Source organism: Perca flavescens, chromosome 7 (assembly GCF_004354835.1).
Source record: "Perca flavescens isolate YP-PL-M2 chromosome 7, PFLA_1.0, whole genome shotgun sequence".
Lineage (NCBI taxonomy): Eukaryota > Metazoa > Chordata > Actinopteri > Perciformes > Percidae > Perca > Perca flavescens.
In genome coordinates, this window is record NC_041337.1 from 33150713 (window position 1) to 33439070 (window position 288358).

The window sequence follows — 288358 nt, forward strand, 5'->3', positions numbered from 1 at the left end:
AGGAATTACCGTATAGTAGAGGAGTAGCTCACAGGCAGTTTCGACTTACATTAGCTGTTTAAGTTTAATTACTAATGTTAACTAGCATGTTAGTGATCAATATATAACCTGTTCTTATGTTATCTCCTTACATACACCTACACTCTCCATCTCTGTAAGATTTGGAATGATTGAGATTTCTCTCGGCACAGCTACCAGAAGACTTCACACTTTCAGACATGTTGCTCACGTCACATCTACGTTGTCTCTGTCAGTTGGAGGCTGCGCAGTAAAGCTGGCCATCACTGGAAAAGTGCTTCTAATAGCCTTCACTGGTCTCCGTCCAGAGACACGGGATCTGGTGGCCCATTCTTATATACTGTCTATGTGAGTAACTGCCTTGCTTGACACATTCTCCGAATGACACGAAATTATTGCTGCAGCTCGCGGGCCGAAGTGGCCGCTCCGTGACTAGTATGAACGGATCGATTGGATGACATAGGCGCTGAAATAAAAATAGCTGCGCTACGCAGGTATGCGCACCGCTTACATGCCCGTGTGTTTTCACTGTAAGTTACCACAGTAATAGGGCTCTATATACCCAAGTCTTTTTCTCAGTTGTTTTCTCTTTGTCAGTAAGTGTATAGAGTGCTCATATAGTCCAAATATGTACCATTACCTTTTAAATGCTTTATGCAGATAATTACTTACCTTGTACCAACTCCAGTGTAGTAGATGCTGACTCTTGATATTCAAGATTGAACGCATAAAAGGAGCCAAAGAAGACGACAAAAGCACTGGCGTTAAGTTGGTTAGCTTCAAAGAGGACCTTCCCTCAATGCTGACCATCCAATGGGTGGAAGACGTCAAACTTCTTCCTAAAAACAAACAAACATCTTATCTCATCTACAGTGTGTCACAGAATACCAAACATACATGGCTAATAAAACATCCTCCTCTTCTTCAAACTATTTCTCGTACCTAGCATGATCCGCCTTGGTGTGGTGGGCAATGTGACCTCCTGCTCAATTGAAATCTCGGTCGAGGTTGGCTGCAACTAAAAAAAAGAAAAGCATCTCACATATTGGAAGTAATTGGTTGTTGTTCTACATATGAAATTATGAAAATTAATATTTTTAAGTGCATGCATGGTGTTATAAAACACAATTACAACAAGATAAAAAAAAATGCATGCCATGCATTAGTATGCAAGGAACCAGTATAATTTAGGTAACACAGAATGTTATGTGATGCATTAAAAGGTTAATCACGTAATAGATAGCTAGATAGCTAACAACAACACTATTTTGTGAAGAAAAACTTAAAGCATAAACCATGGTAGCTAATACGCTCAACTCCTAACATCATATTCTTTGAGTTAAACAATATTTGGCTTAGGTCTCATAAACTAAAAAGGATGAATTCAATGATATCACATTACAGAATGCAACAATACTACTGTAACGTTGGGCACTTTTTTTGCTGGACATCTTGATGGTTTTAAGTGGCCAAACTCTGAAGCCAAGGGGAAAAAAATGCTATCCACAAATGCTTCACATTAACATTACTTAAAGACGTCTTCCCTGTCACCCGACATAACTTTTAGAGTGGGTGTTTTTTAAAAAGATGTAATGTTAACATTAGGTGCTATTAAAACTAGATGGGCAACTATAGAGGTAACGATTTAATGTTAACTTTACCTCCACTAATGTTAGGTTAATAATGCGGTACATTTTGCTTAATCATGCTAAAACACTGACAAACCAACCCACAGACTCAACATAAGCATAGGTAATGTTAGCCAAAATGCGGCAACAGCAAGCTAAAAAGCTAGCAGTTACTGACCTTAAACTTCTAGGGTTACATTTTAATTCCGACAAAGATAATGGTGGTCTGACAAGTGAAAAAGATGTCCCTAACAGCGCGTAAAACAAGTTGTGTTAGCTTTTAGGCTACCGAACGTCGTCATTATAGCTAATGCTCACCATGGGGAAAATGAACTATAGTTAACAGTTTGCTCTTGCCTAGCTAGCTATGACAAAGGTCGGTAAACTAAACCTACGTCTCTGCTTGGGAAGGCTTGTGAGCAGAAATTTTAATGTCACAGAATTAGCAAAATTGGTCTTACCTTAACGCTGCTCCAGCTCTCTTCGAGGAGTGTGTGTGACCGGGACTCTGGTGCGTATACGCACAGACCAAACCGGGCGGTAGTCCTTTGAGGTTACTCCTTTCAACGCCTTTCAAGTAACTACGCTACTCTTCTGAAGTTGTCAGAGTCTGAGGTCAGAGGTCAGAGTTCAAATCTGGCGGTCAAGCATTTATATCCGTAATGGCTTTCTTGTTTCTCTCAATAAATGATTGACACTGCTGAAAAAAATGTCTAAATTTTTAATTACCTTCACTGCTAAAAGCAAAACAAATTAAGTGTATTTCATTTTATAGTGATATTTTATTTTTCCATTTCATTGCTATGCTTCTATAACATTAGCTAACAATTTTATTTAAAATTCAGTTAGTCTTATTCAACTACAGTAGCACTACTGCTGTTGTTACAGCAGACTACCGCAAATTCAAAATATACAGTAAATCACTGTAAACTAAATGTTATTACCCATAATGCAATGCATATTACAGTAATGAACCGGAAAAGAAAATGATGGTATTTTACTGGGCATTTTGTGGTAAGTAACTGTAGAAATTACAGCTAAGTCTAACAGTGTACCAAAAGTTAAAGTGAAAGTAGAAGTCCTTTAGGAGCGGCTCTAGTCTCTTTATATTAAATGTAAAAGATACACCTGGAACTAAAACCAACAGAATGAATCCGCTTCAACTGCAGAAATCTTGAATTAATAAATATTACGTCGAAATGTAGTCCGTATGGTAGGCCTAGGTTCGATAAAAATAAGGGTGGTGACATCCTCATGCGTGAGCGCGCACATCTAAAGCAAAACCCGCCTTAATGTAATGAAGGAAAAGTATTGTTTAATATAAATCTATATGGCTGGATCCTAGGTCAGTGGGATTAATTGTTGTCAAATAGTTACAGGAATAGTCAGTGTCAGGGGAGGGAATACATTTGAAATAGCCGGAGGGGGGGACCACGTGCCAGATAACTACATTAATTAAGGGGTTCCAGAGACATGGCAACCCCAGAATAAATTAGTTATTTTAATAGAAATATTAAGCCTTTTGGAGCGTTTTGAGATCAGAATCCAATGAGAAAAAATGTTGTTTTGATAACCATTGTAGCTGTGCTTTAGCCCACAGGGCAAACTGTGACACAAGTATAGATTCTGTAGATGGATTTTATGAATCATAAATTAGGAAATGACTCTGTTACAAGCAGCGAGGTACAAGGACATACACACATACTCACTCACACACATACAGAAACAACAAGAACTATACTATAAATAATAAATCAGATAAAATAAAATAAGATAGCAAAGATAAAAAATGCCAGAACTGAAAAGAAATACTTAAGATTAATGAAAGGAATGTACATGTATATACAAGTATATATACGAAAATAAAATATGTATAATATTAAATATTAAATAACCAGTGTGTAAGTACCACTGCTGGTCAAGCGCTCCCCCTAGTGTTACATCGGGGCAATCTCCTATATAGCCTATTTAAAAAATAAAAACTTAAAACATATTACAGAAATAATATGTGGTGGAAGTTTTCCTTGAAGCAGCAGCGTTAGTGATATTCATGATAAAATCAAAACGAATAACGACCGTTTGAGAATTAAACCAAAGTTTGGTCTTTGAGTATTTATTTACATTTGCAAATGGAGAAAACCGTTTCAAAGGTACACGCAGCACAACTGAAAATGTCTTTTCCAACCTAAAATCTAAACATCCAAACATCATATAGTGAAGACCTCTGTTAAGCCACCCCTCTACATGTATCTTTTAGCATGGCCATGATTAAAGAGAGGACATCATTAACAGTCACACCATTGTCTCACCTTCCCCTCTGTTCTCTGTTCTTAACATTAGCCTAAACAAGACTTTTATCTCAGGAGACAGAAACCTACGTAGTTCTCACTGTTGTAAACAGTCTTTCTCCACTTCTATCTAAGCAAAAAGTCAACAAAGTGAGGAGCTTCAAGCTAGTAAAACTAAATAACTCTCTAGGCTATAGTTCACGGTTGCCAACTATTTCACTTGGAGTCTTTTGAATCTACACATGAAGAAGCTAAATCTTGTGGCGTTATAAAACAATCTTTAAACAAATGGTTAATATCATTAAACAAATGGTTAAAATAAAATTTGCCACCACAGTTCACCCTTTTGATTACAAAATAATCACAAAAATAAATTTTACTTTTAAAGATTCAACCCTATGGATATTCATGTCTATTTCTTACCTGTTAAATGGAAAGGTACCAAAAAAAACTCTTTTAAATAGTAGCAAGCATCCACGTCAAAGAATAAAACAAAATGAATCAATCTCCCACAGTATCAGAGACGGTGTCCAAACATTATTATCATATTCAGAAAGACGGAATACGTCAGAAGGCTCAATCATATTTACCATAAGAATGAAGAACTCTTTTTCTTGATTAGGGTAACGACATAGCAAACAAAACAAATCTGAAGACCAAACATAATCTGCTAATAACCCTGGACATTAATGTCACTGGTTAATGTCACATCAGACTACTGCCTTATAATTTGTGTAAAGAATGTGTTATGTATTTAAACATTAAAATAACCTGGTGTGAAGTGTGAACATTTACTAATTTCATATCTACCCATACGGCAAAGTCAAATTTTCCATAAAGCTAATAATTAAATTATGCAATGCCATCAAATGCTTCCCCCCTTTGGTTATTTTAATATAAACCAATTGAAACACGCTCAGTGCAATTATCAAAGCTCTCACAGAGTGAAAGTTGAGAAGAATCAGAATAAGACTGACCCCTCCTTGTCTCTAACATCATTAAGTGCTGTCAGAGCACAAATAAAATTCAGTTATTCTATGTGTGTGGTTTCACTGGAAATAGCTTATTTCTGTGAGCGAAGAAATACTGAACAAACATAACAAAAATCATTATAACCTACATCACGCATACATTTCTTAACTAAACCCAAGTCATACTTTAGTAGAAAATGCATCTATTAGATAATCTTTCAAAAGTCCTAGTCCAATGTGGTGTTTATATGTGTCGTCAATGTGGAAAGTGAAATTACTTCAATGTAATAAAAGATCCACAAGGAACTTTTCCTAAGTTCTAAAGCACACAACAAAATGGCCTAGATCTGTGTACTTAACTTTGTTCAATATTAACAATATTGCTGTTAAGGAATAATTTACTTTCTTTATCAATAATCTATCAGTTAGATTTGTGTGGTCATGAGGAACCACATAAGGTACAAAACCCCAATTAGCCCCAATTTAGTAGCATTCGTATACCAACCATCCTAATGCCTGTTATTGGAACATAAGAGTGGACGTGAGTTAATCATTACAGTAATATTATCACCACGGAATCCCCAGGCTTGACACCTGGATTCTCATGGCCAAAAGAGCAGAAGAAAATTCTCATGCAATAACCTAACCTATCCTATCATTTCCCTTATACTGCCGTGAAAGAAATGGGTGTTTTTTATTATGGGCCTCTCCCTACCTATGTCTAAATAAAGAAAAAAAAAATCTTTAGAGCAAAATTCTTTGGAGCAAATCGGAACCAATAAAACAAAAACAATTACTATTGCATCCCCTTACACTACTGTGTCAATCAGGGGGTAGATGATCCTTTTGTTTACAGTTGAACTATCAATTTTGTCAATTTTGTTCTCAGCTAAGCAGATTTTTTCTTTAAATGTACAGTTGTTAACTATTCTAGCACTTTGGTTATTCAAGGTCTTTTAAACTGGAGGTACAGTGATGTCACAACAAGTGTTTCAAACGTCTTTAGAAAAATCAACCTAATTTTTTTTTTATTTAACACTTTTTATTTCCCTTGCTACTTTTCCCTTATTCTTTATTAAACCCCTTATTTATCATTGCTATACTATATCCCTCCTATTTGAGTCATGACAAAGCTCATGACTCAAAAGCAATATAAATAATCTGTTTAATATTCTAATCCTTAACATTGTTCTAGGTTTTACAGCAAATCCTGTTTATCAGTAACCAAAGTTCAATGAATAATTTTTTCGGGGAATTTTCACCTCAGTAAAGTTTTCAACTAATGTAGTTAAAACAATTTGTGATATAGCAACTCAAAAACTCATTAGAGTACGACATGAAACGTACTGCTTTTAGGATTAAATCTCATTTAAACCTGCATTTATTCAATATCACCATTAAACTAAGACGAATTACCCAAAATACATTGTTTATGTCATTTTTTATCTCCAGTTTACAAACCAAAGTAACACTAATTACTATCTGCTAGTTCCAAGAATCATTACAAATTAAAGTTTTTAGCCTTCTATTTATCCAAATCGTTACCTGTTATGGGAAGCATCATATCATATAACATTCAACAAAAATGTATATCAAAATCATTTATTTAAACCAAAATTTCACTTGTACTACTGTACTACTCATGTTTGGTTTTAGCTTGTCCCTTATCTCTGTGTGTGTGTGTGTGTGTGTGTGTGTGTGTGTGTGTGTGTGTGTGTGTGTGTGTGTGTGTGTGTGTGTGTCTCCTCCTCTGGTTGTCCTCTCTCAAAGAAAGAAGGATCTCTCCAGGGTACATATAAACACACTGTTATTCTTTCTGTAATTTATGGCATCATTAATTAACAACTCAATGTATTCCTGAAAGGTGTGTCAAGGTGTACAGCTTACCATCACCCAGAACTATAAAACGATATTTACTGTCTTTTCTACTGGAACTCTGAGGAAAGAAAAATGTTATACGAAACAACAGAGAATCAAAACCTTTAACATTCCCTGTAGAATGTTATGTTTATGCATAGACCCACTGCATTTACTGCTTGAAGGTCCTGAATGAAACAAATCTTTAACATTTGTAATAAAAATGATTCTTCTTATTTATGTTACTTGAGAGAATAAGTGTACGTGTTGGAGAGTCTAAACACGGAACTATAAACCCCATCCGTCAATAAAGAGTTAAAAACACGGTCGGATTTCTGTCGATTACTTCCTGTTTTAGCGTGTACTGATGTTTCTGGGGCCTGTAGTCCGAACGCAGCTTGATGACTACAGGTTGACAATTTGTCTATCAATCCACATCACATTTGTGTGTTTTGCCCAGAGATAACGCTGTACCTGAGACAAAAGATGGTGAAACATCAGTAGATAAAATGTCGTTTTTACCGTGTGAATATGCATCTATTGTAGTCACAGGTTCACTGAATATGTAAAACACTGTGAATACAAGGCCTACGCTGTCGTATAGGTTTTCTATAGTCCCCTGTCGATGGAGACAAATAAAAACATTATCAGTAATGTCAGTCCAGTCAGTCAATTTTACAAATAGTCACAAGGTGTCCTATGTCTGTCTCCTCTTCTGTTGGAGACAAAGAAACATGAATGTGAGCTTTTGAGTTAGAATTTCTGAAAAACTTCTGTAGTTTATCAGTCAAGGTGACAGCCACTGGACATGTGTATATGGCCATGGACAAAAGAAAACTCATGCTCGTCCTTTTGATTTGTTAAAAAAACTTTTCAGGGTCAAAAGGTGACAAAAGGAATGCATGTAATATTTGTGATTCCTTAAACTTAACTACAGGTGTCCCAATTTGTTACCGTAATCGGAAGATTAACAGACTGACATGGTACGTGTTACGTTAAAATTTGTAAACAAATACGTACTTTTAGGCTGCAACAAAAATATGTCAGCCAAAGAGTGATTTTTTTCAAACCGCACAACTTTAAAGTCAGTGGGCAAAAGAATAAACATTCCTAAGACCCGTGGGTGAAAGAATGTCTTCAATTTCAAATGCAATCTGCATAACAAATTTACAGGACACTCAGATGGAAGGGAGAAAGAAACAATGAACATTTTCCTTTCTTATCTAGTTCAGGATCCTAAGGATCTGAATATACTCAAATCATAAGAATGGTGAACTACTCTGAGATAACCATTCTTCTAACCATTTCTCTAAGGGAAAAAAAACCCTAGTTTACCAGAGAGCTTCTGGTTTGAAGAACAAAACTTCACTAAACCCAAATTGTTGCTCCCGAATCAACTAAAAATCCAATTTTCTTCCCTTGTATAATTAACACCATGGTAGGCAATTTGTATACACACCAGACAAACACATTGAATACTTGGACATATTTTCCAAAAGTTATTTCTGTTTGTCGTGCTGTTTTTGCGTCTAATTTGATCTGTCTATCGTGTGGGGAGTGTTTGTAGCGTGCAAAAAGCCTGTCTTCATTGCAAGCATGTGTATGTACGTGTATGTCTGTATGAACTGTTTTTAGGGATCTGGCAGTCCCAGCATCGGGGGAGACTGCAGAGACAGTTTCATATTCACGAACGCTTCAATAACTTTGGCAGCAAAAGTCTTACAGTGACATCAGGAACGTGTACAGACATTCTAGGTGACCGGCTCAAGTAAAAATCTAATTGTTAACACTAAACTGAACAAGCTGCTATTCTGTTCATTTTACATGAAAACAGCACTGCACCAAAAAACTTTTCATGAGGGATAAAAAGCAGATGCAGCCTTGAGTGATGTATTGGTTGTCAGGTTTCATGCAGTCAGAGGCAGGGCTGATTACAGACGCCGCCTCAATGAGCTCATTTTAGCCACACTGTAATTAACGTGGTTACGTCAGTTGAACATTAGGAGAAATTCTCAATCCGTCAGGTGTTGAGGTTAAACCAATGTTAAAAGTGCACCTTAAATCACTACCTAAACCAAATAAGTGGAACCTTTATACACCAAGAATTGTTTTTTTTTCCCCATGTACAGGAGAGAGGAACAGAGAATTGTTCTCTCACTGTTTGACCTGCAACTCCAATTGACCAAATAGAATGACCAAATAATCTTCAGTGTCAAATCTTTAGCTCTGATAATCAAGTTATGTGAGTGGAACCCTTTTAACTTTACCCTCAGTAGTAGGCATTTTCTTCTAGGTTTCAGAAGATAACATACTATAATGGTTTAACTGAATAGATTATTTTTCAGAACTTTCTAACCTATCAATTGTCCCTAATAGCAAAAACAAAAACAGTGTATCAGTGCAAAGCATTTCTTCATTGCATGAAGCGAGTGTGTGTGTGTCAGCACTACCTTCTTCATCAGCTGTTGGACTCAGTCAAACAGAGGGACAAGTGTTGTTCTTTGTCTGAGGTGTTCTTTGCTTTTTCTTCGGGCATTTACATACCCAATGTCCAAAGTCCTTGCAGTACAAACACTGGTCTCGGTTGTAGGGCTCACCATTTTGCCCACGGTACCCGCCTCTGCCTCTCTCTGGCTCGACCAAGTCCTTTGTGGGAGCAGCCTTTTTTTTTTTTCCTTCGGGTCCGCGCTCCATATGTTGCCCACCAGCCTGTTGTAACATGCAGACAAACGCTTCAAACATGGTTTTCTCACGTACTCGTTGGTCTTTCCACCCGATGCAGGTGTGACTGATGCTGTTGGTCCTGTCCGATTGTTGAGTCCGTGTCCTCTTCGTCCCTCCGTTTCTCCAGCTTGTCTTCCTGATTTTTAGAGAAAGCTTCAGAAATAGGCTTTGGTTAGAACTGATGAGGTTATTGGTGCATGGTGCATGTGTGTTTTTGCAATCTTTCCCTGTCTCACTATTTTATCTATATCTTACAACATTCTTTGTTTTTCCTTTAATCAGTAGCTTTAAATCCTCTGTCTTAATTATTGATTTTCCCATTCATTTTCTTTCTACTTCTTCTAAAATCTTGCTTTAACATTCTCAGTGTCTTTGTACACAAAGATCCGTTTCTCGGAAAGCCAAAGCTTTATGACCAGTTATGACAGACATCGCAAACAATCCGGTCCATATTTATGAGTCATTTCACCCACTATGGGTCCAGTTGTATCACTGGAACGGGAAATTTCATTTCCCATAATTGATTCTTGGACTTTATAGTATACTATGTCTTGGTCGATGTGATCGTCACCACACCGCGAGGTTATTTGTTCGGGAAACTTGCGTGAAAACACGTGTACAGCCCTGCGGACAAAATCAACTTAATAGTCAAATAACTCGACCTATTTAGTATGTTTTGCCTTGTTGCAGTCTGTCTCTAAATAATCAAGAGGCTCTCTTAGAGTATCATTACAACCCAGACCGTCCTGCAGGTTGTCCTTAAAGGGTCCAGAACTCGTTTAGAGTTTAGACTATTTGTTTTTTGTTCGGGAAACTTGTATGAAAAACCCGGTGCGACCCTGCAGTCAAAAATCTCTTTAAATAGTTAACTATTTTTTTGTTTTACTCTGCAGTCCGCCTCTTTAATCAAGAAACGTGCTATCAGTTTCGTAGATTAATTCTTTAGGCCTTGCCTACTGTTCTGCCAGTTCTCTTACTGGTCTTGTCCGTCAATCAATTGTCTTATCACCATATGAGAATTCAATCATAAATATGTCCGACGTTGTCCGTGTCTGCCAAAAGATGTCATTCATAACCTCAGTTATATCTTTGTCCTATCTAATGACCCAAAAAAAATACCCAGTTACTCACTTCCCAAAAGTCAGAATTAGTTTCATTTATTCTCTTTAGTTAAGAGAATGATTTCGCCAATTATTCATTACTTAATTCGTTTAGCAACGGTTGGTTGTTTAGAATGTTTTGAACAAACCTTGAATTCACAATCCAATTGTAATTAATCAATATCTTACCGTGCTGCTTGAAATCTCTTCCTGTTCGTTTTTAACGGAGTGGAAAACAGTCAAGAGAGCTCCGCGGTCCTAACCCTCTTCTCTCTGAAAAACCTTTTTAAGGTTAGAGGTATGAAGCAGGTGATTTTTGATCCCTGGATAGCCAGTCATCAGCGACCCAACGGAGCTCTTTTCTCTGTTAACTCAACCGCCCTGCTAGACAACGCCAAATTGTGATGGAAGTTTTCCTATAAAGCAGCAGCGTTTAGAAATATCAATGATCAAATGAAAATGAATAACGACTGTTTGAGAATTAAACCAAAGTTTGGTCTTTGAGTATTTATTTACATTTGCAAATGGAGAAAACACAGTTTCAAAGGTACACGCAGCACAACTGAAAATGTCTTTCCCAACTAGAAACCTAAAAATCAAAACATCTTATAGTGAAGAAACTCCATTAAGCCACCCCTCTTCAAATATCTTTAGCATGCTGCCACTTTTCTAAAAAATACCATAGACAGTCAGATGATTTTACAAGCTTCCATTCTGCTCCTGTGTCTCCTACATTAGACTAAACACCTGCTTATCTCAGGAGACAGAAAGAGATACGGTTCACACAATGTTATAGCCTTCTTCACTTTATTTGAGAGAAATAAACAAATGAGGAGCTGAAATTTCTTTAGCGAAAATAACTTATGCTATTGCTCACAGTCTACAAGGCCAGCTCTCTCACTGGTGCCTTTAAGTCTACGGGAAGGAACAGGATTATGTGGAGGTTTAAAACAATCTTTAAACAAATGGTCAATATCATTAAACAAATGGTCAAAATAAAATTTGCCACCACAAAACTATTCCTAATGTGTCTAAAAATAGAGATATTATATTTAATAGAGTTGCACATTCTTTTAATATGTTTTTTAAAACTTAGACGCTATTGTTTCTCTATAGAAGATTAACATGATATTTTTACAGAAATATAACTAAGTCTGCGCTGATGAGTTCTGGCAAAGACATTTGTTACATGTGTGCGCCAGCTCAGGTCATTATCAACATAAACTACTAGATATTTAAATGAGGACACCTGCTTGATGTCATAACCATGGATGGCCACAGGAATCTGATCTCCAGCTGATCTGGGGTCTACCAACATTTCTACAGTTTTGCTTGTGTTAATATGAAGTTGGTGTGAATCACACCAGTTGACAAACTTGTCCACAGCAACTTGGTGGACGCTTATATTGCTTTCTTTAGTTAGCAAACTGAGAAGGACAGTGTCATCTGAAAATGTTACTATATGTTGGTTTGGCTCAGAGCTGATGCAGTCATTGGTGTACAATATAAACAAAAGAGGTGAACTGACACATCCTTGTGGGGCGCCAGTGCTGGATAAGACAGGACGGTGTTAAAGGTTCTTATATAATAGACGCAGCCCAGCTGGCACGTGGAAATGTGACGTCATGGGATCTCCGTGACTATTTATACCTGCGCTGGTGCTCGCAACACTAGTTGCAGTCTTCTCCTGAACAGAGGTGGTGCTAATGAGGAAAGGCTACCGACGCTGCTCTTTCTACGGACTAGAAGAAGAAGAAAAAGGTAAACAACGGCAGAACTGGCAGCAAAATTACGAATCCCACTATGGCCACGCCAAGACCTGCCCTACGAAGCAGCTTGATTGGTTGGGGTTAGGCATTTCAGGTAATAGACACCGGCCGATAATCATTGTTCTCCTGGGGACATGCCTTTTTGGGTACTGGAATAATAATTGATTTTTTTCAGAGTATTGGTACTGTGTATGTGTCTATGGAGAGTTGGAATAGTTTATTCTTCTGCAAAAGTTTTTAAAAGAAAAGCAGACAGGTTATCAGGGCCTGTTACTTTGTTTATTTGTATGTTTTTAAAGGGGTGATAGAATGCAAAACCAATTTTACCTTGTCATAGTTGAATAATGACAGTTTATTGGGTAACTAGGACATTCATAGAACCTCAAAATCCCATTGACACCTCTTTCCTCGGCAAATCTCACAATTTGAAACTGCCTCTGAAAACGGGCAAATCTCAACGAGCCGCCTAGTTGGTGTCAACTCGGCAGCTCCTCCTCATTTGGCTCTAGTCTATTTCTTTGTCACGCCCCAACATTTACATAGGCTACACCACTGATCTGAGATCAGCTAGTCTTCTGAATCTAGGTCGTGCAGATCTCAGAAATTGTGTACATTGTTCATCTGCTATTTTACCATTAAATTAACTTCTGAGACTTTTTTATGTGAGAAATCAACTATGTAGAGGTCAAATATGGGCCGTTTTACGAAAATTGATGTCTGTTTGCAAATTTTGTCCGACTGTGTGTCGAAGTTCAGTTGCCCGTGCTGCCTGTGTTGCTGCCTCGCCGCCTGGCCTGCCTTCCTTCACACACCTCGGCCTGCTGTGAGCTCAATTGAGCTCCGTCACGACTGGCAGCTCACGGCACTTCATACCCGCGCAAAGTCACAGTTTTTTGGGTTAATGGACTACCAAACGCCACTGCCTGGACAGAGCTCCAGGGCCTGCAGCTCCCCTCTTCCTGCTAAATGCCCATTGTGTGTGAGTGAGAGTGCGGTCAGCGAACTTGTTACGCCAGCAATCTCTTACCACAGGTTCCAGTTCATCTTATAATGTGTGTAATTATAATGTGTTGAGTTATTTAATCAAACGATCAGTAAAATAAACGCCTCTTGTCCGCGAGTCTCATTGATAGAGCCTGCGGCTGGATGGAGCTCTATCAATGAGAGCTAGCTAGTCTCCTGTTAGAATTCCTCTGAAATTCACAAAAATTATAAAATTGAAATCGGACACCGTTGTTAGCTTTGTAAGACCTTGGGGTAGGGGTTATATAAGTGGCGTGACAAATTCCAACTGTAAATATACTCTACGCTGAAAATGAAGCTAACTATCTGCAATCTGGACAGATAGGATTGAAGGGACAGTAGCAACAAACCCCCTAGTGTTCACAAAAATTCATTAAATTGAAATCTGACACCATTGTTAGTTTTATAAGACCTTGGGGTAGAGGTTATATAAGTGGCGTGACGAAATTCAAACTGTAAATATACTATAGTTATGCCGGCAGCCGGCCGCGGAGCCCCGGTAGTGCAGTAATCCACAAGGGTGACTTTGCCCTGGGTATGGAGCCCAGCAGGCTGCCGCTTTCTCGTCAGACTGTGTGGAGCTCCTAAAGTCCGACACGTCTTACCAAATTTGCAATTAGCCATCAATTAAAAAAGTCTAAGAAGTGAATTTGGTAACGAAACGTTGCAGTGTCTGGAATATGAGATTCTGTCGCGTCTTTAATGTGTATGTATGGGGATTCGCTCAACCAATCAGTGCGCAGCTCATCTAAATATTCATGAGCATACCATATTTGGAAGAAAAGCTCTTGTTACAAATAGGGCCAAAACACAGGGATGCATAAGGGCCAATAGAATATCAACCAGGCCATTTTCAGCCCAACCAATGTTACATACCCCATTAGGAGACCTTAAGGAACAGTGTGAAATACCCTATATAATCATTCTTTAAACCCTTTAAACACCTTAGTAATAGTGTGCCATGTTCTGAGTGTTGGCGTTATATAGTTTGTCCACCAGAGGGCGTTCTACAACGTGCCTGTTGACAACATTTTTTTTGTTAAAAGGACGTTAAGTTTCATATCTTAAGTTTGTATTTTTATACATTTTATTTATAAGAACTTTAATATATTTTGATGTTCCTCTGTTCTGTTGTGACAATGAAACAATCATCATATTATTTTAGTGAGGACTCATAAATAACTACAATGCGTTTCTGGATTTAAAAAACAAATAAATATCGGCCAATATCTGAATATCGGATTTTTAAATCACCAAATATTTGTATCGAATTTCGGCCTTAATAAATCCTCTAGTCTGCATCCTTGAAAAAGATATCCCAGTCTGTGCAGAGGAAGAATCCCTTCAGCTCCTCCTTTTTGTCCCTGGACCATACCTTCACAGACTGGATTTCCAGTGTAACCGAGCGTTATGTGGGGAGCAGCTGGATAATATTATGGTCAGAGTTATTCAGGGGAGGTCTGGCTCTGGCTGTGTAGGCGTCCTTGATATATCATTTATCGAGGATGTTGTTGTTTCTAGTGTTACACTTAACATATGGATGAAAGCCAGGCAAAGTTTTATTCAGGCTGCAGTGGTTGAAATAGCTTGAAAAGTATCAGCATGGGAGCATCATGTTTGTTCTGTAGATGGCAATGGACACAGCCTGTGATTGCTTTAGCTGCTCTGCTGGCCTTGCCACTTGGCGGAATATAAACAACACACACAATTATGTTGGTAAATTCTCTTGGCAAATAATGTGGCCGCATCAGCTCCAGGTCGGGGTTGCATATTTTGTGTCTCACTGCAAAGTTATGGCACCAACTGTCCTTGATATAAATACCCCCCCCCCCTCCCCTCTGTCTAACCGTAGGTGGGAGAAACCTTCAATTTGAATAAAGTTGTCTGGCACTTCTTCACTAAACCAGGTTTCCGTAAAAGCCATTAGACCAGACTCAGGGTATTCGTAGCAGGCTCCAACCTGTTGACGCAGTTCATCCAGTGTGTTTTTTAAGGATCGTGGGTTGCAGAGATGTATGGGTGGTAGCGGTAGCTCGGTGGCTCCTCGGATGTGCTGTCTGAGGCCGCCTCTCCTACCCCGTTTCCTGGCCTTCCTGTCTCGACAGACAGTAGCACTCCGCTGTCCCGCAGTCCCAGCAGCTCGGACCGGCTGTACATTAGAAGGCCGCTGCTGCTGATGGACCCGTCAGCAGAGCCCTGAATGACTTGGCCAAACAGGATTAGCCACGGCAGTGCTAGTGGTTCCATTCTCTTCCAATTTACTTCACACACGCAGCATACAGTTCACAACGCAAGTTATATCCAGCAAATTTGCACACTGAGTCCACTGATACCAGATAAACAAAAAGTAAGGAAATTTGTGTTTGGTAGATCTGTGGTAACAATGCTTTTTGGCAATAAATCGTATACAACATCTCCAGCTGCATTAGAGCAGGTCTCTGCTGTGTGTAGTGTAATCTCTACATGGTTGTCTTCTTTTTGTTTCCAGATGGTGTTCCTGTTTTGGATTTGACGTCTCTCTTCCTCCCAAATCTGAGGGAGATGTCTTCAATCCATAGAAAATGTGATCCTGCCGTATACAATGATGTTAAGAAGACATTTGACAGTTGCACCATTGCTGGTAAAATAATCTTATCACAGCAAGCTTTTATTATAATTCATTCATCATGTTGCTCCTCTCCAACATTTCTTTCTCTCTTTCTTTCTTTATAACCCCTTTGTTGCGGCTCTAAGCTGCCCAAGTGCTGCCTACGAGTGACTAAACACTGAGAGATGTATTATTAAACACACTATGACGCGCCCAAGATTGTACAATGATTTATTCCTCTTCTTCCACACTAAAATACAACTAGTACTGCAGTTACCAAATGTAAAGTTACTTTGTGAGTAGAAATAATTGCATTAGTGCAGCAGTCAACAGAAAGTGTTCGATCCCAGGCTCACCCGCTCTCTGTCAAAGCCCCAAAAACCAACAGGTGAACAGGTGAAGTAAACTTTGAGCGGAAGTGAATGTTATCACTTCCGCTCAAACCAACGATAAAACGCCCACCACCAACAATATAAGTGCACAATATAATAATCAATAAACAATATAATTGAGACCATAAAAAAACATACAATATGTGGCTCCTACATATGTATATATATATATATATATATATATATATATATATATATATATACATATACATATATATATATATAATCTCTCTCTACACACACACACACACACACACACAAGTAAACAAAAATAAACTGAACCGGCCATGCGCGGTCACAGGCTTGTATCATGTGAACACGTCGACAGCGTTGTTGTCATAGAATTCCTCATGGGGCCGGCAGAAACTACACACTATAGTTTTAAGTCTGATTCAACTTTTGGAGAAAAGCAACCCGACATCACCCTGTGGTGGACAATCATGTGACCAGAGATCAGACTCGTCTGTCCTTATTGCGGCATGAGAGTCCCGTTAACATTACTGTCTCTATTGCAGCTACAAAAAAGTTGAAAACACTCTGAAGCAGTGGCAGCTGCTGGTCATCATAAAAAATGTCCATTTATTTATATTTAAATTCTGCCCTTCGTTCCTTTTCAAGTTCATTGCTCTTTTCATGCCTTTTATCTGCCCTGTCAAAGTCAGACAGATCTCGAAACCCCACCTTTGACCAAACAACCCATCCGTGAGAAGGTTTCATCAAGAGGCATGGCCAGCAGTACATTTTCTTTGTCACGGCACTTCCAGTCAGCCAGCTAACTTTGTCATACCAGGAGAGCTGTTACTGTTACTTTGCCTTATCTTTTGCACTAAATCAGTCATAGGTGTTGATCTACCCTGCTGTTTAATTCTAAGTTTCTCCTCGTAAGGAAGACATTTTCAAATGGCTTTGCCAAAACCAGGTCAACAATATTAGCTTTGTCTGCCATTGTGTGAGGTTTGCTAGCTGTCTAGTTCACTCCTACAACACTAGCCTAGCCTACTGTATGAATGAATGAGCGATCTAACAAAACAATATTAAAGGTGCCCTGCCACACGTATTTCATTACTTTGTGGTGATGTCTGAAGTTCTACTCTAGTCTCTAGTTTGTTATAGAAAGCCTACAGGAAGACTCAGCTAAGCTGTTTGAATCTGATTGGCTAACAGCTAGCCAATGAGAGCCTGGCTGTCAGCATCCTTTACCCAGTGCAACTGGACGAACTCATGAATAGTAATGAGCTCAGGCAGTATGATGTCAGACTGACCAGCTTTTGTAATTGGCCTGATTTCTCTGCCTATTTCTGGCTAGAGCTGACAGAGGAGGTAGCAGTTCATTTTCACATTCACCACATAACACAAACACATATGGCCTTAAACATATTTCAAAAAATACAAAGAAAAATGGTTTTGTGTGGCAGGGCACCTTTTAAACACGAAAGAGAAAATGTGGGAATTAGGTTAAACTGAAACAAGGAATGTGGTGTATAATTTTATGAAATGTATGTTGAAAATTGGCTAGCAATCGATTGTCTTTTGACTACACTCCGCAATGGGATTGAGCTCGAATAGCTTCGGCAACTTTTTATTGTACAAAATCACTATCAATCAAAAGGAGATCTTTTGACAGACCCTCCAATCATCATGCAGAAGCCCGGAGTCCAGAACAGCCCACTCCTCCATTGACCCCCAGAGACGCTGAGCGTCCGTGGGCGGGACATAATCACAGCATTTATCCAATCACCATCAAGTTTTGAAGCACTGAGAAAAACTGATCAAAGCAGACCCATTGAAGTCCATGGACACCAGGCTTCAACAGGGAAATGCACTGAGACGCTACGGGAATGTATGAGAAGGAAATTGAGTCAGTAGACCTGCTATATGTAGCTGATTCTGAACTAACTGGTCTTGGAGATGAACGTGTTCTAACAGATTTTTAATCCAAATAATTTGACCAATAATTTATTGACATTTTAGGGAAGCCGAGCTTCCTTGCAGTCTTAAAATCGCCGCCACTGCTCTGAGCGTAATAATAATAATATTAATACATTTTATTTGTAGAGCACTTTTCATTGACAAATCAATCCCAAAGTGCTGAAGGATAAAAACAGGGTCAAAAGCAAAGCAAAGAAATAAAGATAAACAATAACACAAATAGAGATTAATGAGAAAGCTTGCTAAAAAAGAAAGGTTTTTAGGCCCTTGTTGAAAGAGTCAGTAGTTTGTGGAGCTCTCAGGTGGTCTGGGAGGGTTCTCCACAGGCAAGGAGCAGCTGAGCAGAAAGCCTGATCCCCCATGGTGCCGAGTTTGGTCCTGTGGGGGTGAAGAAGGACTTTGTTTCCGGAGCGGAGGTTACGTGAGGAGGTTTGTGGTGTGAGTAGCTCTTTAAGTAGGGAGGGGCATTACCATGGATACACTGATGGGGGAGTAGGGAGATTTGAACTCAATCCTGTATGAGACAGGAAGCCAGTGGAGTGAGTGAAGGATGGGTGTGATATGGTCGTACTTTCTCATCTTCATTAGGATCCTAGCTAGAGCTGTTTTGGATGTGTTGTAATTTTTGAAGGTTCTTGCTAGGAGTCCCGCTGAGGAGAGCATTACATTGCAGCCGTAAAAAACGAAACCCAAGCACTTAACAGCCCATGGGTTTGTGTAACAATAGGCGACTGTGTCCTGCAACAACAAAGGAAAGTCCCTTCACCTCTTGCTTCATCTCTTTTCTTTTTCTCCGCTGCTTTCCGTGCTGCCTTCATGTGCAGTCTGAAATTTAGACAGATTTCTATCAGTTATTAATATAATTTCAACAGCTTCTATCAGTGAATTTGAGTTGCAGTATGTGTTGTATGTTCTAACCAGGCTTCTCTTCACAGATACTTGTGCTGAGTGTCTTCAGAGGACATACCCTCACATGTCATCCAACAGAGTATCTGAACGGGGATCAATGCTGTCCTACGTGTTCTGCTGGTAAGATCTGATTGAATGTTCACTAGCGCCACAGAGGGCAGCCAAACACCTGCCCCCACACTGCCATGACACAGAGCTGCATTTATTTTGGCAAAATATCCCTTTTATTAGAAAAATATTGCATGAAGTTGTTGTTTTCTTTTCAACAGGAAGTCGCGTTAGAAAACATTGCACAGAGTTCAGAACAACTTCCTGTTTGGATTGCGATGAGGGAACATTTATGGATCGTCCTAGAGGACTTACAGAATGTTTTCCCTGTTCACGCTGTGATTCATTTATATTTTCTAATTATTAGTTCAAATGTATGACTAAGCCTAGATTTAGTAGGCTTATCACTGCTGGTCCCACTGTTAATGCTGTGTAAGAACTGAGAAAACTAAAGACTGGTTTAACAGTGTCATTGTGAAGATGCAGAGAGTCATTTCGAAGAGTTTACTGTACTGCAGAATGAGACTGCACCCAGAAACAAAGACCTCATGTGTTATGAAATACTGTGAGACCAGTGAAGACTATTTTGTGTCATAAAATCCTCTTTTCACATAAGTAGATAGCAGTCGACATGATTAAAAGTCTTTTTGCAGTTAAGATATTAGCTGTTGGTATCAGCTTAGACTTTTATTCTCTGTTTTTTATAAATGAGACTATTTTAGCATGTAGCTCTATAGTAGAAGAGACAAAATACATATATGTAACATCTTTATGTGTTGACAGGTTCTGGTTTAAAGATGAAGACGCCATGTACAGCCACCTCAGATACAGTTTGTGAACCACTGGAGGGATTCTACTGTCTGTACACTATAGAGGACAGCTGTGTGGAAGCACAGAAACACAGCAGCTGTCAACCAGGACAATATATCAGCCAAAAAGGTCAGTTTATTGTGTTGACTTTGAGATTATAGGTATAACTTAAATTTTAAATGAGAACACCAAAGTTCAGAGGAAATAACCTTAATGAACTTAAGAAGAGTCTGACAGTAGAAGAGACTGGAATGAGTCATTTTTCCTGAAATATGAAAAGCTTGTGAAAGATTATATTTTTGGACTTGAAACAATAAATGTTGTATATTATAATAATAATAATAATAATAATAATAATAATAATAACAATAATAATGTATTTTGCTTCAAAAATGTCAACAAATAGTTTTTTAAATCCACTGAAAGGAGATCAGACAGATCTGATGAAATGTAAAGATGTCATAGAACACGTTGTTCTCTTCACAATATGTAAACTGAACGGGATCATTTGTACAGGAACAGCATTAAGGGACACTGAGTGCTCTGACTGCAGAGATGGAACATTTTCTGATGGGACATTATTGACATCGTGTCAGCCACACACACAGTAAGTGAAGCTTCAGATCAGACATGGACACACCTGAACTCTTCCAACAGCAGCATGGTTCCCTACACATGGTCCTGTCAAAATGTCCCTCTATCATTCCAGATGTCAATCATTGGATCTTCAGCTGATAAAACCAGGAACTGCTTCAACAGATGCTGAATGTGGAGAACAAAGTTCAGGAAATGTGAGCCGCGGCGTTGTGGGGGGGCTTGTGCTAGGGGTCGGACTCGCAATAGCTCTGGTTTTGGTGTGGCGTCTCAAAAAGAAGAAAGACACAGGTATGATTGGCATTTAGACAATTAAAGCGATTTATGTTTTTAATACATAATATAATTGGCAGAACATTATGTTGTTGATTGAGGTGCTTTTCATTGGTAATGTTTTGATGCAGGAGGAGAAGGAAATACAGACAATCCCCAACAGGTATGTTCTTTACTGTTATTACTCAGTCCATGTTACTGTATGTATAGTGAATTCTTCATTTCATGTCTTTACTCAATTTCTCTCCTCAGGAAGTGGCTATGATAAGTAAACACAGAGTCAATTCATAGGACACTGCAGAGGAAAGTTCCAGGTTCACTGAAATCCAGTTGGTTGCTGACACATTGTCAGTTATACATAAATGAATCAGTCCAAGGTGAATTTTGGGCATAGTGCTCCAAAGTGAACATCTGCTGGTCTGCAAGCCATTGTGGGGGGGCTTGTGACCTATTTAGTCGGACTCGCAATAGCTCTGTTTTTGGTGTGGCGTCTCAAAAAGAAGAAAGACACAGGTATGATTCGGCATTTAGACAAGTTAAACATTTATGTTTTTAATACATAATATAATTGGCAGATCATTATGTTGTTGATTGAGGTGCTTTTCATTGGTAATGTTTTATTACAGAAAGAAAAACGAATGCAGACAATCCCCAACAGGTATGTTCTTTACTGTTATTACTCAGTCCATGTTACTGTATGTACAGTAGAAAGTAGGAATGATTTTAGTAGTAATTAAATTATATCACTATTTTATCAGAAGAATAAAAATCCACAGGAAGAAGAATCAGAACAGCTGCAGGTAAGACAGTAGTGAATTCTTCATTTAAATGTTCATCTCTTTACAAATGTATAATATGTTTCTGTTTAAACTCAATTTATTTCTCTCCTCAGGAAGTGTCTGGGATAAATAAACACAGAGACAGTTCATCGGACACTGCAGAGGAAAAGTTCCAGGTTCAATGAAATCCAGTCAGATGCTGACACATTGTAAGTTGTACAGAAATGAATCAGTCCAAGGGGAATTTTGGACACTGTTCTCCAAAATGAACATCTGCTGGTCTGCAGCCTGCATCACTATCTTCCAGAGATGTTACTGGACAGAGACTAGTCAGTCTGGAATAACAGCTTGGAGCAAGTCCCGGACTAAGTCTGTAACGGCTCCAGGCTCTTCACTCAGAACTTCTGCTCCATCTCTCTCACCTGGACATTTTGCTGCTTGTACAGTGAGCTCTCCTTGTGTGGAACTCCTTAAAGGCCAACATGTTCCCATCCCTGTCATTCCAAGCCACAGATCACCCAGACATCATGTGTCTGAAGGCAGGTATCATCAGAGAGCTAACACCTGGCCCCCCTGCCCCCCCGGCCTCTTGCCTCTACTGAAGCCCCTCCTGACCAAGCTTCTGTCAGGACGGCTCTGCTCAACGCTCGCTCCCTTACCAACAAGACATTTCTTCTCAAAGATGGATTTTTTTAGGGAAAATTTGGATTTTCTGATCTTTGCAGAGGAATACTGAGTATTCATCCATTAATGAACTTTGTCCTGCAGACTGTAGCTTCATCAGGACACCGAGGCTGTCAGGCCGTGATGGTGATCTGGTAGTGATTTTTAGAAATAGCTTTAACTATCGGTTGGTTAGCACCGAGACTGTCCTCTCATTTGAACTCAATATGACTCGGAAAAAAGGAAAATCCTGCATTCTGCTCTTGCTACTAACGTTTTGGTCCCTCTGGACCTTCGTCAAGTTTTCTTTAATAAATGGCGATGCTGTAGCAAGAGCAGAGCGCAGCGGGATTTTACTTTTTTCCAAGTTTGTGATATTTTCCAGTGCACTTGCACAGGCAATTGTTGGATGTGCGAATTATTTTTTCAAATAAACTCAATGTGACTAAAATTGGTAAGTCAAAGCCTTTTTATTTTAATTTACTGACCTCACGGCCCATCTGACCCTATCCCGTCTGATTTTACTGAGTTTTTATCTTGAGTTATAAAATTGGACATAGTTTTAATTATTAGTGATTTTCATGTTGATGAATGCATTTGAATTTCTTTATATTACTGAGCTTTTTAACTTTATACAACATGTTTCTGGACCCACACATTGAATTCATTTTATATAACAAGGGGACAATGCAAACTAAGAAAACACGTGATTATACACTACATGGGTTAAAATGCCAGAATTGGCCAACAGGCTATTTGTTTTCTGTAATCCCCTGGCCTCAACGTTAGAAAGGCTTTTTAAATAAGAAAAAGGACAACACATGAGGACTTGGCACAACTAGTTTTAGTCCTGACATGTACATGTATTGACAATCCATTGTTTTATCTGATTTGTAAAAGATCAATACGTGTTTAGTTATCTAATATGGTGTGGGACTATTTTCCTCTCTCTTGACCCTCTAATGTACTAAGTCACACAGTTCTCTCCTCAGGGTTTAACCACCGATAAAAATAAACACAGCGACATTTCTAGAACACCAGGTGAATCCTGGTACGTTGTCTTTGCAGTCTACAGAAATGAATCTTCCAGTGCAGGACATTTAGCCTGGACTGCCCCAAAGTAAACACTGCTGGTCTCAGAGAGATGGTACTGGACGGAGACAAAAGTCCTCCTGGAATAACAGCTTGGAGCCACGGACTTAGTATGGGACGGCTCAAGGCTCTTCATTTATTGGATAGCTGTGAAGGAATGTCTCTGTCCAAGTTGTTATGTGGTGCCTTGCAGCATCTTCATGTAATTATACATGCAGGTTTTATTGATCTTCTCTGGTGGTCACAGACAGTTGGACCTGAACACTGTTAAGATACTGGACTCCAAGTATGAACTTGTTCATGTGTGTCTCTTTTCTCACCTTGGCTGCTGACATCAGAGACCACAGAGGCTCCTCACTTCTCTTCTGATCAGCTGCTCAACTCTCAACTCACAAAGTAGCCAGACACAGAAACTGTTGCTGCTTGTATGAAAATGTTGCACTAATGTTAAAAAGTTAAACTAAAAGCATTACTGAACTATGAAATATAATGAAGTCTATTGAAATGTAACTTGTGAATAAATGGGAATTAATTTATACAAGATGTATGGTATGGGGTTCCATTTGTGCCAAAATTAAGTCGACATGCTACCTGTCTATGCTTTGTGTCGTCTTCCATGTCTATGTGTCTATTATCTGTCTATGTCTATGTCTGTCTGTCTATGCTATGTGTCGTCTTCCATGTCTATGTGTCTATTAACTGTCTATGTCTATGTCTGTCTGTCTATGCTATGTGTCGTCTTCCATTTCTATGTGTCTATTAACTGTCTATGTCTATGTCTGTCTGTCTATGCTATGTGTCGTCTTCCATGTCTATGTGTCTATTACCTGTCTATGTCTTTGTGATTGCCCACATGACTCAACTTTTTGTCTGTGTCAACTCAACTTACTCCTGTCGTCTGTCCTTGTCGTTTGACCGTGTCGTCTTGCTGTGTCAATGCTGCATGTGTCATGACAATGTGTTGTTTCACTCTGTCGTTGCTATGCGTCGTTGCTATGTGTCGTTGCTATGCGTCGTGTCACTCTGTCGTTGCTTTATGTTGTTTCACTCTGTCGTTAGCAAGAGCTAACGTTAGCTAGCAAGAGTTCCGGCAGTTGATGTCACGCGATCCCAGCATGCACCAGTCAATATCAAAACACTCACTGCCATCGGAGCTGAGCCAGAGTCAGCTAGCTACGTTACTAGCTAGCTAGTTGCACCTATTGTAGATAGCTAGCTAGATAAATGGATCATTTATTGATCCCAAGGGAAATAATTTGCTGCCTATTTCAATAAACGCCTTGATTCAGCATGGTGGATAGCTGCTGTGCGCCGGGATGCCAGAACCATCGGAAAAAAGATAATGGATAGCATGAGATTCCTAGCTAAAGATCCCGAGAGAAGAAGTAAATGGATTGCTTCCATAAAACGTGCTAGAAGCAGACGGAACCAAACCGAGCCATGGGAGCCCACAAACAATGGATTTCGGTTATGCTGTGACCACTTCATATCAGGTAACTTAACAGAAATATCTTATTTATGTAGCTAGCTAACGTTAGCTAGCAAAAAGGCTAAAACGGTTTCTAACCGTTGGGGCTAGTAGGGATACAGCTAGTTAGCTACGTTACGTTCCTTTCCTTTCTAGCCACAACCGTTCGTTATTACGAAAAGGCAAGTTCTACCTATGCAGTATGGCATGGATTTTTGTGTGGATTACAAAGGCTAACGTTGGCTAACCTCAAAGAAGCACTGTATTCATATTTAAATCATAAAATCTCAGACTATACTGACTGATATTGCACATTTCCTTCCCTCGCTTTTGTATATTTTTTGTTAAATGGTAAGTTCTATTGTATTGTTATACTGTACACTTAAGAGTATTTTTTTTTTTTTATATATTTCTTACTGTCCTCTGTTTTTATTCTTTATAAGTTAAGTGAGTGTTGTAGCCTAGCCTACTTTAGAGCAAAAGATTAACCAGAGTCAAATTCCTTGTTTGTTTACTCAAACCTGGCCAATAAAGCTGATTTTGATTCTGATGTTGTTTCTATGTATTTATGTTTTAGAGAAAAAGAGTGACAACCCTCTGTCACCTGACTACGTTCCTTCAATCTTCAATCATGTTCCATCCCCGGAGAAGAGAAAAAGAAGAATGAGTTAGATGTAGTCAACAGAAGAACAAACTTCAAAGAATAGAGAAAGCAGCAAAGCCATCAGCTGCAGCAGTAATGGATCTAACGGATTGTCCTCAAGACAACAGCAAGCATCCTACTGCAGACCAGGTGAAGGAATCTAACATCAACAAAGAACTTGAAAATGAAAATAGTCTGCCTTTTCCCCATGAAAATGACAATCCAGCAACTTCACCATTAGAGAGTAAAGTTTTTTTTTTTTTTTAAGAAACACATCCCTTCTCTTGAGTTGGAATGTCAAGCTCTGATATGAATATGTTGTTAAAAGATAAAATGAATACAACTGCACTGAATGAGAATGGAATACATCCAAAAACTCTGCTGGCCGTCTCCTCACCCACACCCATTCACGTGATCACATCACTCCCGTCCTTCAGAGCCTCCACTGGCTCCCTGTTTCCCAACGCATCCAGTTTAAAGTCCTCTTCACCCACAAAGCCCTCCATAACCAGGCTCCTTCCTCACAGACCTGCTCCACCACCACACTAACCTCCTCTCCCCACCACTCAGGACCACGCACCGTACCTGGTGGGACAGAGCTTTCACCATTGCAGCCCCCTCCCTCTGGAACTACCTACCCATACCCGTCCGTGTCTGTACTGACCTGGACACATTCAAAACAATTATCAAAACACACCTCTTCAGATTAGCTTTCCACATACAAAAGTCTTACATTTCTCACCTGATAGTTACTGGTTTTATTGTTTTTAATTGCTTTTAAGATGCTTGTTTTATTGCTTATCTTTTTTTAATGCTATACGTGCTGGTTTTACTGTATGCTATATAAATAACATTATTAGATGAGTCTACAAAATAATGATAAGTCAATATCCTCACTGGTTTACAAACATATTCACCACTAATGACAGTGTTCATTTTGTAGCTCTCTATCTCAAATGTAAGTCCACATTAACATTATTTCAGCAGTACATGCTGGCTTTAATTAAGATGAGAATTAATTTGTAAAAACAGATGTCACCCACCCTTTGCTAACGAAGAAGAAATTGCCACTAACTAATAAAGTGACATGTGTATTGACCACAATCTAACACTCCACCCCTACTTCACCTTTTAAGCTCTACTAGGTTTTTGATCTGACAAGTCATTAAAACAGTCCACAAAACCTCAATGTAAAAAACCCCCATTCAGTACCATGCCTTAGTGCTCTTTTTGGAAAACTACATCAGTATGTTAAGTAAATAAAACTGCTGCTCTCACAAACTGCTACATGTGCTTACTTCTGTTTTTGGTTTCTTTCGTCTTTACAGATGAGGTGTATTTCGATAAAGCCTATATATTTGGCATGCATTTTGTCATAATGTATTTGTCGATAATGTGACATTTAAACACATCTAGGTTTTACTTGTTGGAACTTGTTGCATTGATGTTGCACCATTTAAGGCAGAAATCTGATAATAGGTAGCATGATAACCAGTGCTATCCATCTTTACTTCACTTACAGGAGATTTGACACAAATCCAAATCTCCCCGTTTGAAATATTTATTTTTCAGCATACCTGCTTTAGTGTAACATGGGAAGTATTGATAGTTTATTTACCAGAACGAGTTCTTAAAATACAACCACAGCAGCACAAATATTTTGCTGTTGTACTTTGATCAAGTGTTACAACTCGTGAGAAAAGATAAGCACCTTGTTTCTAATTAACTGAGTTTCAGAAAAATAAATGTTGCAAACCCAATTACTCATATTTGTAAACATTGTTAAATTTCAGATTTAAAAAAAAAAAAAGGTGCAAAACGTAACTATAGAGATGGCAAATCAATGTTTTTGATCACGTTGCTTGTATAAATCATCCAACTAAAGAAAAGTACTCATATTTCTCACCTGATAGTTACTGGTTTTATTGTTTTTAATTGCTTTTAATAGGCTTGTTTTATATGTTGGATTTTATTACTTACTGGTTTTACGGTATGCTATATAAATAAAATGTATTATTAGATTAATCTACAAAACAATGATAAAAAGGTTAATATCCTCACTGGTTTACAAACATATTCACTACTAATGACAGTGTTCATTTAGTAGCTCCACATCTAAAATGCAAGTCCACCCTAACATTTTAGCAGTACATGCTGGCTTTGATTAAGATGAGAATTAATTTCTTTGGCTTATTATTTTGGCGTTGATTTGACCACCGTTTCAAAGCTTTTCAAACACTGTATTGACGTAATGTATTGCAGTTTGGTGCCGATGTGCAACTTGCTGTGTATGCGTATAGCGTAATACTGTGGACTGTTGGTGCAGTGTTGGTGAATGTAAGATGCCTAAACCACAGAGGATTCATTGTTCTAGGGCGATTAATGACAACAAATAAGTATTACAGTAGTTATATTTAATAGCATAGAAAAGTACTCTTGTTTACTGGCACTTCTGTAAACCAATCACAATCATTGTGGTGCGGCACTAAACGCCATACAGAGCAAAGGCGCCTCTGCAAAACATCCTCAGGAAGGAACTTGTTTTGGTGAAACGTACATTCCAAAGTATTTTTAGCTGGGCAACAGAAAACTCAGATTGGACAGTCTAGCTAGCTGTCTTGATTTACCCTGCAGAGATCTGAGAAAAGGTTAACCATAGTCCTCATAAATCGAGCAGAGTTTAAAATTACAACAAAAAAAACGGAAGGCATCCGAAAAGGGGAGAAAAAGAAAAAGAAAAAAATGAAATCCGGCAGCACAAACTCGGAAGTGGTACGTTGTGTATATGTATATATATTGACTAGATTACTCCAAAAGTCGGGGACTGCAGTATCCCAGACTCCATGAAATGGATAAAGTTGTCATAAGAGGTGTGCAGAGGCAGCCTTAAGACAACTTGACAAGTGTTGGCCTCTGGGAACACTCTCCTACTGTCATTGTCGCCATGCAAGAATTCCAGCTGTGGTGGGTAGGGAAACCCAAGCAGTGGAATGGTGTCTACCCCTGAGACAAATGTTAATATTTGTTGCAGGGTCACAGGTCTAGTTCCCTCTAAAGGAGAAGCAAAACAGAAAAATAAAGTTATCAATATGCCATCGCTTTAAAACCGCGCAAATGTTAAGCAATAAACTTAAATGGTAAAATGTGTAATATTGACTTTAAAACTATACCATTAGCATTTATTTGACCAATTTTGAGGATAGCATAATACAAAACAAAACATACCATCCACCTCCAGGAGCCAGTCTTTCCAGAACATGAAAGCCTGGTTCTCATGTCTCATGTCATGAAAAGGTTCTGAAGGTCTTCCATATCAACACCTTTGGGGCTTCCAACAAAAAGAGGTTTCATTACCTCCGGATGCTTTGCTATTGCCTCAGCAATTCCAAACTGCTGAAGTTCCGCTTCCAACCTGTAAAAGCACAAGTATTATACTCAGAAAATGCAGTGTTTCTATTCAAAAGTTAACAGCCAAACAACATTCCCACCACCTGCACACATTCCACCTTATCTTGGACACATGATTGATGGGCAGAGTGATCTTGGGCCATATGTCCTCATTTGCTAGATTTTTCACATATGTCATCCCTACAATAGAGTTTTGACTATTCAGATTTTAGACTTATGTTTATTTATATTTTTGAATTTGCCATACACAAATTTCTCAAATCAATTGCTTATAAAATATTCAGTTTGTTTTTAATTAACCAGATGAATGTCTGCAATCATTCCACCCTGGTATACAAAGGTGTGCTACCATTTACCCTTTGCAACTTCTCCTGAATTTCCATGTCATCCACCTCCTCAATCTTAATTGGTGGAGTTGGACAATGGGCAAGCATGCATTAGAGACGCTCTGAAAAAAAGGACGGCCTGATGCCTCCGTGGACAATGGCAAAAGCGAGCATTTCTCCAATATATTTGTACTCTCCAGAATCCAAAGCTGAAACAGAAATTTGTGTTACAACAGTAAAAAGTTAAACAAATTCAAGGACTTAAATTCACAGGTGCCAAACCTAGGCAAATGTGTATTTAAGCTGTCACTTTAAAAAAAGAAAGAAAAGAAAAACAAATTTTAAATCACACGCTGGCCATTATGACTATATGAAGATATTTGGTTTATATTATTCCCATAGTATTGACCAACGGCATGTTCTTAACTCACATTCCCTTGTGCTACAAAATAAAAAGCCCTACAGTATGTTCTCAATTAATTACACTGAATGTTTATTATAAATGCAATTTATACTAATGAAAGCAAAGTCTTATTAGTGGCATTTCACAAAAGGTAAGCTATGCTGACAGAGAGGACAAGCAGCAGCGAAGCAGACAGACCTACAAACACCCCAGCTCTCAGAGCTGCAACAGTTCAAAGGACAGGCTTATTCTTCTAAGTGTTTGCCAACATAAAATAAAGGATCCCTACAGAGAGGATTTTCTTTAGAGTAAAATCAGCTTTTTTTAAAACAAGAAACCTCATAGATCGGTATGGCTCAACCCACCAGAACCCAAATTAATAAACAGTAATTTTAGCATGTAAAGATCCATCTTATTTTCAATCGGTAGAGTATCTGTTAATTTCAACCAAAACAAGTGATTGATGGGAAAGGCGAACAGCTTTTTTTCATAGTTTCATTTTGTTTGTCAACTTTGTGTATTTTATGATGCAAAAATGTGTTTACTTACATGGAGTCTGGTGTGTTTTTTTTTTCAGAAAATGTTTAAGGAAAAATGGATCTTACTCTAACAGAAAGCTCAACCTCCAGAGGATTCCTTTCCATAATGTTGTCAGACACTTGGGACATTAATCTGATCACATCAGTGGCAAAAACCATAAATTGAAAAAAACATAATTGTTATATATTAAAAAACATAATTGCTTTATCAGTGTTGCATACCACGGGATATCAAAGACACGTTTTTTTCTTGTCCTCTGGTCCAGTGAAGTACATGCTGTCTTTGATTGCCATGACCAGCAGGCGGAGGAATTCTCTGCTCGGGCCGCTGTCATCTACAGCCCCCTCTGTGGTGCCATCAACGTCAACAAACACAACATTGAGGCGATGATCTGGAGAAAACCTTGGCCTCCTGAATGCTCTGAAGGCACTCTCCAGTACAGACTCCCTCATGACATTCACACTGTTGGACCGTGGAGGCACTACACCGTCAAGCCGGCTGGTGATGTTTTTTAAGACAGATATCAAATCAGGCCTGCAAAACATAAAATGTAAATTTTTTCAACAATGAAATACTTTTATATAAGTGTATTATTATCATTATTATTATTACTACTACTACAATAACAAACGTGTGAAATAACATATTGTGATCCAAAATATAAATAAAAAAAAATAGACCAACTCCCAAAAAACAGGCGGAGAAAAAAAAAAAAAAAAAAGACAAAAAACAATGTGCATAAACTCCAAGGCGCTGTCAATATACATGCACTTTCATTTCTTTACTAAAAAGGTAAGCCTTTCAATAGGATACTTTCACAATATTGTCCTATTACAGTCACTACTGATGTGGGTTCATGCCTCAGCCACACTGGATTCTGTAGTAATGCATTGGTACAATTACTTTATAGGGACAGACCGTGATCATAGACAAACTGAAAACGGCTCTCAATGCAAGTATCAACATTCATAGTGCATGCCAATTTGAAGAATTTGGCATCATGCCAGCAACATCTGAGATTGGTCAAATCATGTCTTTATAACAAAGACCTCTATACAGAGAATGTTAAAACCATAAGCCCCTATGGTTCCAGCCCATTATCATTTCAATTAGTATGATTTAAAAAAGGTATAAATAATTGAAGAGGGCAGAAGTGTAAGGACATCACAAATTGGACATGAGGTAATATAAGTGTGGCCGCATATTCCACAAAAAGGTAGTTTATTTTTCATATCAATATTTATATTTTCTAGTATTCAAGTCTGCATTTATTAAAAGAAACAATGCTACAGCCTAAGTAAAGTTTCATGTACTGTACTTAGTCTTAATCCTGTTAATTATCATCTCAAGTACTCATTGGTTCACAGTTAAGTATTCCAACAAACACTACATCAGTTCAACAAGGAAATTCTCCACAGCGCTGCAGAGTCCACACAGCATTCCCATATGGTGGAAAAACATGCTCTGGTATATTGGCAATTCTTTAAAACAATCACAATCAGCATGGGCGGCCTCTGCAAAATAATTTCAGAAAGGAATTTGTCTGGGTGGGAGATGTGCATGTTGAAAAGTAGTTTTAGTTGTGCAACAGAAAACTCAGATTGGACAGATAGTCTAGCTAGCTGTCTGAATTTACCCTGCAGAGATCTGAGGAGCAGTTAACAATAGTCCTCAGAAATCCACCGGACGTTAGAACGCCAACAACAAAGACAGAGGAAGGGGACGGACATCCAGCCGAAAAGACCGTAATCAGGCGTAATTTCCATCAGCACCTGACCAACCCTATAAGTGGTATGTCGTGGATATAGACTAGGGGATTACTCACAAGTGGAACTACAAGTTGCCATTATAAAACAAAATATTAAAGAATAACTCACTTATGTACTTGTGTGTCCAGCATCAGGGCACACAAGACCCGGTTGGTGGAATAGAAATAGGGCAGTGCTTTCTCACCCTATTTAAAAGGAACACTGACTCAGGGCAAAATCAATCAACCTGTGTGCAATTGACTCCAGTTAGCAAAGCTACGCTCATCACTTCTTCCAAAGCTTCCGAGGCATACGTGAAAGACTTTCACTGTTAAGACCACATTTGGCCATTACTATTTCGTATATTATTCCATACTAACGAAGAGTAGTGGTGGTCGAAATGTCACAACAGTTTTGGTGCAATGAATAAGTGAAAACTGGAGGCCTGCAGTGGGTGAGCCCTTACTTTTGAGACCCAAAAAAAAAACTGAGATGTTGCTGCTATCGCTTTACTGAATTCTGTCAGATTACACATGGAATAACCCTGAAATTTGTGGTGTTAATTTGTACTTACTCGATGGTGAGAGCCTCATCCAATGTATCATTACTGGGTAGCAAAGTCATGGATCTGCCAAGGAAAGTGGCATTATTAGCTTGCAATCAGAGAGCCTTTTTCTCTATTCTTTGAAGTTTGCTCTTCTGTTGAATACATCTAACCTCATTCTTCTTTTTCTCTTCTCCTGGGATGGAACATGATTGAAGATTGAAGGAACGTAGTCAGGTGACAGAGGGTTGTCACTCTTTTTCTCTAAAACATAAATACATAGAAACAACATCAGAATCAAAATCAGCTTTATTGGCCAGGTTTGAGTAAACAAACAAGGAATTTGACTCTGGTTAATCTTTGCTCTAAAGTAGGCTAGGCTACAACACTCACTTAACTTATAAAGAATAAAAACAGAGGACAGTAAGAAATATATATATAAAAAAAAAAAAAATACTCTTAAGTGTACAGTATAACAATACAATAGAACTTACCATTTAACAAAAAATATACAAAAGCGAGGGAAGGAAATGTGCAATATCAGTCAGTATAGTCTGAGATTTTATGATTTAAATATGAATACAGTGCTTCTTTGAGGTTAGCCAACGTTAGCCTTTGTAATCCACACAAAATCCATGCCATACTGCATAGGTAGAACTTGCCTTTTCGTAATAACGAACGGTTGTGGCTAGAAAGGAAAGGAACGTAACGTAGCTAGCTAGCTGTATCCCTACTAGCCCCAACGGTTAGAAACCGTTTTAGCCTTTTTGCTAGCTAACGTTAGCTAGCTACATAAATAAGATATTTCTGTTAAGTTACCTGATATGAAGTGGTCACAGCATAACCGAAATCCATTGTTTGTGGGCTCCCATGGCTCGGTTTGGTTCCGTCTGCTTCTAGCACGTTTTATGGAAGCAATCCATTTACTTCTTCTCTCGGGATCTTTAGCTAGGAATCTCATGCTATCCATTATCTTTTTCCGATGGTTCTGGCATCCCGGCGCACAGCAGCTATCCACCATGCTGAATCAAGGCGTTTATTGAAATAGGCAGCAAATTATTTCCCCTTGGGATCAATAAATGATCCATTTATCTAGCTAGCTATCTACAATAGGTGCAACTAGCTAGCTAGTAACGTAGCTAGCTGACTCTGGCTCAGCTCCGATGGCAGTGAGTGTTTTGATATTGACTGGTGCATGCTGGGATCGCGTGACATCAACTGCCGGAACTCTTGCTAGCTAACGTTAGCTCTTGCTAACGACAGAGTGAAACAACATAAAGCAACGACAGAGTGACACGACGCATAGCAACGACACATAGCAACGACGCATAGCAACGACAGAGTGAAACAACACATTGTCATGACACATGCAGCATTGACACAGCAAGACGACACGGTCAAACGACAAGGACAGAGGACAGGAGTAAGTTGAGTTGACACAGACAAAAGTTGAGTCATGTGGGCAATCACAAAGACATAGACAGGTAATAGACACATAGACATGGAAGACGACACATAGCATAGACAGACAGACATAGACATAGACAGTTAATAGACACATAGAAATGGAAGACGACACATAGCATAGACAGACAGACATAGACATAGACAGTTAATAGACACATAGACATGGAAGACGACACATAGCATAGACAGACAGACATAGACATAGACAGATAATAGACACATAGACATGGAAGACGACACAAAGCATAGACAGGTAGCATGTCGACTTAATTTTGGCACAAATGGAACCCCATAGGGAGTGGCTCCTCAAAACCAGAAACAATAGTTACCTTTCCTGTGGGGACAATGAGTCTCCTTCATATGCTAAATGTCAGACATGACCTGATTCATTCTTTAGAAGCTAGGTTTTGGGTGAGGCAGTCAAATGCTGATAAGTGTAGTTACTTGATTAACTTTAGCTGCAGGCCCCATTAAACATTGTTTTCAAAACATAAGCCGGGTTTTAACTTTTTAACTTCAACAGTTGCATGTATAATTGTTATTTTTACTTTTAGCTACGTGTACTTCAACATATACCATGTTGTGAATCAGTTGTAAGTGGACGTCCAAGTAACGTCCTTTACACGTGCATTTATAGTCCATCATGCCCCTCTATGAAATCAATTGTGATAAAGCTGCGCTAAACCCTTGCATGGTTAATACTGCAATAATTAATTTAATTCGCCAAGTTTTTAAAAGGTTGTGAAGACGTCCACTGACGTCCTTTACACGTCTATAGTCAAGGCTGTGGATAGACGTCCACTGACGTCTTTTACACGTCTAGTCAAGCAAAACAGAAAAAGAAACACGATTTGTATACAAAGTACATTTACCTTATGTTGTTTAAATAAATTATAATTACACAGTGACCAGTGTGGTTAAGTGATTGCAAAGCCACTGCATTTTAGTCATTATTTCAACCTGTTGTAGGCTACCTGATGTATTCTTTGTTGTTTTTTTAAGTGAATGTATGCATACATGTAAAACATAAATATATCCGGTCACCATTTATGTCGGAGTTGGATGTAATCATTGACATATATAACATGTAATTGCCATTGACAGGGAAACTGCTGCCAAGATGTAGTAACAAAAGATCTTGTAATATTACAAAATCCCACGATAGAATAGATTGGGCCGGAGCGCAGCTCCCCCTCCTCAGGGCCACAACACACCCTGCCGGAGCTCATCTCCGTCTCCTTCAGCATCAAACATTTTGCCGAATGTTTTGAGTGTAACCCCAAATGTAGGCCTATTTGGAAAGTTGACTGACAAATATGAAACCAGACGTCGCTTAGTGTCCACTCTCGCTGTAAAAAGCTGCGCAGCTTCAGGTTTATGGATGCGCTCTGCTGTGGACATGCTGCGGCAGATGTGTCGCGTTTGAGCTCCGTGTATTTCTGCCAGAAGTTTCGGGTTCCACCTCCGATGTTTAGCAGCGTACAGCCACTTCCCTAAACGTCTCAAACGGGGCTCTGTGTTTCAAACGGGGCTCTGTGTCTGTCAGGAGGTCTGAGGTCTACCGTATCAGCAGAGCAATCACGTAATGCACAGCAGACTACGGTGCAGGTAGCATATAGATTATTTTCTAAAATATAGTGACTTTTTTCTCGTAATAGCCTATATTATAACTTTATTTTTTTCACAAAATATCAGGACTCCTTCAAATCTCAGAGAGCACAGATGGGATGAGTTATATTTTGAATGTGCACAAAGTTTTGGAAATGAGCAGAAATCTTGCTCAATCATACATATTACAATCAAGAGGTTTATTAATACATTAAATGAATAATGTATCACTGAGGTGAATAATTGTCATATGCACATTTACGGAGGTTACTTCCCCAACAAAAGATGCAAAAAAGGGAAGAATAAATGATGCCTCAGCTACATGTGTGCTGACTCAGATATAATTAGAAAAGTCAATCTAAAGGAGAATAAATAGATGAAAGCAATACAGAATTCCTGACAGCCTTACTGCAATATTTTCCATTATGTTGTTATATTTGGATTGTAGCCTAATGTTTCCCTTTATATAAAGATAAAGGTAGAAATAGGTGCATACAAATTCACCAAAATGCAGAAAATGAAGTGTTAAATGCTAAAAAAATTCTGGGGGAGGACCCCCAGACCCCCACATCATATGTCACCAAACAAATCTGGAAGCAAAACCTTGGCCTTTGACTTGCCAGGCCAGTTATTATTAGACCAAATGTTGGTGCCATCTAACAAACTGGAAGCTAAAATGAACATACACTGGCTATTAACAAGCTTGGCCAGCCAATCACTGTTAAAAAGGGTATAATAGTGGTTTCTGATTTTCTTAAATCAACATAATTTTCTTGTTTAAAAAGATGTTTACATATTTGCCAACCAATATTTTCAAACATGTTCAATTTCATACATTTTCCAAGGGTGAAATCCATTGCCTGCCTGTTAACATTAGCCTATAAAAGGTTAAAAAAAAAAAAATAATAATAAAGTGAATTGTAAAGTATTTCTCTTTGTTTGAATAACTAATCAACCCTACCTTACACATTAATACTGGAAAAAGAGCCCATTTGGAGTAAAAACACATTAAGTCATTTTACGGCACGATTTTGAATGATGACCACTCTCCGTAAATAAGGGCTCCCCCTCCCTACAAAAGCCAATTTAACCACTGCTCGCGAGATGTTAACGCGTTCTCCCCATAGACTCCGGAACCAGTAATTTGAACGTTGAACAACCAAGGGGGTAAGCTTCACTTCAGAACTCGAACCTCCGATGGCGCCATTTTGTTGCTATAAAGCGATCACCTCTTGTTAGCATTACACTGATCGCCATTTCTTTTTTACGTCACTTGACTGTGAATAACTTTACATCTGAAGCGTTTAAAGACTGTATTTGTCCATAGTTCATTTCTAAAGAAACACGACAATGTATAAAAGGCTCAATTACCTTGTACCTCACGTTATGGCTCCGTAGCAGACGGTTTTCTAAAAATAAGCTAACGATTGTGTCATAACCAAGTGACTTACTGTCGCACAGTAGAGGAATTACCGTACAGTACAGGAGAAACTCGCAGGCAGTTTAGACTTACATTAGCTGTTTAGGTTTAATTACTAATGTTAACTAGCATTTTAGTTAGCAATAATTAGCCTGTGCTTATGTTATGTCCTTACATATACCTACATGTCCGTATCTGTAAGATTGGGAATGATTGAGATTTCTCTTGGCACAGCTACCAGAAGACTTACAACTTTCAGACACGTTGCTCACATCATATTTACGTTGTCTCTGTCAGTTGGAGGCTGCTCAGTAAAGCAAGAGATCACCGGAAAAGTGCTTCTAATAGCCTTCACTGGTCTCCGTCCAGAGCAACGGGGTCTATTGGTCCATTATGTCAATGTAAACAACCTGAACAACCACGAGGAGAGGAGGAATTGAGTTGTATTGATAATATTATTAAAAATCTACTGTTGGGTATTATTAGATTAACGTGCTTGAGTTTTACTTGTTTGACATGAATGAACCGAAAGAAATGATGCTCACATTGTCAACTGAAATGTACTGAGTTTGGCTAAAATTAGCTAGCTAGCAAACGTTAGTAGGCTAAAAGTTAATTTGAACTTATACAACGGTATACCATAGTATAAAGTATGTTTAATGTTACAGTCAAAGTTGTGAAAGTGTATGTTTTAACATTGCATGCAATTGCTACGCTGCACTGTACTGTTAATGGTGATTTTTTTTTACCTTATTTGGTTATTTTTTCTAAGGTGTCTACCAAAAGTTAAAGTAGAAGTCCTTTAGGAGCGGCTCTAGTCTCTTTATATTAAATAGAAAGATACACCTGGAACTAAAACCAGCAGAATGAATCCGCTTCAACTGCAGAAATCTTGAATTAATAAACATTAACTAAATTAATTAATGGGTTCCAAGGACATGGTATCCCCATCCCCAGACATAAATTGGTTATTTTAATACACATATTAAGATAGCAAATATAAAAATGCCAGAACAACTGAAAAAAATTATAATAATATATTTAGTATATGTATAATATTAAATATGAAGTAACCAGTGTGCAAGTACCACTGCTGGTCAAGCTCCCACTAGTGTTACATGGGGGGGCAATCACTTATATAGCCTATTTAAAAAAAAATAATAATATAAAATAAAAATATTAAAACATATTCTTTTAGATGCGTTGTATAACTTTATATAGGCCTATGCCTAATGCTAGATAGCTTGTGAATTTCCCATTGGGGAACAATAAAGGCTTATTCATTCAGGCTTCATTCATCACTCAGGTTTTTGTATTTTATTAAAAATATATTTGCAAATATAGGAAGAACATAAATTTCACAAAAGACAGCAGCCCAGTGTGTAAAAGTTTCTTCAATGAGGGAACAGAAACAGTGAGCTTAAATACATCTTCAGAGTGACAGCAAAACACGAACTTGGCTTATCATGACTCTACATTTCTTACAGGCAATCTGATACACATGAAGACAATCTAAAAACATCTCGAGAGACATCTCTGAGCCATTTTGTTCTTTCCCCTCTGCACTACTTTCACCCTGAGGTCACATGACCCGTACATCTCAACTGGCATGGGAGGGCTGAATAGGCAGAGAAAGATAGTTTACTGTGGCTCCCTAGTTTAGCAGAATCAGAATCAACATGTGGGAATGAGATAGAATCCCTTTCAGTGTTGTGGGAAAAACTAAAACAGAAATAAAACATAAAAAGTAAAAGAATCATGCTTAAATGTAAATTTGCCATTACAACACAACAAGCACAGGGTTAAAACAATTAAAAGACAAATGTACAGTTAAATTCAGTCATAAAAAAAAAAATAATAATATTTTATCTATTCATAAATATTGTAAAAGTAAAAAGTTAAAATTATGCTTACGTTTTGAAAACAATGTACTTTAAGGTAAAAATGTAACTTAAAAAATGTAAACTGTTGTGTAACTGAGTGAAGGAATGTTTCAATACTGATTAAGCCTAATCAGCATTTGTCTGGCTCACACCTTCTCAAGCTTCTAAAGAATTGATTAGGTCATGTCTGTTATTTAGCATAAATGTAAAAGCGCTAGAAGACTTTTTGTTTAAACAACTTTGAGAGCCATCGCCAGTTGAGCCAGACGTGATTAAGACAAAGAACGAGTATTGCTGTAGTTTGGAAACAATTGACACCGTCTCGATAAGATCCTGTGACCGGGTGTAGCCTCAAGACACTGATTGGGAACATACACCTTTTCTTTTGAGGGACATCTGACCAGTAGGGGAAGATTTCATTTGAGGAACCACCCAGATGTAGGGGAATAAATGTGTGATCCGGGGAATGTCTCAGCACTACAGCCTGTGACCCCGCAAGGGGAAGCTGCTGTAGTCTGCTGGTTTACAGTGTTTTTGTTTGTCATGTCACAGGACTGTTCTTCTGTGACCCCGCAAGGAGAGCATGAGATCAGTCCGCTGTCAGCTGCAGTGTAACATTTGTGTTTGTCGTTTTCACCGTGTTGTTTTATTAAACCTTTTAGTTAACTTTCAATTCCCCTAGCCTCTCCTCCTTCCTCCAGAAATCAGAACGAACACGTATTATAGATATTCTTAACAAATGGTGAACCCGCGACGTGGATTTTTGGAGAACAAAAGGAAAAAGGCAAATTGAAGGACGGATCATGGTGACTTGCTGAATTTTCACATGGGCCCAGACAACTGAGAGGTGAGCAGAAAACCTATTTTTATCAAAACACTGCAGAGCTTATATAGGAAACGTTTTAGATGTGAAGATTCAGCAGCATCAACTGGTAAGTCTATTAAAATCTGTAAAAGTAATTGATAAAAGTAATGCCCAGTTGAGAACTGCGTTGAAAACGATAAGTCAAGGCAATGTATGTGATTGTGTGTGATTTATGTGGTGATGGGAAGCTTAAATGGCCTGTGAAATCCATGGTATTATTAGGCTAATGCACACACAATAACCGAAGGTGAAGCCTTTGAAAGTGTTGGTACCGTGTGCATAGTCTATAGAGGTCCGTACAGTCAGCCGGGGTGGAGCCCCTGAAAAAAATATTAAAATGCCTGTGAAGTCGGCCGGAGTATTAGACTTTGAAAAGAATAAGTAAAAGTCCGTAAACAGCCGGCCAAGTTAGACTCTGAACATTTTTAAATAAAAGACCGCGAGGGCGGAGACAGAGTAAGTCTCTGTAAGGCATGGAGGAAAGATTAAGACTTTGTCAAAGCCAACTTAAACAGCTGTGGGGACGTAGGCCCTGGAGAAGCTACTTTCGCGGCGGCGGGAGAAAGGCGTCAGTGGAAGACCCCCCAGTTTTTTCTCGTGACCATAGTATGGAAAAAATCAATTAAATAGGTATAGTCGAATTGTGTAAAAACACTTAGGGAATTGTACAGAGGCCTACTGTAAATATTTTTGAAATAGAATTGTGGTGTTGGGATTTGAGTCCTTGGCAGCGACTCTGCGCTGTGTGTTTTGTGAAAAATTGTAAATAAGATTATTTTGTTTGAATCGAGAGCGCGCAGCTCAGCAGCGTTGGTTGTGATTGTAAAATAACTCATTGTAAATAAGATTGTTTTGTTTAAATTGAGAGCGTGCAGCTCAGCGGTGGGGGTTGTGGACGTGTTGAGGTTACAGACGCAGTGTGGTTGTGGATGTTCGTTTGTGTTGAGTTTTGCATTGGAAATTCCATTTCCTGATAACGAACAGCGACTCCATCTGGTTGGTAAATCATTACAACAGAGCGTCTACTAAAACCAGGGGTCAGACTATGGAAAATACGGTAAACTAGAGAACTATCTTCTGAGGAGATTGCAGTGTGAATGCAGTACAGTATATTCTTGATTGGATGACTGGTTTGAATTTTGTGAAAAAGCGTGCAAGCTCAAGCAGTGAGAATGGCTGGCTGAAAAAGTGGAAATGGATTAATCGGTATATGTCTTTGAAGAGTTGGGCGCCGACCCTGAAAGTATGAAAGATGTGGAAATGTTTGAATGGAGTTTCTCAGTGAATGCATGAAAGAGCAGCTAGCAGTTGAAAATGGGAGAAAAATGTCTGCTCAGAGTTTTTGTGAATTAATGTTTGTTGCTCAATGGTTCAGGTAGTTGAGATAAGTGCATTTCATTTTTATCATCTATTTTCTTTTCTTTTCGGTTTTTGCCTTGAGTAGGATTGTGTCTGAATGATTGATAAGCCCTTTGCAAGTCAAAACAGCAGCTGTTAGAATTTTTTTCATACATATTCTTTGTCACACTCATGAAACAAAGACAAAAGGTGCCTTTGTTTGAACACTCTCACCGATGCAACTCCCCCATTCTACCTGGGAAGAGAGTACAATGGGGGGTGGAGATAAATGTAGCAGTATGGAAAAATTATTTGAGGTACTTTTAAGCAATTTAACATTAGCTAAAATTGGACCAAAATGAATTTAAGATTCTTAGGGGGTTTGTTCAATGGATAATTTGGTAGATATATTTGGCATTTCTGTGTATCTTGACTCAAAATTGGTTTGTTTTTCACTAAAAATGATAAATAACAGGCACATGAAGATAAATTCATTATATTTTTAAGCATTCTGATCTTACTGTATCTTCTTCCACTATTTTTTGTTTTGTTGGTTCTTATTCTTTGATGTTGCTGATGATGTCTCTGAAAAATCATTGGGTTGAGAGAGTCAAGGTAGTAAGAAATTCCATTGATATTTCTTTATGGTTTGTTGATTTTTTTATTTTTATTTTTATTTTTTTTTTTTTTTTTTATTCCCTAGTTTGTAAATATTTTGTTAAAAAATAAAAAATGGGGGGAGATCTGAAGATTTGTAGAAACTCCTGTGCTGGCCACACAGAAGTGCTATGCAAATCTTCTTCTCAGGGTATTAAATGTGGCACAAAAGAATGACACGGGACTTATATAGAAATTGATTTGCTCAAAAAATAGCAATTTGCTGATCAAATTTGTCAAAAATGTTTGAAGTAATAGTAAAAGATGAATCACGCAGCCCACATTCCCCCATTGAGAAAGAAAATTATGGAGTTTTTATTTTTTGTGTTTTTGTAATTGATGATCTGTACTGTATGTTTACAATGGACTCATGACTTTTTGGGATCATTTATTGTGTTATGGACTGAAGCTTTTTGCCCATTGTCTTAAGGACTTTGGAAAACACAGATGACAAAGGAAATTTCTCCTCCATGAGAAATTAATGGACAAATCAAGGACAAACTATCACATTTTTTCTTCTTCCTTGTTTTCACACCTAGACATTGCCCAGCAATGAAAACAATAATATGACTTTTTGCAAGGCAGTGTGTCGGCTTGTCACAGCCATTTTATTCACAGATGAAAGCAGCCTCCAGATTCCTGCTGATGAAGTCATTCAGCCTGATGACTTCATCTGTTCAAGGGGTCCAGGCCCAGGTGGACAGATTCATACTAGGTGCTGCTGGACACCAACACTGCAGTGGCGTGAAGGACGCATCACAAGGATCCAGGTTCACATTCCAACAACAGTCCAGCAGAATGTCAAGGGGAGTCCGGGTTCAGACGCCGACGGAGAGAACCAGCGGTGCTGACTTCTGCTGACTTCCTGCGGTGGTTTCCTGACAGAGCAAGGAGACTGGATCCCACCCCTTGACCCTGGGCCTGTGTTGCGCCCCTGTAAAAGAGGGAAAATAGAATGAACTACACGGACACGATGTTGCTTCACTCAAGTCCAATGTTGTAATGCATTTTTTTAGTAACATCACAGTAGCAGAGTTACAAGATGTAACAAACCATGTATTTTCTCTGTTCACAACAAAATAATGTCCCTTTAAGTAACTCAGTTTTGAGTAAGTAACAGTGAAACTATTTTCAATAACAAAACAAAATATATCTTAGCTGCACCTAACAAAATACTTCTGCTATGCATTTATTATTAACCCAGAATAATTGATAATCTTACTTCAGTGGCACTAACAATATCATTTACAATCTTACTTCAGTTGCACTAAAACAAAATATTCGCTTCTGCACATTTAACACCGTATAATCAACACTATTATTATTAAACTGCAGCAATAGCATCCTGATACAAACAATATAGAAACTAGTGGACACAGGCAACCTTCAGTTGCACTAATGTTAGTAGCACGCTTCACCTAACTTCATGTGACGCAGTTCGCATGCATGCCACAGTAGAGCAGCACGTTTACATTCAATCTTCTAAATTCACATGTTTGAGTTATCACAGTAACTAATATTTTACTCCCTTACAGAATTAAAACACATATTCATTGATCACACATCCCACAACCTTCATTCTTACCTGTAAAAGAGGGAAAATAGAATGAACTACACGGACACGATGTTGCTTCACTCAAGTCCAATGTTGTAATGGACGAGCGGAAGCCACACATTCCCCTACAGTTCGGACAAGGCATTAGTAATCGAACACAGATTAACAACTCAGCTAGTGCTTAAAACCAGAAACAAATAGAAACTTAAGGAAACAAAGAAATACTGCAAACTGTCCTTTCAAATGCATTTTTTCCCCATAATCTCATAGGTATCTTAGACAGCATTTTAAACACAAATCACCTTTTCATCCTATTTATCTTTTAAGCCTCTTTTACCTGAAAAGGTCACAGCAATGGATTACTGATCTACAGATCATATGACTATCTTTTTCACCAAACAGTGCAATGAATTACAGCATTTTAACTTAGCAGTTTTAGCTTATACTTTTATGCACATTTTTAAGTATCTTTTAACCTATGGATGTATTTCCATTCAATGTGTTCAAAATATCACTGTTACACCTGCTGACACACCAAAAAAGCTAAGGATGGCTTTTTCCTACAGGATGTAACGCTTGAATGCCAGCACAGTAAGATGGACACCAACGCCAACAAGGGGAGTGAGGAGAATTGTGTCAGCAGTAAATCCACAAGGAGACCCTGGGCTCCCTCTGATCTGTCACCTTCCATCCAGCTAGGAAAGGCATTGCTGATGCGAGAATTTTCATCAATCTGAGATTTTGTCCCCAGAGACTTTCTTTCCACATTGGACAAAATTGAATATGAAACTTTCAAAAATCTGGACTTCAGATTCCCCATACTGCAGCTTTTGCAACAATGGACATTAATGTCAGCTGCTCTCTGTGCTTTCACATAGCTTACACCATTTCCCCAGATTTGCCATTGAATAGATTTCAACCCATCTGATTGCATTACAGATTTGAGACCAGTTGTTACTTGTACAGTATTTGAAGTGCAGTGTGGAAAGTGAATTTGGTTTTGTTTTCTTTGATTTCTAAGATTTTTTCCCTTCCATTGTTTTTACCTGGTCAACAACTTTTAATAGCTTCTGATTTAATTAAGTGTATCTGTTTTTGTTTCAAATGGAATGCGAGTCACTAATCACTGTGAGTAAAACCAACTAAACATATTTTGTTAAGAGAAAATAACCTTCTTGATACAAGATATGGAGTCAGATAAGATGAGGTCAGAGATGGAAAATAATTTCTTCTATAAATCAAACACAGTTTGCTAATGTCTACATTTTTGTTGTAATTGTTTTCATTAACATTCATAGTGTTTTCACACCAAAGGTGTGAAAAATGAGGGATTGTTGAAGTAAAAAGTTAAAACTATGCTTACGTTTTGAAAACAATGTACTTTAAGGTAAAAAATGTAAACTGTTGTGTAACTGAGTGAAGGAATGTTTCAATACTGATTAAGCCTAATCAGCATTTGTCTGGCTCACACCTTCTCAAGCTTCTAAAGAATTGATTAGGTCATTGCTGTTATTTAGCATAAATGTAAAAAGCGCTAGAAGACTTTTTGTTTAAACAACTTTGAGAGCCATCGCCAGTTGAGCCAGACGTGATTAAGACAAAGAACGAGTATTGCTGTAGTTTGGAAACAATTGACACCGTCTCGATAAGATCCTGTGACCGGGTGTAGCCTCAAGACACTGATTGGGAACATACACCTTTTCTTTTGAGGGACATCTGACCAGTAGGGGAAGATTTCATTTGAGGAACCACCCAGATGTAGGGGAATAAATGTGTGATCCGGGGAATGTCTCAGCACTACAGCCTGTGACCCCGCAAGGGGAAGCTGCTGTAGTCTGCTGGTTTACAGTGTTTTTGTTTGTCATGTCACAGGACTGTTCTTCTGTGACCCCGCAAGGAGAGCATGAGATCAGTCCGCTGTCAGCTGCAGTGTAACATTTGTGTTTTGACTGTCGTTTTCACCGTGTTGTTTTATTAAACCTTTTAGTTAACTTTCAATTCCCCCAGCCTCTCCTCCTTCCTCCAGAAATCAGAACGAACACGTATTCTAGATATTCTTAACAATATCCATACATCTTTTTTTGAAGATAAAGAAAAATTCTTTATCTTTCGGTGCCAAATTTCGGATCCAAAAGCGTCTGAGCGCGTAAGCGCAAGCTTATCTTTCCTCTCTGCATATTTACACAGAGGGGAGCTCTGACCGACCCCCCACCCGCCACACACACACACACACAGAGAGGTGCGGACCGAGTAAACTGTCTGCAGTTTTGTTGAAGTCACAGAGAGTCACGGTTGGTTTTGTTAAGAAATCTGTCTAAAAGACGTGTTCGAAAAAGTGTGTCTGTCAGTTGGTTACAGAGCTCTGCGTGAGCACGGGCTTTTATGACTGTCAATATAGCCGGCATCTACCGTTAGCTACTCTGCTGTGCTGTGGAGTAATGTCTGGCTATGTGAGACTAGCATCTACCGTTAGCTACTCTGCTGTGCTGTGGAGTAATGTCTGGCTATGTGAGACTAGCATCTACCGTTAGCTACTCCGCTGTGCTGTGGAGTAATGTCTGGCTATGTGAGACTAGCATCTACCGTTAGCTACTCCGCTGTGCTGTGGAGTAATGTCTGGCTATGTGAGACTAGCATCTACCGTTAGCTACTCCGCTGTGCTGTGGAGTAATGTCTGGCTATGTGAGACTAGCATCTACCGTTAGCTACTCCGCTGTGCTGTGGAGTAATGTCTGGCTATGTGAGACTAGCATCTACCGTTAGCTACTCCGCTGTGCTGTGGAGTAATGTCTGGCTATGTGAGACTAGCATCATCTACTCTGCTGTGCTGTGGAGTAATGTCTGGCTATGTGAGACTAGCATCTCTGCTCCGCTGTGCTGTGGAGTAATGTCTGGCTATGTGAGAAAAGCGTCTAGCAACATTGTTGTGAATGGAGGAGAAATGTTTCCTTTGTCATCTGTGTTTTCCAAAGTCCTTAAGACAATGGGCAAAAAAAACAAAAAACTTCAGTCCGAAAACAAAATAAATGATCCTCAAAAGTCATGAGTCCATTGAATACATATCAATTACAAAAACATATTCAAATAAAAACACCACAATTTTCTTTCTCAAGGGGGGAGAATGGGCTGCGTGATTCATCTTTTACTATTACTTCAAACATTTTTGACAAACTTGGTCAACAAATTGCTATTTTTTTTTTGAGCAAATCAATTTCTATATAATTCACCAATCAATCTTTGTGCCACATTTAATACCCTGAGCAGAAGATTTGTGTAGTATTCTGTGTGGCCAGCACAGAAACTTCTACAAATCCTCAACTCTCCCCTTCTTTTTTTTTTTTTTTTTTTTTTTAACAAAATATTTACAACCTAGGGAATAAAAACCAAAAATAAAATAAAAAAAATAACAGATGAGATGATTCAAAATAAAATGCACTTATCTTCAAAAATAAATGCACTTATCTCAACTACCTGAAACATTGAGCAAAAAAAATTAATTCACAGACTCTGAGGAGACATTTTGCTCCCATTTTCAACTGCTTGCTGCTCATTCTTGCATTCACTGAGAAACTCCATTCAAACTTTAAAACGTTCCACATCCTTCATACGTTCAGGGTCGGCGCCCAACTCTTTCAAAGGCATTCATACCGATTAATCCATTTCCACTTTTTTTCCACAAAATTCAAACCAATCATCCAATCAAAAATATACTGTACTGCATTCACACTGCAATCTCCTCAGAAGATAGATCTACCTAATGGAGACGCTGTTCGTTCTGCCACCCAGAGGATGGAATCCTCAATGCTATCAATTCAACACAAACAAATTTCCACAACCAGACTGCGTCTGTAACCTCAACACGTCCACAAACCATTCTTATTTACAATGAAGTTATCACCACACAATTTCAACACATCTTATTTACAGTTTATCAAAACACACAAGTTGCTGCCGTGGACTCAAATCCCAACACCATTCTATTTCAAAAATATTTACAGCAGCCTATATACAACCCTATATTTAATTGTTTACTATCTTTAACCTCACAGAGAATTATTTCTCTATCGCCGTCTCAATCGGAGTTTCTAACACTATGGCCACACCTCTTGTGACCGCACAGAGACTAGGTACTCTGTCGCCGGCTCATATTCGGTCTTTTTAACACAAAAATTTTACAGGATTCTAAACCTGGCCGCTTAAAAAAGTGGACTTCTAGTGCACTATAGGCTAACCATGGACCCTCTTTGCGGGCTTTTAAGCTTTACAGAACCACATACAAACACACACTATCACATACAATAGGCCTACTTTTGTATTTATCGTTCTCAACATAGTCCTCAATTGGGCATTACTTTTATCAATTACTTTTACAGATTTTAATAGACTGACCAGTTGATGCTGCTGAATTTTCACAATGTAAAACGTTTCCTATATACGCTATGTAGTGTTTTGATAAAAACAGGTTTTCTGCTCACCTCTCAGTTGTCTGGGCCCATGTGAAAATTCAGCAAGTCACCATGATTCAGTCTTTCAATTTGCCTTTTTCCTTTCATCCTCCAAAAATCACCGTCAGGGTTCACCAATTGTTAAGAAATCTGTCTAAAAGACACACACACACACACAGAGAGGTGCGGACCGAGTAAACTGTCTGCAGTTTTGTTGAAGTCACAGAGAGTCACGGTTGGTTTTGTTAAGAAATCTGTCTAAAAGACGTGTTCGTTCTGATTTCTGGAGGAGGAAGGAGGGGCATGGGTCGAATTGAAAGTTAAGCAAAAGGTTAAATAAAACAACATGAAAACACAGTCAAAACACAATTAAACATAAAACATGAAAACACTGCAGCTGACAGCGGACTGAATCCATGCATTTCCTTGTGGAGTCACATCGAAACAGTCATGTGACATGACAAACAATACGCTGTAAACAGCGGACTCCAATTGTTTCTCTTGCGGGGTCACAGATTGAAGTCCCGAAATCACCTCAGTTTCCGAATTATATTCCTGTGGTATAATGTGGCTGCATCAGCTCCAGGTCGGGGTTGCATATTTTGTGTCTCACTGCAAAGTTATGGCACCAACTGTCCTTGATATAAATACCCTCCCCCCTCTAACCGTAGGTGGGAGAAACCTTCAATTTGAATAAAGTTGTCTGGCACTTCTTCACTAAACCAGGTTTCCGTAAAAGCCATTAGACCAGACTCAGGGTATTCGTAGCAAGCTCCAACCTGTTGACGCAGTTCATCCAGTGTGTTTTTTAAGGATCGTGGGTTGCAGAGATGTATGGGTGGTAGCAGTAGCTTGGTGGCTCCTCGGATGTGCTGTCTGAGACCGCCTCTCCTAACCCGTTTCTTGGCCTTCCTGTCTCGACAGAGGCCCGGTCCGTGATGTTGTCGTAGCTCCCCAGGCACATCGTGGAGCAGATCAGGCGACGGTAGCACTCCGCTGTCCCGCAGTCCCAGCAGCTCGGACCGGCTGTACATTAGAAGGCCACTGCTGCTGATGGACCTGTCAGCAGAGCCCTGAACGACTTGGCCAGACAGGATTAGCCACGGCAGTGCTAGTGGTTCCATTCTCTTCCAATTTACTTCACACACGCAGCATACAGTTCACAACGCAAGTTATATCCAGCAAATTTGCACACTGAGTCCACTGATACCAGATAAACAAAAAGTAAGGAAATTTGTGTTTGGTAGATCTGTGGTAACAATGCTTTTTGGCAATAAATCGTATACAACATCTCCAGCTGCATTAGAGCAGGTCTCTGCTGTGTGTAGTGTAATCTCTACATGGTTGTCTTCTTTTTGTTTCCAGATGGTGTTCCTGTTTTGGATTTGACGTCTCTCTTCCTCCCAAATCTGAGGGAGATGTCTTCAATCCATAGAAAATGTGATCCTGCCGTATACAATGATGTTAAGAAGACATTTGACAGTTGCACCATTGCTGGTAAAATAATGTTATCACAGCAAGCTTTTATTATAATTCATTCATCATGTTGCTCCTCTCCAACATTTCTTTCTCTCTTTCTTTCTTTATAACCCCTTTGTTGCGGCTCTAAGCTGCCCAAGTGCTGCTACGAGTGACTAAACACTGAGAGATGTATTATTAAACACACTATGACGCGCCCAAGATTGTACAATGATTTATTCCTCTTCTTCCACACTAAAATACAACTAGTACTGCAGTTACCAAATGTAAAGTTACTTTGTGAGTAGAAATAATTGCATTAGTGCAGCAGTCAACAGAAAGTGTTCGATCCCAGGCTCACCCGCTCTCTGTCAAAGCCCCAAAAACCAACAGGTGAACAGGTGAAGTAAACTTTGAGCGGAAGTGAATGTTATCACTTCCGCTCAAACCGCGATGAAAACGCCCACCACCAACAATATAAGTGCACAATATAATAATCAATAAACAATATAATTGAGACCATAAAAAACATACAATATGTGGCTCCTACATATGTGTATATATATATATATATATATATATATATATATATATATATATATATATATATATATATATATATATATATATATATATATATATATATATATATATATCTCTCTACACACACACACACACACACACAAGTAAACAAAAATAAACTGAACCGCCATGCTTGGCGGTCACAGGCTTGTATCATGTGAACACGTCGACAGCGTTGTTGTCATAGAATTCCTCATGGGGCCGGCAGAAACTACACACTATAGTTTTAAGTCTGATTCAACTTTTGGAGAAAAGCAACCCGACATCACCCTGTGGTGGACAATCATGTGACCAGAGATCAGACTCGTCTGTCCTTATTATGCATGAGAGTCCCGTTAACATTACTGTCTCTATTGCAGCTACAAAAAGTTGAAAACACTCTGAAGCAGTGGCAGCTGCTGGTCATCATAAAAATGTCCATTTATTTATATTTAAATTCTGCCCTTCGTTCCTTTTCAAGTTCATTGCTCTTTTCATGCCTTTTATCTGCCCTGTCAAAGTCAGACAGATCTCGAAACCCCACCTTTGACCAAACAACCCATCCGTGAGAAGGTTTCATCAAGAGGCATGGCCAGCAGTACATTTTCTTTGTCACGGCACTTCCAGTCAGCCAGCTAACTTTGTCATACCAGGAGAGCTGTTACTGTTACTTTGCCTTATCTTTTGCACTAAATCAGTCATAGGTGTTGATCTACCCTGCTGTTTAATTCTAAGTTTCTCCTCGTAAGGAAGACATTTTCAAATGGCTTTGCCAAAACCAGGTCAACAATATTAGCTTTGTCTGCCATTGTGTGAGGTTTGCTAGCTGTCTAGTTCACTCCTACAACACTAGCCTAGCCTACTGTATGAATGAATGAACGATCTAACAAAACAATATTAAAGGTGCCCTGCCACACGTATTTCATTACTTTGTGGTGATGTCTGAAGTTCTACTCTAGTCTCTAGTTTGTTATAGAAAGCCTACAGGAAGACTCAGCTAAGCTGTTTGAATCTGATTGGCTAACAGCTAGCCAATGAGAGCCTGGCTGTCAGCATCCTTTACCCAGTGCAACTGGACGAGCTCATGAATAGTAATGAGCTCAGGCAGTATGATGTCAGACTGACCAGCTTTTGTAATTGGCCTGATTTCTCTGCCTATTTCTGGCTAGAGCTGACAGAGGAGGTAGCAGTTCATTTTCACATTCACCACATAACACAAACACATATGGCCTTAAACATATTTCAAAAAATACAAAGAAAAATGGTTTTGTGTGGCAGGGCACCTTTTAAACACGAAAGAGAAAATGTGGGAATTAGGTTAAACTGAAACAAGGAATGTGGTGTATAATTGTATGAAATGTATGTTGAAAATTGGCTAGCAATCGATTGTCTTTTGACTACACTCCGCAATGGGATTGAGCTCGAATAGCTTCGGCAACTTTTTATAGTACAAAATCACTATCAATCAAAAGGAGATCTTTTGACAGACCCTCCAATCATCATGCAGAAGCCCGGAGTCCAGAACAGCCCACTCCTCCATTGACCCCCAGAGACGCTGAGCGTCCGTGGGCGGGACATAATCACAGCATTTATCCAATCACCATCAAGTTTTGAAGCACTGAGAAAAACTGATCAAAGCAGCCCCATTGAAGTCCATGGACACCAGGCTTCAACAGGGAAATGCACTGAGACGCTACGGGAATGTATGAGAAGGAAATCGAGTCAGTAGACCTGCTATATGTAGCTGATTCTGAACTAACTGGTCTTGGAGATGAACGTGTTCTAACAGATTTTTAATCCAAATAATTTGACCAATAATTTATTGACATTTTAGGGGAAGCCGAGCTTCCCTTGCAGTCTTAAAGAAATCGCCACTGCTCTGAACGTAATAATAATAATATTAATACATTTTATTTGTAGAGCACTTTTCATTGACAAATCAATCCCAAAGTGCTGAAGGATAAAAACAGGGTCAAAAGCAAAGCAAAGAAATAAAGATAAACAATAACACAAATAGAGATTAATGAGAAAGCTTGCTAAAAAAGAAAGGTTTTTAGGCCCTTGTTGAAAGAGTCGGTGGTTTGTGGAGCTCTCAGGTGGTCTGGGAGGGTTCTCCACAGGCAAGGAGCAGCTGAGCAGAAAGCCTGATCCCCCATGGTGCCGAGTTTGGTCCTGTGGGGGTGAAGAAGGACTTTGTTTCCGGAGCGGAGGTTACGTGAGGAGGTTTGTGGTGTGAGTAGCTCTTTAAGTAGGGAGGGGCATTACCATGGATACACTGATGGGGGAGTAGGGAGATTTGAACTCAATCCTGTATGAGACAGGAAGCCAGTGGAGTGAGTGAAGGATGGGTGTGATATGGTCGTACTTTCTCATCTTCATTAGGATCCTAGCTAGAGCTGTTTTGGATGTGTTGTAATTTTTGAAGGTTCTTGCTAGGAGTCCCGCTGAGGAGAGCATTACATTGCAGCCGTAAAAAAGGAAACACAAGCACTTAACAGCCCATGGGTTTGTGTAACAATAGGCGACTGTGTCCTGCAACAACAAAGGAAAGTCCCTTCAGGTCTTGCTTCATCTCTTTTCTTTTTCTCCGCTGCTTTCCGTGCTGCCTTCATGTGCAGTCTGAAATTTAGACAGATTTCTATCAGTTATTAATATAATTTCAACAGCTTCTATCAGTGAATTTGAGTTGCAGTATGTGTTGTATGTTCTAACCAGGCTTCTCTTCACAGATACTTGTGCTGAGTGTCTTCAGAGGACATACCCTCACATGTCATCCAACAGAGTATCTGAACGAGGATCAGTGCTGTCCTACGTGTTCTGCTGGTAAGATCTGATTGAATGTTCACTAGCGCCACAGAGGGCAGCCAAACACCTGCCCCCACACTGCCATGACACAGAGCTGCATTTATTTTGGCAAAATATCCCTTTTATTAGAAAAATATTGCATGAAGTTGTTGTTTTCTTTTCAACAGGAAGTCGCGTTAGAAAACATTGCACAGAGTTCAGAACAACTTCCTGTTTGGATTGCGATGAGGGAACATTTATGGATCGTCCTAGAGGACTTACAGAATGTTTTCCCTGTTCACGCTGTGATTCAGGTAGACTTCTGTTTATATTTTCTAATTATTAGTTCAAATGTATGACTAAGCCTAGATTTAGTAGGATTATCACTGCTGGTCCCACTGTTAATGCTGTGTAAGAACTGAGAAAACTAAAGACTGGTTTAACAGTGTCATTGTGAAGATGCAGAAAGTCATTTAGAAGAGTTTACTGCAGAATTACAGACTGCACCCAGAAACAAAGACCTCATGTGTTATGAAATACTGTGAGACCAGTGAAGACTATTTTGTGTCATAAAATCCTCTTTTCACATAAGTAGATAGCAGTCGACATGATTAAAAGTCTTTTTGCAGTTAAGATATTAGCTGTTGGTATCAGCTTAGACTTTTATTCTCTGTTTTTTATAAATGACACTATTTTAGCATGTAGCTCTATAGTAGAAGAGACAAAATACATATATGTAACATCTTTATGTGTTGACAGGTTCTGGTTTAAAGATGAAGACGCCATGTACAACTACCTCAGATACAGTTTGTGAACCACTGGAGGGATTCTACTGTCTGTACACTATAGAGGACAGCTGTGTGGAAGCACAGAAACACAGCAGCTGTCAACCAGGACAATATATCAGCCAAAAAGGTTAGTTTATTGTGTTGACTTTGAGATTATAGGTATAACTTAAATTTTAAATGAGAACACCAAAGTTCAGAGGAAATAACCTTAATGAACTTAAGAAGAGTCTGACAGTAGAAGAGACTGGAATGAGTCATTTTTCCTGAAATATGAAAAGCTTGTGAAAGATTATATTTTTGGACTTGAAACAAATAAATGTTGTATATTATAATAATAATAATAATAATAATAATAATAATAATAATAATGTATTTTGCTTCAAAAATGTCAACAAATAGTTTTTTAAATCCACTGAAAGGAGATCAGACAGATCTGATGAAATGTAAAGATGTCATAGAACACGTTGTTCTCTTCACAATATGTAAACTGAACTGGATCATTTGTACAGGAACAGTATTAAGGGACACTGAGTGCTCTGACTGCAGAGATGGAACATTTTCCAATGGGACATTATTGACATCGTGTCAGCCACACACACAGTAAGTGAAGCTTCAGATCAGACATGGACACACCTGAACTCTTCCAACAGCAGCATGGTTCCCTACACATGGTCCTGTCAAAATGTCCCTCTATCATTCCAGATGTCAATCATTGGATCTTCAGCTGATAAAACCAGGAACTGCTTCAACAGATGCTGAATGTGGAGAACAAAGTTCAGGAAATGTGAGCCGCGGCGTTGTGGGGGGGCTTGTGCTAGGGGTCGGACTCGCAATAGCTCTGGTTTTGGTGTGGCGTCTCAAAAAGAAGAAAGACACAGGTATGATTGGCATTTAGACAATTAAACGATTTATGTTTTTAATACATAATATAATTGGCAGAACATTATGTTGTTGATTGAGGTGCTTTTCATTGGTAATGTTTTGATGCAGGAGGAGAAGGAAATGCAGACAATCCCCAACAGGTATGTTCTTTACTGTTATTACTCAGTCCATGTTACTGTATGTATAGTGAATTCTTCATTTCATGTCTTTACTCAATTTCTCTCCTCAGGAAGTGGCTATGATAAGTAAACACAGAGTCAATTCATAGGACACTGCAGAGGAAAGTTCCAGGTTCACTGAAATCCAGTTGGTTGCTGACACATTGTCAGTTATACATAAATGAATCAGTCCAAGGTGAATTTTGGGCATAGTGCTCCAAAGTGAACATCTGCTGGTCTGCAAGCCATTGTGGGGGGGCTTGTGACCTATTTAGTCGGACTCGCAATAGCTCTGTTTTTGGTGTGGCGTCTCAAAAAGAAGAGACACAGGTATGATTCGGCATTTAGACAAGTTAAACATTTATGTTTTTAATACATAATATAATTGGCAGATCATTATGTTGTTGATTGAGGTGCTTTTCATTGGTAATGTTTTATTACAGAAAAAAAAAGCGAATGCAGACAATCCCCAACAGGTATGTTCTTTACTGTTATTACTCAGTCCATGTTACTGTATGTACAGTAGAAAGTAGGAATGATTTTAGTAGTAATTAAATTATATCACTATTTTATCAGAAGAATAAAAATCCACAGGAAGAAGAATCAGAACAGCTGCAGGTAAGACAGTAGTGAATTCTTCATTTAAATGTTCATCTCTTTACAAATGTATAATATGTTTCTGTTTAAACTCAATTTATTTCTCTCCTCAGGAAGTGTCTGGGATAAATAAACACAGAGACAGTTCATCGGACACTGCAGAGGAAAAGTTCCAGGTTCAATGAAATCCAGTCAGATGCTGACACATTGTAAGTTGTACATAAATGAATCAGTCCAAGGGGAATTTTGGACACTGTTCTCCAAAATGAACATCTGCTGGTCTGCAGCCTGCATCACTATCTTCCAGAGATGTTACTGGACAGAGACTAGTCAGTCTGGAATAACAGCTTGGAGCAAGTCCCGGACTAAGTCTGTAACGGCTCCAGGCTCTTCACTCAGAACTTCTGCTCCATCTCTCTCACCTGGACATTTTGCTGCTTGTACAGTGAGCTCTCCTTGTGTGGAACTCCTTAAAGGCCAACATGTTCCCATCCCTGTCATTCCAAGCCACAGATCACCCAGACATCATGTGTCTGAAGGCAGGTATCATCAGAGAGCTAACACCTGGCCCCCCCTGCCCCCCGGCCTCTTGCCTCTACTGAAGCCCCTCCTGACCAAGCTTCTGTCAGGACGGCTCTGCTCAACGCTCGCTCCCTTACCAACAAGACATTTCTTCTCAAAGATGGATTTTTTTAGGGAAAATTTGGATTTTCTGATCTTTGCAGAGGAATACTGAGTATTCATCCATTAATGAACTTTGTCCTGCAGACTGTAGCTTCATCAGGACACCGAGGCTGTCAGGCCGTGATGGTGATCTGGTAGTGATTTTTAGAAATAGCTTTAACTATCGGTTGGTTAGCACCGAGACTGTCCTCTCATTTGAACTCAATATGACTCGGAAAAAAGGAAAATCCTGCATTCTGCTCTTGCTACTAACGTTTTGGTCCCTCTGGACCTTTGTCAAGAGTTTTCTTTAATAAATGGCGATGCTGTAGCAAGAGCAGAGCGCGGGATTTTACTTTTTTCCAAGTTTGTGATATTTTCCAGTGCACTTGCACAGACGAATTGTTGGATGTGCGAATTATTTTTTCAAATAAACTCAATGTGACTAAAATTGGTAAGTCAAAGCCTTTTTATTTTAATTTACTGACCTCACGGCCCATCTGACCCTATCCCGTCTGATTTTACTGAGTTTTTATCTTGAGTTATAAAATTGGACATAGTTTTAATTATTAGTGATTTTCATGTTGATGAATGCATTTGAATTTCTTTATATTACTGAGCTTTTTAACTTTATACAACATGTTTCTGGACCCACACATTGAATTCATTTTATATAACAAGGGGACAATGCAAACTAAGAAAACACGTGATTATACACTACATGGGTTAAAAATGCCAGAATTGGCCAACAGGCTATTTGTTTTCTGTAATCCCCTGGCCTCAATGTTAGAAAGGCTTTTTAAATAAGAAAAAGGACAACACATGAGGACTTGGCACAACTAGTTTTAGTCCTGACATGTACATGTATTGACAATCCATTGTTTTATCTGATTTGTAAAAGATCAATACGTGTTTAGTTATCTAATATGGTGTGGGACTATTTTCCTCTCTCTTGACCCTCTAATGTACTAAGTCACACAGTTCTCTCCTCAGGGTTTAACCACCGATAAATAAACACAGCGACATTTCTAGAACACCAGGTGAATCCTGGTACGTTGTCTTTGCAGTCTACAGAAATGAATCTTCCAGTGCAGGACATTTAGCCTGGACTGCCCCAAAGTAAACACTGCTGGTCTCAGAGAGATGGTACTGGACGGAGACAAAAGTCCTCCTGGAATAACAGCTTGGAGCACGGACTTAGTATGGGACGGCTCAAGGCTCTTCATTTATTGGATAGCTGTGAAGGAATGTCTCTGTCCAAGTTGTTATGTGGTGCCTTGCAGCATCTTCATGTAATTATACATGCAGGTTTTATTGATCTTCTCTGGTGGTCACAGACAGTTGGACCTGAACACTGTTAAGATACTGGACTCCAAGTATGAACTTGTTCATGTGTGTCTCTTTTCTCACCTTGGCTGCTGACATCAGAGACCACAGAGGCTCCTCACTTCTCTTCTGATCAGCTGCTCAACTCTCAACTCACAAAGTAGCCAGACACAGAAACTGTTGCTGCTTGTATGAAAATGTTGCACTAATGTTAAAAAGTTAAACTAAAAGCATTACTGAACTATGAAATATAATGAAGTCTATTGAAATGTAACTTGTGAATAAATGGGAATTAATTTATACAAGATGTATGGCGTCATTCCAGCGAGGCACAATGACTGATGGGTAATCTTGCTTGTCAACGTCTGGGGGAAGTGATAAACTGTTCAGTTCTTACTACACAGTTCAGTTTAAAAGCATATTTAAAATGGCTACATACCCTGTGTAGTCCACTTTGCAGGAAACTACTAGGAGATCAGAACCATCTCTTAGAGAACAAAAAAGCTGCCAACTTGGATTTGAGCCATCTTGTTTCAGTCACATCGTCAGCTCCCATGTAGTCTCACATACACCACAGATGCATTCTGGGATAGGAGAAAAAAAACACTCTGGTTTGTTTGCATTTCTTTAAACCAATCACAATCGGCTTGGGCGGAGCTAAGCTCCGGACGCAGCGACGGTGGCTCTGCAAAATAATCTCAGGAAGGAACGCCACATAAAATATTAAATGACGTTAACTGTTCACACAATACAGTAACATGAGCTATTTAAATTAGCTGATACATATTAAACCTCATTAGCTCTTACCAGTGTGTCTCCCTGTGTACTTCGTCCACAGTACAATCATTCCCAGAAAGAACCAAGCAGGCCTGCCTTGTTGCATGATCCAAATCTTCAAGTGTGTAGCTTGCTAGCTTGAAGTTTGTTGTAGTTTCCTGTAGAGAAGTGATTTTAATAACAGCAACACACCCAGAGCTGAAGGGGCCTGAAATATCAGGCTTTATCCTGGACATGAACACAAAAAATTTAATAACCTTTTGAAATAACTTGTATACGGTCATTGACACCACCACACAATTCTAATGGGTCATAAGTGATGATTGAGAGGGATTACTTTTGTATTAGTCCATATATATTGTTTTTAGTAAAATATTTTATATTATCTTCTTCCTGATCTTATTGGGTGGTGTCCAACAAGAGGTGATTTAATTAAAATGAAATCAAATCATTCATAATACCTAATTAATTCATTTGATAATAGCCATTTTAATGCTTTGACAGCAACATTATTGGTGCTTTCTGGGTTCCAAACACCACTCAACAGACTTAAACTGGACTTTATTTGTCATCAGCGCAAACAGCTGGACCAGAGGATGAATACAATGTAAGTGATCAAACCACTGGATAGTGTGCATTGTGTATGTATAAACCAGCTGGGTCCAGGTGCAGGACTACAGCAGTACATGGTAGAGAGAGGTAGAGCACATGCTGGATGTTGCCAGTTGCTAAGATATTAATGAGGCAATATCTTGACTAGGAAAAAGAAATGCCTTGATGGTTGAAACATGCCCTCATTTAACCCCTGGGTGCTTGTATTATTAAGCATGTTGACTTTTTTTGCCTTCAGCTTCTTGTGAACGCAATATCTCAGGAACCCCTGGAGGGATTGTCTTAACATGTTTTTTTTTTACAAATGTCCACTGGGACTGAATAAATTGGAAGCTGGAGAGGTACCGGTTCACCTCCTTGGCACTACCAAGGTGCCCTTGAGCAAGGCACTGAACCCCCAACTGCCCTGACTCTGACATCTCTCCATTAGTGTGTATAGCATGTATAGGTCCTCAGCATGTGTGTAATCCAGGCCAATGTTTCATGTGTGTGCAACTGTACAAATATGTGTATTTCCACACGCAGAATAAATAAAGGCATAAAATGAAATTATGGAATAACTCAAGAATTATGACACCAGTTCAGGTCAATGTCTAATGATGTTGGATGAAATCAAACCATTTTAAAACTGTGCACTCCTGACCTCTAGTGACTAAAGTCAGTGTAACATGCTATCATGCAACACACCTAATACATGTTTTAACTCACTCAGTTAATATCCACTCGGTGGAACATGGGAAAATAATCACAGTAAGATCAAAAATGACCAGTGAGAGAGGGACCTGCTGCCAGTAGTACCCATATACAGTACACACACACACACACGCACACACACACACACACACACACACACACACACACACACACACACACACACACACACACACACACACACACACACACACAGGAGTAGCACAAAAGTTCTATCAGCTGAAGGACTGCTGTTGGAGCTGACCCTGACTTTGAAAGTAGAAAGATTTTGGTAAATGGAGCTTCAAAGGAATTGACATACTAGGTTTTAAATTGCTATACATGACACACCTAACCAATCAAATGTTTGAGCAAATTCTCCTATTCAGTGCATGGTTCATATTGTTATTAATCTGCCTGTTGTTCCAAAAACAAAGCCATAGGCCTCAGTAACATGTGAATTAGGGCAGCAACTAACGGTTTTCATTGTTGTTAAATCTGTTGATTATTTTCTTTTAATTCATTGATTAGTTTGGTCTATAAAATGTCATAAAATGGTGAAAAGTGTTTCCCAAAGCCCAAAATGATGTCCTGAAATGTCTTGTTTTGTCCACAACTCAAAGATATTCAGTTTACTATCACAGAGGAGAGAAGAAACTAGAAACCATTCATTTAAGAAGCTGGAATCAGAGAATTTAAAATACTCAAACTGGTTAATCGTTTATAGTTAGAGATTAATTTAGTAGTTGACAACTAATCATGAATTGAAGATAACTTCAGCTAATAACCTGTCATATGGTGGTAATACAATGTACATACTAAACTGAATGCACAAACACAAAATGCAAAAAAAACTGATTTATTCACAAGATTACGCATTTCAAAATTTTTTCAAACAAAACATTCCTGTCAATGAATATATCTTTACATTTCAAAGACACACATTGCTTTGTCTCTTTCAAACAACAGAACTAAAAGGGATAATCACTAATATCATACTCTCTCCAAGGCCTCCAACATGATGATGCTGTTTCCCCTGATGACCTATGAGGAATCAGACCACAGTTATTAACACACTGCATTTACTGTTAGAGACTTCCCAGAGGACTCATTCTAAAATTGAGATTTACTTACTGAGGGTTTATTTCAACCATAGGCGGCGCTAGGCTATTTTTAAAAATCATCTGAGCACCCCTGAAAATAAAGTCCTTATTGTGATAATGTGAGATCGTTTAGTGCTCAAAGTAGTGGCGGTTTTTGGCACGGGCGAACCGGGCAGCCACTTAACTTAAAAAAATATATAAATAATCCTCTGTGCCGCGAAGCGTTTTTCTGTTTTCCATCATTTCACTGTGTGGGGAATTGGCAGATCAGCGCCCCCAGCAGCTGCAGGCGCCCTGCTTGCTGAGAGAGGTCAGCACCCCCTACTTTCACAATGAAATGGACTAGTCCGTCCCACAGTGCGCCGCCAAAGATAAACAAACGGTGAAAGGAGAAATGGGAAGTACACGGAGACGGAGAAAGACGAGTCTAAACGGTCTAAACCTTTCTGTTATGTCAATGGTCTAAACGCTAAAATGAAAAAAAGTTACCCAAGCGGCTCAAATAAAAGAAAAAAGCGAAAAGACATGTTTCCGGGAGTAGCAGGACCTTCATCAGCTCTACTTTGGTAGCCTACACAATGCATTCTCTGTTGATTAGTTGATTACATTTGCCTTCTGGTTGAAAGCACAAAGGAGCGAGGAGAATAGAGAGGGAGAAGGGCAGAGAGAGCAAGAGGAACAGGGTGAGAAAATGGCTAGGTAGCCTATAAGACATGTATATGGTAGGACTACTGTGTTTTATTTTCTCTTTTATTTGAAGATTATTTTCTAGTTGATTACAAAATGTTTTGTATGTGATTGTCAGTGATATGACGGAGGGAAGGAGATAGAGGGAGAGAGGAGGATGGGGAGAGAGAGAGAAGGATGGAGAGAGAGTGGACAAAGAGAGCGACCTGGAAGAACCAGGTGAGAAAGTGGACATATACGGGCAAAAACACTTAAAACATTCCATTCACATAATATTTACATATGCATTTCATGGAGGACTAGGCTCTTAAGAAAAAGAGATGTTGTGTTTTCCCCATCTGGTTCAGAGGCATTATTAGATTAGATGAAAAAGTTGAAAATCAACAGCAGAAAAAAACATGAATAATCTTGTCTAAAAATATGTTAAGGCTTATTTTACCATTCAAGGTATGTGCAGGGGTGTAGCTCCAAATTCTGGGCCCTGTGAAAGGCATTTTCTATGGGCCCCTCCCTGCAGCCAAAGCTATGAATTCTAGCATCCTCACATGAGGGCCCAAAGCTTAACTGCTATCAACTTTTCATTAGGGGCTGAGCACCCCCAAAGGTCAGATCCTAGAATCGCCCCTGATTTCAACCAAAGCAGAGTGGTGATTATTGGAACAATTGTAATGGCAAAATTACACAAAACGCGATTATGTGATTGCATAATTCAGTGCATAATCAGCCAAAGTCTGCATATTGATGCGGGGGGGGTGGGGGCGCATTTTTTCAAATACGCCGCACTTTTCGCCGCATAAATATCTTAGCAGAAAGTTGAAAATGTTGCGTTTACTTCACACAAGAGCAGCCATTTTTCTCTGTTGCCATGGGAACGTTATGAAGTGACGTAATTACGCAACGTGAGCATCATCAAAAAGCAGGGTGTTGGGGGAATCAGTTTTTTTCTCTTTTTCATCAAATTTTTGCAAGTTCCCGCAATTTTTGCAAGTTCCCGCATATTCCATCGCATTTTTTAAGAAAATGTGCCGCATAATCAAGGATTTTTGCCCGCAACAATCACAAAATAATTTTTCTGGAAGGACTGACTAATGTTATGGTATATTATATAAAATAATTTAGTCTGTAAAATATAGAGGGAAGGTGGTTGCTACAATAATTAAATGACGATGCCTTGACAAGCTATGAAGATATACTCTTTTGAGATTTTGGTTACGGAATGCTATATTTAATAAATATTTTGAGAATATGGAAGGCAAATTCTCTTTAATAACCTCAGATCAAACAAGATATTTGTTGTTCTTTTCGTTTATATTTCCCTCCTCTTTTTCTTCTTCCGTCTTTTTCTTCTCATTTTAGTTTTAGTTTTAACTGCCAGCTTATTCTTTCATTCTCCGTTTGGAGCAAAGAGTTATTTTTCATGATGTTGTGTTTTCACCTTGTTATTCCCTAAATGATCACAGAGACTTTAACATAAGAAACTTGCTAATATTGGGTAACAGGAAAAAGAGAATGTAGCAACAATTTCACTGTTCACTGCTGAAACCCAACACACACAGTATTCTTTGTCATAGGGTGGAACGCCCATATCTGTCCTCAGCTGACTTTGACCGTTTTTTTCTTATCTGTCTTATCTAATGAAAACATTTGTTCAGTTCTCTTCCTCTGGTTAGATCCGGTTTATCTGGTTCTGCAGATTCACACACCAACGGCTGATTTGAAGGCAAACCTATATAAACCACTGACTGGAAATAAAGACACAGGACAAGGACACGTCTCCACTTCCTCCAGTAGTGTAGTACAATGTATTTTAATGGGTATACTGTACTGTGTATATATACAGTACAGGCCAAAAGTTTGGACACACCTTCTCATTCAATGCGTTTCCTTTTTATTTTCATGACTATTTACATTGTAGATTCTCACTGAAGGCATCAAAACTATGAATGAACACATATGGAATTATGTACTTAACAAAAAAGTGTGAAATAACTGAAAACATGTCTTATATTTTAGATTCTTCTAAGTAGCCACCCTTTGCTTTTTTTATTAAGAAGGGAACAAATTCCACTAATTAACCCTGACAAAGCACACCTGTGAAGGTAAAACCATTTCAGGTGACTACCTCATGAAGCTCATTGAGAGAACACCAAGGGTTTGCAGAGTTATCAAAAAAAGCAAAGGGTGGCTACTTTGAGGAATCTAAAATATAAGACATGTTTTCAGTTATTTCACACTTTTTTGTTAAGTACATAATTCCATATGTGTTCATTCATAGTTGTGATGCCTTCAGTGAGAATCTACATAGTCATGAAAATAAAGGAAATGCATTGAATGAGAAAGTGTGTCCAAACTTTTGGCCTGTACTGTATATATATATATATATATATATATTGGCCAGAATCTGTCTATCATAGTGGGGGTCTGGGTGTCCTCCCCCAGGAAGTTTTGAGAATTTGAGAACGACTTAATTTCCTGTATTCAGATACATTTTTATACACTTTTTTTTAGCTTATGTGAAGAAGAAAAACACAGATGACAATTCAAAATATAACAAAAATATGTATTATTTATTTATTTTTTTGTCTGTTTATGCTTGATTTTAGTTTTCAGATGAAGAGATTAATCATGCCTAGTTATGTTATATTAATTTATATATGTTTGACAGGACCACCTTGTCCTCCCCCCTTCCCCACATATTGAGAACCTTTTGTTTATAAGTATCAAGATGACCTGAAAATAAATGCTTTGATTTTCACTTTTCCTCTTGGCTTCTTCAAATTCTTTGGTTCTTTTGGTTATCATCTCCATTTCCCCATTATCAAAAAGGCGATGTATGCATGCATCACGTGCAGATTCAGAACAAGGAACAATGTGGGGCGTATGGATCTGATAACTAAGCTGTATAAATAGTGGAAGTAAAGCAAGAGCTAGCTTCTAGCCCAGAGGGAGATTTCAATTTACAGAATGAGTGATTTCACAATAAAACCTGAGAAATGCTCTTAAAGAAAAGTACTTTAGATTAATGCCCAACAATGAAAGAATATATATAATAATATAATAAAGAAATACTACAATATGCCACATTTGAAACTGTAGAGGCTACAATTAGCTAATGAACTGAAAATATAACCAGTGAGAACATTGTTCAAAGTAGACACATCTCCTCTTTGATTTAAACACACAGATCATATGTGTAAATACTCCAGTATGCTGACCTGTATGCTAACATTTCATTATTGTCATGTTTAGCTGACCTGAATAAGGACCAGCTCACAGACAACAACCCACAGTGGCTGTGGCAGGAAATACATCACATCAGGAACTACAAGGGCAGCAACCGTGTGCCAGTTGAGGCTGAAAGGATATCTAGGTTATTAACATCAGACATGTATAAAGTACTAGAGACCCAGACTTGAGTAAAAGTACAAGTGCTCTATCAAAAAAGTGACTTGAGTAGAAGTTGAAGTGCTCTTTAAGCACCACACTTAAGTGGAAGTACTAAAGTATTGCAAGTACTTTATTTTAAAATGTACTACTCAAGTACTGAAAGTAAAAGTACAAGTATTGTGTTATGTAGTTATTAAAGAAAGCAGTCAAAAGTTTGAATATCATATTGTTTATATTATTATTAAAATGTTTAGCCTAAAGGACCCTCACAGTTCCTTTGGCTGTAGCAGCAGTACAAGGACAGGAATGTCCAACACATCATGTCATGAATCGCCAGGTGTGGCCTCCTTCCTCACCTTCACCCTCACCCTCACCCTCACCGCCACGATCACTCCAAGTCAAAGGTGTTGAAGGTGGTGTTTCTGGTTCTTCCATCTCCAAACTAACAAAGCTGTGTTTGTGTTCTCAAAGCAGGCAGGCAGCAGAGCGAAAAGCAGAACGAGAGGACGCACGGTCTTCTTATAGGACAGCTTGATCACTTGATTCACTCAATGATGAGCCAGCTTCATCAAAGAGAAACTCTTGTGCATTTATTTTCGTCATGCCCTCATACTAAATTACTTTGGAGTAAACTGTCTCGAAACTTAAGCCTTTTGGAGCGTTTTGAGATCAGAATCCAATGAGAAAACATTGAGTTTTGATAACCATTGTCACTGTACTGTAGCCCACAGGTTCTCAAACTGTGGCACAAGTAGATAGATTGATACTGTAGATGGATTTTATGAATCCCAAATTAGGAAATGACTGTGTTACAAGCAGCGAGGTACAAGGACATACACACATACTCACTCACACACATACAGATATAACAATAACTATACTAGAAATAATAAATCAGATACAATAAAATAAGATAGCAAGGATTTGCCAGAACAACTGAAAAAAATACTTAGAGTAATGAAAGGAATGTACATGTATTTACAAGTGTAGAATAAAATGTACTACCTACATACATAGTATATATAACAAATATTAATGTATAATATTAAATATGAAATAACCAGTGTGCAAGTACCACTGCTGGTCAGGCTCCCACTAGTGTTACATGGGGGGAGGGGGCATTCGCTTATATAGCCTATTTAAAAAAAAAAAAAATATTAAAAAGAAATATTAAAACATATTCTTTTAGATGTGTTGTATAACTGTATATAGGCCTAGGCCTACTGCTAGGTAGCTTGTGAATTCCCTCCCCCCTCAGTTATGTTCATGTGTACAGGAAGGTGTGGTGTGAGGTGTAAAATCGAGATATGGCAGCAAAGTCCACCAACATCTCCAGCTGCATTAGATCAGGTCTCTGCTGTGTGTAGTGTAATCTCTACATGGTTGTCTTCTTTTTGTTTCCAGATGGTGTTCCTGTTTTGGATTTGACGTCTCTCTTCCTCCCAAATCTGAGAGAGATGTCTTCAGTCCATAGAAACTGAGATCCTGCCGTATACGATGATGTTAAGAAAACATTTGACAGTTGCACCATTGCTGGTAAAATAATCTTATTAAAGCAAGCTTTTATTATAATTCATACATCATATTGCTCCTCTCCAACATATATTTTTCTTTGTTCTTTATAATTCTTTCTCGAAAAAATACAAAAATAAACTGGATGTATATCTGATATTCTTTAATGTACTTTATTTTGATACTTGAATGAATATTGTTAAAATTAAAATATTCTGTTTAGGCGGTGTGACTGTATCTGTGAAATATTTCTACTTAAATTGTCCAACTTTGAGTAGTTTGTCACTGTAATATTCTTTATATGTGTTCTAAATAAAGATTTTTAAAAAAGGAAATCCCCTACATATCGCTGCTGATTGGTTGAAAGGGTTTTTGGCAGCTTGCCAAAGGCTGAGGGAAGAGAAGGAAGCCTTCTTTAACTGTCTACGGAATGAAGACTTGGGGACTTCGGTAAAGTTAGACAGAAGTTGGCAGATTCGCAAGATTCACGGGTTTGCGGTTCAATACATTTTAGATGAAACGTGTTACTTACACAATAGGCAGCTCTATCTAACCGTAGGAAGGTAGACAACAAGCTCAAACCCGGTTTTCATCCTTTCAGCCGAGCGTCTAGGGACCGTCTGCAAAGTGCAAAACCGAAAGTGGATAAAAAGATAAAATTCAACAGCTTCACTGTTATTGAGCCTAGCTCTTCCAAAATCACTACACACATTATGGCCTCCCTCTGAACATACTACACCGACTAATTTTTTACAATATGCCTCAGCCTATTTTTTATGAATTTTTATTGGCAAACATTCAATACCGTCAATGTTATTGAGTCTAGCTCTTCCAAAATCACTCCACATATCTAGGGCCTCCCTAGCAACATACTACACCTTCTTATGTTGGGTAAGCAGGCATAGTCTATTTTTAAATAATTTTTATTGTGGATAACATCCAATAGCTTCACTGTTACTGAGCCTAGTGCTTCCAAATTTACTCCACACATCTGGGGGCTCCTTACCAACATACTACACCTTCTTATGTTGGGAAAGCTGGCTCTGGATATTTTTAAAGACTTTTTATTGGGGATAACATCCAATAGCTTCACTATTATTGAGCCTAGTGCTTCCAAATTTACTCCACACATCTGGGGCCTCCCAAACAACATACTACACCTTCTTATGTTGGGAAAGCAGGCTCAGTCTATTTTTTATGAATTTTTATATGGGATAACATCCAATAGCGTCACCGTTAGTGAGCCTAGTGCTTCCAAATTTACTCCACACATCTGGGGCCTCCCAAACAACATACTACACCTTCTTATGTTGGTATAGCAGGCTCTGTCTATTTTTAAAGATTTTTTATTGGTGATAACATAAAATAGCTTCACTGTTATTCAGCCTAGTGCTTCCACATTCACTCCACACATCTGGGGCATCCCTACCAACATACTACACCTTCTTATGTTGGGAAAGCTGTCTCAGTCTATTTTTAAATATTTTTATTGGGGATAACATCCAATAGCTTCACTGTTATTGCGCCTAGTGCTTCCAAATTTACTCCACACATCTGGGGGCTCCTTACCAACATACTACACCTTCTTATGTTGGGAAAGCTGGCTCACTCTATTTTTAATTTCTTTTTGTGGAGAAAAATGCAATAGCGTCACTGTTATTGAGGCTAGTGCTTCCAAATTTAGTCCACACATCTAGGATCTCCCTATCAACATATTACACCAGCTAATTTTTGAACAGCTGGCCCAGGCTATTTTTTATGAATTTGTATTGTCAAAAAATTCAATACCATCAATGTTATTGAGTCTAGTGCTTCCAGATTTACTCCACACATCTAGGGCCTCCCTTTGAACATACTACACCCGCTATTTTTGGAAAATCTGGCTCAGCCTATTTATAATATATTTTGATTGGGGAAAAATGTAATGGCTTCACTGTTATTGATCCTAGTGCTTCCAAATTTACTCCACACATCTAGGGTCTCCCTATCAACATACTACACCTGCTGTGCCTATTTTTTTAAAGTAAGTGCTGTAGTACAACCAGCAGGCAGCTTTGTATGTGTGGAGTGATTTGGGAAGCACTAGAATCAAAAAGAGTGAAGCTATTGAATTTTTTTTCACAATAAAAATACATAAAAAATAGGCTGAGCCAGCTTCTCAAAAAGCGGCGGGTGTAGAAATTCATAAAAAATAGGCTGAGCCTGATTCTCAAAAGGTCGCAGGTGTAGTATGTTCAGAGGGAGACACTACATGGTTGGAGTGATTTTGGAAGAGCTAGACTCAATAACATTGATGCTATTGAATTTTTTCACAATACAAATACATAAAAAATAGCCTGGGCCAGCTATTCAAAAATTAGCAGGTGTAGTATGTTGATAGGGAGACCCTAGATGTGTGGACTAAATTTGGAAGCACTAGGCTCAAAAACTGTGAAGCTATTGGATGTTATCCATGTTATGCTTTCCAAACATAAGAAGGTGTAGTATGTTGGTAGGGAGGCCCTAAGTATGTGGAGTGATTTTGGAAGAGTTAGACTCAATAGCATTGACGGTATTGAATTTCTTCCAATACAAATTCATTAAAAATAGGCTAAGCCATATTTTCAAATATTACTCAGTGTAGTATGTTCAGAGGGAGGCTATAGATGTGTGGAGTGATTTCGGAAGAGCTAGACTCAATAGCATTGAATGTATTGCAATTTCTCCAAATAAAAATACATTATAAATAGGCTGAGTCAGATTTTCAAAACTTAGCGGGTGTAGTGTGTTCAGAGGGAGGCCATAGATGTGTGGAGTGATTTTGGAAGAGCTAGACTCAATGGCATTGACGGTATTGACATTATTCAAAATAAAAATACATTATAAATAGGCTGAGTCAGATTTTCAAAACTTAGCGGGTGTTGTGTGTTCAGAGGGAGGCCATAGATGTGTGGAGTGATTTTGGAAGAGCTAGACTCAATAGCATTGACGGTATTGACATATTTCACAATAAAAATTCATTATAAATAGGCTGAGTCAGATTTTCAAAACTTAGCGGGTGTAGTGTGTTCAGAGGGAGGCCATAGATGTGTGGAGTGATTTTGGAAGAGCTAGACTCAATAGCATTGACGGTATTGAAATTTCTCCAAATAAAAATATATTAAAAATATACTGAGTCAGATTTTCAAAACTTAAAGGGTGTAGTATGTTCAGAGAGAGGCCATAGATGTGTGGAGGGATTTTGGAAGAGCTAGGCTCAATAACAGTGAAGCTGTTGAATTTTTCTCTTTGTATCCACTTTCGGTTTTGCACTTTGTAGACGGTCCCTAGACGCTCGGCTGAAAGCTGAACGCTCACAGGGATGCATTGGACTTGTCCACATATGTAGACGGTACTTTCGGATAAAAAACGGGTTGTAGCTTGTTGTCTACCTTCCTACGGTTGGATAGAGCTGCCTATTGTGTAAGTAACACGTTTCATCTAAAAATTCATTGAACCGCAAACCCGTGAATCTTGCGAATCTGCCAATTTCTGTCTAACTTTGCTGCGGCAGATGTGTTGCGTTTGAGCTCCGTGTATTTCTGCCATAAGTTTTGGGTTTCCACCTCCGATGTTTAGCAGCGTACAACCACTTCCCTAAACGTCTCAAACGGGGCTCTGTGTTTCAAACGGGGCTCTGTGTCTGTCAGGAGGTCTGAGATCTACCGTATCAGCAGAGCAATCACGTAATGCACAGCAGACTACGGTGCAGGTAGCCTATAGATTATTTTCTAAAATATAGTGACTTTATTCTCGTAATAGCCTATATTATAACTTTATTTTTTTCACAAAATATCACGACTCCTTCAAATATCAGAGACCACAGATGGGATGAGTTATATTTTGAATGTGCACAAAGTTTTGGAAATGAGCAGAAATCTTGCTCAATCATACATATTACAATCAAGAGGTTTATTAATACATTAAATGAATAATGTATCACTGAGGTGAATAATTGTCATATGCACATTTACGGAGGTTACTTCACTAACAAAAGATGCTAAAAAAGGGAAGAATAAATTATGCCTAAGCTACATGTGTGCTGACTCAGATATAATTAGAAAAGTCAATCTAAAGGAGAATAAATAGATGAAAGCAATACAGAATTCCTGACAGCCTTACTGCAATATTTTCCATTATGTTGTTATATTTGGATTGTAGCCAAATGTTTCCCTTTATATAAAGATAAAGGTAGAAATAGGTGCATACAAATTCACCAAAATGCAGAAAATGAAGTGTTTAATGTTAAAAAAATTCTGGGGGAGGACCCCCAGACCCACACATCATAAGTCACCAAACAAATCTGGAAGCAAAACCTTGGCCTTTGACTTGCCAGGCCAGTTATTATTAAACCAAATGTTGGTGCCATCTAACAAACTGGAAGCTAAAATGAACATACACTGGCTATTAACAAGCTGGGCCAGCCAATCACTGTTAAAAAGGCTATAATAGTGGTTTCTGATTCTCTTAAATCAACATAATGTTCTTGTTTAAAAAGATGTTTACATATTTGCCAACCAATATTTTCAAACATGTTCAATTTCATACATTTTCCAAGGGTGAAATCCATTGCCTGCCTGTTAACATTAGCCTATAAAAGGTTAAAAAAAATAATAATAATAATAAAGTGAATTGTAAAGTATTTCTCTTTGTTTGAATAACTAATCAACCCTACCTTACACATTAATACTGGAAAAAGAGCCCATTTGGTGTAAAAACACATTAAGTCATTTTACGGCACGATTTTGAATGACGATCATTCTCCGTAAATAAGGGCTCCCCCTCCCTACAAAAGCCAATTTAACCACTGCTCGCGAGATGTTAACGCGTTCTCCCCATAGACTCCGGAACCAGTAATTTGAACGTTGAACAACCAAGGGGGTAAGTTTCGCTTCAGAACTCGAACCTCCGATGGCGCCATTTTGTTGCTATAAAGCGATCACCTCTTGTTAGCATTACACTGATCGCCATTTTTTTTTTACGTCACTTGACTGTGAATAACTTTACATCTGAAGCGTTTAAAGACTCTATTTGTCCATAGTTCATTTCTAAAGAAACACAACAATGTATAAAAGGCTCCATTACCTTGTACCTCACGTTATAGCTCCGTAGCAGACGGTTTTGTAAAAATAAGCTAACGATTGTGTCATAACCAAGTGACAGTAGAGGAATTAATTATAGTACAGGAGAAGCTCGCAGGCAGTTTCAACTTACATGACCTGTTTAGGTTTAATTACTAATGTTAACTAGCATTTTAGTTAGCAATAATTAGCCTGTGCTTATGTTATCTCCTTACATACACCTACACTCTCCGTCTCTATAAGATTGGGAATGATTGAGATTTCTCTTGTCACAGCTACCAGAAGACTTACAACTTTCAGACACGTTGCTCACATCATATTTACGTTGTCTCTGTCAGTTGGAGGCTGCGCAGTAAAGCAAGAGATCACCGGAAAAGTGCTTCTAATAGTCTTCACTGGTCTCCGTCCAGAGCAACGGGGTCTATTGGTCCATTATGTCAATGTAAACAACCTGAACAACCACGAGGAGAGGAGGAATTGAGTTGTATTAATAATATTATTAAAAATCTACTGTTGGGTAAGTACATTTTGTATTATTAGATTAACGTGCTTGAGTTTTACTTGTTTGACATGAATGAACCGAAAGAAATGATGCCCACATTGTCAACTGAAATGTACTGAGTTTGGCTAAAATTAGCTAGCTAGCAAACGTTAGTAGGCTAAAAGTTAATTTGAACTTATACAACGGTATACCATAGTATAAAGTATGTTTAATGTTACAGTCAAAGTTGTGAAAGTGTATGTTTTAACATTGCATGCAATTGCTACGCTGCACTGTACTGTTAATCGTGATTTTTTTTACCTTATTTGGTTATTTTTTCTAAGGTGTCTACCAAAAGTTAAAGTAAAAGTAGAAGTCCTTTAGGAGCGGCTCTAGTCTCTTTATATTAAATAGAAAGATACACCTGGAACTAAAACCAGCAGAATGAATCCGCTTCAACTGCAGAAATCTTGAATTAATAAACATTAACTAAATTAATTAATGGGTTCCAAGGACATGGTATCCCCATCCCCAGACATAAATTGGTTATTTTAATACACATATTAAGATAGCAAATATAAAAATGCCAGAACAACTGAAAAAAATTATAATAATATATTTAGTATATGTATAATATTAAATATGAAGTAACCAGTGTGCAAGTACCACTGCTGGTCAAGCTCCCACTAGAGTTACATGGGGGGGCAATCACTTATATAGCCTATTTAAAAAAAATAAGTAATATAAAATAAAAATATTAAAACATATTCTTTTAGATGTGTTGTATAACTTTATATAGGCCTATGCCTAATGCTAAATAGCTTGTGAATTTCCCATTGAGGAACAATAAAGGCTTATTCATTCAGGCTTCATTCATCACTCAGGTTTTTGTATTTTATTAAAAATATATTTGCAAATATAGGAAGAACATAAATTTCACAAAAGACAGCAGCCCAGTGTGGAAAAGTTTCTTCAATGAGTGAACAGAAACACTGAGCTTAAATACATCTTCAGAGTGACAGCAAAACACGAACTTGGCTTATCATGACTCTACATTTCTCACAGGCAATCTGATACACATGAAGACAATCTAAAAACATCTCAAGAGACATCTGGGAGCCATTTTGTTCTTTCCCCTCTGCCCTACTTTCACCCTGAGGTCACATGACCCGTACATCTCAACTGGCATGGGAAGACTGAATAGGCAGAGAAAGATAGTTTACTGTGGCTCCCTAGTTTAGCAGAATCAGAATCAACATGTGGGAATGAGATAGAATCCCTTTCAGTGTTGTGGGAAAAACTAAAACAGAAATAAAACATAAAAAGTAAAGGAACCATGCTTAAATGTAAATTTGCCATTACAACACAACAAGCACAGGGTTAAAACAATTAAAAGACAAATGTACAGTTAAATTCAGTCATAAAAAAAATAAATAATAACATTTTATATATTCATAAATATTGTTGAAGTAAAAAGTTAAAATTATTCCTTACGTTTTGAAAACAATGTACTTTAAGGTAAAAAATGTAAACTGTTGTGTAACTGAGTGAAGGAATGTTTCAATACTGATTAAGCCTAATCAGCATTTGACTGGCTCACACCTTCTCAAGCTTCTAAAGAATTGATTAGGTCATGTCTGTTATTTAGCATAAATGTAAAAAGCGCTAGAAGACTTTTTGTTTAAACAACTTTGAGAGCCATCGCCAGTTGAGCCAGACGTGATTAAGACAAAGAACGAGTATTGCTGTAGTTTGGAAAATTGACACCGTCTCGATAAGATCCTGTGACCGGGTGTAGCCTCAAGACACTGATTGGGAACATACACCTTTTCTTTTGAGGGACATCTGACCAGTAGGGGAAGATTTCATTTGAGGAACCACCCAGATGTAGGGGAATAAATGTGTGATCCGGGGAATGTCTCAGCACTACAGCCTGTGACCCCGCAAGGGGAAGCTGCTGTAGTCTGCTGGTTTACAGTGTTTTTGTTTGTCATGTCACAGGACTGTTCTTCTGTGACACCCGCAAAGAGAGCATGAGATCAGTCCGCTGTCAGCTGCAGTGTAACATTTGTGATTTGACTGTCGTTTTCACCGTGTTGTTTTATTAAACCTTTTAGTTAACTTTCAATTCCCCCAGCCTCTCCTCCTTCCTCCAGAAATCAGAACGAACACGTATTATAGATATTCTTAACAAATGGTGAACCCGCGACGTGGATTTTTGGAGAACAAAAGGAAAAAGGCAAATTGAAGGACGGATCATGGTGACTTGCTGAATTTTCACATGGGCCCAGACAACTGAGAGGTGAGCAGAAAACCTATTTTTATCAAAACACTGCAGAGCTTATATAGGAAACGTTTTAGATGTGAAGATTCAGCAGCATCAACTGGTAAGTCTATTAAAATCTGTAAAAGTAATTGATAAAAGTAATGCCCAGTTGAGAACTGCGTTGAAAACGATAAGTCAAGGCAATGTATGTGATTGTGTGTGATTTATGTGGTGATGGGAAGCTTAAATGGCCTGTGAAATCCATGGTATTATTAGGCTAATGCACACACAATAACCGAAGGTGAAGCCTTTGAAAGTGTTGGTACCGTGTGCATAGTCTATAGAGGTCCGTACAGTCAGCCGGGGTGGAGCCCCTGAAAAAAATATTAAAATGCCTGTGAAGTCGGCCGGAGTATTAGACTTTGAAAAGAATAAGTAAAAGTCCGTAAACAGCCGGCCAAGTTAGACTCTGAACATTTTTAAATAAAAGACCGCGAGGGCGGAGACAGAGTAAGTCTCTGTAAGGCACGGAGGAAAGATTAAGACTTTTTCAAAGCCAACTTAAACAGCTGTGGGGACGTAGGCCCTGGAGAAGCTACTTTCGCGGCGGCGGGAGAAAGGCGTCAGTGGAAGACCCCCCAGTTTTTTCTCGTGACCATAGTATGGAAAAAATCAATTAAATAGGTATAGTCGAATTGTGTAAAAACACTTAGGGAATTGTACAGAGGCCTACTGTAAATATTTTTGAAATAGAATTGTGGTGTTGGGATTTGAGTCCTTGGCAGCGACTCTGCGCTGTGTGTTTTGTGAAAAATTGTAAATAAGATTATTTTGTTTGAATCGAGCGCGCAGCTCAGCAGCAGTTGGTTGTGATTGTAAAATAACTCATTGTAAATAAGATTGTTTTGTTTAAATTGAGAGCGTGCAGCTCAGCGGTGGGGGTTGTGGACGTGTTGAGGTTACAGACGCAGTGTGGTTGTGGATGTTCGTTTGTGTTGAGTTTTGCATTGGAAATTCCATTTCCTGATAACGAACAGCGACTCCATCTGGTTGGTAAATCATTACAACAGAGCGTCTACTAAAACCAGGGGTCAGACTATGGAAAATACGGTAAACTAGAGAACTATCTTCTGAGGAGATTGCAGTGTGAATGCAGTACAGTATATTCTTGATTGGATGACTGGTTTGAATTTTGTGAAAAAGCGTGCAAGCTCAAGCAGTGAGAATGGCTGGCTGAAAAAGTGGAAATGGATTAATCGGTATATGTCTTTGAAGAGTTGGGCGCCGACCCTGAAAGTATGAAAGATGTGGAAATGTTTGAATGGAGTTTCTCAGTGAATGCATGAAAGAGCAGCTAGCAGTTGAAAATGGGAGAAAAATGTCTGCTCAGAGTTTTTGTGAATTAATGTTTGTTGCTCAATGGTTCAGGTAGTTGAGATAAGTGCATTTCATTTTTTATCATCTATTTTCTTTTCTTTTCGGTTTTTGCCTTGAGTAGGATTGTGTCTGAATGATTGATAAGCCCTTTGCAAGTCAAAACAGCAGCTGTTAGAATTTTTTCATACATATTCTTTGTCACACTCATGAAACAAAGACAAAAGGTGCCTTTGTTTGAACACTCTCACCGATGCAACTCCCCCATTCTACCTGGGAAGAGAGTACAATGGGGGGTGGAGATAAATGTAGCAGTATGGAAAAATTATTTGAGGTACTTTTAAGCAATTTAACATTAGCTAAAATTGGACCAAAATGAATTTAAGATTCTTAGGGGGTTTGTTCAATGGATAATTTGGTAGATATATTTGGCATTTCTGTGTATCTTGACTCAAAATTGGTTTGTTTTTCACTAAAAATGATAAATAACAGGCACATGAAGATAAATTCATTATATTTTTAAGCATTCTGATCTTACTGTATCTTCTTCCACTATTTTTTGTTTTGTTGGTTCTTATTCTTTGATGTTGCTGATGATGTCTCTGAAAAATCATTGGGTTGAGAGAGTCAAGGTAGTAAGAAATTCCATTGATATTTCTTTATGGTTTGTTGATTTTTTTATTTTTATTTTTATTTATTTTTTATTTTTTTATTCCCTAGTTTGTAAATATTTTGTTAAAAAATAAAAAATGGGGGGAGATCTGAAGATTTGTAGAAACTCCTGTGCTGGCCACACAGAAGTGCTATGCAAATCTTCTTCTCAGGGTATTAAATGTGGCACAAAAGAATGACACGGGACTTATATAGAAATTGATTTGCTCAAAAAATAGCAATTTGCTGATCAAATTTGTCAAAAATGTTTGAAGTAATAGTAAAAGATGAATCACGCAGCCCACATTCCCCCATTGAGAAAGAAAATTATGGAGTTTTTATTTTTTGTGTTTTTGTAATTGATGATCTGTACTGTATGTTTACAATGGACTCATGACTTTTTGGGATCATTTATTGTGTTATGGACTGAAGCTTTTTGCCCATTGTCTTAAGGACTTTGGAAAACACAGATGACAAAGGAAATTTCTCCTCCATGAGAAATTAATGGACAAATCAAGGACAAACTATCAAATTTTTTCTTCTTCCTTGTTTTCACACCTAGACATTGCCCAGCAATGAAAACAATAATATGACTTTTTGCAAGGCAGTGTGTCGGCTTGTCACAGCCATTTTATTCACAGATGAAAGCAGCCTCCAGATTCCTGCTGATGAAGTCATTCAGCCTGATGACTTCATCTGTTCAGGGGTCCAGGCCCAGGTGGACAGATTCATACTAGGTGCTGCTGGACACCAACACTGCAGTGGCGTGAAGGACGCATCACAAGGATCCAGGTTCACATTCCAACAACAGTCCAGCAGAATGTCAAGGGGAGTCCGGGTTCAGACGCCGACGGAGAGAACCAGCGGTGCTGACTTCTGCTGACTTCCTGCGGTGGTTTCCTGACAGAGCAAGGAGACTGGATCCCACCCCCTGACCCTGGGCCTGTGTTGCGCCCCTGTAAAAGAGGGAAAATAGAATGAACTACACGGACACGATGTTGCTTCACTCAAGTCCAATGTTGTAATGCATTTTTTTAGTAACATCACAGTAGCAGAGTTACAAGATGTAACAAACCATGTATTTTCTCTGTTCACAACACAATAATGTCCCTTTAAGTAACTCAGTTTTGAGTAAGTAACAGTGAAACTATTTTCAATAACAAAACAAAATATATCTTAGCTGCACCTAACAAAATACTTCTGCTATGCATTTATTATTAACCCAGAATAATTGATAATCTTACTTCAGTGGCACTAACAATATCATTTACAATCTTACTTCAGTTGCACTAAAACAAAATATTCGCTTCTGCACATTTAACACCGTATAATCAACACTATTATTATTAAACTGCAGCAATAGCATCCTGATACAAACAATATAGAAACTAGTGGACACAGGCAACCTTCAGTTGCACTAATGTTAGTAGCACGCTTCACCTAACTTCATGTGACGCAGTTCGCATGCATGCCACAGTAGAGCAGCACGTTTACATTCAATCTTCTAAATTCACATGTTTGAGTTATCACAGTAACTAATATTTTACTCCCTTACAGAATTAAAACACATATTCATTGATCACACATCCCACAACCTTCATTCTTACCTGTAAAAGAGGGAAAATAGAATGAACTACACGGACACGATGTTGCTTCACTCAAGTCCAATGTTGTAATGGACGAGCGGAAGCCACACATTCCCCTACAGTTCGGACAAGGCATTAGTAATCGAACACAGATTAACAACTCAGCTAGTGCTTAAAACCAGAAACAAATAGAAACTTAAGGAAACAAAGAAATACTGCAAACTGTCCTTTCAAATGCATTTTTTCCCATAATCTCATAGGTATCTTAGACAGCATTTTAAACACAAATCACCTTTTCATCCTATTTATCTTTTAAGCCTCTTTTACCTGAAAAGGTCAGAGCAATGGATTACTGATCTACAGATCATATGACTATCTTTTTCACCAAACAGTGCAATGAATTACAGCATTTTAACTTAGCAGTTTTAGCTTATACTTTTATGCACATTTTTAAGTATCTTTTAACCTATGGATGTATTTCCATTCAATGTGTTCAAAATATCACTGTTACACCTGCTGACACACCAAAAAAGCTAAGGATGGCTTTTTCCTACAGGATGTAACGCTTGAATGCCAGCACAGTAAGATGGACACCAACGCCAACAAGGGGAGTGAGGAGAATTGTGTCAGCAGTAAATCCACAAGGAGACCCTGGGCTCCCCTCTGATCTGTCACCTTCCATCCAGCTAGGAAAGGCATTGCTGATGCGAGAATTTTCATCAATCTGAGATTTTGTCCCCAGAGACTTTCTTTCCACATTGGACAAAATTGAATATGAAACTTTCAAAAATCTGGACTTCAGATTCCCCATACTGCAGCTTTTGCAACAATGGACATTAATGTCAGCTGCTCTCTGTGCTTTCACATAGCTTACACCATTTCCCCAGATTTGCCATTGAATAGATTTCAACCCATCTGATTGCATTACAGATTTGAGACCAGTTGTTACTTGTACAGTATTTGAAGTGCAGTGTGGAAAGTGAATTTGGTTTTGTTTTCTTTGATTTCTAAGATTTTTTCCCTTCCATTGTTTTTACCTGGTCAACAACTTTTAATAGCTTCTGATTTAATTAAGTGTATCTGTTTTTGTTTCAAATGGAATGCTAGTCACTAATCACTGTGAGTAAAACCAACTAAACATATTTTGTTAAGAGAAAATAACCTTCTTGATACAAGATATGGAGTCAGATAAGATGAGGTCAGAGATGGAAAATAATTTCTTCTATAAATCAAACACAGTTTGCTAATGTCTACATTTTTGTTGTAATTGTTTTCATTAACATTCATAGTGTTTTCACACCAAAGGTGTGAAAAATGAGGGATTGTTGAAGTAAAAAGTTAAAACTATGCTTACGTTTTGAAAACAATGTACTTTAAGGTAAAAAATGTAAACTGTTGTGTAACTGAGTGAAGGAATGTTTCCATACTGATTAAGCCTAATCAGCATTTGTCTGGCTCACACCTTCTCAAGCTTCTAAAGAATTGATTAGGTCATTGCTGTTATTTAGCATAAATGTAAAAAGCGCTAGAAGAATTTTTGTTTAAACAACTTTGAGAGCCATCGCCAGTTGAGCCAGACGTGATTAAGACAAAGAACGAGTATTGCTGTAGTTTGGAAACAATTGACACCGTCTCGATAAGATCCTGTGACCGGGTGTAGCCTCAAGACACTGATTGGGAACATACACCTTTTCTTTTGAGGGACATCTGACCAGTAGGGGAAGATTTCATTTGAGGAACCACCCAGATGTAGGGGAATAAATGTGTGATCCGGGGAATGTCTCAGCACTACAGCCTGTGACCCCGCAAGGGGAAGCTGCTGTAGACTGCTGGTTTACAGTGTTTTTGTTTGTCATGTCACATGACTGTTCTTCTGTGACCCCGCAAGGAGAGCATGAGATCAGTCCGCTGTCAGCTGCAGTGTAACATTTGTGTTTTGACTGTCGTTTTCACCGTGTTGTTTTATTAAACCTTTTAGTTAACTTTCAATTCCCCCAGCCTCTCCTCCTTCCTCCAGAAATCAGAACGAACACGTATTCTAGATATTCTTAACAATATCCATACATCTTTTTTTGAAGATAAAGAAAAATTCTTTATCTTTCGGTGCCAAATTTCGGTTCCAAAAGCGTCTGAGCGCGTAAGCGCAAGCTTATCTTTCCTCTCTGCATATTTACACAGAGGGGAGCTCTGACCGACCCCCCACCCGCCACACACACACACACACGGAGAGGTGCGGACCGAGTAAACTGTCTGCAGTTTTGTTGAAGTCACAGAGAGTCACGGTTGGTTTTGTTAAGAAATCTGTCTAAAAGACGTGTTCGAAAAAGTGTGTCTGTCAGTTGGTTACAGAGCTCTGCGTGAGCACGGGCTTTTATGACTGTCAATATAGCCGGCATCTACCGTTAGCTACTCCGCTGTGCTGTGGAGTAATGTCTGGCTATGTGAGACTAGCATCTACCGTTAGCTACTCCGCTGTGCTGTGGAGTAATGTCTGGCTATGTGAGACTAGCATCTACCGTTAGCTACTCTGCTGTGCTGTGGAGTAATGTCTGGCTATGTGAGACTAGCATCTACCGTTAGCTACTCCTGCTGTGCTGTGGAGTAATGTCTGGCTATGTGAGACTAGCATCTACCGTTAGCTACTCTGCTGTGCTGTGGAGTAATGTCTGGCTATGTGAGACTAGCATCTACCGTTAGCTACTCTGCTGTGCTGTGGAGTAATGTCTGGCTATGTGAGAAAAGCGTCTAGCAACATTGTTGTGAATGGAGGAGAAATGTTTCCTTTGTCATCTGTGTTTTCCAAAGTCCTTAAGACAATGGGCAAAAAAAACAAAAAACTTCAGTCCGAAAACAAAATAAATGATCCTCAAAAGTCATGAGTCCATTGAATACATATCAATTACAAAAACATATTCAAATAAAAACACCACAATTTTCTTTCTCAAGGGGGGAGAATGGGCTGCGTGATTCATCTTTTACTATTACTTCAAACATTTTTGACAAACTTGGTCAACAAATTGCTATTTTTTTTTTTTTGAGCAAATCAATTTCTATATAATTCACCAATCAATCTTTGTGCCACATTTAATACCCTGAGCAGAAGATTTGTGTAGTATTCTGTGTGGCCAGCACAGAAACTTCTACAAATCCTCAACTCTCCCTTCTTTTTTTTTTTTTTTTTTTTTTTTAACAAAATATTTACAACCTAGGGAATAAAAACCAAAAATAAAATAAAAAAAAAATAACAGATGAGATGATTCAAAATAAAATGCACTTATCTTCAAAAATAAATGCACTTATCTCAACTACCTGAAACATTGAGCAAAAAAAAAATTAATTCACAGACTCTGAGGAGACATTTTGCTCCCATTTTCAACTGCTTGCTGCTCATTCTTGCATTCACTGAGAAACTCCATTCAAACTTTAAAACGTTCCACATCCTTCATACGTTCAGGGTCGGCGCCCAACTCTTTCAAAGGCATTCATACCGATTAATCCATTTCCACTTTTTTTTCCACAAAATTCAAACCAATCATCCAATCAAAAATATACTGTACTGCATTCACACTGCAATCTCCTCAGAAGATAGATCTACCTAATGGAGACGCTGTTCGTTCTGCCACCCAGAGGATGGAATCCTCAATGCTATCAATTCAACACAAACAAATTTCCACAACCAGACTGCGTCTGTAACCTCAACACGTCCACAAACCATTCTTATTTACAATGAAGTTATCACCACACAATTTCAACACATCTTATTTACAGTTTATCAAAACACACAAGTTGCTGCCGTGGACTCAAATCCCAACACCATTCTATTTCAAAAATATTTACAGCAGCCTATATACAACCCTATATTTAATTGTTTCCTATCTTTAACCTCACAGAGAATTATTTCTCTATCGCCGTCTCAATCGGACTTTCTAACACTATGGCCACACCTCTTGTGACCGCACAGAGACTAGGTACTCTGTCGCCGGCTCATATTCGGTCTTTTTAACACAAAAATTTTACAGGATTCTAAACCTGGCCGCTTAAAAAAGTGGACTTCTAGTGCACTATAGGCTAACCATGGACCCTCTTTGCGGGCTTTTAAGCTTTACAGAACCACATACAAACACACACTATCACATACAATAGGCCTACTTTTGTATTTATCGTTCTCAACATAGTCCTCAATTGGGCATTACTTTTATCAATTACTTTTACAGATTTTAATAGACTTACCAGTTGATGCTGCTGAATTTTCACAATGTAAAACGTTTCCTATATACGCTATGTAGTGTTTTGATCAAAACAGGTTTTCTGCTCACCTCTCAGTTGTCTGGGCCCATGTGAAAATTCAGCAAGTCACCATGATTCAGTCTTTCAATTTGCCTTTTTCCTTTCATCCTCCAAAAATCACCGTCAGGGTTCACCAATTGTTAAGAAATCTGTCTAAAAGACACACACACACACACACAGAGAGGTGCGGACCGAGTAAACTGTCTGCAGTTTTGTTGAAGTCACAGAGAGTCACGGTTGGTTTTGTTAAGAAATCTGTCTAAAAGACGTGTTCGTTCTGATTTCTGAAGGAGGAAGGAGAGGCATGGGTCGAATTGAAAGTTAAGCAAAAGGTTAAATAAAACAACATGAAAACACAGTCAAAACACAATTAAACATAAAACATGAAAACACTGCAGCTGACAGCGGACTGAATCCATGCATTTCCTTGTGGAGTCACATCGAAACAGTCATGTGACATGACAAACAATACGCTGTAAACAGCGGACTCCAATTGTTTCTCTTGCGGGGTCACAGATTGAATTCCCGAAATCACCTCAGTTTCCGAATTATATTCCTGTGGAATTGTGGGTGTTTCCTTGAATGGAGACTGTCCGTTAAAGACACACCTCTGATTTCAGGTTTACTCCAGGTCACAGACAAAGGTCGTTTCACATGGTAGTGCCAATTCTGTTCAAGTTTACAGAGTTTGCATTTCCTTTGTTCTAATCACGTCTGGCCCTGCAGGGAGTGGCTCCCCAAAACCAGAAACAATAGTTACCTTTCCTGTGGGGACAATGAGTCTTCTTCATATGCTAAATGTCAGACATGACCTGATTCATCCTTTAGAAGCTAGGTTTTGGGTGAGGCAGTCAAATGCTGATTAGTGTAGTTACTTGATTCATTTTAGCTGCAGGCCCCATTAAACATTGTTTTCAAAACATAAGCCGGGTTTTAACTTTTTAACTTCAACAGTTTCAAGTGTGGTTACAGTTTTTTAAAACTTCACGCAGACAGCGTTTGCTGCGATATGATATTAATAGCGAGCCGAAAGCGGTTGCGGTGCTGTTGACGTTACACTTCCTCTTACAAGCAGCCACAACAGTGTTTTTTTCTGCCCTGATGACTGACTGACAGGCTGAGCTTGCAAGGCAAGGCACTTTTATTAGTGTTACTTTGAGTGAGCAGTTTTACCAGAATTCTTTTATTTTGATAACTGTTTTGATTCACAATTAAAGTGGAAAATAAAAGCTTTGTCTTTAAAGTATTTTTGTTGATGTTGAAATGGATTTTAAAACATATGGTATCGAAAAAAGTATTGTTAGGAATCTGTATCAAAACTGAAGTATCGAAATTGGCACCGGATCGAAAGATTTTGAACGATACCCAGCCCTAAACACGTGAGAGTTATCAGATAGAATGGTCTTAGCCTGCCTGGTTGTTGCCTGATCAAAAAGCTCCTGCGGGTTGGGAGGTGCAGGTGTTTACATAATTTTGCCTGCCATCTTAACCAGATCGAACATCTGAGTTTTGGATTTGACTGTCAAATTCCCAAACCAGCTGGTAATACCATACCGAAGAATTTATTTATTTTTTTAATTAGTTTATTTGTCAGGGACAATGTACAAAATACATTAATCTTACAAAAAGATGTTTTGTACCAGAGTTAGCTAATGCTAGTTTCCATCTGCAGTCCCTAGGCAGGTGCACACAATAATAAAACATTACATTACAAATAACTGTCAGTAGTACTAACAAATACATGCAAGATTAGTTAAGCACTAATCAGATATTTAAATGAAAAACTAATCAAAAAACCATCACAGCCTAAAATATATACAACATAGTAAAAAACATTTACTTCAATATAATAAGTGTGCTGATGCTCACATAGCTGGTTATCGAGGATGTATTTCTTTAAGTTTTGAGAGAAATTATTCAAATCTACAGACAGCTTTAGACTGCCTGGGAGTTGATTCCATTGTTTTATGGTTTTAAATGAGAAGGCTGTCTGTGCAAAGGCAGAGGATCTTTTCAGGATAGCACAATTTCTGTGAGCAGTGGAACACAATGTTCTGTTCGTATGTTCAGAATAAAATTGTATGATTTTTTTCATTGAGGGTGGAGCAATATCATTAACAATTTTGAAAACGGTTCTTAAGTTTGTATATCTAATTAGGGAATCAAAACTTAATATTTTATATTTACTGAGAATATTGCAATGGTGATAGCGGAGGGCTTTTCTGTCAAGCACCTTTAACGCTTGATTATAGACCGATCTGAGGGATTTAAGTGTAGTCTCGTTGGCCTGAGACCAACAGGACAAACAGTAGGTAATGTGTGGTGAGATCTTGGCATTAAAATACATAAAAGATGCTTCAATTGTCAAACTATTCCTAATGTGTCTAAAAATAGAGATATTATATTTATTAGAGTTGCACATTCTTTTAATATGTTTTTTAAAACTTAGACGCTATTGTTTCTCTATAGAAGATTAACATGATATTTTTACAGAAATATAACTATGTCTGCGCTGATGAGTTCTGGCAAAGAAATTTGTTACATGTGTGCGCCAGCTCAGGTCATTATCAACATAAACTTCTAGATATTTAAAGGAGGACACCTGCTTGATGTCATAACCATGGATGGCCACAGGGCTCCGATCTCCAGCTGATCTGGGGTCTACCAACATTAACAGTTTTGTGTTAATATGAAGTTGGTGTGAATCACACCAGTTGACAAACTTGTCCACAGCAACTTGGTGGATGCTTATATTGCTTTCTTTAGTTAGCAAACTGAGAAGGACAGTGTCATCTGAAAATGTTACTATATGTTGGTTTGGCTCAGAGCTGATGCAGTCATTGGTGTACAATTTAAACAAAAGAGGTGAACTGACACACCCTTGTGGGGCACCAGTGCTGGATAAGACAGGACGGTGTTAAAGGTTCTTATATACTAGACGCAGCCCAGCTGGCACGTGGAAATGTGACGTCATGGGATCTCCGTGACTATTTATACCTGCGCTGGTGCTCGCGACACTAGTTGCAGTCTTCTCCTGAACAGAGGTGGTGCTAATGAGGAAAGGCTACCGACGCTGCTCTTTCTACGGACTAGAAGAAGAAGAAAAAGGTAAACAACGGCAGAACTGGTAGCAAAATTACAAATCCCACTATAGCCACGCCAAGACCTGCCCTACGAAGCAGCTCGATTGGTTGGGGTTAGGCATTTCACCTCGAGTGGTTAAGGTTAGGGTTAGGGGATTGGTCAGGGGATAGGACCTGTACATGTAAGCATGGACACCTGGCCAATTGTAGTGTGTGAATGCTATTGAAGGGCGGGTCTTGGCGTGGCCATAGTGGGATTCGTAATATCGCGAACTGGCAGCAGCATTGCTGAGCTACTTTGTCGGATCAAGCCTTTCATTCACCATAAAAGAACTCATCTTAAGTTTCCAAGAGAGACTTGCAGTCACTCTGAGAGCATTTAAACAAAAAGGAGTGATACCACCCAATTAAAAAGGGATTTACATTTAACTGAACTAATTTCCTAAGCATGGTTTCTGGCTGGAATGAGTTAAAGACAGAAATAAAATCAACAAAAAGCAGTCTGGCATATGGAACAGGACTTTCAGGGTGCTTCAGGGTGCTTCAGGGTGAGGTGCATTATTGTTGATATGGCATCACTTGTACTATGATTTTATGATTCTATGAGTAAATTGGTAATTATCTAACATTTGTTCCACATCTGTATGGAGTTTCTCTATCATAAGCCTCTCCATTGATTTAAAAACATTAGAGGTAATAAACACCGGCCGATAATCATTGTTCTCCTGGGGACATGCCTTTTTGGGTACTGGAATAATAATTGATTTTTTTCAGAGTTTTGGTACTGTGTATGTGTCTATGGAGAGTTGGAATAGTTTATTCTTCTGCAAAAGTTTTTAAAAGAAAAGCAGACAGGTTATCAGGGCCTGTTGCTTTGTTTGTTTGTATGTTTTTAAAGGGGTGATAGAATGCAAAACCAATTTTACCTTGTCATAGTTGAATGACAGTTTAGTGGGTAACTAGGACATTCATAGAACCTCAAAATCCCATTGATACTTCTTTCCTCGGCAAATCTCACAATTTGAAACTGCCACTGAAAATGGGCAAATCTCAACGAGCCGCCTAGTTGGTGTCAACTCGGCAGCTCCTCCTCATTTGGCTCTAGTCTATTTCTTTGTCACGCCCCAACATTTACATAGGCTACACCACTGATCTGAGATCAGCTAGTCTTCTGAATCTAGGTCGTGCAGATCTCAGAAATTGTATACATTGTTCATCTGCTATTTTACCATTAAATTAACTTCTGAGACTTTTTTATGTGAGAAATCAACTATGTAGAGGTCAAATATGGGCCGTTTTACGAAAATTGATGTCTAATTGCAAATTTTGTCCGACTGTGTGTCGGAGTTCAGCTGCCCGTGCTGCCTGTGTTGCTGCCCCGCCGCCTGGCCTGCCTTCCCTCACAGACCCCGACCTGCTGTGAGCTCAATTGAGCTCCGTCACGGCTGGCAGCCAACGGCACTTCATACCCGCGCAAAGTCACAGTTTTTTGGGTTAACGGACTACCAAACGCCGCTGCCCGGACAGAGCTCCAGGGCCTGCAGCTCCCCTCTTCCTGCTAAATGCCCAGTGTGTGTGAGTGAGAGTGCGGTCAGCGAACTTGTTACGCCAGCAATCTCTTACCACAGGTTCCAGTTCATCTTATAATGTGTGTAATTATAATGTGTTGAGTTATTTAATCAAACGATCAGTAAAATAAACGCCTCTTGTCCGCGAGTCTCATTGATAGAGCCTGCGGCTGGATGGAGCTCTATCAATGAGAGCTAGCTAGCCTCCTGTTAGAATTCCTCTGAAATTCACAAAAATTTATAAAATTGAAATCGGACACCGTTGTTAGCTTTGTAAGACCTTGGGGTAGGGGTTATATAAGTGGCGTGACAAATTCAAACTGTAAATATACTCTAATTACGCTGAAAATGAAGCTTACTATCCGCAATCTGGACAGATAGGATTGAAGGGACAGTAGCAACGAACCCCCTATTGTTCACAAAAATTCATTAAATTGAAATCTGACACCATTGTTAGTTTTATAAGACCTTGGGGTAGAGGTTATATAAGTGGCGTGACGAAATTCAAACTGTAAATATACTATAGTTATGCCGGCAGCCGGCCGCGGAGCCCCGGTAGTCCAGTAATCCACAAAGGGTGACTTTGCCCTGGGTATGGAGCCCAGCAGGCTGCCGCTTTCTCGTCAGACTGTGTGGAGCTCCTAAAGTCCGACACGTCTTACCAAATTTGCAATTAGCCATCAATTAAAAAAGTCTAAGAAGTGAATTTGGTAACGAAACGTTGCAGTGTCTGGAATATGAGATTCTGTCGCGTCTCTAATGTGTATGTATGGGGATTCGCTCAACCAATCAGTGCGCAGCTCATCTAAATATTCATGAGCATACCATATTTGGAAGAAAAGCTCTTGTTACAAATAGGGCCAAAACACAGGGATGCATAAGGGCCAATAAAATATCAACCAGGCCATTTTCAGCCCAACCAATGTTACATACCCCATTAGGAGACCTTAAGGAAAAGTGTGAAATACCCTATATAATCATTCTTTAAACCCTTTAAACACCTTAGTAATAGTGTGCCATGTTCTGAGTGTTGGCGTTATATAGTTTGTCCACCAGAGGGCGTTCTACAACGTGCCTGTTGACAACATTTTTTTTTGTTAAAAGGACGTTAAGTTTCATATCTTAAGTTTGTATTTTTATACATTTTATTTATAAGAACTTTAATATATTTTGATGTTCCTCTGTTCTGTTGTGACAATGAAACAATCATCATATTATTTTAGTGAGGACTCATAAATAACTACAATGTGTTTCTGGATTTAAAAAACAAATAAATATCGGCCAATATCTGAATATCGGATTTTTAAATCACCAAATATTTGTATTGAATTTCGGCCTTAATAAATCCTCTAGTCTGCATCCTTGAAAAAGATATCCCAGTCTGTGCAGAGGAAGCATCCCTTCAGCTCCTCCTTTTTGTCCCTGGACCATACCTTCACAGACTGGATTTCCAGTGTAACTGAGCGTTATGTGGGGAGCAGCTGGATAATATTATGGTCAGAGTTATTCAGGGGAGGTCTGGCTCTGGCTGTGTAGGCGTCCTTGATATATCACTTATCGAGGATGTTGTTGTTTCTAGTGTTACACTTAACATATGGATGAAAGCCAGGCAAAGTTTTATTCAGGCTGCAGTGGTTGAAATAGCTTGAAAAGTATCAGCATGGGAGCATCATGTTTGTTCTGTAGATGGCGATGGACACAGCCTGTGATTGCTTTAGCTGCTCTGCTGGCCTTGCCACTTGGCGGAATATAAACAACACACAATTATGTTGGTAAATTCTCTTGGCAAATAATGTGGCTGCATCAGCTCCAGGTCGGGGTTGCATATTTTGTGTCTCACTGCAAAGTTATGGCACCAACTGTCCTTGATATAAATACCCTCCCCCCTCTAACTGTAGGTGGGAAAAACCTTCAATTTGAATAAAGTTGTCTGGCACTTCTTCACTAAACCAGGTTTCCGTAAAAGCCATTAGACCAGACTCAGGGTATTCGTAGCAGGCTCCAACCTGTTGACGCAGTTCATCCAGTGTGTTTTTTAAGGATCGTGGGTTGCAGAGATGTATGGGTGGTAGCGGTAGCTTGGTGGCTCCTCGGATGTGCTGTCTGAGACCGCCTCTCCTAACCCGTTTCTTGGCCTTCCTGTCTCGACAGAGGCCCGGTCCGTGATGTTGTCGTAGCTCCCCAGGCACATCGTGGAGCAGATCAGGCGACGGTAGCACTCCGCTGTCCCGCAGTCCCAGCAGCTCGGACCGGCTGTACATTAGAAGGCCACTGCTGCTGATGGACCCGTCAGCAGAGCCCTGAATGACTTGGCCAGACAGGATTAGCCACGGCAGTGCTAGTGGTTCCATTATATTCCAATTCACTTCGCAAACATGCCGCATACAGTTCACAACGCAAGTTATATCCAGCAAATTTGCACACTGAGTCTGCTGATACCAGATAAACAAAAAGTAAGGAAATTTGTGTTTGGTAGATCTGTGGTAACAATGCTTTTTGGCAATAAATCGTATACAACATCTCCAGCTGCATTAGAGCAGGTCTCTGCTGTGTGTAGTGTAATCTCTACATGGTTGTCTTCTTTTTGTTTCCAGATGGTGTTCCTGTTTTGGATTTGACGTCTCTCTTCCTCCCAAATCTGAGGGAGATGTCTTCAGTCCATAGAAACTGTGATCCTGCCGTATACAATGATGTTAAGAAAACATTTGACAGTTGCACCATTGCTGGTAAAATAATCTTATTACAGCAAGCTTTTATTATAATTCATTCATCATGTTGGTCCTCTCCAACATTTCTTTCTTTCTTTATAACCCCTTTGTTGCAGCTGTAAGCAGTCAAAGTGCTGCTACGAGGGACTAAACACTGAGAGATGCATAATAAAATAAACGGATTTATTCCTCTTCTTCCACACTAAAATACAACTAAACACTGCAGTTACAAAATGTAAAGTTACTTTGTGAGTAGAAATAATTGCATTAGTGCAGCAGTCAACAGAAAGTGTTTGATCCCAGGCTCACCCCCTCTCTGTCAAAGCCCCAAAAACCAACAGGTGAACAGGTGAAGCAAACAAATATGTTATCACTTCAAGCCTTCCGTGACTGCGCATGTGTATATATATATATATATATATATATATATATATATATATATATATATATATATGATCAATCGATCTATATCTATATGATATAGATATAGATATATATATAAATATCTCTCTACACACACAAGTAAAGGAAAAATACAAAAATGAACTGAACCGGCCATGCGCGGTCACGGAAGGTTTGTATCATGTGGACGCGTTGACAGTGTTGTTGTCATTACATAGAATTCCTCATGGGGCCGGCAGAAACTACACACTATAGCTTTAAGTCTGATTCAACTTTTGGAGAAAAGCAAACCGACGTCACCCTGCGGTGGACGATCATGTGACCAGAGATCAGACTCATCTGTCCTTATTGCGGCATGAGAGTCCCATTAACATTACTGTCTCTATTGCGGCTACAAAAACGTTGTAAACACTCTGAAACAGTGGCAGCTGCTGGTCATCATAAAAAATGTCCATTTATTTATACTGTACGTAAGTTCTGCCCTACATTCCTTTTCAAGTTCATTGCTCTTTTCGTGCCTTTTATCTGCCCTGTCAAAGTTAAACAGATCTCCAAACCCCACCTTTGACCAAACAACCCATCCGTGAGAAGGTTTCATCAAGAGGCATGGCCAGCAGTACATTTTCTTTGTCACAGCACTTCCAGTCAGCCAGCTAACTTTGTCATACCAGGAGAGCTGTTACTGTTACCTTGCCTTATCTTTTGCACTAAATCAATCTTAGGTGTTGATCTGCCCTGCTTTTTTAAAGTAAAGAAGTTTCTTTCATCGTGTGCTTTTTGCTAGCTGGTTAGTTCACCCCTACGACACCAGCCTAGCCTACTGTATGATCAAATGAATGAATGAAACGATCTAACAAAACAATATTAAACTCGAAGGAGGAAATGTGGGAATTAGGTTAAACTGAAACAAGGAATGTGGTGTATAATTGTATGAAATGTATGATGAAAATTGGCTAACAATCATTTGTCTTTCGACTACACTTGCAAAATAAAAAGCAAAGCAAAGAAATAAAGACAAACAATAACACAAATAGAGATTTATGAGAAAACTTGCTAAAAAAGAAAGGTTTTTAGGCCCTTGTTGAAAGTGTCAGTAGTTTGTGGAGCTCTCAGGTGGTCTGGGAGGGATCTCCACAGGCAAGGAGCAGCTGAGCAGAAAGCCTGATCCCCCATGGTGCCGAGTTTGGTCCTGTGGGGGTGAAGAAGGACTTTTTCTGGAGCGGAGGTTAGGTGAGGAGGTTTGTGGTGTGAGTAGCTCTTTAAGTAGGGAGGGGCATTACCATGGATACACTGATGGGGAGTAGGGAGATTTGAACTCAGTCCTGTATGAGACAGGAAGCCAGTGGATTGAGTGAAGGACGGGTGTGATATGGTCGTACTTTCTCATCTTCATTAGGATCCTAGCTAGAGCTGTTTTGGATGTGTTGCATTGCAGCCGTAAAAAAGGAAACACAAGCACTTAACTGCCCATGAGTTTGTGTAACAATAGGCGACTGTGTCCTGCAACAACAAAGCAAAGTCCCTTCAATTCTTGCTTCATCTCTTTTCTTTTTCTCTGCTGCATTCCGTGCTGCCTTCACATGCAGTCGGAAATTTAGTTCATTTCAACAGCTTCTATCAATGAATTTGATTTGCAGTATGTGTTGTATGTTCTAACCAGGCTTCTCTCCACAGATACTTGTGCTGAGTGTCTTCAGAGGACATACCCTCACATGTCATCCAACAGAGTATCAGAACGAGGATCAGTGCTGTCCTACATGTTCTATTGGTAAGATCTGATTGAATGTGCACTAGCGCCACGGAGGGAAGCCAAACACCTGCCCCCACACTGCCATGACAGTATCCCTTTCATTAGAAACATTATATTGCATGAAATAGTTGTTTTTCTTTTCAACAGGAAGTCAAGTTAGAAACCATTGCACAGAGTTTAGAAGTACTTCCTGTCTGGATTGCGATGAGGGAACATTCATGGATCGTCCTACAGGTCTTACAGAATGTTTTTCCTGTGTACGCTGTGATTCAGGTAGACTTCTGTGTATATATATATTTCTAATTATTAGTTAAAATGTATGATTAAGCCTCGATTTAGTAGGATTATCACTGCTGGTCCCACTGTTAATGCTGTGTAAGAACTGAGAAAACTAAAGACTGGTTTAACAGTGTCATTGTGAAGATGCAGAAAGTCATTTAGAAGAGTTTACTGTACTGCAGAATTACAGACTGCACCCAGAAACAAAGACCTCATGTGTTATGAAATACTGTGAGACCAATGAAGACTATTTTGTGTCATAAAAGCTTCTTTTCAACACCCGCGGTGCTACCATTGGGCCCAGGTGGGCCCGGGCCCACCCATTTTAGGTCCGGGCCGGGCCATTTTGACCCAGGCCTATAGTGAGTAGTGAGTGATTTTCATTCTAGCAGTTGATTCAATAAGCAGCCCGAGGAAAGCTTTGAGTGAAAGCTTCTCAGCCAATCAGCAGCTTCTACCCCACGCGTGGACTCTTAAGCCTGCCCACAGGCTGCATCGTCACCAGCAAGTGATCCAATGAAATGAATGACGTTAGCGCACAAGCTTTTCAAGCAAGCTCAATGAGACAGACACAGAGTGTAGCTATTTGCTAATATGAAACTCAAAGCCAAGCAAAGCAGCTTGTTTTCTTTTAAATTCAGCACGAAACAGGAGGAGGAAACTCCTGCCATTTTAAGTAACGCAATTACAAGTGACGAGTTACCATCCTGCTCGGCCGCCCTCTCCCCATCAAGTCCTCCCGTAGCCACCTAGCCACCCCCTCACACCAGCAAGGCAAATAGGCTAATAATAAGAATAATGCTTAGTGTCTGTATGCATGGGAACCCAGTTTTTGGCTTATTTTAACTGGCCCATCCAGTTTTCTGGAGGCCCACCTCCAATCAAAATCCTGGCGCCGCTAGTGCTTTTCACATAAGTAGATAGCAGTCGACATGATCAAGAGTCTTTTTGCAGTTAAGATATTGGTTGTTGGTATCACCTTAGACTTTTATTTTCTGTTTTTATAAATGGGACTATTTTAGCATGTAGCTCTATAGTAGAAGAGACAAAGTACATATATGTAACATCTTTATGTGTTGACAGGTTCTGGTTTAAAGATGAAAACAGCATGTACGACTACCTCAGATACAGTTTGTGAACCACTGGAGGGATTCTACTGTCTGTTCTCTTCAGGAAACAGCTGTGTGGAAGCACAGAAACACAGCAGCTGTCAACCAGGACAATATATCAGCCAAAAAGGTTAGTTTATTGTGTTGACTTTGAGATTATAGGTATAACTTTAATTTGATTATAGGTGTAATTTTAAATGAGAACACCAAAGTTCAGAGGAAATAACCTTAATGAACTTAATAAGAGTCTGAGAAGAGAAGAGACTGGAATGAGTAATTTTTCCTGAAATATGAAAAGCTTGTGAAAGATTATATTTTGGGACTTGAAACAAAGAAATGTTGTATTGTATATAATAATAATGCATTTTAACTGTCTGCTTCAACAATCAAATAGTTTTTTAAATCCACTGAAAGGAGATCAGACAGATCTGATAAAATGTAAAGATGTCATAGAACACGTTGTTCTCTTCACAATATGTAAACTGAACTGGATCATTTGTACAGGAACAGCATTAAGGGACACTGAGTGCTCTGACTGCAGAGATGGAACATTTTCTGATGGGACATTATTGACATCGTGTCAGCCACACACACAGTAAGTGAAGCTTCATATCAGACATGGACACACCTGAACTCTTCCAACAGCAGCATGGTTCCCTACACATGGTCCTGTCAAAATGTCCCTCTATCATTCCAGATGTCAATCATTGGATCTTCAGCTGAGAAAACAAGGAACTGCTTCAACAGATGCTGAATGTGGAGAAAAAGGTTCAGGAGATCGGCATCATTGGGTGCTTATGACCTGTTTAGTGGTCGGACTCATAATAGCTCTGGTTTTGGTGTGGCGTCTCAAAAAGAAGAAAGACACAGGTATGATTGGCATTTAGACAATTAAACGATTTATGTTTTTAATACATAATATAATTGGCAGAACATTATGTTGTTGATTGAGGTGTTTTTCATTGGTAATGTTTTGATGCAGGAGGAGAAGGAAATGCAGACAATCCCCAACAGGTATGTTCTTTACTGTTATTACTCAGAACGTAGGAATTATTTCAGTATAGAAGTAATTCAATGATATCACTCTTTTATCAGAACTCCATAAACAGTAATCATCCACATGAAGAAGAAGAAGAAGAAGAAGAAGAAGAAGAAGAAGAAGAAGAAGAAGAAGAAGAAGAGCTGGTGAGACAGTAGTGAATTCTTCATTTAAATGTTCATGTCTTTACAAATGTATAATATGTTTCTGTTTAAACTCAATTTATTTCTCTCCTCAGGGTGGGAGTGTGAAAATTGAACACAGAGACAGTTCATCGGACACTGCAGAGGAAAGTTCCAGGTTCAATGGATGCTGACACATTGTAAGTTGTACATAAATGAATCGGTCCAAGGTGAATTTTGGGCACTGTGCTCCAAAGTGAACATCTGCTGGTCTGCAGCCTGCATCACTATCTTCCAGAGATGTTACTGGACAGAGACTAGTCAGTCTGGAATAACAGCTTGGAGCAAGTCCCGGACTAAGTCTGTAACGGCTCCAGGCTCTTCACTCAGAACTTCTGCTCCATCTCTCTCACCTGGACATTTTGCTGCTTGTACAGTGAGCTCTCCTTGTGTGGAACTCCTTAAAGGCCAACATGTTCCCATCCCTGTCATTCCAAGCCACAGATCACCCAGACATCATGTGTCTGAAGGCAGGTATCATCAGAGAGCTAACACCTGGCCCCCCTGCCCCCCCGGCCTCTTGCCTCTACTGAAGCCCCTCCTGACCAAGCTTCTGTCAGGACGGCTCTGCTCAACGCTCGCTCCCTTACCAACAAGACATTTCTTCTCAAAGATGGATTTTTTTAGGGAAAATTTGGATTTTCGGATCCTTGCTGAAACCTGGCAGAGGAATACCGAGTATTCATCCATTAATGAACTTTGTCCTGCAGACTGTAGCTTCATCAGGACACCGAGGCTGTCAGGCCGTGATGGTGATCTGGTAGTGATTTTTAGAAATAGCTTTAACTATCGGTTGGTTAGCACCGAGACTGTCCTCTCATTTGAACTCAATATGACTCGGAAAAAAGGAAAATCCTGCATTCTGCTCTTGCTGCTAACATTTCGGTCCCTCTGGACCTTCGTCAAGAGTTTTCTTTAATAAATGGCGATGCTGTAGCAAGAGCAGAGCGCGGGATTTTCCTTTTTTCCAAGTTTGTGATATTTTCCAGTGCACCTGCACAGACGAATTGTTGGATGTGCAAATTATTTTTTCAAATAAACTCAATGTGACTAAAATTGGTAAGTCAAAGCCTTTTTATTTTAATTTACTGACCTCACGGCCCATCTGACCCTATCCCGTCTGATTTTACTGAGTTTTTATCTTGAGTTATAAAGTTGGACATAGTTTTAATTATTAGTGATTTTCATGTTGATGATGCTTCTAATGCTGCATCTAAATTTCTTGATATTACTGAGCTTTTTAACTTTATACAACATGTTTCTGGACCCACACATTGAATTTATTTTATATAAGAATGGAACAATGCAAACTAATAAAACATGTGATTATACAGTACATGGGTTAAAAATGTCAGAATTGGCCAACAGGCTATTTGTTTTCTGTAATCCCCTGGCCTCAATGTTAGAAAGGCTTTTTAAATAAGAAAAAGGACAACACATGAGGACTTGGCACAACTATTTTAGTCCTGACATGTACATGTATTGACCATCCATTGTTTTATCTGATTTGTAAAAGATCAATACGTGTTTAGTTATCTAATATGGTGTGGGACTATTTTCCACTCTCTTGACCCTCTAATGGACCAAGTCACACAGTTCTCTCCTCAGGGTTTAACCACCGATAAATAAACACAGCGACATTTCTAGAACACCAGGTGGATCCTGGTACGTTGTCTTTGCAGTCTACAGAAATGAATCTTCCAGTGCAGGACATTTAGCCTGGACTGCCCCAAAGTAAACACCTGCTGGTCTAAGACATGATACTGGACGGAGACAAAAGTCCTCCTGGAATAACAGCTTGGAGCACGGCAGGGGCGATTCTAGGATCTGACCTTTGGGGGTGCTCAGCCCCTAATGAAAAGTTGATAGCAGTTAAGCTAGGGGGGTTTGGGGGCATGCTCCCGTAAGATTTTTTTTTTTTTTTAAACCCTTAAATCATGACTTCTTGTGAGTTTTGGGGAAAGAAATAGACAGATTGAGATATGCAATTATGACAAACTATCAAGGCATCTGCTGTGAAAAAAGATGGAAACTACAAAGCATGATGAATGAATGAAGCACCTTGAATGGTAAAATAAGCCTTAACATATTTTTAGACAAGATTATTCATGTTTTTTTCTGCTGTTGATTTTCAACTTTTTCATCTAATCTAATAATGCCTCTGAACCAGATGGGGAAAACACAACATCTCTTTTTCTTAAGAGCCTAGTCCTCCATGAAATGCATATGTAAATATAATGTGAATGGAATGTTTTAAGTGTTTTTGCCCGTATAATATATGTCCACTTTCTCACCTGGTTCTTCCAGGTCCCTCTCTTTGTCCACTCTCTCTCCATCCTTCTCTCTCTCTCCCCATCCTCCTCTCTCCCTCTATCTCCTTCCCTCCGTCCTATCACTGACAATCACATACAAAACATTTTGTAATCAACTAGAAAATAATCTTCAAATTATAGAGAAAATAAAACACAGTAGTCCTACTATATACATGTCTTATAGGCTAACTAGCCATTTTCTCACCTTGTTCATTTTGCTCTCTCTGCCCTTCTCCCTCTCTATTCTCCTCGCTCCTTTGTGCTTTCAACCAGAAGGCAAATGTAATCAACTAATCAACAGAGAATGCATTGTGTAGGCTACCAAAGTAGAGCTGATGAAGGTCCTGCTACTCCCGAAAACATGTCTTTTCGCTTTTTTCTTTTATTTGAGCCGCTTGGGTAACTTTTTTTCATTTTGGCGTTTAGACCATTGACATAACAGAAAGGTTTAGACCGTTTAGACTCGTCTTTCTCCGTCTCTGTGTACTTCCCATTTCTCCTGTCACCGTTTGTTTATCTTTGGCGGCGCACTGTGGGACGGACTAGTCCATTTCATTGTGAAAGTAGGGGGGGCTGACCTCTCTCAGCAAACAGGGCGCCTGCAGCTGCTGGGGGCGCTGATCTGCCAATTCCCCACACAGTGAAATGATAGAAAACAGAAAAACGCTTCGCAGCACAGAGGATTATTTATATATTTTTTAAAGTTAAGTGGCTGCCCGGTTCGCCCGTGCCAAAAACCGCTACTACTTTGAGCACTAAACGATCTCACATTATCACAATAAGGACTTTATTTTCAGGGGTGCTGAGATGATATTTAGGGGTGCTTCAGCACCCCTAAAAATAGCCTAGCGCCGCCTATGGAGCACGGACTTAGTATGTGACGGCTCAAGGCTCTTCATTTATTGGATAGCTGTGAAGGAATGTCTCTGTCCAAGTTGTTATGTGGTGCCTTGCAGCATCTTCATGTAATTATACATGCAGGTTTTATTGATCTTCTCTGGTGGTCACAGACAGTTGGACCTGAACACTGTTAAGATACTGGACTCCAAGTATGAACTTGTTCATGTGTGTCTCTTTTCTCACCTTGGCTGCTGACATCAGAGACCACAGAGGCTCCTCACTTCTCTTCTGATCAGCTGCTCAACTCTCAACTCACAAAGTAGCCAGACACAGAAACTGTAGCTGCTTGTATGAAAATGTTGCACTACTGAACTAAAATATTGAAAGTTAAACTGAAAGCATTACTGAACTATAAAATACAATGAAGTCTATTGAAATGTATGTAACTTGTGAATAAATGGGAATTGATTTATTTAAAAGATGTATGGCGTCATTCCAGCGAGGCACAATGACTGGGGGGAAGTGATAAACTGTTCAGTTCTTACATACACAGTTCAGTTTAAAAGCATATTTAAACTGGCTACATACCCTGTGTAGTCCACTTTGCAGGAAACTACTAGGAGATCAGAACCATCTCTTAGAGAACAAAAAGCTGCCAACTTGGATTTGAGCCATCTTGTTTCAGTAACATTGTCAACTCCCATCTAGTCTCACATACACCACAGATGCATTCTGGGATAGGAGAAAAAAAACACTCTGGTTTGTTTGCATTTCTTTAAACCAATCACAATCATCTTGGGTGGCGCTAAGCTCCAGACGCAGCGAGGTTGGCTCTGCTAAATAATCTCAGGAAGGAACGCCACATAAAATATTAAATGACGTTAACTGTTCACACAATACAGTAACATGAGCTATTTAAATTAGCTTGTTACATAGTTAAACCTCATTAGCTCTTACCAGTGTGTCTCCCTGTGTACTTCGTCCACAGTACAATCATTCCCAGAAAGAACCAAGCAGGCCTGCCTTGTTGCATGATCCAAATCTTCAAGTGTGTAGCTTGCTAGCTTGAAGTTTGTTGTAGTTTCCTGTAGAGAAGTGATTTTAATAACAGCAACACACCCAGAGCTGAAGGGGCCTGAAATATCAGGCTTTATCCTGGACATGAACACAAAAAAATGTAATAACCTTTTGAAATAATTTGTATACAGTCATTGACACCACCACACAATTCTAGTGGGTCATAAGTGATGATTGAGAGGGATTAGTTTTGTATTAGTCCATATATATTGTTTTTAGTAAAATACTTTATATTATCTTCTCCCTGTTCTTATTTTGATGGTTCCCAACAAGTGGTGATTTAATTCAAATGAAATCTAATCATTCAAAATACATATTAATTTGATAATAGCCATTTTAATGCTTTGACCACAACATTAATGGTTCTTTCTGGGTTCCCAACACAACTCAACGGACTAAAACTGGACTTTATTTTTCATAAGCGTAAACAGCTGGACCAGAGGATGAATACAATGTAAGTGATCAAACCACTGGATAGTGTGCATTGTGTATGTACAAACCAGCTGGGTCCAGGTGCAGGACTACAGCAGTACATGGTAGAGCGAGGTAGAGCACATGCTGGATGTTGCCAGTTGCTAAGATATTAATGAGGCAATATCTTGACTAGGAAAAATAAATGCTTTGATGGTTGAAACATGCCCTCATTTAACCCCTGGGTGCTTGTATTATTAGGCATTATGGGAGCTGACGATATCTCAGGAACACCTGGAGGGATTGGCCAAACATTTTTTTTTACAAATGTCCACTGGGACTGAATAAACTGGGTGGTAGTAGCTCAGTCCCGAGGTAGTTTGGGGGTTGCCAGTTCAAGTCCCTGTACTGACCAAAATACAGAGCGTGGATTGGAAGGTGGAGAGGTACCGGTTCACCTCCTTGGCACTACCAAGGTGCCCTTGAGCAAGGCACTGAACCCCCAACTGCCTTGACTCTGACATCTCTCCATTAGTGTGTGTGTAGCATGTATAGGTCCTCAGCATGTGTGTAATCCAGGCCAGTGTTTCATGTGTGTACAACTGTACAAATAGAGTGAAAATTGTGTATTTCCCCATGCGGGATAAATAAAGGCATAAGAAAAAATTATGGAATAATGACACCGGTTCAGGTCAATGATGTTGGATGAAATCAAATCATTTTAAAACTGTGCACTCCTGACCTCTAGTGACTAAAGTCAGTGTAACATGCTATCATGCAACACACCTAATACATGTTTTAACTCACTCAGTTAATATCCACTCGGTGGAACATGGGAAAATAATCATAGTAAGATAAAAAATTACCAGTGAGAGAGGGACCTGCAGCCAGTAGTACCCATGTACACACACACACACACACACACACACACACACACACACACACACACACACAGGAGTAGCACAAAAGTGCTATCAGCTGAAGGACTGCTGTTGGAGCTGACCCTGACTTTGAAAGTAGAAAGATTTTGGTAAATGGAGCTTCAAAGGAATTGACATACTAGGTTTTAAATTGCTATACATAACACACCTAACCAATCAAATGTTTGAGCAAATTCTCCTATTCAGTGCATGGCTCATATTGTTATTAATCTGCCTGTTGTTCCCAAAACAAAGCCATGGGCTTCAGTAACATGTGAGTTGGGGCAGCAACTAACGGTTTTCATTGTTGTTAAAGCTGTTGATTATTTCTTTTAATTAATTGATTAGTTTGGTCTATAAAATGTCAGAAAATGGTGAAAAGTGTTTCCCAAAGCCCAAAAAGACGTCCTGAAATGTCTTGTTTTGTCCACAACTCAAAGATATTCAGTTTACTATCACAGAGGAGAGAAGAAACTAGAAACCCTTCATTTAAGAAGCTGGAATCAGAGAATTTAAAATACTCAAACTGGTTAATCGTTTATAGTTAGAGATTAATTTAGTAGTTGACAACTAATCGTGAATTGAAGATAATTTCAGCCAATTACCTTGCATATGGCGGTAATACAATGTACATACAGTGGGGGAAATAAGTATTTGACCCCTTGCTGATTTTGCAGGTTTGCCCACTTACAAAGAATGCAAAAATCTACAATTTTAATCATATGTACATTCTAACAGGGAAAGACAGAATCCCAAAGAAAATTCCAGAAAATCACATCATATGAATTTATTAAAATTGATAACCATCTGATGAGGAAAAACAAGTATTTGACCCCCTGGACAAACAGCATGTTAATATTTTGTAGAAAAGCCATTATTGGCCAGCACAGATGTCAAATGGTTTTTATAGTTGGTGACAAGGTTTGTGCACATTTTGGCAGGGATGTTGGCCCTCCTCCCTGCAGACAGCCTCCAAATCATTCAGGTTCGAGGTTGTCGCCTGGCAACTCAATTTTAAGCTCCCTCAAAGATTTTCAATCGGTTCAGCTCTGGAGACTGGCTAGGCCACTCCAGAACCTTGATGTGCTTCTTCTTCAGCCACTCTTTTGTTGCTTTGGCGGTGTGCTTAGGGTCGTTGTCGTGCTGAAACACCCATCCTCGACCCATCTTCAGCTCTCTCACTGAGGGAAGGAGATGTCAGTCCAGAATTCCACGATACATGCAGGATTTCAATCCATGACGGCGTTTTGTGTTACCAACCGTTTCTTTTGTAACTGTGGTCCCAGCTGCCTTCAGTTGATTCATCAGTTCCCCCCTTGTGGTTTTGGGATGATTCCTCACCATTCGCATGATCAGGGACACCCCACGAGGCAAGATCTTGTGTGGAGGCCCAGACCGAGGGAGGTTGGCGGTGGTGTGGTGCTTCTTCCATTTCCTGATAACTGCACCGACAGTTGATCTTTTCTCTCCAAGTTGCTTTCCGATTCTCTTGTAGCCCATCCCAGCCTTGTGCAGATCAACAATCTTGTCCCTGATGTCCGTAGAAAGCTCTTTGGTCTTGCCCATGGTGGTGATGTTGGATGCTGGTTGTTTGGGTGTTGACAGGTGTCTTTTATACAGGTAATGAGGTGAGGCAGGTGTATTTGATGTAGATTATTGGTTCGGATTGGGGCTGTGTCTTAAAGAAAGACTAACTGGCTTGTAGGAGCCAGAATACTTGCTGTTTGTCCAGGGGGTCAAATACTTGTTTTTCCTCATCAGATGGTTATCAATTTTAATAAATTCATATGATGTGATTTTCTGCAATTTTCTTTGGGATTCTGTCTTTCACTGTTAGAATGTACATATGATTAAAATTGTAGATTCTTGCATTCTTTGTAAGTGGGCAAACCTGCAAAATCAGCAAGGGGTCAAATACTTATTTCCCCCACTGTACTAAACTGAATGCACAAACACAAAATACAAAGAAAATCACAAGATTACGCATTTCTAAAAATGTCCAAACAAAACATTCCTGTCAAGAGACAAAGACACACATTGTTTTGTCTCTTTCAAGCAACAGAACTAAAAGGGATAATCACTAATAACATACTCTCTCCAAGGCCTCCAACATGATGATGCTGTTTCCTCTGATGACCTATGAGGAATCAGACCACAGTTAAGACACTGCATTTACTGTTAGAGACTTCCCAGAGGACTCATTGTAAAATTGAGATTTACTTACTGAGGGTTTATTTCAACCAAAGCAGAGTGGTGATTGTTGGAACGATGGAAAGACAAACCAAGGAGGCCTTTTGATAGTTTTATTTTGTATTTGAAGGGTGTTTTACAGTGATAATATCACAGTTTTTAAATGGAGAGATTGATGGGTTTGGTGATAGCGAGTTCGAGGATGTTGTTGTCGGACATTAAACAATAATCTGAGCCTGTCAGTGGTAAAACAGGCTTTTTTTTGTGGACGTAAATTGTAGGGGTGCAATTGCCCAATAACTTAGATTGTAGCTTGTTACGCCTCTACCGACTGCAGTGGTCTTGTTTAATACTGGACCAATATTAGTCTACAGATTGGAAAAGGTAGAAAACCACTAAAGTTACCCTTTAACTTTAATGTTACTGTACATGCAGGATTTATTGATTTTCAGGTGATCACAGAGAGTTGGATCTGAACACTGTTGGGACACTGGACTCTAAAGTTAAACTTGTTCATTTGAGCCTCTTTTCTCACCTTGAATAATTGCTGAAACATACTATGGTGCTATACGGAAGAGGATTAAGGCCACTGGTGAAAAAAATATTTGAGTTCTGACTTTATTCTCAGAATTCTGACTTTAATCTCAGAATTCTGACTTTAATCTCAGAATTCTGACTTTATTCTCAGAATTCTGACTTTATTCTCAGAATTCTTGAGTTCTGACTTTATTCTCAGAATTCTGACTTTAATCTCAGAATTCTGAGTTTATTCTCAGAATTCTGACTTTATTCTCAAGTCAGAATTCTGAGATTAAAGTCAGAATTCTGAGAATAAAGTCAGAATTCTGAGATTAAAGTCAGAATTCAGAGAATAAAGTCAGAATTCTGAGATTAAAGTCAGAATTCTGAGAATAAAGTCAGAATTCTGAGATTAAAGTCAGAATTCTGAGATTAAAGTCAGAATTCTGAGAATAAAGTCAGAATTCTGAGATTAAAGTCAGAATTCTGAGAATAAAGTCAGAACTCAAATATTTTTTTCACCAGTGGCCCTAATCCTCTTCCGTAGCTACATCTATCAACATTTATTTAGATGTTATCATGGTATTCATTTCTTTACTTTAATAATATTATTTCGGTCTTATTACCGGTGAAATATTACAGTATATGCTGTAATACAGAACATTACGATATGATCCGAGCAGGACGCATTCAAAGCCGATAGGCCTATCCCACAATGCAATGCGGCCATTCATTTCAAAGAATCGGGCAGCGATCAGCTGGTCTTTAACGCCAGGATCGCTTCAATATACATATATACAGTCAGTGATTGTGTCACCAGCAACAACACGTTGCTCAGTTTTGTTCCAGTAAGTTATGAACCATAATAACGTTTAAACGAATCCGCGGAAAACTCCGGAAGTGACGTAGTACGTCCCGCTCGGCGGATACGAAGATAAAAATATATAGGCCTAACATTCGTAATATTAATGTTTTTTTCTAATGTTGTATTTGAGGAGTTAAACAATAAAGATAGTTATAATATTAAAATACAGTTTCATGTATTTGTCTACGTTTAAACGAATCCGCGGAAGTGACGTGGAAATTCCACATCTCGTCTGTGAAAGAATGTTCCACGTTGTACGTGAGAATTTACACAATAAAATACTAATAATGAAAAAATTGTGTTTTATATTTAGCACTTTGATTTGCCTTATATATACTATATAAAAAACCTACAGTTTAGTGTTTAGAAATACAGCCTAATGGCTTGTTTGACTAATTTGCATTTGTTTTGAATTTTACTGTTGTGAAAAACAATAAACTATATACAAAAGAGAATTTTTTATTTTATTTTCCATACATAGTTATTTAAAAACGCAATTTTCTAATTTTGCAGTTGATGAATATTAATAGCAAAGACTAAAGGGGTAAAACATGAGTATATTTATGTGTGGGACTTAGTTTGATTTAAAATCACACTGCATTATTAGTTGTTTTAAATAAATTACTTTTTTGAAATATCAATTTATGGTAGGCCTAACATATTAATTATTATATTCAGAAGATGATCCTCATATCAATCACCGTGGTTATAGCTTGTAGCCATCCTAACCTTTGTAGCCTTTACTGAGACTACCTTTTCAAAATTAAGAAGGGACTAGTTTTAAGAAGCATTTTCAGGAAATTAAAAGGATAAGCAGATTGTTACCAAGGTTTTTGTTCATTGAGTAAGATGTATATAGCTTTGTGTGGGTATGTGTACATATACAACATTTGTATATATATGGCATTTTTGGCACACTTCTACCTCAGCACTACTGCACAAAGACAAAACTCACACATTCAACCATTTCACAAGCTGAGAAAAGGGTCATGACATGGGTCAGAGCAGTGGTTCCCAACCTTTTTCCTTGGTGCCCCCACTCATGTCTAAGAAAAGCTGCCCCCCCCCTTTGAAACTGAAGTTGAGGTAACTCTCGAGATAGAGCTGGGTCAGAGGATATCAGAGGTCATAAATGATGAACCAATCCATCGGCTCTGCTCCTATAGGCCCAATGGTGTTCATATGGACAACATGCACCATTGGCTGGAAGGCCCGTGTTGAAAGTGTGTGTTATCATTTAGAGCAGACACCCACGGTGAATCAGATGGTTTATGTTATACAAGGCTGCATTATAGAGCATTTTATTATTATGTCATGAAGGTTGTGTAAGGAATAGAAACCAGTCTCTCCAGGCAAGCACACAGAATATGGTCTGCTCTATCTTTATTCTCCATGCCAAGTATGAGCTCTTATCCTCTGGCAGAAGATATGGGTAAACTTAACATTTCTAAACTATAAAAATGATGATGATATAGGCCTAATTTGGACCTACCTCAATTAAAACTTTAAATAATGTTGCTTGAGATTGAGGGTGTGCAATAGCTTCATGATATGAAGCATGGTTGTGTTGCTCTTGTCACTGTTTGAGAAAGATGAGCAATAGATTGTTGATGTGTGATGTGCTTCAGTCTAGCCTATATCACTTTGTTCATGTTGTTTTTTATTTTAAGTATGTCAGCTGTATGATAAAACAATATGTCAAGTGTTATTTGTGAAGCATTTGAACTCAAGGCAAATATCCCTCTGGGGACAATAAAGTATCTACTGCTAAGTGGTCTCCATGATGTGTACAAATTAAAACGTTGTTGTAGGACTAGCAAACACATCGTTGGAAAGGTCTCAACCTGGAGAGTAACATATGTCAGTCTGAAGAGGATACATTACTCCTGCTTTGAAATATTGACCTCTGAACCTTGAACCCAGCACATGTATGAAGGCTTGTCATTTAGCAACAGAAGGTGCTACACACATAAAACCAGCTGTTATAGAAAGCTCTGGACCTCAGCTGTCATGTAGTCATACATTTGACGAGTAAGGAGTGAGACTGTGTTGCACGAACAGAGTTGAGTAACCTTTAACTAATGTCAAAAATAAAAGTTTAAAGTGGGACCAACACAAAGGCCAAACTAACTAACTAAATAAGTTAGGTTCAATGGTAATTTATTACTTTGGAATTTATAGTTCAATTAACTTTCAACTTTTGTTTTTACTGTGTGTGTGTGTGTGTGTTAACAACATGATTGGTTTCTACCTACGCTTTCCAGTCATGCTGATCGGTTCCCTCCAGCTTCAAGCCGCAAGTTAAGTCAAGACCTGTCCTGTCCTCCCCCCTCCCCCACATATTGTGAATCTTTTGTTCATAAGTATTGAGATGACCTAAAAACAAAAAATGCTTTCATTTTCACTTCACCTCTTGGCTTTTTCAAATTCTTTGCTTACATGTTAACTTCTCCATCTTCCCATAATCAAAAAAGGGATATATGCATGCACCATAGGATTCAGGAACAAAAAACAATGTACGGCATATGGATCTGTTAACTAAGCTGTAGGCCTATAAATAGTGGAAGTAAGGCAAGAACTGGCTTCAAGTCCAGAGGGAGATTTCACAATAAAACCTGAAAAATGCTCTTAAAAAAAGTTTGAAGTACTTTAGATTAATGCCCCAAAATGAAAGATTTGCCAATAATAAAGAAATACTACAATATGCCACATTTGAAACTGTAGAGGCTAAAATTAGCTAATGAACTGAAAATATAACCGGTGAGAACATTGTTCAAAGTAGACACATCACCTCTTTGATTTAAATACACAGATCATATGTGTAAATACTCCGCCTGACCTGTACACTAACATTTCATTATTGTCAACGAGCGAGAGCAACGGGGTCTATTGGTCCATTATATACTGTCTATGATCCCGACCATGTGAACGCTACCAGTCGGAAAAACAACGTAACCACGGGGGAGGTGCCTGTTATTTATTTTTTTTTATAATAATTTTATTGAGCACATAACAAGTATACAGTCACAAATGTATACAATACGAACAGGTCAAGTACGCCAGGGGAGATACAACCAATAATAGAACAAAAAAAAAGAAGAAAGAAAACAACTCAATTTACATAAAGCATTTGAAAAGTACAAATAGTGTGTGAGTTCTAACAGCTTTCTTATTACTGCAACAGGATATAGTAGATATATAATGTTTAATGTGAATGGACAGCTCAATGAAGTTAGGTGTTTTATTTTGACTTATGGATGTAAAATTTGGTCAAAATTAAAATCAGGTTGATTACATAAAATTGAGAGGTGAGATTTGTGTCAAAGTTAATGAAACCAAAAAGTACATTTTCCCAGCACAAGAAGAATTCAGGGTAAATAAGATCAGCTAAGTACCGAGATAGTTTACTCCAAAGTAGTTTAGTATGAGGGCATAGCCAAAATAAATGTACAAGAGTCTCTCTTTGATTTCCACAGAATGTACAGTTTACATTAATGTCTTTTTTGAGTTTCTGTAAATAGTGGTTGGTTGGGTAAAACCTATAAAGCATTTTAAAAGAAATCTCTTTGACTTTATTAGTCAGAAAGAACTTCTGCGGCAGAAGCCAGACCTTATCCCAACATATATCTCCAACAAAGCTGGACCAGTGTGATAAAGAAGAGGGTGTACTAATGATGTCATGTTGAAAAAAAGTTGACGAATTATTTTGTTGATATTCTTGCCATGTGGAGAGAAGCAACTTCTACCAACATCAGTATCAAGTACATTACCTAAAACAGGGAGATTACCATGAGCCTTAAAGCCTCTAAAAAGTGCAATTACACCAGTGGGGATAGCATTGAAAACAATCGAAAAGTCCGTAAGAGTAACAGGAATACCATACTGCTGAAGAAATTCCGAATAAGAATAAAGTTGACCATCTTGGTTAAATAATTGACTGACCAACAAAATATTGTTATCAAACCAATGTTTAAAGAAAATTGATCTATTTTTGAATAAAATGTATGTATTGTTCCAAATATAAAATCTGTGGGGACTAAAATTATGTTTGAAGATTAAAGACCAGGCCAATAACATTTGCTTATGAAAGGAAGCAAGTTTGAGAGGGATTTTATCAATATTATAGTTACAGATCAAAAGAAAGTTGAGACCACCTAACGAAGAGAAGATGTAATGGGGAATAAAGTTCCACAGAGAAGTCGGACATCTGAGGTATCGCCTGATCCAATTGATTTTAAAAGTATAATTTAAAGTAGTAAAGTCCAAAAAATGAAGGCCACCTTTACAGTACTCATTCATTAGAACAGATTTTCTTACATAATGAGTGCGGTTTTTCCAAACAAAGTCAAAGAGAAGTTTATCTATAGCTTTACAGGTGTGGGTATCAACACTAAGTGAAAATGCAATATATGTTAACCTAGATATCCCTTCAGCCTTTGAAAGTAAAACCCTGCCTCTTAATGATAGATCTCTTAAAAGCCATTGATTAAATTTTGTTTTTGTTTTTTCAATAATAGGATTAAAATTAATTGAACATCTCTGGGAGTCATTCTTATCTATAGTTATACCTTAATACATTACAGAATTCTTTACTGGAATGTTCGCCACTAAGTCAGTATTACAATCTTTAATAGCTAACAGTTCACACTTATTTAAATTCAAACGAAGACCGGAAGCCCTAGAAAACAATTCTATTATATTAATAGCTAGAGGAACTTGTGAGCTATCCTTCAAAAACAATGTTGTATCATCAGCCAGCTGACTGATAATAATAGTTCTATCAGCAATAGTGATACCCTCCAGATCGCTTGTTTTAAGATAAGTACATAGAAGTTGGGCTGCAAGTAAAAAGAGATACGGTGATATGGGGCAACCTTGACGGATGCCCCGTTGTACATCAAATCTAGGAGACGAACCATGTTTAAGCTTAATAGAACAATTAGCATTGCTATATAAGGTTCTGATGGCACTGCAAAAGGATATACCAAATCCAAATTTCCTAAGTGAATGAAAAAGAAAATTGTGCTCCACAGTGTCAAAGGCTTTAAAGAAGTCTAGAAAAAAAATCAAACTGTTTTCTGAAATTAAATGGGAGTAATCAAGTATATCTAGAACCAACCTAATACTGTCAGAGATATGGCATGAACCCTGATTGTACTTCGTCAATAATTGATGCAAGTACCATTTTAATTCTTTTAGCAAAGATAAGGGCTAATATTTTGTAATCATTATTTAATAAACAAATAGGGCGCCAGTTATCAATACAAAGTACATCTTTACGAGGTTTTGGAATGAGTGTTATTAAGCCCTGAGACATACTCCAAGGTAATGTGTTGATTAAAATACTTTCATTGAACACCTTTAGTAAAAAGGGAGCTAACTGCAAAGAAAATGACTTGTAAAACTCAGAAGTTAACCCGTCAGTACCAGGCGATTTATTGTCTTTAAGAAGCCCTATGCAATTACTGACGTGGTGCCTGTTATTCCGAGGTGGCATGAACGCAGGGTGACATGCAGCAAAGGTCAGAGTTGAACCCAGGCCCGCTGCGTCAAAGAGTAAACTTCTATATATGGGCGCCCGCTCTACCAACTGCGCTATCTGGGCCCCTAAGAGTTTAACACTTTATATAACTTGTATTGATGGTGACACAAAACATGAATGGCACGTATTCTGTTAATACAAAATAATCTAGATAATACACCAACCTAAACTACTAAATATAAATATTGATTATGTGGATCTTTATGTGGATTATGTGGAACACATTTTGAAATTGTGAACGAAATGTATCCTTCAAATGAATTTATTGCAACAAGGTTCAATTTTGATGTTGATAATTGTCACTAATAGTGATATGATCCAAAGCTTATGGAAATCATAGCATGACAAAACCATAAATATAGATTGTTTTAATTTCAAAACTATCCCCAATCATCTTAAAGGACAAAATAATTTAATTCTTGGTTAATCATTTTATAATAATAACGAAATATTATATTCACAAATGTTTGAAAAGACTCCCCAGAGTGGAATGCACTACAAAACAAACTTTCTATGCTCAAAAAATGTACAAAAAATCAATAGCGACCAAGCTATAATATTTTATTATATATTTTTTGCTCTGATATTCTTTAATGTACTTTATTTCGATATTTTTTTACTATGGTTATCATTCACTGACGTGTTATTTCCTATAGTGGAAGTCAGGGGCGATTCTAGGATCTGACCTTTGGGGGTGCTCAGCCCCTAATGAAAAGTTGATAGCAGTTAAGCTAGGGGGGTTTGGGGGCATGCTCCCGTAGATTTTTTTTTTTAAACCCTTAAATCATGACTTCTTGTGAGTTTTGGGGAAAGAAATAGACAGATTGAGATATGCAATTATGACAAACTATCAAGGCATCTGCTGTGAAAAAAGATGGAAACTACAAAGCATGATGAATGAATGAAGCACCTTGAATGGTAAAATAAGCCTTAACATATTTTTAGACAAGATTATTCATGTTTTTTTCTGCTGTTGATTTTCAACTTTTTCATCTAATCTAATAATGCCTCTGAACCAGATGGGGAAAACACAACATCTCTTTTTCTTAAGAGCCTAGTCCTCCATGAAATGCATATGTAAATATAATGTGAATGGAATGTTTTAAGTGTTTTTGCCCGTATATGTCCACTTTCTCACCTGGTTCTTCCAGGTCCCTCTCTTTGTCCACTCTCTCTCCATCCTTCTCTCTCTCTCCCCATCCTCCTCTCTCCCTCTATCTCCTTCCCTCCGTCCTATCACTGACAATCACATACAAAACATTTTGTAATCAACTAGAAAATAATCTTCAAATTATAGAGAAAATAAAACACAGTAGTCCTACTATATACATGTCTTATAGGCTAACTAGCCATTTTCTCACCTTGTTCATTTTGCTCTCTCTGCCCTTCTCCCTCTCTATTCTCCTCGCTCCTTTGTGCTTTCAACCAGAAGGCAAATGTAATCAACTAATCAACAGAGAATGCATTGTGTAGGCTACCAAAGTAGAGCTGATGAAGGTCCTGCTACTCCCGAAAACATGTCTTTTCGCTTTTTCTTTTATTTGAGCCGCTTGGGTAACTTTTTTTTATTTTGGCGTTTAGACCATTGACATAACAGAAAGGTTTAGACCGTTTAGACTCGTCTTTCTCCGTCTCTGTGTACTTCCCATTTCTCCTGTCACCGTTTGTTTATCTTTGGCGGCGCACTGTGGGACGGACTAGTCCATTTCATTGTGAAAGTAGGGGGGGCTGACCTCTCTCAGCAAACAGGGCGCCTGCAGCTGCTGGGGGCGCTGATCTGCCAATTCCCCACACAGTGAAATGATAGAAAACAGAAAAACGCTTCGCAGCACAGAGGATTATTTATATATTTTTTAAAGTTAAGTGGCTGCCCGGTTCGCCCGTGCCAAAAACCGCTACTACTTTGAGCACTAAACGATCTCACATTATCACAATAAGGACTTTATTTTCAGGGGTGCTGAGATGATATTTAGGGGTGCTTCAGCACCCCTAAAAATAGCCTAGCGCCGCCTATGGTGGAAGTTATGAATATTGATAAAATCAAATATTCTGTTTGACTGTATCCGTGAAAGATTTCTACTTGAATTGTCCAACATTGAGTAGTTTGTCACTGTAATGTTCTTTATGTGTGTTCTAAATAAAGATTTGGAAAAAAAAAAAGAAAAAAAACGGCCTACACATCACTGCTAATTGGTTGAAAGGGTTTTTGGCAGCTTGCCAACTAGGCTGAGGGAAGAGAACGAAGACATGGAGGACATATTTGAAGAGAACCACGAAAAAAACAATAAACGAGGACATATTGAACCACTAATGAAACACAGGTGAGTCACGATATTTTCTATAAAGATGGTAATGCGCTACATTCTTATTCTTTATTTATAAAGGACAACACACATTAATCAACATTTCTGTAAATGTGCCAGTGTTAGCCAGCCGGCTAATTTTTAACTGCATCACTTCTGATTCCAGTTGTTGTTATGGTTACTGCTAGATATGTTCTGGATTATCGGCCAGACTACCAAAAGTTAAGTGAAAGTAAAATTAGAAGTCCTTTAGGAGCGGCTCTAGTCTCTTTACATTCAATTGAAAGATACACCAGAGGCCTGTAGGCTAGCCTACTACGAAGCAAGATTTGGCGTTAACGAGCCAACTTCAGGTTCAACCCAGGGTTTTCTGTATCACGAAGGTGGATCACTTGTTACCGGGTTAAAGCCGTGTTCATTTATTCTGAACACCTAACCTGGTCGGGAGCAGGTTATGTTGGAGATTAGAGCTCAACTAGTGTAAAAGCACCGCCTACTGACCAATCAATACTCGACTGATAACGGCATCAGGCGGAGCTCGAGAGAGAGAGAGAGAGAGAGAGAGAGAGAGAGAGAGAGAGAGAGAGAGTTTAACCCCGTTAACATTCCCTGATGGGTATTTTTTATGAAATATATAGATAATAATGGGAGGAAATTATGGAAAGCACAAGTGTAATTATGGTCAGATCTTGTGCCTGACTGATGGGGAAGTGATATTAATAACCATTGTGATTTACACATCTACAGCGTCGGCTATTTTTTTTTGCCAGCATTCCTCCTGTTTTAGGAAGCAGCGACTGTATTGCGTTTTGCCTGCTAAACCGTTTCTGTTTTCTTCATATTTATGTAGAATTATAATTTGCTCTTCTGATATAAAATATGCGGCTCTGGTAGATGTTTGCGATTGGTCGTGATGTGCAAACACCGCCTCATATAGAGGGAATGAACCATGTGCCAGATAACTAAATTAATTAAGGGGGTCCAGGGACATGGCATCCCCCAGATTAAATTGGTTATTTTCATACACACATTAAGCCTTTTGGAGCATTTTGAGATCAGAATCCAATGCAGGCATGAAAATGGGTCAAGGGTGAAAAAGGTGAGAAGGATATGCAGAAGAAGAAGAAGAAGCACTGCTGACTTTACCTGCCAGTCGTTTCCAATGTAGTGGCAAGTGATTGTTATGTAGCTCTCTGTAGTCAGTGCCGTCCAACAATCCGTCATCAGAGCCACATTAGCGGCTAACTGTGTTTTTAGCTCAGCCTTCTAGTTTTTGTAGCGTGCTTCCAAGTGGGTAGTAATGGTCGCTCGAGAAGGGATATTATATCCTGGCTCCATGTAGTGTAATAACTCCCAAAATCCCTCACCGTCAGTGGTGCTAATTGGCATCATATCTTTTTCGATCATGCCGCAAATCTTTTGAGTAATGCCCTCCGCTTTCCTGTGGTCACATACTCGCCTTCCCACCACAGCAGCGATTGTAGGTTGTGAAGGCGACAGACTTCCTCGCTGCAACATGGCTGCATGCAAGTTATGAAGGTGGTATCTTAGCAAACTCGTAGAGCTGCTGAACTTAAACGTAGTACCACAGAGTTTACATTGGGCGTCTTTGTCATCATTAATTAATTTTAAAAGCTCCCACACTCCGCTCCGTTTTGACCGCCTCAAGTTTGTGTCGGGTCTTTCGCCGCCCGCGAGAATCTCGTGTTGCGTTCAACACGTGTTGCGTCATAGATTACAATGTTCAGTTAGCCGACAATTAATTTAATTTAATCAAGTAAATTCTTAACGACAATTAATCGATAGTCGATTAACTGTTTACATCCCTACTTCCAATCATATGTTAAATAAAGAGTCAATGTGGATTTAGCCTACATATTGCAATAATATCATAATCCTTTACTACTTTGGCCAGGTCATCATCAAAAAATCGAATTAGTACATTCAAGATTTTGTCCATGTTGATATTAGCTGCTTATTTACATTTATTAAAAACGTGGCATTGTTTATCTTTTCATATAGCTAGACGTCTAAACTCTGGGACAAGACCGATATGTTTAAATACCTGCCATGCTGATTCCAAACAGACAGCTTTGTCAAGGCAGTTTGGGCTTCACATAGCTTTTACAAATCATGTTCCGCTATGTAGCGGTAGTTGCCGGTAACGTACTCGTATGACAGAGAGCACGGACCGAAGCTTTGTGACTAGCATCTAGCAAGCCCTTTCTTACCACTGCTGCCGTCCAAAACATGCGCTGCAGAAGCCTCCGACTCCCTCAGTTTGAGACACCAAGTGCTAAACGGCTTCCCGTCTCCACCCTTTTCCTCTCGTCCTCCATTCATGCCCAGCGCCATTTATTTTAACTACTTTCTCAACAAAGCTGCCTGTATCTACATGCTCCAAGTTTGATAAACGTTGCCTCCATTTTTTTAGCCGCGTTACCACCATTGACATATATACAATGGACCAATAGACCCCGTGTCTTTGGACGGAGACCAGTGAAGGTTATTAGAAGCACTTTTCCAGTGATCACTTGCTTTACTGAGCAGCCTCCAACTGACAGAGACAACGTAAATGTGACGTTGATCAACGTGTCTGAAAGTTGTAAGTCTTCTGGTAGCTGTGACAAGAGAAATCTCAATCATTCCCAATCTTATAGAGACGGAGAGTGTAGGTGTATGTAAGGAGATAACATAAGCACAGGCTAATTATTGATCACTAACATGCTAGTTAACATTAGTAATTAAACCTAAACAGCTAATGTAAGTCTAAACTGCCTGCGAGCTTCTCCTGTACTATACGGTAATTCCTCTCCTGTGCGACAGTAAGGCACTTGGTTATGACACAATCGTTAGCTTATTTTTACAAAAACGTCTGCTACGGAGCTATAACGTGAGGTACAAGGTAATGGAGCCTTTTATACATTGTCGTGTTTCTTTATAAATAAACAACGGACAAAAAGAGTCTTTAAACGCTTCAGATGTAAAGTTATTCGCAGTCAAGTGATGTAAAAAAAAAATGGCGGTCAGTGTAATGCTAACAAGAGGTGATTGCTTTGTAGCAACAAAATGGCGCCATTGGAGGTTCGCGTTCTGAAGCGAAGCTTACCCCCTTGGTTACCACAGAGACCACACTGGCAATGTACTCTGACATTTCGGCAAAGACCCGCCCTACTTTGCATCTGATTGGCTAGAACTCGTTTCGTTGGTTGGTGGAAGTTCGATGATTGGTTAAATCCATAGACAGTATGGTTAATATAAATCCAGTGCAGCAAAACAAATCCCATGTGGACTTTTTAATTAATACATTTTTCTAAAATAATCATACGTCAAAAATCGGGCACCAGGCTAGTACTATATATATATATATATATATATATATATATATACTATATATATATATATATATATATATATATATATATATATATATATATATATATATATATATATTAACGTTAATTTTTTGCGTTAATTTTTTATATTTAACTTTCGTTTAAAAAAAAATTAACGCAGCTGTGTTTGTTTACTTCATGTGGCGACTGAGAAACGTAATACGTCTCCATAACAGCAGGCGGCGCTACTCGGTATTGTTGCCCAAAGTAATGAAAACCGGCAGCTGATTGGACGAACGCATCACATGGGTTTGTTTTCTCCGGATGTTGAGAGCTGAGAGCCAGACTGTCATGGCGGCCGTTCAGAATACGATCTCATGTTGTACTAAAATAGTTCACTGAAACATGTTTCTGAAAACATTTTAAGCGAGAAATAGGCCGTGCAGTTGCTGCAGTCTTGATTTCAGCTCAACAAAGGTCAGTTTAAAAGATTTTCGTCAGATTTTGAGAGACTAGTCACCTCATTGCGCTCGCCATTTCCGGGTGAGTCCCGACTGCCCTGCCGGCGACTGAACTCTCGGCTCGTTGGAGATGAACTGAACTCTCGGCTCGTTGGAGATGAACTGAACTCTCGGCTCGTTGGAGATGAACTGAACTCTCGGCTCGTTGGAGATGAACTGCTCCTCGCCTGTAAAGTAGACGAGAGCAGGCGACAGCAGCCGGGGACGGTGACAAAAATCTGCTCTCAAGTCAGACAGTTTCTAGCCGTTTCAGCAGCCTTCAGCAGGACTAAATAAGCCAAATTGTTGCTGCTGTTGTTCTGAAAGATATTAAACATTCTGAACTTAGCAGAACCTTTCCTTGTTTGTTTTTTTCTTCATATTTGCAAAGTTAAGTGATTTAGCATTTAAATATCCATTATTACAAGCTTTAGTCTCAATTTAAAAAAGCAATTAATTGCGATTAATTACAGCAAATTGTGCAATTAATTAGTACATTTTTTTTAATCGATTGACAGCCCATATATACAGTGGGGGAAATAAGTATTTGACCCCTTGCTGATTTTGCAGGTTTGCCCACTTACAAAGAATGCAAAAATCTACAATTTTAATCATATGTACATTCTAACAGTGAAAGACAGAATCCCAAAAAAAATTCCAGAAAATCACATCATATGAATTTATTAAAATTGATAACCATCTGATGAGGAAAAACAAGTATTTGACCCCCTGGACAAACAGCATGTTAATATTTTGTAGAAAAGCCATTATTGGCCAGCACAGATGTCAAACGGTTTTTATAGTTGGTGACAAGGTTTGTGCACATTTCGGCAGGGATGTTGGCCCACCTCCCTGCAGACAGCCTCCAAATCATTCAGGTTCCGAGGTTGTCGCCTGGCAACTCGAATTTTAAGCTCCCTCCAAAGATTTTCAATCGGATTCAGGTCTGGAGACTGGCTAGGCCACTCCAGAACCTTGATGTGCTTCTTCTTCAGCCACTCTTTTGTTGCTTTGGCGGTGTGCTTAGGGTCGTTGTCGTGCTGAAACACCCATCCTCGACCCATCTTCAGCTCTCTCACTGAGGGAAGGAGATGTCGGTCCAGAATTCCACGATACATGGCCCCGTCCATCCTCCCCTCAATACGATGGAGTTGTCCCGTCCCCTTGGCTGAAAAGCACCCCCAAAGCATGATGTTGCCACCACCATGCTTGACGGTGGGGATGGTGTTCTTTGGGTTGTACTCAGTGTTCTTTGCCCTCCAAACACGACGAGTTGAGTTGAGGCCAAAAAAGTTCTATTTTGGTCTCATCTGACCACATCACCTTCTTCCAGGCCTCTTCTGAGTCGTCCAGGTGGTGAATGGCGAACTTCATGCGGGCCTGTACATGTTTCTTCTTGAGCAGGGGGACCTTTGCGGCGCTGCAGGATTTCAATCCATGACGGCTTAGTGTGTTACCAACCGTTTCTTTTGTAACTGTGGTCCCAGCTGCCTTCAGTTGATTCATCAGTTTCCCCCCTTGTGGTTTTGGGATGATTCCTCACCGTTCGCATGATCAGGGACACCCCACGAGGCAAGATCTTGTGTGGAGGCCCAGACCGAGGGAGGTTGGCGGTGGTGTGGTGCTTCTTCCATTTCCTGATAACTGCACCGACAGTTGATCTTTTCTCTCCAAGTTGCTTTCCGATTCTCTTGTAGCCCATCCCAGCCTTGTGCAGATCAACAATCTTGTCCCTGATGTCCGTGAGAAAGCTCTTTGGTCTTGCCCATGGTGGTGATGTTGGATGCTGGTTATTTGGGTGTTGACAGGTGTCTTTTATACAGGTAACGAGGTGAGGCAGGTGTATTTGATGTAGATAATTGGTTCGGATTGGGGCTGTGTCTTAAAGAAAGACTAACTGGCTTGTAGGAGCCAGAATACTTGCTGTTTGTCCAGGGGGTCAAATACTTGTTTTTCCTCATCAGATGGTTATCAATTTTAATAAATTCATATGATGTGATTTTCTGGAATTTTCTTTGGGATTCTGTCTTTCACTGTTAGAATGTACATATGATTAAAATTGTAGATTTTTGCATTCTTTGTAAGTGGGCAAACCTGCAAAATCAGCAAGGGGTCAAATACTTATTTCCCCCACTGTATGTGTGTGTGTGTATATATATATATATATATATATATATATATATATATATATATATATATATATATATATATATATATATATATATATATATATATATATATATATATATGTATATATATATATATATATATATATATGTATGTATGTATGTGTATGTATGTGTGTATATATATATATATATATATATATATATATATATATATATATATATATATATATATATAATGTGTGTGTGTATATTAGGGATGGCGAAAACTAAATATTTTCTTGACCGGTCACCAATCCTCATTAACCGGTTGAAACCGGTTAACCGTTTAGTTTAAAATATGCTACGCTATTTGAAATAACAGCCATTTCGAGCCGCGCCTGCAATTTCTCAACTCTGTCGCATCTCTCTCTCTCACACACACACACACACACACACACACACACACACAGCCCCGGCACCGCCCTTCCACTCACGTCACGTTTTTTAAATTCCCTACAGCGCGAAACAAGTCCCGCAAATGCGGCGCAGAGGGGCTTGTATGTAATCGGAGGACAAATGGCTCCTTAGTTTCGAAATAGTTTGGGTACAAGCCAGGTGATCGCGTTTAAAATAAAGTCGTTTGTCTAGCGTTAGAAGCTCATTAGAAACATTGCCGCGGCTCATTTGAGAAAATGACAGCTCCGAAGAGACGCCGCTTTAGTTTGAGTGTAGTGCTAACAATAATAAAGAAAGATGATGATCATCATCACCTTATCTGTTACCACTGAAATGCAGATGTAATGTGTTTCCAAATATAAGCCCATTTTATGCGGAATATTGCCTAATAGACGGCAACAGGATACAACCAATGGATAAAACAGACACCTTCAGAATGCGTAAAACAGGCGATTAGGCCTAACAAAATCAATTGTTTGGTTCCGGTTTCCGACCGACCCTGTCCATTTAATGTGCGACCCAAATTTATTTTATGAGCTTGGGGAAGAAATGATACTAATTAAACAAATACACAAATAAAAAGTTTAAGGCGAACTATAATTACATTTTTGTACAGCACTCTTGCAATGCAAGATGCCCGTTTTCCTCCAGCAATGCTGGAAGAGGACCCGATGTCGCCGCAGCGGCACTTAACTTTGCCGTGTCCAGTTTTAGGGCAGCAGCAGCGTGAGGACGGCGCCTTCAACCAGCCCTCACCGGCCACGGCGGCCAGCTACAGCGCTACTGCGCCGCCGGGGAGCTTCAACACGTTAAACAGGGCAGATGAAACCACTCATGAACTATATGTTGTGTTTAATGTCGTTCAAGAGGATGGCAACGTAGCAAGCAAACCCGATCAAATGAAAGGTAAACCCCCTTTAGAGGGCTCTAACGTTACAGCAAGTCCCTGGGGCTCAATGGAGGTGGCTAACAGCAGTGAAGCTAATGACAACTTCACAACACAATTCATTTGGATACAAGCGTTGCATTATGGAAGATAGATGGGATTCTGAACAGCGATGCGCGCGTGCGCACACACACACACACACACACACAAAACGATAGCAGAAACGATAGCTACAGCTTATACATTATTTACTTCCGCTGGCGCAGATGAACTAACTGTAAGAAGCCTACAATAAACCCTCCATGATTAAAGAGTCAATATTTATCAATACCCACCTACCTGTTCTACAGGCAAATTTAAACATGTAGAAACCAATATTTCAGTCTGCTCTTCATGCGCTGTCCACTCTTGTTCACCGCACGGTGCAAACAAAGCTCTACTCTGCAAATAGCGACTTTACAAACAAGCTAAAATGAAAGATGTCAGTTTGTAGTCTGTTTCTTAGTTTGCAACAAAGCTTGATTTTTGGACAAACTCTTGTAAACGTAGCTGCTGTCTAAACGAACCATCCTCTCCGCTGGAGCGATAAGCAGGTGGCTGTATTATAAGACCAAAACAAATACACGTGGCTACTTAATATGCACGTGAATTACATGTTTTCAATTTATTAAGCAACAACTGTACATGTAGTAACAGGTAGGCTATGTTATGAAAATATTGAGTATCCATCGCTACTGTAAAGGCAAAAAAAAAAATCCTACTTATCCTTTGCTGCCACTGGGAAAAAAATAAAAATAAGAAATAAAATAAATTCCCTATCGACCCATGACCTCAACAGACAACAAACCGAACCAAACAATTTTTTTTTTCATGCCTTATGAAAAATTTTTTATGTGAGGGATAGGGTTTTATATTTATATATATATATATATATATATATATATATATATATATATATATATATATATATATATATATATATATATATATATATATATATATTTATATATATTTTTTTTTTTAGTTAGTTAGTTGGGCTTTGTAAATTACAGAGTGTGGCCCCTACATACTCTATCTGTAAAGTGTCTAGAGATAAATCATGTTATGATTTGATACTATAAATAAAATTGAATATAATAATATCGTAACTTATTAATTTATTGTATTGTGTATTGATCTGAATCTGTAAAGTAACTAAAACAGTCAGATGATAGGAGTGCAGTTAAAATACAATATTTCCCACTGACAAGTAGTGGAGTACAAGTAGAAAGAAATAGAAATACTCCCTTCAGTCCTTTCTATCTCAGTGTTAATAAGAATTATGCTTGTTTGTGCGTTTAATTTGTCGCTCTTGCTCATTGGACGCTGTGAATTAGAACAACCTCCGTGTCTCACAAGTTAAAATAAAAGGTCATGATACGGAAACATGCAAATTTCCCACCTCGCCACGTCAATACGGTTTCACAAAAACACAAAAACTTAGCAATTTGTCATCGTGGAAGTCTTGACATTGCTGATCCAACTTGAGAAGGATTTGTTGAGTCCAATGGAAGGGTTTTTTTGAAAAAGTTCCATACATGATAAGGGCCTACAATGGTTTCCGCGTGACCTATGACATCACCGCTCAAGCTACTGACTACTCATTTGAAAATACCAGACTGTGTCACATCTGAGGGTGTTGATTATTTTCCTTATCATCCTCTAGTTGTGGTTCAACGCGCGCGTAAGGACATTAACATTGACATTTGCAGTACAGGGGAGTGAAGTGAGAAGGGAAATGAATCGACGAGCACCATTTGGAGGGAGCAGAGCCAGGTCATATTACTACAGCAACATGCGTCTGACTCATAATCTGCCTGAGGTTTACTGGTGTTAAACACAGGGGAGGATACAAAATGAGTCATCCTATTAGTATGAACAAAATGTTTGTGAGTATAAGGCCTCCTGCTCGCTGCCTGCGTGGCGTTTTCTATCTCTTTGCACACCAGAAACGTGTCTGACGCGGCTGCTGCGGCTGCTGCTAGTCTTGTCTGTACACATGTAGGTTTCCCATTTCCCCTGCACTCAAGCAGTAGCATACTTCATGTTAAACATAAATATATACTGATCTGATTACAGCAAAGACAACGTCGGCAGTACTGACGGCAAAATAGGCTCCAGAATATTTCGTTCTGTATTGACAGGTGCAATACTTGAAAACTTATTATTATTTTTTTTTTTTTTTATTACATGTATAACTGCATTCATTTCAAAACCTAGATCCTGTCAAACTCCCTTTTATTAGGAACATTATATTGCATGAAATATTTGGTTTTCTTTTCAACAGGAAGTCGAGTTAGAAAACATTGCACAGAGTTTGGAAGTACTTCCTGTTTGGATTGCGATGAGGGAACATTCATGAATCGTCCTACAGGTCTTACAGAATGTTTTCCCTGTGCACGCTGTGATTCAGGTAGACTTCTGTTTATGTTTCCTAATTATTATTAGAAACTGGGGGTGGTACGGTTCATGAAAAAACATCCGAACTGCTCGGTTCGCTTGTCTCGGTTCGCTTGTCTCGGTTCGGAGCGTGTGTGCATCGCACAGTTCAATGCATGCGCAATGTAGCCTCATGCCCGTATGTGACCTCAGACAGTGTGTTTCCCTTTCTCGCGAAAGAAGAGGTGTGGACAAGTTACCAACCAAATGTACAGCGAAAGACATTTCAGACCGTCCTGCCAACCTGTATACAGGATGATCTAAATTGAGGACAGCTACGCTCGTTATTGTAAGTGCAATGATAAGTTAAAGTCCATTAAGTCCTTTATCAAACCGTATGAATGTGAGTCCCAGACCAGGATAGGAAATTAACTAACAATGAAAAGATCAACAAGCCACTAACAGACGTTGAAATTTGATTCATTCAATAAATAATATTTTTTTGTCTTAAATCCACCAGCCATGCCAATATTTTCATATTATACCAACATTTGCAGCATCCTGAGCCTTTTTGGTAAGGTTACTAGGAAATCTCAGCCCAGAGCAATTTTATTCTCCCCAAAACAAGTTTCCTTTTTATTTTTAAACAACTATACAAAAAAAACGTTTGTTTAACGTATTCTGACTTATTCAAAAGACGGAGCTTTAAGAGTTCCTTTCTTTTTCTTTTAAAGGATATATTTTTGTAAGAGCTACACTGAAGTTGGCAGTTTGATAAATGCAAGTTATTAATAAAAAGGCACAAATACGTTCCTGTAGATGGCAATACACATTGTCCTTTTTTTGCCAAATAAATGAAAAGCTTGTTGAAATCATCAATGTCTTCCCTCTTGTTGTATGTATATGTGTGTGTGTGTGTGTGTGTGTGTATATATATATATATATATATATATATATATATACCAGGGCTCGACATTAAGGCTTGTCCGCTTGTCCGGGACAAGTGGATTTTTTGTGGGACAAGTGGAAGAGAAATTTACTTGCCCCACTGGACAAGTTAAAACTCAAACAAATCAAAATGCCACTCATTTCTTCAATGTTATAGAATTGAAACAAATACATATTTTACCCCACAATCCCGGGCAGCGGGTCGGCGGGCGCTAACGTTAGACCCAGCCCGCTGTTCAGCGCATTCTCCGAAAGCGAAGCAGCATGAAAGCACGGCGAGCTAGCCGGTGTTAGCTTGCTAACTCCACCTTAACGTTACCGCCTCGCCACATCGTTCACAGAAAACAAGCTGAAAACAGAAGTCACTCGTGGCGATAGCAATGTGCTTTGTGTGGACGAAGCATTATATACGTTATTATGTGCCACTCATTCCGTTTATGTTACAGATTTTACTTTACCGATTTGAAACAAATGCATTAACTAACGTTAGACCCAGCAGCAGCGGGAGAGCGGACCGCTGACGTTAGACCCAGCCCACTGTTCAGCTCCTTCTCTGTAAGCGATACAGCATGAAAGCACCGCGGAACCAGCAAGCCAAGAAGCCGGTGTTAGTTAGCTAACGTTAGCATGCTAACTACGCTTTAACGTTACCCCGTCCCCACATCGTTCACAGAAAACGAGCCGAATAAAGCTGTCACTCGTGGCGATAGAAGTGTGCTTTGTGCGGATGAAGCATGAAGTTAATTTGACTCTTGACGGCTGGCTCTCTGTCTCGTAACGTTACTAGCTGCTCCGCTACTCGTTTGTAGCGGATTAAATATCAGGTAATAATCAACTGTAAAGTAGCTACACCTTTTTTAAAGGATCCCATGATAAGTGAAATTGTAGAAAGAAAAAAAAAAACACGTTGACACCAACATTTAGTGGCAAAATCCATTGTTATGTCTACAAAATTATTTTAGATATAGTATAAGTTCAAGTCACCACTACCTCTGGTCAAAATATTGAATTAGTATCTCAATATATTGACTCAGTATCTCAGAATATAAACAAAGAATATCAAAGTAATGAGAAACTATAAAATATTGACTTAATCTCAATATATTGGCTTAGTATCGTAATATATTGACTTAGTAACTCAACATATTGGTTCAGTATCTCAATATATTGACTTAGTAACTCAGAATATTGACTAAGAATCTCAAAGCAATGAGAACATTCAAAATATTGACTTACAATCTCAATATATTGACTCAATATCTCAAAATATCTCAATATATTGACATAGTAACTTAGAATATTGACTAGAAATCTAAAAAGTAATGAGAAACTTTAAAATATTCACTTAGAATCTCAATATATTAACTTCTGCACACCGGGTGCAAAGTATAACTTTGTATTATGAGTCTGGAGATCCTTTTTTTCTTGTTGAAGGGAAATCTATTCTTGGGACACATTTGTTTCTACTGTTTAAACTGAATTGTATTAATGTTGATAGTGTTTGGATGCTTTCAATGGTTTCTTCAAATTCTGCATTAGCAAAACATAAAAAAAAATTATAAAATGATTAATCTTTACCCGGACAAGTGACTTTTGTTCATGGACAAGTGAAACATAAATGTACTTGTCCGAAGGACAAGTGCCTCAAAAAGTTAATGTCAAGCCCTGTATACAATTTTTTAATACTGTATCCTACATTGTGGATAATTAAGCTATATATTGTTGCACATGTGAATAAGGACTCAGTGTGATTTAGTATTTTCATCCTTTACTGGCACTGCAAAATACACAGACATTGTGCACATTGTTAACACATTTCTGTCCAGCGTTTGCTCTTAGCACTACCATACAATGTATGTGCTGACTCCGTTTACTCCTGACAGTTAACCAAAACTTGCTTCCAACTAACTAACTAACAAATACATATTACTCAAACTATTACTGTGGCTCTCGGTTTCATCATGACTGCATTCACAGTTGGGCAAAAGCATTTCAAACACACACATAAAATATAGCAACGCTGGCTAACAACAAAAGTTACGTGTCACTTGAATATACACTGTCGGAATATTCCGTCAACTTTCCCACTATCACTACAATCTCCTGACACCATGCTACACATCTGCTCATTACCCATTTTAGGTTTTCTTACCTGCAAAATACACAGACATTGCGCACATTGTTAACACATTTCTGTCCAGCGTGGGTTTTGTGAACCGTACCACCCCTAGTAGAAACATATGAAACTAAAGATTGATTTTTGAGCATGTAGCTCTCTAGTAAAGTTAAGTATCTTCATATACAAGTTAAGTATCTTCATATGTAACCTCTTTGTGTGTTGACAGGTTCTGGTTTAACGATAAAGACAGCATGTACGACTACATCAGATACAGTTTGTGAACCACTGGAGGGATTCTACTGTACGGACTCTTCAGGAAACAGCTGTGTGGAAGCACAGAAACACAGCAGCTGTTGACCAGGACAATATATCAGCCAAAAAGGTCAGTTCATCGTGCTGAATTTAGGAGTATAGTTTAAGATTTAAATGAGAACACCAAAGTTCAGTGAAAATGCCGTTATGAACTTAAAGGTCCCATATTGTAAAACAAGTGAGATACCATATCTTTTTTATTTATTAAGCAGGTCGAGGTGGTGTATAAATATGAGTAAAGCATAAAAAACCACACTCAATCCCCAGAGAAATGCACACAGCCCTTGTGCATTTCTTTCCGGTTTGTCAATTTTGTTTTCCACCAGAACGGGAGGGACTTTACTGTAGTGCTGCTACAGTGCTGTTATGTATCTTGTTTTCCCCGGCTGCAGTATGATATTGAACTTCCTCCAGTCGTTTGCTGATCACCTATCACATGACTGACACTCTGTACTTAGATTCTTTTGTCAACATCTGAACCGCCTCATGACAACTTAGTAACTCTATCAGCTGATGGAGGTCATGAGATGTGTGGTGGGACCTTTTTTTTCATGTTCAGTAATGGAGCAGGCCCAACCGTAGAATAGTATTTATGCAGCTGTGAATCAAGCCTTCATGGGAATTAGTTGTTTTTACTGAAACATAAAAGCTTGTGAAATATATATAATATATATATAATTAATTTGTATATAATTAATTTGTATTTGTAGGAACAGCATTAAGGGACACTGAGTGCTCTGACTGCAGAGATGGAACATTTTCTGATGGGACATTATTGACATCGTGTCAGCCACACACACAGTAAGTGAAGCTTCAGATCAGACATGGACACACCTGAACTCTTCCAACAGCAGCATGGTTCCCTACACATGGTCCTGTCAAAATGTCCCTCTATCATTCCAGATGTCAATCATTGGATCTTCAGCTGATAAAACCAGGAACTGCTTCAACAGATGCTGAATGTGGAGAACAAAGTTCAAGAGCTGTGAGCCGCACCGTTGTGGGGGGGCTTGTGACCTGTTTAGTCGGACTCGCAATAGCTGTGTTGTTCGTGCTGTGTCTCAAAAACAAGAAAGACACAGGTATGATTGGCATTTAGACAATTAAAACATTTATGTTTTTAATACATAATATAATTGTCAGATCATAATGTTGGTGATTGAGGTGCTTTTCATTGGTAATGTTTTATTACAGAAAGAAAAAGGAATGCAGACAATCCCCAACAGGTATGTTCTTCTTTACAGTAGAACGTAGAAATGATTTAAGTAGTAGTAGTAGTAATTAAATAATACTGTATCACTCTTTTATCAGTACTTCAAAATGAATAAACATCCACATGATGGAGAAGAAGAGCTGGTAAGACAGTAGGGAATTCTTCATTTAAATGTTCATGTCTTTACAAATGTATAATATGTTTCTGCTTAAACTCAATTTATTTATTTCCTCAGGTTGTGGCTGTGGTAAGTTGTACATAAATGAATCGGTCCAAGGTGAATTTTGGGCACTGTGCTCCAAAGTGAACACCTGCTGGTCTGCAGCCTGCATCACTATCATCCAGAGATGTTACTGGACAGAGACTAGTCAGTCTGGAATAACAGCTTGGAGCAAGTCCCGGACTAAGTCTGTAACGGCTCCAGGCTCTTCACTCAGAACTTCTGCTCCATCTCTCTAGCCTGGACATTTTGCTGCTTGTACAGTGAGCTCTCCTTGTGTGGAACTCCTTAAAGGTCAACATGTTCCCATCCCTGTCATTCCAAGCCACAGATCACCCAGACATCATGTGTCTGAAGGCAGGTATCATCAGAGAGCTAACACCTGGCCCCTAGCTTCATGAGGACACCGAGGCTGTCAGGCCGTGATGGTGGTCTAGTAGTGATTTTTAGAAATAGCTTTAACTATCGGTTGCTTAGCACCGAGACTGTCCTCTCATTTGAACTCAGTATGACTCGGAAAAAAGGAAAATCCTGCATTCTGCTCTTGATATTTACTTATTTAATTCAATGTTAATAATTGTCACTAATAGTGATATGATCCAAATCTTATGGAAATAATTGCATGACAAAACTGTAAATATAGATAATTTTTATTTCAAAACTGTCCCCAATAATCTTAAAAGACAATTATGTCTGAATATATTGGATGTCTGAATATATTGAATGAAGTGTGTGTGTGTATGTATGTGTGTGTGTGTATATATATATATATATATATATATATATATAAATAAAATATTGTTTAATGTACTTTATTTCGATACTACTGTATCTGTGAAAGACTTCTATTTTTTTTTTTTTTTTTTTTTTTTTTTTTTTTAAACTGCCTACTAAACACATTACGGTAGTTGCTTAGCCTGGAAATCCCCTGGAACTCCAGACCCAAATTCAAATTGTGCTCTCACGAGAAGTCTAGATAAACCTTCAATAGCATTTGGCCTGGCATCCATGAGAATGCAAATTAACGCAGAGTGATCTCTATGGCTCTGAGGTAACGTAACCTCATTTGTACAGGTCCTATCCCCTGACCAATCGAGAATGGACCAATCGGCTATCCTAACTTGCTGCTTTGTAGGGCGGGTCTTGGCGTGGCCATAGTGGGATCATGGATGTATTAAGAGAACGAGTGGGATTCGTAATTTTGCTTCCAGGGTACACATATTAATGTATTAAGACTGCTTATTAGTGTGAAAGGGTTTTTGGCAGCTTGCCAAAGGCTGAGGTAAGAGAACAGGAAGGAGGACGTATTTGAAAAACAATAACGGAAAAAACAATAAACGAGGACATATTGAACCACTAATGAAACACAGGTGAGTCACGATATTTTCTATAAAGATGGTAACGTACTACATCACTTTTGATGCCAGTTGTTGTTATGGTTACTGCTAGATACGTTCTGGATTATCGGCCAAGTCTACTGCTGTGTTGTTATCTGTCTTATATCCTCAGACGCGGGTGGCTCTCGTACTGTAACGCTACCAAAAGTTAAAGTGAAAGAAGTAGGCCTAGGCTATGTCCTACATTTTGTTTTGATAAAGATTTTAGATCGACTTTTCTAATTATATCTGAGTCAGCACATATATAGCCTAGGCATAATTTACTCTTCCCTCCTCTTTTACGTTTTTTGTTGGGGAAGTGTTAAGAAATTTCTAAAAGACGTGTTCGTTCTGATTTCTGGAGGGAGGAGAGGCTGGGGGTCGAATTGAAAGTTAAGCAAAAGGTTTAATGAAACTGCATGAAAACGACAAGACAAAACACAATTAAACATAAAACATGAAAACACTGCAGCTGACAGCGGACTGATCTCATGCTTCTCCTTGCGGAGTCACAGAAGAACAGTCATGTGACATGACAAACAAATACGCTGTAAACAGCGGACTTCAACGTGCTTCCCCTGTCAGGGTCACAGATTGAAGTCCCGAATCTTTCTCCTGCTCCCACATTTATTCCTGTCTCTCAGGATAATGACACACCTCTGAATTTAGGTTTACTACAGGTCACAGACTAAGGTTGATTATCATGGAAGTGTTGATTCCACAGTAATATGCATTTCCTTTGTTCTAATCACGGCTAGCTCAACAGTTACCTTTCCTGTGGGGACAATGAGTCTCCTACAGTATGCTAAATGTCAGACATGACCTAATTAATTCTTTTGAAGCTACAGACCGTGTGAGCCAGACCAATGCTAATCAATGTAGTTATTTGATTAGATCTAGCAAGTACATTGCTTTCAAAACATTAGCCGGGTTTTAACTTTTTAACTTCAACAGAAGTAACCTCCTTAAATGTGACTGCGGTCAAGCCAGCCGACACTCGGATCTCCGTGGTGAAACCAGCCGACACTAAATTTGTAATGCGCTCTGATAACGGCACGCGTGGTAAATGCATTCACACGGCCCAGATCGAGTAGCAAAGTTAGGCAGATGATACACATGGGACTAAATTCCGGTTTTCAAAATAAGGTGTTAATACAACTTACATTTAAAAACTAGATTAATGGATTATATTCACCTTAAGTGAAATATATGTAACCTGTGCCTGCCCTTTATACAAAACAAATAAGTAAATTGTGAAAGGAATGTATATTTTGAGTTTTACAAGAATACAACATTAACAAGGAATAATTCCAGACAATGATTTTTGTCAGGGGACACCTCTGACTGCACCCATATTTAAAATCAAGCAATTAAAATGGTATAAATTTGGAGATTTAAGGAAGTAAAAGTCCCATATTTCTAGGGTAAAATGACGTCAAATCTGAAACTTAAGGTGCCATAAAAAGACTTTGTTCCATAGTTCCAGGTAATGACTGATATATTTGAGTACAGGGCATCACTTAATACTATCATACTGAAAATCATACAATTTTACTGTATAAATATGGAGATTTTGGGAAGCAAAGTCCCATACTTGTGCTGTAAAACGAGTCAAAATATGAAATTTGAGGTGCCATAAAAAGACTTTGGTCCTTAGTTCCAGGCAATGACTGATATATTTGAGTACAGGGCATCACTTAATACTATCATACTGAAAATCATACAATTTTACTGTATAAATATGGAGATTTTTGGAAGCAAAGTCCCATTCTTGTGCTGTAAAACGAGTCAAAATATGAAATTTGAGGTGCCATAAAAAGACTTTGGTCCATAGTTCCAGGCAATGACTGATATATTTGAGTACAGGGCATCACTTAATACTATCATACTGAAAATCAAACAATTTTACTGTATAATTTTGGAGATCTTTGGAAGCAAAGTCCCATACTTGTGCTGTAAAACGAGTCAAAATATGAAATTGGAGGTGCCATAAAAAGACTTTGGTCCTTAGTTCCAGGCAATGACTGATATATTTGAGTACAGGGCATCACTTAATACTATCATACTGAAAATCATACAATTTTACTGTATAAATATGGAGATTTCTGGAAGCAAAGTCTCATACTTGTGCTGTAAAACAAGTCACAATATGAAATTTGAGGTGCCATAAAAAGACTTTGGTCCATAGTTCCAGGAAATGACTGACATATTTGAGTAGAGGACAGCTTTGTCTACACCCATACTGAAAATCAAACCTTTTTACTGTATAGTTTTGGAGATTTTTGGAAGCAAAGTCCCATACTTGTGATGTAAAACGAGGTGGTCCATAGTTCCAGGCAATGACTGACATAGTTGAGACAGGAAATGTGGGACTAAACCCAAACCAAACAATTGTACTGCTTAAAATGATTTGCTACAGAACTTTGAGAAAATCATAACACTGATCAATAATTCAAGGAATGATATATTTGATTAAATGCCATCTCATTAGTTGTGATTCTCTGAAAAATTTTATAAAATATCTTTATCTGAACTGCAATATGCATATTTTTCTAGCATTATAGCATTGGTTATCCGCATTTGCAAATATGAAAGCTGTTAATTGAAATAAATGAATAAATAAAGTTTTGTAAAACTGCCCATATTCAAACTGTTCACCGTTAATTTCTCGCATAAAACAGTCTCAGAAATGAGTATTGGCCTACCGGTACTCAAAAATTAGTAATAGCCTAGGCCTACTCATTTCCCCACAACTTTATCTAACTGTAAGCGCGGTTCAATCATACGAGGCTCAGCTACGGCTCATCTAGAGATTCGGCATCATCGCCACTGAGACTTTTTGATGTGAGAAATTAACTGTGTACAGTTTGAATATGGGCAGTTTTACAACAATTGATGGCCAATTGCACATTTTCTCCGATATGTTGTCGGACTTGGAAGCTCCAGTCTTATGTGACAGCCAGCTGGCGGTGGACGAGATCGCTTGCCTACCGGCGGCCAGTAATACTCACAGCAACCGCTGTCAGCTGGAAGTCGTTTCAGAACCTCCCACCAGCCGTTGGGCCACGCCTCCTCAATTAAATTGACACCTGTCACTTCTAAATGAAAGCTTAATATTAAATAGAAATCTAAAAGGTGAATTTTAAAATGTCAATATCAAATGTAAAACATAAAATTCAAAAGATAAAATGTCAAATTGAAAATTATAAAGGGGAAAGGTTAAAAGATTTATTTATTTTTTTATATTTGAGATTTTAATTTTAGTATTTCCATTTAAGCTTTTCCATTTCACATTTAATTATGGCATGATTTTTCCTAGTAACATAGTAAAATAATATTTTGAATTAAAATGATTGAAAAAAAAATTGATCTTGCTTCGTTTTGTCTTTGTACTTTCAATTTGAAATATGAATAAATATTCCCTCCATATTTTTGACTGTAAACAAAAACAGTGTGACCAAGTTCAATAAATCATTTAAAATTCAAAGAAAGTAGCCTAGTCAAAATGAATCTTCTAATGCCTTTTGTGAAGGATTTCATAAGGTCTTGAGGCAATCTCACAAAAATTGCCATATTTATGGTAGCCTAAGGAATGTATAAATCTGAAATTTTTAACTGTTAGAAGGTTAAATAATTTAATCTGGAGACAAATATCTTACAACAGAGTGTTGTTGTACCTATCGTCAACTTTAAATAAAACCAGAACTCACAGACAGCAGTATTCATTTATTTCAATTAACAGCTTTCATATTTGCAAATGCGGATAACCAAGGCTATAATGCTAGAAAAATATGCAGATTGCAGTTCAGATAAATATTTTTTATAAAAATGTTCAGAGTATCACAACTAATGAGATGACATTTAATCAAATATATTATTCCTTGAATTATGGATCAGTGTTATGATTTTCTCAAAGTTCTGTAGCAAATCATTTTAAGCAGTACAAATGTTTGGTTTGGGTTTAGTCCCACATTTCCTGTCTCAACTATGTCATTCATTGCCTGGTATTATGGACCAAAGTCTTTTTATGGCACATCCAATTTCATATTTTGACTTGTTTTACAGCACAAGTATGGGACTTTGCTTCCAGAAATCTCCATATTTATATATTTATATGATTTTCAGTATGATGGTATTAAGTGATGCCCTGTACTCAAATATATCAGCCATTACCTGGAACTATGGAACAAAGTCATTTAGTCAGCCACCATTGTGCAAGTTCTCAAATCTGAGGTTTCTCAACGACAATCAGGCGAAAGAGACACATAGAGCCGTCTAGCTCCATAGAGTCCCATTCATTTTGCACTGGACCGCGATCACCCCAGTGGAACTCTGGTGGAACTGCAACCAAAATCCGTTACAATGGGGCTGGATACATAGACAGTATATAATGGACCAACAGACCCCGTTGCTCTGGACGGAGACCAGTGAAGGCTATTAGAAGCACTTTTCCGGTGATGGCCAGCTTTACTGCGCAGCCTCCAACTGAGAGAATGTGACGTGAGCAACGTGTCTGAAAGTTGTAAGTCTTCTGGTAGCTGTGCCAAGAGAAATCTCAATCATTCCCAATCTTACAGATACGGAGACTGTAGGTGTATGTAAGGAGATAACATGGGCACAGGCTAATTATTGATCACTAACATGCTAGTTAACATTAGTAATTAAACCTAAACATCTCATGTAAGTCGAAACTGCCTGCGAGCTTCTCCTGTACTATACGGTAATCCCTCTACTATGCAACGTTAATCGTTAGCTTATTTTTACAAAAACGTCTGCTACAGAGCCATAACGTGAGGTACAAGGTAACAGGGGCGTAGGAATGAGTTTAACATTGGGGGGGACACATATCGGAAACCTGACAAATGGTTTGAACAGAAATATGTCATAAATTAACTACACTGCAAAACATTCACCAACCTACTTTATTCTACTAAAAAGATTCATTTGTAAAGATAAAGGAAAACACATTTTGAATGGCAGTAATTAACTGATACATATCAAATCAATTCTTTAATTGCAGGCCCAATCATCCAGTTTTGTAGATTAATAAATATTTAGTTAATCTGAATACATTTTCTTTTCTTAGTTGTATTTTAAGCCTCAATGAACAGACACAGATACACGCAAAGGTTAAGTTGAAAGGCAAAAACAGCATCAAGAATGTTAACATCGGGCATGAAAATGGGTCAGGGGTGAAAAAGCTGAGAAGGATATTACCCCTCTAGGGGGGTCTGGGGGCATGCTCCCCCGGAAGAAAATTTTAAATATTCCATATTTTAAAGCATCAATCTGATGCATTTTGAGATGCATTTTTTGCCAATCAACAGTGTAATATTTCAATATGCACTCATTAAAGTTAATTTGACTGGCAAAACAGTAATACTAATACTAATAAAAGTCTAAAAACTAAAAAGTTTTGGATACATTTTTACTTCTTCCAACCATATGTTAAATAAAGAGTCAATGTGGATTTACATATTGCAATAATATCATAATCCTACAATGAATCATTGTGAAAACTAAACTTGACTACTTTGGCCAGGTCATCATCAAAAAAGAGAATTAGTACATTCATGATTTTGTCCATGTTGATATTAGCTGCTTTATTTACATTTATTAAAAATGTGGCATTGTTTATCTTTTCATATAGCTAGACGTCTAGACTCTGGGACAAGGACATTATGTTTAAATACCTGCCATGCTGATTCCAAACAGACAGCTTTGTCAAGGAAGTTTGGGCTTTAGATCAGATGTTCAACAAACTAAAATCACCTCACCTTCATATAACACCTACCTGCAGCTCTGCAGTGCTGGCTCTCCCTGCATCACCCTCACCAGTGTCACCACTGTTAGTTTCCAGCTGAACTTCATCTGATCTCTAATATGAAAACAGTGGAGATGAATAAGGTATAGAAAAATACTGATGGAAATGTCAAGAACAAGTGAAAACCCACACAGACAGACTAACTCCTTTCTAAATGTGGGAGATGTGTAACTTTACTCGTTTTCAAGTTACATGGGTTAAGTTAATAGAAAACTCATATTCTTTTACAATCATCTTAAATACTGTTGTTAGTGTCAAATCGCTGCCAACGTTGGCTAAGTAACGTTATAGTAACAACATTTACCTAGCAAGAGTTTACTAGTTAGCTAGATGTTGAATCACAACATCAGCTTTACATCAACAAGTCTAACGTGGTTACACAGAAAATATAATTATCCTCCTGGACAAAATTATTACCAACTCACATTTCTTTTCTTTCTTTTCTTCCACATGAGAAAGAAATCACTTAAACTGAGCTGCTGCTGTCTTTTCATCTTAACTTCTGACTACCTGTCGCCACTGCCAGCTGCAGACTCCGCTTCCCAAACAGTCTGCCGTTGAGGGTGCTGGCCGGTGGCAAGACGCTGTATTGCGCTTTCAAAATAAAAGCATGCGAGTTAAAGATTTCAAAATAAAATATTTGTCTCCTCCGCGGTATAATTTTTGGGTGGGACAAATGCGACTGTCTCCAATATTGGAGGGCACACGTCCCCCCCGTCCCCCCCGGTTCCTACGCCCTTGCAAGGTAATGGAGCCTTTTATACATTGTCGTGTTTCTTTGGAACTAAACAACGGACAAATAGAGTCTTCAAACATTTCTGATGTAAAGTTATTCGCAGTCAAGTGACGTAAAAAAAAAAATGGCGGTCAGCGGAATGCTAACAGGAGGTGATGGCCAGTTAGCAACAAAATGGCGCCATTATGGCTCGAGTTCTGAAGCGAAGCTTACCCCCTTGGCTGGATAGGGAGTGGAGTGGCTTTCCGTAGAACGGCTTTGGCTTGCAGCAGTCGCTCACGCCACGCCCCCTGCTCACGCCACGCCCCCGCTGGCACACAACTTCCGACTTTCAGTGTTAGTGAAACTTGCCAGTCCCACCTGTGAAACCCCCGACAGTTGTAAACATATTGATTAGATAACTCACGTTTTGATGGTAGCCTACTAGCTCCAGTAACAACATATTTGCCTAGTGTTTATTTATTACTTGGACGGGGATGTTGTTCAGCTTTTCACAAGTTTAGACAGCTAGCTAATGCTACGCCGACGTTTCACTAACGTTAGCGTAAGAGCGTTAGCCTAGACGGCTAGGTAAATATTACGACTGCCTTCGGAGTTTCCTATATCTGCGTCCACATTGTCAACATAAGACCTGTGGCGTTAGTTTTTGAACTTTTGAACCATAATATTATTGAATGAAACGTTAAACTTCGCTCCTACAAGATGGGTGAGTTTCTGTTAGTTACACACAAAGGTAACTGGCTATAGTTAGCCTGTACGTATGTTAGCGGACATTAGCTAATGTTGCATAGCCAGCCAGCAGCTTCGGCAGTAGTTTCGGCGAGCTAACAACGACAGCTAACACATCCATGTGTCTCCATTTCAAACATCACTGCAGATTTACTGCTTTTAGCAGCAGAGGTTGATTGTGGGCAACATACTGTCGTGGTTAGCTCGCCGAAACTACTGCCGATTGCCGAAGTTGCTGGCTGGCTACGCAACGTTAGCTAATCCCGCTAGCATACGTACAGGCTAACTATAGCCAGTTAGCTTTGTGTGTAATGTTACAAAAACACCTATTTCATAGGAGCGAAGCTTACTATTTCATTCATTAAAAGTATGATACAAAAGGAGCACTAACGCCACATGTCTTATGTTGACAACGTGGACGCAGCTCCGAAGGCAGTTCTAATACCGGTATTTAACTAACGCTGCTGCGCTAACGTTAGCAAACGTCGGCGTAGCGTTAGCTAACTAGCTAAACTTGTGAAAAGCCGAACAGCATCCCCGTCCAAGCTGTGTTTCACTTTCCCTCCAATATTATTATACACATAACAAAGACACATTGACTCGGTCGAGACCAAAAGCCATATTTTTCCAGAACAGTGGCAGGGCTTTTTTTTGTAAAGTAAAAAAAAAGAAGGGGGCTTTTATTTTGAAGGCAAAGAAAACAAGGGGCCTGGGCGGCAACAAGGGGCCTGGGCGGCAACAAGGGGCCTGGGCGGCAACAAGGGGCCTGGGCGGCAACAAGGGGCCTGGGCGGCAACAAGGGGCCTGGCGGGCCTGGCATGAGCGGAGGGCGTGGCGTGAGCAAAAGGGGCGTGGCGTGAGCAGGGGGCGTGGCGTGAGCAGGGGGCGTGGCGTGAGCGACTGCTGCAAGCTGCAGTTGGACCCTATTGGTTTTTCCCGGGTTTCTCCCGTTTTTTAGCCCTATCTCCCGGAACCTTCCCTGTTTGTTATTTCTCCCGGGAAACTCCCGTAATTTGCATGGCCCAAACTCCTTTATAAATAATCAGACCAATATGTTTGTCTAATGTTGACCAGTTGCCAGATCTTGTATGAAACGCATCCTATTCACACAATCCACACCTATACAATTTTCAACCCGTTTGTCACCTCAACCTGGCAACCTATAACCAAGTTGCGCATTTGATCTCTGCGCAAGCTTCGCGGAAAGTTCAGACCCGAAAGCGAGCAGATAAAAAATGGCAGGTGAAGGTGGTGTTCCCGCAAAGAAATCGAAATATGGTTGTAAATTTCAAGTGTTGGGCGCAACAATTGACATGTATCTTACCAAGTCATATTGACAACCTCCACGCTTTTTGTGGTGTGTCCCGTTGATTTTAATGTAGGGCACAGCGGGGAAAATGACATTACTCAGCACATTAAAACACAGCGGCACCATTGCGCAGAAGAAGCACATAAGGGCACACAGGCGATTTCATCCTTCATCATGAAAGAACAGAGAGGCAGAAAACGTCAAGCAAGCTGAAATCAAGATGGCAATGATGAAGTTTATTGATCTTTGAAAATGTGTACCTGCATTATTATGCCATTATCATTATATTAGATGAAAATGGTCCCAGAACAACAATATTATTGTTTATTGCAATAATTTCTGGGACTATTTATTATCCAGCAAAATTTGTTATCGTGACAGGCCTAATGATACATTGTGGTCATTTTTGGATTTGATACAGTAAATACACTCACCTAAAGGATTATTAGGAACACCTGTTAAATCTCTCGTTAATGCAATTATCTAATCAACCAATCACATGGCAGTTGCTTCAATGCATTTAGGGGTGTGGTCCTGGTCTAGACAATCTCCTGAACTCCAAACTAAATGTCAGAATTAGAGATGTTCCGATACCAGTATCAGTATCTGCTCCGATACTGCCTAAAACGCTGGTATTGGTATCGGGAAGTACTGGAGTTTATGCACCGATCCGATACCACGTAATGAAGCCCTAAAGAAAATCTATGTTAAAGTAGTTTATGTTCTTTTTCCGTTTTAACTGACTGTCAAACTGGATAATAAAAGAAAGTTCTGGGGCATTCATTGTTTGTGTTTGTTCATGTTTCACAAAGAGTTTAAAGGAACACGCCGACTTATTGGGAATTTAGCTTATTCACCGTAACCCCCAGAGTAAGACAAGTTGATACATACCCTTCTCATCTCCGTGCGTGCTGTAACGCTGCCTGAAGGTTCCAGCATTAGCTTAGCCTAGCACAGATCCTGCAGGTAACTGGTTCCAACTAGCCTACTGCTCCCAATTGTGACAAAAGTGACAAAATAACGCCAACATGTTCCTATTTACATGTTGAGATTTGTAGAAGTCTGGCGTGTACAAAAAACAAAGTAACATGAGACACAGCCATCTTCTAACAGTAAACAAACCGGGAACTATATTCTCAGACAGGCTTGCTGCGAGCATATCACTCCGCCCAAGTACTATATTCTTCCGCCTGAGAATATAGTTCCCGGTTTGTTTACAGTTAGAAGACGGCTGTGTCTCATGTTACGTTGTTTTTTGTACACGCCAGACTCTATAAATCACAACATGTAAATAGGAACATGTTGGCTTATTTTGTCACTTATTCGGAGCAGTAGGATTACTGGAACCAGTCACCTGCATGTTCTGTGCTGGCCTGATGCCGCTGGAGCCGGGCCAGACAGCCTTACAGCACGCATACAGAGATGAGAAGGGTATGTATCGACTTGTCTAACTCTGGGGGTTACGGTGAATAAGCTAAATTCCCAATAAGTCGGCGTGTTCCTTTAACCTGAGCCAGACTGACAACAAAGATAGAAATCATATCACATCCATACAGGGATAGTAGTATACAGTTAGTAAACATATGACACACTGGTATTGGATCGGTACTTGGTATCGGCCGATACGCAAGTTCAGGTATCGGAATCGGTATCGGGAAGCAAAACATAGTATCCGGCCATCTCTAGTCAGAATGGTAAAGAAAGGTGATCTAAGCAACTTTGAGCATGGCATGGTTGTTGGTCTGATTATTTCACAATCTGCACAGTTACTGGGATTTTCCCACACAACCATTTCTAGGGTTTAAAAAGAATGGTCTGAAAAAGGAAAAACATCCAGTATGCGGAAGTCCTGTGGGCGAAAATGCCTTGTTGATGCTAGAGGTCAGTGGAGAATGGGCCGAGTGATTCAAGCTGATAGAAGATCAACTTTGACTCAAATAACCACTCGTTACAACCGATGGTATGCAGTAAAGCATTTGTGAAGCCACAACATGCACAACCTTGAGGCGGATGGGCTACACCAGCTAAAGACCCAACTGGGTACCACTCATCTCCACTAAAAATAGGAAAATGAGGCTACAATTTGAACAAGCTCACCAAAATTGGACAGTTGAAGACTGGAAAAATGTTGCCTGGTCTGATGAGTCTCGATTTCTGTTGAGACATTCAGATGGTAGAGTCAGAATTTGGCGTAAACAGAATGAGAACATGGATCCGCCTAATTACCACTGTGCAGGCTGGTGGTGGTGGTGTAATGGTGTGGGGGGTGCTATCCTATCAATATGGGCCAACATTTCTAAAGAATGGTTCCAGCACCTTGTTGAATCAATGCCACAAATAATTAAGGCAGTTCTGAAGGTGAAAGAGGGTCAAACACGGTATTAGTATGTTGTTCCTAATAATCCTTTAGGTGAGTGTATATTACATATTGCACCTTTTTAAAAGAAACCATGTGAGAGATTTAGTGGAAATGTCTCCTTAGTGGAACTGAAAACAACTCATAGAAATGTGAGGTATTGGACAAACCAACTACCACAAGCCTCTTCTTTTTGTAAGAGGTCACAAACCAAACAGTTTAAACCCCTGGTTTAATTTGCAGTGACCAGTCAATAGACAGATCCCCAGTGAAGTGTAAAAGACCTAGAGAATACAACTGTGGTTATTAATTTCAAGCTTCTCTGAAAACTTCCTCTCTCGTCACACCTTGGCTCCTCTGTGACATCACCCCCTCAGTTATGTTCATTTGCACAGTGAGGTGTAAAATCAAGATATGGCAGCAAAGTCCACCAACATCTCCAGCTGCATTAGATCAGGTCTCTGCTGTGTGTAGTGTAATCTCTACATGGTTGTCTTCTTTTTGTTTCCAGATGGTGTTCCTGTTTTGGATTTGACGTCTCTCTTCCTCCCAAATCTGAGAGAGATGTCTTCAGTCCATAGAAACTGAGATCCTGCCGTATACAGTGATGTTAAGAAAACATTTGACAGTTGCACCATTGCTGGTAAAATAATCTTATTACAGCAAGCTTTTATTAAATTCATAGATCATATTGCTCCTCTCCAACATTTTCTTTCTTTCTTTCTTTCTTTCTTTCTTTCTTTCTTTTTAGCCCCTTTGTTGCGGCAGTAAGCTGTCCAACAAAGTGCAGCCGCGAGTGACTAAACACTGAGAGATGTATTATTAAACACACTGTGACGCGCTCAAGATTGTAAAATGATTTATTCCTCTTCTTCCACACTAAAATACAACTAGCACTTCAGTTACCAAATGTAAAGTTACTTTGTGAGTAGAAATAATTGTGTTAGAGCAGCGGTTAACCGAAAGTGTTCGATCCCAGACTCACCCCCTCTCTGTCAAAGCCCCAAAAACCAACAGGTGAACAGGTGAAGCAAACAAATATGTTATCACTTCCACTCAAACCGTGATGAAAACGCCCACCACCTCCAATATAAGTGCACAATATAATAATCAATAAATAATATAAATGAGACCATAAACAACATACAATATGTGGCTCCTACACCCTTTGTTCTTTATAATTCTCTCTCTCTCTCTCTCTCTCTCTCTCTCTCTCTCTACCTCTCTACACACACAGCACAAGTAAAGGAAAAAATACAAAAATAAATGTAACTGCCAGTGCACGGTCACAGAAGGCTTGTATCATGTGGATGCGTCAACAGTGTTGTTGTCATTACTTAGAATTCCTCATGGAGCCGGCAGAAACTACACACTATAGTTTTAAGTCTGATTCAACTTTTGGAGAAAAGCAACCCGATGTCACCCTGCGGTGGACGATCATGTAACCAGAGATCAGACTCTGAAGCAGTGGTGGCTGCTGGTCTTTACATCATAAAAATTTCCATTTATCTATATGTAAATTCTGCCCTTCGTTCCTTTTCAAGTTCATTGCTTTTTAATGCCTTTTATCTGCCCTGTCAAAGTTAAACAGATCTCCAAACCCCACCTTTGACCAAACAACCCATCCGTGAGAAGGTTTCATCAAGAGGCATGGCCAGCAGTACATTTTCTTTGTCACAGCACTTCCAGTCAGCCAGCTAACTTTGTCATACCAGGAGAGCTGTTACTGTTACTTTGCCTTATCTTTTGCACTAAATCAATCTTAGGGGTTGATCTGCCCTGCTGTTTAATCCTAAGTTTCTCCTTGTAAGGAAGACTTTCAAATGGCTTTGCTAAAACCAGGTCAACAATATTAGCTTTGTCTGCCATCGTGTGCAGTTTGCTAGCTGGTTAGTTCACCCCTACAACAATAGCCTAGCCTACTGTATGAATGAATGAATGAATGAACGATCTAACAAAACAATATTAAACTCAAAGGAGGAAATGTGGGAATTAGGTTAAACTGAAACAAGGAATATGGTGTATAATTGTATGAAATGTATTATGTAAATTGGCTAGCAATTTTGCCAAGCACATACCAAGAAATGGGTCGCAGCAGTTTGTCTTTCGACTACACTTGCAAAATCCCTGATGGGACTGAGGTTGAATAACTTTGGAGACTTTTTAATAGTACAAAATCGCTGTCAATCAAAAGGAGATGCAGTCTTTCGACAGACCCTCCAATCATCATGCAGAAGCCCGGAGTCCAGACCAGCCCACTCCTCCATTCACCCCCAGAGAGGCTGACCATCCGTGGGCGGGACGTAATCGCAGCATTTATCCCAAAAACTGATCAAAGCAGCCCCATTGAAGTCCATGGACACCAGACTTCAACAGGGAAATGCACTGAGACACTACGGGAATGTATGAGAAGGAAATTGAGTCAGTAGACCTGCTATATGTAGCTGATTCTGAACTAACTCGTCTTGGAGATGAACGTGTTCTAACGCATTTTAAGTCAATAAAATGTTAACACAATAGTACATATTTGACCATTCATGTTTTGACATTGAGGGAAGCTGAGGTTCCCTTGCAGTCTTAAAGAAATCGCCACTGCTCTGAATTTTATTTGTAGAACACTTTTCATTGACACTTCAATCCCAAAGTGCTACAGGAGAAAAACAGGGTAAAAAGCAAAGCAAAGAAATAAAGACAAACAATAAGACAAATAGAGATTTACGAGAAAGCTTGCTAAAAAAGGTTTTTAGGCCCTTGTTGAAAGAGTCCGTGGTTTGTGGAGCTCTCAGGTGGTCTGGGAGGGAATTCTACAGGCAAGGAGCAGAGCAGCTGAGGAGAAAGCCTGATCCCCCATGGTGCCGAGTTTGGTCCTGTGGGGGTGAAGAAGGACTTTGTTTTTCGGAGCGGAGGTTACTTGAGGAGGTTTGTGTTGTGAGTAGCTCTTTAAGTAGGGAGGGGCATTACCATGGATACACTGATGGGGGAGTAGGGAGATTTTGAACTCAATCCTGTATGAGACAGGAAGCCAGTGGAGTGAGTGAAGGATGGGTGTGATATGGTCGTACTTTCTCATCTTCATTAGGATCCTAGCTAGAGCTGTTTTAGATGTGTTGTAATCTTTGAAGGTTCTTACTAGGAGTCCCGCTGAAGAGAACATTGCGTTGCAGCCCGTAAAAAACGAAACACAAGCACTTAACTGCCCATGAGTTTGTGTAACAATAGGCGACTGTGAAAAACAAAGGAAAGTCCCTTTAACTCTTGCTTCATCTCTTTTCTTTTTCTCCGCTGCTTTCCGTGCTGCCTTCATGTGCAGTCGGAAATTGAGACAGATTTCTATCAGATTTCATTTCAACAGCTTCTATCAATGAATTTGATGTGTTGTATGTTCTAACCAGGCTTCTCTCCACAGATACTTGTGCTGAGTGTCTTCAGAGGACATACCCTCACATGTAATCCAACAGAGTATCTGAACGGGGATCAATGCTGTCCTACGTGTCCTGCTGGTAAGATCTGATTGAATGTGCACTTGCGCTACGGATTGAAGATAAAACGCCTGCCCCCACACTGCCATGACACAGAGCTGCATTTACATAGTAAATGCAGCTCTGTGTCCCTTTTGTGTGTCCCTTTTATTAGAAACATTATATTGCATGAAATCAAGGGGGTAAGCTTCGCTTCAGAACTTGAACCTCCTATGGCGCCATTTTGTTGCTACCTGGCCATCATCTCCTGTTAGCATTCCACTGACTAACATTCATTTTGGCGCCACTTGACAGCGAATAACTTTACATCTGAAGCGTTTAAAGACTTTATTTGGCCATTGTTTATCTCTAAAGAAACACGACAATGTATAAAAGGCTCCATTACCTTGTACCTCACGTTATGGCTCCGTAGCAGACATTTTTATAAAAATAGGCTAACAATTGTGTCACATAGTAGAGGAATTACCGTATAGTACAGGATAAGCTTGCAGGCAGTTTTGACTTATATGAACTGTTTAGGATTAATTACTAATGTGAACTAGCATTTTAGTTAGTAATTAGTAATTAGCCTGTGCCCATGTTATCTCCTTACATATACCTACACTCTCCTTCTCTGTAAGATTGGGAATGATTGAGATTTCTCTTGGCACAGCTACCAGAAGACTTACAACTTTCAGACTCGTTGCTCACGTCACATTTACGTAGTCAAGCTCAGTTGGGGGCTGCGCAGTAAAGCTGGCCATCACTGGAAAAGTGCTTCTAATGGCCTTCACTGGTCTCCGTCCAGAGCAATGGGGTCTGTTGGTCCATTATATACTGTGTATGCATGAAATATTTGGTTTTCTTTTCAACAGGAAGTCGAGTTAGAAAACATTGCACAGAGTTTGGAAGTACTTCCTGTTTGGATTGCGATGAGGGAACATTCATGAATCGTCCTACAGGTCTTACAGAATGTTTTCCCTGTGCACGCTGTGATTCAGGTAGACTTCTGTTTATGTTTCCTAATTATTATTAGAAACTGGGGGTTGTACGGTTCACTGCTCGGTTCGCTTGTCTCGGTTCGCTTGTCTCGGTTCGGAGCGTGTGTGCATCGCACAGTTCAATGCATGCGCAATGTAGCCTCATGCCCGTATGTGACCTCAGACAGTGTGTTTCCCTTTCTCGCGAAAGAAGAGGTGTGGACAAGTTACCAACCAAATGTACAGCGAAAGACATTTCAGACCGTCCTGCCAACCTGTATACAGGATGATCTAAATTGAGGACAGCTACGCTCGTTATTGTAAGTGCAATGATAAGTTAAAGTCCATTAAGTCCTTTATCAAACCGTATGAATGTGAGTCCCAGACCAGGATAGGAAATTAACTAACAATGAAAAGATCAACAAGCCACTAACAGACGTTGAAATTTGATTCATTCAATAAATAATATTTTTTTGTCTTAAATCCACCAGCCATTTTCATATTATACCAACATTTGCAGCATCCTGAGCCTTTTGGGTAAGGTTACTAGGAAATCTCAGCCCAGAGCAATTTTATTCTCCCCAAAACAAGTTTCCTTTTTATTTTTAAAGAACTATACAAAAAAAAACGTTTTTTTATGTTTAACGTATTCTGACTTATTCAAAAGACGGAGCTTTAAGAGTTCCTCTCTTTTTCTTTTAAAAGATATATTTTTGTAAGAGCTACACTGAAGTTGGCAGTTTGATAAATGCAAGTTATTAATAAAAAGGCACATAAGTTCCTGTAGATGGCAATACACATTGTCCTTTTTTTGCCAAATAAATGAAAAGCTTGTTGAAATCATCAATGTCTTCCCTCTTGTTGTATCAAAATCTCACCGAGCTTTCCTCAGAGATGGTCCCGATAATGTGCTTAAAGTCAAGTCAAACTCTTTTAATTTTTAATACTGTATCCTACATTGTGGATAATTAAGCTATATATCATATGCTGAAGTATATTTCTGGAGTGTTAAAGATTAAAGGAAAAAATAACAAGAACCGTACAGAATCGAAAACCGTGACCCTAAAACCGTGATACGAACTGAACCGTGGGTTTTGTGAACCGTACCACACCTAGTAGAAACATATGAAACTAAAGATTGATTTTTTAGCATGTAGCTCTCTAGTAGATTAGACAAAATAAAAGTTAAGTATCTTCATATACAAGTTAAGTATCTTCATATGTAACCTCTTTGTGTGTTGACAGGTTCTGGTTTAAAGATAAAGACAGCATGTATGACTAAATCTGATACATTTTGTGAACCACTGGAGGGATTCTACTGTCTGTTCTCTTCAGAAAACAGCTGTGTGGAAACACAAAAACACAGAAGCTGTCAACCAGGACAATATATCAGCCAAAAAGGTCAGTTCCTCGTGCTGAATTTAGGAGTATAGTTTAAGATTTAAATGAGAACACCAAAGTTCAGTGAAAATGCCGTTATGAACTTAAAGGTCCCATATTGTAAAACAAGTGAGATACCATATCTTTTTTATTTATTAAGCAGGTCGAGGTGGTGTATAAATATGAGTAAAGCATAAAAAACCACACTCAATCCACAGAGAAATGCACACAGCTCGTATGCATATCTTTCCGGTTTGTCAATTTAAAAGACAATTTTACTTTACTTTACTGTAGTGCTGTTACAGTGCTGTTACAGTCATTCCCCGGCTGCAGTAAATGCAAGTATATTTAGACAGACAGTATGATATTGAACTTCCTCCAGTCATTTGCTGATCACCTATCACATGACTGACACTCTGTACTTAGATTCTTTTGTCAACATCTGAACCGCCTCATGACAACTTAGCAAACTCCGTCAGCTGATGGAGGTCATGAGATGTGTGGTGGACCTTTTTGTTCATGTTCAGTGATGAAGCAGGCCCAACCGTAGAATAGTATTTGTGCTGGCCTTCACAGGAATGAGTTGTTTTTACTGAAACATAAAAGCTTGTGAAAGATTATATTTTGGGACATGAAACAAAGAAATGTCTGTGAAAAATCTTCACAATCAAATACTGTTTATTTTTTTATCCACTGAAGAGAAATCAGACAGGTCTGATTAGATAAAAAGATATCATATAACACTTTGATTCCTTCATAATATGTATACTGAACTATATATATATATATATATATATATATATATATAAAATTAATTTGTATTTGCAGGAACAGCATTAAGGGACACTGAGTGCTCTGACTGCAGAGATGGAACATTTTCCGATGGGACATTATTGACATCGTGTCAGCCACACACACAGTAAGTGAAGCTTCAGATCAGACATGGACACACCTGAACTCTTCCAACAGCAGCATGGTTCCCTACACATGGTCCTGTCAAAATGTCCCTCTATCATTCCAGATGTCAATCATTGGATCTTCAGCTGATAAAACCAGGAACTGCTTCAACAGATGCTGAATGTGGAGAACACAGTTCAGGAGCTGTGATCGGTGCCGTTGTCGGGGGGCTTGTGACCTGTTTAGTCGGACTCGCAATAGCTCTGTTTTTGGTGTGGCGTCTCAAAAAGAAGAAAGACACAGGTATGATTGGCATTTAGACAATTAAAAGATTTATGTTTTTTAATACATAATATAATTGGCAGAACATTATGATTGAGGTTTTTTTCATTGGTAATGTTTTGATACAAGAGGAGGAGGAAATGCAGACAATCCCCAACAGGTATGTTCTTTACTGTTATTACTCAGTCCATGTAACTGTATGTACAGTAGAACGTAGGAATGATTTCAGTAGTAGTAGTAATTAAATTATATCACTATTTTATCAGTACTTCAAAAACAGTGGTGATTTCTTTAAGACTGCAAGGGAAGCTCAGCTTCCCCTAAAATGTCAAAAAATGAATGGTCAAATATGTACTATTGTTTTAACATTTTATTGACTAAAAATGCGTTAGAACACGTTCATCTCCAAGACGAGTTAGTTCAGAATCAGCTACATATAGCAGGTCTACTGACTCGATTTCCTTCTCATACATTCCCGTAGCGTCTCAGTGCATTTCCCTGTTGAAGCCTGGTGTCCATGGACTTCAATGGGGCTGCTTTGATCAGTTTTTTTCAGTGCTTCGAAACTGGACAGTCATTGGATAAATGCTGTGATTATGTCCCGCCCACGGACGCTCAGCCTCTCTGGGGGTCAGTGGAGGAGTGGGCTAGTCTGGACTCTGGGCTTCTGCATGATGATTGGAGGGTCTGTCGAAAGACCGCATCTCCTTTTTATTGACAGTGATTTTGTACTATAAAAAGTCTCCGAAGTTATTCAACCTCAGTCCCATCAGGGATTTTGCAAGTGTAGTCGAAAGACAAACTGCTGTAACCTATTTCTTGGTATTTGCTTGGCAAAATTGCTAGCCAATTTTCATCATACTTTTCATACAATTATACACCATATTCCTTGTTTCAGTTTAACCTAATTCCCACATTTTCTCCTTTGAGTTTAATATTGTTTTGTTAGATTGTTCATTCATTCATTCATTCATTCATACAGTAGGCTAGGCTGGTGTTGTAGGGGTGAACTAACCAGCTAGACTGCACACGATGGCAGATAATGCTAATATTGTCGACCTGATTTTAGCAAAGCCATTTGAAAGTCTTCCTTACGAGGAGAAACTTAGGATTAAACAGCAGGACAGATCAACACTTAAAGGTGCAATATGTAATATTGTGTGTAATACTGGCAGCTAGCGGTTAAAATAGTTACTGCACTACCAATTCAAAATACTGGAGAGTGGTTTCCCCCGCCCCCTCCTGCCCAGACTCGAAGTTCACGGAGGTTGCCAGGCTGAGACCGCAGCATTCACAACAATGTTGCTAGACGCTTTTCTCACATAGCCAGACATTACTCCACAGCACAGCGGAGTAGCTAACGGTAGATGCTAGTCTCACATAGCCAGACGTTACTCCACAGCACAGCGGAGTAGCTAACGGTAGATGCTAGTCTCACATAGCCAGACATTACTCCACAGCACAGCGGAGTAGCTAACGGTAAATGCTAGTCTCACATAGCCAGACATTACTCCACAGCACAGCGGAGTAGCTAACGTTAGATGCTAGTCTCACATAGCCAGATATTACTCCACAGCACAGCAGAGTAGCTAACGGTAGATGCTAGTCTCACATAGCCAGACATTACTCCACAGCACAGCGGAGTAGCTAACGGTAGATGCTAGTCTCACATAGCCAGACCTTACTCCACAGCACAGCGGAGTAGCTAACGGTAGATGCTGGCTATATTGACAGTCATAAAAGCCCGTGCTCACGCGGAGCTCTGTAACCAACTGACAGACACACTTTTTCGGCTTAAAATTACAGTATGAACCGCTAAAAACACAACAACCTCCCTGTCCTCTCCACACGCCAGTCAGGCACACTTCCTCGGCTTAGAATTACAATACAAAACGCTAAAAATACCACTACCTTGCCGACGGAACACACTTCATTGGCTTAGAATTACGGCAACAATCGCTAAACACACTGCAAACTCACAGTCCTCTCTTCCCGATTTACAGCCCCCCTCTCGTGGCTTAAAATAACTCACCGTTGTCGGCTCCAGCCGCTGAAGAGGCTACACGCTGTAAACAGCCATGGGCTGCCCGGTAACGTTAACAGTTAGCAGGGTTAGCATGGCGACGTTAGCCAGGACCAGTCGGGATCACTTTACTGGCTATGTCTCAATTGTTTTTGCGAGTAACCAACTCGGTTACTCTAGCTATATAATTTAATGTGAGTACACAAATGTTGAAATGAAAAAAAATGCCTATCCCTAGTAGCTGTGATAAATTAGCATGAAGCTAATGCTTACCGGTTCAGGAGAAAATAAGCCAACTCTGCGTCCTTTTGGGCTCTAAGCTGTCTCCATCTTTCAAATACATCTCCAATATTTACCAGAGGGTTGTTACGTCTCTGGTCACGCAACTGTTAGAAACATGTCATGTAGAATCTATCTCAGTTGATCCTGTTCGTTTGTTTGCTGCTTTCATGGCTGTACTACCGTTACAGCTGTAGCGCACTGGGTTTACGTTTTTACAGGTATATCTGGCAACCCGGCCTGCCTGTCAAACTGGGCCGTTGATAACAACACACACACACACAGACCAAAACATAAACATAAATTCCGTCACGGAATGTAAATTTCAAAAAGAAAAAATACTGAAATTAGCATTGTTGTCAGAAAAGATAGTATTTCAGTTTAACATGTTTCCTTAATATCTGATGAAGCATTGGTGTCATTTTTGGATTTATTACAGTACAAATATTACATATTGGACCTTTAAGACTGATTTAGTGCAAAAGATAAGGCAAAGTAACAGTAACAGCTCTCCTGGTATGACAAAGTTAGCTGGCTGACTGGAAGTACTGTGACAAAGAAAATGTACTGCTGGCCATGCCTCTTGATGAAATTATTATAATTATATTATTATTATTATTATTATTATTATTATACAATATATATTATATTATTACTATAAATAAATGGACATTTTTTATTATGTAGGCTGAAAATGAGCTTCCCCTCTTGGAAAGACCAGCAGCTGCCACTGTGCAAAAAGGATAAACCACACCATCCACATGAAGAAGAAGAACAGTTGGTAAGACAGTAGTGAATTCTTCATTGAAATGTTCAGGTCTTTACAGATGTATAATATGTTTCTGTTTAAACTCAATTTATTTCTCTCTTCAGGGTGTGGTTGTGATCAATGAACACAGAGACAGTTCATCGGACACGTCAGAGGAAAGTTCCATGCAAGTCCCGGACTGTAAGTCTGTAACGGCTCCAGGCTCTTCACTCAGAACTTTTGCTCTGAGAACACCAAAGTTCAGGGGAAATAACCTTAATGAACTTAAAGGGATACGCCACCATTTGTTGAAATAGGGCTTATCATGGTCTCCCCTAGCTGTAGATACGCTTCAAGCTTAGCGTAGTGAATGGAATCCTATGTTGCCGGTTAGCATGTTGTGAGGCAAGTGAGGGAACAGAAAAAAAATGCATTGGCCCACCTATCTACAGTTAGAGGAGACCGTTATAAGTTCTATTTCAACAAACAAACAAAACAACAACGAAAGAGTCTGAGAAGAGAAGAGACTGGAATGAGTCATTTTTCCTGAAAATATGAAAGCTTGTGAAAGATTATATTTTGGGACTTGAAACAAAGAAATGTTGTATTGTATATAATAATAATAATAATGTATTTTTAACTGTCAAAAATGTCAACAATCAAATAGTTTTTTAAATCCACTGAAAGAAAATCAGACAGATCTGATGAAATGTAAAGATGTCATAGAACACGTTGTTCTCTTCACAATATGTAAACTGAACTGGATCATTTGTACAGGAACAGCATTAAGGGACACTGAGTGCTCTGACTGCAGAGATGGAACATTTTCTGATGGGACATTATTGACATCGTGTCAGCCACACACACAGTAAGTGAAGCTTCAGATCAGACATGGACACACCTGAACTCTTCCAACAGCAGCATGGTTCCCTACACATGGTCCTGTCAAAATGTCCCTCTATCATTCCAGATGTCCATCATTGGATCTTCAGCTGATAAAACCAGGAACTGCTTCAACAGATGCTGAATGTGGAGAACAAAGTTCAGGAGCTGTGATCGGCGTCGTTGTGGGGGGGCTTGTGACCTGTTTAGTCGGACTCGGAATAGCTCTGTTTTTGGTGTGGCGTCTCAAAAAGAAGAAAGACACAGGTATGATTGGCATTTAGACAATTAAAAGATTTATGTTTTTTAATACATAATATAATTGGCAGAACATTATGTTGTTGATTGAGGTGTTTTTCATTGGTAATGTTTTATTACAGGAGGGGAAGGAAATGCAGACAATCCCCAACAGGTATGTTCTTTACTGTTATTACTCAGTCCATGTTACTGTATGTACAGTAGAACGTAGAAATGATTTCAGTAGTAGTAGTAATTAAATGATATCACTCTTTTATCAGAACTCCATAAACAGTAAACATCCACATGAAGAAGAAGAAGAAGAAGAAGAAGAAGAAGAAGAAGAAGAAGAAGAAGAGCTGCAGGTAAGACAGTAGTGAATTCTTCATTTAAATGTTCATGTCTTTACAAATGTATAATATGTTTCTGTTTAAACTCAATTTATTTCTCTCCTCAGGGTGGGAGTGTGAAAATTGAACACAGAGACAGTTCATTGGACACTGTAGAGGAAAGTTCCAGGTTCAATGGATGCTGACACATTGTCAGTTGTACATAAATGAATCTGTCCAAGGTGAATTTTGGGCACTGTGCTCCAAAGTGAACACCTGCTGGTCTGCAGCCTGCATCACTATCTTCCAGAGATGTTACTGGACAGAGACTAGTCAGTCTGGAATAACAGCTTGGAGCAAGTCCCGGACTAAGTCTGTAACGGCTCCAGGCTCTTCACTCAGAACTTCTGCTCCATCTCTCTCACCTGGACATTTTGCTGCTTGTACAGTGAGCTCTCCTTGTGTGGAACTCCTTAAAGGCCAACATGTTCCCATCCCTGTCATTCCAAGCCACAGATCACCCAGACATCATGTGTCTGAAGGCAGGTATCATCAGAGTATAATACTGAGTATTGGTCCATCATTGAACTTTGTCCTGCAGACTGTAGCTTCATCAGGACACCGAGGCTGTCAGGCCGTGATGGTGGTCTGGTAGTGATTTTTAGAAATAGCTTTAACTATCGGTTGCTTAGCACCGAGACTGTCCTCTCATTTGAACTCAATATGACTCGGGAAAAAAGGAAAATCCTGCATTCTGCTCTTGCTGCTAACGTTTCTGTCCCTCTGGAACCGACCTCACGGCCCATCTGGCCCTTTCCTGTCTGATGTTACTGAGTTTTTATCTTGAGTTATAAAGTTGGACATAGTTTTAATTATTAGTGATTTTCATGTTGATGATGATTCTAATGCTGCATCTGAATTTCTTGATTATTGCTGAGCTTTTTAACTTTTAAACATGTTTCTGGACCTACACATATAATTAATTTTATATAAGAAGGGGACAATGCAAATGAATAAAGGCATGATAAGACAGTACATGGGTTAAAAATGCCAGAATTTTTTTCTGTAGTTCCCTGGCCTCAATGTTAAAAGGCTTTTTAAAATAAGATAAACAAAGGACAACACAAGCAGAACTTTGCACAACTAGTTTTAGTCCTGACATGTACATGTATTGACCATCCACTGTTTTATCTGATTTGTAAAAGATCAATACGTGTTTAGTTATCTAATATGGTGTGGGACTATTTTCCTCTCTCTTCACCCTCTAATGGACCAAGTCACACAGTTCTCTCCTCAGGGTTTAACCACCGATAAATAAAAAGAAATGAATCTTCCAGTGCAGGACATTTAGCCTGGACTGCCCCAAAGTAAACACTGCTGGTCTCAGAGAGATGGTACTGGACGGAGACAAAAGTCCTCCTGGAATAACAGCTTGGAGCACGGACTTAGTATGGGACGGCTCAAGGCTCTTCATTTATGGGATAGCTGTGAAGGAATGTCTCTGTCCAAGTTGTTATGTGGTGCCTTGCAGCATCTTCATGTAATTATACATGCAGGTTTTATTGATCTTCTCTGGTGGTCACAGACAGTTGGACCTGAACACTGTTAAGATACTGGACTCCAAGTATGAACTTGTTCATGTGTGTCTCTTTTCTCACCTTGGCTGCTGACATCAGAGACCACAGAGGCTCCTCACTTCTCTTCTGATCAGCTGCTCAACTCTCAACTCACAAAGTAGCCAGACACAGAAACTGTTGCTGCTTGTATGAAAATGTTGCACTAATGTTAAAAAGTTAAACTAAAAGCATTACTGAACTATGAAATATAATGAAGTCTATTGAAATGTAACTTGTGAATAAATGGGAATTAATTTATACAAGATGTATGGCGTCATTCCAGCGAGGCACAATGACTGATGGGTAATCTTGCTTGTCAACGTCTGGGGGAAGTGATGAACCGTTCAGTTCTTACTACACAGTTCAGTTTAAAAGCATATTTAAAATGGCTACATACCCTGTGTAGTCCACTTTGCAGGAAACTACTAGGAGATCAGAACCATCTCTTAGAGAACAAAAAAGCTGCCAACTTGGATTTGAGCCATCTTGTTTCAGTAACATCGTCAGCTCCCATCTAGTCTCCCATACACCACAGATGCATTCTGGGATAGGAGAAAAAAACGCTCTGGATTGTTTATATTTCTTTAAACCAATCACAATCGTCTTGGGTGGCGCTAAACTCCAGACGCAGCGAGGGTGGCTCTGCTAAATAATCTCAGGAAGGAACGCCACATAAAATATTAAATGACGTTAACTGTTCACACAATACAGTAACATGAGCTATTTAAATTAGCTTGTTACATAGTTAAACCTCATTAGCTCTTACCAGTGTGTCTCTGTGTGTACTTCATCCACAGCAATCCCACCAGTCGGTCCCAAAACGTCCCAGTTAGAGAGGAAATACCGTAAACATATTCTTTGTAAATCTTTACAATCATTCCCAGAAAGAACCAAGCAGGCCTGCCTTGTTGCATGATCCAAATCTTCAAGTGTGTAGCTTGCTAGCTTGAAGTTTGTTGTAGTTTCCTGTAGAGAAGTGATTTTAATAACAGCAACACACCCAGAGCTGAAGGGGCCTGAAATATCAGGCTTTATCCTGGACATGAACACAAAAAAATTTAATAACCTTTTGAAATAATTTGTATACAGTCATTGACACCACCACACAATTCTAGTGGGTCATAAGTGATGATTGAGAGGGATTAGTTTTGTATTAGTCCATATACATGTTTTTTAGTAAAATACTTTATATTATCTTCTCCCTGATCTTATTTTGATGGCTCCCAACAAGAGGTGATTTAATTCAAATGAAATTGAATCATTCAATATACATATTAATTTGATAATAGCCATTTTAATGTTTTGACAGCAACATTATTGGTGCTTTCTGGGTTCCCAACACAACTCAACGGACTTAAACTGGACTTTATTTTTCATAAGCGTAAACAGCTGGACCAGAGGATGAATACAATGTAAGTGATCAAACCACTGGATAGTGTGCATTGTGTATGTACAAACCAGCTGGGTCCAGGTGCAGGACTACAGCAGTACATGGTAGAGCGAGGTAGAGCACATGCTGGATGTTGCCAGTTGCTAAGATATTTATGAGGCAATATCTTGATTAGGCAAAAGAAATGCCTTGATGGTTGAAACATGCCCTCATTTAACCCCTGGGTGCTTGTATTATTAGGCATTATGGGAGCTGACGATATCTCAGGAACACCTGGAGGGATTGGCCAAACATTTTTTTTTACAAATGTCCACTGGGACTGAATAAACTGGGTGGTAGTAGCTCAGTCCCGAGGTAGTTTGGGGGTTGCCAGTTCAAGTCCCTGTACTGACCAAAATACAGAGCGTGGATTGGAAGGTGGAGAGGTACCGGTTCACCTCCTTGGCACTACCAAGGTGCCCTTGAGCAAGGCACTGAACCCCCAACTGCCTTGACTTTGACATCTCTCCATTAGTGTGTATAGCATGTATAGGTCCTCAGCATGTGTGTAATCCAAGCCAGTGTTTCATGTGTGTGCAACTGTACAAATAGAGTGAAAATTGTGTGTTTCCCAAAGCCCAAAATGACGTCCTGAAATGTCTTGTTTTGTCCACAACTCAAAGATATTCAGTTTACTGTCACAGAGGAGAGAAGAAACTAGAAACCATTCATTTAACAAGCTGGAATCAGAGAATTTAAAATACTCAAACTGGTTAATCGTTTATAGTTAGAGATTAATTTAGTAGTTGACAACTAATCATGAATTGAAGATAATTTCAGCCAATTACCTTGCATATGGTGGTAATACAATGTACATACTAAACTGAATGCACAAACACAAAATACAAAGAAAATCGATTTATTCACAAGATTACGCATTTAAAAAAAATGTCCAAACAAAACATTCCTGTCAAAAGACAAAGACACACATTGCTTTGTCTCTTTCAAGCAACAGAACTAAAAGGGATAATCACTAATAACATACTCTCTCCAAGGCCTCCAACATGATGATGCTGTTTCCTCTGATGACCTATGAGGAATCAGACCACAGTTAAGACACTGCATTTACTGTTAGAGACTTCCCAGAGGACTCATTGTAAAATTGAGATTTACTTACTGAGGGTTTATTTCAACCAAAGCAGAGTGGTGATTGTTGGAACGATGGAAAGACAAACCAAGGAGGCCTTTGATAGTTTTATTTTGTATTTGAAAAGTTTTACGGTGATAATATCAGTTTTTAAATGGAGAGATTGATGGGTTTGGTGATAGCGAGTTCGAGGATGTTGTTGTCGGACATTAAACAATAATCTGAGCCTGTCAGTGGTAAAACAGGCTTTTTTTTGTGGATGTAAATTGTAGGGGTGCAATTGCCCAATAACTTAGATTGTAGCTTGTTACGCCTCTACCGACTGCAGCGGTCTAGTTTAATACTGGACCAATATTAGTCTACAGATTGGAAAAGGTAGAAAACCACTAAAGTTACCCTTTAACTTTAATGTTACTGTACATGCAGGATTTATTGATTTTCAGGTGATCACAGAGAGTTGGATCTGAACACTGTTGGGACACTGGACTCTAAAGTTAAACTTGTTCATTTGAGCCTCTTTTCTCACCTTGAATAATTGCTGAAACATACTATGGTGCTAAAACATAAGAATCTCATAAGAATTTGAAACTTGTCAAACACAATGCACAAATGAATGCAGAGTGATTTGTATCTGTAAATTTGTATCGTGCATCTAGTTTGTAATTCATATCTCATAATTTGTAAATCAACTTAGTATTTTTCTGTCTCAAGTGAAGATCCCAGCGCTCTCCAGTAGATGGTAGTAATGCAACACTTATGGATTTTTTGAGAATAAGGAAGGCAAATTCTCTTTATCAACCTCAGGTCAAACAAGATATTTGTTGTTCTTCTTTTTGTTGGTATTTCCCTCCTCTCTTTCTTCTTCCGTCTTTTTCTTCTCATTTTAGTTTTTGTTTTATTTGCCATATTATTCTTTCATTCTCCGTTTGGAGCAAAGAGTTATTTTTCATGATGTTGTGTTTTCACCTCGTTATTCCCTAAATGATCACAGAGACTTTAACATAAGAAACTTACTAATATTGGGTAACAGGGAAAAGAGAAGGAAGCAGCCATTTCACAGTCCTGAAAACTACAGACTACAGTCTGTGCATGCAATGCACTGTTAAAACCCAACACATATTCTTTGTCATAGGGAATACAAAATATTGTGTATCTAAATGTATCTAAATATTTATAAATACAAATGTTAAATCTTTGGACACAATTCATCGTGAGTCAGGAACTCCAGTTCTCTTATTAGTTTAGTTTTGGAATGCAGGAAAAGAGTTGACTTCCTGTTGACCTCCACAGTGCTGTGTCACCCAAACACAGTGAGATTATCCTATGTTCTCATGGAAAATGAAAATTTCACTTTATGAGTTTTTTTGATGCGTTTCCCCAGCCTGCCTATGGTCCCTCAGTGGCTACAAATGGTGATATGTGTAAACCGAGCCCTGGGTATCCTGTTCTGCCTTTGAGAAAATGAAAGCTCAGATGGGCCGATCTGGAATCTTCTCCTTATGAGGTCATAAGGAGCAAGGTTACCTCCCCTTTCTCTGCTTTGATCGCCCAGAGAATTTGGCCCGCGCCAATGAGACAGAGAGACATCATGGCTTTCAAACAGCAGTTTTGAGAAACAGTATTAGGGGACCACTAAGGTCTATATAAAAGAGACTTCAGAAACAGTATTAGGGGACCACTAAGGTCTATATAAAAGAGACTTCAGATACAGTATTAGGGGACCACTAAGGTCTATATAAAAGAGACTTCAAATACAGTATTAGGGGACCACTAAGGCCTATATAAAAGAGACTTCAGATACAGTATTAGGGGACCACTAAGGTCTATATAAAAGAGACTTCAGATAAAGTATTAGGGGACCACTAAGGTCTATATAAAAGAGACTTCAGATACAGTATTAGAGGACCACTAAGGTCTATATAAAAGAGACTTCAGATACAGTATTAGGGGACCACTAAGGTCTATATAAAAGATACTTCAGATACAGTATTAGGGGACCACTAAGGTCTATATAAAAGAGACTTCAGATACAGTATTAGGGGACCACTAAGGTCTATATAAAAGAGACTTCAGATACAGTATTAGGGGACCACTAAGGTCTATATAAAAGATACTTCAGATACAGTATTAGGGGACCACTAAGGTCTATATAAAAGAGACTTCAGATACAGTATTAGGGGACCACTAAGTCCTATATAAAAGAGACTTCAGATACAGTATTAGGGGATCACTAAGGTCTATATAAAAGAGACTTCAGATACAGTATTAGGGGACCACTAAGGCCTATATAAAAGAGACTTCAGATACAGTATTAGGGGACCACTAAGTCCTATATAAAAGAGACTTCAGATACAGTATTAGGGGACCACTAAGGTCTATATAAAAGAGACTTCAGATAAAGTATTAGGGGACCACTAAGGCCTATATAAAAGAGACTTCAGATAAAGTATTAGGGGACCACTAAGGTCTATATAAAAGAGACTTCAGATACAGTATTAGGGGACCACTAAGGTCTATATAAAAGAGACTTCAGATACAGTATTGGGGGACCACTAAGGTCTATATAAAAGAGACTTCAGATACAGTATTAGGGGACCACTAAGGTCTATATAAAAGAGACTTCAGATACAGTATTAGAGGACCACTAAGGTCTATATAAAAGAGACTTCAGATACAGTATTAGGGGACCACTAAGGTCTATATAAAAGAGACTTTAGATACAGTATTAGGGGACCACTAAGGTCTATATAAAAGCATTCAAAGAGCATCATGTCATGGGACCTTTAACTAAAGCAAATTGAAATAAATAAAAGTTTAAAGTGTGACCAACACAAAGGCCAAACATAATAAGTTAGGTTCAATGGTAAAATGTTGTTGAAATTTGTTACTTTGGAATTTGTAGTTCAATTAACTTTCAACTTTTGTTTTTACAGTATGTGTGTGTGTGTGTGTGTGTGTGTGTGTGTGTGTGTGTGTGTGTGTGTGTGTGTGTGTGTGTGTGTGTGTGTGTGTGTGTGTGTGTGTGTGTGGTGGGGCCACGCCTATATCTTTCCTCTCAGCTGACTTGTGTGCTGACTGTGTGTGTATCCTCAGCTGACTTGTGTGTGTGTGTGTGTGTGTGTGTGTGTGTGTGTGTGTGTGTGTGTGTGTGTGTGTGTGTGTGTGTGTGTGTGTCCTCAGCTGACTTGCATATTTTTCTTATCTGTCATGTCTAATGAAAACATTAGTTCAGTTCTCTTCCTCAGAGTGTTTATCTGATTCTGCAGTTAGACACACCAACGGTTGATGTGAAGGCAAACCTTTTTCATTTAGCAGATCATATCCTCACCATGTTCTTTCTGGACTTTGATTTCTCTTATTCATCAAAGCCATCTGATTTTATACTAACAAAACAAAAGAAGTCTTGGCTGGGGCTAACAAAGGGGCCCAGAAAGTTACTAACATTTAAACATACTATATAAATTTATCTTATTCATGAAAGCCACTACAATTAAAGAAACCATATTTCAATCAGGAGAGACTTCCTTGCAATTATGAATATATTTATTGTACAGACAAACATGTAAATGTACAAGTCTCTGGAGATTGGACTCCATCGAAACCAAATGTCCTAAAGGGTTAAGGAAACCCACCATATCCCCCGATGGAGTCCAGACACTGGTGGTGGTGAAAGAGCAGAGGAACCATCGACAGCCAAGCGCAGACGAAACCCAGGTCTGAGGGCGTGACCACCGGTGGCAGAAGGGGAGGAGGTGGGACGCACTCTATTTCCTGAAACAACAACTGCCACCGCGGAAGAGAGAGCAGATTTAAAGCAGGATATCATGCTGTGATAGGCTCGTGACAAATGGCCGACCCTGATTGGTTTAACTAACAACAACACAGCTGCTCAGATTACTACTGACAAGTGACATACCATGAAACAGCTGATCATTACGAGTGATGGAATAGTTATATGAAGTCTTCCTTTAAGAATTTACGCTGAGTTTCATTTTTGAAAAATGTATTTGACGTGTACCTTTTGGCCTATGTTCCATCCAAATACATTAGTTTACATTTTCGCGCTGGCCCCCACGAAAGAAACGACAAAAACGTGAACACGAATCAATAGATTAAATAACGTGACCATTTGACGATCTGCTGTGAGACTGGGTTGTCCATCCATTTACATGGAGGGGGTGGGGGTTATGACCTGTACTGTAGCCAGCCACCAGGAGGAGAACGAGATATTTTGGCTTCATTTCGTCTACACACCAACCCCTGATACAAAGAGGTAACAATGTCAATAACATTTATAGTTTTTTTTAATTACTCTGTTTCGTCTGTAGGCTGGAGGATAGGCAAGATCCACGTTTCCCCTCACCTGAAATGAAAAATATAAATACTTATCGGCATCTTAATAAGGTCACAGAGCTCACTAGGGTTGGGTACCGAACCCGGTACTTTTACTGGTACCGACCGAATCACGTCAGTACTACTGAGTATGGGTTCACGTAAAGTCAAACTGTGCCAAATTTCGGTACCTGCTGAGAATAAGCACAAGCTTATCTGTCCTCTCTGCATGTTGACAGAGAGCGGAGGTCCGACACACACGCGCATGCAGAGGTGCAGACGGTGCAAACTACGTCGGCTCCGTAGTTTTGATGAAGTCACAGAGAGTCATGGCGATGCCGATAAAGTGGATTCAAGTGTGGTTTTTCAAAACTTCACAAAGACACCCTTCACCGTGATATGATATTAATAATGGCGAGCCGAAAGCAGTCGCGGTGCTGTACTCTTTCAGTAGGTTTCCACACAGCGAAATTTCGCTTTGCTCTCATTGAGGTTGAATGGAGACGAAATTTGCCCTGATTGAGCAAGATGAGAGCGAATCGCAGAGGGGAGCGAAATAAAGTTGACGAAAGTTTAACTTTATTTAAATGAGGACCACTCGAGAACCAATCAGGTCCGTGTGTTTGTGTTTGGAGGCGGGAGTTACAAAAAAAGTCTGACCAAGATGGCGGAGGTTATCAGCGCCGTATCATGAACATTTTGATGTGATTAAAATGTTTCTACACGAACATTGGTACTTCTATCAACACAAATTGTGTTTTATATGACACACGAACTTACACCAATAAATAGATCACTGTATATGTTAGTTTAAACACTCAAACTTTTCAGCTAGCCGAAAGGCTAATCGCTAGTATGTTCGGACATTGGATTTTATTGTAGCCTAGCCAGGTAGCTAGCTAGCTAGGCTACTTGTGCATTAGTTTGATTACATGTTTTGTTGGCGAACATTGACGCTGTAGCAACACTGATTGTTGTTTATATGTCACACGAACTTAAACAGGGCAAACACACCACTAAATAGACCACTGTAGATAGTTTAAACACTAAAAAATATTCAGCTAGCCGACAGGTCAACCGCTAGCATGTTCGGACATTGCATTTCATTGTAAGCATAGCAAGGCAGCTAGGCTACATAGCCAGGTTACCAGAGCATTTATGAGCTAACATTTTACCGATGGTTTGCTGCTGTGCATTTTTACCGCCCTGTCTTCTGACAGCCCGGGACATTTAAAAAAATTTTGCGGTCTCGCATGTTGTTTTCGCGACCACGCCTCCGAGGCAAACGAAATTCGCGTGGTGTTTCGCTGTGTGGAACCCTACCGTTTCTCTGACACAAGCAGGCACAACGTTGGTTTATGTGCCCTGGGGACTGACTGACAGGCTGAGGTTGTTAGGCAAGGCAACTTTACTTCTTCAGCACCTTTCAGCAACAAGGCAATTCAAAGTGCTTTACATAAAACATTAAAGAGCAATTAAAAACGGTCATGATAAAAATAAAACAGGCTAAAATAGTACTATAATATACAAATACAAGAATAAAAGTAGAATAATTATTCAATTTAATAGGTTGTAGGGACGGGTTTGGGAGGAGAGAGGGAGGGGTTTTATTTTTGTTTGTGTTAAATTTCTGTCAGTGTAAAATATTCTAAATAAATAACATAATGTTCTAAGTAAATAGGTTTGGGATTATTTTTACAACTGAAATATATTTTTTTTGTAATTACAGAGGGAAAGTACCGAAAAAAGTACCGTTGGGTACCCAAACTGAATTCCAAGTACCGGTATCTGTAGTGGTATTGGTTCAGATGCGAAAGGTACCCAACCCTAGGCGATGAAATTATAAAGACTTAGTTAGTGATTCAGCAAGGTAAATATCAGAGAACACTAATGTACATTGTAACATGCCCAGACAGGTAGAGTCCCTGTTGTTTTTCTTACTTCCTGCTTCTCTCTCTCGCTCTCTCTCTCTCTCCCTCCCCTGTTAGGTGTTAAGCATGATTGGTTTCCACCTACGCATTCCAGTAATGCTGCTCAGTTCCCTCAGACATCAAGCTTCTTATCATAGTTGGACCATAAATAAAAGGATCACACCTTGAGAGCTCACACTCTTTAGCCTGCCTGAGCCGGTTCAAGTGAGGAGCGAGGAAATATGAGTTGGGGTAACCTTTGCTCTTTTGATGCACAGTTAATGTTTGTCTAGAGATACTAGGATTTTTGGTCGTTGCCATCCTCTGTATTTCCATTTATTCGTATAATTTTTTCAGAAAAGCAAGTTAAGTCTTTTCTTTTTAGTTTTTTGTTTTCAGAGGAAGGGATTAATCATGCCTAGTTATGTTATATTGATTTATATTTGTTTGACAGGACCACCTTGTCCTCCCCCCTCCCCCACATTTTGAAAACCTTTTGTTCATACGTATTTAGATGACTTGAAAAGAAATGCTTTCATTTTCACTTTTCTTCTTGGCTTCTTCAAATTCTTTGGTTCTTTTGGTTATCGTCTCCAGTTTCCCCATTATCAAAAAGGGGATATACGCATGCATCACGTGCAGATTCAGGAACTAGGAACAATGTGGGGCGTATTGATCTGTTAACTAATAAGTATAAATAGAGGAAGTAAAGCAAGAGCTGGCTTCAAGTCCAGAGGGCGGTTTCAACTTCCAGTATGTGCTTTCAGAATAAAACTTGCAGCATATTGTAGTGTTTTTATTATTATGGGTTTTTTTCTGCCATCAATTGTTAGTAAGCTACAGTACTTGTACTAGTAAGTTAGCTTACTATCAATTGATGGCAGAAAAAAAAACATATTAATAGAAACACTATTTAACACTATAACACAATATGCAGCATTTTAAACTGTAGACGCTACAAATAGTTAATGCCTGACTATAAACCCATAGAACATTTTTTAACACTACATCAACTGTTTGATTTTAAATACACAGATCATATGTCTAAATATCATCCTGACCTTTAGTTTAACATCATTTTATTATTGTCTTTTGTTTGGAGTTTTGGAGACCGAATGCTTGGTTCCCAGTATTTGGTTTTCAAAACGTTATGTAAATATAGGATAGGTTCAATCAGGCTTATCTAGAGATTAGCGTGTCCACTTTTCGTCTGTCACACATCCAGGTAGTGATGCGGGCTGGGAGGGGGAAGCAGGGCCTTACCCGCGGGGCTCAGCCTGCCAGACAGCAGCTTCCCCAGCCTCTGCTCCAAGGACACTTATTTACAGCGGCTACAGGCTACTAAGGGAGGTTGTAGGCTGTGGTGAACAAGTGGTGTTTCAGGATTATTATTTAAATGTTTAAATGTCCAGGGATGTAACATTTCAAATATCTGCAGGGAGGGTGTTCCAGAGGGATGGGGCTGCAACACTTAACCCTCGTGTGGTCCTTCGGGTCCCGGTGACCCGAAGGACCACACAAGGGTTAAAGGCTCTATCTACAAAGGTACAGAGTCTGGTGTGGGGAATGGAGAGCAGGCCAGCGTCTGAGGACCGCAGGTTTCGGGGTGGGGTGTATGGATGGAGGAGGTCGGAGAGGTACAGTGGGGCCAGGGCATGGAGGGATTTGTAGGTGAGATGGAGGATTTTATATTTGATGGGACTTAATTGGGAGCCAGTGAAGATGGATGGTTGGGGTGATGTGCTGCCATGTCTTGGTGTGGGTGAGGACCCTGGCGGCAGAGTTTTGGGCACTGGAGCCTTTCTAGGGTGTTGCCGGGGACCCCAGACAGGACTCCATTGCAGTAGATGGCCAGATGTAGACAGCAATCAGATTTTGGTGGATGATCACTTTTTGGCACGACACCAGAACAGCAATTAATGAGCCTTCTAGTTCTTACGTAGCAACTCCACCTCCCTCCCCACCTTGTCCTGTACTGCACATGTGAAAGAGTCAGACACACACACACACACACACAATTTATAGTTAGACATGTAAGCTAGCTGTGTAGCTGATCTGCTATATGAAATATGAATTTAATTTCCCTAAAAAACTGATTATTCATTAAGCATGTTAAATAGATATTGATATGCATACAATGAGTTGGGACACATAGCAACTCACGATTTTAAGTATATGTGTGTGTGTGTGTGTGTGTGTGTGTGTGTGTGTGTGTGTGTGTGTGTGTGTGTGTGTGTGTGTGTGTGTGTGTGTGTGTGTGTGTGTGTGTGCGTGTGTGTGCATACATTTATCATCGAGTTTGATTCCTCCCATTTTCTGCCTGGAGCTATAGAGGACACCAATTGGACCGGCACCCTGACTCACCCTCCAATCCGGGAAGAGCAATCAGGTTTACCTGTTATATATTTATAAATAGATTATCACTCGAGGCAGCTGTGATTCCAATTGACGAGCTTCCCAACTTGTCTGTGGTTGTGCTTTGATGAATAGTCAAATGTCAAGGACTTGAGAGTGAGACACTTTGTGGTGAGACCTACCCAGGAGACAGGGCCAGTCTTTGGTTCAACAAAATGATAATTGTCACATTTGTGTTAGTTACACTAGGTTTGATGATGCTGTTTTACTTGTGGTGTTGTGTTTCATAGGAAAATCTTGATTATTATTATTGATTATTATAAGTTTTTTTCTATGTTTGTGTAGTTTAGTAATTAGCTCTTATTTTAAAGATTACTCTTTTAGTTATATTTGTTTCTTCGTTTTAAGCAGCACCCACAGGCCCTTTTTTTCCTTTTGTAGTTTGTGCACCTGGTTTTGTGGCTTCTCCTTAAACTCTTTTAATCAATATATAACTTTACCGGAAACATCTGGTTTTATGTTGCCTCTCTCTTCCCTCACAAGCAGGGTCGTAACACTTATCATTAACTAATTAACATTAACTAGGTAGGTCTTCTCAGTAACAACTTGATTAAGAGTTAATAACTCACTAATGGTTCACTAGCTCTAAGTTCGTTCATTCATTCCTCATTTTGTTCCCTGGCAACTACCAAAATATTGTGTACCACCTTATTGTAGCCTAGTGTTAAGGGTTAAAAGACAAGAGAAAAAGGTTAACAATGTAGGCCTTTACACTTTCGTACTACTAACTGTAATAGGCGTACTATTATTAATAGGTCTTTTAAATTTCCAACAGACAACTTCTAAAATAAAATAAAAACACAATGAGGCCTTTTTAAAGAAATCTTCTGCTATCTGTTACCTGGCTGGATCACTAACTCAGGCTTTTCCGGTGTTACAGCAAAATCGGCGACCCATCAGAATGTGTTCTCTGTAGAGCCGGTCTACCTGCCATAAATCATGTTGTGACTTCAGGGGAAAAATTGCACATGGGCAAAGGCATTAATAAAAACTAAATTAAAAAAATAGCGTTCTTTTCACTGTCTTGTTTGCCTATTCAGGTCATTTATGATCATCTGATGGGAAATTACACAGTTTCAGAAACATTTAAAAGTTACATATAGTTACTTTAACAACAGAGGGAAGCTATCATTTTAACAAGTGGGAAACCATTTGACAGGGAAATACACTTCAACACATCGGCACATCTCCCAGAGCAGACAAGCCACGAACAGGGAGAACTCCCGGTGTTGCCACAATGTGTGTCACAGCGTAGGAATGCACATTCATCTTGCAATCTTGCATCATATTGCAAGAAGAGTGTTCAAAGCAGGCCCGGTCGCCTGAATACCGCAGCTAGGAATAATGGAATAGGACTCCGGTTCTATTTTGTGGGTTTTCTTTCTGAACTGGGGCCATGTTTAAGAGGGACGGCCGGGGGCATTCGTATTGTGCCGCTAGAGGTGAAATTCTTGGACCGGCGCAAGACGGACGAAAGCGAAAGCATTTGCCAAGAATGTTTTCATTAATCAACTTTGTTATGCTCATTTTCTGTAACTGGTGAGTGGTGGCCTAGAGGTTAAAGAAGCTAGCTTGTATCCGGGAGGTGGCTGGTTCAATCCACAGACTGACAGGATAAAATCTGGGTGGGGAAAGTTAAAAAAACAGCGCTTATCCCTCCCTCATTACCACCACTGAGGTGCCCTTGAGCAAGGCCCTTAACCTCCAACTGCTCCAGTGGAGCTGCTCAGTGGCCAGCAGATCAGACTGTGGTTGTAGTGGACAGCTTCCAGGTATGAATGTGGAACTGTGTGAATGTGACAGGTCGTCGTTGCAAATGAGAAATTGTTCTCAATCGACTTAAGATTTTTATTTTTTTTAGCTAAAATAGTTAGCTAATTTAGCTAAAATGATGCGTCATGGCAACAACATCCATTCATAAGGATTCGTCATGGTAAGGAGTAGCCAATCACAGCTTGAAATGGCCGTAACCTAACACAAAACAGGGGACATAACTTGAAGGGGTGGGTCTTGAAGCAGGGGGTGTGACTGGAAGGAAACCGTCAAAAAAAAAAAGTTTCTAGTGGGGACCAAGATATCATGAGGAAAGGAGACTTCATGTCTCTATAAAAGCTGGGAATGAAAAAAACGTATTTCCCTTAAAAACTTGAGTGAAGACTGGACTCTCTCCGCCACCCTACGTCGAGTCTCAGTTCTGCCTGGCCACACTCCCTCCAGCTTCAGTCCCGACCTGGAGCAACTCAACCTGTACTATTCCTCTCTGCACATCGTCCAGATTGTCTGTCTATAAACACTTGAACTGCTCCTCTGTGTCTGTGGTGCCTGTCTCTGAGTTCTGGGTCAGAAACGAGAGCCTAACACACCAACAGTTTAAAATGTCAAATGTGAATTGGTTTGTATCAATCTTAGTGTGTTGGAAGGTCGTTACATGAATCAGAAACACCAAAGGGAAAGGCAGACTTTCCGGGATCAGAGCAAGAATTTCAATGGATGTAAACAAATGAATGATATAGTTAAGGTAATAATATAATCAACTCGTCAAAGCTGGACTAAATTATCCCAGAGAGGCTAAAGATTCTTAAAAACCATTTCAGATTTGTGAAAGCTTTATTCTATTTGTGAAAATGCAATAAAGGGGGATTTCCCTGTTTTCCTTTACATAAGTAGACCACATTGGACCAGGTCCAGATCCAAAACCACTATTTATAATTTAGTCCAGATTTGATTAAGGTAGGTATAGTGGTTTTCAATGTGGATCTTGTTCAAAGTTGTCATGTGAAAAAAAAAAAAATAACCTGAAATCTCCCTTCATTGCATAAACTGTTAAATGGCACTTTCTGGAGAGTTTTGTGCAAAGAAATGGAGAAATTGAGTCTTCCATGATATGTGCAAAACTGCAAGGTTAAGAGCCTATACTCTGCATTGTTGTAATATCAACAGGTATTAAGGCATTTAGCATTTACATTACTGTTAATCACTCATCACTTGATTACACATTGTATTACCTTGTTATGATATAAGAAGTGACCCATACAATGTGCCAAACATAATGTGCTACATGAAGAGACAGCAGCATATGACAGTAGCAACAGCTGAGAAGATTTGGGTCTGTGGTGACCAGGTCCACCTCACACAAACTTCCTTCTCCCATTCTCTCTCTTTACTACTACTACTACACACACACACACGCACAAATACACGCGGCACTGAGTGGGGCTCTCCGATGCTCGGAGGCGAGGAGCGCTTTATTTTGAAAATATTGGGATCGAAAGTAGAACAGAATGCAGGCAGGCTGATTTCTGTTCTTCCCACTCAAGATAATGCAGCAGCTTCTCGTTAGCTTGAGTGGGACAGAAACATCAGGTAACGTAAAGTCAGTATTGTTCATTTTCTTTAAAGGTGGTAACGTTACCGCATTTCACATATACCAGTTCGGATGCCAGTTGTTGTTGCTGCTACCTCTGAAACGTTTCAGTGGCCCAGAAATGTTCTAGATCAACGTTAGCTAACATTGAAGTTAAAGTGAAAGGATATTAACGTTATCTCTCCCAAAGCTCAAGCAGCTTCTCTTAAAAGTGTTATTTACATGATAAAAGTTAATCAAAACTGGGATATAGTCTTACTTAAAAAAACAGCAGAATGAATCCGCTTCAACTGCAGACATTACGTCGAAGTTTAGTACGACGCTGAAGTAGGTTTTCGGTTTTGGCTGCGGAATATAATTTACATTGCTGAGCGATGGTTCTCCATTTTATGCACCGCCTACTGTTGCGAAAGCACAACTTTAAGGTAATAACGTCTGAAACTGCCTTTTTAGATTTGTGAAAGCTTTATTATATTTATGAGAACGTAATAAAGGGAGATTTGACAGTTTTTTTTTCACATGTTGGCAACATTGAACCAGAGCCCTTCAATCTCGCTACGGTTTCCTGGTTGAACGACATGTTTCATCGGTCGGAAACCATGAATGTATTAAGAGAACGTTTGGTGGTTGTGTCTCTCATTTATTGGCTGTGTGACAAGTGTCACCCTTCGGCAGACACATGTCTGTAAACTCGTGATCAGAGGTGTCAAAAGTAATCACATTCATTACTCAAGTAGAAGTATAGATACTAGGGTTTGAAAAGACTTTTGTAGAAGTTGAAGTATCAACTCAAACTTTTTACTTAAGTAAAAGTGTAAAAGTACTGGTTTCAAAACTACTTAAAGTATAAAAGTAAAAGTAATGTAAGGCAGAGATCTTCAGCCAGGGGTCCTCAAAGTCATTGCAGGGGGGCCTCCAAATTATTGTACATTTTTTAGTCTTTTAAAATTAAAATGCCTTAACATAATTCCAACATATTCTTAGCAAATATAAATTCCCACTGATGATAGGCTTACTGGCCTATAGGTAAGGGAGTCCCTAAGATATCAGCCCACAGATACAGTTAATCCTAGATTTACTGTGCCACATACAGTATGTAACATTAAAATATTATAAAATCATGCCAACAATTAATATTTTAATAGCTTATGAAAAAAGGGTATGTAAAAAGGCTTTAGGTTGCCCTAACTGTTATTGTAGGCACAGTTTAATATGCAACTTAATTTCATACAATATGTAGTAGGGGGTCCCTGCTACATCTCACTTTAAGTTAAGGGGTCCTTGGTTTAAAAAACGTTGAAGACCCCTGATGTAAGGGGGAAACAATGCCATTAAGGACAACAGCTTAACCCCAAAACATTAGGACAAAATCATATGACTATAATAATGTAATATTATTATTATTAATTACATTTATATAGCGCTTTATCATAGATACTCAAAGCGCATTTGGGGGGAGGGGGGACTGCTCTCTAACACCACTAATGTGTAGCACCCACCTGGGTGATGCACGGCAGCCATACAACGCCTTGCGACGCCAGAACGCTCACCACACATCAGCTAGTTAGGGAGGGGGAGGGGAACATATTTTTAGTGGTGGGGGAAACCGGAGAACCCGGAGAAAACCCACGCAGACACAGGGAGAACATGCAAACTCCACACAGAAAGGATTTGAACCCAGAAGCTACTTGCTGTGAGGCCACAGCACTAACCACTGGGCCACCGTGCTGCCTTAAAATCATACCTGCAAAATAAGAAGGGCTGAAAAAGGTGACACATCTCTTCTGTGTTTTTCAGACAACGGCAGCTACAGTCTGGTGTTACAATCCTCTCCAGTGAAATACAGACACACTTTTACACCGTTTAGCTGTCAGAATGGTAACCGTTGTGTAACCGTAGGCTAACGTTAGCTGCTGCCAACTGTAGTGTTGACTAGCGTCCCGTGCGGCGATGTTTCAGTTCCCTCTAACGTCCGTTTTCGGAGCATCAGAGAGAAGCGCAGGCATCTAAGTGGCTCCTAAATAAGGCACCGAAATCAGCCTTGCTATTCGGTCCGGTAGATAACGGTCGTTAAGGCACCGGGTCTGTGCAGGTTTGATGGATCGCGTACAAACCAATAGGGTGTCGGAATGACTATGTTTATACTTCTCATCCAACCACAATCACATTCACTCTCTCCGATGGAGCGATTTGGATAGGTTTTTTTGTGTGTGTTTTTTAGAACGATGACGAGCTGGAATGAAAACAAGCCGAACTGAAATATGAGTAACGAGGCTATTTTTAAAATGTAAGGAGTAGAAAGTACAGATAATTCCGTGAAAATGTAAGGAGTAGAAGTAAAAAGTATGCTGTAAAATAATTACTCCAGTAAAGTATAGATACCCAACATTTTTACTTAAGTAAGGTAACAAAGTATTTGTACTTCGTTACTTGACACCTCTGCTCGTGATAAAAAAGGCAGAGGTCAGAACACGGGGCAACGCACCCACCCCCGTTTCCGTTAAAAAAAACGTGTTGCTATAGGGCTGAACGTGGCCCAGTTCCAGATCAAACCCCACTATAACTGGACTTGTCATATCTGGACTAATTTATCCCAGAGAGGTCAAAGATTTTAACATAGTTTCAGAATTGAGAAAGTGTATTTCTATCTGTAGAAATGAAGTGAGAGATTTCATGGATTTCTACCATGTAGCATAGGCGGCGCTAGGCTATTTTTAGGGGTGCTGAAACACCCCTAAATATCATCTCAGCACCCCTGAAATAAAGTCCTTATTGTGATAATGTGAGATCGTTTAGTGCTCAAAGTAGTGGCGGTTTGTGGCACGGGCGAACCGGGCAGCCACTTAACTTAAAAAAATATATAAATAACCCTCTGTGCTGCGAAGCGTTTTTCTGTTTTCCATCATTTCACTGTGTGGGGAATTGGCAGATCAGCGCCCCCAGCAGCTGCAGGCGCCCTGCTTGCTGAGAGAGGTCAGCACCCCCTACTTTCACAATGAAATGGACTAGTCCGTCCCACAGTGCGCCGCCAAATAAACAAACGGTGAAAGGAGAAATGGGAAGTACACGGAGACGGAGCAAGACGAGTCTAAACTAGAGATGTTCCGATACCGATACCAGTATCGGTATCGGCTCCGATGCTGCCTAAAACGCTGGTATCGGTATCGGGAAGTACTGGAGTTTATGCACCGATCCGATACCACGTAATAAAGCCCTAAAGAAAATCTATGTTAAAGTAGATATTTATGTTCTTTTTCCGTTATAACTGACTGTCAAACTGGACAATAAAAGAAAGTTCTGTGGCGTTCATTGTTTGTGTTTGTTCATGTTTCACAAAGATAGAAATAATATCACATCCATACAGGGATAGTAGTATACAGTTAGTAAACATAATAAAACATATGACACACTGGATCAGTAGTCGGTATCGGGCGATACACAAGTTCAGGTATCGGAATCGGTATCGGGAAGCAAAAAATGGTATCGGGCCATCTCTAGTCTAAACGGTCTAAATCTTTCTGTTATGTCAATGGTCTAAACGCCAAAAGGAAAAAAAGTTACCCAAGCGGCTCAAATAAAAGAAAAAAGCGAAAAGACATGTTTTCGGGAGTAGCAGGACCTTCATCAGCTCTACTTTGGTAGCCTACACAATGCATTCTCTGTTGATTAGTTGATTACATTTGCCTTCTGGTTGAAAGCACAAAGGAGCGAGGAGAATAGAGAGGGAGAAGGGCAGAGAGAGCAAAATGAACAAGGTGAGAAAATGGCTAGGTAGCCTATAAGACATGTATATAGTAGGACTACTGTGTTTTATTTTCTCTTTTATTTGAAGATTATTTTCTAGTTGATTACAAAATGTTTTGTATGTGATTGTCAGTGATATGACGGGGGGAGGGAGATAGAGAGAGAGAGAGAAGGATGGAGAGAGAGTGGACAAAGAGAGAGACCTGGAAGAACCAGGTGAGAAAGTGGACATATATTATACGGGCAAAAACACTTAAAACATTCCATTCACATTATATTTACATATGCATTTCATGGAGGACTAGGCTCTTAAGAAAAAGAGATGTTGTGTTTTCCCCATCTGGTTCAGAGGCAGTATTAGATTAGATGAAAAAGTTGAAAATTAACAGCAGAAAAAAACATGAATAATCTTGTCTAAAAATATGTTAAGGCTTATTTTACCATTCAAGGTATGTGCAGGGGTGTAGCTCCAAATTCTGGGCCCTGTGAAAGGCATTTTCTATGGGCCCCTCCCTGCAGCCAAAGCTATGAATTCTAGCATATTTTTGGGCCCTCCTCACATGAGGGCCCTGGGCACTCAGTCCCCTTCCCACCCCAGTCCAACACCCCTGGGTATGTGTGCTGCAATAATCATGCTTTGTAGTTTCCATCTTTTTTCACAGCAGATGCCTTGATAGTTTGTCATAATTGCATATCTCAATCTGTCTATTTCTTTCCCCAAAACTCACAAGAAGTCATGATTTAAGGGTTTAAAAAAAAAAAAATCTTACGGGAGCATGCCCCCAAACCCCCCTAGCTTAACTGCTATCAACTTTTCATTAGGGGCTGAGCACCCCCAAAGGTCAGATCCTAGAATCGCCCCTGCCATGTAGTCCACATTTAACCAGGTCCAGATCAAATATCACTAAACCTAGACTTGTTAAATATGGACTAAATTATCCCAGAGAGGCTAAAGATACTTTAAAACACAGTTTCAGGTTTGTGACGCCTTTACTGTAGATGTGAAAATAGCAGTGCTACAGATTCATCTCTTCTTTTTTTCTTCAAAAGAAAAGCAGAAACATGATTTTTTTTTTAACCAATTAATAAACAATCCAAACATCTTCACAGATTGGCCAATTGGTTAATTTACTCTTCTTATTATTCTTTCAAAAAGTCACAGTGATTGTCTTCACCTTGCCCAAAGCCTGCACTGTGGCCTATGTAAGGTCCATGATTCAGCCATTAGTGCGCTTGTTCTTCATTTCATCTGAAGACATTTTTTATGAAAAGTCTCCTGTCAGTACTTCAACACAGTTATCAACATTTGATTACAAAATCATCTAATTAATCTTATTTATGTGTCTACTAGGGCTGGGCAATATATCAATATTATATCGATATCGTGATAGGAGACTAGATATCCTATTAGATTTTGGATATTGTAACATGGCATAAGGTGTTTATTTCTGTTTTTAAAGGCTGCATCACAGGAAAGTGATGTCCTTACCTGAATGTTCTATTATTTGTCTTTAGCCTCTTAGTTATTAAATACACATAATTGATGCACCAAATGTCAACCCTACAATATCGGCGCAATATCGATATCGAGGTATTGGGACAAAAATATTGTCATATTTGATTTTCTCCATATCGCCCAGCCCTAGTATCTACTAACATCTGCCATCATTTCAGACCCTGCTCCTCTCCTCCTGACCACCACATGTCATCATTGTGTTCCTACCTTCAGTCACCTCACACCTGCCTGCAGTCATGATTCTCATAATCCAAATTATCCAAAAGTTTATACTCTAGACCTGCACAGTAGCCTAGTCATTTGCCACACTGTTGATCATGTCTCATAGTCATAGCACTGCAGCCATAATCTGCTATTTTTTTTTTTACATTTTACCTGTTCAACCTTTTGGTGTCCTGTGCCTACTGACAAAGCTTTCATGATTCTGAAACTGTGTTTTAAAGCATCTTTAGCCTCAGGCAGGGATGGTAACTATTTCCAATATATACCTTTTTTATATATATATATATATATATATATATATATAGTTTGAAATGGTCTTTACACCCCAACAGCAATTAATAACCTTTTGGTTTCTGAAAAAGGAGTGAGAAAGATCTGTCATCTGTAGCTGCTATAATCCTGTAGAAACACCCACCAATCACTGACTCGCGGCCCATTTGAAAAGAACCATTGAAATGCCTCCTTGTCCCAATGTGAAAAGGAAAGAACCTGAGCTCAGTGTGTGTTGTTGTCGTTGCCAGAGTTCCTGCAAGACTGAGAATGGAGAAGTCATGTGTGTTTAGAATATTTGTTATGATAATATTAGATGTTTGCCTGCAGGTTAAAGAGACGTGAAGTGAAATTGCGACCCTTTCTTCGCTCTGCTCTTATCTTGTGAGATATTGGATCATTTGATCTTTTTTAGTATGGTACATTTATTTAAATTGAACTATGTAAGAAGTTTAGAGAGGAAATGTCTCTTTGGTGGAACTGATAACGTGACGAGCCATCAACAACCAGCCACTTCTTTACAGGAGGTCACAAACCTTTTGGAAACCATTTGCAGTGACCAGTCAATAAACACATTCCCAGTGAAGGGTAAAAGCCTTAGAGGATACACATGTGGCTCATCATTTTGAGCTCCTCTGAAAGCCTCCTCTCACTTCACACCTTGGCTCCTCTGTGACAGTTATGGCCGACCTCGTTGATTTCCTGCTCATGCGTCTGATTCGGTTTATTTTCACTTTGTTTGAACTTTGCACAGCAGTAAGGTGTCAAATTTGTTCATTGTGCGCTCAAGGTAGCCCCCTTATCTTTACAGTCTGTGGTAGCAAAGTCCAACAACAGCTCACGCTGCATTACAAGTATAGTAAGTGATGTTAATCCAATACACTTTTTGTCAAATTCAATGAATATCTCCTCATGGTCACCAAGCTCTCTGTTTTCTGTGTGCGCTGAAAACAAATTGGAAAACATACAAGTGTGCGAGTGCAAGAACCACAAAACACTTTTCCAGCCAATCAGCAATAGGCAGTGAAAGTTGATGGTAGGGGGGAGGCAGCATGTGTATGTGCCGGCCTGCCAGTAGTTATCTGTTGGTGAACCTGGGAGTTTCCGAAGGGAGGGGGTTATATTTGTTTGGCAGTTGAGTTCAAATATCACCGATCTTTGTGCAGAATGACTTACTGCACCTTTAAAGCAAACCTCTGCTGTGTGTAGTGTAATCTCTACACGATAATGTTGTTTTTCTTTCCTAGATGGTGTTCCTGTTTCGAATGTTACGTCTCTCTTCCTCCCAAATCTGAGTGAGATGACGTTTCCAGCCCTTGGAAACTGTGATCCTGCCTTAAACTATGATGTTTAGAAAACATTTGACTGTTGCACCATTGCTGGTAAAATAATGTGTTATCAAAGCAAGCTTTTATTTGCTTGTCAGCAATTCTTACTGTACATCATATTGCTTCTGTCCAACATTTCCTTCTTTATCAAATACATCTTTATATGGGAAATGCTGGTATACCTCCACCTTAGCAGACTAATGTGTCAACAACCCTAATATGAGGCTTCATAGGAGAATTCAACTCTCTGTATTTTATGTGCCAGTCCATACATTGACTTTGTTGTTATTTGTCCAATAGTCTATATCCTTGACGTTCCACTTCCGGGATTGCTCCGGTGCTGCAGGAAATTGCATTCCGCCGGATGCATGTATTTTCTGTTTCCTTCCTCTTTTTTTTGTGTTTGAATTTTACATTCGGTGGATTTCTGAGGACTATGGTTAACTGCTCCTCAGATCTCTGCAGGGTAAATCCAGACAGCTAGCTAGACCATCTGTCCAATCTGAGTTTTCTCTCGCACAACTATTTTGCAGTGGGTCTGTGCGGAGTTTAGCCCATGACGATTCTGATTGGTTTAAAGAAATGCCATTTAACCAGAGCACGTTTTGCTCCCATCCCCAAAAGCTGTGTGGAGTAGCCAGACCCTCTTTCAACGCGCTTTGGAGGAGGGTCTGGAAAAGCAAGACCATTTCTCCAATGACTGTCTGATGACACAAATGCGACCTCATTACCTCTCGTGTGACTTCATGCTATAACTCATTGTCAAAGGTTAAATAATGGAAACTTATTATAGTGGGATTGAATGTTAAAACACGTCTCACCCCTTAATTCCAGCTGTAGTAGATTTTTATTTATTTTTTATGTTTTTGTACATTTAACTTCACAAAATGCAGTTAGGTTTCGGTCAGAGTTCATTTCAACAGCTTCTCTCCATGTATTTGATTTGCAGACTGTTCTGTATGTTCCAACCAGGCTTCACTGAGACAAACTTTCTTACCTCACAGATACTTGTGCTGGGTGTCTTCAGAGGACATAACCTCACATGTCATCCAACAGAGTATCGGAACGAGGATCAGTGCTGCCCTACATGTTCTATTGGTAAGATCTGATTGAATGTGCACTAGCGCCACAAAGGGAAGCCAAACACCTGCCCCCACACTGACACAGAGCATGGCAGTGCAGTGCATTTAAATTTTGCAAAGTATCTCTTTTATTATAAACATTATATTGCATTCAATTAAATTGTTGGTTTTCTTTTTTTTTAACAGGAAGTCGAGTTAAAAAACATTGCACAGAGTTCAGAAGTACTTCTTGTCTGGATTGCGATGAGGGAACATTTATGAATCGTCCTACAGGTCTTACAGAATGTTTTCCCTGTGCACGCTGTGATTCAGGTAGACTTCTGTTTATGTTTCCTAATTATTAGTAGAAACATAACACTAAAGATTGATTTTTGAGTATGTAGCTCTCTAGTATATTAGACAAAATAAAGTTTATCTTCATATAAAAGTTAAGTATCTTCATATTTAACCTCTTTATGTGTTGACAGGTTCTGGTTTAAAGATAAAGACAGCATGTACGACTAAATCAGATACAGTTTGTGAACCACTGGAGGGATTCTACTGTCTGTTCTATTCAGGAAACAGCTGTGTGGAAGCACAGAAACACAGAAGCTGTCAACCAGGACAATATATCAGCCAAAATGGTCAGTTCCTCGTTCTGAATTTAGGAGTATAGGTATAGTTTAAGTTGTATATGAGAACACCAAAGTTCAGTGAAAATGAACTTGAACCTGCAAATGAAAATTGCTGTATTGCTAAATCTGGCAAATTTACATGTTGGACTCTGTGCTCATGGTAATTAATGTGGGTTGTCCCTTTCTAAATAAAGCAGTTTAAGGTGCTATATAAATACTGTGAAAGTATTAAATTGTCCAATCCACAGAGAACTTCACACAGCCCGTATTCAGAAACTGTGCCTTTTAAACGAGCCATCAGGACTTCCGTATGATTGTGATGTCACCATTATTACAACTAGAGGCAAAGTCCCTCCCTTTCCGGTTTGTCAATTTAAAAGACAATTTTGCTTCCCACTAGAACGGGAGGGACTTTGCCTCTCTATCGGAAGAAAGTGCAGTCATTCCCCGGCTGCAGTAAATGCATGTATATTCAGACAGACAGTATGATATTGATCTTTCTCCAGTCGTTCGCTGATCACCTATCACATGACTGACACTCTGTACCAGTAGCGTAGGCAGAAATCCCAGTGTGGGTGGGCCCCGAGAAAATTAGGTGGGCCGAGCCCATCCAAGACCAATAAAAGGTACTGATACACATTTGTTAACCTGACTAGGTAATTACAACTATACTTGCATGAATGCACCACAGTTTAATATAAAAAGCATTATAGGCTACGGCCCGATCTTGCACCCAGCGCAATTGCCTTTTTACACCGACGCATGTATCATTCTTATTTTGCACCCGACGCACAGCGGACTTTTCCCTCCACAGACGCACGTCGGGTAAATTAGGGAATGTATTTGCGCTCCCGGGGGCGGTTCAGCGAAAAGAGGAGGCGTGTTCCGGCGCAAACGTTATTGGTGCTATTTTGCGGTTTCAGAAAACAATTCCGCCACTGACCAGGAAAAGCTGGTCTAAAGTCAGTGGTACTAGTCTAAAGTCAGTGGCGCATTATTCAGATGCTATTTTAGGGGCGCATGCTTGGCCATAATGTAGCGTGTGCACAATGCGCATACACTTCTCTCATCTAAACGGACGCAGCAGTTCCCATTTTTGCAAACCATACATAATTACAAGGAAAAATATTACTGAAAATGCGCTTCAGGTGTTTGGATCGGTCAGGAGGCACTTCACAGTACAGTCCTCAAGAAGTCCCAGCATTCTTTGTGGCTTGTTGTGTTTTACACAACATTTCCATGAATCGTGGATGTGTTGATGACATAAAAGAGGAAATATTAGAGGACTTAAGGAGACGTGATGTTTAACTACGGCGGGATCTGGTCCGGGAGTAATGCGCGATGTGCTCCTGATGGAGCGGGTGGACGGAGATGGAGTGGGGGGGAGGAGGAAGGGGCACAACAGGAGCAGGTGGTGCGTTTGGAGGCCCACGCTCCATGGCTGCAGCAATCCTCTCCAGACTTGAGGAGATGCTCCGAGAGGCTGCAGCAACATCGCCACCCGGCCAAGACGGGCATATATTACTTTGCCGCATCACGGACAGCTCCCGCTGGCGTGCGCCAGGCAAATCCGCCTTCATAATAGCAATCCGCCATGGAACAAACGCCCTGCTCTTAAAGGGAATGTCAGATGACACTCTGATTGGTTTATTGCACGTTACGCCCAAACCACACCTAGCTACTTCAGACCAACCCATTTTAGATTTGCATCGGGCACAGGAGTCATTTATCCCGCCGGTATAATAGCAACAGCGCTCGAGATCCGCCCACAAAGCTACTTGCGTTTTGCGTTTCATACTTGCGTTTCAGATCGTTAAAATAGGGCCCTACATTAGTAGTTCACTAACAGGAGAGCGCTGCAAGGCTAAATATATAATGTGTTCTATTCAAAGCTAAAAAAGCATGGAAAAGTCTGTGAACTGTCAGGTAAACATAAAGCAGACCATGAAGCCACACCAAACATCACTACTACCAAAACAAAGGCAACAATTCGATCTAAGGAGCCTGACTGCCAGTCAAATCGAATATACTATCCCTTTGTGGAGAAACAGCTGATTGTTGTGCATCTCTCTCTCGCTCTCTCTCTCCCCCTCCCTCCCTCCCCTTCACGGGGAGAAAGCGGATTGTTGCACACGTCTCTCTCTTTCACAGAGAAACAGCTGATCTAAATTCAAAGTGGTTTTATTGCCATTGGAAACTGACGTTTACATGCATGGGCCAAAGCAACATACACATATAGGCCTGTTACAGATCTCTCTTTTTCTTTTTCCCATAGGGAGACACACACAGCTGTCAGACGCAACGGCATCATTATTAAAGCTTTAGATAAAGCCACACCGGGCAACGTGCTCGGCAACGTTAAAAATGACACTTGAACCGCGCGCCAACAGGAACCTTGTGGCCTCGTAAAATAGGCCATGTTTCATATTAACTTTTGGTTACTTTAAATATTTAAAATTGCTTTTCTGAACGCATGGCTGCAGGTGACTGTGTGCTTTGGCATAGAGGGGCGGATGTCTTCGTTGGAGAACCAATTGCTGACGGGGAAACGGCTGAAGTAACAGCCACGTAACGTTACATTTTCTTTATAGGCTTTGTCTTTATATACAGTCTATAGTCGTTTACACTAGGCACGGGTTGAGGAGAAACTGCTCCTAACAGCGACTCTTAAACTTAAACTGCTTTGTGTCGCCATGAGCAAAATGTATGTTCCTCTGTCCTTTTGCAAATTATTAAATTAGATAGAAATATATCATATAACACTTTGATTCCTTCATAATATGTACAGTATACTGAACTAAAAATATAATAAATATTATTTGTATTGGTAGGAACAGCATTAAGGGACACTGAGTGCTCTGACTGCAGAGATGGAACATTTTCTGATGGGACATTATTGACATCGTGTCAGCCACACACACAGTAAGTGAAGCTTCAGATCAGACATGGACACACCTGAACTCTTCCAACAGCAGCATGGTTCCCTACACATGGTCCTGTCAAAATGTCCCTCTATCATTCCAGATGTCCATCATTGGATCTTCAGCTGATAAAACCAGGAACTGCTTCAACAGATGCTGAATGTGGAGAACACAGTTCAGGAGCTGTGATCGGTGCCGTTGTCGGGGGGCTTGTGACCTGTTTAGTCGGACTCGCAATAGCTCTGTTTTTGGTGTGGCGTCTCAAAAATAAGAAAGACACAGGTATGATTGGCATTTAGACAATTAAAAGATTTATGTTTTTAATACATGATATATTTGTCAGAACATTATGTTGTTGATTGAGGTGCTTTTCATTGGTAATGTTTTATTACAGGAGGGGAAGGAAATGCAGACAATCCCCAACAGGTATGTTCTTTACTGTTATTACTCAGTCCATGTTACTGTATTTTAGTAGTAATTAAATGATATCACTCTTTTCATCAGTACTTCAAAAATAATAAACATCCACATGAAGAAGAAGAACAGCTACAGGTAAGACAGTTGTGAATTCTTAACTGAAATGTTACAAATGTATAATATGTTTCTGTTTAAACTCAATTTATTTCTCTCCTCAGGGTCTGGCTGTGATAAATAAACCCAGAGACCGTTCATCGGACCCATCAGAGGGGAGTTCCATGTTCGATAAAATCTAGTTGGATGCTGACACATTGTAAGTTGTACAGAAATGAATCGGTCCAAGGTGAATTTTGGACACTGTGCTCCAAAGTGAACATCTGCTGGTCTGCAGCCTGCATCACTATCTTCCAGAGATGTTACTGGACAGAGACTAGTCAGTCTGGAATAACAGCTTGGAGCAAGTCCCGGACTAAGTCTGTAACGGCTCCAGGCTCTTCACTCAGAACTTCTGCTCCATCTCTCTCACCTGGACATTTTGCTGCTTGTACAGTGAGCTCTCCTTGTGTGGAACTCCTTAAAGGCCAACATGTTCCCATCCCTGTCATTCCAAGCCACAGATCACCCAGACATCATGTGTCTGAAGGCAGGTATCATCAGAGAGCTAACACCTGGCCCCCCTGCCCCCCCGGCCTCTTGCCTCTACTGAAGCCCCTCCTCACCAAGCTTCTGTCAGGACGGCTCTGCTCAACGCTCGCTCCCTTACCAACTAGACATTTCTTCTCAAAGATTTGTAGGGAAAATTTTGATTTTCGGATCTTTACTAAAACAGAGTATTGGTCCATCATTGAACTTTGTCCTGCAGACTTTAACTTCATCTAGGACACCGAGGCTGTCAGGCCGTGATGGTGGTCTGGCAGTGATTTTTAGAAATGGTGTAGAAATCGGTTGGCCTCTCAAAGTCCAACCCCACGTCCACTTCGTGAGAGGCGGTAACAGCTGTAAGTACGGGATTGCAGGTACGGGTGAAGTATGGAGGGAGGCCACCCGAGCCATTACGGTAGCCGTGAAGGCCTTCCTGGAGCCACCCAGAAACACGCTGGCAAACGGGGCTCCGGTGAAGCTAGGTGGGCCAATCACCCGCATAGTGGATAAACATGATTACAGAAACATTCATGGATAACATTCAGCAAGGTTTGGAAGTAGAAGGTGTCTCCCCCCAGACAAATATGACGCTGGAAAACTCAAGCCGGAAGCACGTTGTTCAACCAAAAACAATCCAAAGATAGGCTCATGGAACGTTAGAACAATGTACCAAGCTGGTAAAGCATCTCAGATAGCAGTGGGAAAGAATCAGTCCAACCTGTCCCTAACAGGACTCAGTGAAACTAGGTGGACTCAATCAGAAAATACTCACCTTTCTAGTGGAGGAACAATAATATAGGTGGGACATGACCAGGATAATGCCCCACATACAGAGGGAGGAATTTCTTGATATTACTGAGCTTTATGGTGTGGGATTGAGTTCCACTCTCTTGACCTTCTGATGGACCAAGCTGACTGACTGAAAGAACTTTTCTGCAACGAAATAACCTAACCTTCCCTCTCTCTCCCCTTGTGACATGATCAGTATCTTTTCTTCTGTTTATGTAAGCAACAAGCTGCGATGGAGCTAGGTTATAAATGACTTTATATACCAAGCACACCTTTACATATTTCATTAGGTCTTTCCAGCTTAAAATCTAGGTTTCAGTGTGCGGGGATACTCTGGACTTAGTTTTTTCACACTGTTTTACTATGATCATAAGTGTGTTCTTTATAATTTGTCTTGTTTTATAGATCTTATTCCCCATAAACATTTTTTTTGCAGGCGCATCAGAGTTAATTAATCAGAGTACAGTTGAAAATTCCACTGCCTTATTTGTCCCTGAGTTGTCAGACTGTAGTGATGTGGGGACCCTGGTCTAGTTATTGAATCAACATTGTTCCTCAGTTTTGGATTCAGTGGCTCTGTTTCAATCTGTTAAGTCTTCACCTTAGATATATGATTCAATTCACAATTTGGACTCCCTTTCTCCTGTTCGATTAGAAGATCTCCAAATGTAATTCTTAATGAAAAATGCGGTTGGAGTGAACAAATAGATTATGTGTAAAAAAAAAAAGAATAATCTCAAATTTTGTAGGAATCATTTGGAAAATTGGTCCACTTCTTAATAGATCCTGTTTATTGACATGATATTATAGTTTAATGTATCCATATCTTCCGTATTGTAATGTTGTATGGGCCAGGACATATTCCAAATACTTACACAAACTTAATTTAATCCAGAAATGATTTGTTAGGATTGCTATAAATTTAAAGCCCAGGGATCCATCCTTTCTCTTATTATTTAAGCTTAAAATACTACCTATAAATAACATAAACATTCTGCAAACATATATATTTATCTAAAAGGTAAAATACCAAAGCCACACTATACCAGACCATTTCCAACAATGTTTCCATAATAGCACAAATATTCATTCCATGTTAACGAGACAAACCAGCCTGCTGTACCTTCCTCCTCCTCGTACCACCAGCAGACCACTTTATAAAATACGGAGGAGTTTAATACCTACACCACACATGCAACTCCTCCTCCCTACCTGTATATAAAAGAAAACTAAAAGAAAAATTGTGCTCAGTGCATATCTAGCCTCCTGATGGGCAGATATTGAAATGATTTACCAGCTTTATGAACTCTTCTTCTGCTTTTATTATCTTAATTATTATTATTATTATTATTATACTTTATTAGTCCCATCACTGGGAAATTTGTCTTGGACACCGTGCATAGTCTAGTCATGCAAAGCAACACGATCAAAGTACATAAAAACACATGATCAAATACGTAAAAACACAATAATGATAAATCATTCACACAATACAGCATCCATTAAAAAAAAAAAAAAAAAAAAAAAAGACAAGAAGGCAGTTCACAGTATTTCATTTCTATTTAGCGCCTTGATTGCATTAGGAACAAAGGAGTTTTTTAGTCGATTGGACCTGCACATCAAGACCCTGTACCTCCTTCCCGAAGGTAATAATTTAAAATTGTCATTCAAGATATGTGTATCGTCTCTCACAATTTTCTTGGCGTGATTTAGAATTGAAGCATCAAATAGCTCTTGGGGTGATCGTTCCCCCACACCCCCTATAATTTTAAAAGCCATGTGCACCAATCGTCCCAACCTTGATTTTAATTGGACAGTCAAATTACCATACCATGCCGTAATACCATATCTAATCAAACTCTCAAAAATAGACTGGTAGAACAAATACATAATTCTCTGATTTACTCCGAACGCTTTTAACCTTCGTAAAAAATATAGCCTCTGCTGTAACCTGGAACAAAGATTGTTGACATGAGAAGACCAACATAGTGCATTATCTATATAAACTCCCAAGTACTTATGTGAAGGTACCTGTGCAATGATATTACCATATATCATTACCGGACTATGGTCTCTTACACTTCTAGGATCAAAAATGATCTTTACAGTCTTGGCTCCATTCAGTATTAAGAAGTTATTATCGCACCAGCCAACAAATCTGTCTACCTCAGAGAAATAGTGTGAAACATTATCTTTCCTTTTTAATAAGCTTAAAATTGCATCAGTCATCAGAAAATCTCCTGCCTTTGAGTGTAATCACAAATCCTGCTATTTACCAAATTGAGTTTAAACCTGTTACTCTCTCTAATTATGTTTGTTATTCTACTTTTGCCATATTGAGTTAATTTCATGTCCTTTTTTATTTTTATTATGTTTTTTTTTTTTTTTTATTCAGGGAAGGTTCACTGAGAGTAATCTCAAGTAAGCCTCTCTTTTGCAGGAACGCCCTGATCACATAGTAGTCGTCCCTTTATTGTTGTCACATAGTCACAAGTACCAGCGAAATTATCAATCAACCTGACCATACATATACAAACATACAATATACAATGGGGTAGACAGGACAGAAAGACAGGGTATTAAGGAAAAGAATACAGCATGACATGAGGAGAGGTGAGGAGAAAAAAAGGCAACTCCCGACTGTGCCCCTATAGGAGTACAGTGTGGGAAGGAAAAAAACACCTCAGCAACATAAGCACATGCACACGAGACTCGCAATGGGGGAGGGGAAACCAGCACAGGCAAGCAGCCATCTGGTCCTGCAGCCGTTACAATTGCACCTGACTGCAGTACGCAGATCGGGGTTGGGCCAAATGTGGGCGGAGCTAAACGTTTGACTCCGTGGGCGCGCCTTCTGGTGGCGGACATCAGGCAGCACATTCTCAAACGTCAATGCAACACCTTTATAATAATTATAATATATGTTATATATAGATTATAATACCTTTTATAATATAAATTATAAATAGATATATAGATTATAATAAATAATGATATTTGAATTGTAAAAAGGAAAAAAGAACGGGGTTGGGTTTAGGAAAAGAAGAACAGGGAAAGCAAACATGACTCCCGGGAAATGAGCCCTGGTCTCTGGGGAACGCCAGACAACAACTGACGGTTGTTAAGGCAGAGGCGGTGTGCCCCTGGCTGCCTGCCCGCGGACGGACGCTGCCTGCCTGCGGACGGACGCTGGCTTCCCGCGGACGGACGCTGGCTTCCCGCGGACGGACGCTGCCTGCCTGGGGACGGACGCTGCCTGCCTGGGGACGGACGCTGCCTGCTTTCGGACGGACGCTGGCTTGCCGCGGACGGACGCTGCCTGCCTGGGGACGGACGCTGCCTGCCTGGGGACGGACGCTGCCTGCTTGGACGGACGCTGGCTTGCCGCGGACGGACGCTGCCTGCCTGAGGACGGACGCTGGCTTCCCGCGGACGGACGCTGGCTGCCTGCCCGCGGACGGACGCTGCCTGCCTGCGGACGGACGCTGGCTTCCCGCGGACGGACGCTGGCTGCCGGCTGGCTGCCCGCGGACGGACCCTGCCTGCCCGCGGACGGACACTGCCTGCCCGCGGACGGACACTGCCTGCCCGCGGACGGACACTGCCTGCCGGCCGGTGGTCTACAAAATTTCCCGGTAGATGTTTTGGTTCCACTCCGCCGCTGGGTTAAGGAAAAGGATAACGGGGAAAGCAAACGTAATTCGCGGGAAACGAGCCCATGTCTCTGGAGGACGCCAACAACGGACGGTTGGGTTAAGAAAAACAACAAAGGGAAAAGCAAACTTCACACGCGGGAAAAGATCTCCGGTCAGCTTGAAAGTCCTGTGTTTTCCCCTCAGACCAATTGCCAGAGTGATAGAGAAATGGCTCTGCCAATTGCTATTTGACAAGTGGGCGGAGTCAAACGTTTAGCTCCACCCACATTGAGCCACTCCTCGATCTGCGTACTGCAGTCAGGGCTTACTCGCCGTTACGGCGCTGGTCACAGACCCGCCCGCCTGACTGGGGCTACAAAGCGGAGAAGGCGCTGGATAGGGGGTGGGGGGTGATTGCATATCTGTATATATGTAAGTAAGGAACGCAAGAGTATGCCTCGCTGCAGTGCTCAAGGGGGAGTGATTATTCAACACCGGCCTCGGCCAAGGCCAGCGCTGGTTCAGGGAGCCGAAAAGATAAGATTGGAATTTGTTTTGTCTTAGGGCCAGGAGCCGCAGTTAGTCACTCTCGACTTCTCTGAAATGTCCCCTCTGGTCTCCGATCAGATTGTGTCATTAGCGCCGAGAGACCAGTTGATCAAATCCATAATTCTTGGTTTAGGAGCAGTGCAGAGAGAGAGACTCTCGGTCGTCCCACATTGACACAGTTCCACATTCGTACCTGGAAATTATTATTATATTTTGTTATAATGACCTGGTGAGGTCAGAAACGCGTAGAGGGGGGGGAGAATTGTATATTTTACATAGACTGTAACAGTCTGATATTTCAGCACAAAGCTGCAGAAGCTGAATATTATATTCCAAAACATATATGTTTATTTTTAAAGCTTAGATTTTAAATTACATAGCAACAATTTAACAATTCGCCCTTATGAAATCTAATCTCGGCACGGCTGTCTTGGAACGCAATAGACAGACGGTGGCAGGATACCCCAATACTTAAATTCCACTAAAATGTAACCGTGAACAATCAGTGTTGGCCCTTCAGTCTGTTGAGATGCCTCTCCAAACGCAGAAACCAAGCGCAATCACATAAAACGTTAAGAAAAAAGATCCGTATTTTGCTGTAATCTAATGACACAAAAAAAAGTAATCCACAGATCAGTAGATCCACAAAAAGGTAAATGATACGGTGTATCCAGCAAGTCCTACGCGCGTCACATTCACCAGCCAGCTCCAAACAGGTGACCGAGGCCTCTCCACTTCGCCGTTTAAACAAAGTGGAATAAAAGCCCAAATCTACACAAAACACCTGCAAAACAACATCTGCAGCACACTGTTCGAATGCCAGCACACTGTTTTTCAAAAGGCAGAGGCGCGAATGACACTGCAGCCAGTAAATTACTGTAAGTTCAAATAATACAGAAAGAAACTATTTACAGTTAAATACCTTAAAATTTAAAACCAGTATGCTTAGTGTAAATAAACTGCTGCAGCCAGTAAATTACTGTAACTTTACAGTGACAAGTTTTACAGTGTAGAATATTTACAATAAAATGTGTCATTAATTTGATTTTTCTGCAGATTTTTCACTGATTTTAAACAAATTAAACCGACAGAAAACCAAAAAGGAAAAGAATTCTGTTTGAGTCTGACTTGTTTTGGTCAAAGGAGTTTATGTTGGGACATGTATGAAGTGTTTTGGTGGTTGGAGGAAGTTTTGGAATTTAACCTTTATTTATTCAGGGAAGGTTCACTGAGAGGCAGCCTCTCTTTTGCAGGAACGCCGTGATCACATTCACACAGCTCCACATTCATACCTGGAAGCTGCCCGGTACAACCACAGTCTGATCTGCTGGCCACTGCAGCTCCACTGGAGCAGATGGAGGTTAAGGGCCTTGCTCAAGGGCACCTGGTGGTAATGAGAGAGGGACAAGAGCTGCTCTTTCACTTTCCCCACCCAGATTTTATCCTGTTGGTCTGGGGATTGAACATTCCAGTCACGAGCTCTCTTCTCTAACCTTTAGGCCACCACTGCCCTTGACTGTCCCGACACATTTTTGGTAAAGCCGACTGTAATGAAGAGTTTAAAAAAAAATATTAAGGTAAATAAAACAGGAGAAACTGCAATACTGCTCTTAGTTTCTCCTTTTTTTAATACTTCAAATACATACTGTAAGTATTGTATATATTCTACATGAATTGAAAGTTTTTGTTTATATTGAGAAAATCATTGTGTTTCTGTTTTTTATTGCTTCTTTTTTTAAGCAAACTGTAAAAGGAAATAAAAGTTTGAATTGTAGTGTTGGGCAGTGAGTGTTTCCATTACTATTTATAAAAAAAACTCCTTACATAAGTAGGTTTTTTAAAGAAAGTGAAAGTACCAAATAATATAATTGAAAGGCTTACATAACTTGTCTACACACAAAAAAGAAAGTTATTTACGCAGGAGAGGATTGTTTTTTATTTTATTTTAAGAAGGTGTGACAATTATTTTTAAACCTTTATTTTTTTTTTACAGAAAGGACCATTTCAGATCTCTATAGATCTTGCAAGTACAAAACGTGCAAAAGAGAACAGAAAAAGAAACAATAAAAAGAACTTTAATATCACAGTTTTAACACTGTTACAGCTGCTGGCTCCAGCTGGACCGATGGACAGAAAGCTACACGGGTCCAACTAGTCCAGTTCTAGTCCTTTCAGACTGATGTTGCACCATCACTGGTTCCATCTGTGTCTGCTGTGTAGCTGATTGAGTTTTGGATTTCATCCACAATGGCTTCTCTTGCTGACCTGGGTAGGTCACTGCTCTGCTTTACTATGAAAAAGAACCGCGAAAGGATGAACAATAGATAGTATAATTACTCGCTGAATACTTACAGGTAGTTATTTTATGAATACTATTAGGCTACCTTTTAAGCTAAAGATTGGGTTACCGTAATTTGTGTATTCCTTGAAAATGTAAATCATTGCTAAGCCTCACTGTCCCATGTTGTGTCCCATTTTGACAATACTACTCACCCTACTTTATAATATACACTGGAAAAAATTGCAAGTTACAGTTAAGTAAAGTAACAAATACTCGGCATTACTTGTGCTGTAATTATTTGACGCTGTTTAAATGAAGAAGAAAAAACAGCAGTTAATGTTTTACATTAAATTGGATGGTACGTTAATGTTAACTGAGTATAGAAGAAATAAAAACTGGCATCATGGGGGATTCCTAAGGTCAGGTCTCAGTTATTTGTAATTATTCTCCTAGCAACAGCCACCGCAGCATATCTCATAATTACCTAACTAAAACTCAGTTGATCAGCAGGTGTTAGTGAGGACTACAATAGGACTGTATATAAACTTCACTGTAGCTGACTCTGGTCTCCAACTTCTCCCCAGGTATGTCTATTAAAACATGGACGGAGACAACTCTCTTTTTGCAGAGGTGGATCTACAGGGGGGTAAGGGGGGGCAGCTGACCCCCAACTGCAACAATTAATTTATATTAATTAATAATAAATTATAATTGTAAATATAATCTTAGCTCCCTGCCCCTCAAATACTTAGCTACGTCCCCTGAATCAAACGTTGTAATAAATGTAATGTATGCTAAAGGCGAGTCAGCATCAACAACAGCGGGTCTATTACGTTAGCCAAAAGTCAAATCGCTCCCTCGTGATTTGTAAGAGCATTCTGCCTTTTGATTAGTTTGGATTTTAGTAAAGACAAGAACAGCATAATACTAAATATTACAAACTGGCATGTTTAAATTCATAACGTTTACAGAGGGTCGCCGTTTCGGTGGCGTTGCGTTACAACACACTATACAGTGCTTGCTGAAACCCAGTGGCGATTTTAGACCCTTTTTAGGGGGGCTCAAGCCTTGTGTGCATGTAATAAATCTCTTCTGATGTTTGTGAGGCGTCCGGTATACTCGCCGCAGACGACCTGTCGTGCGCAAATGTGACGTCATGGGAGCGCCGTAACTGTTTATACTCTCGCTGTTGGTCACTAGTTGCAGTCTTCTCCTGAACAGAGGTGGCGCTAATGAAGAAAGGCTACCGACTTTGCTATTTCTACGGACTAGAAGAAGAAGAAAAAGGTCAACAACGGCAGAACTGGCAGCAGCATTGACGTCAATGTTTCGATTTAATTTGATGACCTACTAAGTGGGATCAAGCCTTTCATTCACCATGAAATAATTCATCTTAACCCGGTAAGTTTACAAGAGAGACTTGCAGTCACTCTGAGAGAGTTGCCCTCGAGCTCGTTCACACTTCCTGTTTCCACTTTGTCGCCGCTGAATAAAATAGAGTGGTGCACGACCTCTGGTCTCACACTCAAAATCCTGACGCGTCAGCGACATCTGTCATTCTGACGTTACATTGGCGCACGACAGGTCAGCTGCAGCGACTGTAAAAAGGCCTTTAGGCTACTTATTAGCTACAGGGCCCTACAGTGTAATGTAATACAAGGATAACCAGAGCTTTTCACATCTTGACTTTTGCAGGCCAGAGTAGCTGGAGAGATTAGCTGGAGCCTAAAAGTGGGGATATTGTTTAACTATGTTTTGTGTCTAAGTGACGGATGGGAACAACAATCTTTGACATTGGTTCAGTATTAAGCAAGACCGCTGCTGTCTGCAGTCAACAAAACAAGCTACAATGTAAGTTAATAGGGCAGCTTCTATTTATGTCCATAAAAGTGCTTGTTTTACCACTGATATTCTAAGGGCCCTATTTTAAAGATCTAAGCACACGGCGTGAAGCGCATGGCGCAGGTGCGTTTAGGGCGTGTCCAAATTCCCTTTTCTAGTTTGACGGTGGAAAAAAGGGTCCGTGCACTGGGCGTATGGTTCAAAAGGGTTGTACTTAGTGTCTTCATTAATTATAGGTGTGTTTTGGGCGTAACATGCAATAAACCAATCAGAGCGTCATCTCCCATTCCCTTTAAAAGCCGGGCGTGTTTGTACCTTGGTGCATTGATATTATGATGGAGGATTTGCACTGTAATATTTTTATTTGTAATCTTTTGCATGTTTGTGTGCTGCTGCGCTTCCCAGTGTGTGTAACAAGCATAGTGTGCGCGGGCTGTGCACAAGCCCATGGGCGCAAAGATGGGCGCAGGTGCATTTGCTATTTAAACAACGTGGGCGCTGGACGGTCTTAAAATAGCAAAGACATTTGCGTCAGGCTTTGTGCTGCGCTGCGGCGGGTACAAGATAGGACCCTTCTCTGACAACATTATGGAAAGGTCGACCTTTCTGTTAAAGATTAAGATCCTTTTTTAAAACAAAAAGATCCGTGAAATTGCATTCACTAAAGCCACCAGACTCCATGTAAATAAACAATACTTTTAGCATCATAAAATACACTTCTTTCAAAGTCGACAGAAAACAAAATAAAACAATAAAAAGCCGTTTTGGGTGTTTCCACTTTTCCGACCATCACAACTCTAGTTTTGGTTGAAATAAATACATAGTTTACACTGATTTACATGTGAAAATATGTTTTCTCTATACATGCTAAAAGTATTGTTTTTTAAATGGAGTCTGGTGGGTTTAGAGCTGTTTCTGGTTAAACGGAAAAGTCTCAAAGAGGTTTTAAAAAGGCCTATCTTTGTAGGGATCCTTTCTATAATGATGTCAGACACTTAGAATAACAATCTGAGCCTGTCAGTGGTAAAACAGCACTTTTAGTGGACGAAATTGATGATGCACATTTGCCCCATAGGGTTACATTGCAGCTTGGTCTGTGGCTGCCGGTTACAGCGTTCACGCTTAATACTGGACCAGTTCCAAAGGTTGTTGTTCCTATCAGTCACTTACACACAAAAACATGGGAAAATGGGGTTCAGGTTACCCTTTAAGGTGCACGAAAACTCAATAAACGTTGCACACGCATCAGGGCTGGTGATAAGTCTGATATTTCATGGGTTTCTTGTTTGTGTGTGACAAAATTGCTCAATAGCGCCCCCTACAAATATTCAAATTTGAAGTCTCCTAATTTTAACCTGACTCCGCCAGATAGATTGCTTCGCATTTGCTCGGCATATCCATCTGGGAACTTTCCGTTGGAGAACTTTTGGGAAGGGGCGGAATACTAGTTATTTGATTGGATGAACCATCTGTCTATCACCTATGTTGGTGATAGACGGGCCAAATCAACCAATCAGATCCACGAAGCATATGAAAATACAACCACAAGCCCGCCCCTGCTGCTGCAGGCAAAGCATAGCTCGTTAGCTCAGCATGCAAGCAACATGTCGGTAAAGGAGATTTGCCGTTTGTGTAACGAGAATTTAGGAATAAAAGGAATCATTTCAGGTTCCCGGACCATATTCCAAAAGAAGGATCCAAGAGAAAAAAAGCATTAGCGAGCGGCTAACAGAATTAGGGCTACTGCTGGCTGATAATACTGGTTAGCTGATTGGATAAACCATCGGTCTATCACCACCTAACCCACCTCAAAACCAACGCTGATTGGCCCGGTCGTTTGGCTATCGGCTCCAAATTTTCTCTGCCTCAAGATGCCAGACTGATCTGCGAGTGGAAAACTGGAGCTCGCCAGTTCAGGACGGTCTCACGAGGCTATCCTCCTTTACCTTTTAGGTAGACTAGTAGATTGTTGCAGCCAAAATGTATGTTTTAGCGGCAGCTTTTTTTCTACTTATTGGCCTTTAACCTGTTACTGCACTTTAAATAACCAGCGAAGCGCTCCCCAATTTAGGTCATCATGTTTTACGTCCCATCTCTTGTTTCTCCAGCATCCACATGCATGTGTGTGAATAACTTTGTGTGTGTCAGTCGCCTGCTGCAGAGAGCCGACCGGATTGTAACAGCAGCCGCTTTTACCGACTTTGGAATGAAAAATCGTTACAGCGTACTTTGATGTTAAAATGTGTACAGGTTTGTTGGTAGATGTGAGATGTTTGAGTCACACTCGACTTATCTTCATTTTTCATACCAGAAACAAGGAAATTAATTTGGAGACGTACGTGTGTTCTCAGCATCTGACGCAAAAGTCTGGCACGGGCAACTGCTGTGATTGGTTGAAGTCGTGGGAAACTCTGGTTATTGGTCAACTTTCTGTAAAGTTGCGGTGATTGGACAAAATTGCGAGTCACACTGAATTCACTGAGATTGGTTGAATTGGCGTGAATTGTTGCAATCGAGACATAGCAAATTTCATAACGTCTGAACCATTTGACGTAGACATTTGTGGAAAATAGAAATGGCACAACATTTGCAATACATAATGCCAATGCCACACACTGCACACAGGAAATAACGTCTAATTTGTGTACGCAGTGTTGACGGTTGTGCAAATGCACAGCCGCGCTAACACCGACCTGCGGGGAGGTACGATGGCCGGTCCCTCGCTGCTTTAAATGTCTGTTTTTGTACATATAACTACATCTACACAAAGTGCAATCACATTTTTATCCATGAATTTCATTTGCATTACTTTCAAACTTCAACCAGGCTTCACTGAGACAAACTTATTACTCCTCACAGATACTTGTGCTGAGTGTCTTCAGAGGACATACCCTCACATGTCATCAATCAGAGTATCTAATGGGGGATCAATGCTGTCCTAAGTGTCCTGCTGGTAAGATCTGATTGGATGTTAAAGACATATTTCTATGTGGAGTATTTTGTTATACAGATGGCAACAATACTGACCAGAATCCACCACTTGAGTGCAGACCAGTGGAGTCAGTTTTACTGCCATGGTTGGTGCTGTTTATGTTCACAAGTAAAATGTGATGAAGTTTTATCCCAACAGTAAGCAACAAGCAGGAATTATTATTGTTATTAATAATAATAATAATAATAATAATAATAATAATAATAATAATGTAGACAGCAGTGCATGTCACTTTGCCTAACAACATGTACTCAAGAGTATGCATTTTCATTTAATAGAAATATTTTATTGCATGACATTGAATTATTGGTTTTCTTTTCAACAGGAAGTCGAGTTGACAACGATTGTACAGAGCGGAGAAGTATTTACCGTCAGGGTTGTGAAAAGGGAACTCCTTTTAATTGAGTGTTTTCCCTGTGCACCCTGTGATTCAGGTAGACTTCTGTTATTATTTCCTAATTATTAGTTAAAATGTAGGACTAAGCCCAGATTTTAAAGCACTAGGCTTATTACTGCAAGTCCTGTTAATGCTGTGTAAGAACTGAAAAAAAAGATTTGACAATGTAATTTTGAAGAGTTTACTGCACTGCAGAATTACAGACTGCACGCAGAAACAAAGACCTCATGTGTTATGAAATACTGTGAGACCAGTGAAGACTATTTTGTGTCATAAAATCCTCTTTCCACTGTGGAGACCTTGTTGAATGTGGCCAAAGTAGTTCTGGTCTACCTGGCCAGTAAAGCTGATAGCCGTGTGATTCTTGGCAACAGGTGAGGTGCCACAATCATCAATGTCTTCTCTATTAATTTGTAATACATTTTAGATAGCCAAATTATTGCTTAACCTGTGTTGTTTTACAGGTGAAACCTTCCAGAGCCTTTCTTCAACAATCCATGCTATTATTCCTGAAACCTGTGTTGCTATTCATCAAGTTCTCTGTGAAAAGTATCTCAAGGTATGCCTTTTTTAAATATTAACATTATCTCATATAGGCTGGGTCTAAGTAGGCAGTAGCCTACTGCTTTAAATCACAGCAAATGTGTAATTACAATAGCAAATGTGAAATGATGGAAAAACACACTATATGCAATTGAATACTGGTATGTTTAATAAACAGAAATCATTGACTCAACAGCAACACCTCAAGCAGTGACAAACACCAACAACTGCCAGAGAATGTTGTTGGAGCAGTGTGCAAGCTCCTTTAGAGACGGGTTAGACAGGTTAAACGAGAGGGTGAGAAGAGAATATGATTGAGGCAAGTGAAGATTAAGGAGGACGTATTTGAAAAACAACAACGAACAAATAATAAACGAGGACATATTGAACCGCTAATGAAACACAGGTGAGTCACGATATTTTCTATAAAGATGGTAACGTACTACATCACTTCTGATACCAGTTGTTGTTATGGTTACTGATATGTTCTGATTTATCGGACAGACTACCAAGAGTTAAAGTGAAAGTAGAAGTCCTTTAGGAGCGGCTCTAGTCTCTTTATATTAAATGGAAAGATACACGAACTAAAACCAGCAGAATGAATCCGCTTCAACTAAGAAATCTTGAATTAATACATATTTAGAAATGTAGTCCGTATGGTAGGTTCCACAAATAAGGGCGTCGTCCTCATGCGGGAGCGTGCACATCTAATCTACTGTAATAAAGGCAATTTATTGTTTAATATCAGTCTATATGGCTGGATCACTGCGGTCAAACCAGCCGACACCCGGATGCTGGATCCTAGGTCAGTGGGATTAATTGTGGTCAATTTGATAGGGGGGTTGAGGCCATATACGGAATTAACCACGTGCCAGATAACTAAATTAATTAAGACATTCCAGGGAAATGGCATCCCCAGAATAAATTGATTATTTAAAAAAAAACATTTAGTCTTGATAACCATGGTAACTTTGCTGGCGCTGCAGAGCTGGCCACTCTCACGCATTGGCCGTGAGACACACGCATTTGATTGGTCTCACACGCTCACACGCCACACCCCCGATTTCTCAAGATTAACCCGGTCGCAAAATTATGAATCCCACTATGGTCACGCCAAGACCCGCCCTACAAAGCAGCTTGATTGGCTGGGGTTAGGCATTTCACCTCGAGTGTTTAAGGTTAGGATAGCTGATTGGTCAGGGGATAGGACCTCTACATGTAAGCATGGACGCCTGGGCCTGGCCAATAGTAGTGTGTGAATGCTATTGAAGGGCGGGTCTTGGCGTGGCCATAGTGGAAACAAAATGTTGCAACCCGGTCGGTCAAATGCCTGAAAGATGAGTTTATCTATAGACCTGTCGAGCCGCTCGTGATCAACTAGTTATTTCAGAGACGATGAGGAACATTTCTTCCGTCCGTCGCTTTGTGTCCACTCTCTTTGTAAAAATAGAGGTGAGCAGCGCGGCTGGTAAGCGTAGCAACTTCAGTTAATTGTAGTGGACTCGCTCTGCTGTGGGCAGTGACGCGTTGCATCCGTGCTCTACCTCTGATGAAGAGCAGCGTAGCCTACAGCCACCTCTAAACTTTGTCAGAGACCAGAGACCCAAATGGGCCTCTGTGTCTGTCAGACGGTCTGAATGAGATACTACCATATCAGCAGAGCAATAACATGCACAGCAGACTATATTACAACTCTCCAAATTTCGGAGAACACAGATGGGAGGAGTTATATTTTGAATTTGCACAAAGTTGTAAACATGAGCAGAAATCTGATGTAACACATCTGAGCTATTGAAGTCCAAGGGTTTATAAATTAATTAAAATTAATTAATGTATGATTCACATGAATAAGTGCCACATGCACATTTAAATAGATTTACTTCCCCAACAAAAGAGGAGGGAAGAGTAAATTGTTGACTCAGAGAGATGACGTTAAATTAGAAAAAGTTGATCTACTAGACTAGAAAATAGTTGAAAGTAATACAGAATGCCTGAGGGCCTTATTTTTCTATATTTTCAATTGTTTCCAGCATAAATTGATGTAGAAAAGGGTAGAAGTAGGTACATAAAAATCCAGTGTTTAATGCTCAAAATTATATGTCTCCTCACAAAATCTGGAAACTGAACCTATGCCATTCGGTTGCCAGGCTGTGACTGGTCCAGATGTTTGTGCTTCTGTAACCTCTGTGAATCTCTAAATGTAACTGTAAATAATTAATTAAATGTTTCATAAAATGGACGCATGGGCACAGAGGACGAGGGCCAAACATTACTGGGCCTTGGCACAAAAAAGTTTGAGATATAGCTGTGCTATAACACATGCGCAAAATGAGCCATGCTGTGTCTTTTGTCTTGCTGGTGGTATTTTTCAGTCTAGTTTCTGCTTGACCTTTTGGTGGGGAAAGACCTTGTTTGAAGAATGATTTTCCCTCACTGCCTAATCTAATGAGATTTGGTCTTTGGCCACCAGTCCCCCTGGTACCCCAAAAATGGTTATTTCTATTTATTTAGTTTTAAAGGATTAGAATGTATGTAAATCAGTGGTTCTCATTCTTTAGAATGTCAGTGGTCCTAGTAGATCCCTTTGGTAGACCAATGTTAATTTAACTTTGGGTCCCTGGACCCTACACTGAGAACCACTGTGTGTGTGTGTGTGTGTGTGTGTGTGTGTGTGTGTGTGTGTGTGTGTGTGTGTGTGTGTGTGTGTGTGTGTGTGTGTGTGTGTGTGTGTGTGTGTGTTGTAGTAATAGTAGTAAAGAGAGAGAATGGGAGAAGGAAGTTTGTGTGAGGTGGACCTGGTCACCACAGACCCAAATCTTCTCAGCTGTTGCTACTGTCATATGCTGCACTGTCTCTTCATGTAGCACATTATGTTTAGCACATTGTATGGGTCACTTCTTATATCCTAACAAGGTAATACAATGTGTAATCACGTGATGACTGATTAACAGTAATGTAAATGTTTATTTTTTTTAAATCCCGGGGTGGCATACCCCTGGACCCCCCTAGGGAGAACCCCCCCACATAACAAATCACAATTTAAACCCTGACAGCAATGATGCTGAATGAGCCAAAGACATTTGCTTTGTATGCAGCAAAATTTGTGTTCGCCCCACCAAATCTCACTCCAAGGTTTTGGGAAAAGTTGGCAGCTCTAGTGCTGTAGCCCACAGGTTCTCAGACTGTGGCACAAGTAGATAGATTGATCCTGTAGATGGATTTTATGAATCATGAATTAGGAAATGACTCTGTTACAAGCAGGGAAGTACAAGGACATACACACATACTCACTCACACACATACAGAAACAACAAGAACTATAGAAATAATAAATCAGATAAAATAAAATAAGATAGCAAAGATAAAAAATGCCAGAACTGAAAATACAAGTGTAGAATAAAATGTACAGAATAAAATGTACAACCTATATATATATATATATATATATATATATATATATATATATATATATATATATATATATATATATATATATATAACAAAATAAAATATGTATAATATTAAATATTAAATAACCAGTGTGCAAGTACCACTGCTGGTCAAGTGCTCCCCCTAGTGTTACACCGGGGCAATCTCCTATATAGCCTATTTTAAAGAAAAAATGGAAAAAAATATTAAAACATATGACAGAAATAATACGTTTCCAATAATAATAATACTATGATCAGTTAAAAGCCGGATAATTGTAAAATGAGTGTTTAAAGCTTTGAAGTGTAAGAGTGTGTAGCCTTACCATCAGTGTTGTTGTGTACGTGTGTGTGTGTGTGTGTGTGTGTGTGTGTGTGTGTGTGTGTGTGTGTGTGTGTGTGTGTGTGTGTGTGTGTGTGTGTGTGTGTGTGTGTGTGTGTGTGTGTGTGTATGATCAGAATGTGATGCTTCTCGGGGACTTCAACGCCGACTGCGGCTACCTTGCTAAGAAGAACAAGAAGAATGTGCGTCTGATTACAGAGAAGAACCTCACTTGGCTCATTCCGGAAAATTCTGACACCACTGTGCGATTGTCCACCTCCTGCACCTATGACAGGTAAACTCACACTCCTTAAGGCTTGGCCCCCATCAGACCCATCACTCTGGGCTATAAGCTTTTCAGTAACTACATTTACATGCACTTAAAGCTTTAGTGTGTAACTTTTTGATATGAATGAACATCCGTTACATTCAAGCCATCGCCAAATGAGTTGCTACAAAGCTAATTAAGACTATCAGCTCCACACAACTCTCTCTGGATTACTGTATTAAATACTGGAGAGAGTCGTCTCCCCCGGCCCCTCCTCCCCAGACTCAAAGTTCACAGAGGTTGCCAGGCTGAGAACGCAGCATCCAACAATGTTGCTAGACACTCGTCTCACATAGTCAGACATTACTCCACCAGTAGCCAACATTAGATGCTGGCTGTATTGACATTTGTCATAAAAGCCCATATGCTCACACAGAGCTCTGTACCCAACTGACAACCACCCTATCGCCATTTAAAATAACTGTAACAACCGCTAAAAAATCATAACCTTGCCGTCCTCTCTACCCGACTGACAGACACACTTTCTTGGCTTCAAATAACTCACCGTTGTCGGCTACGGCGAGGCTGTCTCCATCTTTCTAATCTCCAATATTCACCCCGGTTTTGTAACGTCTCTGGTCATGCAACTGTTAGAATCATGCCAAGGTTTTTTTAGGTCGGGTAGAATCTATCTCTGTTGATGCCGTTGGTTTGTTTGCTGCTTCCATGGCTGTACTACAGCTAGCACTTAGTTAGTTCATTTTTGGAATTGATACAGTAAATATATTACATATTGCACCTTTTTAAAAGAAACCATGTGAGAGGTTTAGAGGAAATGTCTCCTCAGTGGAACTGAAAACAACTCATAGAAATCTGAGGCATTGGACCAACAACAACAAGCCACTTCTTTTTGGAAGAGGTCACAAACCAACCAGTTTAAACCCCTGGTTTAATTTACAGTGACCAAAGTCCACCAACATCTCCAGCTGCATTAGATCAGGTCTCTGCTGTGTGTAGTGTAATCTCTACATGGTTGTCTTCTTTTTGTTTCCAGATGGTGTTCCTGTTTTGGATTTGACGTCTCTCTTCCTCCCAAATCTGAGAGAGATGTCTTCAGTCCATAGAAACTGTGATCCTGCCGTATACAATGATGTTAAGAAAACATTTGACAGTTGCACCATTGCTGGTAAAATAATCTTATTACAGCAAGCTTTTATTATAATTCATACATCATATTGCTCCTCTCCAACATTTTCTTTCTTTCTTTCTTTTTAACCCCTTTGTTCCGGCTGTAGCAGTCCAACAAAGTGTTGCCATTAGGAACTAAACACTGAGAGATGTATTATTAAACACACTGTGACACGCCCAAGATTGTACAATGATTTATTCCTCTTCTTCCACACTAAAATACAACTAGTACTGCAGTTACCAAATGGAAAGTTACTTTGTGAGTAGAAATCATTGTGTTTTAGCTAGCAATTTCGCCAAGCAAATACCAAGAAATAGGTCGCAGCAGTTTGTCTTTCGTCTACACTTGCAAATTCTTCGGCGACTTTTTATAATACAAAATCGCTGTGTTACGAACTTCAGAGAATGTGGCGGACCAAAGTGCAGAGACAGCAGGCAGAGTAGGGCTTGAATATTTAAAAATAAAAATCCTTACAAACAAAAGGTGTCCAGCAAAACAGCAGGCAAAGAAAATCCAAAATAATTGAAAGTCAAAAATGGGAATAACAAGAACCAAAAACACTGAGACTAAACGGGTAGAATAACAAACAGAAATACAATACAATGATCTGACACAAGACAATACTAAATACACAGGGTAACGAGGTAACACGAGACAGGTGACACAAGGAGAGGGAAACAGGTGAAACACAAGGCAGGAAGTAAAACAAGACAAGACAGAAAACAAGACTACCAAAATAAAACAGGAGACGCAGTCTTTCGACAGACCCTCCAATCATCACGCTGAAGCCCGGAGTCCAGGCCAGCCCACTCCTCCACTGACCCCCAGAGACACTGAGCATCCGTGGGCGGGACATAATCGCAGCATTTATCCAATGACGTCTAGTTTTCAAGCAATGAATAAAACTGATCAAAGCAGCCCCATTGAAGTCCATGGACACCAGGCTTCAACAGGGAAATGCACTGAGACGCTACGGGAATGTATGAGAAGGAAATCGAGTCAGTAGACCTGCTATATGTAGCTGATTCTGAACTAACTGGTCTTGGAGATGAATGCATTTTTAGTCAATAAAATGTTAACACAATAGTACATATTTAACGAAATTGCCACTGCTCTGAAGGTAATAATAATAATATTAATACATTTTATTTGTACAGCACTTTTCATTGACAAATCAATCCCAAAGTGCTACAGGAGAAGAACAGGGTAAAAAGCAAAGCAAAGAAATAAAGACAAAAAATAACACAAATAGAGATTTACGATAAAGCTTGCTAAAAAAAGAGGTTTTTAGGCCCTTGTTGAAAGAGTCGGTGGTTTGTGGAGCTCTCAGGTGGTCTGGGAGGGATCTCCACAGGCAAGGAGCAGCTGAGCAGAAAGCCTGATCCCCCATGGTGCCGAGTTTGGTCCTGTGGGGGTGAAGAAGGACTTTGTTTCCGGAGCAGAGGTTACGTGAGGAGGTTTGTGGTGTGAGTAGCTCTTTAAGTAGGGAGGGGCATTACCATGGATACACTGATGGGGAGTAGGGAGATTTGAACTCAGTCCTGTATGAGACAGGAAGCCAGTGGAGTGAGTGAAGGATGGGTGTGATATGGTCGTACTTTCTCATCTTCATTAGGATCCTAGCTAGAGCTGTTTTGGATGAATTTTTGAAGGCTCTTGCTAGGAGTCCCGCTGAGGAGAGCATTACATTGCAGCCGTAAAAAACGAAACACAAGCCCTTAACAGCCCATGAGTTTGTGTAACAATAGGCGACTGTGTCTGCAACAACAAAGGAAAGTCCCTTCAATTCTTGCTTCATCTCTTTTCTTTTTCTCCGCTGCTTTCCGTGCTGCCTTCACGTGCAGTCGGAAATTGAGACAGATTTCTATCAGATTTCATTTCAACAGCTTCTATCAATGAATTTGATTTGTAGTATGTGTTGTATGTTCTAACCAGGCTTCTCTTCACAGATACTTGTGCTGAGTGTCTTCAGAGGACATACCCTCACATGTAATCCAACAGAGTATCTGATCGGGGATCAGTGCTGTCCTACGTGTTCTGCTGGTAAGATCTGATTGAATGTTCACTAGCGCCACGGAGGGAAGCCAAACACCTGCCCCCACACTGTCATGACACAGAGCTGCATTTACGTTGGCAAAGTATCCCTTTTATTAGAAACATTATATTGCATGAAATAGTTGGTTTTCTTTTCAACAGGAAGTCGAGTTAGAAAACATTGCACAGAGTTTAGAAGTACTTCCTGTCTGGATTGCGATGAAGGAACATTTATGGATCGTCCTACAGGGTTTACAGAATGTTTTCCCTGTTCAAGCTGTGATTCAGGTAGACTTCTGTTTACGTTTCCTAATTATTAGTAGAAACATTTGGAACTAAAGATTGATTTTTGAGCATGTAGTTCTCTAGTAGATTAGACAAAATAAAAGTTAAGTATCTCCATATAAAAGTTAAGTATCTTCATATGTAACATCTTTATGTGTTGACAGGTTCTGGTTTAAAGATAAAGACAGCATGTACGACTACATCAGATACAGTTTGTGAACCACTGGAGGGATTCTACTGTACGGTTCCTTCAGAAAAAAGCTGTGTGGAAATACAGAAACACAGAAGCTGTCAACCAGGACAATATATCAGCCAAAAAGGTTAGTTCCTCGTGCTGAATTTAGGAGTATAGATATAGTTTAAGGTTTACATGAGAACACCAAACTTCAGTGAAAATAGTGAGATACCATGTCTTTTTTAATTTCTTTTGTCAACATCTGAACCGCCTCATGACAATTTAGCAAACTCCATCAGCTGATGAAGGCTATGAGATGTGTGGTGGACCTTTTTTTCATGTTCAGTAATGGAGCAGGCCCAACCATAGAATAGTATTTGTGTAACTGCAAAGCAGGCCTTCATGGGAATGAGTTGTTTTTACTGAAACATAAAAGCTTGTGAAAGATTATATTTTGGGACTAAGAAACAAAGAAATGTCTGTGAATGTGTTTTAAACTGTATGCTCAAAAAATCTCAACAATCTTTATCCACTGAAGAGAAATGAGACAGGTCTGATTAGATTAGATAAAAAGATATCATAGAACACTCTGATTCCTTCATAACTAAAAAAAAAAAAAACTATATATATATATAGTTTTAGATGTTATATATAGTATATATAGTATATGTACACTACCAGTCAAAAGTTTGGGGTCACTTAGAAATTTCCATTCCAGACAGAATACCAGCAGAGATCAGTTGCATTGTTTTTTTTAACCAGGGCAGCAGTTTTCAGATTACATTATGTGCTTACATAATTGCAAAATGGTTCTCGACTGTTGTAGACAGAAGTGGCTGAAGAAATGCTTGAAATTCATGCTTTTTGGTCTAAACGTCATACCCAAATTAAAAGTGGTACAGCTCCCATATACTTTGACACTTAGGGGTGCGCCAGATATCATTGGAAAGGAAACACTCAAGTTGTGTCAGGGTGATTCTAGGCCTTACTGACACAGAGTTACAGAGGCTAGAATGGAGATTTTTTATTTCTGTCCAAGTTATAAATCTGTAAAATTATTAAAATACACTGCTGTAAACACATCTGACAGGTGACAGACAACACAGCATTAGCCACGTCTCAGCTTACTACAGAAAAAAATTCAAAAGCTAAAAGACTCAAAAATGGATTTTATATGAATTCTTTTCTACAAATATGTCTGTGCGTTTTTTTATTTCTATTTGAAAAGTGCAAATAAAAAAGCCAAAAAACTACAAAATACAACACTTCTCAAATACACAAACAAACCCACATCAATCACCTTTCCAATGATATCAGGCACACCCCTGAGTGTCAAAGTATATGGGAGCTGTGCCACTTTTAATTTGGGTATGACGTTTAGACCAAAAAGCATGAATTTCAAGCATTTCTTCAGCCACTTCTGTCTACAACAGTCGAGAACCCTTTTGCAATTATGTAAGCAAATAATGTAATCTGAAAACTGCTGCCCTGGTTAAAAAAAACTATGCAACTGATCTCAGCAGGTATTGTGTCTGGAATGGAGTGGAATGGAAATTTCTAAGTGACCCCAAACTTTTGACCGGTAGTGTATATATATAAAAAATGTGTATTTGCAGGAACAGCATTAAGGGACACTGAGTGCTCTGACTGCAGAGATGGAACATTTTCCAATGGGACATTATTGACATCGTGTCAGCCACACACACAGTAAGTGAAGCTTCAGATCAGACATGGACACACCTGAACTCTTCCAACAGCAGCATGGTTCCCTACACATGGTCCTGTCAAAATGTCCCTCTATCATTCCAGATGTCAATCATTGGATCTTCAGCTGATAAAACCAGGAACTGCTTCAACAGATGCTGAATGTGGAGAACAAAGTTCAGAAGATGTGATCTACGCCGTTGTCGGGGTGCTTGTGATACTTTTAGTGGTGGCAGTAATATCTCTGTTTGTCATGTTGATTCTCAGAAAGAAAGGAGTATGTAAAAACCCAGGTATGATTGGTATTTAGACAATAAAAACATTTGTTTTGAATACATGATAATGTCTGTCAAATCATTAATTTGCTGATTAAGGTGTTTTTCAATGGTAATGTTTTATTACAGGAGGAAGAGGAAATGCAGAAAATCCCTAACCCGGTATGTATTCTTTACTGTTATTACTCAGTCCATGTTACTGTATGTACAGTAGAAAGAAGGAATTATTTTATTAAATGAAGTCTGGTTTATCATTACTTCACAAAGAATGGAAATCTGAATGGAGAAGAACAGCTGCTGCAGGTAAGACAGTAGTGAATTCTTCATTTAAATGTTCATGTCTTTACAAATGTATGTTTCTCTTTAAACACAATTTATTTCTCTCCTCAGGAAGTGGCTGAAAATTATAAACAGAGACAGTTCATAGGACACTGTTCAATGAAACCCAGTTGGATGCTGACACATGGTAAGTTTTAAATGAATCGGTCCAAGGTGAATTTTGGGCACTGTGCTCCAAAGTGAACATCTGCTGGTCTGCAGCCTGCATCACTATCATCCAGAGATGTTACTGGACAGAGACTAGTCAGTCTGGAATAACAGCTTGGAGCAAGTCCCGGACTAAGTCTGTAACGGCTCCAGGCTCTTCACTCAGAACTTCTGCTCCATCTCTCTCACCTGGACATTTTGCTGCTTGTACAGTGAGCTCTCCTTGTGTGGAACTCCTTAAAGGTCAACATGTTCCCATCCCTGTCATTCCAAGCCACAGATCACCCAGACATCATGTGTCTGAAGGCAGGTATCATCAGAGAGCTAACACCTGGCCCCCCTGCCCCCCCGGCCTCTTGCCTCTACTGAAGCCCCTCCTGACCAAGCTTCTGTCAGGACGGCTCTGCTCAACGCTCGCTCCCTTACCAACAAGACATTTCTTCTCAAAGATGGATTTTTTTAGGGAAAATTTTGATTTTTGGATCCTTACTGAAACCTGGCAGAGGAATACCGAGTATTCATCCATTAATGAACTTTGTCCTGCAGACTGTAGCTTCATCAGGACACCGAGGCTGTCAGGCCGTGATGGTGGTCTGGTAGTGATTTTTAGAAATAGCTTTAACTATCGGTTGGTTAGGACCGAGACTGTCCTCTCATTTAAACTCAATATGACTCGGAAAAAAGGAAAATCCTGCATTCTGCTCTTGCTGCTAACGTTTCCCTCTGGTCCTTCATCAAGATCTTGACGAAGGTCCAGAGGGACAGAAACGTTTTCTCTAATAAATGACGATGCTGTAGCCAGAGCAGAGGGCAGGATTTTCCTTTTTTCCAAGTTTGTGATATTATCAAGTGCACCTGCACAAAAGAATTGTTGGATGTACAAATTGGTTTTTCAAATAATCTCAATATGACTAAAATTGGTAAATCAAGTTTTTAGGCTATTTTAATTTACCGACCTCATGGCCCATCTGACCCTTTCCTGTCTGATGTTACTGAGTTTTTATCTTGAGTTATAAAGTTAGACATAGTTTTAATTATTAGTGATTTCCATGTTGATGATGCTTCCAAGGCTGTATCTGAATTTCTTGATATTACTGAGCTTTTTAACTTTATACATCATGTTTCTGGACCCACACATTTAATTCAGTTTATATAAGAAGGGGACAATGTCAATGAATAAAGGCATGATAATACAGTACATGGGTTAAAAATGCCAAAATTGGCCAACAGGCAATTTATCTTCTGTAGTCCCCTGACCTCGATGTTAAAAGGCTTTTTAAAATAAGAAAAAACAAAGAACAAAACAAGCAGAGCAGAACTTGGCACAACTAGTTTTAGTCCTGACATGTATATGTATTGACCTTCCATTGTTTTATCTGCTTAGTAAAAGACCAAAATGTTTAATTGTCTAATATGGTGTGAGATTGAGTTCCACTCTCTTGACCCTCTGATGGACCAAGCTGACTGACTGAAAGAACTTTTCTGCAACTAAATAACCCAACCTTCCCTCTCTCTCCCCTTGTGACACGATCAGTATCTTTTCTTCTGTTTATGTCAGCAACAAGTGGCGATGGAGCTAGGTTGTAAGTGACTTTATATACCACGTTTACATATTTCATTAGGTCTTTCAAGCTTAAAATCTAGGTTTCAGTGTGCGGGGATACTCTGGACTTAGTTTTGTCACACTGTCTTACTATTCATGATGTCTGATCATAAGTGTGTTCTTTATAATTTGTCATGTTTTATAGGTCTAATGCCCCATAAACATATTTTTTTCAGACGCATCATTAATCAGAGTACAGTTGAAAATTCCACTGCCTTATTTGTCCCTGAGTTGTCAGACTGTAGTGATGTGGAGACCCTGGTCCAGTTATTGAATCAACATTGTTCCTCAGTTTTGGATTCAGTGGCTCTGTTTCAATCTAGACTAAGATCTGTTAAGTCTTCACCTTAGATAAATGACTCAATTCACAATTTGGACTCCCTTTCTCCTGTTTGATTAGAAGACATCCCCAAATGTAATTGTAAATGAAAGTTGCGGTTGGAGAGAAAAAATAGATTGTGTAAAAAAAATAATAATAATCTCAAAGTCTGTAGGAGTCATTAGGAAAATTAGTCCACTTCTTAATAGATCCTGTTTATTGACATATTATAGTTTAATGTATCCATATCTTACGTATTGTAATGTTGTATGGGCCAGTACATATTCCACATACTTACACAAACTTCATTTAATCCAGAAACGATTTGTTAGGATTGCTATAAATTCAAAGCCCAGGGATTCATCCTTTCTCTTATTCTTTAATCTTAAAATACTACCTATTAATAACATAAACATTCTGCAAATTCCAACAATGTTTCCATAATAGCACAAATATTCATTCCATGTCAACGAGACAAACCAGCCTGCTGTACCTTCCTCCTCCTCGTACCACCAGCAGACAGCCCTTTATAAAATATGGAGGAGTTTAAGTACCTACACCAGACATGCAACTCGTTTTAACAGCTTTTTGAACTCTACTTCGGCTTTTATTATCTTAATCTCCTGCCTTTGACTGTAATCATAACTTGTTATTTCATTCCTTTATTGTCATCATTTTTAATTTTCACCAAATTGAGTTTAAAGCTGTTACTCTCTCTAATTATGTTTGTTATTCTACTTTTGCCACATTGAGTTAATTTCATGTCCTTTTTTGTATTTTTATTTTTTATTATGTTCTAATGACCTGGTGAAGTCAGAAACCCGTAACCCAGCACACACTTTCTCTTTCTATGTAAAAAACATATGTTGTGATTTATGTTGTATTAATTTTGTTTTTATGAATGTGTGCAATCCCCATAAACAATCAAACAAACCATCTGGATCCTTCATAGTGGTTTTTAAATGTTTTGAATCCCATTGCTTCCACTATATATCCATGATCAATCTCTCCCTTTTAACTGGCTATAGACCTCACCCTTCCAGTGAATTACAGGCCCATATCTTAGCTAGCTCTTGTGTCCAAACTACTAAAAAAGAAATGCAGGTTTCGTCACAAAGCAGGTTTTAGAAATATATAACCTGTGTAAATCAGGCTGAAGAACAAACTCCACTTCTGAAATGTTTCCTGTGGGCATTGAACCTATCATGGAGATGTTGGATAGAGCCGGAACACAACCAGTATGCACCGCCGCAGAGTATTGTGGACATTGGATGTTAATATACAATAATAACCCACAGTGAAGCCGCGAAAAACTGTAATGTATTCATTGTACGTTGTGTTATAACCAGTTCACCTGTGTTGAGCCCTTTTTAATAAAAAGATGGTAATGCAGGAGAACGGGGGTCGATCACAAATGCAGACAGTTGGAGGCAGCAGGAAGAATTCAGAGATTGATTGCGAATGGATTACAGGCAGTTCAAATGGTAGACAGGTAACTGGTAGACAGAACACAGCACTGCAACTAATTATGAGGAACAGACAGAACTGATTGAGTGGATCGGTACATGTGGAGAGTGGCTTTTGGAGGGAATGAGATGCAGGTGAGGAGGTGGGAGGGGAAGGCCAGGTTCAGCTGATTATTGAAGTGGGAACAGGTGTGTGGGGATGGGGGTGGCAATCAGGTGATGGAGGGAAAGTCTGAGGACATCTGGTGGATGGAGGGAGAAAGTCTGTAGGGAACAGGGCATGAGGCTGAAGAGACACAGAGACTGGGACCAGGACAGTCTCACCCTCTCCATTTGCTGGTTTATATTGCATTATACTATTTATAAAACATGCACTCCTGACCTCTGGTGGCTGAAGATAGTGTAACATGAAAGTTCCTTTCCATTTCTATTTTTTTCTTTTTCATCTGACCATGGCTACACAAAGTGCAGTGATTTTTCTAACAGATTTCATTCCAACCACTTCTATCCATGCATTTGATTTACAGTAGGTTGGAATTTCAACCATGCTTCACTGAGACAAACTTATTTCTCTCCACAGATACTTATGATGAGTGTCTTCAGAGGACATACCCTCACATGTCGTCCAACAGAGTATCAGAACGGGGATCGATGCTGTCCTACGTGTCCTGCTGGTAAGATCTGATTGAATGTTTAAGGAATATTTCTATGTGGAGTATTTTGTTTTACTGACTCTAATCCACCACTTGAGTGCAGACCAGTGGAGTCACTCTATTATGCTCTTGGTCATCAGTGTTTTAGACTCAATAGATAATAGCATGTCATTGATTGGTTGATCTAAATTTTCCTTGAGTATTCTCTAAATATTTCTGAGGGCGAACTCTTTATTGATGTGTTTTCAAGCATTTCAAACCGGTACACTTATGAGGTTTTAAATGTGGAAAAAATGAATGTTAAGTCAAATCATGTAGCCTACTTCCTGATTACATCATTTGATTGTTTTTACAGTTTGGTTGGAAGTGTCCTCCCTGAGTGTTAAGGGCTAAGTGTATTATTTGACATACACATTATTAAATGTATGAAATTGGAATTCACATTGTGGAGCCCAAATGGCCAACAATATGTGCTGCACCACCATGTTACTTTTTATTTCTTTGGTGAGATATTGGATCATTGGACCTCTTTGGGCGTGGTAGTTATTTAAAGGGAAGCATTCTGACTGCACCTTGGCTAAGAAGATGATGGTTAAAAGATAAATATAAAACGCACTAACATGTATCTCTTTGTAGTTTGACTACAAGTTTGAAGCTAATGTACTTCTTTGTGATTCATGCTGTTCTGAGTTATTACCTTCATAGTTGATAGAAAAGTCTGAAACATGAAACAAAGACAAAAATAAAGCAGACACTACTTTTTGGCTCTTTATTTCAAGCTATTCTGAAAGCCTCCTATTTCCTCACACCTTTGCTCCTCTGTGACATCACCGCCTCCACCCCGCCCCCCCCACCCCTCCTCAGTTATGGCCGACCTCAGTTGATTTCCTGCTCATGGGCCTGATTCAGTTTATTTTCCCTTTTTGTTTGATCTTTGTACAGCAGTGAGGTGTAAAAAGTATTTAGTAACACTCGAGGTATCAAAGTCCAGGTATCAAAGTCCAGAAAATCAACAGCTCAAGCTGCATTAGAGCAGGTGTCTACAACATAAATCTATCTGTGTTAACAGGTTTCTCATCTGATCTCTGCATGGATGGTATCTTTTTGTTACCAGATGGTGTTCCTGTTTTGGATTTTGCATCTCTGTTCCTCCCAAATCTGAGAGAGATGTCTTCAGCCCGTGGAAACTGTGATCCTACCTCATACAATGGTGTCTAGAAAACATTTGACAGTTGCACCATTGCTGGTAAAATAATCTTATTACAACAAGCTGTTTTTATAATTAATTCGTCACATTGCTCCTCTGCAACATTTCTTTCTTTGTAACCCTTTTCACTTCATGATTATCTTCGTCAATGTAGCTGTGGTAAAGGAAATATGGAGCTGTATTTAAAATTTAAACAAAAAAATAGGTCTAAAGTTCTTTTTAGGTTAAATGATGGAAATGTTTATAGTAGAAATGAAAGGCAAAGAATCTTACTCATTTGAGCTGCAGTGGATGTAGTTTTAATGATGTTTTTGTACATCTAACTATTTCTGGTTTCTATCATTTCAACAGTTTCTATCATGTATTTAATTTGCAGAATGTTCCAAACTTTCTTACTTCACAGATACTTGTGCTGAGTGTCTTCAGAGGACATACCCTCACGTGTCCAACAGAGTATCAGATCGGGAATCAATGCTGTCAAATGTGTCCTGCTGGTAAGATCTGATTAAATGTTAAAGGACTATTTCTTCCACTAGGTGCTGTCTTACTCCCATGGTCACAAGTGAAAGGTATCGGTGAAGGACCAGCATCTGACTGAAGTTTTATTCCAACAGTAAAAGAACCAGTCAAATAGATTATTCTTTTGTATTTCTTTAAACATACCAAGTAAAGAGAATGACACTGTAGTAGACAGTAGTACATGTCACTTTGCATACCAACATGTGCTTTAACCTCAAGATTATACATTTTAGTTTAATAGAAACATTATATTGCATAAAATTAAATTGTTGGTTTTCTTTTCAACAGGTAGTCGAGTTGAAAAAGATTGCACAGAGTTCAGACAGACTTCCTGTCTGCCTTGCACGGAGGGAACATTTATGACTCATCCTACTCATTTGATGAGGTGTTTGTCCTGTTTACACTGCTATGCAGGTAGAATTCTGTTAATATTTTCTAATTAATAGCAAATCTATGAAATTTAAAGGCTTATCACTGCTGGTCCCACTGTTAATTCTGTGTAAGAACTGAGAAAACTAAAGACTGGTTTAACAGTGTCATTGTGAAGTTTAGTGTGTATGTACCCTCTATATGTCTTGACAGATTTTGGTTTAAAGATGAAGAGGCCATGTACGACTACCTCAGATACAGTTTGTGAACCACTGGAGGGATTCTACTGTCTGTTCTTTATAGAGGACGGCTGTATGGAAGCACAGAAACACAGCAGCTGTCAACCAGGACAATATATCAGCCTTAAAGGTTAGTTTTTTTGTGCTAACTTTGATATAATAGGTATAAAGTTTTAAATGAGAACAGCGCAAAACCTTTTGTGGCGTGTTTCTCTTTAAATATCTGAGGGCCCAGGGACAATGTACCAACCGACCCAGATTGTAACAACCACAACCCTAAATTTGGCCTACTGCAACAATGTTGCAATCAAAAACCACGAGCACATAGACCAAGGGCAGGGAGATGGACATATACATATATTATATATACATATACTGTATATGAATTTTGAATATATGGAATGAATATTTAGATTCAGACTATTCCATATATTCAGACTCTGCATTTTATATATGTGGTAACTTCCTGAATGGCATAGCAGTATATATAATAGTAGTATATTAAACATTAGTTTGTTTAGAAATCTGGTATGATTTCTCCTTTACAGTGAATTCAAATCCCATCTTGCGCTGTAGTAGAACATCTCATAATACCTCAAAGAATGCCATGAGTCATTTTTGAATGTATTTTACTGTCTGATTCAGAAACCTCAACAATCAAAAAAGTTTTAAATCCACTGAAAGTCTGATGAAATGTAATGATGTCATACTGTATAATGATATGAATTTGTATTTGTAGGAACAGCATTAAGGGACACTGAGTGCTCTGACTGCAGAGATGGAACATTTTCTGATGGGACATTATTGACATCGTGTCAGCCACACACACAGTAAGTGAAGCTTCAGATCAGACATGGACACACCTGAACTCTTCCAACAGCAGCATGGTTCCCTACACATGGTCCTGTCAAAATGTCCCTCTATCATTCCAGATGTCAATCATTGGATCTTCAGCTGATAAAACAAGGAACTGCTTCAACAGATGCTGAATGTGGAGAACAAAGTTCAGGAGCTGTGATCGGCGTCGTTGTGGGGGGGCTTGTGATATGTTTAGTGGTGGCTGGAATATCTCTGCTCGTCGTGTTGATTCTCAGAAAGAAGGGACGATTAAAACATTCATGTTTTATTACAGGAAGAAAAAGAAATGCAGACAATCCCCAACAGGTATGCATTATATTCTTTACTATTATTACTCAGTCCATGTTACTGTATGTACAGTATAATGTAGAAATGTTAGTAGTAATTAGAGGATATCACTCTTTTATCAGTACTTCAAAAAGAATAAACATCCACATGAAGAAGAAGAACAGCTGCAGGTAAGACAGTAGTGAATTCTTCATTTAAATGTTCATGTCTTTACAAATGTATAATATGTTTTTGTTTACACTCAATTTATTTCTCTCCTCAGGAAGTGGCTGTGATAATTAAACACAGAGACAGTTCATCGGACACGTCAGAGGAAAGATCAAAACTCTTCACTCAGTCAGTGAAACTGAAGTCTGTGTAGACCACTGCTTTCACACAAAATCCTTGCAATGACCACATTTATCATAACAATATCTGCAGCACATTGGTCGAATGCTAGCACACTGTTTTTCAAAACTGATAAAAACAAATTCAAAACTGACTGATGAAAATTCTGCAGTAAACATATTGACATATGTAGAAAATCTTACACTGTAAACCTTTGATGTAAATTTTCAGCTTAAATCTTTAATGTTATGCAGGATCATACTGTAAATACCAATGCATTCTGGGAGAAAATGATATTACAGCACTATTTGCAAATGTTACAGATGACAGGTATTTACTGTTAATACCAATGCATCTTGGGAAAATAATAAAGGAAAAGGCGGGAATGACACTGCAGCCAGTATATTACTGTAAATTCAAATAATACAGTAAGAAACTGTATTTACAGTAAAATACCTTAACATTTAAAAACAGTATGCTTGGTGCAAATAAACAGTAGTTTACTGGCGAAGCTGCAGCCAGTATATTACTGTCAATTTACAGTGAAAAGTTTTACAGTGTAGAATATTTACAATAAAATGAAATCATTTGATTTTTTTCTGCTGATTTTTCATAGATTCTTAAACAAATTAAACAAACAGATTTTCATTCTGGATCACTTCTGAAAACCAAAAAGAATTCCGTTTGAGTCTGAGTTGTTTTGGTCAAAGGAGTTTACGTTGGGACATATATGAAGTGTTTTGGTGGTTGGAGTGAGTTTTGGAGGAACGATTCATTGTCTGTACCAACACATTTTTGGTAATGCCGACTGTATGAAGAATTTTTAAAAAAGTGACTTCAGTATTGACATTCTTTTTAGCAATCGTAAAAAAACTAATGCTGAATATTTGGATTGGTTATGGGTTACCAAGGATGTAATATTTACAGTTTGAACATTATATTAAGGTAAATAAAACAGGAGAAACTGTAATACTGCTCTCAGTTTCTCCAGTTTTTAATATTGTATATATTCTCAGTTTCTCCAGTTTCTGTTTTATTTTCTTTTTTTAAAATTCAGTACTGTAAGTATTGTATATATTCTACATTAATTGAACGTTTTTTGTTTACATTCAGACATTTTTCATTTTTTTTTTTACAGAAAGGTTTCTGTTTTTTATTGTTTATTTTTAAAGCAAACTGTAAGTTTTGGTCAAAAGGAAAAAATAAAAGTTTGAAATGTAGTGTTGGGTAGTTTGAGTGTTTAAATTACTATTTATAAAAAAAACTTTTTACTTTAAGTACCAAATTCAAAGTTTTTATAAATCTTTTTTTGAAAGGATCTGTTTTACTTTCAGATAATTTTTTCGGTTTCAGACTTTTTGACTCAACTCACACAGCCTAACAACAAAAAAGAAAGTTATTTTACTGTGGAGAGGATTATTTTTAATTTTATTTAAAGAAGGAAAAATTTCCATTTTAAAAATTGTATTGGACAACACATGGTGTCAAATTACACTATAAGAGCAATAAACTGATTTGCAGTTCGGCAGGAACAATTTTACTTCCATGTATGACATTGAAATGTATTACCACTCGGCAGTCAGTAGCGTCCGCTCAAAAAGTACCTGTGGGCTGGTGGCAGTTTTTTTTGTCATTAACACATAAAGGGAAAATAGGCAACCTGCTGTCTAAAATTTTTTTAAAGTTACTGGCATCAGTTTAAAAATCACATTAATAGTGGATACCATTATTTTCACCTAGCTGGTTTTTTACAGAGGACATGTGAAAGTTTTTTCTTTGAAATATTATCCTTATAAAGTAAAAAAATACTTATTTTTTTTTGTCATTACACATAAAGGGAAAATAGGTGGACAGCTGGAAATGAAGCATCGCTAGCACAAAGTTAGCATTAACTAACGTTAGCTTCACACTAGCTGGTGTTTTTACACCAATTTGTGTCAGCTCAAAACTTTAACGTGTAGTGGTCTTTGTTAACCTCTGTTTGTCAGAATGACCATAACTCGACAGTGGCTGCCTGCAGCCGTACAGCCTATAAATGTAAAACATTATAGATAACTAACATTGCTAGTGTTACCTTTTCATGGTTAGTTTAAACAACATAACTTGTCCTGGTCCGCTTTGTTAATCAATCAATCAATTAAAGCTTTTATTACGGACACACACGGTCCAGAAAACAGACAGTAAGACATACAAATACAAAAAGACAAGTTAGTGTATTCTGATACTTAAGTTAGGCTGTGGTAGAAGCCTTCAAAGTTTGCCCACTTGGCATATTTTGTAAAGCATAACTGTCATGCTGTTACATGTAACGTTATAGTGTAAAACGTAATTTATCAGGCCAGAGCATTAATGTAAAGTCATATTTGTCTACTCTATAAAAGGAGACCTTCTTCACTGCAGCCAGTGTCAAGTTATGGTCATTCTGACAAACAGAGGTTAACAAAGACCATAACGTTAATCTAAAAAAAACTTGAGCTGGACACTGGAATTAGTGTAAAAACACCAAGTGTGAAAACGTTAGTTAATGCTAACTTTAGTGCTAGCGATTTGATTGCCAATTTGTCCAGAAGCTGTGAACCTATTTTCCTTTTATGTGTTAATCACAAAAAAAAAAATGCCACTGAGGGGATAACGTCGCACGGTATCTATTCAAAAAATGCTAATGGCACCTGTGGGCTGGTGCCAGTGAATACTGTGGTGCTATAAGTCATACATGGAAGTGGGAGCTTTATTGTTCCTGCTGAACTGCACAATCTGGGCACGTTTATTGCTCTTATAAACAATTGGCCCCCATTTGTTGTCCAAAAATTTTTTAAATGGAACTTTGTCACAAAAGAAAAACAGAAAAAGAAACAATAAAAAGAACTTTAATATCACAGTTTTAACACGGTTACAGCTGCTGGCTCCAGCTGGACCGATGGACAGAAAGCTACACGGGTCCAACTAGTCCAGTTCTAGTCCTTTCAGACTGATGTTGCACCATCACTGGTTCCATCTGTGTCTGCTGTGTAGATTTGAATGAGTTTTGGATTTCATCCGTAAAAAAATGGCTTCTCTTGCTGACCTGGAAAGGTCACTGCTCTGCTTTACTATGAAAAAGAAAATTTAAAGGATGAACAATAGTTAGTATAATTTTACTCACTGAATACTTACAGGTAGTTATTTTATGAATACTACCTTTTAAGTTATAGATTGGGTTAATTTGTGTATTCCTTGAAAATATAAATCATTGCTAAACCTAACTCTCCCATGTTGTGTCCCATTTTGACAATACTACTCACCCTACTTTATAATATATACTGGAAAAAATTGTTACAAATACTCTGCATTACTTGTGTCCCTGTAATTATTTGACCCTGTTCTAAATGAAGAAACAAAACAAAAACAGCAGTTAATGTTTTACATTAAATTGGATGGTACGTTAATGTTAACTGAGTATAGAAGAAATAAAACCGGCATCATGGGGGATTCCTAAGGTCAGGTCTCAGTTATTTGTAATTATTCTCCTAGCAACAGCCACCGCAGCATATCCCATAATTACCTAACTGACTAATCAGTGCCCCCTGGTGGACATTTAAGAGCTATGGGGTTTCCCACAGTGTTTTATGGAGCTGGTGGGCCACCTCATCTTAATCAAAGACCACCTTTGTTACATCATCAAAATGAAAACAATAATCAACACGGAGCTTTGAGGGGGTTTCACATACGCCAAGTCTTTAATGAGTGTGCTCTGTTGAGGCCATCAAACACTAAAACTCAGTTGATCAGCAGGTGTTAGTGAGGACTACAATAGGACTGTATATAAACGTCACTGTAGCTGACTCTGGTCTCCAACTTCTCCCCAGGTATGTCTATTAAAACATGGACGGAGACAACTCTCTTTTTGCAGATGTGGATCTACAGGGGGGTAAGAGGGGGTAGCTGACCCCCCACTGTAGGGCCTTGCCCCCCCCCCAGCTGCCCCCCTAACTTTGTTGTTAAAAAACTGTACTTGTAAAAACAAACTGCCACTATGTCCACAAGCTTCTTAAAACATTGAAACAAACAATTCATTTATATTAATTAATAATAAATAATAATTGTAGCTCCCTGCCCCTCAAATACTTAGCTACGTCCCCTGAATCAAACGTAATAAATGTAATGTATGCTAAAGGCGAGTCAGCATCAACAACAGCGGGTCTATTACGTTAGCCAAAAGTCAAATCGCTCCCTCGTGATTTGTAAGAGCATTCTGCCCTTTGATTAGTTTGGATTTTAGTAAAGACAAGAACAGCATAATACTAAATATTACAAACTGGCATGTTTGTTTCGGTGGCTTTACGTTACAACACACTACACAGTGCTTGCTGAAACCCAGTGGCGATTTTAGACCCTTTTTAGGGGGGCTCAAGCCTTGTGTGCATGTAATAAATCTCTTCTGATGTTATGTTAGTGAGGCGTCCGGTATACTCGCCGCAGACGACGTCGTGCGCAAATGTGACGTCATGGGAGCGCCGTAACTGTTTATACTCTCGCTGTTGGTCACTAGTTGCAGTCTTCTCCTGAACAGAGGTGGCGCTAATGAGGAAAGACTACCGACTTTGCTATTTCTACGGACTAGAAGAAGAAGAAAAAGGTCAACAACGGCAGAACTGGCAGCAGCATTGACGTCAATGTTTCGATTTAATTTGATGACCTACTAAGTGGGATCAAGCCTTTCATTCACCATAAAATAATTCATCTTAACCCGGTAAGTTTACAAGAGAGACTTGCAGTCACTCTGAGAGAGTTGCCCTCGAGCTCGTTCACACTTCCTGTTTCCACTTTGTTGCCGCTGAATAAAATAGAGTGGTGCACGACCTCTGGTCGCACACTTAAAATCCTGACGCGTCAGCGACATCTGTCATTCTGACGTCACATTGGCGCACAACAGGTCAGCTGCGCCGACTGTAAAAAGGCCTTTAGGCTACTTATTAGCTACAGGGCCCTACAGTGTAATGTAATACAAGGATAACCAGAGCTTTTCACATCTTGACTTTTGCAGGCCAGAGTAGCTGGAGAGATTAGCTGGAGCCTAAAAGTGGGGATATTGCTAGCCAAGGAAATTCTGAGTAGTGCACAAGATGAAGAGAATGAGGGAAATGAAGAAGGAGAAGGCAGTAAACTGGAGAGACCAGACGGGTCAGAGCAGGAGGAGACCACAGAAGGAGATGCAGAAATAAGTGAAAGAGAAGAAGGACAGGAAGGATTGACTGTGAGGGATGGAGAGGAGGCTGCAGATTCAGAGAGAGAGACAGAGGCAGGGAGTGATCAGGAGGAGGCAGATGAAGATGATGAGGAGGAAGAGGCCTGCAGTTACCCCTGGACCATATGGTATATGTTTATATTCTCCTTCCATATAAATTGCAGTACAGTTTATGGCTATTTCCATTCTGTTGTATATTTTATAGGGTTAGATATGTAAAGATTTACATATATACATAGATTATCTAATGATGTTTTACAGTTTCCCTATCAAAGCATTTGTTTGACCTTTTGTTTGATCATAATTACTGATAAAATAAGACACGTTCTGTTCTATTTGTCTGTATCAGTAAATATGATCAAGCCATTAATTCAATTTCAGCTAAATTCAATTTTATTTATAGTATCAAATCGTAACAAGAGTTCACTCTTCTCAAGACACTTTACAGATAGAGTAGGTCTAGACCACACTCTATTATTTACAAAGACCCAACAATTCCTCCAAGAGCAAGCATTTGGTGCAACAGTGGCGAGGAAAAACTTCCTTTGGGCTGAAACCTCAGACAGACCCAGGCTCTTGTTGGGCAGCCATCTGACGCTGCCAGCTGGGCCACAGATATAAATATAGAGAATTATGATTCATAATAATTATAGCAGTTGCTATTGTCGCGCTAATCTGGGGAGGTGTGGCTGTCTTCTGTGTACCTGTCATTTCTGTCTCCTGGGCCCAGTTTTTCAAGAAATTTAATCTGGATCAAATTGATATGGATTTGGAAATCCCATGTTTTGCTATCCAGGATCACCTGATCCATTTTACTTTTATGCCAGTTTTTTAAAGGAATATTGGATTGGATCACTGTGATCCAAATACCAAATATTAGGATTACCAAATCCTGTTTACCAGAGCCTTAAATGGAACCAACAGTTTAGCTTACTGGCTTAGCAACGAACAACAGGTAGGCAAAATACTGGTGGCCACAAATAGCCATTGTTTGTTTTAATTTTAAGAAATGGAAACACTGTAATTAACAGAAACATTTTACATTCTTTATTTGTTATGTTTTTTTTATTGTGTTTTTTTTTACCATATCTCATTAGATGTGACATGCTTCACATATGCTTCAAATATGAAGAAATGTATATATCATCAGTAAACATTGATTTTGTGATCATTCACTTAAAAGAAAAAACTCTCTGATGTTATTTGGTTTGAAAAATCACAACTGAATCCACCCTTCTGATGGGATCAGGATAATCCTGTTTTTTGGATCAAATAGATCCCAAACCAAGTTCAAAGTTTTGAAAAACCCAAAGGGCAGGTTTGATCCAGATCAAATGTAAGATTGGATTACATGGTCTGATCTTAGTTCGGAATCCCTCTTTTGCTTTTGAAAAACCCATTTCCAAGATTTGATCCAATCTGTGATCTGAAATCCCACTGGATTACTTTTGAAAAACTGGGCCCTGCATGCCGCCTCCCCTGAGCGTGCTCTGCATGACAGCCCTCTAGTGGCTGTGCGCGCACTCTGGTGCAGGCTCAACCAGGTGAATTGAATTAGGGAAATTAGGAGCTCGTGCTTAGTCAGTGGCTCAAATAGGCATTAGTTCACTGTGAGGGGAAGACGGACAAAGAGGACGGCAGAGGTACAAACTCTTTTATTGTGAGGAACTGGGACTTTTGATCATGACGGGCTAGCGGTAAGCTCATGTGGAATCTTGTTTCACAGACTCTCATTTTCGGATCATTTTCTTTGTTGGTCCGTTTGTTTGTGTAGTTGTTTGTCTGTTTGGTATTAAATGAGGGAAATGTGTTAATGTTGCATGTGTTAATGTTGCAGATAAAGCTTAGATTGATGACTGCATGGTTTAAAGGAAATGTTAAACTGAAAACACTAAATGTTTGATAGTTTCTAGTAAAATCCTGGGTAAAACCAAGCTGTGTTGCCTGTAAAATGCATTTGATCTTTTATGTGATGAAAATACCTTTTGTCTAAAATGCTTTTGTGTTTGTTTTTCTTTCTTTATTTAAAGGTTTTCACCTGTTTCCTGATCCTATTGTATCAACTGATAAAAGGAAAAGAATAAACATTCTTCTGAGTGAAATCCCAAGTCTGGTCCTTTTCAAGTGTGGGCACCTCACAGCTACAAAACACTTGGCAGTGAAAACTGTGGCATCAGTGAAGACTCTACAAAAAGCCTGCCACAAGAGGGGAGGATTTCCACCTGGGGGCCTGGAGGGAAGCCAACTATCTGTCGTCCACCCGTCCGTCCAACAGCCAGAAAAGCAACATGGCCGAGTCCAAGTCACTCAAGAGTTGAAAATTGAGCGAACAACAGCAAAGAGACTTTTTTTTTTTTTTTTTTTTAAGTGTTTTCACACAATTCGACTATACCTATATTAAATTGATTTTCCTATTTCCATGCTATGGTCACGAGAAAAAACTGGGGGGGGGTCTTCCACTGACTCCTTTCTTCCGCCGCCGCGAAGTAGCTTCTCCAGGGCCTACGCCCCCACAACTGTTTAAGTTGGCTTTGAAAAAGTCTTAATCTTTCCTCTGTGCCTTCACAGAAACTATTTTTTTGTCGCCGCCCTCGCGGTCTTTCTATTTAAAATTTATCAGAGTCTAACTCGGCCCCTGTTGGGGACTTTTAAAAATGTAACCGGCGTAACAAGGTCTGCTTTTTCAAGAATCATAAATTAAATAATGTATACAGGTTTACTAGGTCGACTTTTTCACGAACTCATAAACTCAAAATGTATACAAGCTAAACCAGGTCGACTTTTTCACGATCTCCTACATTTTAAATAATACAAGCAATACATGCTTCCCCTGTCGGGTCACAGTTATGAGCCATGCGACATGACAAAACAATACACTGTAAACTGCAGCAGTTTCCCCCTGCGGGGTCACAGGCTGTAGTGCCGAATATTACTCAGGATCAGAATTATATTCCTGTGGAATTGTGGCTGTTTCCCTGACTGGAAACTGTCCCAGGTTAAAGACACACCTCTGATTTCAGGTTTACTCCAGGTCACAGACAAAGGTCGTTTTGCATTTCCTTTGTTCTAATCACGTCTGGCCCTGCAGGGAGTGGCTCCCCAAAACCAGAAACAATAGTTACCTTTCCTGTGGGGACAATGAGTCTTCTTCATATGCTAAATGTCAGACATGACCTGATACTGTGTGTGTGTGTGTGTGTGTGTGTGTGTCCTTGAACAATAATCATGGTCGTCAGAGTTAATTAATTTATTTGCTCTGACATTCTTTAATGTAACCTACTTTATTTCTATACTTCAACCCATATATTTTTTTCTTTTTACTATTATCATTCACTGACGTTATTTCCTATAGTGGATATTATGAATATTGTTAAAATGAAAATATTCTGTTTAGGAGGTGTGACTGTATCTGTGAAAGATTTGTTTGTCAGTGTAACATTCTTTAGTGTTTTAAATAAAAATTAAAAAAGAACCCGCCTACACCTCGCTGCTGATTGGTTGAAAGGGTTTCTGGCAGCTTGTCAACTAAACTGAGGGAAGTGAAGGAGGAAGGAGGACATTTTGGAAAACAACAAACGAACAATAAAAGGGAACATATTGAACCACTAATGAAACACAGGTGAGTCAAGATATTTTCTATAAAGATGGTAACGCGTTACGCCTACATCATTACTGATGCCAGTTGTTATGGTTACTGCTAGATATGTTCTGGATTATCAACCAGGCTACCAAAAGTTAAAGTGAAAGTAGAAGTCCTTTAGGAGCGGCTCTAGTCTCTTTATATTAAATGGAGAGATACACCAGGAATGAATCCGCTTCAACTGCAGAAATCTTGAATTAAAGATTACGTCGAAATGTAGTCCGTATGCGTATGGTAGGTTACACAAATAAGGGTGAAGTCGTCCTCATGTGTGAGCGTGAGCATCTAAAGCGAAACCCGCCGTACTGTAATGAAGGCAAAGTATTATTTAATAATCCTATATGGCTGGATCCTGGTCAGTGGGATTAATTGTGGTCAAATTGTTACAGTAGTAGTCGGTGTCAGGGGAGGGAATACATGTGAAACAGCTGGAGGAGGGGGGGTAACTACATTAAGGGGGTCCAGGGACATGACATCCCCAGAATAAATTGGTTATTTTAATACACAAATTAAGCCTTTTGGAGCGTTTTGAGATCAGAATCCAATGAGAAAACATTTAGAAACCAAAAAGGAAACTCCAAGGCACTCTCTTCAGAGAAATACAAAGCCTTTATTTATGGCCTGGAACTATCCTATGGCGAGGCACTACAGGGAACACCATAATAGTGATCCATCGACCGTACAGATCTGTGAAATTGATCATATTCCATTGTCACTGAGGAAAGGGGACAGACAAAAAAAAACTAAACCAGAGAGAAAGTTTCTGGATTGATAAACTGCAGGCTACTAGTTATCCAGGCTTAAATGAAGAACTTGATCTCAGTGTTTTTCTTTAAAACCATAGTGTTTATTTTTTAATTGGATCCATCTCTATTTGTATCTGTGTTGTACATGTTTTGAATTTTGAATTTTATCTTGATTTGCAGTCAAATACACTGGTCTATTTATGACCAATGAGGACATCTATTGGTCATTCTATAACCCTACAACTTGTGAATCCTCCTCTGCCAAAATGAAGGCTTTTCATTGGCTATGTTTCTTGATTGGTCTGTTTGAAAGCGTATAAGAAGGGGTCTTCCTGTTTGGAAAATTGATTGACTCCCTGACGAAGGCTTGTATGCCGAAACGCGTCGGAGTATTTTGGGACTTGTGATGACCAGGCCATAAATAAAGGCTTTGTATTTCTCTGAAGAGAGTGTCTTGGAGTTTCCTTTTTGGTTTCTACATTGTGATTGTCCCTTCCAAAGAGCACCTCAAGCTAAGTTTTTTGAATCCGGGAAGCGCTCCGCTACAGACATTTGAGAAAACATTTAGTTTTGATAACCATTGTAGCTGTGCTGTAGCCCACAGGTTCTCAAACTGTGGCACAAGTAGATAGATTGATACTGTAGATGGATTTTATAATCATAAATTAGGAAATGACTCTGTTACAAGCAGCGAGGTACAAGGACATACACACATACTCACTCACACACATACAGAAAAAACAAGATTTATACTAGAAATAAATAAATCAGATACAATAAAATAGCAAAGGTAAAAAATGCCAGAACTGAAATAAAATAATTACAGTAATGAAAGGAATGTACATGTGTATATTATAAGTGTAGAATAAAATCTACAACCTACCTACATAGTATATATAACAAAATAAAATATGTATAATAGTAATAATACTATGATCAGTTAAAAGCCTTTAATTTGAAAATCACTGTTTAAAGCTTTGAAGTGTAAGAGTGTGTAGCCTTACCGTGTTGTTGTGTGTGTGTGTGTGTGTGTGTGTGTGTGTGTGTGTGTGTGTGTGTGTGTGTGTATATGAGCAGAATGTGATGCTTCTCGGGGACTTCAACACTGACCGGCTACCTTGCTAAGAAGAACTAGAAGAATGTGCGTCTGATTACAGAGAAGAACCTCACTTGGCTCATTCCACCTATGACAGGTAAACTCACACTCCTTAAGGCTTGGCCCCCATCAGACCCATCACTCTGGGCTATAAGCTTTTCAGTAACTACATTTACATGCACTTAAAGCTTTAGTGCGTAACTTTTTGATATTAAAAAAATGTCCGTTACATTCAAGCCATGGCCAAATGAGTTGATCCAAAGCTAATTAAGACTATCAGTTCCACACATTTTTATTTTCTTTTTTTCTTTAAGACTTTTTTGGGGGGCTTTTTATTTCAGAGTGAGAGACAGTAAATAGACAGGAAAGGTGGGAGAGAGATGGGGGAGGACACGCAGCAAAGGGCTGCAGGTCGGATTCGGCCCTACATGGGGTGCACGCTCTACTGGTTGAGCTAGAGGTCTCCCAGCTCCACACAACTCTCTCTGGATTACTGTATTAAATACTGGAGAGAGTCGTCTCCCCCGCCCCCTCCTCCCCAGACTCGAAGTTCACGGAGGTTGCCAGGTTGAGAACGCAGCATCCAACAATGTTGCTAGACACTCGTCTCACATAGCCAGATATTACTCCACCTCACAGCGGAGTAGCTAACATTAGATGCTGGCTATATTGACAGTCATAAAAGCCCATAGGCTCACGTGGAGCTTTCTACCTGACTGACAACCACCCTATCGCGATTAAAATAACTGCAACAAACGCTAAAAAATCATAACCTTGCCGTCCTCTCTACCCAGTTTACAGCCACCCTTTCTTGGCTTCAAATAACTCACCGTTGTCGGCTACGGCGAGGCTGTCTCCATCTTTCTAATCTCCAATATTCACCCCGGTTTTGTAACGTCTCTGGTCATGCAACTGTTAGAATCATGCCAAGGTTTTTTTAGGTCGGGTAGAATCTATCTCTGTTGATGCCGTTGGTTTGTTTGCTGCTTCCATGGCTGTACTACAGCTAGCACCCTGGGTTTGTATTTTTACAGATATATCTGGCAACCTGCCCGGCTGTCAAAATAGGAAGTTGACACCAACACACAGGCTAAAACACAAACAGACAATCCGTCACGGAACAGAAATTTCAAAGGAGAAAATACTGGCTTTAGCATTGTTGTCAGAAAACATGTTTCCTTAATATCTGATAACATATTGTGGTCATTTTTGGATTTGATACAGTACATACTGTATATTACATATTGGACCATTAAAAGAAACCATGTGAGAGGTTTAGAGGAAATGTCTCCTCAGTGGAACTGAAAACAACTCCTAGAAATCTGAGGCATTGGACTAACCAACAACAACAAGCCTCTTCTTTTTGGAAGAGGTCACAAACCAACCAGTTTAAACCCCTGGTTTAATTTGCAGTGACCAAAGTCCACCAACATCTCCAGCTGCATTAGATCAGGTCTCTGCTGTGTGTAGTGTAATCTCTACATGGTTGTCTTCTTTTTGTTTCCAGATGGTGTTCCTGTTTTGGATTTGACGTCTCTCTTCCTCCCAAATCTGAGGGAGATGTCTTCAGTCCATATAACTGAGATCCTGCCGTATACAATGGTGTTAAGAAAACATTTGACAGTTGCACCATTGCTGGTAAAGTAATCTTATTACAGCAAGCTTTTATTATAATTCATTCATCATATTTCTCCTCTCCAACATTTCTTTCTTTCTTTCTTTATATTTCTTTCTTTCTTTCTTTATAACCCCTTTGTTCCGGCTGTAAGCAGTCTAACAAAGTGCTATGGGACTAAACTAGGGCTGCAGCCAGGGGCGTCGGACTGGGGGTAAAACCAATACTGATTACCAGGGCCCAAGGGGAGAGAGGGCCCTTGAAATGTCTGGAATATATTTTATTTCACCTGGATATTTTCATTTCCTAATTAAATTTCAAAATGCATGTCAGATGAAATGTAAAGTTAGTGTATTGGCTGAATAACTTGGTTGATTGACTGACTACATTTTCTATACAAAAAAGACTATCTAAGGTCTCACCCACCCCTTGCTAATGCGCCAAATGGTTTAGTCCATCTGCACGCATTTTGTTTACGTTAAATCAGTTGAGCGTCTGGTGGAGCGCAAACTTCTGCTGTAGAAATGTCTTTCTCAAAGAAAGCCAAATCAGGCTACCAAAAAGAAAGGAAAGACAGGAGGGGGAGAGAAAACGAAAGGAGGGGAAACAATTGGTAACTGACTTCTTTTCAAAGAGAGGTGAGCACAAACTAGAAAACCAAATCCATGGTGCTAAACTGCTTGAATATCTCCGTGACCGTTAGTGCTAAAAATGGACTGAGACAACCCTTATAAAGAGCAGAACATACACTTTCAAATGATAATTTGGTTATACATGTAATCTGAGCTAAAGGCTAAATAAATAAACTACACTAACAATGCTGTTTTCATATAACACACCATTGTAATAGCCTAATTTAAAACATGTTTAATTTTAAATTAATAGGCTATAATATCTATAATTAGCAATAATAGGCTAATCAGCGTCATAGGTAGCTTGGTAGCTCATCGGTAGATACATATGTCAACATTATAGTTATGTCAGATTCAGTAGATGTTAACATTGTGAAACACCTGGCCCTCAGTTTCAGAAACTGTCCAACCAGGGAGCAACAGACCCCTCATCATCCTCTTTGGATTTGAAACAAGGGAAGCTTATATCCAAATTAAAGCAAACCATGTTTAGCCATTTTGACTGAAAGGTGTTAAGTAACCCTAACATCTTAGTGTGTTTTATTATATTAGGTTACAATTAGGATAAGAGGTTAATATCAGATGTATTATTCATAGAGAAAGATGATGGAGAACATCTGACTGAGGATGATGGGAGTGAAGACAGCAGGGAGCATGAGTGTTGCTCTGAGCACAGTGTGGAAATGAGAGCTGAGGAACTGGAAAGTAGGCAGAGCAGTGCAGACCAGTTTTTGCCAGAGGATCCAGGACTATGGCCAGATAAATTAACAGATGATCAGAGAGACACCATAGTACATAGGCTGGCAAGTAAAGGTACAGAGAAAACAAACAAAATGTAGGAGTAACCACAGTAAAGTAGGCTAGAGAATGTTGAGAAAGGAGGTTTGAAATGTGTGTTATCAAGCTACTCTAAGCATTACAGTTAATAGTTATTACCCTATAAACATCTAGGCCTACAGATTCATGTGTACAGAGGCCCGATTTTTTTTATTTATTTATTTTTTTTGGGAGGGGAGTGAGGTGAGGAACATGGGGGCCCATCAGGACTGCCTATGCATAGGGCCCATGGTCTTGTGCTACGCCCCTGGCTGCAGCTATCGATTCTTTTTGTAATCGATTAAGCTAGCACTTTATCGATCGATTAATCGGATAATTTTTTTTTTCCCAAACTAGGGGAAAAAAGCAACATTTGTATTGCCTACATTGCTTACAATATCATCTTTCAAAAAACTAAACATATTAAGTGCATTTAAGTGCCATATTACATTGTTTTTAATCAACAATCAGCTGTTTTTCCGAAGGGATAGTCAACGCGTCAGCTCTTTAGATCAGATCGTGGTCTCCACTACGTATTTTCTTGTCTTTGATTTTGGTAGTGGTTGTGTTTGGTGTAGTTTCATCGTCCATACCACTCTGTGATTTACTTTTGTCGTTCCGCTTCGTGCAATGGATGATTAAGTTAGACTCCATGTTTTCTGTTGAGATGCTAAAGCACTGACGTCGTGCTATTATCGTGGTAAGCTAGTTTGATTTTGCAGTAGACACACTGTACAGAGTTTTAGTTTCAATTACTTTTGAACAGATTACAAACTTTGGACACTTTCTGTCGTTTTCTCCAGCCTGTCTCTTCTCTTAGCCCCTCGCTATTTACGCTCTGGCATGTGTCGCCAGCAGCAGACTGAGCCGCGTCTGTGCGACAGTAATAATGCTCCGTGCGGAAACACGTCACCGTCACCGATACAACGTTGGTAACATTGATTTAACGAAGCTTCGAGGCAAGTCATTTTGCATCGAGGATTTTTTGTAATCGAGTTATTCGAGAAATCGTTTCAGCCCTAGACTAAACACTGAGAGATGCATTATTAAACACACTGTGACGCGCTCGAGATTGTACAATGATTTATTCCTCTTCTTCTACACGTAAAATACAACTAGTACTGCAGTTACCAAATAAAGTTACCTTTTGAGTAGAAATAATTGCGTTAGGCCGGTTACACACTGCAGGCGTGGCGTGAGCGTGCTGTTTCTGTTGCGTGTCAGCTGTGTGTCAGCTGTGTGTCAGCTGTGTGTCAGCTGTGTGTCAGCTGTGTGTCAGCTGCGAGGATTTTGTCTGTCTTTACACACCAGAAACGTGTCTGACGCGGTGCTGCTGCTGCTAGCCTTGTCTGGACACATGGGTGTTTCCCATTGATAACATTAAATACCATGTTAAACATAAATATATACTGATTTGATTACAGCAAAGACAACGTCGGCAGTATTGACGGCAAAATAGGCTACAGAATATTTCTGTATTGACAGGTGCAATATTAGGAAATCAATAAAAAAAAAATGACATTCATATATCTGCATTTATATCAAAACCTAGAGGCTTTCAAACATCAACATGTCATTTATTAAATGTATTTGTGTCTAAATGACATATAAACATATTTTCCTATTCTATTTTGCTATTCTATTTTCCCGTCTCGCGTGAAAAATAGGCGTTGGTTCTATTTCTAGCAGACGCGCGTCTCACGCCGGCAGCGTGTAAGCTCTAACCTGTTAACATGGGAGCCGAAATATAAACGGAGACACGCCACGCAGCTGACACGCAAGCACGACGCGTCCAGTGTGTAACCGGCCTTAGTGCGGCGGTCAATTCAACATTCGCTCCCAGACTCCCCCCCTCTCTGTCAAAGCCCCAAAAACCAACAGGTGAACAGGTGAAGCAAACAAATATGTTATCACTTCCGCTCAAACTGTGATGAAAACGCCCACCACCTCCAATATAAGTGCACAATATAATAATCAATAAATAATATAAATGAGACCATAAACAACATACAATATGTGGCTCCTACACTCTTTGCTCTCTCTCTCTCTCTCTCTCTCTCTCTCTCTCTCTCTCTCTCTCTCTCTCTCTCTCACACGCACGTAAAGGAAAAAATACTTAAACTGACCCGGCGGTCCGCAGTCACAGGTTTGTATCATGTGGATGCGTTGACAGTGTTGTTGTCATTACTTAGAATTCCTCATGGGGCCGGCAGAAACTACACACTATAGTTTTAAGTCTGATTCAACTTTTGGAGAAAAGCAACCCGACATCACCCTGTGGTGGACGATCATGTGACCAGAGATCAGACTCATCTGGAGGAAATGGGGGAATTATGTTAAACTGAAACAAGGAATGTGGTGTATAATTGTATGAAATGTATGATGTAAATTGGCTAGCAATTTCGCCAATCAAATACCAAGAAATAGGTTGCTTCAAAATCCGTGATGGGACTGAGCTCGAATAACAAAATCGCTGTCAATCAAAAGGAGATGCAGTCTTTCGACAGACCCTCCAATCATCACGCAGAATCCCGTAGTCCATGCCAGCCCACTCCTCCATTGACCCCCAGAGACGCTGAGCGTCTGTGGGCGGGACATAATCACAGCATTTATCCAATGACCATCTAGTTTCGGAGCACTGAATAAAACTGATCAAAGCAGCCCCATTGAAGTCCATGGACACCAGGCTTCAACAGGGAAATGCACTGAGACGCTACGGGAATGTATGAGAAGGAAATCGAGTCAGTAGACCTGCTAAATGTAGCTGATTCTGAATCAACTGGTCTTGGAGATGAACGTGTTCTAACGCATTTGTAGTCAATAAAATGTTAACACAATAGTACATATTTTACCATTAATCTTTTGACATTGAGGGAAGCTGAGGTTCCCTTGCAGTCTAAAAGAAATCGCCACTGCTCTGAAGGTAATAATAATAATATTAATAGATTTTATTGTAGAACACTTTTCATTGACAAATCAATCCCAAAGTGCTACAGGAGAAAAACAAAGAAATAAAGACAAACAATAACACAAATAGAGATTTATGAGAAAACTTGCTAAAAAAGAAAGGTTTTTAGGCCCTTGTTGAAAGAGTCAGTAGTTTGTGGAGCTCTCAGGTGGTCTGGGAGGGATCTCCACAGGCAAGGAGCAGCTGAGCAGAAAGCCTGATCCCCCATGGTGCCGAGTTTGGTCCTGTGGGGGTGAAGAAGGACTTTGTTTCCGGAGCGGAGGTTACGTGAGGAGGTTTGTGGTGTGAGTAGCTCTTTAAGTAGGGAGGGGCATTACCATGGATGCACTGATGGGGGAGTAGGGAGATTTGAACTCAGTCCTGTATGAGACAGGAAGCCAGTGGAGTGAGTGAAGGATGGGTGTGATATGGTCGTACTTTCTCATCTTCATTAGGATCCTAGCTAGAGCTGTTTTGGATGTGTTGTAATTTTTGAAGACTCTTGCTAGGAGTCCCGCTGAGGAGAGCATTACATTGCAGCCGTAAAAAAGGAAACACAAGCCCTTAACAGCCCATGAGTTTGTGTAACAATAGGAGACTGTGTCCTGCAACAACAAAGGAAAGTCCCTTCAACTCTTGCTTCATCTCTTTTCTTTTTCTCCGCTGCTTTCCGTGCTGCCTTCACGTGCAGTTGGAAATTTAGACAGATTTCTATCAGATTTATTAATATAATTTCAACAGCTTCTATCAGTGAATTTCATTTGCAGTGTGTTGTATGTTCTAACCAGGCTTCTCTTCACAGATACTTGTGCTGAGTGTCTTCAGAGGACATACCCTCATATGTCATCGAATAGAGTATCTGATCGGGGATCAATGCTGTCCTACGTGTCCTGCTGGTAAGATCTGATTGAATGTTCACTAGCGCCACGGAGGGCAGCCAAACACCTGCCCCCACACTGCCATGACACAGAGCTGCATTTACATTGGCAAAGTATCCGTTTTATTAGAAACATCATATTTCATGAAATTGTTGTTTTCTTTTCAACAGGAAGTCGAGTTACCAAACATTGCACAGAGTTCAGACCTACTTCCTGTCTGGATTGCGATGAGGGGACATTCATGAATCGTCCTACAGGACTAACAGAATGTATTCCCTGTGGACGCTGTATTTCAGGTAGACTTCTGTTTATATTTTCTAATTATTAGTTCAAATGTATGACTAAGCCTAGATTTAGTAGGATTATCACTGCTGGTCCCACTGCTAATGCTGTGTAAGAACTGAGAAAACTAAAGACTGGTTTAACAGTGTCATTGTGAAGATGCAGAAAGTCATTTAGAAGAGTTTACTGCACTGCAGAATTACAGACTGCACCCAGAAACAAAGACCTCATGTGTTATGAAATACTGTGAGACCAGTGAAGACTATTTTGTGTCATAAAATCTTCTTTCCACATAAGTAGATAGCAGTCGACGTGATCAAAAGTTTTTTTGCAGTTAAGATATTAGCTGTTGGTATCAGCTTAGACTTTTATTCTCTGTTTTTATAAATGGAACTATTTTAGCATGTAACTCTAGAAGAGTAAATACATATACATATATGTAACATCTTTATGTGTTGACAGATTTTGGTTTAAAGATAAAGACAGCATGTACGACTACCTCAGATACAGTTTGTGAACCACTGGAGGGATTCTACTGTCTGTACACTATAGAGGACAGCTGTGTGGAAGCACAGAAACACAGCAGCTGTCAACCAGGACAATATATCAGCCTAAAAGGTTAGTTTATTGTGTTGATTGTGAGATTATAGGTATAGCTTTAATTTTAAATGAGAACACCAAAGTTCAGGGGAAATAACCTTAATGAACGTAAGAAGAGTCTGAGAATCCTTCCTGAAATATGAAAAGCTTGTGAAGTATATTTTGGGACTTGAAACTAAGAAATGTATTGTATATAATAATAATAATAATAATAATAATAATAATAATAATGAATTTTAACTGTCTGCTGCAAAAATGTCAACAATCAAATAGTTTTTTAAATCCACTGAAAGGAAAATCAGACAGATCTGATGAAATGTAAAGACGTCCTAGAACACGTTGTTCTCTTCACAATATGTAAACTGAACTGGATCATTTGTACAGGAACAGTATTAAGGGACACTGAGTGCTCTGACTGCAGAGATGGAACATTTTCTGATGGGACATTATTGACATCGTGTCAGCCACACACACAGTAAGTGAAGCTTCAGATCAGACATGGACACACCTGAACTCTTCCAACAGCAGCATGGTTCCCTACACATGGTCCTGTCAAAATGTCCCTCTATCATTCCAGATGTCAATCATTGGATCTTCAGCTGATAAAACAAGGAACTGCTTCAACAGATGCTGAATGTGGAGAAAAAGGTTCAGGAGATCGGCATCATTGGGGGCTTATGACCTGTTTAGTGGTCGGACTACAATAACTCTTTTTTTGGTGTGGCGTCTCAAAAAGAAGAAAGACACAGGTATGATTGGCATTTAGACAATTAAAACATTTATGTTTTTAATACATAATATAATTGTCAGATCATTATGTTGTTGATTGAGGTGCTTTTCATTGGTAATGTTTTATTATAGAAAGAAAAAAGAATGCAGACAATCCCCAACAGGTATGTTCTTTACTGTTATTACTCAGTCCATGTTACTGTATGTACAGTAGAACGTAAGAATGATTATAGTAGTAGTAGTAATTAAATTATATCACTCTTTTATCAGAAGAATAAAAATCCACAGGAAGAAGAAGCAGAACAGCTGCAGGTAAGACAGTAGTGAATTCTTCATTTAAATGTTCATCTCTTTACAAATGTATAATATGTTTCTGTTTAAACTCAATTTATTTCTCTCCTCAGGGTGTGGCTGTGACAAATAAATACAGAGACAGTTCATCAGACACTGCAGAGGAAAAGTTCCATGTTCAGTGAAATCCAGTTGGATGCTGACACATACAGTATGTATATTGTACAGAAATGAATCGGTCCAAGGTGAATTTTGGGCACTGTGCTCCAAAGTGAACACCTGCTGGTCTGCAGCCTGCATCACTATCTTCCAGAGATGTTACTGGACAGAGACTAGTCAGTCTGGAATAACAGCTTGGAGCAAGTCCCGGACTAAGTCTGTAACGGCTCCAGGCTCTTCACTCAGAACTTCTGCTCCATCTCTCTCACCTGGACATTTTGCTGCTTGTACAGTGAGCTCTCCTTGTGTGTCCATCATTGAACTTTGTCCTGCAGACTGTAGCTTCATCAGGACACCGAGGCTGTCAGGCCGTGATGGTGGTCTGGTAGTGATTTTTAGAAATAGCTTTAACTATCGGTTGCTTAGCACCGAGACTGTCCTCTCATTTGAACTCAATATGACTCGGAAAAAAGGAAAATCCTGCATTCTGCTCTTGCTACAGCATCGCCATTTATCAAGAGTATCTTGATGAAGGTCCAGAAGGACAGAAAAGTTTTCTTTAATAAATGGTGTTGCTGTAGCAAGAGCAGAGTGCAGGATTTTCCTTTTTTCAAAGTTTGTGATATTTTCAAGTGCACCAGCACAGAAGAATTGTTTCTTCGAATAATCTCAATGTGACTAAAATTGGTAAATCAAAGCCTTTTAACTCTATTTTAATTTACCGACCTCACGGCCCATCTGACCCTTTCCTGTCTGATTTTACTGAGTTTTTATCTTGAGTTATAAAGTTGGTCATAGTTTTAATTATTAGTTATTTTCATGTTGATGATGCTTCTAAGGCTGCATCTGAATTTCTTGATATTGCTGAGCTTTTTAACTTTATACAACATGTTTCTAGACCCACACATTTAATTCATTTTATATAAGAATGGGACAATGCAAATTAATAAAACACATGATTATACAGTACACGGATTAAAAATGCCAGAATTGCCTAAAAGGCTATTTATCTTCTGTAGTCCCCTGGCCTCGATGTTAAAAAGGCTTTTTAAAATACAAATATAGAAGAAAGAAGGACAACACAAGCAGAGCAGAACTTGGCACAACTAGTTTTAGTACTGACATGTATTGACCATCCATTGTAAAACAATGTCTTTAGTAAAAGACCAAAATGTTTAATTGTCTAATATGGTGTGGGATTGAGTTCCACTCTCTTGACCCTCTGATGGACCAAGCTGACTGACTAAAAGACCTTTTCTGCAACTAAATAACCCAACCTTCCCTCTCTCTCCCCTTGTGACACGATCAGTATCTTTTCTTGTTTATGTCGGCAACAAGTGGCGATGGAGCTAGGTTATAAATGACTTTATATACCAAGCACACCTTTACATATTTCATTAGGTCTTTCCAGCTTAAAATCTAGGTTTCAGTGTGCGGGGATACTCTGGACTTAGTTTTGTCACACTGTTTTACTATTCATGACGTCTGATCATACGTGTGTTCTTTATAATTTGTCTTGTTTTATAGGTCTAATGCCCCATAAACATATTTGTTTTCAGACGCATCATTAATTAGAGTACAGTTGAAAATTCCACTGCCTTATTTAAAAAAAAAAATCTCAAATTCTGTAAGAATCATTAGGAAAATTAGTCCACTTCTTAATAGATCCTGTTCATTGACATGATATTATAGTTTAATTTATCCATATCTTCCATATTGTAATGTAGTATGGGCCAGGACATTTAATCCAGAAACGATTCATTAAGATTGCTATAAATTCAAAGCCCAGGGATCCATCTTTTCTCTTATTCTTTAAGCTTAAAATACTACCTATTAATAACATAAACATTCTGCAAACATGTATCTTTATCTCAAAGGTCAAATACCAAGGCCACACTATACCAGACCATTTCCAACAATGTTTCCATAATAGCACAAATATTCATTCTATGTCAACGAGACAAACCAGCCTGCTGTACCTTCCTCCTCCTCGTACCACCAGCAGACCACTTTATAAAATACGGAGGAGTTTAGTATCTACAGCAGACATGCAACTCATCCTCCCTACCTGTAAACAAAAGAAAACTAAAAGAAACATTGTGCTCAGTGGATATCTAGTCTCCTGACGGGCAGATATTGAAATGATTTACCAGCTTTATGAACTCTTCTTCTGCTTTTATTATCTTAATCTCCTGCCTTTGACTGTAATCACAAATCCTGCTATTTCATTTCTTTATTGTCATCATTTTACATTTTCACCAAATTGAGTTTAAACCTTACTCTCTAATTATGTTTGTTATTCTACTTTTGCCATATTGAGTTAATTTCATGTCCTTTTTTTATTTTTATTCAGGGAAGGTTCACTGAGAGGAAGCCTCTCTTTTGCAGGAACGCCCTGATCACATTGACACTGTTCCACATTCCATACCTGGAAATAATTATATTATTATACTATGTTATAATGACCTGGTGAGGTCAGAAACCCATAGAGGGGGTGGAGAAGGTCAGATACCCCCTTACAGGTTTCTGACCTCTCCAGCACACACTTTCTCTTTCTATGTAAAAAACATGTGTTGTGATTTATGTTGTATTAGTATTTTTTATGAATGTGCAAACCCATAAACAATCAAACAAACCATCTGGATCCTTTGACATTCTTCCTTCATAGTGGTTTTTAAATGTTTTGAATTCCATTTCTTCCACTATATATCCATGATCAATCTCTCCCTTTTAATTGGCTATAGACCTCACCCTTCCAGTGAATTACAGGCCCATATCTTAGCTAGCTCTTGTGTCCAAACTGCTTTGACTTTCGTCACAAAGCAGGTTTTAGAGATATATATAACCTGTGTAAATCAGGCTGAAGAACAAACTCCACTTCTGAAATGTTTCCTGTGGGCACCGAAACTGTCATGGACATGTTGGTTGAGCCGGAACACAACCAGAATGCACCGCGGAAGAGTATTGTGGACATTGGATATTAATACGCAATAACCCACAGTGAAGCTGTAAAGAACTGTAATGTATTCATTGTACGTTGTGTTATAACCAGTTGAAACTGCAGACAGAACACAGCACAGCAACTATGATGAACAGACAACAGTAAGTCAACAGAAAGTCTGTAGGGAACAGGGCATGAGGCTGAAGAGACACAGATGGCGCTTTTCCATCACATGGTACCTGCTTAGCTCGCCTCGACTCTACTCGCCATTTCTGGTTTTCCATTACGACAAAAAGTCCCTGGTACCTGCCAACAGGTACTTTTTTTAGTACCACCTCAGTCGAGGTTCCAAGTGAGCTGAGGCGATACCAAAAGGTGACGTGAAAGCGACAGAGGGGGGTGTCCTAAACAAACCCGCCATTTTTAAATAGTTTAGTCAACTGTGTGTGTGTTTTTTTTTTTTGCTGCTGCTTCCAGCTTCATTTGAAACAAACTGTGTCTTCTGTGTGTGTGTCGCGTTAGGTCACGGCAGTTTACTGCGGCGCCGCTATGAGGACCAGCCACGCTGAGGAGCTACTAAAATCTGCAATGGAAAATGGACACACAGTGCCTCGAGGCGAGTAGAGTAGAGTAGAGTAGAGGCGAGTTGAGTAGGTAGCCTACCATGTAATTGAAAAACGCCAAGAGACTGTGACCAGGAGAGTCTCCCGCTCTCTAACCCTTTGCTAGTGTTCCATCCAGATATTCTTCATGTTGCAATACTATGACTTAAAAACTGTTCTATTATTAAGTACCACAATGTGAGATTTTTAAATGCTCATCAGACCATTTATAAAACGGTGCACTACTGACCTCTGGTGGCTGAAGAAGCCCCAACCAGCCGCTTCTGTTTGTAAGAGGTCACAAATCTCATGGACATTTTGAAGCTGGCTAAAAATCAAGTCTCTGGAACTCAACTCTAGCTGTGTTAACAGGTTTCTCATCTACATGACTTTTAAGAAAATGAATTGTTGCTTAATGTGTAGTGTAATCTCTACATGGTTGTCTTCTTTTTGTTTCCAGATGGTGTTCCTGTTTTGGATTTGACTCTCTTCCTCCCAAATCTGAGGGAGATGTCTTCAGTCCATAGAAACTGTGATCCTGCCGTATACAATGATGTTAAGAAAACATTTGACAGTTGCACCATTGCTGGTAAAATAATCTTATTACAGCAAGCTTTTATTATAATTCATACATCATATTGCTCCTCTCCAACATTTCTTTCTGTAATTGTTTTTACTTTGATTTGATCTTCCTCAATGTATGTGATAAAGAAAAGATGAAGCTGTATAAAATATGAAGAAAAGTGAAAAATAGGGGGAAAGTTCCTTTCCATTTCTATTTTTTTCTTCTTCATCTGACGGCTACACAAAGTGCAGTGAGATTTCTGTCAGATTTCATTTCAACAGCTTCTATCCATGCGGATGATTTGCAGTAGGGTCAAATTTCAACCAGGCTTCACTGAGACAAACTTATTTCGTTCAGTGAAACAGGTGACCGCAGAGGGGATACGATCGATGTAGATTTACGGAAATGTATTAAAAACACAACATGTCTGTTTAGAGAGTGACAGCTGGAAGACTCTAGGAACACCACATGGTGGCTTGAAGAATAAAAACATGATGACATCTGGAATCACTACATGGCCGTCAAGTAAATTAGAAATTTGGCCAGTGTGGTTGAAACTTTTATCTTGACTTTTTGTTTTCAGCAACCCAGCAGGGAGATTTCAACAGCAAAGCTGCATACAGTGTGCCTATTGGTTCATGAATCTACAACAGGACTCAGTTGCCTAAAAGCAAACACTGTGACAGAAAAAGCTAACAAACAGCAGCAGCCAAATATTTGGTCTTTTTTCACGAGTTGCACTAGTCTCAGGGGGTCGAGCTTTAACTGTTGCTTCATGCTCTGTAAGCACCTTTTAAAAGTGGCCTCTGAGATTCAATTTCTATGCAACTGTCAGAGAAAGGTCTCGGATTAAGACCTCATAGGCGCTAGAAAGACCCCTAAAAGTGTTTTAGTTTCAGATACCCTTACTGGAGGTAGAACAAAGCACAACGTTTCTCACATTCTTTTAGGTCTCCCACATTTGAAATGGATTCTTGTATAAAAATGTTTTACTGCAGAAGTGATTAAAATGACAGATATTGTGACACACCCAAGCGCAAAACAAAGCCAGGCCGAAGACGCGTTGAGATTTGATCGCTCAGACCACATTTGAAGGGAGTTTGGGCCACGTTAGTATTTCAATCAGGAGAGACTTCGTTGCAGATATGCAAAGATTTATTGTACATAAGCATAATATGAAATGTACAGAGTCTTTGGGGATCAGACTCCATCATTAAAAATATTTTAAAGGGGTAGAGAAGCCAGACGTATTCCCCCCCCCGATGGAGCCTAGACACTGGTGATGGTGGAGAGGGAACCCGGAGACCGAACGAAGGAGCTGTCTGCCGGAAAGAGACTCAGGTTGTCGTGGTTGACGATGACCGGAGGTGGAAGCGGAGGAGGACGAGGGTTGCACGTTTGCCTGAAAAGACAGCTGATAGCAAGGAGAGAAGACATTTAAAGTAGGAAGTCATGCTGTGATTGGATCATGAATTTCGTGGCCAATTCTGGTTGGTTTACTGAAAAGTGAACGCCTCTTAACAGCTGAATAGTTTTAGGGAGAGGTAGTGGTGATTTTTTTTAGAATTAGAAGTCTTCCTGAAAGAATTTGCGCTGAGCTTCATTAGTCTATTAGTATTTCTCATGTCACAGAAACCACTGAGAGTGAATCGTGTTATGGATGCTATTGTCGGTGATGTGTCGGTGTTTTTGTTCTGGTGCGCTGCACAGTTCAGACACCCGGCCGTCTGCTGTTATCTCTGGCACAGAGGTCTCGGGGAGGGGGGCCGCAGGTTAAAAAAATACGCCCTTCGTTACACAGACAAAGCGTTTTTTCATTAGTCATTGCACATTTCTGTAATACGCTAAATAATGTAGGATTCATGTGAGAGTAACAACTGACATGTATACACACAACAAAAACTATTTTTAATTAAAATATCTATTTCTGTATATGCAAACGGAAATGATGTCCGTGTTTATTTGCATATAGAGTGTGGAAGTGAGATCCGATCACACATGGCCACTCGAGACGCACGTGGAGAAGCTTTCTTATGCCAGCTGTGAACTGACGCACTCAGAGCTGTCCACTTGTGATCGGATCACCCATGACACACGTTAATGTTATGTTAATACCAGGTCTGAACAGGGCCCACAGACACTCGGCTGACATTTGCCAGTGATATTAAGCCGAATGAGAGGAGAGCCAATTAACGTGGACGAGCCGGTATGTCGACTTTGTTTAAAAACAGCAGCGGCGAAAAGAGGCAACGCAACTGCCCTAAAACCTCACCTAAAACATAACCACACCACCCAGTTTTTTAACCTGGGAGCAATAACCACAGCTGGAGGTGGAGAGGGGTCTTCCAGACAGTTAGTTATCTGTTACAGATGCTTTTTCCCGGCAGTGCAAATATAAACGTGACAGCACGAAATGGCGCACGCTCATAGATTGCATAACTCGTGCCACTGGCAAGCCCTTTCGCCACCCCTTTGCCACCCCATGTCACATTTTCTAGATCTGCCACTGGGTCTATGGTATCAAAGTCCAGTGTTGCTTACTAAAAAAAATAAAAAATAAATCAACAGCTCAAGCTGCATTAAAGCAAGTCACTGCAACACAAATCTAGCTGTGTTAACAGGTTTCTCATCTGATCTTTGCATGAATGGTATCTTTTTGGTCCTAGAAGGTATCCTTGTTTTGGGATTTTTACATCTCGCTTCCTCCCAAATCTGACAGCCCGTGGAAACTGTGATCCTGCCGTACACAATGGCGTCTAGAAAACCTTTGACAGTTGCACCATTGCTGGTAAAATAATCTTACAACATTTATTTCTTTGTAACCCCTTTTACTTTATGATTATCTTCGTCAATGTAGCTGTGGCAAAGTAAAGATGGAGCTGTATTCAATAATATAAAAGTGTAAAATAGGTGGAAAGTTCCTTTTCATTTTCTTTTATTTTAAGGTTAAATGATGACTTTTAAAGTAGAGTTGACCTTCAATTTCAGTTGTAGTGGATATAGAGGTGCAAAGATTAATCGATTAATCGATTAGTTGTCAACTATTAAATTAATCGCCAACTATTTTGATAATTTTATCAGTTTGAGTAATTTTTTATATAAAAAAAAGTAAGATTCCTCTGATTCCAGCTTGTTAAATGTAAATATTTTCTACTTTCTTCTCTCCTTTGTGACAGTAAACTGAATATCTTTGAGTTGTGGACAAAATAAGGCGTTTGAGGACATCATATTGGGCTTTGGGAAACACTGATCCACATCTTTCACCATGTTTTTGACATTTTATAGATCAAACAACTAATCGATTAACCGAGAAAATAATCGACCGATTAATCGACTGAAAATAATTGTTAGTTGCAGCCCTAAGTGGACATCGTTTTTTTATGAAAAATGTTATACTTTTGTACATTTAAAGATGCCTAGATGTTACAATAATTATTTATCAAGGAATGGACAGAATCACTGAAATTGTCTCAAAGTTTGTTTACTTGCAAGTAGAGTCAGTTGTACAGCCCTCACAGCAGAAGTACAGAAAATGACCGACTATAGCCTCCCAACAGCAGCTTTTTTATGAAGAAAGTGAAGTCATAATTAAAAGGCGATGTCCTGTCTGTCCTCTTATCTCCGGTCAGGCAGCATGCCCTCAGGAGCATTCTGTGCTTTTCACAAGGTCAGTCAGTGGCTCCCATGATTATGTCGTGAGAGCAAGCAGTATTTTGGCTTGTCCCATGCAAACAGTATAATATTAACAGAAAAGTAATCATCATTTTCTAAGACTACACAAAGTGCTGTCAGATTTCTGTCAGCATTCATTTCAACAGCTTCTATCCATGCATTTGTGCAATACATAGGCTGTTGGTGTTGGGCAATATGTTAGTTGTGCAATACCTCATTGTGCAAGGGCTGTGCTACACTAATTGCGGAGAAAGCAGCCAACAGGGTTGTTCAATTAAAAACTGCCACTGAAAGGAGGAGTTAATTTGCTTACTATGTATATAGGTACCTGTCTAATGTATATGAGAGCATGTTCTGTGTTGCATGAGAGTATGTGTTGAGAGATGCTTATTTTCTGTGTTTTGTGTTGTCTTTGTAAAGCCGCAGAACTGACAGAGTCCAAAACAAATTTTCCTTCAGTGACAATAAACTATATCTTATATCTTATATCTTATCTTATTTTATTTGCAAAATGTTCTGTATGTTTTAACGAGGCTTCACTGAGACAAACGTATTACTCCCCACAGATACTTGTGCTGAGTGTCTTCAGAGGACATACCCTCACATGTTATCCTACAGAGTATCAGATCTGGGATCATTGCTGTCCTATGTGTTCTTTAGGTAAGATCTGATTAAATGTTAAAGAAATATTTCTATGAGGAGTCTTTTGTTTTACTGCCAGGTGGCAACAATACTGACCAGAATCCACCACTTGTGTGCAGACCAGTGGAGTCCGTTTTACTCCCATGGTTGGTGCTGTTTGCGTTCACTTAGGCTAAATGCATCAGTGACGGACTAGCATCTGACTGAAATTTTATTCCAACAGTAAAAGAGCAAGCAGGAATGTATATACCGTATATTTGTAATAATTTCGTTAACAAGTAATAAGAATGACACGAGTAAAAGGAACATATTGCATGAAATTAAATTGTATTTCTTTTCAACAGGGAGTCGAGTTAGAAACCATTGCACAGAGTTCAGAAGTACTTCCTGTTTGATTTGCGAGGAGGGAACATTCATGAATCGTCCTACAGGGCGTACAGAATGTATTCCCTGTGCACCCTGTGATTCAGGTAGACTTCTGTTAATATTTCCTAATTATTACTTAAAATGTATGACTAAGCCTAGATTTAAAGGCAGTAAGTAGGATTAATCCTACAAGTCCTGTTTATGCTGTGTAAGAGGAGTGATTATAGGATAAGACCTTTGGGGGGACTCAGCCCCTAATGAGAATGTGACTCAGGTACAGGGTCTTGCAAAAGTGTTAACTACAGTAATCAGTCATTTCATTAGCCAATAATCTCTGAGCTAGCTACTGAACAACAACGTCAGCTAACGTTTTTTTGACACTATTGCCACTATGATGGAACTAAACCTGACATTTAAAAAATAAAAATAACGACCGATTTGAAATAATGTTCTAACATTCAGCAATTTTAGTTTCTTACATTTCAATTTGGGTTCTAATCTGCACCATGAAATGAACAACTTCTTCTCTGGGGACTACCAACGTTAAACTTCACAACCGTCTCCTGCTCTCCCTCTGACAGATCAGATAGAGACTCAGCCAAAGGCGGGAGTCTGGCACCATAACCTCCTCTGATTGGCCAACACTATGTTTCTCTTAACCCTTTCTTTGACAGCGTTACAGGTGCATAGCATCAGGGACAGCGACACACAGGATATTAAACCTGTTTCAAGCCCTTTGAACCTATAACTGTTTGTCTTCTGTCACTAACAGACAAGTTCGCAAACTCTAACTTGAAGCACAACTTGATTTGAGATGAAATTTAGGGGGGCTTGAGTCCTGTTTACTGAACTGCAGAATTACAGACTGCATGCAGAAACAAAGACCTCATGTTTTATGAAATAATGTGAGACTAGTGAAGACAGTTAAGGTATTAGCTGTTAATAACAGTTTAGATTTTGGTGTGCTCTGTATTTTCCCCTGTTTATTATCAGTGGGACTTTTTTAAGCATGTAGCTCTCTAGTAAATTAGACAAAATAAAGGTATGTATCTATGTACCCTCTATGTGTGTTGACAGGTTCTGGCTTAAAGATGAAGAGGCCATGTACAACTATCTCAGATACAGTTTGTGAACCACTGGAGGGATTCTTCTGTACGGACTCTTCAGAAAACAGCTGTGTGAAAGCACAGAAACACAGCAGCTGTCAACCAGGACAATATATCAGCCAAAAAGGTTAGTTTATTTGTGTTGACTTTGAGATTATAGGTAAAGTTTACATTTGAAATGAGAACACCAAATTCCAAACTTTCACTTTGGAAGCTACAAATTAAAAACGACTAAACTGTTATTTTAACATACAAGAACATCCTCTCCTACAGCAGCAAAATATTGTGTGGCGTGTTTCTCTTTAGATTTCAGAGCTCCCAGTAATAATAACCAGCCCAATAACTAAACCCGAAAACTTGACCGAAAACCACGAGCACACAGACCAAGGGCAGAGATTGACACATACATATATTATCTACATATATTTGAAGTTTGAATGAAGATTCAGACTTATATTCCATACATCCAAATTCTAGATTTTATATACTGTATGTAATAATTTCCTGAAAGGCATGCCATTTAAAGGCATACTATGCAACTTTTCCAGCTTCGGTCAGTAATGAGTCAACCTGTAGGGGGAACAAAGCTGGAAAAGTTGCATAGTATGCCTTTTTATAAAATAAAAGACAAATGGCAGAAATTTTAGAGAAAATTACCTTTGTATTAAATCCATTTTGACACTTCAATGCACATTTCAGACAAAACTGCAGTAGGGCACAATATACATTCTTTCATCATTTTCAGGTGAAAATTGATCTATAATAGTCATAAGATCTATAATATATCAGATCAGCCACACAAATTACAATGAACACATCATCCACCTCCTCAATGCTGAATGCAGTCAGGTGATCATCAAAATGCATGGTAATAACTTTAGTGGCCAAAAGAAACACTTCATCATCCTTGATACTGATATTGATAATCTTATCAAAAGTAGGCATTTCATTTTCAACACTTCCAATCTGGTACTCTGTTCCATGGATTTTCACCCAGGAAGTAGTGGAGACACGAGACACATTCAAAGTTTGACAAGACCTCAAGCCCACACTGCCCTCCAGATTGCTAGTTGAGACATGTTTAACAGGACCAAACTGTAATCTTTTGAAATAAAAATTCTCCCAATGAAAAGCCAACTGACGCTGATGTTTCTTGACTAATGTTTTTAAAATTCTTCACCGACTTCTTGAAGAAGTTGTGCTTGCCTTTGAATCGCATACACCACATGTGTATAAGTGGATCTATTTTCCTAATACATCTAGGGTAGTGTATCATCAGATGATGCTTTGGGATGAGCCTCTTATCTGTAAACACCAACTCAAAAAGTTTTTGATGGTCAGAGATTAGGTGCTTCAAATAAGTCATACCATCTGTTATTTTTGGTGAGAATGCAATGTTGACAATCTGAATCAAAAGCATAATCCCATTCCAATAATTGTTATTCTGGTCAACTAGGTCTCCAAAAATCAAGGGAGTATTTCGCAGGAGGCACCAAGACTGGATGGCATTGAGCCCGAGGTCTACTAACATTTTTGCTATCATCATTAACTTTGACTCCACTGGGTCTATTCTCTCACTGTATCCATAGTTAAAGCTCTGAATCCTTTGAGAGAGGGTGTTTAAAGAAATGAAGTCCTTCACCAAATACTGAAAAAGAAGCTTTAACTCATACTGTACAACACCTTCTAGTGGGTCGTGCATAATATCCACTACATACAATTGTCTGAAGAATGAAAAAATGCAGTGCATTTAGGGGACAGGTTCTCTTAACACCAAATGAGTGAACTAGAGTGGGATTTTTCTGCCACGGCATTGCAGTGTTTATGAATAGAGCTCCTTTGTGCGAAGAATTAAGTCTGGGTCATCCTCACTAAAGACTGACTGCAAAGGTATTTTTTCAGTTAAACAAAATCGACAACAGTAAGTTGCACTGTACGATTCAACAATACCAAAAAGTCCATTTATAGCTAAATTATCCCCAGTAACCTGAATAACAGACCTCTTTAATGGGGTATCTGAAAAGGGCACCTGGATTCCCTGTGTCTCCAAAACGTTTAAGTCATGAACAAAAGGCTGTAGGATTGGATCAAAACCATACTTCTTCAAGTCCTTGAATTCAGCTTCATTGGCAAATTTCTTAAAATAAAGTAAACACAGCCAAGTTTCTGAATTCCCTTTTTACACCTTGCGGATTGGCCGTTTCAAAATCATCATGATAAAGCTGAATTTGAAAAGCGTGTTCTTGCTGTGAAAATAATGGATGATTTCTGAAATATGAACCATCATTTATGTCTTTGAAAATGCCATCTTCATGATGCTTTACTTGCTGGAAACAGTTGCTGAGTTCCCGATTGGTAAACATTGAATCAAGAGTTCCCAAAATAGGCACATAGACAAATTTGTCATAAACAGGAATTTGACTGTATACACCAGTAATTCTATCCTTGCGTAGATCATAACGCACACCAAGAACTTGCGCTACTGGTTCAACGATTTTCCATTTTTTCTCAAAATGTCTTTGCCTCTTGGTTTCAGTATTGAGGAATGAAAATGGATTTTCAAGCTGCTCAAAACAGTCTTTAACTTTATTTTGTTCAGTTACCTCAAATGAAACTTGTAACTTGGAACTACATTCTCTTTCAGGCAAAGCAATGCTACTTGGGATTTGCAGAAGTAACACCGGAGCTTTTCAGGTACTGCATGCAAATCACTCTGCCCAATCAGTAGGGCTTCGCCTGAATGTGAACATAATGCCAATAATGTACTGTATATGCTGTATTTATGTTGTAACTATACAAGTCACAACATGTAAATGGGAAAATGTTGGTGTTGTTTTGTTACTTTTGAGAGTTATAGGCTTTTTGTTTCTTCACACCAAAATGAGCCATACTAAACTAGGCTAATAGTGGGTGTGTCAGACTGAGTTACTGCACGCACAGAGACAAGAGGGGTATGTTTCATCTTATCTAACTCCCAGGGTTGACGATGAATAAGCTAATTTCCCTAAATGTTGCCGTGTCCCTTTAACTGCTGTGAGGGGGAGATGCACACAGCTGACCAAGAAAGTGACAAATCAGAGGTCAATTAAGTGTTAAAAGAGGTGAAGCAACAGTCAGTCACTATCTATGTCTTGAACGTACCTTGATGAACCTGACTACATGGTCAGTAGCTTCAGTGGCACTGACACTTACCATAATCATTCGATTCCTCTTGAGCGGACAGAAGGTCTTCCACATGAGTACCAGGGCGAAGGCCTTTGCAGTGAGGATCGTAGTAATGTTCCTGTCGGACAAGAAAACAGACAAGACGCACTGTCAATATTAAAATCCATCAAAGCTGGTGTCTGTATTGGGACCTCAAAATAAGGCTTTTCTCTATACATAACCAAATTAGACTAAATGAGGGGTTCCTGTTATGTAATACTCACATAACCAGTTGGTGAAGCCGTATCCTTCAAATTGGGGAAAAGGGTAACTATTCCAATGGCATAGGTCGAGGACCCTAAACAATACACAACATGGCCGCTGTTAAAACATTTGTATGAAACATCCGAAAGAATACGAGTTGTGCATGAAGGAATCTACAGACAGCAGCCAAAATGCAGCAACTTCAGGTACGGCAAAGGAAGGACAGTCACAGCTAAAAACGTGTCAACCATTTGTTTACTTCTTTAATGTGTTTACTGTGTTAATGGACTGAGGATGGGAGTAGGATTAGGTATTCGGTTTCAGATTCTGCAGAATCTTAACCAGTGGCCGAACCCCAAAACTCTGGATTCAGGTGCATTCCTAGTAGAAAGAGAGTCTACATTTGAGAGTCACACCTGCTTGAGTCTGTTCAAACAACTACATGATTCATCTGTAAAGTGAATCACTGAGGTCATCATTTTGTCATGTTAATTGCCCGATCTGGACAGTAGTATGTACATCTATGACTGAATAGTATCTCTATAAATGTTTATTTTTTCACATATCACATGGCCTCCGACCAACAGATAGGGGTCAGGGGTCACTGCTATCAAATACACCTGAGGAAGGCCAGATTGTGGGCTGTAACTTTGTGTGCCTTAATAAAGTATTATGATAATAATATAGTATTCGACTATAATTATGACTATGATAAAGTATTCGGAGCATTGAGCTTTTGTGCGGACTTTACCTTCTTTCTGAGTTGCGTCATACAAACACAAGGTTCACATGAGATTTTCTTTTTCTTCCTTCATATTTTTCAGTGCAAGAGTTCGTTGAGCCAGCCTTACATGTTTAATAAAAAATATTTTTTAACTACATGTGCACATGATTGCTCTTTGGCTTATTAATCTGAATTTTAAATTACAGTGTATTGTAGTGCAATATTAGCAACATCTGATTTGCATAATTTTTTTTTCATATGGATGAATAATGATTATTTTGGAGTTGGATAAGATACATTTCATTCCAAAATGAATTGTCAGAATCAGATTTGGGGAAAAGGTTTATTAACAAGTACTTACAAGGAATTTGGTTCACATGAGCCAGCTGTTTTATGAATATATTCATGTGAAAAATGAAGCAACATTTTATTTGCCTTTGTTTTACTATTAATGAATAATACATAGATAGATAGATACAGTGAGGAAAATAATTATTTGAACACCCTGCTATTTTGCAATTTCTCCCACTTAGAAATCATGGAGGGGTCTGAAATTGTCATCGTAGGTGCATGTCCACTGTGAGAGACATAATCTAAAAAAAAAAATCCAGAAATCACAATGTATGATTTTATAACTATCTGTATGATACAGCTGCAAATAAGTATTTGAACACCTGAGAAAATCAATGTTAATATTTGGTACAGTAGCCTTTGTTTGCAAGTACAGAGGTCAAACGTTTCCTGTAGTTTTTCACCAGGTTTGCACACACTGCAGGAGGGATTTTGGCCCACTCCTCCACACAGATCTTCTCTAGATCAGTCAGGTTTCTGGGCTGTCGCTGAGAAACACGGAGTTTGAGCTCCCTCCAAAGATTCTCTATTGGGTTTAGGTCTGGAGACTGGCTAGGCCACGCCAGAACCTTGATATGCTTTTTACAGAGCCATTCCTTGGTTATCCTGGCTGTGTGCTTCGGGTCATTTTCATGTTGGAAGACCCAGCCTCGACCCATCTTCAATGCTCTAACTGAGGGAAGGAGCTTGTTCCCCAAAATCTCGCAATACATGGCCCCGGTCATCCTCTCCTTAATACAGTGCAGTCGCCCTGTCCCATGTGCAGAAAAACACGCCCAAAGCATGATGCTACCACCCCCATGCTTCACAGTAGGGATGGTGTTCTTGGGATGGTACTCATCATTCTTCTTCCTCCAAACACGGTTAGTGGAATTATGACCAAAAAGTTCTATTTTGGTCTCATCTGACCACATGACTTTCTCCCATGACTCCTCTGGATCATCCAAATGGTCATTGGCAAACTTAAGACGGGCCTTGACATGCGCTGGTTTAAGCAGGGGAACCTTCCGTGCCATGCATGATTTCAAACCATGACGTCTTAGTGTATTACCAAAAGTAACCTTGGAAACGGTGGTCCCAGCTCTTTTCAGGTCATTGACCAGCTCCTCCCGTGTAGTTCTGGACTGATTTCTCACCTTTCTTAGGATCATTGAGACCCCACGAGGTGAGATCTTGCATGGAGCCCCAGTCCGAAGGAGATTGACAGTCATGTTTAACTTCTTCCATTTTCTAATGATTGCTCCAACAGTGGACCTTTTTTTTCACCAAGCTGCTTGGCAATTTCCCCGTAGCCCTTTCCAGCCTTGTGGAGGTGTACAATTTTTCTCTCTAGTGTTTTTGGACAGCTCTTTGGTCTTGGCCATGTTAGTAGTTGGATTCTTACTGATTGTATGGGGTGGACAGGTGTCTTTATGCAGCTAATGACCTCAAACAGGTGCATCTAATTTAGGATAATAAATGGAGTGGAGGTGGACATTTTAAAGGCAGACTAACAGGTCTTTGAGGGTCAGAATTCTAGCTGATAGACAGGTGTTCAAATACTTATTTGCAGCTGTATCATACAAATAAATAGTTAAAAAATCATATATTGTGATTTCTGGATTTTTTTTTTTTAGATTATGTCTCTCACAGTGGACATGCACCTACGATGACAATTTCAGACCCCGCCATGATTTCCAAGTGGGAGAAATTGCAAAATAGCAAGGTGTTCAAATACTTATTTTCCTCACTGTAGATAGATAGATAGATAGATAGATAGATAGATAGATAGATAGATAGATAGATAGATATTTGTTGATCCCAAAAATGGGAAATTAAAGTGTTACAGCAGCAAAATATCAGTCACATCGCACAGAATATACATGAAATACCAGGATACAATATACATTCATACAAAATACATGAAATAATAATAATAGGATAGAATACAAGAACAAATATTCAAAATATATACAAGTTGGGAATACAAAATGTACAACTGCTTAACTAGTAATGATAAAGATGTAGATAAACCTATTGTGCAAGTTGCACTTAGTGCAGATGTAGTGTCTAAGAGTCTTATCTAGCACCCAGTGAATTTGGCCCACCGATGAGAGAGAGAGACATCATGGCTTTCAAACAAGCAAAGTGGCAGTTGGTCAAGGCCACAACCCCACCCTCCACCTTGCCCCCCCTCTTTCCTCCTCAATAGCTACAGACACAGAAATGGCACATACTAAGGAAAGCTCATTGTGGGACTGGCTCTAGTGGCTGTAATTCTGCACCAAGAAAAGAGACTTCGGATACAGTATTAGGGGACCACTGAGGCCTATATAAAAGAGACTTCAGATACAGTATTAGGGGACCACTGAGGCCTATATAAAAGAGACTTCAGATACAGTATTAGGGGACCACTGAGGCTTATATAAAAGAGACTTCAGATACAGTATTAGGGGACCACTAATCGCTATATAAAAGGGACTTCAGATACAATATTAGGGGACCACTAAGGTCTATATAAAAGAGACTTCAGATACAGTATTAGGGGACCACTAAGGTCTATATAAAAGAGACTTCAGATACAGTATTAGGGGACCACTAAGGTCTATATAAAAGAGACTTCAGATCCAGTATTAGGGGACCACTAAGGTCTATATAAAAGAGACTTCAGATACAGTATTAGGGGACCACTAAAAAGCATCCAAAGAGCACCATGTCATGGGACCTTTAATGTCTTCCTAAAGTGGTTCATTAATCAACCAGCAGGTGGCGCATGATACTGCATTATTGTAGCGGTGGGCCTCAGCTCAGACACAGCGTATCCATGAAATATGTTAATTGTGTAGCCCTGAGTTGTCCTTTGTGGGTATTCTTGTAAGACATTTCTTGCAGCACACATGAAACCTTTTCTCCACTATGGCTTTAATTTAAAAAAAAAACACATCGTTCAAAAACATTCACAAAAACTGATTGACATTATCAATGAATTATTTCAGGGAATGAAGAGAAACGCCCTATTATGCTGGAATATGACAATGCCATTAGCCTACAATAGTAAAGATAAAATGTGCCATGAAGAAGGTTTCATTAAGCCTATATTTAATCGTGAGTAGACAGACCGCCTGTATGATGAGAGGGAAATAATTATATAACTGTCAATAATTTCGTTATAAACTAACTCTGGACTACATCAATATTATAACGTTTGACGTTTTTGTTGACATGCCCCGTTATGGGACAGGTGAATTTGGATTCCGGTTACCATAGTGAGCCATAAACCACATGTGTCAAATTCGCCACAGTTTGACCTTACGTGATAAAAGGTAACAAAGGTTTTACTTTCAAAATAAAAGCACTAACGCATACCTATGTTAGCATGTGTTTTATTTTGAGACGTGAAGCCGGAAGTGGTAATGTTATACTGGATACTTTGACAACTCCTCCGCCAGAGAAGCCTCTACCGTTGACTTAGCGAAAGAAAACTTCATAGTAGCTCGACAAGTTTTCTTCCGAGAGTATTGGACAAAACGCTACTTTTTGTGTTATGTAACGGTAATTTTTTTTTTTTTATCTTCCGACGTGACCGGGTGACACAGCTAGTTTGGGCCTGTCCAGTTAACGTTGGGCTAGTTGGGAGGTAACGTCGTTAACGTTACACCAAACTGTACAATGCATACCGCCGGTATGCTAGCGTCAAACGGATCAATAATGGACTTGGACTCGGAGTTGGTGAAAATAAAAGCACACTACCGTGGGTAAGTAGTTTGTCGTAGGGAATAGGGAGACAGTAGCTGGCTGGGGATACGGTGACAAGGGGAAACACCTGTGGAGTGGAGACTTCCACATATCTGGTAGTATATGGAAGTTACGTTAGGGTCGTTCCTGAAATCAAGCTAGGTCAGTGAGAGTGACGCTGCACTCGGTCAACTCACCTAGGCGTAATCAAAATAATGTCTGTTGAATGTTTCGAGAAGCTTCCCACCATAATAAATACAGTTAGTACGGTATGCGTGCAGTTTAGTGTCCCAAATTCCCCTTAAAATGTCCTTAATTAATTATGAACCTGCTAAACCCTAACCCTAACCCTAACCTGTCTCAAATAAGACCCTCATCATTTGGGACACTAAACTGCACGTATACCAGTGAGGACTTTTTTTATTTTGCTGTATAATGTGATTATAGTACTCTAGGCCTATCTTTGTCTTTTCTTTATTTTTTTTTCTGTTTTTTATTTAAATTTAGTATTGTATGCATTACAAATATGTGAAAAAAGGTAATGCGTCACTTATTTTCAAATATATATAAAAACAAACGAGATAAAAAAGAAAAAAAGAAGCATAAAATAACATAAAACATGCCAGAGGTCAGCAAAGAATACAACATAATTAAATTATTTAAAAACATGATATAGGGAGCACAATATTACAGTTCTAATGGCTTTTTGTTGTTGTTGTAGCCTATATATATCTTGCCACAGTTTGTGGGTAACTTATGTGTACATTTCCAGCACAGATGGACGATAGTTTCAGTATGTGAATCACAGAAGGCACATCTCAGGCCAATATCATTTTAGAATTTGACAAAAAGGGATCTAACTGAGATTACAGCAGGATCAGTGGCAATGTATAGTTGTTGATGTCTCGCTGTGGGTTAAATATGACAATCATGTCACTGCTTTATCAAATATTAAATTCTATGTAAGGTATTGTATGTATTAGAGCTTGTATACATTACCTATACGTACTTTAAGAATTATTCAGTACATGTGTTTCTCTCCTTTTTTTTTCTTTTAGAAATGTTACTTTTACTGTCTTAAGGAGTGCCAACCCCTATATTTACATCTTTAACATGTAAATGTTCACTATTATTGATAAAAAGTACCTTTTCTTGTTGTGATCGAGGCTACCTAATGCCATTGCTCTAAACACTGACAAAAATGCCACAAAAGGTTATGAAAAGTAGTCACGTGACGTTATTGAAGGTCCATCAAAATGGCACTATTTTATATTTTTAATTCCTCTTTCCATGGTTTCTTCCTCAGCCACGCTGTGTATCCTGAACATAAAGGTTAACTGGCTGTACAGCCGTCACCCATCACCATGTCACTTTGGATATTTCTATCAAATGTTCATCATATCGTAGCACATTTGCCCCTGTTTCCATTCATTCTCAAATGGGGGTACTTGTCCCCCTAGGGGTACTTAGGAGGACTGCAGGGGGTATGTGAGATTTTTTGCAAAAGATTTTTCAGTTACAAGGCTGTAGTTACTTCTGTCTTTTTTCTCATCCAAGTTTGTTGCTTTTTTCAAAGTTTTTGTTGCTGTTTTTTGTTTTGACCTATTCTTGCCTTTCTTCCATACTTTTTTCTACTGACCAGTCCTTCCAGAAAAATGCGGAGTTTTTTTGTGATTGTTGCGGGCAAAAATCCTTGATTATGCGGCACGTTTTCTTAAAAAATGCAATGGAATATGCGGGATATTTATGCAATTTTATGCGATGAAATTGCGGGAACTTGCAAAAATTGCGGGAACTTGCAAAAAAATTGTGGGAACTTGCAAAATCTGCGTTTTGATGAAAAAGAGAAAAAAAAAGTGATTTCCCCCAACACCCCCGCTATTTTCGACCTATATTCTTACCTTTCTTACTGTCTTTTTACAAGGTTTGTCGCCTTTCTTCATCAGCATTTAAATGTTTTCCAGGAACAAAGCTGTTGTTTAGTAAATCTATCGCTGACATCGCTGTATTGTTCCTCTTTATATATATTTTTTCTACCAAAACTTATTTGCGCTGGTTAGGGGGTACATGGCTTAAAAAAACTGTTCAAAGGGGGTACATTGTTGAATAAAGCTTGAAAACCCCTGTACTATAGTATCTGTCAATTATACAGTGGAAAATTGCAGTGGAAAATGATAGGGCTGCACGATTCTTGATAAATGACAATCACAATGTTTTTAGTTAAAATTCAGATCGGGGTTCTCTCACGATTATCAGTATAAGCGTTTCTTTCTCTTCTGTAACCAAAATAAATGATTGCTATTTGCACTATTGCATTTCTGGTCTGTAAAATTGTCCTACAAAGAAACAAATAGCTGACATTGCCATGCCACTAAGTGCATGATTGAATGAATGAATGAATGAATGATTGATGTTGTGGAACACTTTTCAGTCCACAGTATACTGAGCCTGGAATACTCTGGCATCTAATGATTAAGAGATCAGAAAAGGTTAAACAGACTAAAATATTGAAGCCCGAGAATGAAAAGCCGCCTTGTTTGATTGTTAATTAATCCAGTTAGCGTGCTTGAAGGAACTTATAGCTCCAAGTAACATTGTGTTGAGTTGTGTTGTGCTCTTTTTTGGGGGGGGGAGGAGGTTTTAAATGGCAGAGAGAAATAGTTTCAATGGGAATGTAGTTTATTCAGGTTGATTAACAATGAGCATGTAGTTAGTAGGGGTGGGAATCACCACAGGCCTCACGATATGATATCATCACAATACTTATGTCACGATACGCTATTATTGCAATTTCAAACATATTGCAATATTCTGCGATAAATTGCAATTTATTACCTTTTTTTCCAAATTCAAATTTTTCCCAGTTTCAAGTTATGGAAACTCTGTCAACATCTGTTTTTATCTAAAAAGATACAATTCTCTGTTTGATCATCTCACTTTAATTTTTATTGTTGCAAAATTTTATTTGGGCAATATATCGATATTATATCGATATTGTGATATGAGACTAGATATTGTCTTAGAATTTGGATATGGTAATATCGTGATATGACATAAGTGTTGTCTTTTCCTGGTTTTAAAGGTTGCATTACAGTAAAGAGATGTACTTTTCTGAACTTACCAGACTGTTCTATTATTTGCCTTAACCCACTTAGACATTATGTCCACATTACTGATGATTATTTATCTAAAATCTAAGTGTGAAGACATTTTGTTAAAGCACCAATTGTCAAACTTAGAATATCGCCACAATATCGATATTGAGGTATTTGGTCAAGAATATCGTGATATCTGATTTTCTCCCTATCGCCCAGCCCCTATGCAAAATGGGATTGTCAAGCAGACAAACAGACCAACGCATATATAATAATAGATTGATACTTGACGTCTGTGTATTGATACAGTATTGCCACGGAAAATATTGCGGTACTATCCTGTATCGATTTCCCCCCCCCTAATAGTTAGGGGCTAATGGTCAGGACACAATGGTCACTGATAGACACACAACGTTAACTGTTGTTAACTGTTGTTAACTGTTGTTAACTGTTGTTAACTGTTGTTAACTGTTGTTAACTGTTATCTGTCCTTTTTTGGTGACATCTTGACTTCTCAGTGGCAGCAGTTTGCTGATGTAGAACTTACTCCAAACTCTGATTTGGGTCAGAAATGCTTTTTTGACTCTCAGCTTGGTAATACACTCAAATATATTTTTAGAGGGGACTGTGTGTATGCAGGGGGGGTAACGTGGCCCCATTAAACTCAGGCTAATCCAGTTAGGATTTATATAATCTTAAAACACAACCCTCCTGATTCTGAATGACATGGTAACTTGAATGCATTCTACCCGTTTTTACCATTCATCACATGTTGCTCTTTTTGGGACTGTAGTTCCACATCCTGAGCAGACGAAACGAAAGGAGACAAACTTCTCAAACGTCAAATGTTGTCCAAACACAAGGAGCCGTACAACAACTTTGTATCGTGATTTAAATCAGAAAGTATCTGATCAAAATGAACAAGATTATGAATCTGACATCTGGCATTTGTCGACACTGACACATTTCAGCGGCTGCCAAAAAAGTATTGAGATTTAACACCGAGCCTTAATGAGAAAAGAGGAGTTTATGGCTGAGGGGGTTAGAAGTTGCCATCACTATCTTCTGAAGAGTTTTTACTGTTATACTGCATGTAGTGTTTTATTGCAGTGTCGGACCCACTTTATACACAAGTTGGAAGCAGCCTGCCAACAAAAAAGATAAATTATGTTTGGTTCTTTACCAGTTTTTCATCAATCTAGCAGATTGGTTTGAACTGATTTACACCCATGTTTTGTATCTCCACTCTTTAAAAAAAAATTGGTTCCTGTGCTAGAGTGAAAAAGTCCCTTTTTGTTACATACACAGCTCAACATGCTTCCACTAATGTAGAGTGAACAGAACTATGGAGAGAAATTGAAAGAGCTTCTGATCACTGGCCAGAGTAAAGATCAAAGAACAATAAACCAACTACAAGACTTCAGTGTTTCCACACCACAAAATCTTTTCACCCGTTGGTTTTAGATCTAGTTTTTTAAAGATTATTTTATGGGCCTTTTTTGTCATTTGTGTTTGTGACAGGAAAAGAGGGGGAGAGAGAGCGGGGTCAGAATGGCCGCAGGTCGGAATCGAACCTGGCCACTGCAGTAAGGACTGAGCCTTAGTGCATGGGGCCATCGATGTCTAATAAGACCAGGATACAGCATTTGAGCCAGGGCCCCATTTATTCCTATGAGAGTTGCTCAGTGACTAGGACTGGGCAATATATTGATATTATATTGATATATGAGGCTAGATATTGTCTTAAATATGTAGAGTTGTCTGTTTCTGGTTTTAAAGGCAGCATAACAGTAAAGTGATGTATTGTTCTGAACTTACCAGACTGTTCTAGCCGTTTTTATTATTTGCATTTACCCACTTAGTGATTGTATCCACATTATTGGTGATTATTTATCAAAACTCTCATTGTGTTACTGTTTTTAGTAAGCAGCACCAATAGTCAACCCTACAATATTGCCGCAATATTGACATCGACATATTTGGTCAAAAATATTGTGATATTTGATTTTCTCCATATCGCCCAGCTCTATCAGTGACGCATGAAGCCAAAAAATGTGCAGTGTGTAAAAGAAGATCAGCGCTGCTTCCGTACTGTGCGGCCCAGATAGCAGGCGCACTAGAGACAGCCACTTCCGCTCTAGCGCTCCGCTAGCTTGAATGGAGATTTTTTTATTCTTATTCTTATTCTGATAGTGAAAAATGTCATTTTTGCGGGGGGTTGTGACGCTCAAAAAAAAAGTATGATCCACTGATTTACAGACGGCTCTTTTCTTTATGTAGCTCTATGGGAAAAAATCTTTCTGGGCCCCATGCAAATGTATTCATTTCACTTCATTTGTTTAGTATTTATCTATTTTGGTATAATTTTATTTTGATTAGTTTGCTTTTCCTTTTTCTTTCCTTCTAAACAAAGAATAGCTTTTAGGAAAAATCTAAACAAGATATTGTCAATGAAACCGTTATTATGAAGGTATTGTGCCTAATCCGTTATGCACCATTGAACGCGGAGCTTACTGTCGATCCCTGAAGGGTACCATGGTTTTCTCCACATCAGATACACTCAAGAGCCAGTATGAAACCTGGGGTCTAGTGTAACTACATACTATTTACAAACGATCTGTTGATACATGAAGTGTAGGTCTCTGTACAGTATGTTGTCTATCGAGTCCAGCATGTTAAACACAGAGCTTACCATTCGTGCTTGCATAAATAATCGAAAAAATACTCCTTAAGTCTATGTCTTCTGAGGGCAGTGTAAACATTTCCCACCGTCCCAGATCAATAGGTTAGTGGATCAATATCAACAGAGGCTGCCCCACAATCATCCCTCATCAAATCTGAGATACCCTGATAAGCTGTTACAGCCTTTAAGAGAGCTGTTTACCCACAGACTGGTGGGAGCAGACAAATGCCTGGGTTTATTTCATACACATAGATGTCTTAGGCAAAATCCTGCTGGTTACCGGTAATTGCCACCATTCAGTTTAAGGGATTGTTTTTGTTTTTTTTGTTTGTTTTTTCAGAATAAGGTTAAAAATGAAAACTGGAATTTGTTGTAGTAGGTAGTAGTTAACTCTATACATTTCTGAGTGATTTTTATGTATGTGAGATATATGTGTGTATGTGTGTTTGTTGTGTTATGGTTGTCTAAGCTACTGGATGCCTAAAATTTCCCTCGGGATGAATAAAGTATATATTTATCTATCTATCTATTTATCTAGTCTAGTGTTTTTAAAATTGCCGTCTGTATCTATACAGTAGCATATGCATCAATATGCTTACAGGTATCAGCAAGGAGTACGTCATAAAATTTGGCTGAATCAATTTTTATTTTCTTAAACCAATCAACCGTCACGAGAGAGGGGAGGGACATCGATGTCAGGCTTGATCCCGGCAATGTACATCTGTTGAGCCTGACATGGAACTAACCATTGTACAGTACTTGAGCTAGAGGTGACATAAATGTTTTGATTAGAGGGTTCAAAGATCAACATGTTGATAGGTAGCTTTATGCCCTTGTAGTACATGACCAATCCCTTAGTGTGCTGAGCAATCTGGAGTTCATGCACTCAGCAAATAGTGCAAGGGTCAGCCAAAGTGTGTGTGTGTGTGTGTGTGTGTGTGTGTGTGTGTGTGTGTGTGTGTGTGTGTGGCTTGTTTAACTACATTCGTGGGGTCCAAAAACCGGGAGTCCAGTATACTTGTGGGGTCCCGACAGCTTTGTGGGACCAAAATGCTGGACCTCACAAGTTTAAAGGGCTGTTTGAGGGTTAAGACTTGGTTTTAGGATTAGGGATAGAATTAGGTTATGGTTAGGGTGAGGGTAAGGGTTAAGGTTAGGCATTTAGTTGTGATGGTTAAGGTTAGGGTAAGGGGCTCATTATGTCAGTGACGGGTCCCCACAAAGATAGTTCCACAAACCTGTGTGTGTGTGTGTGTGTGTGAGTGAGTGTGTGCGTGCGTGTGTGCGTGTGACATCATTCCACATTGACTTGTGTGGGTGTTGGCCGTGTGGAGCAATGCCTGCTGGGAAGCAAGCTGTCTCTGTTCCACCTTGTCAGAGTCCAACTAACACTCGCCATAAACACTCAGACTCATTATTCTTCTAGAAGCATGTATCAGGTGGTGATGTATGTTAACAGTGTAAAACACACATGTAACTGGCGGCATGTGGGGCCCAGTCTCCTTTCAAACCTTGATTCTGAGGAGAGGGGGGAGGGGAGGCGCAAGTTGGAGGGGGGGGTGTGTGGCCTTGACCAACTGCCACTTTGCTGGTTTGAAAGCCATGTCTCTCTCTTTCTCTCATGGGTGGGCCAAATTCTCTGGGTGGGCAAAGCAGAGAAAGGGGAGGTAACCTTGCTCCTTATGACCTCATAAAGGGAAGATTCCAGATTGGTCCATCTGAGCTTTCATTTTCTCAAAGGCAGAGCAGGATACCCAGGGCTCGGTTTACACCTATCACCATTTCTAGCCACTGGGGGACCATAGGCAGGCTGGTGGAACGCATATTAATGTTTAAAAACCTCATAAAGTGACATTTTCATGCCATGGGACCTTTAAAACCACTGATAAGGGTACTTGAAGGCCAGTGACTTTGTGCTTTCTGTTTCAGTTCAGCATTCAAAAATCTATAGTAAACAAATCATTTATGGCCGTTGGTTTAAACCAGTGCATGTGCCAACTGTCTGGTTTACACTTCAGTATTCAAATTAGTGGTTTTTACTAGCAACGCCGCCTGACTTGTTGTGTAAATTTGTGTTTCCAGTGTTTGCCTCTGATTAGTGATTCCTTTGATAACCAGAGAATTAATAGATGACAGGGAGGCCAGAACCGTCCGACGCCCAGTGGAGTTGCCTCCACAGAGTCCATGAATTCCTGCTTATGGATACCTCAAATACTATCGCGTTACCCCGTTTAAATACCATTCGACCAGGCATGTCCAAAGTCTGGCCCAGGGGCCAGATTTCCTATGGCCCGCAGCCTCGGTTTGTGAAGGACAAGAGCAAGAGTCATATGTTGTAAGCTTAAATGTTAACAAAGTTTGCATTACTCATAATAAGTCATGTTTAAAATGACCATGAGGTTAAGATATTTATCAATTTCAAGTTTTTTTTTGATTTGTTCACATCTGAGTGGCGTTGATTTGTTTATCATTGCCATTTAAAAAAAAAAAGATAATTGTGACAATGAAAATAAAAATTGTTATAGATCAGCCCATTTGTATGTAACTTGTATTGTTAAAAAAAATATGTCAGAAGGGACCATTGGCCCCGGGCATCTTCACATTATCAAATCTGGCACTCTTTAAAAAAATGTTTGGACACCCCTGCATTAGACCATAGGGAAAGTTTACTTTAAATTCAGTAATAGTGAATGAATTCCTCATTCTGTTGTTGACTCCTCAGATGGCCCTGATGGATCTTGATCTCTGGCCCACTCACACAAAGTAACTCAATCTTGACATTTTTGTGTGTGTGTGTGTGTGTGTGTGTGTGTGTGTGTGTGTGTGTGTGTGTGCTTGTGTGCGTGTGTGTGTTTTCAGGGACATGTTAATCGTAGACTTGGCAGCCACGGTAAACTTTGTGGAGTTGCGTGAAGAGGTGAGAAAGATGTGCAGCGTTGCCAAGCAGCAGCCCATCACGCTCAAATGGATCGATGATGAAGGTGGGTGTGCCTCACGGTCAAATACTCTACATCAGTCTGCACGCTGTGTCTTGTCCTGAATGTGCAAATGTCCACGCTCTACAAATGTGCTTCCGTGACCAACCATGTCTAATGCGCTGGAAGTTTACGTGACTGCCACTCAGCTTAAAGAAAGACCTTAAAAGTTACGTATAATCTCTAACACTGTGTCTACTCAGGAGGTTAGGGAGAGAAGCACGTACGTTAGCAGCAGCAGCTGTAGTCCTCTGTGTGTGTCTACACCACTTCCCCGCCATTATAAGGTTTAGATGCAGCACCCGGGCCGTTTTGGGCAGCACCTAAGCCGAATGAAAAGACTTTTCTCAGATCTAATAATTGTTGTTGGACTTCTTTTGCAAGTTTTTGTCTATAAGCGTTTTGAGTGTTTTTTATTTGTTATCTGCTTTAGCTTTTCCAATGTTTTAGACACAGATATGGTAATAATAACGGTCCAAAATGATGTGAAAAAGAGACGCAAAACTACCACAAAGGGACACAAACCGATGCCGAATGACCACAGTGACCCAAAACCTCCCCAAAGAAAACAATAATGACCAATAAGAGACACAACACAGAGAGACGCAAAACCCCACAAAGAGACAAAATCCCACACAGAGACACAAAGTGTATAAGAAAATTGCATTTTTTATTTATTTAAGTTTTTCACAAACCGAGGGAAATATTAGTGGAGTATTGAGTGGAGGTTACCTGCTTTCTGACGTGTATGATTAGTATTGAGAGTGTGTGTTTGTGTGTGTTTAGGGGACCCTTGTACCATCTCGTCCCAGATGGAGCTGGAGGAGGCTTTTCGTATTTACAATCGAACCAAGAGGTCTGGACTACTACTGCATGGTGAATCAGCTCATACTTTTAATTTAATTTCATAATTATTATTATACGATCCTAATTATTTAACTAGTTGCCACAACGGACAACTTTAGGAGAACTAAAACACCACAGAAAGGTACATACCTTAGCAAGCATTGCAACATTTAAAGCGTAACTCTCGCCAAAATGCAACCTAGGGTCTTTTTGTGAATGTACCCCGAGTCAAACTTTCATTTAAAAGCATAATTAGGATGGAAACGTCACTTTTAAGAGTGACCATAATTTCGTTTTTCGGTCAAATGGCCTTTTGAATGGGAGCGCTAGGGGCACTACTATGATCGCATCAAAATCACTATTTTTAAATCACTAAGAAGTCTCGACATAACATGAAACTTTGCTCCAAGTATCACCAGGGGCTCTACACATGAACTCAGCATTGAGAACATTGTTTGTGTTCACAGAGTTTACTAAAAGTCAGTCCAAAAGAGTTGATCTCCAAATGCGAATGAACGGACTCCAGAGGAGGAAATGTCATTCTTATATAAGGCCCCTTTTTCAACTACAAGGTCAATATTGTTTTTCACTAACGACAAATTATCCGTGCATTTATATGGAACTAAGCTTTAGGAGATTTCCATCTTTACTCTCCTCCCTGTTACGTTGCATTCGGAGATTGACTCTTTTTGACTGGCAAGATGGGGGCGAGTGGAAAAACAACGTTTTCAGTAAACTCTGTGAACACAAACAATGTTCTCAATGCTGAGTTCATGTGTAGAGCCCCTGGTGATACTTGGAGCAAAGTTTCAGGTTGTGTCGAGCCTTCTTAGTGTTTTAAAAATGTGGATTTTGATGCCATCATAGTAGTGCCCCTAGTACTCCTATTCAAAAGGCCATTTGACCAAAAAAAACAAAGTACGGTAAATCTTAAAAGTGGCGTTTCCGTCCTAATTATGCTTTTAAATGAAAGTTTGACTCGGGTACATTCACAAAAAGACCCTAGGTTGCATTTTGGCGAGAGTTACACTTTTAAGGAATGACAAGTCACGCAAACTTAATGCGACCATTTATTCATGGTTTTTCTTACACATTTCCAATGAATAAAATCACTTCAGGGTGTTCATCAACTGGAGGGTTGGGGTTTTACTTTTCATGATCTTTGCATATTTAAACAGAAAAACAGCAGATTGAAATGGTCAGTTTCCTTCATTTTCTGTCTTTTGCAGTCTTCCCCAGTATCCCGGAGCGGCCTGGCATGCCCTGCCCTGGAGAGGACAGTGAGTAAATCAGTTCCATTTCATTCTCCATCCCCCTGTAAGACGGTGAGAGCCCATCCTGTGTAACCAGCGCTGTTAAACTAGGTTAAGCATCTCTGTACCTGGTGCCTAGCTTTGATGTAAGTACAAAGTGGAGATGGGTGAGAGCTCTTTGGATCTCCTTGGACCCATCGGATAGGTGTTAAACCCTGTGCAGCTCTAGAGAACTCAATTGTAAATGTTGTGTCAGCACCAAACCAGAGTCAGCTAAGATTCAGAGTTAACACCGGTCACCGAGACACAGTTATGTCAGTTATGTTTTGCAGCCACAGGTGTATTCCAGCCAAGCAAAGTCACATTTTTCCAACTGGTAACACAGAGCTTTGTCTTCCAATCTGCTTGTTCAAACCTAGACACACAATTTCTTTTTTGCCATTAAAACATTGACTACTTTTTTATGTTTTAACCCCCAGGCCAGGGGTGCTAAAGCTGTAACACAAATTTTAACAAATGCTTTTGCGTGATAGTCAGTTAGCCTCACCCCCTTTAGCTTGTAAAACTATTCATCCATCCATCCCAGCACACTGGGCAGGAGGCTTGCAACACGCTGAACAGGCTACCAGTCCATCATCGGGCTAATGCATATAAAGGGCCGTTCCTACCACAGAAACTTTTTATACATGGCGAGCTCTATGTAAACAAGCCTGAAGATTGTTCTTTAGCTTGGATATCAGTTCAGTTATTGTTGTGTAAAAGTGATTAGTCACTGCTGCTCTGCCCTGTGTCTCTCATGTACTCCCATGTTGTTTGCCGCACTCCCTCGCTATCTATTTGCTGTGACAGCATGTTTCAGGAGCTTGTGGACTGCACTCCTGAGTGTGCCTGTGTGTGTGTGTGTGTGTGTGTGTGTGTGTGTGTGTGTGTGTGTGTGTGTGTGTGTGTGTCTGTGTGCGTGCGTGCTGTTTTGTGCTGAGGTAGACTACTGGTTTACTGTGTGAAGCGCAGCGTGTTATTCTGTAGGTAGGTAATGAAGGATACACACATGTACAGTATTTCTCTCACACACGCATGCACGCATGCACGCACGCACGCACGCACGCACGCACGCAGGCACACACACACACACACACACACACACACACACACACACACACACACACACACACACACACACACACAACCACACACACAAGTTAGTATCTATGTGTTGTGTAAAGCTTTGCTTGCTGTGCTCTGTGGGTGATATACTGTACAATATTGTATATGTAACAGTAACAACTGTGGCTTCCTGCTGTGGCTTTTCTCCAATTGAATCCTTTTTGGAGGAAAGATAGAGCTGTTTTTAGAGAGGAGGAGAAGAGAAGAAAGAATTAGAATGAGTGGAGGAGGGAGGGACACATTATGTGTCTGTTTTTGTCAAGGCTAACTCTGTACTGGTATCTCCTGATGAAATATGCAGTCGCTAATGCTTTGTGAAGCTATTGAAAGATTAATGGGCCATTTCCCCCAAATCACCAAAAAAACAAAACATATTAACATGGTTTCTGATTTCTATTTGTGGGATCTTGCTATATTTTGCCTTTTGTTGGTGTGGTCTTTAATTGTCCTCCATTGAGACTTTGAATGCAGGACTTGTGCGTTCTCAGTAGTTTTAGCCTACTATTAACAGTTACAAAAAAGGTTTCTCCCTGAATTTGAATTTAGATTGATTCCTGTGTCAAGTATTCTATTTGATTTTATTTAACATTTCAGTTAATTTAGTCTCGCCAAAACCAATAATTTTGTCATTTTAGTCCAACTGATTTTACATAAGATTCTATCTGATATCTCATCATTATCTCATAAAAACCACAGGCACTTCTGACTGACTTTAGCAGTTTAGTAACAGACACTTGACTGTTCCGCTGTTATTACAGACATGTGAACTACGCACAGACATTTGCCTTGATCACGGACCAACGGCGGTGTGCGAATGAAACACCGATGTATGATTTAGATTAATTTACTTATTGTTGGATGTTCGTGGTTTGCATTCAGCGGCAGGGGGCATGAGGGCATGTCTCGTGAGCAGTGCGAGGTGAGTTGATTCACACAGCTGGTGCTCACTGACAGTTATACTATGCAGTAGTGTGCTGGAACCTCGATGTCTGGCACACACCAGAGACAGACAGCCACGCTGGATTCTGTTTACTATTGAAATGTTTGGCAAAGTGTGCCGGGAGTTTTGGAGCAGCATGACGTGCCAGAAAAGCCGGGGCGACCAGAGGCGCACGGTGAAGCTGCGCATTTATGTTGATAATGGGTGTGCGAGCAGATGTGAGCGCGCTGTCCTGTCTGTGTTTGTGCTGAGAGAACTCACGGTGGAAGCGAGTCTTGCTACAGCCGTGACTACCAAACAGCTGCATTAGTCGCTTGCTTTGACCACCGCTGGTTATAAAGTTATTTTAAGGTAAAATTGTTACATGATTGCTTAAAGGCATGGATTTAATTAGCGGAGGTAATGTTATTAGTACTGTATGAGTTGCAACAGCTTGCCACTGACTTCAGTGGCTGTTTTTTATTGTGAAGGGTAGAAAAAGTGAAGCTAGTGTTATGTGCTGTTTTCACCATAGATGTATCTTATGTTTTTATTATGGGAGTTAATATAAGTGTGTGGGCCGTCGGTTCACGCTGGTTGAGATTACAGAGCCTCCGTGTTTTTGTTTTACTACAGTAGTTAGCACGCATTAGCTCAGAGGGCTAACTTGGCCTGTTTACTTTATTAGATTCCTTTCTTTAGGACTGTTTATATCCTTACAACAGTGTGCTGCATGTGACGTCTTTTAAGCATGCGCATGCATCCATACAACAGGCCGCTGACATGTCGTCCTCACACGCAAAAATGATTTGACCCAAGGTAGATATGACTAAATTAATTCTTAGTTGGGGACACCCCTAACAAATACAATAGGTTCCTTACACCTACAGGGCCAGGGCCCTATTCTGGCCTTGCTGATTGTTCCATATGTTTATGGTGAATTTATGTTACCAAAATAAAATAGAGAACATTTTAATTGATGTAAAATGTATGCTTTAAACTGAGACAGTGGTCCGTAAAGGCCTGATCAAAAGGTAGAGCTGTCAACAATAGACAAGGCTACCTCTGGCAGCAGCTTGTTTCTGCCTTTTTTTAATTTGTGTGTGTGTGTGTGTGTGTGTGTGTGTGTGTGTGTGTGTGTGTGTGTGTGTGTGTGTGTGTGTGTGTGTGTGTGTGTGTGTGTGTGTGTGTGTGTGTGTGTGTTTAAAATCCTGGATGATGCGCTCAGTGGTGGCTGCCCTGCCTTGCACCGGATTCTCCGGCTGAACACCCAGCCCCCCACCACCGCCAAGCACCGCCCATCCACCCACAGCCCCACCCTCCTCTTCCCCCTCCCACTGCCACCACTCTTTTCCCAGCATCCCCCTCTCTTTCTCTCAGCTGTGTGGCACCGATGTCTCTCCAGGGAGGAGCCTACAGTGCTGCTGCATCACACGAGACACAGAGGCGGGCAAGGGACACTGTGGTAGTGAAAGACAGGGGGAGAGAGAGAGAGAGAGAGAGAGGGGAGGGGGAGCATTATACGGTCCAGATATCAGCTCTTAATATACAAGGCAGGCACTCCATTTTTCCTTTACTCTGCTGTTTTTGGCTCTGCCTGCCACATCAAAAAATCTGTGATACGACTTCATCGAGGATAACACATCCTAGGAGAAGGGAGAAACACACAGAAAGAATTAAACAGCCTCGACAAAAGCAAGGCGTCTCTATCAGCTGTGAGGAGGAGAGAGAGAGAGAGAGAGAGAGAGAGCAAGAAAGGGCGAGAGAGTGAGCGAGGAAATAATTAAATAAATCCCAGGGAGGAGAGAGAAAGAGGGAGGGATCGTCAGAGAGAGGAAGAGGAGGGGATGTAGCAGTGTGTATCCTTGCCGGCTCATCACACATACACACATACACACACAGACATGTACACACACACACACACTCACACTTAGCCTGGATAATGTGCTGAAAGAGGTGGAGAGAAAGGAAGAAGGCAAACCGGTGAGCTATCTACCTCTGCATCCATCCATCCATCCATTTATCTATCCATCCATCCGTCTATCCATTTATCCATCTATACATCCACCCATCCTTTCATCAATCTCTCTGTGTTTCCACGCCGAACTCCGAGACAATGGATTTGGATGAATGTGTCCTTGCCTGAATATTTATTTGAGTGTGTGTGTGTGTGGGAGATCTGTCTGCTTTCATGATTAGAATTTGTGATTGATTCTTGTCGTGTCACGCATTGCAGGCAGGTATTGTGTGCATGCAACCTGCTAGCTGTGTTAGCCTGGCTGGTGCCTGTTGGCTGGCTTCCTTCACTGTACTGTATGTAACCCTGGAAGGCTGTCTGTTTGGCAATCCACTCAGGCTGCACCTGCTAACGAGTGAGACATGGTGTTTGTGTGCATATCCGCGTGTAAAGGTTGCATTGTTATGGCAGTGTATGATTTAACCATTATATCAGGCTAGCACTGGTCGTAAATTTAGACGTGTTGCATTGAGTGACATCCTCTGATATAATGGCTATGATGCAGGTTGATTGCACATTGGCATGCTGTACACTGGTTGTATTGGAATCCTTTAACCTGAATTGACTCTAATGGTCTGTTGCTGTTTCAGAAGCTTATCCTTCATGACAAGAATGCATTCTGTCAAATAACTTGTTTGTACTATGAGAATGGTTTAAAGTTTAAAAAATTGGCGATGGCAGTTTAAATCCAAAAATGGCAATGTAAATATTGACCTTCAAAAACCTCTTGATGAACCCTAAATTGCACACACGGCAGACAAACCAAAACCAACATTTACTTTTCATGATTAGTACCACTTAGTGTTAACAAACTGTCTTCTGTTCTGGAGGAGCTTTGTCAGGATTATTTCATCTTGGGCTTGGCAACAACACATTTTTAACAGAGAGCTTGTGTTACGAACTACGGGCAGGAAGTTTGAAAGACCTGGGTGTTTATCAAGACAGTATGAAGTTGCATTGTAGCCTGATAATCAGTCTGAATTGCCATTGCGTTTCATTTACGTAGTCTTACATTGGAATATGTTATTTTGATTTCTGTGTGGAGGGCAGGGAGGGGGGGGGTTATTGGGTGTGAATGCTAGAAGCACTTTCCTAGTTCCAAATGGAAACTTCATTCAAACATCAAAACATTCAGCTTAATTTTGTGTTGTACCTTTCATACTTTCAGAAATATTCCATGGTTTCCAGGAAATGTTCTGCATTCAAATAAATGGACAAAATGTTCAAACTTTCTTTCTTCATTCTCAGATTTTTAAATTAGTGTGTGGGGTGGATTTTTGGAAATGAGGAGCAGGATTTTGGATTTTTTGAAACGAGGAGCAGGATTGGCGATTCCCCCAGTATTTGTTTTCTCTCTCCATACCCGCCTACTTGCGCATGTCCAAAGACAGAAACAGCCCACAACAAACACAGCGTAGGTTACAGGCTGGTAGCATGCAGCTAAAGACACAGGGTAACGTTAGCTTACCAGTAGCCTGCAGCTTGACAATTTCAGACACAATGGCCACTGCCGGAGTCAGAGATGACGGATAAACAACAGAACTAGAAAATCCATCTGTTTTCCTGAAGTCCCTGGTGTGGCAACATTTTGCCATTCCTGTGAGTTATGTAAACAAAAAACGAATGTAAAGCTTGTGGGTTCCAACGAAACTCCACGGTGCCTTCAGGTACACGTCATTAAACTAATGGTGCATTCAATTGCGCCACTAAAAAAAACCCTCTGAGAAACTCAAACTGTACCCTTCTGCCATCTAGTGGCTCTTATTGTGGCATTCCATCCCTGTTTTTTATTTGTTTTTAAAGGTCCTATGACATGCTGCTTTTTGGATGCTTTTATATAGGCCTTAGTGGTCCCCTGATACTGTATCTGTAGTATCATTTTCACGAAATTCAACCTTGGTGCAGAATTACAGCCACTACGAGCCAGTTCCACAATTAGCTTTCCTTAGGATGTGACATTTCTGTGTCTGTAGCTTTAAATGCTATTGAGGAGGAGAGAGGCGGGGCAAGGTGGAGGGTGGGGGTTTGGCCTTGACCAACTGCTATTTTTCACTCCTTTGCAAGCCATGATGTCTCTCTCTCTCTCATGGGCGGGCCAAATTCTCTGGGCGAGCAAAGCAGAGAAATGGGAGGTATCCTTTCCCCTTATGACCTCATAAAGGGAAGATTCCAGATTGGCCCATCTGAGCTTTCATTTTCTCAAAAGGCAGAGCAGGATACCCAGGGCTCAGTTTACACCTATCGCCATTTCTAGCCACTGGGGGACCATAGGCAGGCTGGGGGAACTTATATTAATGTTAAAAACCTCACAAGTAAAATGTTCATGCCATGGGACCATTAATTAAATTACATCGGGAACTTAAAATCGAAAGTCAAAGTGAATCGACACCGCTAATTGCTACAGTGCATTCCTTGGGGTTAATGGCTCAGCCCCTTTTGCTTGAATGTTTTTTTTTGTTGTTGCCTAAAATGACTAGGCATTTTAACATTCAGCCTCTGTCCTTGGCTTGCTCTTTGCAGCGCTGGTAGGTGAATACAGAGCTGGAGTATTACATCTCAGAATCTATATGTGGTTTGGGGGCATTAGGGGCTGTTTTGAGCTGTAGTGGCCACGCTCTGTGCAATCTGAGTCATCCTGTGTATTGATCCCTACGATGTTTCCAACTATTTATGAGCCTGTGTAGGACTGTGGCTGTGTGTGTGATTGGTTCGAAGATACTTTCGCGTGTGTCCGTTTTGCTGACTAGACACTGACCTATTAATAGCACTTTATGGATAACGCTCGGTTGAACAGCTTAGTCTGCAATGCAGTCCTTGATATGTAATGCTACACAATGATATATCTGCTCCCATTTCCTCTTGTTAGTGGATGTTTATCACTGCATATCAGCAGCTGAAGCTCTCTTCTAGGTTATCTATTGTAGGGGTTGGAGGGCCCATCGAGACTGCATTATGCTCAGTCAGTCTGTGTAACTGGGTAGTTGGAGACCATTAGACTCATTGGACTGCTGCCTGCAACGTCTGGCTGACTACACTGTCTACACTACTACATTTTGGTTTAAAAAAGAATATTGTTTGCTACTCCGGGATTGCCTAGCCCCGTTTTGGTTTAAAAAATCTCATGGGGTTGCTTTGTCTGGACAGGCACAAGCGGAGACTTTTGGAAATGACGACGCTGACGCCAGCTTTCGCCTCCTGATTGGGTCTTCTTACAGTCATGACGTGTCCTTCCCTGATTCGTCATGCACTTATCACGTGACCCTTTCCTGGGAATAAAACAAACAACATCCTAGACTGCCTATCGGTGGTTATTAAAACATTGATAACGAAATACAAGTGATTCTGGCCAAATTTGCCATTGCTGCTCTTCCTCCGTAGTCTTTTCTGCAACTAAGCAACTGCCACCAACCGGGCAGAGTATACATGCTGCTTCCTGTTTAAACCGCCACATGAATGCCTGGTATACGTGACTGGTCATGTAAAATGTTTTTTTGTTAAAAATGTTGTGTTAGTAAGGACGGAGATTAGTTCTGCTACTTGAGCTAAAACTCTTGTGTGGACAGAGATCATTTTTGTCTCAAAATGCCACTTAAAAACCAAAGTGTACTAGTGTAGATGTAGCCTTTGGCACAGGAAGCCTCTCGTGATACATGTGCCAGCATGAGTCACTAAACTAAGGATGGAGCTGCATCTGTTTTCCTAACATTTGATTATTGTAACGCCACACTGCTCTTAGTACCTGCCCAATACCATTACACACCACATACATCAACTCCCATCATCACAGCATGTACACATGGGTGTAAAGGATATCGCAAGGGCCAACGTGGCTCTGTATTTATCATGGTTGGCTTTTGCTACTTAATACTCAACCTTGGTTGTTCAGAATGGCATGGAAGACAAAGCATTCACATCCGCTAGAGAGACAAGCAAGAGAGAGGCTTTTCCATCCTAGAATCACTGATCACCTCAGACAACAGTGCCAGAATCAGGGGAATCATCTCAAAGCTGAAACAGCTTACATTTGCAATTAGTGATGAGGGTGGTTGCATGTTGGACTGCTTCTGTGCTGTTAGTTTTAGAAACCAAGGCACAAATATGCAATGATTGGCTTGAAACCAGAGATAGGGAAGCTACATTCAAAATCTAATGTCAGCGTGCTCATTACTTCCTTCACGTTGTAGCTGCTGAAGTGATCCTCTGGTATGCCTCAACTCAGAGATATAATCTGATTGCTTCTGTCAGTTGTGGATTCATTTACCTCCACAATGCCACAACATAGAATGTGCACTGAAATTACTGTCCCAGTCTTCTTATTTCAAACTATCAGTCCTGATTTTCATGTAATAGGATATTTTTGTCCTACTAATGATAAGTAATATACTTGTGTAGTCACTGCAGTGCTTTAAAGGCTTTCTCTAACCAGGATTTTCAGTCACAAATTTGAACTGTTGACTCACTTAAGCTTTGACAGACAATTAATATGTTCAAAATATTTCTTTACCATTATTTGAATTTCACCAAGGTCTTGCCAGATATCACACACACATTCTTTTATATATTTTTAACAGTTGAACTTTTAGTTACAAGAGACATAATGTTCAGTCATTAATTTATTTTTCTAGTCAAAATATTTTTTTATTCAGTATGCCCCCAGTCACTGAACAGAATTAAGAAGTCTGACAGTTAATAATATTATTATTAAGGTATTTTTGTGCAATGGCAGGTTTCTCCACATGAACACGGGGTCATTAAATATAAAACAAGATAAGTACCTAAATCACATCTCCTTTGTTTAATAACAAAAATAAATAAAGTGCTCATATTATGCATTTTGGCTTTTTCCCTTTCCTTTATTTTGTTATATCTTTTTTGTGCATGTTACAAAGTTTTACAAAGGTTTACAAAGTGAAAAAGCCCAAAGTCCGCACCCAAGGGAATTACCATCTCCAACAGAAAACACTGTTCACCAACTGCTCCAAACAGCTCTATTGTAGTCCAGCCTTTACTTCAGAGACAAACGTGGGTCACTTTGTAACACACGTTCTAATGCTCGCCTAGCTGCTAGCATGGCACGACCTCATACTCTGCTTCTGACTGGCTAGTAGTCCTTACCTAGCTACTGTCAGGACACGCCCTCATACTCTGCTTCTGACTGGCTAGTAGTCCTTACCTAGTTACTGTGCATGTGCGACTCCCAACAAAGATGGAACAGAAGTGAGATGCCTCACTCGGTAGCTAAAACAGAGAGCTCAACACACAGGGTGAAAAGAGGAGCTGCAGCAATGTGCAGTACAACAAAAATGGTGTTTTTTGAAAATTACACCATGAAAATGAGCATAATATGAGCACTTTAATAAACTGTTTTCTGAAATTGGATTCACTTTTATGTAGAGGCATCTTCAAAACACACATCTCCGCAATGTTGAATGGGCACCTCACAAATTTTTTAAGATCACTTTACTTTAGCCTGTAAACTGTTGTTTTATGATTTCTGTGGCTCTTGAGGAGCTTTTTCCATGTCTGAAAAAACAAACCTGATGTTGTCATCTGGGTTATTGTTATCTCAGCTTGGGAATTACACATTTTTAAAGAAAAGCCCGCGTTACAAACTGGGGCTGTGGAGTTTGAAAGTCTAAGCCTCTGCTGCATCAATTTTGAACATTCTTTTTTTTTTATGTGTATCTCGCAAGTCTTCTCACCTAGCAGAAGTGCAATACTAAATTGTTGAGTACCCTGTTAAAAGGAAATTTCAGTTTTATACATCTCGGGTCTTATTTTTGTAGTTTTAGCCATCTTTTCAATTGGTAATAATTACATTGTACCATCCACGAGCAGTCAGATGATCATGCAGGCTTTAAAAATAAACTAAACGTGGATGAGAACCAAGACGAAGAGTAGAATAACTGCCCAAACCATCCATGACAGACACATTTCCTGGTTCAACTTTGATGTACTGTAGTTGTTGGAATTATAAGCAACATTTCAGGTGCACTCACTTTCAGTTTGACTTCCAAAGAAAGTGGTCTATATAATTAGGATAAACTGTTTGTTTACAACCGGTCTGATTTTCTAATTGCCCCATTACACTTTGTTGTAGAGATGTCCTCCTGTTTCCAGATCTCAGCAATGACTTTGATAAGTTCAGTGTTATCATAACCTATAAAAATGATGGTGACAACTACAATTCTTTTTTATTTGGCATAGCAGATGACCGTATTGAAATAGCCTTCAGTGGAGTACACAGCTTCAGAAGAAGCGATGATGCGGTCTTAGTTGGCAGTTACACACTCATGCGGTTCATTTTGACTTTTCTTGTCTTGGTTGTCTGACACCCACACAGGTCCAGTATGGGATCTATGGTGCAAGAGGCAACAGCATACACTAGTTTCTTAGAAATCAAGAGAGACGGCCAACAAGTAGCTGTGCTTATTTAGCTCCCACCTGCAATTGGGACGCACTAGTTGGGGGTAGGTTGCCTCTTTTAAATTAGTGGTTTATACCAGACAATTACCAACAAATTAAACATTCTCCTTGTAATCTCTTTGTAATCTAAACAACTGAACCAGCCAGCAAATTTTCCGTGGTCCAATAAAACAAGACACTCAACTTGCTGTGTACTCGTCCCACCTTAACATATCTCAGGCTTCACGACAATTCACAACCTTGGGTCAAAATGAAACCCAAGATCCAGGTTTTGAAATGTCACTATATGTGTCTTTTTCTACAGTTTGTAACCAAGTTAAACAAATTCACTGCATACTGGGCAACCTGCAGACAGGGAGCCGAGGTGGTGCCCACTGATGGTTATGTCTCGTGCACAAGAATCCTAAAAACCTGTAATGATATGGATACAGGATATGTTGACGCACATTTGTTCTTTGGTCGGTAATGTACGTATGGGTCCGGTGTAGATGAGATGCTTCAAAACAACCTATTCAATAAAAAAAATTAATAAAACTAATCAAACAAAATAACCTTTCTTCATTCCATCTTACCATGTTACCACCATACCACGTAACCACGGACAAAAAACTGTGACCTCGCTGTGGCAACACAGCTGTAGCAATTAGTCCACATTTAAAAAAACACTGGTTGCCAATGAAATGGCGTCAACAGAATACAGATCTTGATTTTTGGATTAAAGTCACCGATTGCTGTTTTTTTCTGATATTTAATTAAAGATTTCATCATTTTCGATTACAGTCTCAGAATCGTTGGCGCTGAAACTGTCTTTAAACAACGGGACACTAAAACGCAACAAAATCGATTGAGGTTAATGGTGTCTTACAGAAAACATCCAACAAGCTGCATTACATCATGGCAGCAGTGCAACATTAATTTACTGTTGCATGCAGCACATAAAGTGGGACCGGTACATCAGCTGCAACTGTAACAATAGTGTTATGTAATGCACTCATGTATCAGGAATTAATCACTGCACTGAAACTGTGGCCAACCGCCTGAGGATGAAAATACAACAAGCTTCCAAACGACAACACAGTGCAAAGTGTAGCAGCTTCCAGGCAAGAACAGCTGCCATGTTTAGGGGAATGATGTTACACAGCTTCCTAGCTTAACACCTCTGGTCTTTTTAATGGTTCTCGGTCCATTATTCAGCAGCTACAGCTATAGTATGATATGCGGTGCCACAGGCAGGGCTGAGCCAGAGACCAATCATTATCTCTGTGATGTTAAAGTCTGTTATTTGTTGTGTATGGTAGGATATTGATCACAGCTGTCAACATTAAGACACACAAGCAACAAGTGTGAAAACTGAAAGAAATCTATCCTAAAACACTTAAGAGCTATTGCTTGTGTACCTTGCACCATTGGGCCCATTTAATTTGAGACAGAGTTGTTGTCCCACTGTCTGTCTGTCTGTCCAACACTAGTTACCCTCTATATTGTTAGACAGACAGACATAGTGGAGACAGTAGTCCTGTTCAGGCCTGGCATTACCATGCGTTCTGGGTGATCCAATCACAAGTGGACAGCTCTAAATACAGGTGTGAATGCACCAAGACACATTGAGATCTGATCACTCAGACCACATAAAGGTCTGGGCCACATTCTTATATTAGTGAGTACAGAAATGTGTCCTGGGCCACATTAAGGACTCAACTGTAAGCAGAACTATGTTCACTGGCATTGTCCATGACTGAGATATAGGTAGCTGTGTATTTTGGCCGTCTTTGTATTTTAAAACATTTGTATTTTAAAAGTATTTCTGGTGTCACAGAAACTACTGAGAGTGAATGGTGTGTTTAGGATGGTATTATCATACTGTCGGTGATGTGTCTGTGTTTTTGTTCCGGTGCTCTGCACAGATCTGACACCCGCCCACCTGCTCTCATCCTCGGCTCTCTGAAGCCCTGTACGGTGTTGGCGGTGCAGAGGTCCCCAGGGGACCGCAGGTAGACAATAACTTTATTTTTATGTTCATAAAATGTACCCAAAAATCAGAACATGTTGGTGTAATCCCATAGCAAGATGGTCTACAGTTTAGCCTCCATATACAGTACGCACAGGGAAGACACACATGAGGCTGATGAGAAGTTGGTTACATTGCAGCTTATACAGTACTTACATCATTCTTTGGTGTAAACAGGTGCTTGCTTGTTAACAAGGTGAGAACATGGGCTACAGAACACCTGGTCCTCCGGTTCTGGGGTGCTGTTTCACTGTTCTACTATCTGTACTTCTCCTCGCTCACTGCTCCCACCTTTACATGCTCACAGTCTTTACCTGGCAACAGTTGTCATGCATTTGATATGATATGCAAATTAGATACTTTAACTGTACATAGACACACAAGGAGGTGTCTAATTTTCACAGAGAGAATGTATGTGACAGACTCCATCCTGAGGTATTTATGAAATATTCCTAGTAGTCGTAAAGTATTTGCAGCATGTGTATGTGTGTTGCTAGGTAAGTAGATTAGTGTTGATGACGGCATGGTGCACTGTTAAGCCCTTTAGGGAGAATGGAAGAAACTAGTCTGTGTGTGTGTGAGTGTGAGAGAGAGAGAGGACGGAGAGAGAGAGAGAGAGAGAGAGAGAGAGAGAGAGAGAGAGAGAGAGAGAGAGAGAGAGAGAGAGAGAGAGAGAGAGAGTGCGACTGAGTGAACGAGAGAGAAAAGATTCAGCATGCAGGTCCTTCATGCATCACAAGACTCAACTGTCAAAGAGTGGAAGCCAATGATGAGTTACTGTAGTCTGGGACCCGTTGGACACGACTGAAGAGACAAAGATTGAGAATGTAAATAGACTGGATCAAACCAGTTAGCTATTTATCCTTTGTCCAATGAGATTTCTCCAAAAGTGCTGTTGAAGGATGAAGCTGGTACTTGTCTATGTTTCATTAGTCTGACTCAACGGATGTACATTACTGTGTCAAAGCCTGGCACCGGATGCCCCTCCCCTCTCGCTATCTCAGATGCGTTGCCCAGGGCGGTTGTGATTGATTGAAAGAAATACAATCCAGAACGTTTTTTTTCCCTATCCCAGAATAATTAGGCGGTGTAGCCAGACCATACTCCAGCACTGACCCAGCTCTGTTGAGATAAGTCTGGCAATGCGAGTAATATTTGAACAAGCTATTCTGAATTGACCCTGAGTGATGGTGATATTCAGTGTCTAATTACGGTTTTTCACATACTTATAGATGCTCTTAAGATGTGGTTCGTCAAGACATAGGGGCAGGTACAGTGCAGAGGTTCACAAATAATGCTGGTAAGTTTTGTAGTTTCATTAAAAGATGTGAAAAGGACCAGTTGTATTTTTTAGCTTGCAGAATATAACTTTATTTAGGCTTCTATGTTGGTTGGAATAAGTTTGACCCATGTAGAGCTGGGCGATATGGAGAAAATCAAACATTACGATAGTTTTGACCAAATACATCGATGTTGCGGCAATATATTGACTATACAAAATTCACAAAATATTAACACAATGTTTTATAAATAATCACCAATAATGTGGATACAATGACTAAGTGGGTAAACAAAACATCTAGTAAGTCTGGTAAGTTCAGAGAATTGTGATGCAGCCTTTAATACCAGGAAAAGACAACACTTGTCATAAAACGATATTACCATATCCAAAATGTAGGACTATATCTAACCTTAAATATCAAAGTCGATATAATATTGATATATTGCCCAGCCCAAGACCCATGTGTCTTAGGTATAAATGCAGTGCATGTGTCACTACATTAGTTTAAACAGTACAGCTGTTAAGCTCTGGCGTTTTATAATAGCCTCAAACAACTGGAATAGAATAAGTTACTCCTGATGAAATTAGGTTTGTATCATCTGTGTGTCACGCCAACACAGTAAGTGTAACTCATGCTCTGGCGGTGGTTCGTGTCAGGTCAGTTTCCTTAAAACACAACTTTTCTTTTTACAAAGACAGAGGCGTCTGTGAAAGTTTGACTAAATGCCAAACACAAATAACATGGTTTAAATTGTTGCTTTTCTCAATCTCCTTTTGTACCTACAGTTTGACTCAGCACAGTGTTGAGCATTTGAGATGAATCAGTCAGAATGAACTACAGTGGGAGTTTAAAAACAAAATGTGATTACATTACAACAAATATTCCATTACGGTGCACACTTTGTTAATACTGTAGGGGCTTACCTACAGGAGAAGAAAGTGGCCATCATTTATCCTGAGGTAATGACTAAATTATGTCATTTTTGTTATATGACCATGTGTGCTTTATTTATTATGTTGCAATAATGATTTCATTATCTAACTATTACTTGCAAGGTATTACATCATTATCTTGTGATTATGTGTGGGCTTACTTTCTTTATCCACTTCCTCTCTCAAGGCGGAGATAGATTGCTCGTCAGACTGAATTGCCATGTTGTTTTCACTCCACTACGTAGCTTTTGTGCCAAAAATATCTGCAATATGAGCAGCAACTCAGAGGCTGATGGAGTCCATGATGACACTGACTTGGAGAGACCATGAGGTTTGGAAGCTCATTATCCCAAAATAAAGACATGTATTAGTCATTAACACCAGAAAATACTGTATTGCTGGGCAGTGTGACCTTGACTGGTGACTTTAGATTGGACAAAATCTAAAAGCTCTTGAAGGAACAACTCAATATTTTCTACAAGACCAAATATAAAAAGCAGGGAATCAATCAATCAGTCAATCAACTTTTTTGACAGCTGATACTTCAGAATCAGTTCGACAGACGCTGATCACAATGTGCAGGAGGTAAAGCTGTGTTTGTTGGTACAGACCAGCAGATATGTAACCAATGATCACATTCACATGCACTGTAAACACTCTCCTGTTGTCAACAACAACAAAAACAATGGCATGCAAAACATTTAACTCAGAAATCACAAGGGCAGGGGCATATACCTTTTTAAGGTATCCATCGAAATAACCCAGTACCAAGTAATATAAAAACTTCTCCAGTCAAACAATACCTGCATTTGATCCTTTTTGTACCCAGATTTAAAAAAAAAAGAAAATGACTATTTGGATGGTTTTGCTTGCAACCAATTACTGCCAGCGTTCATTGATTTAATGCAACGTGTGATTGGCTCACTACCGCAGCAGCTAGTGGAGGAGCGGTGGTGGCATTTTACTCAACTAAAAGCTTCCATTCACATGATGGATATCAAATGAAGTAGAATAAAAGGTAACACATAAAGTGTTCTATTTGCTATTATTTTAAGGGTACTGATTTTGGCACTCCTACCATAATTGTTTAAATGAAACCCAGCCCTATAGCCAAGACTTGTGGCTTGTATGTGATGTGTATATAAATTACCTTGTTCTGCCTCTGTTTTCTCCAGATAATGTTACGATTACATCATTATATTGACATAAGTAGCCCTCAGGGAATATTAGAAAGCATAGCTGTGAGATTCAGTTCACAGAAATGACTTGTTTTGCTTCAATTTAAAATCATCGGATTCAGCAAAAAAAGATTCTGGTCAACTGTAAACAATAGTCTTCCATGTTCTGCTCACGGCGACTTACTGTGTCAGCAGCAGCAGATACCTTTCAGAGCTTAGCAGATATGTCACACGTTATTTCCCTCACCTTGCCTAATTTCCTCCAGGGAGTCGGCTGCACATTTAGAGGGAATGAGAATGTCATATGTCAAATGTCATTTTTGGTTACCACTAATGAGAGCATGCATCCAGGCTTCACAGCCATAATACTCAACACACCTCTTGACTTATAAGCATCTCTAGCACCAGAAATAGCAACAGTGGTTTTGTAATGTGTCAGGCCTCCCTGCTGCACTGCAGCACACCCACATGCTCTCACTGCTGCTGTTAACCGAGCAGCTGGGAAGCTTTTTGGCATTGATCTGAATACGGAAGTTAGCGGGCTCTGCTAGGATGTATTTGATTTGCAGACAACTGATGTAATCTACCATCAATTGTTGGCTGCATTAGCCATCTGGAACTCGTGTGGCGTGTATAGGGCACGAAACATGTACAAATCTTGAATAGGACTGATCTAGGGATGGTAACAATCAACCGCTTAACCGACAATCAGAATTTTGACTGATTGATACTCAGTTAAACAGTTTAAACAATATTAGTACATTAAAGAATTTATTAAAAAAGGTTTGATGCATGGTAAAAGAAAAATAGGCTACAATCTAAAAAAAATAAATCTAAATTAGCATCATAGACTGATCTGGCTCACAACATTAGTTGCTTGCAAAATAACACATTAAGAAGATATGGAAACCTTGGCATTACAAGTTTAGCATCTGAAAGAATATCAGTAGCAGCCTTAAAAAGCTGGTCACACCCTTTCCTCTACCCCTATGGTTCATTCTTGTGAAATCATCTGGACTTGGCTAGGTCTATTTCTGCAGCGGCATGGCTTCCAACACAGAGCTAACGTAGCTCTGAAGCTCTAAATGGTACCCTTGTCGATGGATTGTTGACCGTGGCACAACAGAGCGCCATTGTTCAAGCTTTAACACACTGTGGTTTCTATACTGACCCTAACGATGCATTGTGGATGACAGAACCACTCTCCTGAGACAGCACTAGGTTTGTGTGAAGACTATATGTCTGACTAAAAGCTGTCTTTTAATGGGCCATTTCACTGAAACACAACAACCAAAATATTCACGGCAAGATTTTCCGTAAAAAGCTAGTAAGTAAATCTTGAGTAAAGATTTACGCTTTTGCTGTGTCAGAGTATGAAGGGTTTTGAAGCTAAGTGGCTAGCACAGCTATAGTATTGTAAAGTCTCATTATAAAGTATCACAAAGTACAAATATGCAACTAATATATGATGCAAAGTATATATTATTATATACTGGCATATGGCATATGTACATATGCCATTGGGGATCCACTGTAAAACTACTGACAAGATATTTTTTCTGTGTAAATGCACATTGTTGCATTGTATGCCGGAATTGTGCATTCCTTACCTTAAACTCTTGTCAAACAAAACAGTCAACACAAAGCTAACATCAACATTGTAGAATGGGAAAATGTGAATTTGACATTTAAATTATTTATTTTTTACGTTTTATTAAAAAATCTGCTGCTTACTGTTGTAGAAAGCTTATGATGATTGGTCATTTAATTACAATTAGATTCCAATAGCCAATGTCCATTACTGCATGCAATAAAGACTACACATTGTTAACATTTTGTACATCCGGCATTGCAGTCGCTGGCGTCGAAATGCAACCCATTTCTTGTCAGTTGTCACAGTTTTAGCCATTGACGCGCACAGAGCTTTTGCCCGCCACCCCATCAGCCCAGCCCAACACCGACTCCCAGTCTCTTACACACTGTTTATCACTTCTCTGATGCCATGCCACTCAATTGGCTTTCCTCTTAGACTGTAATGGCTTGGATTATCCAATTGCAATGTAGATGAGTAGGATACTTTGGTGACTGCAGTGTGTTCATGTGTGTAGAGAGAGAGAGGGAGAGAAAAAGAGGAGTACTGTATAAAACAGCGGTGTCTGATGTTTAAAGTGCTGACGTGCCTCAGTTATAAATTGGATGAAGCCACAGCAGAGCATGATGGCTGATGGCAGATGTGGCGTGTACTCACAGTGAGCTAATCTACCTTTGATCATGAGGCACCCCCTGACACCTGCTCTCTGGGCTGAAATACTACCTTGAGCTTTCAGTCTCTAGAAATCCAATCCTGCTTATTCTCCCATTCATAATTTCTCTCGAAATTCTGTCAAATCTAATGGGATTGTATTATGTTGGTTTGCATGTGTGCATCCAAACACTGGCAGAGCTTAAATATATAATTATACTATATAATTATATAGTATAATGTCTCACTTTAATTTTTTTCTAATATTCTCTTACTATTAGTGCTTAGTGATTAGATGATAATGATTATTTTACTTTAGTGTACAGCTGAACAACACTGCTTGTACAAGCATGGGCAATGCAAAGGAATAGTTCAACACTTTCTTACTTTCTTTATACGTAGGACTGCATGGTACTGGTACAGATTTGGGAAAAAGAAAACGCTGGTATTGGAACGGGAATTGATAGCTGAGTCTGAGTATCAAGCCGGTTTCTCATGTGATTCCCACACGTAGCTCACAACAGGAGATTGCCCGGGTCGGACTGGTTCTCCACTACACTGAGTGCACCGTTTGATTTAGATGAGGATTAGCTAACCCTCATCAATGACAATGAGTTGCACTATTCACACATGGGCTCAATCAGACATTACGCAGATTTTGTACCCGGGAGCTGGCAGGGTAAAGTCCTATACAAGTGATTCAGACATTTGCGTTCTCACATAGAGAACTCCTCTGGGTAATGTCTAGATAATTTAAGGTTTGCAGTACATGTGGGAAAGGGTCTTCAGTCAGTATCAGAAGAGAAACATTAGGATCAGTGCACCTGCTTCTTTATATAAACATTGACCCTGACATTGTATAGGTAAGGTGATAAATGTAAGTTAAATAATCACTCTCTTTTTAGCTCTGGTTTGGTCTCCACCAACTCCTGATCAAAATATCTGGCTCGTTAGCTGTTGATGTGTTCACAAGCTAGTCTCTAACTGTGTCTATCTGCTGTTTGGTGCTGAGCAGGTAGGGAACAGTGGCTTTATCAGAGCATTTTCACTGAAAACAGCTGTCTGCTGCTGCTGGAAACAAGGCTGATAAGAGCTAAACAATGAGCTCAAAGAGGCTAAAAAACTGCAGAGATATGGGTTCGTCACTACGAGTTAAACCTTTGACATTACACACCAGACATAGCCATTTGATCCATTTTTGATATAAGAATACTGCAGCTTTAAAGCTTTAGTGCGTAACTTTTTAACATTATTGAACATCCGTTCCATTCAAGCCATCGCCAAATGAGTTGCTACAAAGTTAATTAAGACCATCAGCTCCACACAACTCTCTCTGTATTTCTCAGTATGGCTACGTTCAGAAGATTGTGTTGTCCGGCGACTTTCCCGCACAGAAGTTTTGTGAAACTAATTACCTTTTCTGAAGAGTCCATCATGTTTTTTTTAATCCTCTGTGTTGTCTTTGGCTACTAGCAACTGCGTGGAGGAGGGGTAGGGGTGCGTGCGCGATCACAGAAGGCTTGTATCATGTGGACGCGCTGACAGTGTTGTTGTCATTACTTAGAATTTCTCATGGGGGCGGCAGAAACTACGCACTGTAGCTTTAAGTAATTTTACTTACTGTACTTTTTACCACTGCTCACTATTGGGGACTAACCTTGGGCAAACACTGCATTCCCCTGAATCCCAGCTAATATTAGCATACCTGAGATGATTTGGGTTTCTCATAACCAGAGTGAGACCTTACTTTATCTGGATTAGCGTAAACAGAACAGGGTGTTGTTGTTGAGCAGACTCAGGAAAGAATATTAGCATCCTGATATATAAATAGGATCCCAGTGTGAATGTTTGACGCTGTGTACGAGCATCAGACCATCATGTAACTTGTTTTCATCGCCTTGTCATTGCTACAGTTAAGATGTTGTCTGGCGAGGAGAATATGGTGTTTATCAGAGCATACACCTACTGTATATTATGCTTTTATATATACTTTTTTAAATTATTAATTTAGACTCCCCCACTTGTACCATGTTTGAAACATGTTGAAAATCAGTGCATCGGCCATCCAATCGGCGCTCTTTTCAAAGCGCTGTCTGTGATTCATCATCAAATCCATTCGGCTTGCTTAAAGAAAGTCCATACCACCTTCTCACTGCTACCTTGCACCCAGGCAGATTCTCACAGAGCATGCATACACATACACACAATAGGTACTCGGCATTGCCTACATGCTGTGAGGCAACATTGCTAACCACTAAACCACGGTCCGAGCCGGCCCTCCCTATAAGCGAACTAAGCGGCTGCTCAGGGCCCCACACCATAAGCTAGCTTGTAGACATAGGCCTCATATTCTGGTTATTCTGACTCATTGTCACTCTGACTCATCCAGCCCTCTCAACATGGAAAGCCTGGAAGTTGACCCATATCAAGATGAGTTGTCACCAAAAGGCATGGGCATGCTCTGTTAAAAAGTTTGTCCCACCCACATATTCACTGCTTCCTACGCCCAGGCGGCTGAAATAGGTTTGATAATCATTAGTAGGACACAGTGTACCCACTTGATGGGTTTCATTGAGTTAAGGTTACCTTAAATTTGAATATTAATAGTTAGAATCTGATTAATGTCAGTACAGCAGGTTGGTTTCTGTGTTTTCATGGATATATTAACATTGCTATAAATATCGTTATCACAGAAATACCTTGCAAAAGTCAAGTTATTATTTTAAAGACATATCACCCAAAATATGCTTTGCACATTCAGGCTCCCGGGGAGATAAACCTTTGTTGATTAACCATGACCTTTCCTCTAGTGCCACCCTGTTGAAAAAACTTCTCTAAGCCTATTAGTTACTAAAACAATGTGAACATTGTTGATTCTTTCCCATATATTCATATTGTGCATTGGTATGGTCATTGCAGCTTTTATCAGGATTTTTAGTAAGGATTAATCAACATAAAATGATACTTTTATAGACAGTTAGAGTGAGAGGAATGGCTGTGCCTCTCACATTACATCATCAGCACAAATGGCTTGCTGCCAAATTAAAAGAAACATGCCCCTCATTGCCAATAATGAATGCGGAACAGGGACAGCTTGCGGTGCCACCTCATCCTCTGAGCTCTCCAACTTTTCATCTGCTGGGTTTCCCTCCGCTGACAGGAGTATGACTCTGAGTCTACTTCATCAAGTCTCATTCTAGTTCTCTCTGTCTCTCCCTGTGAGCTTCCTCCTCTGACGTAAAGTCTGACAAGCTGAAAAAAAAGGGTCAGTAAATCCTCATGTCCGCTACTGTGTTCTTGCTTAGAGAGTGTCCCTTAAAGCCAATTTGGACCACTTTTAAGATGTTGACCTTCAAGGGATTATGATGTTCTGTTCTGTAAAGCCAGGAAGTTGACCAATATCATAGATGAGTTATCACCCAAAAGGCATTGGAAGTATTATTGCGCTTTGAGAAACTCACTCACTACAAATGTTCCATATGATTGAGACAAATGAATGTCTTAAGTCGTTTTCACATATGGACAATGTCAGTAGAATCCAGAGTTTCCCATTCACAACTGGAGATTGTCCGTGTCAGACACTTTCTCACTTACTGGAAATTAGTGCTGTCAGTTAAACGTTAACGCAAACCCATTTTAACGTTGTCCATTTGTTTATCGCAAGATTAGCGTTCTTTTTGGCCTAGCAAACTTTGTAGTTTTTTTCACATGCTGTTGCAACAACTAGTAACGTTAGAAAAACTACAACACCACACCGGATCTAGCTAGACCGGAAACAAAACAACAGGCACGCCGCACACACTTGTTTGGGCTCGCGAGCCGGCCAAAGAGTAGTCTGTTGGGTTTACATGAGGGGTGGCGCCTGGGAAGAGCGTGCAACTAGCTGGACATGGCGTGGATTACACAGTCATGTAGCCGGTTCATAATTTGGTCATAAACAACTGTTCCTTGAATTGTTTTTGATGATTTCAGCGTCAGCCCTTACCAACAGAAGTTCCCAAATCTTGTCGCCTCTCCATTTAGACATTTCCGTTGCTGCCTTTTGTGTACATTACCCTTCCTCTTCACCCTCGGATGTTTGTTTTCTTCTGGTTTTGTCATCAACAAGCCCACGCTTGCTGTAAATTCTCCGCATAATGAGCAGCTCTATAAACACGTGTTCAATCCAAGATTACGCAAACTTTGTACTAGGGGGCTGGCAGGATAAAGTCTGTTTGATGTCCGATCCAACTGATTCTGACATTTGCATTCTCACATACAGCTCCTCCGGGAAATGTCTAGAGAATTTCAGGTTTGCAGTGCATGTGTGAAAGGGGCTTTAGTGTCAGCCAACTCATATCAGCAATGAGTATTGCTGCTCCACAGTGCAGTAAGCACAGAGCAGAACTGAGTCACAGTAAACACCTATAAGGGAAGGAACGCTGTGATGCTGCTTCCCCAAGCAGCGCTGATTTTGATCAGTCAGTCTTGTGTGAGCTATACAGTATAACGGCCAGTAGCTACATTTAAGCAATCAAAACCCTAACCCTAATACAACAATAATAAGACTCATATCTAAAACTTATCCAGTGAATGGTTCTACAAAAGTCAGTGTATGACTACAGTGTATGCAAAGACAGATGTTGGCCACCAGGGGGCAAAACAATTAAAACAAGCTGACAGATCCATAATCAGCATTATATCCCTAACTTATAAATTTGGTATTCCTGTCATGTCAGCAAACAGCTAACTACTTAAACATCCAAGCAGACGCAAAACTGTGTTAGGATTCTTTTAGAGTGCCGATTGTGTCCACCTTACAAATCTAAGGCCAATATTCACTCTCATTGTTTTTTTTAAGATTAGTTTTTGGGGCATTTTTAGGCCTTTATTTTCACAGGACAGATGAAGACATGAAGAGAGAGAGGGAGAGAGAGGGGGGAATGACATGCAGCAAAGGGCCGCAGGTCAGAGTCGAACCCGCGGCCACTATGTCGAGGAATAAACCTCTATATATGTGCGCCTGCTCTACCAACTGGGGCTAACCCGGCCACAATATTCTCGTTTTACCTCTGGATCTGACCCTAACAACTCCTGAGAAATATGTCTTGGTCTTTAGCTGACAGATGCTCAGCTATGTCTTTTTTTAAGATTATTTTTTGGACATTTCAGGCCTTTATTAGACAGGACAGTTGAGACGTGAAACGAGAGAGAGAGAGGGGGAATGACATGCAGCAAAGGGCCACGGGTCAGAACTGAACCCGCAGCCGCTGTGGTAAGGACTGAGCCTTCGTACATGGGGTGCACGCTCAACCAGGTGAGCTATCCAGGTGCCCCAGATGCTCAACTATGTCTGTCAGCCAATAGGTATGTAGTTATTTGGTGCTGGGCAGGTAGCATACAGTGGGTTTATCAGTGCCTTATTTTTCTTCTGTGGGTTGATGAGAGGGGATTAGACTCAAACATACTGTAAATGTGATGGTTGTCAAACCGACACAATGAGTTAAAAGTGTCTCTACAGCTCGGCCATCATTTCTAAATAGAAAAGAATGGGCCTGTTTGGAGCAGGGATCCAACAAGTATGTCGGGGAAATTGTGTTGATTCTAGTGGCTGGAGAGAGTTTGCTCCAAACAACAGTAGAGGCCACAAAGTTGATATTGTCAGCATCTATCTAAATAATTGCCGGGTGATGGATATTCATTATCATCTGAAACCATATCAGCTTAACAACTAAATACTGTAGCAGTTTTGTGTTGTGGCCAGTGAAAACATTACTAAGTGCCCAAAGGATGTGTTGGACTCTAAACTAAGAGATGCCAGATTGCGTCCTGGCAGGTTCCTGCACAAATAACACTGGGCCTTTCTAATCATTCTGTGGCTTTTCTTTAACAGACAGCGAGGCAAGATTCGCCCAACACGCACTACTCACCACTGGAACACAAGGTGATGACAAGGTGCTTGTTTGATTTTTTTAATTTCCTCCACACTTGATATGACTTCACATCACATTACAATCTGACCTGAACTATTTCTTTTCTTCTTTTGTGAGAGTGACGTGGTTTCTGGCGAGCCCAGCCTCAACAAAGTCAACAGTCTTTTGGGAGCAATGCTTTTTCCTCTCTGCCTATTTTTACTAACTGGGTTGGAACTAAACCTTTAAGTAACATGGCAGTTGTCTCATCCGACTTGAATTTGGGTCATATCGCCCTCCAGATGAAGAAATGTTTTACCAGAGAACAGACGATTGAAACTCTCTTTAACCTGTGCCTCTTTGACCAATCCCTTTCTCCCAAATCAGCAGGAATGAAATGATTAGAGCTTTAAGGACTGGTACATTTTCTATATAGGAAATCCCCTCTACTGCAGCCCTCAGTTGTGGTTGGCTTTATGGATTGCAGTTAATTTATATCTATATTTATATAGGCTCTTATGGAGTTGCCCGTGCTGCGGCAGTCTCTCAGGGAAGAGCTTATGAGATTATAGTGTGTTGAATGTTTCATGCTAAATTGAAAAGAGGAATGTTTTTCTCCTTGCAACGAATAGAGTGACTCAGAGATAGATAGAATGGAAACATGTTACCTGACTGGCTCGCTGTGTGGCTGTGAGGAAGACAGTCATGTTTCCGCACCAGAGGCACATGATCGGGGCAAAGCGCTGATCTCCATAGAAGTGAGAATTGCATAATTCAGTCCCAAGCAAAACACACAATGAAAACAAGGGGCGGCTGTGGCTCAGTGGTAGAGCGCCTGCCAATCGGAAGGTTGGTTCGATCCCTGGCCCTGCAGTCCCATGTCGAAGTGTCCTTGGGCAAGACACTGAACCCCGAGTTGTAAATGGGTGTGAGTGTTTATCTTATGAGCAGGTGGCACTTTGTACGGCAGCCTCGGTCACAGTGTATGAATGTGTGTGAATGGTGAATGGTTCCTGTACTATGTAAAAGCGCTTTGAGTAGTGGTTAATACTAGAAAAGTGCTATATAAATACAGTCCATTTACAATAACAAGCCAATTTCCACTCGCTGTTACACTAACTTTGAAATGGTTGGTTAGCATTGGCATTAACAAACAAATTATTATCCTCCGGTTAGCGTGCTAGCAAATCACCATCTCCAATTTTTTTTTAGCAATTCAAATAATAATAATACATCTTATTTATATAGCACTTTTAAAAACACATGTTACAATGTGCTTTATAGAACAATAGAAGCAAGATAAATGAATCAAAAGTAAAAACTTTTCAATAGGTCTGGTGTTGTGTTCATCCCCCCTCCCAGCAACAATTAACTAATCTGAGCTCTGAGCTTTGTAGGCAGCACTATGAATGACGATGTCATTTTCCTATGCCAGAACCAGAAACCAGATTGGCACAGCTGTACAGGTTATGTAAGTTGATTTACAGAAATAAAAACCGCTATATCAATATATTTCTTTCATCAGTGTGGAAAAGGAGTTAAGTGAAGTTAATTGTAAAGTTAACCTCTGAAAAATCTGTAATAAAATTGTTGGGTAATTGTTGTCCCTTGGGGGTCTATACAGTAACTACACAAAGAATGAGCAAGCAACACAAAAGTACTTTGTGTTTTTATGTTTGTCTGTGATATTCAGCATTAGTTGCTGACCGATATTAATACTACTTATCAGAAGCCCGCACATCCTCACTACAAGCATGATTGTAACAAGAAATAATTGAGTGTTTATTATTTCCATAAAACGGCTTAAAGTGTTGTATTCAGCACAACCTTGAAGCCACTTTTTTTTTTTTTTTTTTTTTTTTTTTTAGCTCCCCTGCTGATGTCATTCTGTTGTGCGGCTGGATTGGGAGTGGATGTCATGTCCTACTGTTGAACCTCTGCAATGAATAGCATTAGCCCGGAGCACATCTGTTCAGAAGGCTAATCCACAAAAGGCTCGTCCCTCGCATAATGCTCCCACTGGGCAACCACTTCAGCTGGCACAAACAAGCCCTACAACAATGGTGTCGCTGAAGCTAGCCTCAGTGAGGCTATGTGCCGAGCAGAAAGAGAGCTCTGCTAAGTTGCTAAATCGAGCCGACTACTTGTATTCAAGGGCTTCTAACTGTCTGTGGCAGATTGAGCTGTTGGCCTCATTTTAGAAGCTTCCCGATGGCTTTTTCCCTTTATCTTATTCTCTCCTCTTTCTTATTTTACCCCACCACCCCCACCCCATCTGTCAGTCTCCTTCTTTCTTTTCAATCACCCTTTCCTTTCTCCCTCTCATTACTATTAGTCTCTGACAGGTCACCTTGTTATTCTTTGTTTTTTTTTATATTCTGAAGTGAAAGCATGTTGCACAAAGCCCTGCCATATTACATAACACAGCGCCAGATAGACTGGAAGTACAATGGCTTGTCAAGGTTAAGACCATCATAAACAAAAGGGGCTAAAATGCTATTTATCATGAGCAGGAAAGCTGAGATTAGGTCAGGTCATTAGGATTTAGCCAAACATTAATATATTCTGTGCAGTACTGGGGTTGTGTGTGTGCGGCCTTGTAATGGCTGAGCGTGAAGTTTACACCATTGTTACATTTCAGTACAAGTTACAGTGAACAGTTGAGATCCAGTGAAGGTATATGTATAGGTTAAAGTTTCAGTGATTTAAGGTATTCATATAGTAGATTGTGTACATGTACAGTTGGTTTGCTTCCCACATAAGCAATCATAGCTCCCATTCAAAAGTGCATATTTTGGGGAAAACGTGCAGCTAATGTTAAAGTTGTGGATGATATAGGGCCGGGCTTTTGAAGAAAATCAATATTATTATTGATATTTTTGACTAAATACAGTAATTTGGATATAACGATTTAGTGGGTAAAGGCAAATAATAGATCAGCTAGAACAGTCTGGTAAGTTCAGAATATCCCATCACTTTACTGTAATGCAGCGTTTAAAACCAGGAAAAGACAGAGCTTATGTCATATCACGATATTACGATATCCAAAATCTAAGACGATATTTAGTCTCATATCACAATATCAATATAACATTGATATATTGCCCAGCCCTAGGATGATCATAACAAGACCTGTGTTGACGCCCATGTTTTGACATCAGTTTATTTTGAACATTTGATATTTAAAGGGCAGCATCTTCTTCCTAGATGACACACAGAACTTCAAGATTAGTTGTTGCTTGTATGCATAAAAGGTTGTGCTGAGAGGCCATTCCTGTAAAAGTGAGAGCTGGTTGATTGATGGGCTCCATAATTTGTGGCCAAGTGAGAAAATGGCAAACATGGAACTTTAATGAACTTTGAAATGCAAATGTATGCAGTTGATCGATATCACTAGTATTATTCATGGCAGTCTTGGAAAATCAAAAATGGAAGAAGCTGTGTGGTGAATAACCCTGCTGTACTGAAGTATAAACTGCACAAAAAGAGGCCTGGTCTGCAGACAGTCCTGAGCCAGGAGTCCATGGTACAAATGTCTTTTAGTAAAACTGGGTTAATTTATAATCCACGACGTTCCACTTCCATGATTGTTACGGTGCCGCCGGAAATTCTGCATGATATCCTTCTTTTTGGCCGTTACCTTCCACTTTCTTTGTGTTGGAATTTTAAACTCGGGTCAATCTGAGTTTTCTGTTGCACGACTAAAACAACTCTCGAACGTACACGTTCCACCAAAACAAGTTCCCTCCCGAGGCTATTTTGCAGAGGCACCGTGGCTCTGTCTGGATCTTAGCGCTGCCCATGACCATTGTGATTGGTTTAAAGAAATGCCAATAAACCAGAGCACGTTTTTCTCCCATCCCGGAATGCTGTGTGGACTAGCCAGACCTTGGCTAGTCTGAAGGTCTGGCAAAGCGAGACTATGGGGTTAGTGACAGAGCTAGCAGCCCGCTAAGTCAAAGAGCTATTGTGACTGACTAGTGCTGGTATGATCACCACTTAGCGTTTAGCTCGCTAGCTAAACACATTATTGGCTGTTCATAGATGCTTTGAAACACATCTATTGAAGATTAAAAAGTATTTGATGGGGGTAGGGTTTAGGGTTGTAGAAATTCTTATTCAACTAACACTTTGTCAAATTAATCGATTAGTTGATTTAAACGACAGATCTGTAAAAAATGTTTTTCCACTAACAATCATGCAAAAGCCACTTTAAATCTTGTTTTTAGTACAGATGTGCTAATAGGTTTCTTGGATTAAAAAATGACTAATCAACTAAGACCAAGACCAAAGCGACCGATTAGTTGACTAATCGACTAAGAGTAGTGATACTACAAAGTGAGGGTTACATACAGTATAAATCTACAAATTATCAATATGAAAAATATGCAAAGCCTATTATTTAAAACCCATGCAAAACATGAAAATAGAATCACACATTTAAATACATGTTGCAATCTCTTTATTTTTCCAATCATTCAATTCCTCCCAGTGGAGAACCTCTTTATAATCAGTATACTTGTGTTTTCTAATGCACTACACAGTGTTGATTCAGAGTGAATGACTGGCTATAATACTCGGCCTGCTCCTGGCACTGCTGATAAGTAAAAATGTCTTGAAGGTTGCTTTGATAAAGCTAAAGGGCCAGCCTAGAGAATAGCCTTCCTCCCTTCCCGTGAAGGAATGCAGAAAATGTTTGCACAACCTCCTCCATGTTGCAACATTGGCAGGAAAAGATAGACATTCATGATTTAAAGTCTGTGTTTGGCTGGGAGAAGGCGAGCTCTGGGCATGCCTGTCCTAAAATAATCAAAGTTTTTATGGTGGAATTTATGGGGTTTAATCATCCCATCATCTAAGACACAAACATTTCTTTTGGACAATCTTCTGGTTTCAGTTATGTGCTTTTTTTGTATAAATGGAGCCCGGCCGACACTGGATCTTTGACGCCAATACTGATAACTTCTGTTATGATTTGACAAAATTCAATTAAATTGAATTGATGTGGATATTTGAGTTTCAAAAAAATATATCTGATAACAGTCAGTCAGACAGCACAGATGGCAGAGAGGGATGGGTGGATGGCAAGAAAAATAGGTCAGAAACTGACAGGTGTAAAAACAGAATTTAAATTAATTTGACATTCTGCTTAAACAATGTTTCGCTCTTACAAAATATCAATCACATTTAGTAGTCTATATGCACACACGTGCACCCATGGCAACCCTGAAACCACAGAGCCCCCCCCCCCCACACACACACACACACACACACACACACACACAAATCCCAATTTAACCCCTGGTTCTAATCCAGTAATTTGCAATAATATGTCCTGCATCAATATTCAGATCCACAGTATCAGAAAGAAAGGAAACTACTCTGGAAAGAAGTGGATGTATAACCCACCACTGACTTTTTCAGAAGGTTTTGGAATTTAAATTGGACAGAATGACTTTGTTAAGGTGGAGGTTTTTGGCACTGTTTCCTGTAGACCTGTAGTACTGTAGACACTGTGCTCGTGCTCACACACTATAAATTGGAACCCAAATAAATTCAACATATACAGTACAATCCCTCCGGCTTTTATAGGACAGCATAACATTATACATACAGACTGTGTGAAGGTGATGTACAGTAGCACACAGAGCTCTCAGTAGTCCTATGAAAAAAAAAGGTGCTATAAATGCACCCAGAGACAGGTCTCTAGGAAAGTGTTGCTGTCATCCAGGATGGGCTCCAATAGGCACAGCACAGCCACTAAAAATAGTCCACAATGTTTAAATGTAGGTTAAAATGTGCTGTGTGCAGAGGATGCTGCTATTGGTTTCAGGCCTACGTCTGCCATCTTGTGGGTGAAACGCTGCAATTGCAACGTGGAGCCGACAGCAGGTTCCTATCGTGTGGTACGATCCCTGTTGAGGAAGTGAGGGAAATTTGATGCACAAGTGCGCAAAGAATGTGTGCGTGTTTGCATATTTACCTCCTCTGAAGTGTACTACTTGAAGTGTGTGTGTGTGTGGTGCGTGTGGTGTGGTGTGACAAGAAGATGAAAAGCGGCAGCCTAAAGAGGGATGAAAGCAAATAAGAAGGCAGGGGAGGGGAAGAGAGAGTGACACAGAGACGCGAGCTAAGCTGTTTGTTGAGAGCAGGAGGAGGAAGAGGAAGGCAGGATGAGGAGAGGAGTAGCGGTGGAGGTGCAGGAGTCCACCATGAGATCCAGGGTGTGAAGGCGAGCCAGCGGTACCATTCAGCAGGAGGGATGCTGCTCACGCTGCTTTTCTACCTTCGCGTCAAAGGTAGGGGATCTGATCTGGGGTCAGGGTCTCTGGGATTCGATCAACGTTAGGTCACCTGAGGTCTGCGCAGACAGCCAGAGAGCATGGCGGGCTCAATAGAAAGGTTGCCTGGGAACAGAGTTGAGTTGAGGTGAACTGGTTAAAGCCAAAGGCTGATGCACGATATGAGGAAACATGAGATGACATTGCTGAATATCGCGATAACGATATTACTTGCAATAAATAACCAGATATTAAAGTGTACTCAGTTCTGCTGCTTTCAGTGTTCTGCTAAAATACAACAAATTGCTTGTTGAATTTAAAACAAATGAAAGGAAATCATTTCCAACATTCTTTTATTGAACAATCTGAACATTGTAAAAGGCACCACTAAAAAAAGAGTTACATTTTAAAGTGCAGTTTTCTACTGATATACACAAAAAATGTAATGAGTGTCTTTGATATCTCGCCTTTAGCGATGTGTTTATTGCACCAGTTGATATTGCGCTAACGATAAAATGCGTGCATCCC

General features: G+C 39.5%; 7 protein-coding genes and 9 long non-coding RNA genes across 31 annotated transcripts in view; 14 read left to right on the forward strand and 2 right to left on the reverse strand.

Moving 5' to 3' along the window:
- Positions 1 to 22641, forward strand: part of LOC114559304 (tumor necrosis factor receptor superfamily member 14-like) — a 29078-nt gene extending 6437 nt beyond the window's left edge. The window contains exons 2-8 of the mRNA XM_028583902.1: positions 19222 to 19315; positions 20027 to 20182; positions 20570 to 20660; positions 20763 to 20938; positions 21547 to 21578; positions 21679 to 21720; positions 21813 to 22641. Of these exons, the coding sequence (XP_028439703.1) occupies positions 19222 to 19315; positions 20027 to 20182; positions 20570 to 20660; positions 20763 to 20938; positions 21547 to 21578; positions 21679 to 21720; positions 21813 to 21884 (663 nt within the window). The 3' untranslated portion in view covers positions 21885 to 22641. The remainder of the gene's footprint in view (positions 1 to 19221; positions 19316 to 20026; positions 20183 to 20569; positions 20661 to 20762; positions 20939 to 21546; positions 21579 to 21678; positions 21721 to 21812) is intronic.
- On the reverse strand, positions 812 to 2119 carry LOC114559319 (uncharacterized). Its single transcript, XR_003693071.1, has 3 exons — positions 2108 to 2119; positions 961 to 1036; positions 812 to 857 (listed from the first exon to the last, which is right to left on the reverse strand). It is a non-coding gene; the product is annotated as an uncharacterized LOC114559319 (long non-coding RNA).
- Positions 22642 to 24706: 2065 nt separating the features above from the next.
- On the forward strand, positions 24707 to 25574 carry LOC114559314 (uncharacterized). Its single transcript, XR_003693066.1, has 2 exons — positions 24707 to 24947; positions 25500 to 25574. It is a non-coding gene; the product is annotated as an uncharacterized LOC114559314 (long non-coding RNA).
- A 2670-nt stretch (positions 25575 to 28244) lies between these two features.
- LOC114559307 (G2/M phase-specific E3 ubiquitin-protein ligase-like) lies at positions 28245 to 30487 on the reverse strand. Of its 3 annotated transcripts, none has more exons than XR_003693057.1 (3): positions 30464 to 30487; positions 28791 to 28977; positions 28245 to 28616 (listed from the first exon to the last, which is right to left on the reverse strand). XR_003693057.1 is itself a non-coding variant. In XM_028583904.1 (2 exons), exons 1-2 carry the CDS (start codon positions 28846 to 28848, stop codon positions 28366 to 28368), a joined length of 309 nt encoding a protein of 102 aa, XP_028439705.1. In that variant the 5' UTR covers positions 28849 to 29279; the 3' UTR covers positions 28245 to 28365. The 3 variants fall into 3 exon arrangements, 1 of the variants encoding a protein (XP_028439705.1); XR_003693056.1 differs by lacking the exon at positions 30464 to 30487 and adding an exon at positions 29330 to 30163; XM_028583904.1 differs by lacking the exon at positions 30464 to 30487 and having other exon boundaries at positions 28791 to 29279.
- Positions 30488 to 49010: 18523 nt separating this feature from the next.
- Positions 49011 to 55946, forward strand: LOC114559303 (tumor necrosis factor receptor superfamily member 14-like). Of its 2 annotated transcripts, XM_028583900.1 has the most exons (9): positions 49011 to 49269; positions 52521 to 52614; positions 52764 to 52889; positions 53335 to 53490; positions 53873 to 53963; positions 54066 to 54241; positions 54354 to 54385; positions 54980 to 55021; positions 55114 to 55946. In XM_028583900.1, the coding sequence occupies exons 1-9, from the start codon at positions 49231 to 49233 to the stop codon at positions 55183 to 55185; spliced, it is 828 nt and encodes a 275-aa protein (XP_028439701.1). In that variant the 5' UTR covers positions 49011 to 49230; the 3' UTR covers positions 55186 to 55946. The 2 variants fall into 2 exon arrangements, with proteins under 2 accessions (XP_028439701.1, XP_028439702.1); XM_028583901.1 differs by lacking the exons at positions 54980 to 55021; positions 55114 to 55946 and adding an exon at positions 54475 to 54733 and having other exon boundaries at positions 49040 to 49269.
- A 17495-nt stretch (positions 55947 to 73441) lies between these two features.
- Positions 73442 to 91020, forward strand: LOC114559311 (uncharacterized). Of its 2 annotated transcripts, none has more exons than XR_003693062.1 (3): positions 73442 to 73639; positions 88747 to 88878; positions 90937 to 91020. It is a non-coding gene; the product is annotated as an uncharacterized LOC114559311 (long non-coding RNA). The 2 variants fall into 2 exon arrangements; XR_003693063.1 differs by lacking the exon at positions 73442 to 73639 and adding an exon at positions 87450 to 88605.
- Positions 91021 to 91129: 109 nt separating this feature from the next.
- Positions 91130 to 93213, forward strand: LOC114559308 (uncharacterized). The gene is made up of 4 exons (XR_003693058.1): positions 91130 to 91246; positions 92375 to 92530; positions 92905 to 92995; positions 93098 to 93213. It is a non-coding gene; the product is annotated as an uncharacterized LOC114559308 (long non-coding RNA).
- Positions 93214 to 93223: 10 nt separating this feature from the next.
- Positions 93224 to 94893, forward strand: LOC114559312 (uncharacterized). Its single transcript, XR_003693064.1, has 4 exons — positions 93224 to 93270; positions 93383 to 93414; positions 93496 to 93585; positions 93678 to 94893. It is a non-coding gene; the product is annotated as an uncharacterized LOC114559312 (long non-coding RNA).
- Positions 94894 to 140859: 45966 nt separating this feature from the next.
- LOC114559305 (tumor necrosis factor receptor superfamily member 14-like) lies at positions 140860 to 181215 on the forward strand. Of its 5 annotated transcripts, none has more exons than XR_003693055.1 (13): positions 140860 to 140945; positions 141779 to 141904; positions 143129 to 143284; positions 144092 to 144182; positions 144285 to 144602; positions 147432 to 147525; positions 147618 to 147693; positions 148270 to 148360; positions 148463 to 148641; positions 148755 to 148786; positions 148893 to 148976; positions 149069 to 149486; positions 177855 to 181215. XR_003693055.1 is itself a non-coding variant. In XM_028583903.1 (5 exons), the coding sequence occupies exons 1-5, from the start codon at positions 148197 to 148199 to the stop codon at positions 149144 to 149146; spliced, it is 537 nt and encodes a 178-aa protein (XP_028439704.1). In that variant the 5' UTR covers positions 147881 to 148196; the 3' UTR covers positions 149147 to 150716. The 5 variants fall into 5 exon arrangements, 1 of the variants encoding a protein (XP_028439704.1); XR_003693054.1 differs by lacking the exon at positions 177855 to 181215 and having other exon boundaries at positions 144285 to 144463; positions 144574 to 144602; positions 149069 to 150716; XR_003693052.1 differs by lacking the exon at positions 177855 to 181215 and having other exon boundaries at positions 149069 to 150716.
- LOC114559301 (tumor necrosis factor receptor superfamily member 14-like) lies at positions 165040 to 179077 on the forward strand. Of its 3 annotated transcripts, XM_028583896.1 has the most exons (10): positions 165040 to 165092; positions 172093 to 172227; positions 173178 to 173271; positions 173442 to 173567; positions 173723 to 173878; positions 176701 to 176791; positions 176894 to 177072; positions 177185 to 177216; positions 177295 to 177342; positions 177426 to 179077. In XM_028583896.1, exons 2-10 carry the CDS (start codon positions 172189 to 172191, stop codon positions 177501 to 177503), a joined length of 843 nt encoding a protein of 280 aa, XP_028439697.1. In that variant the 5' UTR covers positions 165040 to 165092; positions 172093 to 172188; the 3' UTR covers positions 177504 to 179077. The 3 variants fall into 3 exon arrangements, with proteins under 3 accessions (XP_028439697.1, XP_028439694.1, XP_028439695.1); XM_028583893.1 differs by lacking the exons at positions 165040 to 165092; positions 172093 to 172227 and having other exon boundaries at positions 172796 to 173271; XM_028583894.1 differs by lacking the exons at positions 165040 to 165092; positions 172093 to 172227; positions 177295 to 177342 and having other exon boundaries at positions 172796 to 173271.
- A 19530-nt stretch (positions 181216 to 200745) lies between the features above and the next one.
- Positions 200746 to 202643, forward strand: LOC114559317 (uncharacterized). Its single transcript, XR_003693069.1, has 2 exons — positions 200746 to 200860; positions 200948 to 202643. It is a non-coding gene; the product is annotated as an uncharacterized LOC114559317 (long non-coding RNA).
- A 2046-nt stretch (positions 202644 to 204689) lies between these two features.
- On the forward strand, positions 204690 to 208947 carry LOC114559302 (tumor necrosis factor receptor superfamily member 14-like). Of its 3 annotated transcripts, none has more exons than XM_028583897.1 (9): positions 205058 to 205105; positions 206154 to 206330; positions 206668 to 206785; positions 207099 to 207224; positions 207393 to 207548; positions 208158 to 208248; positions 208351 to 208582; positions 208687 to 208734; positions 208827 to 208947. In XM_028583897.1, the coding sequence occupies exons 2-9, from the start codon at positions 206292 to 206294 to the stop codon at positions 208923 to 208925; spliced, it is 909 nt and encodes a 302-aa protein (XP_028439698.1). In that variant the 5' UTR covers positions 205058 to 205105; positions 206154 to 206291; the 3' UTR covers positions 208926 to 208947. The 3 variants fall into 3 exon arrangements, with proteins under 3 accessions (XP_028439700.1, XP_028439698.1, XP_028439699.1); XM_028583898.1 differs by having other exon boundaries at positions 205065 to 205105; positions 206695 to 206785; XM_028583899.1 differs by lacking the exons at positions 205058 to 205105; positions 206154 to 206330 and adding an exon at positions 204690 to 204770 and having other exon boundaries at positions 206695 to 206785.
- An 8729-nt stretch (positions 208948 to 217676) lies between these two features.
- Positions 217677 to 221416, forward strand: LOC114559315 (uncharacterized). The gene is made up of 3 exons (XR_003693067.1): positions 217677 to 217734; positions 219579 to 219694; positions 221105 to 221416. It is a non-coding gene; the product is annotated as an uncharacterized LOC114559315 (long non-coding RNA).
- Positions 221417 to 228104: 6688 nt separating this feature from the next.
- On the forward strand, positions 228105 to 231184 carry LOC114559310 (uncharacterized). 2 transcript variants are annotated; one of them, XR_003693061.1, is made up of 4 exons: positions 228105 to 228116; positions 228229 to 228260; positions 228367 to 228408; positions 228501 to 231184. It is a non-coding gene; the product is annotated as an uncharacterized LOC114559310 (long non-coding RNA). The 2 variants fall into 2 exon arrangements; XR_003693060.1 differs by having other exon boundaries at positions 228106 to 228260.
- Positions 231185 to 232573: 1389 nt separating this feature from the next.
- On the forward strand, positions 232574 to 238562 carry LOC114559408 (uncharacterized). The gene is made up of 4 exons (XR_003693090.1): positions 232574 to 232678; positions 236893 to 236986; positions 237313 to 237438; positions 238412 to 238562. It is a non-coding gene; the product is annotated as an uncharacterized LOC114559408 (long non-coding RNA).
- A 7790-nt stretch (positions 238563 to 246352) lies between these two features.
- prkcz (protein kinase C, zeta) overlaps positions 246353 to 288358 on the forward strand; it is a 114942-nt gene continuing 72936 nt past the window's right edge. For 2 of the 3 annotated variants that reach the window (XM_028582005.1, XM_028582006.1), the window contains exons 1-4: positions 246353 to 246657; positions 255275 to 255396; positions 256177 to 256266; positions 257466 to 257516. In XM_028582005.1, coding sequence (XP_028437806.1) covers positions 246572 to 246657; positions 255275 to 255396; positions 256177 to 256266; positions 257466 to 257516 — 349 coding nt within the window. In that variant the 5' untranslated portion in view covers positions 246353 to 246571. Of the gene's footprint in view, positions 246658 to 255274; positions 255397 to 256176; positions 256267 to 257465; positions 257517 to 287643; positions 287849 to 288358 lie in introns of those variants that run through there. The other variant, XM_028582007.1, reaches the window with a different exon arrangement.

Excerpts from the sequence above, each read along its gene's own strand:
- LOC114559307 (XM_028583904.1), bottom strand. The coding sequence starts at position 28,848 with ATGAGACATGAGAACCAGGCTTTCATGTTCTGGAAAGACTGGCTCCTG. Across the intron at positions 28,617-28,790 it reads CTGGCTCCTGGAGGTGGATG|AGGGAACTAGACCTGTGACC; the intron begins GTATGTTTTGTT and ends CTTCTCCTTTAG.
- LOC114559303 (XM_028583900.1), top strand. The coding sequence starts at position 49,231 with ATGATGTTAAGAAGACATTTGACAGTTGCACCATTGCTG. Across the intron at positions 52,890-53,334 it reads CTGTTCACGCTGTGATTCAG|GTTCTGGTTTAAAGATGAAG; the intron begins GTAGACTTCTGT and ends ATGTGTTGACAG. Across the intron at positions 53,964-54,065 it reads TCGTGTCAGCCACACACACA|ATGTCAATCATTGGATCTTC; the intron begins GTAAGTGAAGCT and ends CTATCATTCCAG.
- LOC114559305 (XM_028583903.1), top strand. The coding sequence starts at position 148,197 with ATGAAATGTAAAGATGTCATAGAACACGTTGTTCTCTTCACAATATGT. Across the intron at positions 148,787-148,892 it reads ATGCAGACAATCCCCAACAG|AACTCCATAAACAGTAAACA; the intron begins GTATGTTCTTTA and ends CTCTTTTATCAG. Across the intron at positions 148,977-149,068 it reads AAGAAGAAGAAGAGCTGCAG|GGTGGGAGTGTGAAAATTGA; the intron begins GTAAGACAGTAG and ends TTCTCTCCTCAG.
- LOC114559301 (XM_028583893.1), top strand. The coding sequence starts at position 173,061 with ATGCAGTTAGGTTTCGGTCAGAGTTCATTTCAACAGCTTCTCTCCATG. Across the intron at positions 173,879-176,700 it reads ACAATATATCAGCCAAAATG|GAACAGCATTAAGGGACACT; the intron begins GTCAGTTCCTCG and ends TTGTATTGGTAG. Across the intron at positions 177,073-177,184 it reads CAAAAATAAGAAAGACACAG|GAGGGGAAGGAAATGCAGAC; the intron begins GTATGATTGGCA and ends GTTTTATTACAG.
- LOC114559302 (XM_028583897.1), top strand. The coding sequence starts at position 206,292 with ATGGTGTCTAGAAAACATTTGACAGTTGCACCATTGCTG. Across the intron at positions 206,331-206,667 it reads TGACAGTTGCACCATTGCTG|AATGTTCCAAACTTTCTTAC; the intron begins GTAAAATAATCT and ends TTTAATTTGCAG. Across the intron at positions 206,786-207,098 it reads CTGTCAAATGTGTCCTGCTG|GTAGTCGAGTTGAAAAAGAT; the intron begins GTAAGATCTGAT and ends TCTTTTCAACAG.